Genomic DNA, 270,391 nt, shown 5'->3' on the forward strand with positions numbered 1-270,391 from the left:
AAGTAGAGATACCAAGTGAATATTTCATGCAAAGATGGGCTCAATAAAGGACAGAAGTGGTATGGACCTAACAGAAGCAGAAGATATTAAGGAGAGGTGGCAAGAATACACAGAAGAACTATAACAAAAAAGATCTTCACAACCCAGATAAGCACGATGGTGTGATCACTCACCTAGAACCAGACATCCTGGAATGCAAAGTCAAGTGGGCCTTAGGAAGCATCACTAGTGGAGGTGATGGAATTCCAGTTGAGCTATTTCAAATCCTAAAAGATGATGCTGTGAAAGTGCTGCACTCAATATGCCAGCAAATTTGGAAAACACAGCAGTGGCCACAGGACTGGAAAAGGTCAGTTTTCATTCCAATCCAAAAGGAAAACAATGCCAAAGAATGCTCAAACTACCACACAGTTGCACTCATCTCACACGCTAGCAAAGTAATGCTCAAAATTCTCCAAACAGGCTTCAACAGTACGCGTTAACTGTGAACTTCCAGATGTTGAAGCTGGATTTAGAAAAGGCAGAGGAACCAGAGATCAAATTGCCAACATCTGCTGGATCATTGAAAAAGCAAGAAAGTTCCAGAAAAACATCGACTTTTGCTTTATTGACTACACCAAATCCTTTGACTGTGTGCATCACAATAAACTGTGGAAAATTCTGAAAGAGATGGGAATACCAGACCACCTGACCTGCCTCCTGAGATATCTGTATGCAGGTCAAGAAGCAACAGTTAGAGCTGGACATGGAACAACAGACTGGTTCCAAATTGGGAAAGGAGTATGTCAAGGCTGTATATTGTCACCCTGCTTATTTAACTTATATGCAGAGTACATCATAAGAAATGCTGGGCTGGATGAAGCACAAGATGGAATCAAGATTGCTGGGAGAAATATCAATAACCTCAGATATACAGATGATACCACCCTTATGGCAGAAAGTGAAGAGGAACTAAAAAGCCTCTTGATGAAAGTGAAAGAGGAGAGTGGAAAAAGTTGGCTTAAAACTCAACATTCAGAAAACTAAGATCATGCCATCTGGTCTCATCACTTCATTCCAAATAGATGGGGAAACAGTGGAAACAGTGACAGACTTTATTTTTTGGGCTCCAAAATCACTGCAGATGGTGACTGCAGTCATGAAATTAAAAGACGCTTGCTCCTTGGAAGAAAAGTTATGACCAACCTAGACAGCATATTAAAAAGCAGAGACATTACTTTGCCAACAAAGGTCCATCTAGTTAAAGCTTTGGTTTTTCCAGTAGTCATGTATGGATGTGAGAGTTGGACTATAAAGAAAGCTGAGTGCCGAAGAATTGCTTTTGAACTGTGGTGTTGGAGAAGACTTGAGAATCCCTTGGACGGCAAGGAGATCCAACCAGTCCATCCTAAAGGAAATCAGTCCCAAATATTCATAAGGACTGATGCTGAAGCTGAAACTCCAATACTTTGGCCACCTGATGCAAAGAACTGACTCATTTGAAAAGACCGTGATGCTGGGAAAGATTGAAAGTTGGAGGAGAAGGGGATGACAGAGGATGAGAGGGTTGGATGGCATCACTGACTTGATGGACTTGAGTTTGAGTAAGCTCCGGGAGTTGGTTCTGGACAGGGAAGCCTGGTGTGCTGCAGTCCATGGGATTGCAGAGTTGGACATGACTGAACAACTGAACTGAACTGAATTTATTTTTTACTGGGGTATAGTTGCTTTGGGGCTTTCCTGGTGGCTCAGTGGTAAAGAATCTGCCTGCCAATGCAGGAGACATGGGTTTGATCCCTCGGTGTGAAAATCTCTTGGAGAAGGAAATGGAAACCCACTCCAGTATTCTTGCTTGGGAAATCCCATGGACAGAGGAGACTGGTGGGCTACAGTCCATGGGGTCACAAAGAGTCAGACATGAGTTAACGATTAGACAACAATATAGTTCCTTTAAGGACAACCTATTTTATTTATTTGTTGGGGTACAGTTGCTTTATAAAACCCTATTTTAGTCTGTAATCCATTTACTCTTGATTCTTCTTCCTTGAATTATTTTCTCCATATATTATTACCTTCTGGCATATTGAAAGTGAAAATATGAATGTATTAGTCACTCAGTCATGTCCGACTCTTTGCTGCAACTCCATGGACTATAGCCTACCAGGCTCTTCTGTACATGGAATTCTCCAGGCAAGAACACTGGAGTGGGTAGCCATTCCCTTCTCCAGGGGGTCTTCCCAACCTTGGGATTTAACCTGGGTCTCCTGCATTGCAGGTAGATTCTTTACTGTCTGAGCCACCAAGAAATACTTTATGATTTTTTCTCTCCCTTGACTTAAATATAAGCTGATAAATGCAATTGATTCATTTAAAATGTGTTTAAAATAACTTCAGCGTTTTTAAACTCAAGAGGGTCATTAAAGGTATTTAGTATACCATGATGCCAGAAACAGAAGTCTCCCTTCTTTATTTGTTTATCCTTGTTCTGATTTTCCCCTGTGTCTTTTATTGTAAGAAGAGACTAATCCTCTCTAGAACAGATGAGAGTGATAGACAGGTGGAGAGAAACTGATAGGTGCTTAAGTATGCATGTTTTCAGCCGCATGTTACAGAAACCCAACTACAAGTGACCTTAGAGAAAAAAGATATTTATTATCTTATGTAAGAAGTCATCCAGAGACAAGGCTTTGCCTGTGTTAGTTTGAGGCTAACATCAATTAGGTTTCCATTTTCACATTTTATCACACTCAGAAGGCTGGTTGCTACACAGTTTCACAAGAAGACATGAAAATATCTTGCTAAAGAGGAATAGTCTATTCTTCTCCATCTTCTTTTATTTATTTATTTATGTGGCTGTACCCAGTCTTACTTGTGGCAAGCGGGATCTAGTTCCCTGACCAGGGATCAAACCTGGGCCCCTTGCGTTGGGAGCTCAGAGTCTTAGCCACTGGACCACCAAGGAAGTCCCTCGCCATCTTCTTTTAAGGACCAAGAGACTCATCTTCTGCATGACTCCCAGCAGACCTCTTTCCTGTTTCATTGACCAGGACCCCATCACTAGGCCATTATAAAACAATTTACAGGGAAAGACAATGGATTATTATGATTGGCTTAGACTGACCCTGACTTGTCTGCTATGGTAGGAACGGTTCAGACTCATGAGGAAGATGGTTGCTTGATACTGGACCAAATCAAGGTTCTGTTGCCAAGAAAGGGAGTGCAATTGGGTGGGCAACCAACCCATGAGACTCCTTACATAGCATCTTTCAGGTTATCATTTTAATAGTCACTTCACATCCTTGAGCTCATTAATCCTTACTGTCCAGGGGTATTTTATCATTGTATTTTGCAGATGAAGCTCAGAGATGTTGGGTGACTTGCTGAAGAACATAGAGCTAAGACATGTTAAGATTCTGTTTGGGGTCCACCCACAGATGTCCTGCCTGCGGGTCTGTGATGGTTTAAAAAACTGGCCACAAAACTCACACATGAATATTCATGGCAGTATTTGACATGAGTCAGAACCAGAAACAACCTAAATGTCCATTATCTGATAAAAGGATAAACAAAAAATGGTTATATGCAAACAATGAAATATCACTTGGCCATTAAAAGGAATGAAGTTCTGATACTTGCTTCAACAGCACAAAACACTACATATGTGATTCCATTTATGTGAAATGTCCAGAAAAATCAAATCCACTGAGACAGAAAGATCAGGTGTTGCCAGGACTGGGTAGTCAGGGAGAGGGGATGTTGGTAAAAACTAAAGGATATAGGGTTTCCTCTGGGGGTGATGAAAATGTTCTAAAATTGCAGTGATGGATTGGACAATTCTGTGAATATACCCAAAACCAAAGAACTGTATGCTTTAAATGAGTGAATCATATGACATATTAATTTTATCTCAAACTATTAACAAGGAAATTGGCTGCAAATTGTTTGAAAAACAATCCTCCTATGGAAAGGTGGAGTCTGTGTAGCCTACTCTTGAGTCTGAGTGGGCTTGCGACTGCTTTGACTGATAGAGTATGACTGAAGTGACCATGCATAACATCGGAGGCTCCACCTTTCAGGAACTTCCACCTGGTTCTCTCTAGACACTGGTTCCTGAAACATTCCCTCTCAGAATCCAACTGCCATGATGTTTGAAGTCATATTGAGAGGCCACAAATAATAAGACTCCCAGGCGACTTTCCCAGTTAAGCTCAGCCTTCAGCCATCCAAGGCCAGGAGCCAGACATGTGAGTGAAGGAGCCTCCAGATGATTTCTGTCCCCAGCCACTGGAGTCTCCCCAGGTGAAGCCTCAGACATCTTGGAGCAGGGACAAACCCTTCCCACCATTGTTGTTGTTGTTCAGTCACTAAATCATGTCTGACTCTTTGCGACCCTATGGACTGCAGCACGCCAGGCTTCCCTGTCCTCCACTATCTCCCGGAGTTTGCTCAAGTTCATGTCCATTGAGTCAGTGATGCTATCTAACCATCTCATCCTCTGTCATCCCCTTCTTCTCCTTTTGTCTTCAAATTTCTGAGCATCAGGATGTTTTCCAATGAGTCAGCTCTTCACATCAGGTGGCCAAAGCATTGAAGCTTCAGCTTTAGCATCAGTCCTTCCAATGAACATTCAGGGTTGATTTCCCTTAGGATTGACTAGAAAACCAGAGAACCACCTCCTCCCAGTCTCATCTCCGTTCCATCTGACTCCTTCCAGGTCCCTCATTCAGGTGCCCTGGAGAAGCAGATGGTGGTTGGAACTGGGGAGGGCCAGGGTCCTTCTTTTCCTCTCACTCAGTTCTTTTCTTAGGGTGCTTCCCTTACATTATATATGGTTGACAGTTTCACCGGTGAGTTCAAATTCCTGTTTTAATACCTAGAACACCTGCCTTGACACCTGTTTGCCCTGACACTAGGAATTAGGAAAAGGAATTGGGTTTGTATAGATTTGCATTTCTTTTACATAAATTTGCTGAGCTTTAGTTATCCTCTGTCTCTGTCTCTTGCTCAGACTTCTCTCCTGAGCTCATGACCTCGAGACCTGACTGCCTGCCAGGCCATTCCCTGTCCGTCATGATGTCCTGCTGCTGTGGCTGCTGCTAAGTCGCTTCAGTCGGGTCCAATTCTGTGTGACCTCATAGATGGCAGCCCACCAGGCTCCCCTGTCCCTGGGATTCTCCAGGCAAGAACGCTGGAGTGGGTTGCCATTGCCTTCTCCAATGCAGGAAAGTGAAAAGTCAAAGTGAAGTCACTCAGTCGTGTCCGACTCTTAGCGACCCCCTGGACCGCAGCCTACCAGGCTCCTCCGCACATGGGATTTTCCAGGCAAGAGTACTGGACTGGGGTGCCATTGCCTTCTCCGATGTCCTAGAGCCCCTCAAATCAGTGTGTGCATAGCTAACACACCATCTTCCCTTTAAAACCTGTCCCTTCTCCCATTTTTTCCATCTCTGAAAAAGGAAAACCATCCATCCAGTCACTCAAGCCTGAAAACCTCTAATCATCTTCTCTATAATTACCCTTGGACCTTCTCATTAGTGCTTCCCGTGATAGCTCAGTTGGTAAAGAATCCACCTGCAATGCAGGAGACTGTGGTTCAATCCTTGAGTTGGGAAGATCCACTGGAGAAGGGATAGGCTACCCACTCCAGTATTCTGGCCTGGAGAATTCCATGGACTGTATAGTCCATTGGGTCGCAGAGTCGGACACAACTGAGTGACTTTCACTTCACTTCTCATCTAGTATTTGGGTTTTACACATTTCTCCTCAACTGTTTTTAAAGATAGTCCTTCCCTAGCGGCCGTCCACTGCCCCCCCGCAACATTGGCACACCCTGTCCCCCTCACCTGGCTTTGTTTTTCTCCATAATACTTAACACCAGCCTCCTCAGGCCTTGCTTGTTTATTATCTGCTTTCTCACAGCTGAATGGAAGCTCTGAGAGCTTAGGGTTTTATGTGTCTTGCACATGCTGGTTCCTAGAACAGCTCCTAGATCACTAGTGGGCTCCTTAATAATTGTCTGTGGAATGAAGGGATGATGCCACCAGCTCCCTCGCCCATGTCCAGTCAGCCACAAAGTCATTTCTATATTCTCCTGGACCCACCGCCGCCTTCACACTTCCTAAGTCAGCACCCTGGTCCTGCCGCTTCAACTATCACAGCTGTCTATTACAATGTCCCTCCAGCTGCTTCCTAGGCCACTTAAAACATTAATTTTGATTATTTCCCCCCAATATAAAAATAACGTAAAAATAAAAATAATGTAAAAATACATGTTGCCAGTGGAAAACTTAGAAGACACATATCAATTAAAAAAGAGGGGAAAAAACCCACCCACATCCCCACCATTTAGAGACAAGCACTGTTTACATTTTGAAGTGTTTTCCTACCAGTCTTTTTGTGTGCATAAGCTACTGCATTTTGTAAAAATACCAGTGCTTCTGACAATTCTCCAATGAATGCTCTACTTTGAAGAAACTTATCATCATGGCAGCTAACATTTAAATTTATTATGTAACTTTAAGCATGTCATTTCACCTTTCTATGCCTGTTTCCTCACACGTAAAATGGGAATGGTATTAATACCTACCTTCTTTGTGGGTTGTGAGTATTAAATGTGAACAGTGAGCCGGGTAAGTGCTCAGTAACCATTAGCTATTGTTATTGTTGCTGTTTCTGATTGCTTATGCTGGACAGGCACCTTTCCAGACATGCTACATGCACTGAAGTCGTACAGTCCTTACTCTCACCCCATGAAGTAGGTGTGGTTATGTGTGTGTGTGTGTGTGTGTGTGTGTGTGTATGTCTGTATGTTAGTAGATCAGCCGTGTCCGACTCTTTGCGACCCCATGGACTATAGCTTGTCAGGATCCTCTCCCCATGGAATTCTCTGGACAAGAATACTGGAGTGGGTTGCCATTCCCTTCCCCAGGGGATCCTCCCAACCCTGGGATCGAACCTGGGTCTCCTGCACTGTAGGCAGATTCTTTACCATCTGAGCCACAATGGAAGGTGTGGTTGTAACGGTAACACAGTAACATAAAGAGGCTGCAGTGCTTTCACAAAGGAAAGAGAAAGCAACGCTGGTGAGCTCTCTCTCTAGTTTACAGGAAAGTCTGATGCTCCCACCATCTGGAGGATTCGTAATACCAAAAACAATAGCTGGTGTTCCCTGAACATTAACGTCCGTTGGGCCCAGTGCTAAGTGTTTGCGTGAGCAGGCAGTCCTCCCACAGCGCCGATTTTCATAACCTGAACTGCACAGAGCTTGATGGATCAATTAGAGAACACAATTTGCATCCCGAGGCTTGTGATTGGTTATACACAACTGCAAGTTGGAAGCTGCCGGAAGCTGCAGCTGCGTGCGGCTGCTGGCTGGGTCTGGCTTTGTTTATCCTAACAATGGTTGCTTCTTAAGGTGTGTTCCTGATGGTGCTGGAGGTGATAGAAATAGGAAGGCGAGTACTCCAGAGGAATATCTAGATGGAATCAAACCCAGAGATGCTCAGAGATGTTTAACATTCATTGCTGAACACATATTGCTAGGGTAAGCAGCTTTATCATTAAAATACCGGTAAGGAAAATGATTTTGCAATGGCTAGATTGAAAGTCTGTAGTCTGCCCGTTTTCACATTCGTTTTTATGATTAATTTCAAAACAACACAATGATAGTGACAGTAATAACCTTCATCAATCTTTCTTGAACTTACTATGTGCCAGGCCCTATGCTAAGAGCTTTATATACATAATCTATTTAATCTTTACAACCAGTTTGTTTGTTATTGCTATTTTCCAGACGGGGAAACTGAGGCATAGAGTGACATGACAATTGCTCAATGGCACACAGCCAGAAGGAGGCAGAGCTGGGCTTTAAACACATGTGATCTGACTTGAGGCAGAAGTCTCAACCTCATTGTACCATTGGATCATTGATACCATGAGATTTCTTTGTTATTGCATGATGGTCGAAATAGTCCATAGCATCTCTTTAGTTTTCCTATCCATCCCAGGGGATGATTACCATTATTTCTGCTCTTTGCCAATGAAGACCAAGGCATAGGGATGTCAAGCAAATTGCCTTTGGGAGTCACACTGCCAGTAAGTGGCTGACCATGGTTTCAAAATGACACCTGCTGAGTCCAAAACCCTCGACCTCCCTGTCTGGGTCAAGTCCTCTTGCTGTTTCCTCTCCTAGCATCGTGTGCCTGAAACAGAGCACAACCAGATCATGGTTGTCATTTTACACACACCTGGTGTGGTTATTGGATTGTCTCCCCAACTAGAGGGTAAGCTCTGTGAGGGCAAGGTCTGTATTGAGTTTTGCTCATTATTTGTCTCACCACGAACAGGTGGTTAATTATTATTTGTGGATTTGAATGAGTGAATGATGCCACAGGCACTGAGTTAGACCCAGGGGATGCAGCCCCACTGAGGCAGTTTCTAAGGCTCAGGGCATTGGGCTCAGCCTGTCTTAACTTCAGGAGTCATAAAATAATCTCAGCACCTGAGCCCACTGGCAATAAAGGCCTGAAATTACCTTTATTGCCCAGAACTCCAGGTCCTTGGAGTTACTATAATGCCCACGGACTAGCCAAATGCATTCCTACGTCTTTCTTGCTGGAAAGGCCTATTTTATTTGGGTGCCACCCTCTTGCGGTCAAGCATTCAGAAGACAGGCCCCTCCTCAGGGCTTGGGCATGAATGGGGCTAAGCCAATCGTGGTGATTATACTCCCTTTGCCAGTTTTGGCTTAATGAAAAGTACATGATTTAATCATGGTCAATAGGAACTGAGGGGAACTTTGATGAGATGCTTCAAATAAAAGTTTTCTTCTTTTAAACATACATAGGAGGAAACACCTTCTTCATCTAACATTGTCGTGTCTGCAGATGAAGGCAGGCACTGCTGCATCCATTTTGCAACCACGAGGCAAGCTATTGCCAAGAGGGGAAGGAAGCTGGTGCATCTTTAAAGGCATCACCAAGCCACCGAATTTCCAAACTCTAGAATATTTCTCCTTTGTTATGTAAGAAAATCAACTCCTTATGGCTGAAATCTGTTTAGTTGGAGTTTCTTGCTGTTCAAAGACTCTTGATTGGCACACATGGAGCCTCTGGCTCCTATGGCATTTGTCTAGTTGATCAGCTGCATGTCTTCACATTAAGCCCTCATGTAGGGGGTGGAAACTAACATTTGAGGTTCCTAATACAAATGCATTGTCTTATTTATTCCACTGCCAAGTAGATACTTTTAATTCCAATGCTGATAGGGAAACTGAAGTATTACCTGGTAAAATGATTTGTCCAGGACCACACAGACATTGCTATTTGCTCATGGGATAAAACCCAAACTTCTTACCCTAGCATTCAGTACCCTTCAGGATCCCTGGTCCTCTCTACCCTCTTCAGCTTCAAGTCTCACCATTCTGCATTCCCCATCTCACTCTAGCCAGACCAAACATCAGTTTCCCTGTTGTGCCCTTTGCACATGTTGCTCCATCTGCCCAGGATAATCCACTTCCTTTCTGCACGATTCTTCACTCTTTGGGCGTTAGTTTTGCGGTCAGAAGCCTTTCTCGATCACCTGAACTGGCTTTGGTCTTCCCTTTCTCTGCATGCCCACAATGCCCTCACCCATCACTCCTCACCCTTTGTATAGTTGCCTGAAGTCATGTCTATCTTCCCATGAGATTGTAAGATTCTAGAGGCTTAACAGGGCAGTGTTGTGCAGAGGTCATAAGTTCAGAATGTGGGACTTCAATGTGACTGCCAGCTCCATCGCTTCCCAGCTATGGGACTTTGTATATCCCTTCATCTTTCTGTGCTTTAATTTCACTCCCCATAAGATGAGGATATTAAATAGATTCTACCCTTCACAATTTTTGTGAGGACTAAATGAGTTCATTCATGTAGAATGCTTAGAACACTGCCTGGCACATTGCAAGTTCTCAATAAATCTTGTCTATTTTTATTACCTCTGTACTCCAAACACTTGGCACCTACCAGACAATTTGTTAAAGGAATGAATGGAGCAGTTGTGATAGTTAGTTTTATGTCAACTTGACTAAACTATAGGATATCCAGGTATCTATTTAAACAATATTTCTGAGTGTGTCTGTGAGGTTATTTCCAGAAGAGATTAGCATTTGAATCAATAGACTGAGTAAGGCAATGACACCCCTACTCCAGTACTCTTGCCTGGAAAATCCCATGGACGGAGGAGCCTGGTAGGCTGCAGTCTATGGGGTCGCTGAGAGTCGGACACGACTGAGCGACTTCACTTTCACTTTTCACTTTCATGTATTGGAGAAGGAAATGGCAACCCACTCCAGTGTTCTTGCCTGGAGAATCCCAGGGACGGGGGAGCCTGGTGGGCTGCTGTCTATGGGGTCACACAGAATCGGGCACGACTGAAGTGACTTAGCATAGCATTGCATAGCAAAGCAGATTACCCTCCCCAATGTGGGTGAGCATCACCTAATCTGAAGAGGACCTGGGTGGAAGGCGGGGGGAGGCAGAAGAAGAAATGAATTTGCTGTCAGTCTGAATGTTTGAGCTGGAACTGTGGTCTTCTGCACTCAGTTTTGGACTGACATACTTGATTCTCCTGGTTCTTGGCCTTTGGGTTTGGACTGGAAACGCACCATCAGCTTTCCTGGTTCTTCAGCTGACTGGGGAACTTCTCAGCCTCCATAATTCCATAATGAGCCAACTCCTTATAATAAACATCATCTATCTGTCTATCTAGGGATTCCCTGGTAGCTCAGCTGGTAAAGAATCTGTCTGCAATGCAGGAGACTCCGGTTTGATTCCTGGGTCAAGAAGATCTGCTGGAGAAGGGATAGACTACCCACTCCAATATTCTTGGGCTTCCCTGGTGGCTCAGTGGGTAAAGAATCCATCTGCAATGCAGGAGACCTGGATTTGATGCCCATGGTTCCCATTGCAACCCACTCCAGTATTCTTGCCTGGAGAATCCTCATGGACAGAGGAGCCTGGCAGGCTACAAGCCAAGGGGTCACAAAGAGTCAGACATGACTGAGTGACCAAGCACACACATCTATCTATCTATCTATTTCTGTTCCTATGGAGAACCTTAATACAGAGTTGAAATTTAGGTTACCCAGAACAATACCCTTGGGCACTGGTGTGGCCTGAAGTTAAACACTATTAAGGTTCTTACATCAGACACAGGGGCTCAAATCCTAGCTGTGTGACCTCAAGCAAGTTACTTCACTTCACTGGGTTCCATTTCCCCCTCTGTAAAACGAGGAAGCCAATCCCTACCTTGAGAGATTGTTATGTCTATGAAAGATTCGCTTGGCACAGAGCCCAGAATATAGTGGTGGCTCAGATACCTTAAGTTTCCTTGCCCCCACCCCATGTCATAATTTTTGCCAAGGGCTACATCAGAAGAAAGGATGTTAGGAAGTTGGCTTCTGGCCACTCAAAATCTCAAAGGATAAAGTGGTCTTTGTGATTTAAAGGCCCACTCTCCACCCTGAGCTGTCCAGGCCCACACCGCCTCCCCCCCACCACACACACACCATTCCAGGGTACTTTGAACTTACTCAGCTTTGACGGGAAATGGACCCCCCACAGCAGAGAGATTGGAAAGAGCAGGCCCTCCCTGCTTGCTTCCCACTGAGAGAGAGGAAGCAGGAGGAGCTTTGAGGAGCAGAGACAGCCTGGGTGAGCACTATGGTTTCCCCGGGTGACCTTGACCAGCTCCTGCACCTCTCAGGGCTCCCTGGGCCCCATCTGTCCAACAGGGTTGGACTCTGTGACCTCTGAGGTCTCTTCCGGAGCAGGCATTCTGGGACGCAGGAAGTGGGACCCCTTGGCTGCTGGCGGGCCGGGGAGATCAAAGGATGGCTCCACCAGAGGAGGCCTCCCAGCTGCCTGCCCTCCAGAGCAGCTCCGGGCTTCCTGCTCTGCATGGAGCCTGCAGTGTAGCCCTGGGAACTGCGGAGGCCACTGCCCCAACATCGAGTTTCCTCACCTCCCCAACCCCCAGTCTTGAGTCAGAGGTTTGAGATACTTGACTCCATTTTCCTCCATTAGCCACCTGTGATGGAGGCACCGTGCTGTGTATTCTTGAAGTATAATTCATGGGAAATGTCTGTCTGTGCCTTAGGACACTGGGGACTTCCTACTCTCTGGCCTTCTGGAACCTCCCTGGACTCTGCATTGGTAGGGGATCCCATCCATGTCCCTCACCTGGCCTTTAAGGCCCAGTGCCACCTGCCCGGGTTGGCTCTAGCTGGTTGATTTCTCCTGCCTCTGCTCAGTGCCACCTCTGTAGCTTTACAGATCCCGTCCCTGCCCTGCTGCACTGCGTTCCTTCTCTCCCAGGTACTCACAGCCAAACACAGGATTGATGCTTTCCTAGGTCATCTCACTTTATCCTGGTAAAAGCCTCTGAGACACACATCATTGCCGTCTTTGTTTTCCAGCAAGAGGGAACAGAGACTTAGGAGGATGAGAGATGCTGAAGGTGTCTGGGCAGGGAATTCCCTGGCGGTCCAGTGGTTAGGACTCGGAGCTTTCACTGCCGAGGGCGCAGGTTCAATCTCTGGTCAGGGAACTAAGAACCCGCAAGCTGTGTAGCCACAAAGAAAAAGTCTCTGGGTCCCTCCAGGCTGAGCCCGGTCTAGGACCCTCACCTCCCTTCTCCACATCCAGTGCCTGTCCATGCTCTCACCTCTCTGCTTCCCTGGTCAGGGCTCTTGGCTTTGTGCAGTGCAGAAATCCAACTTGAAGAAGCATAAGTCAAAAAGGAAGTTATCAATTTATTAGAAGGATATCAGGGTAGATTTTAGAGTGAGACCAGGAGCCAGACTCTGGGGGTACGAATGTTGACTGTGCCGCTCCTAACAGTGCAGCGTACAGCAAATGAGGAGCCAATGAGGTCACTTCTTGGTGTTCTAATTTCTCCACCTATAGGATGCAGCTTATAATAATGCCTCCTTCAATAGGTTGTTGGGAAAGGTCAATGAATTAGGGCAGTGACGGCAACCCACAGTAAGAAAGGTACTTTATATCATGACCCAGTACACATGTACTACAAAACAAGCGTCTGTAAAACAATATTTTCTCTTCTTATGTGTGTTATACTCAGGTATTTTCTTTTGTAGCTTAGTCTAGTCCCAGTTCTAGTTTAGTCTATTTTGTTTATTGAAAAAATACGTATTGGTAGCAACTCCTTAAAATGATTTCATGACCCCTCCCTTTGCCATGGCTTGTGGTTTGAGTTTAAAAATTAATTCACATCTATTAAGAGCTTAGTTGGTTATCCATCTTAAATATAGTGATGTGTACATGACCTTCCCAAAGTCCCCAATTATCCCTTCCCTTTTCCCCCTGGCAACCATAAGTTTGTTTTCTAAGTCTGTGAGTCTCTGTTTCGTAAGTTCATTTGTATCATTTCTTTTTAGATTCCACATATAGGTGATGTTGTATGATAGTTTTCCTTTACTGTCTGACTTACGTCACTCACTATACCCCAATACAGAATGTGTTGGGTATTAAAAAAAAACAACAACAAGAATCCACATTAAAAAAGAGAGCTTAGCACAACATCTGGCACGTAATAAGGCCTCAATAAATATTGGCTTACTATCATCGTCATTATTCATGGCAAACAAGCAAGACTGGAGAAGGACGGGTTTTGACTGTAGCAGGCACTTCAGTACCATCAGGGTTTTCTCTCTGGCCTCTGTGACTCACCTGGGGTCCTCTTTCAGTGTGTTGGCATCTCTTCCTCACTCCAGCTTTCCCATTCAGTAGGAGCCATAGCTGCAGCTGTTCTACTGAAAGTCACTCAGTCATGTCTGACTCTTTGTGACCCCATGGACTATACAGTCCACGGAATTCTCCAGGCCAGAATACTGGAGTGGGCTGCCATTCCCTTCACCAGGGGATCTTTCCAACCCAGGGATCGAACTCAGGTCTCCCACATTGCAGGCAGATTATTTACCAGTTGAGCCACCAGGGAAGCTCCTCGTGTTCTAAGCAGCTATTCTAATATGCCATCAATATGGCTTTACTACAAATAATCATAGCTAACATTTACTGAGTGCTTCTGAGGATCAGATATTGTTCTAAGTCACTACAGTTTTTTTCTATTTCAGTCCTTATGGTAACCTAGAGTCCAGAGCAGAGATTGGCTAGATGCTCATCAGATGCAGTTTCTCTTCCTGGACCCACAAGTGAACTACATTTCCCAGAACCCCTGCATCTAGGTGGGACCACAAGACTAGTTCTTGCCAATGGAATATGTGTAGAAGTGACCTGTGGTCCAGTGCAGTTAAGAATGAATGCTCTTCTATGCTCTCTCTTTCTTTAATCTGACCCCTGACTGAAGACAGGGCAGCCTTAAAGCCAGATGTTAAAGATGGTGAAACCAGATGGTAGAATGAGTGTGATCTGCAAATGACTTCATGGAGCAGAGTTGCTACTAACTGCCACCTGCTTCTGTCCATCAGCAGTGGACTATGAACAGCATAAGAAATAACTTCTTTGTTGTGCTAAACCACTGAGATACTGGAGTTGTTTATTATAGCAACTGGCATCATCCAGTCTGTTTAATACAAACATTTTTTAGTCCATGTTTTACAGATGAGCAAACTGATGCACCAAGATGTTAAATAATATATATATATATTGCAAAAATACCAGGTAATAAAGTCAGGATTTGAACATGGTTAAGTCATGCGCCCACATTTTATCTGTCTTACTATATTGTTGATCAGAAGCCAGAACTCCAGCCCACCATGGGACAAATCCAGCCAGGACTGTTCCTTTACATATTGCCTTTTTCTCTTTCACTTGCAGAAGGAAATTGCAACCGACTCCAGTATTCTTGCCTGGAGAATTCCATGGACAGAGGAGCCTGGCCAGCTGCAGTCCTTGGGGTCACAAAGAGTCAGACATGACTGAGTGACTAAAAGGACAGAGTTTAGCACAGATTGAAGAGTTCTGAAAGAGATCATATCTTCCTTTCCCTCAAAACTGAAAATATTTACTGTCTATACTTTCATTAAAAAATTAGGATTCCAGCTCCAAATTGTAAAATGAATTCTCTTAGAAAGTCAAATTGAATCATGTGCCTATGGATGGGCCAATCATCATAGCCAAGGAGAACAAGACACTGTGATTGGCCAAGCTTAGATCAGGCCCTTGTCCCTCAGCCAATGAATGCCTCAAGGAAGGCAAAGTTGTGTAAAAAAGATGTAAAGCCAGAGCCAAAGTAGGTGTTACTGACGGAACTGTGTCCCCCTAAAATTCACATGTTGAAATTCTAATCCACAATGTAACTGCTTGGAGGAAGGGTGATAATTAAGGTTAAGTAAAGACAGATGGGTGGGACCTTAATCCCACAGGACTGCTGGTCTTACAAGAGGAAGAGACAATAGGACTCACTGTCTCTTTCCATGTGAAGACGCAGTGAGAAGGTGCTGTCTGCAAGCGGAGGAGACAGTTCTCACTGAAAACTAACCCTTCTGGAACATTGATCTTGGACTTCTAGCCTCCTGAACCATGAGAAAATAAATTTCTGCTGTTTAAGCCACCCAGTCTTTTTGTTATCGTGCTACAGTAGTCTGAGTAGGCAAATACAGGAGGAGGGTTTTCCACACGGTTGTGTGTTGCTCGCAGGCTTGGGAACACAAACATGGTGAATTAACCCTGGGAGAACCACTGTGAGCCAAGGAACACCCACCCCATCCCCCAATCTGTATCAGTTGCCTTATCTGTTGTTGTTTAGTCGCTAAGTTGGGTTGGACTCTTTGAGACCCTATGGACTGTAGCCTGTGAGGCTCCTCTGTCTATGAAATTTCCCAGGCAAGAATACTAGAGTGTGTTGTCATTTCCTTCTCCAAGGGATCTTCCCGACTCAGGGATCAAACCTGTGTCTCCTGCATTGGCAGTCAGATTCTTTACCACTGAGTCATAAGGGAAGCCCCTGTTGTATTATTACCAAGTACTATTAATGATAGAGGATTATAAATGGTTGATAATTATACCATTGGACAGAACAATGGCCGCAAACTTACTCTGGGGGGATTTGTAGACAAAAATTGAAAGGAGATCTCAGATTTGCTCTCTCCTGCTTCAACATCCTTGGCAAGACCCAACACATGGGCTCCAATGGGGACCCCCAACATTCCCTCTGGGACCCCTTAGGTCTATTTTCCTGGTACTCATATATGCATATTGGTACATAGACACATACAGGTATTTATACACACATTGCCATGCATTATGCGTATTGTTACACAGAAAGTAAGAACGTGCTCCAAACAATGAGGAGACTTCCAAAGGACACAGGAGCTAACTTGAAGGGGTTCCCACTGGCCGTATCAGGGACAGTCTGAAAACCAAAATAATAAATGATAGTAATGGATTATACACCATCGAGTAAAACAGCAACCTGAGTCCCTGTTGATACAAATGAATGAATGAATGAGAAGGAAATGGTTTTTTCCTTATCATAGAATGACAACTACTAAATATGGATAGAATGAGAGTTAGAAAATCACCAAGGGATGGTATTACAGAACCGATGGGTAAAAGCCTGATGAGGAACAAGGTATTAGTGGGGTCTCAGAGTAATTCCCCCTTGTTCTTTATTAGTGTGCCTTTCCAGTGGTTTCTACGTTCACCTAGCGTCGAGGTAAGCATTGTCAATATTGGGATAAGCTGACGTGCTGTGCTTTCTGATATGATGTCCCGGATCAGCGGTGGACCAAAGATGGAGCTATCTGGTGGGGTGTCCACTGCCCTGGGTGCAGGCAATAAAGACATGAATTGTATTTCCAAAGAATTTAAAAGTAGTAAAACTGACTAAAATTTATTTGCTGTTTGTGATGACCACATGCCAGCAGTTTGGTGATTAAAATATTGGAAAATAATCTAAGCAATTGTCACTGTTACTTTTGAGTTTTAATTATTTATTTAGTATATACACACATGTGTTTCATATGAACATATTTTAGTGACTTATTTTTTAATAAATACTGAGTTCAAAGCAGAAGTGTATTTGGAGAATTCCCAGTTATACAGCTGACCTTGGCATATGCGGCCTCTGAAAAATGTGGGGGGTTTTTTCCACTTTTTTTTAGAGTCCATCAATTTCAGTTCTTGAAACCATTTGAGCTAACTTTGGTGCCGTTTGTGCCCCCAACCTCTATTGTACTATATATTCCAGTATTTAAATAGTAGACTCAAGATAAGCAATAATAGAGTGGTGGCAAAGAAACTGATCTTGAGATAGTTTAATTCTGACATTCTGTGTGACTACCTGGAGTTTTTCCCCCACGTGTGACATTTTTTTGAACTTTAGAAAACGTGTAGTCACCTTTTCAGGTTCACTTCATTGATGGAAAATGGTGTAGAATGAGGAAGCGTGAAAAGACTTTCCCAGACAAAAACGATTGCTCCACGTGAAGCTGTGCATGCAGTAGAAACAAGGCTGGAAAAGTTAACCTCAACCTTTGAAGAACTGCACGATCCAAAGGAGAACCAGTTCAGATTTTGCTTTCTGCGGTGTGTGACAATTTTCCCCTGAGTTATCTTTGATCAATTGTGAAGTTTTCAGTGAGGTCCATCAGACGCAGAAATATCTGAAGCAGCTGGAATCAGCCTTGATCCCTGTACAGTAAAACATCAAGCTTGGAAATTGCTTCTTGAAGGTTGGTGGACAGAAATTGTGGAGAAGCTCATTAACTATGCAACAGCAAATGTGAGGAAGTGACCATTTACATAGAAATGATCATCAGATTTCGAAAAATAGAGCTGAGAAAATAAAAGATGCCGGTCTTACCTGGCCAGAAAAAATAAAAGGGAGATGTCTGAATGCTGCAATCATTTTCTCCAAGAACTGGATACTTTTGAAAAACAATGTATCATAGAATGTCGATTTTCAGCCATTTTGCCAGTTTTCATGAAAGAAGAAAAACTGTGGAAGTTGTTTTTTTTTAAAACCAAGTATAATAGAAATATTTCCACTGTGGAGCTGTTTGAATCAGTATCAATTTGAAAGAAACAAAACCATGAGCAGCACTGAAATTTCTTGGATTTATTGTGAAAGGGGATTTTCTTGAGTGTCTTAGAAACTTCCCCGTTTTTCTATTTGTTTATCTGTTGATTCATATGCAACAAACTTTTCTAAATTAAAATTAATAAAAACTATTCTTGGAACAACTAAAAGGACAGATTTATCAATCTAGTTATGCTTTCCATTTATCATGAAAATATGAATAAGATCAATTCTGCTGAAGATGTGATAAATTTATAGCAGTTGAGGCACAGAAACAGAAGCTATTAAGTTATTATGCATTTCAGTGACAGACCAATATGTAGGTATATTTTTCTCCCTTCTTCTAAAAACTATACTGATGTAATTAAAAATCATTAATCCATTAAATTTTTTGGTCCTAGAATATGTTTTAATATTTCTGTTTCCTCATATTTTCATTGGCATTTCTGTGTTTCCTTTCTGGGTCATTATTATCACTCATACCATTTCATGAACATCTCTGAAGATAATTGTGTCATATGTACGAGGAGAGTCTGTTCTGGGTGTTGGGTGCCCAAATAGGACACTGAGAAGGATACAGCCTTCAGTGGTATTCCTGCCAAAAGTGTATAATCTGATTCTGATCATGAAGAAACATCAGACAAACCAAAACTGAAGCCATTTTACAGAATAACTTGTCCATGAATCTTTAAAAATGTCAAGGTCAAGAAAAACAAAGAAAGACTCAGGAATTGTTTCAGACAGAAAGGGACTTAAGAGATACAATTAAATGCAATGTGCCATTGTAGGTTGGATCCTGGACTAGGAAAGAATAGTTACAAAGGACATTAATGGAGTAGTAAATGACAAAATTTGAACATGGACTGTGGACTAAACAAAACTGTACCAGTGCTAGATTTCCTGTATTTGATGATTGTGTTAATTTCTTTAAGAGTACTTTTTTCCTTAGAAAATATTTAATGGAAAGGGGCAAGATGTCACCATATGAGTGTGTGCGTGTGTGTGCGTATGCAGATATATGTATACATAGACAGATATACATTTTTATCTATATACAGATAAAAGATACACTCTTTTTAGAGTGAATGAGGCAAAATGTATACAATTGGTGAAACTGGGTAAAGGATGTTTGGGAGTTTTTTGTACTATTGTTGCGACTTTTCTATAAATTTGAAATTATTTCAAAATGAAAATTTACCCCCTTCCCACAAAACCAAGAATACCTACACAGGTTAAGCTGGACCCAGTGGTATGTGAGGTAACGGGAAGAAGATGATAGCCATCTGTTATGGGTGAACACAAAAAGGTGGGCGGAATATATCAATGCAGCAAGAAGAATTACGGGAAGGTGACGAGGAGGCTGTGAACAGGTGGAATCTCAGCCACTGGGTATGTGATCCTGGTGCTGGAAGGACCTTTCAGAGTGGCGAGAAGTAACCTTGTGCAAGTCCTGGAAAGAATGGACAAAACTTCACGGAGAAGAGAGAACAGGGGTGAACCATAGGGAGAGCAAGATTTCAGAGCTGGCGGAAGAGGAGAGGTCTGCAAAGTAAATAGAAAAGCAGTGATCAGAGGGCAAAGGGAGAGTTAATGACACTGGTGTCACAGAAGTCAGGGAGGTGAGAATGTCAAGCAGGAGAAAATGGTCACTGGGGACAAATGCCATGAAAAGTCAAATAGGACAACAGGCTGTTAAAGTGGAGCCTAGCAAGCAGTTAGCAATAACCCCAAGAACATACCTATAAAGACTCAGGAAAGGACAAAAATTCATTAAGACATCAAAAACCAAGGTTGGAACTCCAGCCATGATTGGAATCAAGACTTCCTACTGACTAGAACCTGAGGGAAGTGGATTAAGAGGTGGAATTAGCAAGGCACAAGTGATATTTGATAGGAAAGGGCAGGTTGTAAATATCTCATCCTTCCTTCCCTTTCTGTCCCTGGGGCAGACACTTAAGGTATGTTGCAATTGGAAAAAAAGGGCAGCTGTGCTTCTAAAGCTTATGCTTTTTGGGGAGCCAGAGTGTTGTCTCCACAACAATTCTGTCTTAAAAAAGTCCATATAAAACTTGCAAGTCCTAGAAAATGACCAAGTAGGTGGTGGAGAGAGGGACCTAGGAGTGCATTGTATCCTGACTTGGAGGATTCAGGTTAACATTTCTTTTTTCTTTCTCTTTTTCTTTATGTACTAATTTTTTTCATGTATTATAATAAGAGAAGAAAGATATTCAAAATAATTATATGAAAGTTCGGACAAATGCCTTTGTGAAAAGGCCCGGGCTACAAAAAGACTGGAGGTGTATACATTCAAATATTGGCCATCAAAGGAGATTTTCCCCTCCTCCTATGACTTTTATTAATTCATAGATTTAAATGTTTCTATCATAAGCATGAATTGCTTTTATAATGGAGTGAAATTAAAGAAAAATTTTTAAAGGAAAAGGAAGTTGAAAAAGTGCCTATGAGTTTGGAGACTGGTGAAAGAATTGTTGAGGGATGGGATGGAAGAAGTAGAAATGCAGTTGCTATGAATAATCGCTGACATTTCTAGAGCACTTTCTGTTTTGCAAAGTGTTTTTATAAACATTATCTCAGTTTGTAGACTTTGCTGGCTGAATGGGACCCAGGGTCAACTCCACCACTGCAGTATAAGGGAGATCTCCCTTAAGGGTTGACAGTGGGTGCTGGCCCAGCTCATGTATTGATAACAAAACCACTTAAGTAGCAAAAGTGCCTGGTATTTAGCTCATTCTCACGTGAGTCCCTATTTGGCTTCCCTATTGGGCTTCCCTGATAGCTCAGTTGGTAAAGAATCTGCCTGCAATGTGAGAGACCCTGGTTCAGTTCCTGGATTGGGAAGATCCACTGGAGAAGGATAGGCTACCCACTCCAGTATTCTTGGGCTTCCCTGGTGGCTCAGCTGATAAAGAATCCTCCTGCAATGCAGGGGACCTGGATTCCATCCCTGGGTTGGGAAGATCCCCTGGAGAAGGGAAAGGCTACCCACTCTAGTATTCTGGCCTGGAGAATTCCATGGACTGTATAGTCCATGGGTCGCAAAGAGTCGGACACAACTGAGGGACTTTCACTTTCACATGAGTCCTGTGAAGTAGGAGATATTATGGTCATCTTCATGTTATGGATGTAATGCACAGAGAGGGTAGGGGATTTCCCAAGGTCACACAGAACCAGAGAGCATGGCTCTAAATCTCCTCTGCGCTCTGTGGGTGCTCCAAGCCTCAGCAAGACCTGCATCCCAGCATCTTCCCAGCCCCTCCTAGCCGTGCTCTATTCCCGGGTTGTGCATTGGTAGCCCTGAGGCTATATTTCCTTCCCCCTTGCACCATGCAGGGCACCAGGACCACCGGGTTTGCACATGTGCCTCAGTTATCAGATCCCAAGAGCCCTCTGGAGTTCCCCTCTCAGGGGAGGGCTTCCGCATTCTAAGCTTTGTTTCCCCTTCCCCTCTCATCCTTCTGTACCTCCCCTCCCTCACAGGCTGGTGAGTGCAGAGACGGTGTCTTTGCCAGCCTCTGAGATTATCATATGTTCGCTTAATTCTTCGATCTTAGATCTGGGCCTAGGCTTTTGACACAAAAGTCCAGAACACGAGCCCTTTGTCACCCCCACTTTCATGTCATCTCTTCCTGGAGGCACTAACCACAGGAGTGCCCTAGCTAATGGAATTATTTCATGCAACAAATATTGATCAAGTGCCAGGTGTGTGCCAGGCACTGCTTCAGGCACCAGGCATACAACCGAGAATCAAAGCCCAGTGGAGAAAGGACTGGAGGCACAAGGGCATTTTAGAAGGGGAACCCCTCAGCTGATGCTTCAGAATGCTCTCCCTCCCTGCTTCTAAGCACCCCATGCCACTGTGAGGGTGAGAGGGAGACAGGCAGAGGAAACGGAGTCAGACCAGTCCCCAGTATTCACTTGCTGTGTGACCTTGGCCACTGACTTCATCTCTCTGAGCCTCAGCAACATGGTTTGTAAAAATGGAGATCACCAAAGCTGTCTCATGGGATTATGGGAAGCATTAAAGGGGGATCAGTTGCCTGAGTGTGGAGCCTGGCTTGGAGGAGGTACCTAGTAGGGAAGAGCTACCAATATTGTGTTTTTCTTATCTCTGGGATTTCCCCCACATGGCCATGAACCTCATTTAATCAGCCTTCAGATTTCTTTCCTTGGCCCTCAGCTCTGCAGGAACAGAAATTTGATTTTGTCAGGTCCCGGGGTTCATACTCCTGGGATCCCGATGAAGAAATCAGGTGTCAAGTGTCTCCTTTGTAGTGACCTGAGTACTGGGTCTACCTTCAGACCTGAGGCGACAAGCTTGTGTGGAGTGTAACCAGTGGGGCTGGGTCTTGCTTTAATCCACTCAGCCTCCCTTTAATCCACTCAGCATCCCTGTGGATAGATAGATGGTTCCAGGTTCACAAAACAAAAACTGAGGCTGAGAGAGGGACTGCATTCCTGGAAGGATTTTGAATTAATTAATTTATTTATCTATGTACTGGGTCTCCGCAGCTGCCCACAGGCTCTCTCTAGTTTCTGTGACCGGGGGTTCCTCTCTACTTGCAGTGCATGGCTTCTCACTGTGGTGGCTTCTCTTGTCGTACAGCATGGGCTCTAGGGTGCACGAGCTTCAGCAGTTGTGGCGCGTGGGCTTAGTTGCTCCATGGCACGTGGAATCCTCCCAGACCAGGGATTGAACCCTTCTCCCCTCTTGCCTGGAAAATCCCATGGATGGAGGAGCCTGGTGGGCTGCAGTCCATGGGGTCGCTAAGAGTCAAACACGACTGAGCGACTTCACTTTCACTTTTCACTTTCATGTATTGGAGAAGGAAATGGCAACCCACTCCAGTGTTCTTGCCTGGAGAATCCCAGGGACGGGGAGCCTGGTAGGCTACCATCTGTGGGGTCACACAGAGTCGGACACGACTGAAGTGACTTAGCATAGCATAGCATAGCATTGTGGAGTACCTGGATGGGCCCTTAATCCAATGACAAGTGTGCCCGTAAATGACAGAGGAGAGGAAGGCTGTGTAAAGACCAAAGCAAAGATTGGACGCTTGCAGCCACAGCTAAGGGACGCCTGGAGTCACCAGAATCTGGAAGAGGCCAGGAAGGATTGTCTTCTGGAACCTGAGGAGGGAGTGTGGCCCTACCCACATCTTGATTCAAAACTTCTGGCCTCCAGAACTGAGACAGGAATAATTTCAGTCCATCAAGTTTGTCATAATTTGTCACAACAGCCCTGAAAAACTAGTACACCTGTCCACATGTAAACTAGCGTACTGTAGCCAAACCAAGGGAGGGGCTTGCCGTTAGGCTGAACTTGGTGGTGGGCTGAGGTCTTGGGGTGCTGCAGCACCTTCTTTGGACTCTAACCCTCTCAGCATGAGATTTCTAGTCTCTCAGATGGCTTCTTCTGGGGCCATGGCTTTAGGTGACCAAGGAAAGCCCAGGAAAAGGATTCTGATTGGCCTGGTTTGGGTTATGTGACCCTTTGGTCCCCACTGGAACCACCTGGTTGGAATAAGAAGCACAGCAATTTCTTTAAAGAGGGAGGCTGTTGTGCTCATAGAAGGTAACAGCCTAGTAGGCAGTATGAATTGATGTCCGCACACAGGTGTTTCATCCAGGCCATTGAGAAGCCTGGAAACTGCCTCTCTACAGGTGGATGAAGTGTCGAGAAGAGATGTTCAGATAGGACTGGGTACTCAGCTCAGATGCTCAGACAGGACTGGGGTCTGAAGTCAATCCTGTAAGCTCTCTCCTTCCTCCCCACCCCACCCCAGCGGTGCACCTCTAGTATTTCTGCATTCCCAGGGATTTATACCACTGCTTTGGTTTAATGGCATTCCTTCCCTTTCAGTCTTGCAGGGATTTTTGTTTTTAGTGAATAACCATGATTTTGCCTGCCTAGTGCCCCCTACTTCTCCCTGGGCAACTTGCCCCTTCTCTTCCTGGCTCTCTAATGCTTCTCTGGGATGCTATAGATGCTGCCCTACCGGCTGCACTTGATTGGTCCAAAAGTGGACACCTGACTCAAGCCGGGCCAATGAGAGCAGACTCCTTCAAGAGGCTGAAGCTCTGATCTGGAGGTTGGAGTAGCCATTGGTGCCCTTGCACTCTGGAGAAAGATTAGCATTGGTTCTAGGGAGGCTAAGAGGAAAGGGGCCTGAGGTATTCTAGTCCCTGGGCTGATTGTTCCTGAGACCTCTGCTTCTTGTACAGCTTGGCTGTTAAGCTTTTTTTGAATTCTGTGAGCCAGTAACCCCTTTCTCCTGTTTATTTGCTAGCCTGAGATGGAGTTCTCTTTCTTGCCATCTAAAGTGTATAAATACTGCTTGGTATTACTTGTGAACAGAATGAAGTCTAGTACAATAGACTCACATCAGGTCACATGTTGGCTCTGTCTCATTTTACCTATGGGAGACAGCTGACCAGAGAGGAAAGTTAGCCATCCAGAGTCACACAGCCTGTGAGCAGTGGAGCCAGGACTTCAAATGCAAGCCCCCAATTGTCCATCACTGAGTCACGTCTTCACGGACTTTTCCATGACTCTGACATGCTGCTTTGTGAGTGGCTTGGAGTGGCTGGCCTTATTCCATTCTCTGCCTCAATTTCCCCATCCCATCCCTGTGGGCATACAATTCCTGGCAGAGGAAAAGGGAGCCAGATGTTACCCATGTGGGCTGCTTTGAGTTCTTGGGGCCTACAAAAGTCTATTATTATTTAATTACTGCAAATGGTAATTATAAGGGAAGGTAATTGTCTGCCCTTTCATTATGGCACGTTTGCCCTTTTTCTCTGGCAGCCCCTGGGCCAGTCATAAAAAAGAGCTGGGTTTAGATCTGCTGCGACAGCCAGTTGCTGAAGGCTTGTGGAGACCAGCTAGGGAAAAGGGCTGAAAATAAAATAGTCACTGCCATCACTTTCTGAAGGTGATTTGTGGATAATAAGGCCCTTCCATACCCATGAACTCCTTAGACCCTGTAGGGATGGGGGAATTAACACTCCCTGAGCTTCTTCCAGGTCCTAGGCACTGTGCTTCTGGGTGTTGTAATTCTCCAGGTGAGATCATGCCCATAAAAGACCCAGCAAGGGGCCTCACTTATAGTAAATTCTTGGTCAATGGCGCTGTATACAATTTCTAATCCTGACACACTGCCCTGTGAAATAAGAATGTGAGTGAAAGCTCAGTCGTGTCCAACTGTTTGCTATCCCATGGACTGTACAGTCTATGGAATTCTCCAGGCCAGAATACTGGAGTGGATAGCGTTCCCTTCTCCAGGGATCTTCCCAAGCCAGGAGTCAAACCCAGATCTCCTGCATTGCAGGCATATTCTTTACCATCTGAGCCGCCAGGGAAACCCAAGGATGATTATTCTCATTTGATAAAGGAGCAGACTAAGATGCCCTCTGGTCCTAAAGCTCATGGGAGCCAGTATTTGCACCCTGTGTGTCTGATCTCAAAGCACTCAGGCTTTTCACTGACCACTTGCCCCCGGTGCTCTTGATCCATTTCACAGTTGAAGAAATTGAGGCCCAGAGCTGCAGCATGGCTTACCCCAGCTCACTGACGTTATTAACAGAGTCAGGACCAGGATCTACGTGGCCTGCCCTGCCTGGTTAGGGCTCTGACTTGCTTCTGGCTCTATTCTTCCCCCTATCCCTGGCTTTCCTTCTGTACCTTCCTCTATCCCACCACCCCCAGCTCATTATTGACGATGGAGACACATAGACGACCAAGACATAGTCTTGTTGTTGTTCAGACTCTAAGTTATGTATGCGTCTTTGTGACCCCATGGACTGCAGCACACCAGGCTTCCCTGTCCTTCACTAGCTCCCAGAGCTTGCTCAAACTAATGTCCATTGAGTCAGTGATGCCATCCAACCATTACATCCTCTGTCACCCGCTTCTCCTCCTACCCTCAATCTTTCCCAGCATCAGGGTCTTTCCCAATGAGTCAGCTCTTTTCATCTGGTGGCCAAAGTATTGGAGCTTCAGCTTCATCATCAGTCCTTCCCATGAATATTCAGGGTGGATTTCCTTTAGGAGCGACTAATTTGATCTCCTTGCTGTTCAAGGGACTCTCAAGAGTCTTCTCCAGTACCACAGTTCGAAAGCATTGATTCTTTAGTACTCAGTCTTCTGTACGGTTCAGCTCTCACATCCATACATGACTACTGGAAACACCATAGCTTTGACTATATGGACACTTGTAGGCAAAGTGATGCTCTGTTTTTTAATATGCTGTCTAGGTTTGTCAAACTTTTTTTCAAGAAGAAAGTACCTTTTAATTTCATAGTCGTAGTTACTGTCCACAGTTATTTCGAAGCCCAAGAAAATAAAATCTGCCACTGTTTTCCACTTTTCCGCCTTTATTTGCCATGATCTCAGTTTTTTGAAAGCTTTTTCACTCTACTCTTTCACCTTCATTAAGAAGAAGCTCTTTAGCTCCTCTTCACTTTCTGCTATTAGTGTGGTATCATCTGCAAGTACTAAGCTCAGTTGCGGACCTGGAAACTCCTGAAGAAGGCTCGCCCAGCCCATAACATTCATTAGTAAAAAGTCACAACATTCTTCCTGACTAAAGGCCAGATTCCTAACCCTTTGAGATCTAAATAAAAATTGACTGGCATTTCCTACCTCACACTTGGTAGAAATCCAATGATGTCCTCAAGGTTTCTTCAAATTCCAGTGAGTTAGAGTCCCGGTCTCTTCCAGCTCTGACTTTCTCCTTCCCCGCCTTTCCTCTCTGCTAATCCAGCCTAACTAGTACCAGCCTATCATTCAGCATACACTTCATCTTACTAAAAGCTTAAGGAAGCAGAATGGGGGTTGTATCAAAGCGACACAATGAGCAGAAAGTTGAATAATAGATATCACTGTGCTTACAAGTCCTGCAGCCCCCTATTCACTGGCCACCTCTCTCCTCAAGCTCTTCCATTTTCCTGCTCATCCTCACATTTCAAGACAGTGCTCACATATTTCATTTCTCCTTGCCTTCAAAAATTCAATCCCCATTATTTTTAATTGAATGAATGAATGCAAAAATATGTACGGACTATCCAATTTGCCATCTGATGTCCAGTGAAAGGATTAGCAATATGAATGCAGAATTACATCAGGGATAAGTGTGCACAAAAGGAGAAATTTATAGAGTTATGGCAGCATCCTGAAGACACCAGAAGTTCCTATTAGGGGGTGGGTGTTTTCAAGGAAGATTTTTTTCCAGAGGAGATAAGGTGGGAGTGGATTCCTGAAATAAGTACGGGTAGTTAACACTGCAATGGCCTAACCCACACATGATCTCACTTCCTATTTCCCCTGTGAAGTAGGTATTGCCATACTCAGTTTGCAAATGAGAAAACCGAGGCTAGAGAGAGAAAAAACTTGCCTATAAGAGAAAAAGTTGAGGTTCACCTAGCTCTATTGAACTTTTAAACTTATCTATTAACTCTAAAGTCTATGGCCATCTTGAGAGAAACAAAATGAGCAAAGGTAAAGAGAATTAGGTGGGCAGAGAACTCACATGCTCATTCATTCATTCACTTAGCTAACACCACAAAGCTCTCACCAGGCACCAGGCCCTGCAGCAAATAGAGCTCTGCACTAGGAGTCCAAGGACCTCAGCTGAAAACCTGACCCCAAACTTAGCCAACCATTTTCCTTCTTTGGGCCTCAGTTTTCCCATCTGTGAAGTGGGGGTAACATCCTGCCAGCCATCCTCCCATGGATCCTATGGGGGTACAATTAGAAGGTGTGTGATGAGGCTCCAGATTGTTGTTTTGGTTCTGATGGGAGGTACACCCCTGTTTGCAGGATGAAGAGGCAGCTAGCTTGAAGGGCAAGGAGAGGAAGATGGAAATTTCATGGCATCAAGGGTCCCACTGTGAACAGGCTGGGGATGCAATGCTATGAAGCCAGCCTTGTACTTGCCAGATGGGGCTGCGGTGCCTGGGACTCACCTGGAACTCACCTGGGACTCACCTGGGGCTCACCTGGGGCTCACCTGGGACTCACCTGGGACTCACCTGGGCACCTCCTGCTTCCTCACTCCCCACGTCTATTTGTCACCAAGTCCTGGTGACACGAAGTCTTTAATATGTCCCACGTTTGTCCACTTTTTTCCACCTCTGCTAGTGCCACCCTGGTCCAATCCATCTCCATTGCCCATCTGGCAGACTTTAAAAGTCCCCCTCCTGGCCACCCTGCCCTCCTGCTTTGCCCCATTGCAGCCCATTCTTTTCTCAGCAGTCACAGAGACCTTTTGAGAAGAAGTCTGGCTACTTCTCTGCTTAACACTCACCTCTCCACGACTTCCTATTGCTCTTAAACTAAAATCCTAAATCCTTGCCAGAGCCTGTCTGGGACTTCTAACCCTCAGTGTCCCTTTGCAGCCTCCCTCATTCCATTTGCACTCAATTGTCTTTCTGGCCTTGGGATACAGGAAGCTCCTCTTTGCCTCAGAACCTTCACATTCTGTTTTCTTTGCCAGAAGTGCTTTTCTCTTATCTCTTCCCTGGTCTCAGCTTCAGTGTGCCTTCCTCTGGGAAGTTCTCCTTGATCTTCTCTTATCCCCTCCTCACACGCTTCAAACCTCCCCTTTGAAACTCTTATGAGATGAATTAATTATTCATTTGGTTATTTGTTAAATTCTGTCTCCTGGAACAGATGGTGGGAGAACTCACCAAGATCCACTTCTCTTCACCTTCCAGAGAAACAGTCTTCCAGTGTCCCTTGGAACACACACAGTTAGAATATAACCAGAGACTAAATTGTAAAAATTAAAGAGGAAGGAGGTGATTCTCCAGAGGTCCAGTGGTTAAGACTCTATGCTTCCACTGTAGAGAATATGGGTTCGATCCCTGGTCTGGAAACTAAGATCCCACATGCTGTACAGCATGGCCAAAAAAGATAAAGAAGAGGGAGGGAGGCAGATCAATGGGCTGGAGTAGTCATGGCGGGGTTCCTGGAGGAGAATAAGGAGGATTTGAAGAACTGGAGAGGATAAGGTGGTGTTTTAATCGCTAAGTCATGTCTGACTCTTGTGACCCCATGCGCTGTAGCCCGCCAGGCTCCTAGGTCCACAGGGATTCTCCAAGCAAGAATACCAGAGTGGGTTGCCGTGTCCTTCTCTAGGGGATCTTCCTGACCCAGGGATCAAACCCAAGCCTCCTGCATTGCAGGTGGATTCTTTACCAACTGAGCTACAAGGGAAGCACCGGAGAGGATAAGGGTGGGTTGCTGTTCACTCTGTCGTTTGTCCTTCCATCCAGCAAATATATATTCTAACGCACCTGCTCAGTGCTTTACCAGCAGTGTGGCCAGCGGGCTCTGGTACTCTTGGGAACCAGAGGAAAGTGTCCTCCGCATGTAGAGGACCTTGAATAGCCTCCCAGAGGAGGTGATGTTTGAGCCAAGCCTTGATAAGTAGGTGTTTGCCAGAGAGATAAGAGACGAGTGAAAAGAACTGAGGATCCCAGTCAGAGGGAACAGCATGAGCAGAGACCTGGAATCAAGAAGGTGCACAGTGTGTTCAGGGAAGCAGCAGGGTCCAGTGTGCTGGGATTTGGGGGCAAGGGGTCTGGGTACCACTGGCAAAGAGATGAGTTCAATCTCTTCACATCTGGCTTGCACCTCAACCCACACTGACTCCATTCAGATGATATTAAAAACCTCTGGGATGGTCCCAGAAGGCTTTTTAGAGCACATCTAAGTAAAAGTGACCAGGAAAGGTGAGATGAAAGGACAAGGGAGGGAATTTCAGGCAGAGGGAATGGCATGTGCCAAGGCCTTGGAAGACAAAGGGTCAGGCCTGAGATGGCAGCTCACTTTGTCTGGCTGAAGCATAGCTTTCCAGGTGGTTAGACAGGAGGCTGGTGAGGCAGGGCCAGATAATGTGACCCTCCTCTATAAACCCCTTATAAAGATTCCAGCTCAGCAACAGTCGAAGCTTTCAGGGTTCTATCTCCCATCTCCCTCCCCCCCATAAACTCCAGTGCCTTTGCCTGTGATATTAGTGCCTAGAATTACAGTGAGGATGGTGATGATAATATAATAACATTTGTTGCACTCTTAAAATGTGTTAGGTGTTGTGTCAAGCACCATTTCTTTGAACAACAATGACATCAACAATCACATGGATTGGTGTGTATTTTAAGTAATTTTTCTTATTAGATTTTATCTGTTACAACAGTTTTAGATTTACAAACAAATTGAGAAGATATTAAGAGTCCCTGTATGTCCCTCACCCCATCCAGTTTTCCCTATTAGTTATATTTTATGTTAGTATGTTATATTTTTAAAAAATTGGTTGCAATTACTGATGAAAACTTTTACTGATTTATTATCAACTAAAGTTCATTGTTTATTAAGATTTCCTTAGTTTTTGGTCTAATGTCTTCTTTATATTCCAGAATCCCATGTAGGATGCCACATGACATTTAGTTGTTATGTCTCTCTAGACTTTTCTGGGCTGTGACAGTTTCTTAGACCCGGCTTGTTTTTTGATGACCTTGAAAGTTTTGAGGAGTACTAGTTAGGTATTTTTTTCAGATGCCCCACTATTCTAGCAGATCCCCTGGAGAAGGAAACGGCAACCCACTCTAGAACTCTTGCCTGGAAAATCCCCTGGTAGGAGGAGCCTAGCAGGCTACAGTCCATTGGGTCACAAAGAGTCGGACATGACTGAGCAACTTCACTTTCTACTTTCTACTACTATTCTACCTAGTATGACTGAAATTACAGGTTATCGGGAGGAAAACTAGAGAGGTAAGTGTCATTTTTGTCATATACTGTCAAGCATACATACTGTCAATGTGATTTGTGACTGCTGATGTTGGTCTCAATCACCTGGCTGAGGCAGTTGTCAGGTTTCTCTACTGTGAAGTTGTTCTCTTTTCCTCCTTTTTTATACTGTACACTTCGGAAGGAAGTCACCCTTGTAACCCATTACCGAAGAGTAGGGAATTATCTTCCACCTCCTTGACTTTCCACATAAATTATTTCAAATTCATTTTTTAAATGTGCATTTAAAAAAATTAAGTTTTTAAAAATTTATTTATTTATGGCGGTGCTGAGTTTTATTGCTTTGTGAGCTTTTCTCTAATTGTGGAGGGGGGGGCCTACTCTCTAGCTGTGGTTCGTGGGTTTCTTGTTGCCATGGCTTCTCTCCTTTTGCATGGGCTCTAGGGCACACGAGCTAGAGTAACAGTTACTGCCACATCAGTAACTGTGGCACTGGGGGTTCAGTAGTTGCAGTGTGGCTCCTGGGCTCTAGAGCACAGGCTCAATAGTTGTAGCTCACAGGCTTAGTTGCTCCGAAGCACGTGGGATCTTCCTGGATCAGTGATCAAACCTGTGACTCCTGCATCGGCAGGTGGATTCTTTACCACTGAACCACCAGGGAAGCCAGTGGGCCAACAGGCAAGTCCTAAATGTGTATTTTTAAAATGGAGTATTGTTGCTTTACAGTAGTGTTCAAATTCTTCTGCATGAGATATTTGTCTCCTCTTCCATTTCTTAGCTTATCATTTCCCCGAACTTCTCAATGTGGGTTGATATTTATCACCCCTACTTTCCTGGAAACCAGAAAACTGTCTCTTCTTCCCAACCAGCTCACTCCGGACCTAATTTCTGAAAAGCTTCTCCAGCTCCCTGAGGAAAAAAAGAATGACCTTCTCCCTGTCTTCTACAAGTCCTTCCCCTTTATAACTACAACTAATTGCCACTACATATACCTATGGTAGGGCTTCCCAGGTGGCGAAAGTGGTAAAGAATCCGCCTGCCAATGCAGGAGACATAAGAGATCTGAGTTCAATGCCTAGGTCGGGAAGACCCCCTGGAGGAGGGCACAGCAACCCACTCCAGTATTCTTGTCTGGAGAATCCCAGAGCAGCCTGGCAGGCTACAGTCCACAGGGCTGCAAAGAGTTGGACACGACTGAAGCGACTTAGCACGCAGCACGGCATATGTATTGTACTCTGCTCTGCGTCAGGTACTGTGCTTGGAACTTATCACAGACGGTCCACATGAGTCCTCTAGTTGTTCACAACCTTGACATCCTGTGCTAGACTGGAAGCTCCATGAGGGCAGGAACTTTGTCCAATTTGCTCACAGCTGTGTTTCCAGCCAACCAGCAGGGTGTCTGATAGGAGGCCCTTAATCACCATTTAACCAATTGGGAAATGCTTCCTGGAGGAAGGCAAACACTGGCAGGTGATTGTTTATGTATGCCCTTCCCCAGGGACTGGGTGCTCCCTGAGGGTAAGGCCAGCCTCGATTCATCGGGACCTAGAGGCCGAGTGGCAGTTGAGTGTCACAGGAGGTCTGAGCCCCTGAAAGGACGCGGGGACTGGCCGCCGCCTCAGGTAGAAGTGAAGTTTGGAAGCTGACACAGCCCGGGAGGCCGGATCGGGAGGACTTGGTGACTGATTGGCTGGGGAGGGTGAGGCGGGAGGAGGAGTCACACACAGATGGCTCTGAGGTCTGGAGCTGGGGGACAGCCGGTGCCACCTCTGAGAGACTCGGCGAGGCGAGCCGCTGACAGCCTCCGGCGGCCCCACCCTTTGGGGGCTCAGGCCTAGGGCCAGGGAGGGCTGGAGCTTAATGAGGGAGGGGTGGCCTGGCATGTACAAACTTCTGCCCCCATCCCCGTGTCCTCGACTTAAAAAAAAAAAATCTTAGGCTGGATTTTGAACGCGATCGTTGGTTATCAGGTGTGGAGGGCCCATCCTAGGGGTCCCCTCCTGCCTGCGGTCTGCGAGGAAGACCCCCGGGTGCCGCCTGGCCCCGCGCAGGCTCGGCCTGGTCCGGGCCACGGCCCGGCAGGCCCAGGTCCCCCAGCCCGCCGTCGCCGGGGAGGGGGCGGCGAGGCGACGGCCGGGCCTGGGCGGGACAATGGCCGCGGCCGCCGGGGCCCCGGGAGCCCCCGCGCTGGGGAAGGGGCTGGCCTAGGGCCGCGGGCTCCGGTGCCCTCCCCGCGCGGCTCGGGCGGGCGGAGGGGGGCGAGGAGTTCCTTTGTGGCTCTGCCTCCGGCGCGGCGCGGGCGGGGGGCGCCGCGCAACTTTGCGAGGCGGCGGCGGCGGCGAGCTCGAGACGAGGCCCCGGGGCCCGAGCGGGGCCCCCAGCGCGCGGCCCGCCCCCGCCCCCCGCCCGGCCCCCTCCCCTCGCGCGCCGTCGCCGGAGCCCGGCGCTGCCCACTCGCGGGAGCCCCCGGGGCCGGACGGGCTGCGCAGCTGGAGAGGCGGGGGCCCGACGCGGCCCCCCCGGAGCCGGGCGCCTGGCGCGGGGGCTCGCCGAGCGCACGGGGGGCCGCGCGGCGCTGCAGACCCAGCCTCCCGCCGCCGCCGCCGCCGCCTCGGCGCTTGCAGAACCCAGAAGTGAACAGCAGGCGACCCGGAAGGTTTGCGCGCGGCTCCGCACCGAGCCGGAGCCGGAGCCCGGAGCCGGAGCCCCAGCCCGGCCCTGCTCGGGCCGCCGGGCGCGGGGCTGCGGCCGCGTCCCGGAGCCGCCGCCAGCACAGCCAGGTCCGTGCGGGCCCGGGGCGCGGGGAGCGGGCCCGGCGGCAGCGGGCACTCGCCCGCGGGAAAGTTGCGCCGAGTTGCGGGCGGGGGGCCGGCCGGGGCGCGGGCGCTGTCAGCGCGGGCCGGGGCGCTCCGAGGGCCCGGGGCCGCCTGCGCCTCGGGCCCGGCCCGGAGCGGCGGTGGCGACAGCGGCGCGCGGGGTAGGAAGTGTCTCCGGCGGCGTGTCTGGTCTGTTCTCCGAGTGTGCGTGTGTGTGTGTGGTGTGCGCGCGTGTGTGTGTTTTCTTAAGCCGGGCTATTCAAACCTGCTGCAATTCTCCGGTAAACAATGATTCATGGGGCTTAATGCAAATAAACGGATTGCAAACGGCGCGGTTCGCGCACTTTGCAGCCGGCCCGGTGGAGCGGCCAGTGCCGGATTTCTCCCTTTTTTTGCAGATCTGCAGAATATGGCGTCCCTGTCCTGTTTTAAAAATAAGCCAGGCTGCCATTTTTGTTTTTCTTTTGTCTGAAAATTTTAATAAAACTGTCTGAGAATGTGGGAGAGGCGGCTGGAAGCAGAGGGGGCACCCGAAGGGTTGGCTTTTTTCCTTTTCTTTGGCGAGAGCCGCGAGCCTTTCGGGGAGGTGAGACACAATGCAATTGCACTTTAAAGAAAAAAAAAAAAAGGAAGCCGCTGGGCGATTTGGGGGGGAGGGTTGGGAATTTAAAGTTAACTCCGAAAGTTTTCTTTTTTTTTAAGCTTTTTTTTTTTTTTTTGGAAGGCGGTGAAATGCCGCGAAAGGATCTCGGGGCGCATTTCTCCCCCCAGCCAGCCGCCTTTGCGGGATTTTTGGGAAAAGTTAACTGCCCATTTCCTCAGAACTGCGGGGGGGATTGTGGAAGGTTGGGGATGGGGGTTTCGGGGACCAGGGAATGTCTTTTGGAAGAGGCATGTAAGGAGCTATATTCTCAAATTTGGAGGAAAGGGTTGGCAGTAGGGGCTCTGAGTGGGCCCCCGGTTTCCAGCTAAGACCCTTGGCATGAGGAAATAATCCTGCTGTCTGCCACCGTGCCCTGGAGCAGTGTGCAACCCTCAGAGCTGTGAGCTCTGTGGGGGGTGGGGGTGGGGGGTGGGCCTGTCTCCTTCATGGGTGGCCAGGGCCCTATTGTAGGCGGAACTCTTGTCCTCCGTGCTGGGGTGGCTCCCGCCGGAGAGCCCCTTCCCCTGGTGGGCCTCCTGGCCCTGGTAGGTACCATCTGGGTGAATGCCCTCAGGTGGTTGGCTGTTTGGCTGGGGGCAGGCGGGCAGCCCCAGTGGGTCCTGTCTGAGGGGAGGGGCAGGAGAGTTTGGTGGTGGGGGTGGTCTGAGCCTCTTCCCTGTGGTGTGCTCTTACCGCCTCTGCCCTGCATCCTGGAGGCTCCCTGTTGAAGGGAGTTTACACTTGGGTGAAGTTCCTGGAGCATCCCTCTGGACAGGTCAGGACTTGCTGGCTTTCAGGCTACAGAAGGGTTCTCAAGGTCTACAAGGTCTGGTGTGGCTGGCGCTGTCCAAGGCGCCTGGGCAGGTTGGGCCTGGTCTTGCCCTTCTGGAAAAGTCTGTCTGTCCTAGGAGGACCCTAAGCCTGTCTAACTCCTGCCCCAAGGTCTCCTGGAGGCAAGACCCCTCCAGTCACTCCTATGTTCTGGCTCCACTGGGCAGGGTGAGCTGAATTCAGGCAGAGCCAGGGGTTGAAGGCTGAGACTTAGGGATTCAGGGCTGCAGAACTTGGTGTGTCTGAGCCAGAGGGGAACTAAGCTAGGCATTTTTCAGATGGAGAAACTGAAGTCCAGAGAGGGGAAGTGACTTGCCCAAAGTCACACTGCCAGTTAGGAGATCTGAGACAGAGATGTTCAGGTTTTCACGTCTGGGCTCTCTCCACTGTTCTCTGTTGGCAGAGTGACAGGGGAGGTGGGAGTTGACTCCTGGAAGAGTCATTTTGGACAGAACTGGACTGGGATGGAAGAGCATGTCCGCCTTCACTTGTCCCCCTGCCCCCAACATCATAATCCTGCCTGGGTGTAGAGCATGGTTGTTATCACATCAGGTTCTCCCAGAAACTCATTTGGGTGAAATTGTCAAGGTGAGGATACTCAACTCCATTTTAAAACTTAGGAAACTGAGGCTTGGAGAGGTTGAGCAGTGGCAGAGGAGGGCTTAAACTCAGGCTTCTGGATTCCTTGTCCAGGGAGCCTTTTCCTGGGTAGATTTTGGTACTTGTGGATAGGTGTCTTTCCTAACTTCTAGTTTTTGATTTTTCAGATTCATCTACTGACCTCAGTGACTGTGTAAAAAAAAAAAAAGAAAAATGTAGAAGCCTGCCCCCTTAAGACTATCAGAGCTGGTAAGGCCCGGAGAGGTCATCTGGGCTCAGAGAGGGGAAGCCACTGGCTTGAAGTCACCCAGCGATTTGGGTCCCAGCTAGGAGCAGAGCCATGGTTTCCTGTCTTCTTTTCTCTGTGAGACACTCAGAGGGAGAGGGAACCACTTTCCCTGGTCACCAGACTCCACTGGGCCCAGGACATGACTGGTTGCTGGTTGCAGTGATGGGGCCGGGGGCATTATAATGGCCAACACTAGTCTATCTCTAGCCCTTCTGTGGGCAGATGCTTCCCTGCCTTTCTGTAAAGTGAGTCCCTTCCTTCTTTTCTCCCTCCCTCCCTTCTTTCCTTCATCTCCACCCATTAGTTCATTCATTCGTTTGCTAGATTATTCCTTTATTCTTTCACTGTACATTTGTTAATTTATTGGTTAGCCATTTCAGTAGTCATTCATCACCCGTCCATCTGTCCATCCCTCCATTCAATCCCCAGCTTCCCTAGTCCGGGTTGGACAGCCATGTGATATACAAGTACAGTCTTCGAGGGCTCCAAAGCCAGTAGGGTGCAGAAAGCACTAGCTCAGGCAGTATTTGTGGGCGCCACATGAGTTCTCAGGGAAGGTCTGTCTGAGAAGTAGAGGCTTGAAAATACTCTTGTGATGGTGAATCTGGGTGCTGGGACCAAGATCCTTTTTTTTTTTGTCACAGCGTGGTATATGGCTTGTACGACTTTGGGCACATTCTCTCCGAGCCTCTACTTCTTGATCTGTAAAATGGGGTAATCTCTATGACTCATGGCTTGTTGGGAACCACCACAAGAGTGTCTATGACCTCTCCCTGCCCTGGCCAGGCACGTGATAGCAGCTCGGTGTGTATCAAGAAGGATTGTTGATTACTAATTCAGGCCCTGCCTTGATTTTGAAAACCATTATGGTTTCAGAATGAGCCCAGTGATCTGGGGACCCTGAAAACCTTGTTTAACCTTGTCATTCCCCTGCTGAAACTCTTCTCATATTTCCTAAGCATTTCAAAGACCAAAAACCCAGTGTCCTTTAGGGGCCTACAAGGCCCTTTATGAGCCTCCCAAGTGGCGCAGTGGTAAAGAATCTGTCTGCAATGCAGGAGACTCAAGAGACACAGGTTCAGTCCCTGGGCCAGGAAGATCCCCTGGAGGAAGAGATGGCAACCCACTCCAGTGTTCTTGCCTGGAGACTTCCATGGACAGGGAAGCCTGGCAGGCTACAATCCTTGGGTTCACAAAGAGTTGGATGTGACCGAGGACATCACACAAGGCCCTTTATGGTCTGGGCCTGCCCGCCCCTCCATCTCAGCTCCCCTATCTCCCAGTCTCACCATGTTCAGCCAGACCAACTTTCTTTCTGCAGCTTGAATTTACAAAGCCTATTGACAGGGCCTTTGCACATCCACCCAAACCTAGAATGCTTGCATGGCTGGTGCCTTCTTGTTTCACCGGCTTTGACTCAGTTGGGGCTTCCCTGGCCACCTGCTCCGTAACAGCTTCCCACTGTCACTCATGGCCACATCATCCCTTGCAGCTCTTACCAGTATCTGAAACTTCTTCCTGTATTTATTTGCACTTCTTGCCTGTCTGCACGGCTGGCAGGTGCTTAAACCCCATGCAGGTGAGTGGGCAGGTGAGTCTAGTGTGGGGTGGCTGTGGCTTTGATGGAGGTGAGGAGATGCCAGGGAGCCCAGGTGTGGCGGAAGCCCTGCAGCGGGGCGGCTCCTGGGAGATGAAGTGACACCGAGCTCTCTGCCCTCCTCTCCCCTGGGAGGCTCCAGGCTGTTGTCAGGAAATAATGAGATGATTAAATCACAGGATCTAAGAATCCCAGTCTCTTCCAATCTCAGAACTTGGCATCTGAGAAGCTTTCTGACTCAGAACCTTTGACACTGGAGTCTGCATTTGATCCAATCTGGGGTTTTTTGTTGCTGTCTAGTCGCTAAGTTTTATCCACTTCTTTGCTACCCTGTGGACTGCAGCCCCCCGGGCTCCTCTGTCCATGGAATTCTCCAGGCAAGAATACTGGAGTGGGTTGCTATTTCCTTTTCCAGGGGATCTTCCCGACCCAGGGATCGAACCCAAACCTCCTGCATCGCAGGAGGATTCTTTACCACTGAGCCACCAGGGAAGCCCCGATCTGGGGTTTAGACCCTTACGTAGAGGCTCTTCACTGCCTTATTTGTTTAGTGGCCCCGAGTGCTCACTTTGTGCCAGGCCATGTTCCAAAAGGCTTTGTAAACATGGACATGCTTAATCTTCATTGTTATCACCCCCATTTTACAGCTAAGGAAACAGAGGCACAGAGACATGAGATAACAGCCAAGTCCACAGAGCTCATCAGGCACATTGTGTGACTTGAATGCAGCACTCCAGGACTCCGCCTTAGAACCCCACAGCTGTTGAGGGGAAGCCCAAACTCACCCGACCCCTCTGCAGAGCGGGAACCCCCTTCCCCCATCCTTGACAAGAGGGCCTCTGATCTCTACTAGAGTGATGGGGAGTTCCCTCCTGACCAGGCCCCTCAGCCTCCCTTTGTCAGACCATCGTCATTTCTGGAAAGATCATCTTTACAGAGGGCAAAGTGCTGCTCCCACCCTGTGAATAACACTTGGGAAGTGATGTTAGCGTTATGGTTTCCCAGTGCTTCTGACCTTGTTGTTTTGTGACTTCAGCAGCTTCTTTCTCCCCACTGGGTTGTGAGCTCCCTGGGGGCAGACCACCCGGTGCCTGGTGGTGTATGTGTGACCTGGCACCAAGCATACATGCCTCCCGAGCCCCTCCTGTCCCTGTAGCATCGCGCTTGGCCCTGGTCCAGGGTATTGGACAGGCTTGGTGTACTTAAGGCAACAGGACAGTGACATCTCCATGTAGCCCCATATGTACCCAGTCCTTGGAGAACCACTCGATCTAAAGTCACATGTTAACTGAAGAGGCAGACCTCACAGATTAGCCAGCCAAACCTCAGTCTGTCCACTGGGGAGACTGCAGCGGGAAAGGAGAGGTGTGGGCCTTGTCCAGGGCCACCCACGCCTCTGGGTGCCTTGCCTGGTAGGCTTTCCTCTCCCCAGGTGTCACTTGGCTGCCATGGTATGTGTCTTGGGGTCAAAGGCAGCAACAGCCCTGGTAGGGGAGCTGCTCCCTCTGTCACAGCGCCCTCCTTATCTCCACTTTGGTGGGGAATGTTCTCTGATGCACAGGGCTGCAGAGGGCCCAGCACCCCACCTGGACTTGGATGGGATTGAGAGGTGGGTGGCATGGAAGTGTGTTGGGGGCTGTGGGTTCAGCTTCCTACTGCCAGGACTATGGTCAGACTCTGGAAGCTGGTAAGGATTTGGGGAGGGGACTGAGTGGTGTGTTGAGTGTTACGGTGTGTGGGGAAGGCCTTGGGATTTGGCTGTGGGGCCCACAGCATCCTGCCTTGTCTCTGCCTCATCCATGTGGCAGAATGTCCGTGGGGGTAGTCCTCATCATTTGAGTCCATCTCTGAGCTTTGAGCAAAGGCTTCATGCTCCTTGAGGGGACAGTCTAGCCATTTTAGCTTCTGGGATTCAATGCAGGGGCACCTGGTTGGGGTGGATACACCCTCCAGACATCACGCACACACATATTCACACCCCGAGTCCTTCCACATTCACCTTTGACCCTACCTCCGCTACCCCACTTTTGCCAGTTTGAGGGGCTGCCCTGCTATTTCAGAAACACTACCAGAGATGCCCTGAACTGGGGCTATAGGAGCTGGGCATTCAGAAGACAAGTCCACTAGAGTGTGTGTCCACACACGTCAATAGAGGCATGCACTCCTGCCACCCACGGATTACACACGGTAGTCATATACCCACGTGTACCTCCCAGGAACCCACACACGGCCGCCTGCCTGCCCCTGCTCAGGTCCTTCCACGCTCATGTGCATGCTGTGTTGATCACCTACACGCAGCCATAATCTTGCACACGTGTGTTTTACACGTCAGTGCATCTTACACGGGCCTTACATCCTTTGGCCAGGATCCCTCCCGCACACCTGTGCACTCACGTGTGCCCATGCCCCACCCAGATCTGCTTGCAGCCTGCCTGGACCTCCCGCCTTCACTCATCAATGCTTCTCGAGCACTTACTGTGTACCAGGCCCCCTGCTCAATGCTGGGGACACCAGTGGGGGGGACCGATGTCGTCCCTGCCCTGGTCTGGAGACTTGAGGCAAACACAGCTGAGGATATGATTACAGACTTTCCATTACCTGCTGGAAAGGAACCACTTTCCTATGACGAGGGCTGTCCTATAGCTTAGTGCTTTTACATTTACTGTAACCAGTGATGATGATGGTGTGTATAGGGGAGAGGTGCTTCAGGGATGAAGTGATCTGGCTTGAAGTTTTCCGGGTGAGGGCATTCCAGGCGGAGGGAAGAGCCGGAGTGAAGGCCCCGAGGTGGGAAGTCAAGGACCACGGAGAGGGTGGTGGCCCTGAGACCTGGGGGAGGTGGGCCTGGTCTGCCGGGGCTTGTGCTAGGTCTTCCGTGGCCTTGACCCTCCCACCCACATGTCCAGCCCAGACCCAACCCATCCCTCTCTCTGATCAGCCCAGCCCTCCCTTCGCGGCTCAGGGCTCACTTTGCAGGCTGCCACGCCAGCCTTGGGCCCCATCTTTCCTGCCCCACAGGCTGCCCCCGAGGAGTCCTGAGATACAGTCCCAGTACAGGCTGTGATCACCTGCTGGGGGTTCCCAGCCTGGGACCCCCAAGGACCTATCTAGAAAGCTCCTGGGGGCCAGGCGGCAGCTGGGGTTCAGCAGCTGGCTCTTGCTCTGAGCTAATCCCAGACTTGGCTCTCTACCAGGCCACCGGGCAGCCCTGTGGGTCCTGAGAAACTGCACCCCGCCCCCTGCCCCCAGCCCAGTTGACATCTCTGGTTGGTCCCATTTCCAGGAGTCTTCAGAAGGTTAGGAAAGGCTCCCATGTGCCTTGGAGAACCTCATAGCAAAATGGTAGCAGCCACCACGGAATCCTTACCACGGACCAGGCTCTGTTCTAAAGATGTTATACCTATTAACTCATCAGATCCTCACAGCAATGCTGAGGAGATACTGTGATCATCCCAGTTCGGTAACAGTCTCTGTGGCTTTGACCTTGTCTTGTTCCAGAATCTGTACTTTCAATACTCAGTGGCCACATTGCCCCTCAGAGGGTCCAAGAACCCAGGCTGTGGTTTAGTTGCATCTCTTTGTTTTATAGAGGAAGGAACAAAGGCCCAGAGAGGAAATGGACTTGCTAAAGGTCACACAGTGAGCGGACAGAAGGGGCTCCCTCTGCCCCCACCAGCTGCATGGTTGGCAAGTTACATCCTCTCCAAGTCTCATTCATGAACCCAGACAGGCAAGGGAGAGATTGCGGTAGAAGCCAGCAGGGTGGAATCTTTGTGGGGTGTGGGGGACTTTGAATAGACATGTTGAATAGACATGGGTGGGGGCTTTGGGGCACCCTGGATGTGGGCTTTGTAATAAGTCGTCAAGTTGCTCATTTTTGTTCCAGGCATCTTCCTGAATGTGTGTTATATTTCAAAATGTGCACAGCATCCACCTCACAGGGGTCATTAGGAGCCTGAGTGAGAAATGCTTGTAAAGCACCTAACGGTGCCTGGGATGGAAGAAGCGCTCAGTGACTTATTATTATGGTCATTTCACACCGGCAGAAGGAGTTCCCACTGGGGATGGGAGCTGGGGGTCCACAGGGGACGTGGCAGCAGAGGAGGGCATGGGTTCAAAGCCTGCAGAATGTCCTCTCAGCCCTGAGAAGGCAGTCATGGCCCGTTCCCTGGCAGAGACGCTGGGGCTCCCAGAGAGGATTACCACCCTGGGTGTCTGAGTGGCCGATCGTGGAGAGGGGGGACTGGGAGGGGAGGGTGCAGCATCCCAGCTCCCACTGACCAGGGCGCAGACAGCAGCCCCCTTCTGCTCTGATCAGCCCCAGCCTCACAATGAAAACAGCCCTTCCCAGCCCTGCAGGGCTGCGGAAACCCAGCCTAATTGGATCCAGGACCCTCGGGAGCCTAGTTCCTCACAGGAAGTTCCCAGGAGCAAGTTTCCGAGGCTGGCCTGGGTCTTGGGGATGGGGTGGGGTGCAGCAGCTGGGACTCGGGACTCCGGGCTGTGTAGAGTAGGGGCATATGGAGGGCAGAGGGGTCGTGGGAATGGGGTCTCAAGGTGCTGGGAAGACGGGAAACTTCAGCTTCTCTTTCTCCTAGACCAACTCCTGCTTGTCCATGCAGGCCATCCTCCTGGCCCCATGATGACCTGTCTACTGAAAACCTTGACCGTGGCCTTTCTCAGCTCAGGGACCCCTGAACATGGCCCCACATGGCCTTTCATCTAAGTGTCTAAGCCTGGGACTCTGGCCCTTTGTGAATTGCCCTGGCTACCTTTCCCTCCTTCCCCTGCGAATTCCTACACTGGGCTCTTGTAGACCCTATGACTGTAAGTTCTCCAGGTTCCTTTCTCCATGGGGTTTTCCAAGCAAGAATGCTGGAGTGGATTGCCATTTCCTCCTCCAGGGGATCTTCCCGACCCAGGATTGAACCTGTGCCTCCTGCATCCTGCATTGGCAGGTGGATTCTTTACCACTGCGCCACCTGGGAAGCCCGTGAGAAGCCACACTGGGCTCACACCAGACCAACATGACGCTGGGTGCTTTCCTGCCTCAGGGCCTTTGCACATACAGTTCTTCCCACCCAGCCTGCCCTTCGTTGGCATCTCTCTTGACATCTCCCCTTCCCTTCATGCAGTCGTTGTTCATCCCTCAGTGGGATGAGCTCATCTTCTCAGGAGCACCCCTACCCCTAGCCCAGCCCTACCCCAGCAGTACCTTGTTGCCCCTCTCTGGGGCATGCCTGCGTGCTGAGTCACCTCAGATCAGTTGTGTTCCACTCTGTGACTCTATGGGCTGTAGTCTGCCAGGTTCCTCTGTCCATGGGATTCTGCAGGCATGAGTACTAGAGTGGGCTGTCAGTTCCCGGGATCTTCCTGACCCAGGGATCAAACCTGCATCTCCTGCATTGCAGGCAGATTCTTTACCAATGAACCACTGGGGAAGCCCCCTCTCTGGGGCAGGGGACATATTTTTGAACACACTGCTGTCCTAAGAAGCAAGCAGCTTTTCCCATGTCTTTGCATCCGTGGTTTCTGCCTGGAATGCTCTCCCTCTGCTCTCTCGCTTTCCTGGCAAACGTCCCCATCTTTGAGGCCCACATGGACACATCCCCTCCTCCCATGTGTTTCTTCAGTGAACATCTGTCGAGCAGCTAGGGTGAACTAGGCACTTAAGCACCTACTGTGCGTCCCGTGCAAGGCTCTGGGGTTGTGGCAGGTTCTCAACCCTGTGTTCAAGGGTAGCAGCGGTGGGGAGGGGGATGTTTAGAGCCAAGATACAGAGGCAGGGGAGGGGAAGTGTAAAGGGCCATGGGGTGTGTATAACAGGAGAGGGTCAGAGAGTGACCTTCAGCTGAGACCTGAAGGAAGAGCCCTAGTGGGCTGTGCTGCTGAGTCCCAGTATAGGGTTGTCCAGGAAGTTGCTCAGCCAAGAACCAGACTCAAGCCCTGATCTTGGGAAGCTCACAGCCACCCTGGGGCTCGGGCAGATAAGTCACCAGGCAGTTCTAAGGTAGTGGGATCAGTGCGTTGGTTGCAGTGGAGGAGGAGCCCAGGACACTGCAAGAGCTCAGGGGAGAGGCTGCAAATAGAGCCTAGGACCGGGGTGGTGATCAGGAGGGTTTCCTCTAGGCAGTGACACCTCACCTAACTCCTGATGGTTGATGGGTATCTGACAAGGTTCCCGCTGGGTGATGGCCCCCACATGGAAGGGCAGAGCCTGTGCAAAGTCACGGTGGCACGAGAGCAGTTTGTTTTGGGAACCTGAGAGTAGTGTAGTGAGGCTGGAGGGAGGGATGCTGTGGGGATGTACCTGTCCGGATGCATGTGACCAGCAAGGCCTCCTTAACAAAGGCCTCTGGGCCACCCTGGAGAGTTTGAACTGTGTTCCCAAAGTTATGGCAACCCAATAAGGATTTTAAACAGGAGAGTGAGTGAGAAAGTAGACAGGCTTTCCTTTGTCTGACTTTGGCTCCAAAGTCCCCAGATAGGAAAGAGGAATCCCTTTCTGACTGCACTCCTGGCTTGGGTCTGGAGTGGGGCTCGAGGCTTACTGTGGGCCTTTGAACAAGCTCCTGGCCCTCTCTGAGCTCAGGTCTCCTGGGTAAACCTGCAGGGCCTGAGGCCAGAATCCTAATGGGACCATAGGCGGGGGCTGGGGTGTCTTGCTTGGCCAAAGCTGGCTGAACTGTTAGTGTTATTAAAAATATTCCTTAAAAAGTCATGTAGCCACACTGCAGAAAAGTCAAGAATAGAGAAATGAAGTAAACCAAAACCTACCCCCATTTCTGTCCCCACCCCAAGCCCGAAACACACAGTGCTAGTATTTTGGTATTTCCTTCCTATCTTTTCTTCCAGCACCTGGTTTTTATATAGATGTCATTGCTCTATTTATACAAATAATTTCAAACTCTCCCCCCACTCCCATTATTGTTGCATCACAAGTGTTTTCTAAATGACTGCAGGGTGGTTTTAATCCTTTCTAATGGATCTAGTGTCAGGGTGGAGAGCCTGAGCTTCGGAGCCTGACTTTCTGAGTTCAGATCACACACACACTGCATGACTTTGGGCAAGTTACCTAATTTCTCTGTGCCTCAGATCTTTGTGAGGTCGATATGAATGTAAAATGAGTCATTACAATGCCAGTAAACATTGGCTATTATCAATGACTATAGCCTGTGTCACTGTGTAACATGATTTACAGAGCCATCCCCCTGTTGTTTAAAATTTTGGTTTTTCCAGATTTTTGCTACTGGAAAAAAAAAAAAAAAACAACCCACTGAAGCAAACAGCTTTGTGCATAAAATTTTGTCTATATTTGGGGTATTTTCTAGGGACAGATGACCAAGAATAGGATCGCTAGACCAGGAAGTTTGAACATTTTTATAGAGCTCATGACACATTATTGCCAGATTGTTTTCAGAAATGACTTCCAATTTACACTCCCAGAAATAATGCAGGAGAGTGCCAATTTCACCATACCCTTACCAGCATTGAGCATTACCATGTTCTTCTTGCTTTTTGCTATTTTAACATGTGAAGCTCATTTAATTTTCACTGCTAGGGAAGCAGAACCAGTTCTATGTTTATTAGCTGTTAATAACTTTTTTGGGTCTGCTAGTCTACAGCACTGAGAAGGCAATGGCACCCCACTCCAGTACTCTTGCCTGGAAAATCCCATGGATGGAGGAGCCTGGTGGGCTGCAGTCCATGGGGTCGCTAAGAGTCAAACACGACTGAGCGACTTCACTTTCACTTTTCACTTTCCTGCATTGGAGAAGGCAATGGCAACCCACTCCAGTGTTCTTGCCTGGAGAATCCCAGGGACGGGGAAGCCTGGTGGGCTGCCGTCTACAGGGTCGCATAGAGTCGAACACGACTGAAGCGACTTAGCAGCAGCAGCAGCAGCAGTCTACAGCACACAATCTCTTCTCAGATCAATTAGGAAGATAGGGCTTAAGATACAGGAAATAGGGAAGAGTATAACACAGGGGACAACATAGTGCCATAGTGGGTGGCGGGGACTCAGAGGAGGGGGAGGGGACTTTCCTCTATCTAGGCCATGACACTTTCAGTTCCCTCTACTTAGACTATTCATTCATTCAAACATTTATCAGGTACTTTTTGGCTTAAAGGTAAATGACTCAGCCTCTATTGTGCCCTGATAGAGAGCATGTCCAACTGCAGAGATGGATGAGAAAACAGACAGAAAATGGAATGACAGGTGTCTGATGATGGAAATGCAGGGCACAGAGGGAACAGAGAAGAGGGGCGCCCAACATAGCCTCGCAGTCCCAGAAGGCTTCCAGGAGGAAGTGGCCTTTAAACTTGGGCCTAAGGAGTAAGTTGTAGTTAACCAGTGAAATAGGGGAAGGCAGAGAGTTCCAGGGAAAGGTGAGGAAGTGAGAAGGGAAGTGGAGCACCGGGGAAGCCCTTGGTCTGGCTGGGCAGAGCAGAAGGTGGAAAGAGCCAGTGAGGCCAAAGAGGTCAGCAGAGGCCAGTCACGGAAGGCCTCAGGAGTCCAAAGACCTGGTCTGGAAGGAACGAGGGAGCCATTGAAGATTCTCATGAGGGGAATGTTGAAGATTCTCATGAGGGCAATGTTGTGATCTGATTTGTATTTTAGAAACAGCAGAGGGACTGCAATAGGAGAACAGAATGGGAGGCGTGGGTAGAGGTGAGGGTCCCTCGGAGGAGGCTCTTGGAATAGCTGAGGCCAGAGCAGAAGGGGGCCGGGACCAGGGCAAGGAAGGTGGTAGAAATACTCCCGGATGGATCCTGGCCAACACCTGCCAGGACCCCCCCGGTCCTGTGTGCCTGGAGGATGGGGCCTGTGCGGGATTCAGCATGTGGCTATCAGCTGAGCACCCACCATCACTGACCCTGATCCCACCTGCTCCCCGCTGCCTCCAGACGCTTGTCTGTCGTTCCACCACTCCCTCCGGCTACCAACCACTTTCTTTCTCTCCTTTTTTAAAGAATAAATTTATTGTTTTCATTATAAAAGCAACAACAACATTGCAGAGTATTTGGAAATCAGAGAAACAAAGACAAAAAAACCAGGTTAGCTCCAGCTGCCTCCCCCAGCACTGCCAGCCTCCCTCTGGGCGTGGTTCCCCGCAGCTTGCTTTTTCTGACGCAGGTTTTTATTTTTGCCTCTTTGTAATCATAGTATCTGGACAGTTTTGGGTCCTGCTCTCTCCCATTTGCTTGTTGGGAACTAGTTCCCTGGTGGCCATGGGGTCTGGGCAAATCTCATTTTTTAACGTATCTGGACTGGCCTGGGGATGGGGTGGGTGGGACAAAAGTTGCTTAAATATACCCTCTGTCCTGCAGTGGGCAAAGCTAATCGCCTTCCCCTTGGGCTGCCCCATTTTCTTTGCGACTGTTTGTCTAGGCCTGAACCTCCCCAGGTGGGAGGGCCTGGCACCTGGTGTAACCCTTCCTCAGTGCCCCTGCCCCTAGTTCCTCTTTGTGGAGCTTGCTAGGCTGCCCTCAGGGGCCACCCTCCTGGGAAAGCGTGATGGACTGACTTGGTTTGCGATCCAGACTCAGCTCTGTGACCTCAGGCAAGTTACTTAACCTCTCTGGACCTCAGTTTTCTTATACGTACAATGGGTCTATTGCAACAGTTAAGTAATGGCTATTAAATGCCCTGATACCTTTCTTGGCCTACTGTAAATGTTCAGGAAAAGATGGTTGATATTGTACTTTCTCATTCTGCAAAGAGTTTCTGAGACCACCTTGGACTAGATGCTGGAATGGCAGAAGTGAATGAGCACCAGGTCTACCTGTGTACAGAGCTCAGTCTGTGGGGAAGTCACCCAGGGAAACATGACTGCGCCAGAATGCAACCACCCCTGCACTGCTGCACCAGATCTGGGTGGCGTCCTAACTCCATCACTTGCTAGCTGTGCGACTTTGGGCAAATTGGCCGACCTCTCTGAGCTGCAGCTTCCTTTTCTGTTAGGTGCCTGTCTCACGGTGACATGATGCGTGCAACATACTCAGCACAGTGCCTGGCACTTAATAGGTGTTGAAATCAGTAGTAGCTGCCATTTTTATTATTACTGTTATTGTTATTCCCATATACAAGGTGCTGTTGGGAACACAGAGGAGTGACTGACTGGGGGTTCAGGGAAAGCTCCGTAGAAGAGGGAACACTTGAGCTGGGTCTTGAAGGATGAGTAGAAGTTCACCAAGTGGGAAAGGACACTCTAGGTAAGGAGCCTGTGATTCCAGGTTGAAACCTGTCAATGAGGGGTTTGTTCTTTGGGTGACTGAGGCATCGTGTTCATCCCAGCTCCCCTGAGTGCCCCTCACCGCCTCCCTCTGGGTCTGCTTGGGGGCTTTGTGCCCCCACCCTCCTGTCATAGCATCCACCTGTGACTCTGTCCTGGAGGTTGTGGGGTCCCGCTCACGGGAGTTGCTGTGTCCCCATCTGTTCATGTTTGGGATCACAGATCTGTGTCTGTCGGAGTTTGGTGCTGTCTGTCTGCATGTTCCTGTGACTCTGTCTGCGTTGGTATCCAGGGGACCTCCCAGGCCACACCGTGGTGCTGGGGGGCAACCTGCATGCTTCCTTGGTCTCCAGCTCTAAGCAAATAGCCAGGCCTCCTTGGTCATTCTCCTCCCTGGCCCAGGGTAGCTCCTGCCTCTCACCTCCATTCTATTCCCTGGGGACCTTCAACCGGTTCCCTCCCACTGCTGCCTCTCCTGGCTTCTCCAGTCCCACCTACGCTCAGCAGGCAGAGGGGCCTTTCTAAACCACAGATTCTGTCCCATTACCCAACTTCTTCAAGTCTAGACCCCAGGCCTCGAATTCAGGAACTGCCTTTCTAGGTCTAGCAGTGGCCAGTGGCTTCAGCCTCATGTCCTGTCTCACGTCCACACTGATCCCTTTAGCTGCCCTCCCACACCATGCTGTTTCTCACCTTGGGACTTTTGTTAAGACTGCTGCTTCCACCAGCAATGTTCCCCACTCCTTCTTTGCCTGGCTAACTTCCACTCATCCTTTAAGACCCAAAGCACGTATCACCTCTGCTGGGAAGTCCTCTCTGATCCTTTCTTTGCATCCTGCTCATCCCTGACTTGGGGCGTAAGAACAAGTGACTTGCCCAAGATCACACAGCTAGTGTTTTGGAGCCAAGATTTGAACCTGGGTGCCCTGGGCTCCAACTAAGGCAGGTTGTTCCATGGTCCAGATGAGGGGACAGTAGCTAGGACTTGTGAAGAGGATGCAGTGGATCTCAGTTTGGAAATGGAATCCCGGGGACGTGGCTGGTGGTGGGTCTGAACTGGGAATGGGGAGGTCAGGGTCTGTGGCAGGAGCACCTGGGCAGGTTGGGATGCCCTACTCAGAGGGGATGGCTAGAGGGTTTACGTATCCCAGGGGAAGGCCAACTCCAGACTGAACAGCCCATGAGCGGCCAGGGAGGTAACTGGAAGGTGGTTCTGGATCTTCAGGGGGCAGCCAGGTCTAGGGGTGCAGACCTGGGGATTTTCTGGTATTTAAAGTCCTGGAGTGGATGGACCATCCAGGGACTGGGGCCAGTGGAAGGAGGAGGCTCCTGCTCACCCTGAGAAGCCTAGGCTGTGGAGGTGCAAGCTGGGAAAGAGACTGAGAAGATGTGGAACCCAGGGCTCATAGCACTGATCTCCAAGGGTCAGGGTGGCTGGGAGGCCATGAAAGATAGGACTGGGAGGTGGCCCACTGGCTTTGACCACATGGAGGTCCCTGGTGGCATGTGGCAGGTTTCATAGCCCAAAATTCTCTTTTCACAGAAGCTTGTGGGTCATGTGTCTGTTTCCTCCACTTAGCTAGGGGCCCCCAGAGGACAGGGCTCTTCTCTTTGCCTTCGATTCCCCAGCACCAGTCCCCAGTTTGGCCCAGAGGATGTATCCAGAACCAGTGGATGGGTGGATGGGCGGGCAGGTGGCTCTAGAAGGTGTTTCATTGACCCATCTGACTTTTTCACCTTTTTGAGCAAGAAAAATAAAATGACACCTTGCTCGCCCTACTGCAAGGATCAGGGGTGTGTACCTTGGGGCCCACCGCCCAGAGTCTTGGCTTCTGTCTAGAGCTTTGAAGCCTAGTCTGCATGTCCTGCCTGACTGCCAGCATGTCTCTTCTGCCCGTCCGGCCTGGACACTCAGCCTCCTCTGTCTCCGGTTCTTCTGTCCCCCGGTGCTGTCCTCAGGCTCCACCTGCTGACCTTGGTCCTCTGAGATACCTGGCTGCCCCGCCCAGCACACTCCCTGATGCCTCCTCACAGCCAGCATTCCTTCCCAACCGCTAGCATAGCCTTCAGGATGCTGCTGGCTGGTCTCCGTCTCTCCCCACTTCACCACTCTCCAGCTCTCTTTGGCGTTAGTGGGTAGCTGCTCACTGTCCCAAACCTGCTCCATGTCTGCTCAAACTGTTGCCTCCACCTGGATGCCCTTCTGCCTTGTACACCTGTCCTAAGCAGATATCCAGCCATCTCTATCCTGCTTAAAATCTCTCTCAACATAAGGTCTGCGTGGCTTAGCTTGGCCCCGGTCACCTTCCCACCCTGTCTTGCAGGTCCTAGGACTGCACAGACGCACACTCACCTTGAAGGTTTGTTGAGGGGCTCATGTGAGATGCTCTTGATGTGCGTCTGGCAATGAGTCGGGCCCTCAATAAGGGCTCAGAAAATCCACTCCTCCCCCTGCCTGTCTTCCCTCAGCTAACACAGGTAGACATACACCAGGATCTGGAGCATTGACCAAATCATGGAGTTCCTTAAGCCCAGCCCGAGAAGGACACAGAGGAGTGAATGCTGTGTGGATCAGATTCCATGACCCAGGGCAGACCCTGCTTCTTGTCCAGGGTTAGGGGTGGTTCCCTTCCTGATCAGGGGTCTGATAAGTGGCAGAGAGGATGCTCTATCCCAGCTATGGGACCCCCTACCTCCCTGACCAGTGAGGAGCTTTGGGAAGCCTGGACTTGGCATCAAACTCAAGAGGAGGAGAGGACAGTTCCCCTGGACCAGTCCAAGGAATGGTTGGGTACAGTGGGCAGAGCACTGGGCCAGGGCAGGAAAGAGGCACAGAGGCCTCTGTCAATCCCATTTTACAGATGAGAAAAACAGAGGTTCAGATTGCCGATGCCCAACACTGCAGGGCAGTGCTTCCTTCTGTTTTCCCATCTGTGTGGCCAGGAGCAAGTGCTTCCCTGGTGGTGGCCTAGCTTCCTCCTTGGCGAAATGGGGGTGCAGATCTTCCCAGATTCCTGGGGCTCTGGTGAGAATGCTGCTGGGTACAGAGGGCATTGTACACCATCAGCGGTGGTGGATAATTGTGTGGGATTGCCTTTAAAATGAATCTGATTATTTATTCCTTCATTTATTCATTCTATCCCGCAACTCACATTGTTGATCACCTTTGGGCCTAGGCACTGATGATGCCAAGCTGAATGAGACAGGTGTCTTCAATTCCCAGTCCTCTCTGAGGCAGCTCCCCAGCTCCCCTTTCCCTCAGCCCTGGAGCCTCCCTACCCTGGCTCTACAGTTCAGATGACTTCACATTTTCCCCAGTGGACAACAGCAGGGGAGGGACAGGTCTGAGACTTCTGAATGGAAGGGTAGTGGGTGCCATGCCATCCTAACACAGGGCCTGTCCACAATCCTAGTCAGGATGCTTTGTCCTTCCTCCGAACAGCTGGAGGGACTGATGAGCTGGACGTTGGGAGTCGGGCAGATCAGAGTGGGGATCTCAGCTCCCTGCTTACTTGCTGTGTGACCTTGACCAAGTCACTCTACCTCTCTGAACTTCAGTTGTAAAGTGGGGATGAGGAGTGTACCTGCCTTTTAGTGTCAGGGTGCCTGGCACAAGGTGGGTACTTAGTAAATGGCAGCCTCCTCACTGATTTTACTGGGTTGAGGTCTTTCTTTGAAAGGAGATGATCCAGGGACCTGGAGCAGTCAGGGAGAACTCCAGGCAGGAAGTGCTGGTATTGGGTTGTGAGGGATGGGCTGTGTTGGATGGGTAGAGAGAAGGGCAGCTTGGTGTTTGTGGGTGGCGGAAACAGGAGGGCTTTTAGAGCTGCCCAGCCACCCAAGAGGAGGGCACTCTGATTCCCACCTGGCCAGACTCAGACCCAAACCGACCCCCAGGCTGGGAGTGAAAGGCAAGACTTTTATATACAGGTATTGAGTTATATGCATGTGGATAATTGTTCCACCAAGGGCTGGGGTTTGCAAAACACATTCCCCAGAGGAAACAGCTTGAGCAAATCTGATGTCTAGTTTTGACTCTTGGCACCCTAGCCCTGTGGTCTTGGACAGGTCTCTTCCCCTCTCTCCAAGCCTCAATTTCTTCACCAAAAGTGGGATAATAGCTCCTGTGACTACTCTTCAAGTAAAGATCACAAGCAATAATTTATATAAAAGATCTTTCTTAAAGTGTTGAGATTAGGTTGTATCCTTACAGAGGGTTTTTTTTTCCTGAAACCCTCTGCCTGCAATTCCAGTAGGGCTTCTCCCGCTTGTAGAGCCAGGAAAAAAAGGTTAAAGACACTTCATTTCAGCCTTGCCTGTCAAAAGAAGCAGTTCCATGTAAGCGACCAATACCAGTAGGCATTTAGTTAGTGATTTCTGTAAGGGACAGATAAAGAAGAGAAATTTGATAGGGAGCGAGACTTCATGGAATACCCCTGTCCAGCACAGTCTCTGTAAGTCACTTCTTGACTTACTGTAGGGCCACAGGAAGACATGAATCCTCTGGAAGACAAAGATAGCTTTGAAGGCCCATCCGTCATAGTGCCCTGGTTGCAAAGCCCTTCTCACTGCACAGGAACTTGCCAGAGCTGAGGGCCACCAGACAAATGGTCACATTCTTCTACTGAAGGGTCCCAAGCCTCAGGCCTCTTCATTCCCCTCTTAAGTACAGTGTTCTGACACATCCTTATAAGCAGAATGTTGTACCTGGCCATGCTTGTTTCTTGAGGAGCACTTTCCAGAGGTACAATTCCCTGGGTCAAAGGGCAATACTGTAACCATTTGAGTCCCCATAAATCATCCTGCCAAATTGCCCTTCACACACAGAAGCAGTTACCTGGTGACCCAAGTTGCCCGCTGTGTTCTGTGGGTCAGAAGGGCAGGGATCAGGGAGGGGCGGTTGCCTCTGCTCTGCGGCCATTGACAAGGTTGCCCCAGGACTCCTCAGTTTGTCCCTGGGCAGCAGACTTGTGTGTCTAATCCATGGGGTTGGCTCTGCAGCCTAGGGTCTCTGTGGGGGGACAGGGAGTAGTCCACTGGCATCAGGGTGATTTGGGAGGGGTGATTTGGGCTGGGGGGTGCTCTGTTCGGGATAGGCCCTTGCTCTCTGGGGCCCACTGTGGGAAACGCTGAATTCCAGAGCTTCAGCCTGGAGGTGTGGTTCTTTGAGCCTGGTGGAAATCCTGCTCTGCTGTGGGGTAAGGGTCCCACGGGGGCAGGGATACCAGACACTGGCCCAGACTTGAGCGGGCATAGCTGATGGGAGCTCACCCTTGGCCGATGGGGAGGGCCCTCTTCCCTGTGACAGTCGCTCTCTCCCCACAGGATGGCCGAGCCTCGATTTAACAACCCCTACTTCTGGCCCCCTCCTCCCACCATGCCTAGCCAGGTAAGACGGAGCGTCTCCCCTCCTGCCGCCCTCCCCTTCTCGGAGCGGCTTGGGTTTGCGCCGGGCTTTGGCTGCTGCCTGCGGGACAAGGGGTTCAAGGGTGGCCTGGCTGCCCCGGGCCGGGGCCGGGTACGGCCCAAGCCCTCTCAGTCCCTCTCTGCTCCCTCCCGCAGCTGGACAACCTGGTCCTGATTAACAAGATCAAGGAGCAGCTGATGGCGGAGAAGATCCGGCCGCCTCACCTGCCGCCTACTTCGGCCTCGTCGCAGCAGCCGCTGCTTGTGCCACCAGCGCCAGCCGAGAGCAGCCAAGCGGTCATGTCGCTGCCGAAGCTGCAGCAGGTGCCGGGCCTGCACCCGCAGGCCGTGCCGCAGCCCGACGTGGCGCTGCACGCGCGGCCGGCCACCAGCACGGTCACAGGTACAGAGGCCGGGTGGGCGGGGCTGGTGAAGACGGGGCGGGGACTACCGGGGAGGGGCGTGGCCATGTCGCCCGCGGCGGGGCGGGGCAGGCAGGGCCTGGGACGGGGGTGGGGGGTGGAGCTTCCAGCCTTGCCATCCTGTATCCTGTTGACCTGCTTCACCAAGCCAGCCGGAGAGGGTCGAGGTTGGGTTGCTTGCCCGTCAAGGAAGCCAATTCCAGTGAATTTCAGGAATCTAGAGGAGAACCCTAACCAGACTTGTGTGGGGATTGAAGGGTGAGGGAAGACTTCCCTGGGTGGGTCCCCATGCGAGGAAGAGTTGGTGGTTGACTAGGGAAAATAGAGCAGCACGTGCAAAGCGAGCATGTGTGTCGAAAGCAAGAGTAGGACGGCGTCCAGGTGGGGAAGGTCAAAGGGTGATGAAACTCATCACCATCACGTGGCAGCTAACTCCAGGTGAGCATCTGTGTTCATCAGTGTCTGTGTTATCACTCCCCGCCCGTTCCGTGAGGTGGCTGCCTTTTACAGACTGAAGTACAAAAAACAGCGGCTTCCTGTGGTTCACCCTAACGTCTCCATTCAGCAGATGAGCGAACTGCGGCCCAGTTTCACAGCCAGTAAGCGGCCGAGACAGGCAGTGTGGTTCCAGAGCCCAGGCGTGAACCCTGTCGCTCTGCCGGGGCTCTGCTGAGGCCCCAGATTGTGAAGGACCCCGTGGGCCACCTGGGCAGTTTGGGTTTTTACCTTCAGGCAGTGGGAGCCCCTGGAAGTAGGTGAGGTTAGAAAGCTAGGTCTCTGGCTGTGAGGTGAAGACTTGGCTTGGTGGGACACTGGCATGGAAGCAGGGAGAGCTGCAGGAGAGGGTGGTGGCCTGGGCCAGGCAGCGGCAGAGAGGATGGAGAGAAGGGAAAAGAACTGAGGGATGCTGAGAAGGAAGAGCCCACAGGGCTGGGTGCTGGGCTGGATGAAGGAGTGGGAGGGTGGGCACCGGGGACACCCAGGCATTGCCAGTGAGATGGAATCATAGGAGGAACGGGGTAGGGGACTGACTGTGAGCCCAGTCCTGGATAGATTGAGGCTGCGGGCTGGAAAGACATCCTAGGCAATATTATGGGTCTGGGCTGCTTGGTGCCCACCTCACCCTGCTGGACAGGCTTTTCCTGGTGGCCACTGCAACTGGGCCATTGTTCCTCCTCTAGCTGGCCCCTGCCACCAGCCAGACGCGTCTCCCGCCTCCCTCTCAGAGATGCTTAAGAATCTTGGGGCCCCATGAGCCTCCCTATCCAGGCCTCCTCCAGCCACCCTCTGCACATTCCCTCCTTATTATGACCTTATTAAATTTATTTTTTCATTATAAAAGTAATATTAAAAAAGTAATATAAGCATATTAAGGGAAATTTGGAAAAAAAGAAACTGAGAAAAAAAAAAGTCACTCATAATCCCCAGCTTGTAACCCAGCAGCTTAGAGAGCCTTTAGTCCCTTTCCTTCTTTTTCCATCGTTTTTGTTTGTTTTTTAATGTGCAGGGGGTGTGTTTTGCTGAGTTTGTGGTAAGGCTGTACCCATGCCTTTAATTTCTTTTCCTACTCACCATTTTATCATAAACATATTCAGTGCATTTTTATTATAAAGGTAATTCATAGTCATTATAGAAAATTTAGAAATTGCAGACAAGCTGAAAGGAGAAAAAAAATTAACCCTTGTCCTACTATTGTTAGCATTTTCATATGTTTTCTCTGTATTTATTTTATTTTATCCTTTAATCACAGATGTAAAAAATGGATGAATTCACCAGGTAAAAAATTCAAATAATATGGAAGCAGATAACGTATGAAAATCTCCTTTTACCAACAAATTCTTTGCCCTCCCTAGAGAGAAGCACAATTTACACATAGTTTGGTGTGTCTCTTTTCAGACCTCTTCCTGTGCTTTCACACACACACACATATTGTCTGTATATACATATGTTGTTTGGATGTGTGTATTTTTTGAAGACATGGGTTCATGCTGTGTAGGATTTGCTTTTTCACCTGACAGCAGTTTGGCATTCTTTCCTCGTCACTGCATGTCTGTCTTATCTTCGTGGTTTCCCTGTTCTTCATCTTGTGATGAACCACATCTCTTTACACAGTCCCTACTGAGGATAAGCAAACTGTGTCCAGTTTTGTCTGATCATAGTTTTGTATGGAAGGTCCAAGTACACAGATCTTTGTGCTTATGTGCAAATAAATATCTCTTTATGGGCAATTTCTAGAATTAGAATTACTTTGTCAGAAGTCATGTACATTTGAAGTTTTAATGGCTGTTGCCAAAGCACCCTTTATGATTAAGGTTGATAAGCATACACTCCCAGCATGTATGACACACACGCCAAATACCTGTGTCAACTCTGGATATTATCTTTTCCAGTGTGCAAATTTGGGGTTTCTTTTTTTTTTTTCAAGTGTAGTTTTAACTCTATGATAGATATCATTTTCATTTTTTGGTGTACTTTTCTTGATGTTATAAATGTTTCTAGTCCCTTTGTTTTTAAAATAATAGCTGTTAATACAGAACTTAAAAAAAGAAAAGTTCATTGTCAAAGAATCAGAAAGTTAAGCCAAAAAAATTGTTTTAAAATTACCCCTAATTCCACCATCCATATCACATGTTGGTGCCTCTCCATCTCCTACTTAACTTTTTCTGTGCCTTAAATGTTTTTTTTTTTTTTTTTTAATTTTACAGTCTCCTTTTTATCGGGCAGTTGATGTTCAGTAGAGAAAATCACAATTTATTGAAACCTTCCCTAATATTGCATATTTCAGTTGCCTCTGATTTTTGCTGTTATAAATGACATAGTAGTGAACATCTTTGTGCTTCAGAGTTTTTTGTTTGTCTGTTTTTTGTTGGGCTGATTTCCAAAGTGCCCCTGTTATAGATAATCAGGCTCATTTAGTCTTTAGATGGGCTTCCCTGGTGGCTCAGTGGTAAAGAATCCACTTGCCAATGCAGGAGACAGGGGATTCCATCCCTGGGTGGGAAAGATCCCCTGGAGAAGGAAATGACAACCCACTCCAGTATTCTTGCCTGGGAAATCCCATGACAGAGGAGCCTGGTGGGCTATAGATCACGGGGTTGCAAAAGTGACTTAACAACAACAGTCCTTAGATATCTAAAGAATCTTACACAGCTGTCATTTATTGACCCCTGAGTAAAACTCTGCAAAGGGAAGGGGAGGCTCAGAAAGGCTGGCGACCTCTCAGAGACACACAGCTGGGTGGCGGGGGCTGACCTGGCCTCTGGCTGCCCCTCACCCCTGTCCCCACCCCCATGTCTTCACAGGTCTGGGAATCTCCTCCCGGACCCCGGCTGTGAGCACATCGGAGTCGAGCGCGGGCACGGGTACCAGCAGCCCGTCCACACCCACCACCACGAGCCAGAGCCGCCTCATCGCCTCGTCCCCCACCCTCATCTCAGGGATCACCAGCCCCCCCCTCCTGGACTCCATCAAGACAATCCAGGGCCACGGCCTGCTTGGCCCCCCCAAGTCCGAGCGCGGCCGGAAAAAGATCAAGGCGGAGAACCCAGGGGGGCCGCCTGTCCTCGTAGTCCCCTACCCCATCCTGGCCTCGGGCGAGACTGCCAAGGAGGGCAAGACATACAGGTGGGGGTCTTGGTGGGAGGGGTCCAGCGGGCTTGGGACAGAACCTGGTGCCTCAGGGCTGCCTCCGGAGCCTAGCAGTGGGGGATTGCAAAGAGGGGGGCCCAGAGGCTTGAACGTGGAGGTTGTGGCCCAGAGGGGTGGGGCCTCCTGACGCCTCCCACCCAAAATCCCACAGCCTGGGATTTTGAGAGTCTACTTCCTTCTCTCTTCAAGCAGTATTGTCAACCCTCAATGTTAGGATCATCTGGAGAGCTTTTCAGAAATGCCAGTGCCAGGGCGGTACCTCCAGAAATTCTGATTTAACTTATCGAGGGGAGGCATATGGAGGGCCTGGGATGAGCCATTTCAGAAAGCTCCCTAGATGATTCTAAAGTGTCTATAGCCAGGGCAGAAAACTCACCGAGTGTTGGAGCCCCTCTCCCAGAATCACGGCCCAGCAGGCAGCTCTTCCCGGTGAGGTGGAAGCCTGCTTCCCAGCCTGGTGTCAGCGTGCCTCAAGGGGAGGATGTCCAGGCTGGGGGCCTGCCTGTAGCCCGCCCCCCGCCCCGGACCCTCCTCCCAAAGCTCTGGCCCTGGTGCAAGGTCTCTCTGACAGAGAGGGTCTCCCCTCAGCTCTCCAGGCATGGTTGGAGGGATCTTCCCAGGGTGAAGCTGCCTCTTGCCCGCAGGTGTAAGGTATGCCCGCTGACCTTCTTCACCAAGTCCGAGATGCAGATCCACTCCAAGTCGCACACAGAGGCCAAGCCCCACAAGTGCCCGCACTGCTCCAAGTCCTTTGCCAACGCCTCCTACCTGGCCCAGCACCTGCGCATCCACCTAGGCGTCAAGCCCTACCACTGCTCCTACTGTGATAAGTCCTTCCGACAGCTCTCCCACCTCCAACAGCACACCAGGTGAGTGGCCAGCCTGGCGCTGCCCTGCTGCAGCTGGCTTCAGCTCAGCCCCTGCGCCCGATGCAAGGCCCTTCTCTAGGTGCCTTCCCCAGACTCTTTTGCTTGGCATACAAGCCCTTTTGTGATACAGCCTCTTTGGTCCTCCCTGGCCTCAACTCTTACTACTTGCCCTGCCCACCATTTGTCATCTGTCTTTGCATGTGCTGTGTCCTTTACCTGATGCACCATCCCCCTCCTTTCCCTTGTTTTTCTGGCCCTCTCTTATCCATCTGTCAGTAAAACCTCCTCCAGGAAGCCCTCCCTGGCCCCCTGTGCTGGTTCCATAGCCCCTGGGCTTCCCCATCCAAGCAGTGGTAGACTGTCTTCGACTTGCCTGGTTATTTACCCACCACCCCCAATATATTGGGGATTCTTGAAGGTGAGGGCCCAGTCTCCTCCATTTCCACATCCCCAGTGGGTGGCACATAATAAGCAGTGAAGCATTTATTTAATATTTGTGGAATAAATAGAACTGACTTTTCCAGGGCATGTGATTCATCCCTTTAACAAATATTTACACAGCCCCCACCATGTGCAGGCATGCCCCTCGGTGCTGGGAACACAGCAGTGAACAAAACAGAGACAGATTCCTGCCCTCTTAGGGTGTGCAGTCTAGTCGAATATGTGAAAGGGAGATTCAGAGATAGACATGTTTTAAGGGAAAAAAGTTTTTGCAGGGGAGTACAGGCATCAGACTGGCTCACCAAATAAAAACACCATAGTATTTAAAGAAATAAACTAAAGGTTGCCAAATTACAGTTCATCTCTTCAGAGGAAAGGAGCCCAGCAGTTTTCTCGCATGATGGTTCTTGTATCTCTAAGCACGGCTGTCTGCCAATATCAGCATTGCGAAAGTCAGGATAAAGTAGTTTCTGCTGCAGAATTCGTAACTCACAGAAAGTGCTCAGGGGTTTCTGTCTTTCGGGCACTAAGACTAGACAGAGGGACCTGAGGTTTGGTTTTGTTTTTGTAATTTATCCATGTCTGTCCATTGTCTTTGTATGCTTTGTCCCAGAGTGCAAGATGTTATGTCTGTTTCTCGGACTTTGAGGCATGATGAGTAGGTTTGATGGTAAGGAACAAATAACAGGATGACCTCAAGATGGCATCAGTCTGCTTTTCTCATCCCCATGCCTCCTAAGGCATGGATTTGACCACATAGATTAGTTTCAGAAACTTTCTGATTTTGTCATGAATTTATTTTTTGAAGTTTGGCTAGCTTTATGGATATGCATGCACGCGTGCTAAGTTGCTGCAGTTGCGTTTGAGTCTCTGCAACGCTATGGACTGTAGCTACCTCTGTCCATGCCATGCCCTCCTCCAGAGGATCTTCCTGACCCAGGGATCTGGCCCTGCATCTTTTAATGTCTCCTGCATTGGCAGGCAGGTTCTTTATCACTAATACCACCTGGAAAGCCCAGTGAAGTGCTGATCAGTAAACAAAGTCCCTCTGCTTGTTTGGTTATTAAAATGAGAGCATGTGACCCCCAAGGTTTGAAACGTAACTTCTGTCAGGAGATTTTTTAAGGCCCCGGGCTATAATTTTAATCTGTGTATGTGTGAAAAGATTTTTCTTACCGTGTTATCTAATCAAAGATCTATCTAAGTTCCTACATAGGATTAGGAACCTAGACCCATCAGATTTCACCTCCTGTTCAGGTTGTGCCTATACAACCTGTGATGGGAAAGTTACCATCTGTTTGGAGAATCCCTCATTGGTCAGTGTTTCTGGGCTGGCAGGAATGACTTTGCTCATAACCTTAAAGGCAAGGATTCCACAAGCCATGGAGTAGATTCAGTCCGGTTTCCTGGAAGCCTGGGGAGGCTGTATTCCCACTTATGAAGTACAGGCCTTGTTTCTTGCTATCACGCTGTCATGCCTAATTCAATGAAATTTGTCTTCAAATGTGACATTTCTGGCATGGTCATGGTTACAAATTTGATTTACCCAATTATATCCCATTAGGAAGGAGGACAGATTCTCAGTGAACCTGTTTAGAGAAACGAATGGTTCTATGAAGGACAAGTCTCAGTAAAGGCACTTTGAGTATTTTTTAGCAATCGTTCTGGGTAGATTTGTAGACACGGCCAATTACATGTCTTTTTAATAGAACTATCATTTTTAAATTTCCTTGATATTTCATCAGTTTATGTTAAATGTGTATAGTCCCCCTGCACCCTACCCTCTGTGATTCTGCAGGACTAACTGGAGCAAGGAACCATTTAAGGAATATTCTGGTCTAGTTTGTTCAAATATAGCCTTCTAAACTGAATAATAGTGGTAGATCAAAGGAAAGAAAAGGGGGATTTCTCGTATATTGGTGATGGCTCAGTTGGTAAACAATCTGCCTGCAGTGCAGGTGACCCAGGGTTGACCCGTGGGTCAGGAAGATCCCTTGGAGGAGGAAATGGCAGCCCCCTCCAGTACTCTTGCCTGGGAAATCCCATGGACAGAGGAGCCTAGCGGGCTACAGTCCACGGAGTCACAAGAGTCGGACATGACTTAGCAGCTATTTCTGTTAGAAGATAGACTATTAACTGCAATTAAATCCCTTTTATCCAGTCCCAGATCATAATTCCTATTCCCTGATCTTGGGGAGTTATCTGCTTTGCAAAATTATCTCCTTCTGGACTAGACTTGGATCCTGGCTGCCTTGGCCTCAGGCAGTATAGGCCATGGTGATGGGGCATCTTGGAAGCCTGTGCCCTGGGTCTCTTCCCAAAGTGTAAAGAGCCAGTGCACTGGTCCAGTCCTCTCCTGAGGCCACGCGCTCCTGGTATTTCTTTCAGAAGACTCAAGCTCTGACCTGAAGCACAGGGCTTTACGCAAGTGTGAGGCAGAGAGCCAGATGTGTTGCTAAGATTGAATGACTCTGGTCTATGTATCACATACTCAACAAAATCAGAGTGGAGGAGAGTGGGGTCCTCTGTTCAGGTGTGATGTATAATCAGTTGTTCAGATTCAGAGCAAATTTTTTAAACTTTTTACTTTGTATTGGGGTACAGCCGATTCCCAGTGTTGTGATAGTTTCAGATAAACAGGGAAGGGATTCAGCCGTGCATATACATGTATCTATTCTCCCCCAAACTCCCCTGCCATCCAGGCTGCCACATGACATTGAGCAGAGCGCCCTGTGCTAAACAGTAGGTCCTTGTTGGTTATCCATTTTAAATGTAGCAGTGTGCACATGTCTATCCCAAACCCCCTAACTATCCCTTCCCCGCATTCTTCCCACTGACAACCGTAAGTTCATTCTCTTAAGTGTGAGCCTTATCCTATTTTTAAGTAAGTTCATTTTTCTCATTTCCTTGTAGATTCCACATATAAGGGATGCCATACGATATTTCTCCTTCTCTGTCTGACTTTAGTTCACTCAGTATGACAATCTCTGCATCCATCCATGTTGCTGCAGATGGCATTATTTCATTCTTTTTAATGGCTGAGTAATATTCCATTGTGTATATGTACCACAACTTCTTTATCCATTCATCTGTCAATGGACATCTAGGTTGCTTCCATGTCTTGGCTATTGTAAACAGTGCTGCAGTGAACATCGGGGTGCATGTATCCTTTTGGATCATGTTTTCTCCAGATATATGCCCAGGCGTGGGATTGCAGGGTCATATGGTAGCTCTATTTTTAGTTTTTTAAGGAACCTCCTTGCTGCTGTCCATCATGGCTGTACCAGTTCACATTCCCACAGAGCATATTATAGGCAGCAAAGGCACTGACTCATCATCATGATCTTTTAATTGATCTCATAAAACAGCGGCCCCCAGCCCTCAGGCCATGGACCAATAGTAGCCCATGGCCTGTTAGGAACTGGGCTGCATAGCAGGAGGCGAGCAGTGAGCAAGTGAGCAAAGCGTCGCCTGTATTTACAGTCACTCCCCAACGCTTGCATTGCCACCTGAGCTCCACCTCCTGTCAGATCAGTGGCAGCAGTAGATTCTTAAAGAAGTTGGAGCTCTGCTGTGAACTGTGCCTGTGAGGGGTCTAGTTTGTGTGCTCCTTATGGGAATCTAATGCCTGATGACCTGATTCCGCATAACGGTGAGTTGAATAATTATTTCATTATAGGTCATCATATATATTATGCACCATGTATCATTTTATTATATATTATGTAATAATAATAGAAATATAGTACACAGTAAATATAATCGGGTTGAATCATACTGAGACTACCGCCCTGCCCCTCTGTGAAAAAGTTGTCTTCTGCAAAACTGGTCACTGTGCCAAAAAGGTTGGGGGGTCCCTGTCAAAGCGTGTGTTATGACTGGTACCAATAAGTAGTTAAATCTAGGAGAAAAATCTTTTCAAAGACATTTCTCTGTGGATACTTCTAGTGCTGGTCTCTCTATACATGAAAATAAATTGTTGGGTTTTTTTCCTCCATCTTAAAAAGTACACAAATATATATGTTTATATTACATGTAATTATATATTACATATTATATTACTATATATTTATATAAATTATATGTAATTGCATATATACACACATAAAATTAACTCGGAGATTGAGCTTCTTTTCTTTTGATTTGCCAACTTTCTTATGCTAGAAACTTCATAGAACATGGGTACTCTAGTGTTTGGCTAATTAATAAAATGCGAAGAGTACAAAACGTGCTCTCATTGGGAGCATTTGTAAAGCTGGGGAGCAAATCTTTGGTGTTGCCAGTGGCCAGCTGGAAACTCCCAAGAGCATCTGGGTGTAAAAGATACCTTGATAATTTATTATTCTGAATTGGGGGCCTGGATTTGAGAAATCTGGCAGAGTAGGCACAAAGCTGGCAGAGGAGGCAGAGTTGGAGCGTCAGTCTGGTAGGAAATAAACCCAGTAGCAAGTGATAATTAGAATCCTAGTGTTTTCAGAAATAGCTGTTTGTTTGAAAATATTATTTAAAGCTGTGACCAAACAAAAAATTCACAGGCCCTTGAGGGGAGAGTATTTTGTCAGAATGTTCCTTGTTCAGGGATTGCTCTCTGTTCTTGAGGGCACAGTTTTTTTTCCTTCTCTTTTTTTCCCGAGTGATTTGAGTTCATAGTGGTTGGAAAGTAAGCAAGCAACATAAGAGGGTCCTATCAACATTTAGGACAAATTATTAGTCATTACGCAGTGGCGTATGTAATTAAACCAATGTGTCCTAACCCAGTGACAAAGAGGTGGGTGTCCCCAGTGCCCGCAAGTCCCAGAATCCTTTAGATAAACAAACCCAAAAAAGCCAAACATAAAGAAGCAACCACATTCCAGGTTTCTTGTTTGCCACTATTCCACAGAGACTCCTGTTTTTTGCCCCTGGATCGAGAACCAGACGGTCAAGGCATATAATCAAATCCATCTTCCCAACATTGTGCCAGCAATAAAGGGGGTAAAAGAAGGTCATGTCAAAACAGAACCAGCTCCGGTCAAGTAGTAAAAGTGGAGCTAGAAGCAGGTTGAGCCAGATCCCCCTGGGAGTTGAGAGAGCTGTGCCTGGAAGCATGTGGGGGCTCGTGTAGTTTGAGTGGCCTGGCGGCTCTGGAGCGTCTGGGTGGGACCTCCATCTGTGAAAGGAAGGCACAAGATGGAAAGGTGACTCGCAAAGTGTTTGCGGAAATCCAGACTTCAGAAGGGTCAGCCCTGTAAGTCATAAATACCACGTGTCTTTAAGGAGAAATGAACAGGAATTTGTAGTGAGTCTATTCATGGTAGAGATACAGCAGATGTCTTGTGTTTCTGTAGATGAGGTAACACATCTGTAGGTAACACAGCTGTCGATGCCATGACGCAGAAATCAGGGGTAACCTTGTTTTATGAGGGGGTTAGTCCTCATAAACTAGCCCTCATGAGGGAGTCAGTTTGTGAGGTCTGAGAAAGGGCTCGGTGTTTTTACCTGTTTGGGGAACACCTGCTAGACAGTGGCCCTGGCTGTGCCTGTTTATTCAGGCTGCGGAGTGGGCTTTGCCTCTGTTTTCCTCCTCCTGGCTTTGTGATGCTGTGTGCATGTGCGATGCTAATTGTGGCAGGGTCGGTTTCCCAAGTGTGATGACAGTGACATCCTAGCAGCAACCGCTCCTTGTCAGAGAGCTTCCAAGTGTCCGCTCCCGCGTAAGGCGTGCAAGGTATGCCTTATACCTACTTTGTATACATACAGGGTATCCATAAAGTCCGTACAGGGTATCCATAAAGTCCTTACACAGCATGAACCTGTTTCTCAATAAGAGATAATGAATCTGAAAAGTGCCACAGAGAGAGAACCATCTCAAGGAAGGTCCATTTTTACTGTGTCTATCATTGTTTTAGTTACAAAACACAGTGGGACTAAGTCACTCAATGTAACATGCCATTTCTTACCTGGAGAATAGAGGATAAATGGTAACTAATGACTTCTCGATAATTCTATTTAAACATAGAATAAATTCCCCCTTTGTTTTTCATAAATTATCTTAAAAGAGATGTGAGTGTATTAAAAGCTAACGTTGTGAAAATGTCTTAGGAACGCTCCTTCTGTAAGTTACAGTCCTTAACAATTCATATTTTTAAAAAAATATTTATTATTTTGGGGTGCATCAAGTCTTAGTTGCGGCATGTGGGATCTTTTGTGGGGAGCACAGGCGGCTTCACTTTGACTTTTCACTTTCATGCATTGGAGAAGGAAATGGCAACCCGCTCCAGTATTCTTGCCTGGAGAATCCCAGGGACAAGTGAGCCTGGTGGGCTGCTGTCTATGGGGTCGCACAGAGTCAGACACGACTGAAGCGACTTAGCAGCAGCAGCAGCACAGGCTCAGTAGCTGTGGCACGTGGGCTTACTTGCCTCGTGGGATCTTAGTTCCCAGACCAGGGATTGAACCTGAATCCCTTGCATTGAAAGGCAGATTCTTAACCACTGGACCACCGGGAAAGTCCCTACAATCCTTATTGTTATCCCCATTTTAGAGGTGAGGAAACTGGAGCTCAGGGAGGCAAAGTCTCTTGCCCAAGGCCACCCCGCTAAGAGGAGGCAGAAGTGAGATGTGAGCCAGAGTGCCAAGGAGCAGCCTGTGGCTTGGTGGGGGTGCGTGGAGGTGGGTGGGGTTGGGAAGTCAGGCTGCAGAAGAAGGTGGGGCGAGGTCCAGGCAGGAGAGCAAGGCGAGTCTTCTGGATGCCAGGGTGAGCTTGGGGCGGTTAGTGGGGTGAAGGAGCAGCCCAGAGGCACTGATTTCAGCTCTGCCTCCTTGCACTGCCCATGCCTGGAGTCGGTGGTGAGCTCCCCCCCATCACTACAGATGTTGGGAGTCAGGGCCAGGTGCTCCCCTAGTGGGAAGATGCCCTACAAAGAGATGACTCATTTTGGAATTGAGGACACGGCCCTGACTTGAATTTCAGAGGCTGAAGAACTTGGGGGCCAGTTATCAGGGGAACTGTGGCTCCCTGAAGCCCTTCTGAGCCAGCCCAGTGCTGAGTGCCATGCATAATGAGAGATCAGTGGCCAGAGGCAGGCTCTGGGCCAAAAGAACTCCTACCACGACCTGGGAGGCCGATGGATGTGAAAAATCCCATGAAAGTGGGAAATATGTGATGGAGGTTGGGGAGGATCATCTGGGTTGGGTGTGGAAGGGTCCATAGCCCTTTCTAGTGAGAGATGGGAATGGTGTTCCCAACTAGGGGAATGGCACGAACCAAGGCTCAGAGGCTGGTCGGGGGCTGGGGATTTGGATTCTGTCCCAGAAAAGGGGGTAACGTAGGGGTGTGAAGCAGGGCTGTGACAAGGTCGGATCCCACACTGCTGCTGTGGTGGAGGTCAGGAGAGGAGAGGCTGAAACTGAGAGTCTAGGAAGGAGGCTGGGCAGCTGGGGCACTTGGGGTGGAGGCCAGAGGAGCAAGGTCCAAAGCAAGGACCTGGTATCCCTGGAGAACCATCAGTCAGTCAGTCAACAAACACTTACGACATACCCTGAGGAGTAGGTGGTGAGGATAGGTGGTGATGATGTGAAACGTAGTACTGCTGTCAGTGACTGACTTCAGGAGGAAAGAACTCACCTTCCTGTGTTTCAAGTCCTCTCTGAGGAGCCTGTGCCAGGCCCTGGGATGATGGTGGTGAAGAGACCAAGAGCATTCTTGCTCTCAAGGAGGGAGGGAGCCAGTGTCAGTGACTAGACATTGACAAAGCACGTGCCCACACACAGACTTCTGCTCAGGGGTAGGTGCAGGGGCCAGGCCTAGTCTGGGGTGTCAGGAAAAGCTTCCCCGATCAAGGGGCTTTTATACTGGGACCTGGAGTCTAGGTTCTAGCCAGGTATGAGCTGGGGGGAGACTGTGTGTAGAAGAGGAGCAGTCTGGATACAAGACGAAGGTAGGAAGGGACCTGAAATGTTCAGGGTGGGGTGGAGGGGAGGTGGCCGGGCTGGAGCCTTGGGGCGGGGAAGAGGCATGACCTGGGCAGCAGTGGGAGGCAAGGACTTTGGGGTGGGCATTGTGGGGTTTAAAACAAAATCAGCATACGTCCTGGGGTGCCTTGGTCCCCTCTGCCACCTGACCCCTAGCTGACCAAGTTCCAAGCCCTAAGCGGGACAAGGATAGGATGAAACGGAAGGTTTCTGGCAGCAGGTGCAACTGGTCCAGGTGACCGTTAAGGTGCTCCCATTGTAGAGACGGGGTGCAGCTGCCTGGGATGATGTCCCCAAACATGTGACACCCCTAAATGTGCAGGTAGAACAGAGGTCCTCAGAATTGCAGCCCAGCTCCACCTGGCCTGTCTCCATGCAGCCTGAGATGCACTGTCCCTGCCCTTGGGGCTCCCCGTCTACTAGAGAAAACAGAGGAGGGGGCGGTCACGTGCTGAGGATGCAGCCAGGGCACAGGGGTGGTGAGCAGAAGCATCCATCAGACACGGTTGCTGATGAGAAATGGTCCTCCTACCAGGATGCAGGGTGCAGGAGCAGAAAGGTGAGGCCGATCGCAGGTGAAGGGCCCTGACTGGCACTCTAGGGATCTGGACTGTCAGTGTTCATAGTGGGCAGTCAAGGTCATGGGCTCACTGATGGCAGGGAGTGTTCCTTATTCCAGCCTGGTCAGCACAGGGCCTGGCCAGAGGGACCTTAGTTGTTTGATGAATCTGTTGATGGGCAGAGTAAACCAAGGGGGTTGGGGCTTTTGGGAAGGAGGTGGACCACATGGTCAGAGCTGGACTTCCCCCTCTCATCTAATGCTTGTTGGCAACTTAGACAAAAGAGGTCCATGTCTAGCCTGCATTTCATTGCCCACCTGCTTGGCACAGGATTTGCGGAGCAGATGACTGAAGACAAGCCTAGGAGAGCAGGGAGGGCCTCCCGTCCCTGTGTGTGCGCAGCGCTCCTGAGCCTGTTTTGCACTAGATCCCAGTCCCCCTCCATCCTCACCTGGCTGCTGGGCGAGTGCAAGCAGCAACAGCCATCAGAAAGTGCAGCCATCAGCCTTGAAGTCACTGCTCCCAAGTCTTCTTCTCAGTGAGGACCCCCACCACCCTATTTAAGATTACACCCCGACATGACCCCTCTCATCCGCTTTCTTCTCAGAGCACTTATTACCTTCTACACACACTTTACTTACTTATTTCATGCTTGCTTGTTTGTTTCCACAAGGCAGTGAGTTTGTCTGTTTTGTTCACTTATATGTTCTGAGCACCCAGGGTGGTTCCTGGCACACAGGTGCCCGACACAGTAATTGTTAAATGAATGAATAATAATAATAATGGTAAGTGGTGATGGAGTGCTGACTTTGTGCTGATATTTGGCTAAGCCCCTTTGCATATTATCTAATGTAATCTTCACAAAGCCTACCCAGTGAGGTGGACGACTGCATTTTTATACCCATTTTGCAGATGAGGAAACTGAGGCTCAGTGATTTGACCACGGTCACCCAGCTAGTAAATGGTAGAGCCAGGATGAGAACAAAAAGGGGCTCACAGGAAGGACACAGAGGGGCTGACCTTCAGGGCCACCCTGCCCTGAAGTCTCTCAGTAGCTGGGGTGACCAGATAGCCACATTGGGGGTGGAGGTGAGAGTAGGCAGGACATAGAAACTGGGGGCCAATTGGGGAGTTGTCTCCTGAGAGAGGCAGGCAGGCAGGAAAGGTCCTGGCAAAGCTGTGAATCTGTTCTTTTCATTGGGTTGGTCTGCAGGTGACTTTTAGAAGAGGGGCAGAATGCAGTCAAAGTAAGCCCACCACAGTGATTACAAGGCCTGAGTGGGTGCTAGTGGAGGGCTGGGTTTAGTGGGGCCCTGTGAGGAGCCTGGAGGCTCTGGTCACAGACCAGCAGTGGGAGGCTGGAGAAGAAAGGACAGGGCTCGCCTTTGAAGTCCCAGCTCTTGTCTGGGGCTCACTCGGGGTCAGGGGAAAGTGTGTGGAGCAGGGAGCCTGGGAGGCTTGGGGGCCAGAGGTGTGGGGCAGGCCAGCCAAGGGCTTGGGGGCTGGAGCTGGCCTGGGGGACCTGCCAGGGACTCCACCTCACTGGGCTCCCCATTGCAGAATCCACACAGGCGACAGACCCTACAAGTGCCCACATCCTGGCTGCGAAAAGGCTTTCACTCAGCTCTCCAACCTCCAGGTGAGTGCCTGCCTGCCCACCCCGCCTGCTAGGTGCACGGCTCCCTCCACCCCCTCCAGGGGAGCCCAGCTGCCTCCTGACCCCTGCTGTGCTCCCCACAGTCTCACCAGCGCCAGCACAACAAGGACAAGCCCTACAAGTGTCCCAACTGCTACCGGGCCTACTCGGACTCTGCCTCCCTGCAGATCCACCTCTCGGCCCATGCCATCAAGCACGCCAAGGCCTACTGCTGCAGCATGTGTGGGCGGGCCTACACCTCGGTGAGTGCCGGGCCCCTGGGAGCCTCTCCTTCACCCCAGCCCCCTCAGACCTGTACTGATGCTCCCATTTTCCAGATGAGGAAACTGAGGCCCTGGAAGAGGGTAAGATCACAGTGAATGTCAGAGCTGGGCCATCCACTTCCCCGTTCTGTTTTTGGCTGCCTCAGGCTAAGCTCTTCTCAGGCAGCCTTTTAGCCTGGGTGCCAGAGGCGTGGTTTCCTCCAGGCAGTGGTGGAGGGGGGCCTGTCACCCTGCTTCCCAGGGCCAGGGAAGGAAGGGGCCTTTTCCCCACTGGGGAAGCTGCAACCCCTATCATGGCCACAAGGGGGCATAGTGACCTGGCCCTGGAAAGGTGATCTACCAGGAAAGGTCCAAACAGGGCCAGAAAGGTGCCAATCCCCTGTCCTCTGGTGGGGATTTCCCTAAACAAGGGCCTTTCAGACCCAGGGGAGGAAGTCCAGGTGAGTCACTCATGTGTATCCTTCAGCCTAATCAGATATTCTGGTTAACAGACCCCCACATGTACCCAGTGATCCCCAAGCCTCAGTTTCCTCATCTGTAAGATGGAGGAGCTAATAGTTGTTAACTCATAGCACTGTTGACTGGCAGAGTCAGCGCCTGATAGACCTCAGCTAACACAGTTATTTATTTACTCAGTGTTTACTGAACACTTGTGCCAGGCACTTGGGAATCAGGATGAATCAGACAGACGTATTATTTGCCCCCAGGCAGGTTAAGAGTCTACTGCTGGAGACGGACATTAAACAAGTAACCACACAAGTGAATATGTAGTGACAGGCCACGGCAACTGCTCTCCAGCAGGCTTTCTCAACCTCTGCCCACACTGACGTTTTTCTGGGGGTGCTGCCCTGAGCATTATAGGATGTTTAGCAACATCCTTGGCCACATTCCACTTAGCAACCGCTCTTGGAAAATGCCTCTAGACATTGCCAAATGTCCCTTGGGGGAGAAATTGCCTCTGATTGAGAACCTCAGCTATAAAGGAAAAAAAGAAACATATGTTTTGAAAGACAGCTGCAGGGAGGATAAAATGGAGTTGGGGAAGGGAGATGGTTTGGGGTAGGTGTGTGAGGAAGTAGCATTTAGAAGAAGGCGTGGGGGATAATTCCAGGTGAGGAGAAGAGGAGGGGAGGAACTTTCCAAGCAGGGGGACAGTGAATGCAAACACCCTAGGTGGAACCAACGCAGTGTGTTCCAGAAACTGAAAAATAATTAGGTCACATGAGGCTGTGGGGCCCTGTTAGGAAGTTTGCATGTTTTCCCAGGTGGAGTGGGGACCATGGGGAGAAGACTGTCCAGGAGGGTTATTTTGAAAGTTCACTTTGGCTGGAGGGGGCAGATGGATCGCACCTTAAAGGAGGGGTCACCAGCCTTCAGAGCCATGGTTCTTAGAGGGGATCTGAACTCTGGGAGAAAGGGGCTGTCAGATCTCACCTGGCCTAAGGCCCCACCCTGAACTGGGCCTGACTAGACTCCACAGAACAATTACCTTTTCTGAAAAAACATTTTAGTGGATTGACGTTTAAACTACTATAGTACATAAAAGAAACATTTGTGACTAGTGAGCCCTCATGTTTCCGTTGGGGCTTCCCAGGTGGCTCAGAGGTAAAGAATCCTGTCAATGCAGGAGATACAGGAGATCTGGGTTCGATCCCTGAGTGGGGAAGATCCTCTGGAGGAGGAAATGGCAATCCACTCCAGTATTCTTGCCTGGGAAATCCCATAGACAGAGGAACCTGGCGGGCTTCAGTCTATGGGGTCGCAAAGAGTCAGACACAACTGAGCACGCACGCACGCTGCCATCAGACCCCAGACTGCATCAGACTGCACCAGGTGCCAGGCTGCCATCAGACCCCAGGACCTGGCATCAACCAGTCCTTCCTCATCCATATCCCTGTTTTTTTGAAATAAAACTGACATATTGTTCCATCTGAAAATTTTCACTTTGTGTCTTAACTTATCCACAATACCTTTATAATACTTTAAAATGATTCACCATAGTCCTTAATATCATCAAATACTCAGTTGGTATTCACATTTTCATTTGTCTCATGGATGGCATAATTTATAATTTTATTTATTTATAAATTTTATTTTTTAATCAAGATCCAAATAAAATTCTTACATTGCACTGGGTCAGTATAGCTTTTAAACTATTCTTCCTTGCCCCCACCCTGATCCCAACTGCCTTTTCTTTGCAACTTACTCACTGAAGAATAGTCTCCTTGTTTGGATTTTGCTGACTGCTTCCCTTTGGTGGTGGTTGATAGCACTTTGTCACCACATTTGACGGCTTCCTCTGCCTGATGTTGAGCAAACTGAGGTAGGAAGCCAAGAAGTGGCAGATGGAAACCAGAGCACCACCAGGCAGGTTAGTGTGAGGGCCTGTGGGTCTGCAGGTGAGCCTTGGGTCACCTCACCCACCCAGTCTTGGGTGTCTCAGGTCAGACTCAGCCGAAGCTGGGGTGGTGCTCAAAGGACGAACCGAGCATGCCCAGTTTATGCTTCTAAAGTCACCAGTCAGATCAGGCCCCAATTCTTCCCAAGGGAGGGGAGAGCTTGGGGATGCTTCTGCTGGGGCTCCCATCACCACTTAGAATGAAATGTAGAGACTAGGGAAGCAGTGGTCCCCTCAGCCCTGCTGCTTGCTAAGAGCTTTACCCTCATCACCATAGCTACCCTGTGAGGTCCTTCCTTCCCCATCCCTGCCTGCAGAGGAGGAAACTAAGGCTTAGAGGGGTGAGATGACTGGTCCAACGTTCCACTGCTGAGAAATGGCAGAGCCAGGGTCACCCGAGGCCTACTGCTCCACCCTCACGGGGAGCACCGGCCAGATGGGGGCAGGTCTGCTCCACTGGACAGGACTCCACTGCAGCTGATTGGTTAATGGCCTGGTCCTAGAGAGTTCCAGGTGGTCACTGCTGAGGGACGAGCCTGATGCCTGCCTGTTCTCTAGTCAGCACACAGTGGGCTCCGACTCTGGTAAATGAACCAGCCCCCACCACTGGCAGAAATGCAGTATCCCTGCAACCAATACCAATGTCCATCTGGCACCCCCAAAGCTGTGGCTGTCCACCTTTAGCCGGCTCATCTACCCAGGAGCCCTCCAGTGGCCGCTTATAGGAACTGCAGCTCCCCCTGCGCCCTTGCCAGCAGCTGGTTTTAAGTTCTGAATCTCACCCCTGCCCGCAGGAGACCTACCTGATGAAGCACATGTCCAAACACACAGTGGTGGAGCACCTGGTGAGCCATCACTCGCCCCAGAGGACGGAGTCCCCCAGCATCCCGGTGCGAATTTCCCTCATCTGAGCCGACCCAAGGCGCCGCCCCGTCCTGCCCACTGGCAGACACAGACCCAGGCAGCACCGGCCCGACTCCCTCCAGGGGCCCTCCAGGAACAGCCGAGCTCTCTCATGACCTTCCTGACCTTCCAGAAAGCCTGGGCCGCAGAAGCCCTGCCCGGTCCAGCTCCGGGGGCGGCCAGGCCAACTGCAAGATTCTGGACTGTTTTGGTGGCATCCAAAGACGATCTCAGAGCACTTTGAACCTCTCCGCTGGGTTTTCCTTTTCTTCCCCCATCCTTCACTTGCTTCACTGTTTTTTTTGTTTTGTTTTGTTTTGTTTTAAGTTTGTTTTGGAAAATAACAAAAAAAAAAAAAGATATTTATTGGCCAAGAAGTTGGTGCTGCTAAGACCGAGAAATGGAAAGAACCGGACAGATGGACACAGAGACCCGGAGGGCTGCGTGGGACCTTCTCTTGCCGCGGCCTCGGGTCTTGAGGGGAAGGCGCAGGCCTGAGAGTCTGGACCGCAGTGGGGCTCCCCGGTGGGAGGGGCAGGAAGCAGCTGGAGTGAGCCACTCGCCCCCCCGCCGGCTGCCAGCTCGAGCCTCCAGAGCTGCGCCCTGGGCATCACTGAGCAGAGGGACGTGGCAGCTACCAGGGCTGCCCGGGCTTCAGGAGACAGATGGAGAGGGGCCGGGAGGTCCGCAGGACCAAAGGGTGCAGGGTTGGCTGGGCTGGGCGCAGGCCCAGGGACACGGGGTGGGGGCGGGCTGGGTAAGACCCGGTGCCCCCACTGCCCTGAAGACCACCCCAGTCTACCTCAGTGCTGGCCAGGAAACCTATCGGCTACCTCTCCCACCATCCCAGACTGTGGGCAGCGGGGGAGGGAGTGGGCCTGGGGCAAGGACCCCCTCCGCTCTGCAGAATTTCCTCCGGTTGGGGCAGTGCCCAAGGAGGGGTTACTTGTCTTCCCTGCCATGGAGGGGGATCCCCAGCCCAGGCCCTAGGCCGCTCGGCAGGGAACAGATCCTTGGGGAGGAGGGTCCCAAGAGCAGACCCTGCCCTCAGCCCCCACAGACACACCCCAATCTGAAAGCCATGCGTGTCCGTGTATATAGGAACTATGTACAGAGCCCGGAGAAGCCCCCTCTACATCCCCTGGGGAAAAAAAAAAGAAAACTAGACAGAAACTCATCTATATATTCTGTATCTGGAGTTCCGTTTTGAATATTAACTGTGTTATTTTTATACACTTTTTAAGCCTTAACTCGCCATTGATTTACCAGTTTAACGTCTCCCGGGGTTTCTTTTCCCACGGAGTTCTCCGCCCCGCCCCCACCCCTTTGTTTGACTTGCGTCGTCTGATACTCAGTATTGTAGCTTTTCGTCCGCATGTTACTACCCTGTAAATACGCTGTTATACATACTGTTAACACCCTTTGCTTTTTTTCTATGGGACCTCCAGGCCACCGTATTTAGAACTAGTTACCTTATTAAAAAAGAGAAAACAGTCTGTTGGCTTCTCAGTCTGCATTGTGGTGGCAGGGAGGTGAGGGCAGGTGCTCCCCCCCAATGCGCTTCAGGAACACAGTTTGCGTTCTATTTAAGAAAAGGGGTGGGGAGGAGAAAAAGGTCAAATGTAGGGGAAGACACTAAAGGGGGCAAGAAACAGGAATCCCAAACCCTCTGCTCTTTGTATTTCTCTGTTGTGAAGAATAAACTGTACCTGCAGCCGGGTGGCAGCGGTGTGTGTGCTCTGTGCGAGGGCGGGGCCGGGGGGCACCTTTCCACGCTCCTCTCCCCTCCCCCGCGCCACCCCCTCCAGAATTGGGAAGGAAGGGAAATGGCCTGTCTCGTGTCCATCACTTGCAGCCAAGAACCACGAGGGCTCCGAGGAGTGCAGTCCTCCATGGGGACTCATGGTTGAGTCAATTTCTCTCTCCCAGGGCCAGCCTTGCTAAGCTCTTGGGGAATTCCTGCATTTCCCTCCTAGGCAATCAAAACATTGACCCCCCCGACCCTCCATGGGGAAGCTGTGTGTGAAGGGGCCTTCTTGGTCCCCTCAGTCACTGGGATAGCTGGAGGCTGTGAAACTGGAGCTGCTGTTGCTGCTGCTGCAGGAGTCCCAGGATGAAGCTGACTCCGAACAAAGCCAAGAGGAGAGCCGGAGACACATCACGGAGTCCTGTACCTGGCCCAGTCCCAGCACTGACTTGTTACATAAGCCAGTAAATCGTCATTCGGGTTGTCCTTTCGTTTTCCTCCAAGAGTCAGTTGCTAAACGTTGACCAGCACACCACTGGCTGACTCTCCAATCAGAAATCTCCATTTGGTGAGTTAGGGACAAGTTTGGAGCTGGTGGGCACCTGATAGGGAAAATCCTATGTTGGCAGGGGTGGGGTGGGCTGTGTTGTGCGGGAGACAAGCAGGAGGACAAAGGAGGCAGAGAAGCAGAGATGGACAGAAGAGACCAAGGGCCAGTGGCACCCTCAGCCCCTGACTTCGTCTCCATCTTTTGGCTAGCTCTAATTCCCTGCTTGCTCTCACATCAGTGAATTTATTCAGTATTTATAAATTGCAAATGGTGTAGCTTCTCTTCTTTTCACAGCTATTTGCAAGGCCTCCTCAGACAGCCATTTTGCTTTTTTACATTTCTTTTCCATGGGGATGGTCTTGATCCCTGTCTCCTGTACAACGTCACAAACCTCTGTCCATTGTTCATCAGGTACTCTGTCTATCAAATGTAGTCCCTTAAATCTATTTCTCACTTCCACTGTATAATCATAAGGGATTTGATTTAGGTCATACCTGAATGGTCTAGTGGTTCTTCTACTTTCTTCAATTTAAGTCTGAATTTGGCAATAAGGAGTTCATGATCTGAGCCACAGTCAGCTCCCGGTCTTGTTTTTGCTGACTGTATAGAGCTTCTCTATCTTTGGCTGCAAAGAATATAATCAATCTGATTTCGGTGTTGACCATCTGGTGATGTCCATGTGTAGAGTCTTTCTCTTGTATTGTTGGAAGAGGGTGTTTGCTATGACCAGTGCGTTCTCTTGGCAGAACTCTGTTAGCCTTTGCCCTGCTTCATTCCGTATTCCAAGGCCAAATTTGCCTGTTACTCCAGGTGTTTCTTGACTTCCTACTTTTGCATTCCAGTCCCCTATAATGAAAAGGACATCTTTTTCGGGTGTTAGTTCTAAAAGGTCTTGTAGGTCTTCATAGAATTGTTCAGCTTCTTCAGCATTACTGTTTGGGGCATAGGCTTGGATCACCGTGATATTGAATGGTGTGCCTTGGAAATGAAGAGAGATCATTCTGTTGTTTTTGAGATTGCATCCAAGTACTGCATTTCAGACTATTTTGTTGACCATGATGGCTACTCCATTTCTTTTAAGGGATTCCTGCCCACAGTAGTAGATATAATGGTCATCTGAAAGATATTCCCATTTGAATGCAGAGTACCAAAGAATAGCAAGGAGAGATAAGAAAGCCTTCCTCAGCGATCAATGCAAGGAAATAGAGGAAAACAACCAAATGGGGAAGACTAGAGATCTCTTCAAGAAAATTAGAGATACCAAAGGAACATTTCATGCAAAGATGGGCTCGATAAAGGACAGAAATGGTATGGACCTAACAGAAGCAGAAGATATTAAGAAGAGGTGGCAAGAATAACAGAAGAACTGTACAAAAAAGATCTTCACAACCCAGATAATTACGATGGTGTGATCACTCACCTAGAGCCAGACATCCTGGAATGTGAAGTCAAGTGGGCCTTAGAAAGCATCACTTCGAACAAAGCTAGTGGAGGTGATGGAATTCCAGTTGAGCTATTTCAAATCCTGAAAGATGATGCTGTGAAAGTGCTGCACTCAATATGTCAGCAAATTTGGAAAACTCAGCAGTGGCCATAGGACTGGAAAAGGTCAGTTTTCATTCCAATCCCAAAGAAAGGCAATGCCAAAGAATGCTCAAACTACCATATAATTGCACTCATCTCACATGCTAGTAATGCTCAAAATTCTCTAAGCCAGGCTTCAGCAATACATGAGCTGTGAACTTCCAGATGTTCAAGCTGGTTTTAGAAAATGCAGAGGAACAAGAGATCAAATTGCCAACATCAGCTGGATCATCAAAAAAGCAAGAGAGTTCCAGAAAAACATATTTCTGCTTTATTGACTATGCCAAAGCCTTTGACTGTGTGGATCACAACAAACTGTGGAAAATTCTTCAAAAGATGGGAATACCAGACCACCTGGCCTGCCTGTTGAGAAACCTGTATGCAGGTCAGGAAGCAACAGTTAGAACTGGACATGGAACAACAGGCTGGTTCCAAATAGGAAAAGGAGTACGTCAAGGCTGTATATTGTCACCCTGCTTATTTAATTTATATGCAGAGTACATCATGAGAAACGCTGGGCTGGAAGAAGCACAAGCTGGAATCAAGATTGCTGGGAGAAATATCAATAACCTCAGATATGCAGATGACACCACCCTTATGGCAGAAAGTGAAGAGGAACTCAAAAGCCTCTTGATGAAAGTGAAAGAGGAGAGTGAAAAAGTTGGCTTAAAGCTCAACATTCAGAAAACTAAGATCATGGCATCTGGTCCCATCACTTCATGGGAAATAGATGGAGAAACAGTGGAAACAGTGACAGACTTTATTTTTTGGGGCTCCAAAATCACTGCAGATTGTGACTGCAGCCATGAAATTAAAAGACACTTACTGCTTGGAAAGAAAGTTATGACCAACCTAGATAGTATATTAAAAAGCAGAGACATTACTTTGCCAACAAAGGTCTGTCTAGTCAAGGCCATGGTTTTTCCAGTGGTCATGTATGGATGTGAGAGTTGGACTATTAAGAAAGCTGAGCGCCGAAGAATTGATGCTTTTGAACTGTGGTGTTGGAGAAGACTCTTGAGAGTCCCTTGGACTGCAAGGAGATCCAACCAGTCCATCCTAAAGGAGACCAGTCCTGGGTGTTCATTGGAAGGACTGATGTTGAGGCTGAAACTCCAGTACTTTGACCATGCAAAGAGTTGACTCATTGGAAAAGACCCTGATGCTGGGAGGGATTGGGGGCAGGAGGAGAAGGGGATGATAGAGGATGAGATGGCTGGATGGCATCACCAACTCGATGTACATGAGTTTGGGTGAACTCCAGGAGTTGGTGATGGACAGGGAGGCCTGGCGTGCTGCAATTCATGGGGTCACAAAGAGTCAGACATCACTGAGCAACTGAACTGAACTAAATGGTGTAGCAGCAGGTAAGTTAGTTAACCTCTCTGTGCCCGATTTTCTCATGGGTAATATGAGGATAATAATAGTAACTTATAGGATGGATATGAGGACTGAATGAATCAATAGATATCTAAGGCTTAGAACTGTGTCTGCAACACAGTAAGTACCCAATAAATGTAATTTGTTATTATTTGATGTAGCCTTGATGAATCTATGTCCTTTATGATCAGTGAACTCTGATTACAGAGGGCTGTCGATGTTTGGGAATTTGGGGGGATGACATCTGAGCTGGCATGGCACTAAGGATGGCTGGACAGGTGAAGATTTTGCATGTAGCAGTGACGCTAGGGGAATGGGAGTCTGATTTTCACCGGCTCACCTGGAAGCTCCCAGGAGCTTATTGGGTCCTTGAGGGTCGCAGGATGGGTACTGAGGAGAATGATTGACAGAGATACTGATGAGGAGTTGCAGAAGGAGCTTATTCCTGCCTCTACAGCCCCACCCTCACGGTGGGCTTCTGGGACAAAGGAGGACCTGCTGCCAAGTGATCATCCACTTTGTTCCCCTGCAGCTTCCTTGACCCCTCCCCCTCCTCAGAAAGGTCTCAACCCACCGCAGGAGGCTGCTCCAGCCCAGCTCCAGAAAACCCCTGACTCCTGCCATCACTTCCTCTTTAAAACAGGAAATGACTGGCCTTTGCTGACTCCTCTGCACTCCTTGAAGTTGCTGGAGAAGGGGCAGGCAAGGAGCGGGAGAAGGCAAGTTATTTTCTGGAGCGTCACAACACCTGCACGGAGGGTGACTGGCATCCCCACTTGACATATGAGAAAACAGGCTCAACAAAGGTTAAGGATCTAGTCCACAGCCATTCACAGAGTCAGAAAGGGAGCTGATTCCTAACCAGATCTTACCTATCCGAACTCAGGTCTCTGCTGGCCAAGGAGTCGGTCTGTGTGGCTTTTAGTGAATGCTGCAGGGTAAGGTGGACATTCTCCCACCAGAGGAAGGGATGTCAGCTTAGAGTCATCAAGTAATAACCTGTTCTCAGGCACACCTGGCCTGTTCTTAGCTCTAACCGAGAGTCCAAAAGGCCTCCTGGGTTCTGCTAATCTAGTTTAGGCAGGAGACACTGGGACCTAGGAACTGCTTTGGAGAGGGGAGATCATCATCAACTGTGTTGATAAAATGTTTGTAAAAATGGTTTGAAAAAATGGTTACTGTGTAAGCCATCAGAGTTGGCTTACAGAACTGTTGTCCCACCTGAAAACAGTGGAGGCTGTTAAAAATTGAAGGTCTATGAGAACATTACAGAAATGGTTCAGGAGACCCGGAGGGAAATCCCACCCTCTCCGGGCCTCTAGTTTTCAGCTGTTAAGACAATATCTCAGGGACTTCCAGCAGATAACTTCCCCAACTCTGCACCTATTTCCCGGAGGGAACCACCTTTCCTGGAAGGCCTGATGACTTCATGCTCCCATTCGGAACATGCATCTTTCTCTATTGAGGATGAAGAGTCTGGACAGCAGCCACGGATAAGGAAATTTATCTCCCAGACACTATGGCTAAACAGCCGTGGGTCCCATGGCGAGTAAATGTTTTTTTTTTTTTTTTTTTTTATGAATCTGGATTCTCCAGGAGAAAGGGCCACAAGGACACTGTGGAGTAATGTATTTTATTATCGCATTGCTTAAATATGTACAAACCCTGCCGAGAGCGGGGGAGGTGAACCGGATGCCACTGTGTTTCTCCATCTGGGGCTCCTGCCCAGCGGCAGCTCTATTTGGCCTGTGGGCCTGTCCTGACTTTCCAGCTGCTGACCTCACTGACTGACTCACAGATGCTCTGGGTCCTTAGACAGTTACGTTCCCTTTTTGGGCCTCAGTCCCCCCCCTTTTTTAAGTGGGGGGTATGAGGAAGGGGCTAAAACATCTCTTCGGGGGTGGGGCCTCTGCTGAACTCAGTAAGGTCAGAAGTGAAAGGTTTCCAGGGAGCTGGTGGTGCCTGGGTCGCTGTACAAAGTTGGGGAAGGGATGGACCGCCCGCCTCGGAGAGGCACTCCCCCAAGGCCGGGCTTCCTCCAGCCCCCTGTCCCCCATCCCCGCAGCCAGGCAGGTTTTCATGCAGTCTTTCCGTCCCCTCCAGCGCCACTCCGCTTGCAGAAGGGGCCCCGCCAGCGTCTGGGACCTCCGGGGCTCAGTGCACCGCTAGCGACGTAGCAAGGCATACTCCTTGGGCGCCCAGAGCAGGCGCGGGCGGCGGATCTCGGCCCGGCAGCCTATGTCGGGGCTCCAGCAGAACTCGGGCGACAGCAGCTTGGCGGGCTTGTGCAGCCAGAAGAACTTGTTGAGGTGGCTCTCGTCGTGCCAGGGCGCCTCCAGGCCGCGCGCGCGGTCCCGCCGAAGGGCCCGCGCGCAGTGCGCCGTCAGCCGCCGCAGGGCCGCCACGCTGCCCCCGAACACGGCCGCGTGGTAGTAGAAGTCGCCCTCCCCGGGGCCCAGGGCGGCGGCCGAGCGCGCGTCGCGCTCGAATGGCAGCAGCCGCCGGGGCCAGCGGTAGCGCCAGGCGTGCAGCTGCGCCACCGACTCGGCCAGCGCCTCGGGCCCGAAGGTGCCGCTGAAGTGCTAGTCCACGTCCATGCAGAGCACGAAGCGCGCCTCGCGGCCCAGGCGGCCGCCCAGCGCTGCGTGCAGCGCGCGCATGCGCGCCATGGACACGTCATGCCAGCGGCGCTCGCGTCCCACCCGCTCCACGCGCAGCCGGCGGCCCGGGCCCAGCGGCACGCGGGGTACCGCGGCCGGACGCTCGGTGAACACGTAGTACACCACGCGCTGGCCCACCATGAAGTGCTGCTCGGCAGTCTCCAGGAAGCGCTCCAGGTACTTCTCCAGGTACCTGCCGGGCGGGGCGGGGCCAGGCCAAATCAGCCCGGCCGCTGCGCCCTCCGGAGTCCGAGGAGTCGTTGGGCTTACCAGCCCTCCCCATGTCCTTCCTGGGACCCTGCAACCCCAGACCCCAGAACTCCAGAACTATTCAGCCCCAGAGTCGTCCGAGGTGAATTAAAAATCATTGCCCATTGTTTGCCATCCCTGCCCACAGGGGCTCTGTGTCCCTGCCCTTGAACGCGGCACTCCCTGACCGCCTAGGTCAGTGGAGTCCCAAGAAAGGGATGCTGTGCTGGTCCTTGGGAGGACTGGCCCGTTAGCCTTTGTCTCTTTAGAGCTCTGGCCCTTTGCTTAAGCACTCTGAGGCTGCCACGAAGTGAGAGAGCCTGAGCTAGCCATGGAGAAAAGCGCCCTCCGGTTTTCTGCAGGCTACTGGCCTGGTGGGGACCCAAAAGTTTGGGAGCAGGGAGGGGCCCCCGTTGCTGAGTCCTGTCGGAATTCCTGAGCCACAAGACCCTGAGCAATGGTAATAATGAATTGTTTTCTGTCATTGAGTTTGTGGTGACAAACCACAAACCTAGGTAAGTGGGATGTTTGCAATACTAGTAACTTTCTATAAACACACTTTGGAATCCTGGGATCCTAAAATAATAGTAATAATGCCTGATATTTTAGAACATTAATCATGTGGCAGACAGTTTTCAAAGTAATGTGCATTATCTCATTTAATCTTCACCATTATTATCTTTATCTCAGGTGAGGAAACTGAGTCACAAAGAGCTTTATTAACTTGTCCAAGTGTACACACAGTTGGTAAGTGTGAAACCAGGATTTGAACCCAGCCTGGCATTAGAGCCTGTATCCTTACCTGCACTTGCTGTATTCTGGGTGGAACTGGGAGAAGCTGGAATTAAGAGACTTAGAAGCCTCAGCGTCCTATGTTGGGTTTATAGAACCTTGGAACTTAGGACCCTGAAATTTCTGGTCCCAGAGACTCTGGGTCCCTCAGGCTGGTGGAAAGTGAAAGCGAAAATCGCTCCAGTTGTGTCGACTGTTCGCGTCCGCATGGGCTATACAGTCCATGGAATTCTCCAGGCCAGAATACTGGAGTGGATAGCCTTTTCCTTCTCCAGGGGATTTTCCCAACCCAGGGATTGAACCCAGGTCTCCTGCACTGCAGACAGATTCTTTACCACCTGAGCCACAGGGGAAACCCTAGAATACTGGAGTGAGTAGCCTGTCCCTTCTCCAGCAGATTTTCCCAACCCAGGAATTGAACCAGGGTCTCCTGCTTTGCAGGTGGATTCTTTACCAACTGAGCTCTGAAGGCTGGTGGAGAAACCCCCTACTCAGCATCCAGAACAGAAGTGGGGGCACCACGGTCCTGGAGAAGCCACAGTTCAGCCCACCTGGCTGCCTGGTCAGCCCTTGTCCTGTTTGCTCCCTGGCCTTCCAGGGGCCCTCCTGACTTTCTCTCCCTTCCAGAGTGTGGGGTACAAATTTGGAGGAACCTTGAGCAGTTGTCTGGGGTATCTGATGACAGAATTCCTTCCCCAGACTTTTAGATATCTTTTTCTGGATGCAAAGCTCTCACTGCCTTCCCAAAGCAGCCCGTTCCGTTATTAGAAACTTTTCCTTAGATTGCCTGAAACTCTACCTCTCTGTGCCCTTAGATTGCAGGATCTGATTGCTGCTCTTAGCCAGAACTTTGCCTCACTACTGGAAGGTGAATACCAGCTTGGAGAGCCTGCTGTCCATAATGGGGAGATGAAAAAGTCAGTGCCCTGAGATTTCTTCTCCACCTACTACTCAGGGCTCCTTCTCCATACCTGGGGGCCCCTCATATCCTCGATTGGCCTCCTGTCCTGATCCTGTCCCCTCCCCATTCAGTCAGCTGCCCCCATGGCCTCTCTCTAGACTTGGTCATCATCAGTCTGGGCCCCCTGCCAAAGTTGCAGCCTTCATATGTCCCACTCTGGGAGCCCCCATCCTTCCAGCCCATGTCCTGTGATTCCACCCCCAACAGCCCTTCCTCAGAGTCCTCTGGTCTGCTGACGCTGCCATTCTCAGCATCTCCCTTTCTTCACATCCCTCTTTACCCAGCCCAGATTCGCTCCCTTGCAAAAGCCCTCAGCTCCCCAGTCCCTTTCCTGCCATCAGAGTTGCTTGGCCAGCCTCCCGCTTCCCCTTGTTGGGTGCTTGTGCTTGTGCCTGAGCCACTGGCCACGGGCCCTTCTGCCACTGGGCCAGCCCCTCTGTTTACCCAGTCGTCGTCTGCTCTCACAAGTCTCACCTGAAAAGACCATTTTCTCACCGAAAACCCAAGGCCTCCGGATGGATCTGTCCCAGACCCTGGGCAGATTCCTTCTTGGTTATGATTCTGAGCTCCTGGCTGCCTGTGCCGGGTGGATTCCATGGCGTTGGTGTCCAGGGAGGAGGGGTCTGCCCTCACCATGGGGGTCTGGACAAGGGGTGCTGTCTCTGCTTCTCCTTGGCATCCTATGGCCCAGGAAAATGGGGTGCCCCACTTGCTATATCACATGCATCCCCACTCCTTCCTGCTAGGATGCCACCATTTCCCTCCCCAGGCCTTACCTGCCTACAGCAAAGACAGTCAGACCCACAGTGAGGTTCCGCTGTACAGCCTCTTTCTGGGCCACGTCTGGGTCGAAGGTGCCATCCCAAATAATGGGAGCCCCCCAGGAAGTACAGGTTAGGACCTCGGGGGCCCTGGCCGGGGCAGTGAGGGAGAGACAGGTTCATCCATTCACCTGCTGGGTGAATGTTCACTGCCACCCCCCACTAGTCCTGGGCCCTCGGGACCACCCAGGCCTGCCCCTAGAAATCTCTGTCCCAGATCCAGCAGAGTAGGGGCCCTGGGTGGAGTGCCTAGCCCTGCCAGGGTCGGGGATGCGAGGAGGACAGGGACACTGGGGCAGAGCTCAGTAGGGTGTGGGGGTGTTCTCAGAGTGGGAGAGGTGGTGGCTTCTCACCCAGGATGCAGGGGACCTGTGAAATTGTCTCTCAGCAGGGGCGTTCTGGCCAGAGGGCAGACACCCATAGGGATGAGGACTTCCAGATGCCTGTGGGGTGGGAGCAGTAGTGAGGGGGGTGCCAGCCTGCTCAGGAGCCCTCTTTCTCTGCTACTTACAAGGGGGGAGAGCCCCCGAGGATGCTTGTGCAGCCGTGACAGCTGCCACTCCTCATCCCTCAAGGAGGCACTTGGAAAGGGCCACTTGGGCCCTGCCCCTGCTGGTCCCATTGTGAGGGCTGGGGAAGGGGTTATACCTGAGTACAGGAAGCCCGAACAGGAGCAGCCCTAAGATGCCAAGTGCAAGTAGGATCAGCTGGCAGAAGATTTTCTTCCAGGCCCTGGGAGGTGGGGAGTGAAAGTGAATGAAAGTGAAAGTCACTCAGTCGTGTCCGGCTCTTTGTGATCTCATGGACTATACAGTCCATGGAATTCTCCAGGCCAGAATACTGGAGTATTTTCCCTTTCCTTTCTCCAGGAAATTTTTCCAACCCAGGGATCAAACCCAGGTCTCCCACATTGTGGGTGGATTCTTTACCAGCTGAGCCACAAGGGAAGCCCAAGAATACTGGAGTGGGTAACCTCTCCCTTCTCCAGTGGATCTTCCTGACCGAGGAGTTGAACAGGGGTCTTCTACATTGCAGGCAGATTCTTTATCGACTGAGCTGGAAGGAGCATCAGCAACTCATCACACCTATACATTTATATATGAAAAATGATGTGATTTAATGTTAATATATTATTCTGTCATTTGGCACAGACATTGAAAGGTACAGAAGAGGGTAGATAGTGCAGTCTCTCCTGTTCTTAGCCACCCAGTACCCTCTGCAGGGGGCTAGTCTATGCATAAACAGGCAAATATAAATGCGGTAGCAAGTTCTTTCTCCTTCCCTCCATCCCTTCCTTGGCTTTCCCCCCACAAATGGTTGCTCCACCTTGCATTTTCCATGGACCATTATGTCCATCTGCATTCTTGAAGCGCTTCCTCACCCTCTTTTCCGGCTGCCTAATATGCCTTTGATTGGGACGGCATCATTTGCCTAACCAGGTCATTTCTGATGAGCATGTAGATGTGTAATTTTTTTTGCTTTTCTCCAGCAGCAGATATGGGGGATAGTAACAGGGTGCTTCGCCTGGGTTGGATAGAACTTGGACAGGGAAGAGTCTGGAAGGGAATGCAGGGAAGTTTGTGGCTGGGAGTTGAGAGCATCTGGGGCTTAGGGATGAGTTGCTGGGCTTCCTGGAGGGCAGGCTGCAGTCAGGGGACTGTATGTCTATGGCGGCTCCAGTCATGGGGTGGGGTCCCTCCAGCAGAGCTCAGCAACCCCATTGCTGGCCCCAAGGAGGTGGACTTTGCGATTTGTCCGTAGTTGCTTGTTTTCCAGAAGGGCTCTGAAAGTTGAGAATTTTAATAAGCTCCTCGGCCGGGGGTGAGGGGGTCTCCTCCAGCTCTCCTTACCCCTGCTGGGTTCCAGTGTCTCTAGATAGACTGAACCCCTGTGGTGAGGAGCCTGGCCACTGGAGCTAGACCCGCAGGTTTGAATCCCAGGCCACCACTTCTTAGCTCTCTGACCTCGGGCAAGATTCTGGGCCTCTACACTTGAGTCTGCTCATCTAGACATGTACTTCATAAGATTACCTACCTTAGAGGGCTGTGGTGGCTACTGAGTTCATACCTGCTAAGTGATTAGAACAAGGCCTTGCACACAGTAACAGCTCAATAAGCTTTAGCTATCGTTGATTATCATTCATATTATCGTTGCTGAACGAGCCCTCAGGATTCTCAGCACAAACTCCCAGCTCCCCTCCCTGCCCTATAAAGTCCTTCCAAAATCTGCCTCCTCCGGTCTCTTCCAAGAAGGCAGCCTGATCAGACCCTCATGCCCCTGCCTTTCCTGCTGCCCCATGTCACTGTTCCTCAGCAGGTGTATCCAGTAAATAGGTCAGAGAGGCCCCTTGCAGTTGTGTATGTACATATTCACCCGTGCATCTCCGTTGGACGCATGGTTCTGTTCAGGTGGCCAAACCTGGGTGCACTGACCCCTCCCTCTGCCTCACCCACTGTCTGTTTCGAGTCCTCAGGGTGTGTTGGCTTTGCCTCCTTGATCTCCCCCTTCTTTGCCGCACCTATCCCCCCAACCCCCACAGTGACCTTGCCTGCTCATCCCCACCAGGACCTGCCTGCTCCCGGTTCCCCCTCCCCCGAACAGCCCCCAGAGTCAGCTCATAAAATGCCAGCTGCCTTAACTGTGTCCACATTGCATGAGGGAAATCTTCAAAGGGGAAATGCATTTAGTAGGCAAACATATGGAAAGATGTTCACCCTCACAGTAATCAAAGACTTACGGATTAGAACCAGGCGAGATGTTTTGCCTATAAAATGAGCACTTTTTAAAAAGAAATGAAAATAGCCACGCTGTGAGAATACAGCGAGACAAGCACTCTTACGCCTGCCGGTGGGATGTAAATCACTACAGCTTTCATGGAAAGCTCCTTAGCTGTGGGAATTGAAACTTTCAGCAGTCATCCCTTTTAATCCAATCACTGCAGCTTCTGGGAACCCGTTCAAAGGAGACCATCTTCAGCATGGGAAAACTTTATGCATCAAGATGTTCACTAGTTTCTGCTCATTCATGCATTCAGCCCACGCTTAGTGGTCACAAGCTCAGAACTGAGCACTGCGCTAGGTCAAGGATTCAGAGGTGAGCGAGACACAGACCTTGTCTTCCAGGAGCAGGGTCAGGAAGATGTGATGGCCAGAAAGAGGGGAATGGGGTCAGAGGACAGATGGCAAAGAGAGGAATGGAACAGCATAGCAAAGGCTGTGTAAATACAAGATAGCATTAAGGGCAAACTAGTGGATGGCACCTGAGCCTGGACACATGGGGAGGAAGTAAGGGAAGCTTCCTGGAGGAGGTGCCCTTTAAGCTAGGACCTGAAGGATTAGAAGTTATCCAGGCAGAGAAGACAGTGGAGGGGAAAGGGAGGTCCGTGAAAAAGGGACAGCAATGTGTAGAAGTGAGGAAGTGAGAGAGAGAAAGCATGTGGGACTGTAGGTCCTCCACGGGTGGGTGGAGTGTGGATGGGGAGTGATGAAAGGTGAGGCTGGGGATAAGCCGGAACCAGATCACCCAGGACCCACATTCTAGGCTAAGGGGTTTGGACTTCATCTTGAAGCCCTGGGGAACCCTTTTCAGGGCCTTCCCTTCAAAAAGTGCTGCAGCCAGGTTTTTATTTGAGAAATACTCCAGCCTGGACATGGAGTGGGAGGCAGGGGGCATGGAGGCAGGAAGACAGGTCAGTGTTGGCAGAGGGTTGGGAGGAGTAGGTGATGAATGGCTGTCGAGGTTGGGTGGGCAGGACTGGGGGACTAGCAAAGGAGATGAAGGCTACTAGTCTGATTGGGGTTAAGGAGCCCAGAAGGCAGGCAGGCAGCCTCAGGAGAGAGTTCTGGGATTCCCACGGAGGGCAAGGATGCTGTGGAGGAGGGAGAGAGCTGGGGCGGAGAGCCAGGGCCCAGCACCGAGGACACGGCTGGGGGCGGGCAGGGGGCTGAGTGAGCAGAGGAGGAAATGGAGGGAGGGGCAGGGGGCTCTTCCCAGAAGTCTGTGTAAAAGGAAAGAGAAAGGATGGGAACTGAAGAGGCTGAGGGATTGAGACTGATGGAGGCGTGTGTGTTTCTTTTACATAGGGAGACGAGCTTGGTTGAACAAGGGCTGGAGAGCACCCATGGAGAAGGCATTGCGCGGGCTGCTCAGATAAACTGGAAAAGGCCCCAGTGTCCAGCGAAGTAAACTTTTTATGAAAATTCTGTAGTCACATGGAAAGATCTTACACAAAACCTTCAATGGAAAAAGCAAGATCTAAAATTTATGGGCACTGTGATTACAGGTCTACTAATGAAAACATGCACCAGAAGACTAAAAGGAAGAAGTATCTGTGTAATTGGTTACAGGAGGGTTTTTTTTTCCTTTATTTTTCCTCCCACCTGTCTCTAATGTGCTTTTATTGCTTCTTTTAATGAAGGAAAAATACAGAGCCATTTGGAAAGAGCAAGCAGTTTTAAGCCTTTCTAGTGACTGCAAGGTGAAGTCCACCTCAGTCCTGCCTACAGGGCCTACAAAACCATTTCACACACTCACACCAGACCCAACTTTACCCTTCTGGAAATGAGACTGCACAGCCAGCAGACCAAGGTGGTTCTCCGAGTATTGCTGGAAAAAGTAGATGGACCACCCCAGTGTTGGTCTGTGGAGAGGAGGGTGAATGAGTAATGCATCCGCGTGCAATGGAGAGCAGCCTGGCCATTGAAAAGGATGAGGTTGGTGGATACGTGCTCTCTGGAAAAGAGGGCCTAAGGGACTCAGTGGAAGAGGAAGTAACAGAACTGTGCATAGAGGCCGACCTCACTTCTGTGAGGGGAAGGCTCCCGTACCCGTGCACCTGTGCATCTGTGTTCTTTTATAAAATGTACATAGACGTGTACATCTCTGTTCTTTTATAAAAACATGAGAAAATAGAAATATAATGTGAGCCAGGAATATAAATTAAATTTTTCTAGTAATAGTAGCCATGTTGAGAGAGTGGAAAAAACTGAAGTTTTAATAATTTAATCCAATATATCCTTTCAATATGTAATAAATATAAACATTATGGAGCTATTTTACAGTTGCTCTTGGAAACGAGGCTGCCCCCTACAGGGACACCATGGGGTGGGTGGGTTGGCAAGGGCAGAAAATGCTGGAGCAGAGCCTTCTCTGCCATCCCATGCTCTTAGCCAGTCCCTCCATCCAGGGCAGCCAGGCAGAGCCATCCCCAAGTGGTCCAGGTGGGCTCTGTCAGGCCTGGGAGGGTTCTGACACCTAGGCCTTCAACGAGCACCCATCAGGTCCTGCCAATCCCTCCTCCCATGTCCCAGCCTGGGAACCCTAGTCCACAGAGGCATCTGCCTGACCCACTGTTCCCAGTTCCTTGCTCAGATAATTTTAAAAGGACCCCCCCCACCCAGCTCCCACCTGCAGGAGGCCATCTCTCAAGGCCGCCTCACACTGGCTCCTGGACCCTCCTCACTTTCAGGAGGTGGTTAAAGATCAATTGTTAGTTCCTAAGCGGGAATAAATTTGTAGACCAGGACGGTCACTCCCAGTGGGAATAGAGAGCTCTGTTTCAGTGGGAAGTGCATCCCAAAGTCTGTTTTCTGTTCACCATGGGGTCAGAGTTAAGGGCAGCAGGAGAGTCACCATACTCTTCACAAGCTACGAGATCTCCCAGGATGCTGTCTTCCCCCACTGCCCCATTCGTGCCCTGGACTGACCATACCCCACGGCGATGCCCGTCCAGCCACTTTCCCCCAAGGACCTCTATGGCTCAGCTCATTCTCAGCGGGCCAGCCTTGGTGCCTCCTTGATGCCTCCTTGACTGTTCTGGCCACCAGACTGGACTCCTCTCAGGACAGTTGTCATGCCCCATCTTCCCCCAGACACTGGCAGCGTCCCCGCTCACCTGGGTCCTTCCCTGAAAGCCATGTCAAGCAGCAGGTGGGACAGACTTCTGAGAACCACCTCAGCCAAGAGCCAGGGAAGAAATGACCTGGTGACTGGAACAAAGCCGTTCCAGGCCATGTATCAGAAACCACGCCCCCAGGACCAAGTGGGACGAACTGCCCGGAGAGAACCCCCTGCCCTGGGGCCAATCACCTTGAAGAGGGTGGATCTGAGTAGGTGGCTCTGATTGGCCAGAGGCACCGAGTCATGTTGTCCCAATGCTTTTTCCTCCCCTGGGGGTGGTGGGGGGGGGGGGCAGGTCCTTGTGCCCCTCTTCAGGTCCTCTGTGGTGTTTGCCACCCAGCGAGAACCCTGTTCTGCAGAGTTCCAGCCACAACTCAAGGGTACCTGATTGAGACTTTGCACACTTCACCTCCAGGAGCCCTTGACCTCTTCAGTAAAACAGTGTGTGCATACCAGTCAGCCAGGATAGGGTAAGGGCAACACAAGACTGTAAGATGGAAAGGTTCTGGAAAGGTTTACACCAGGCGGTTTTTTTTTTTTCAAGTGCAGAATATGATTAATCAGAAATCAATTCATAGATCATGACCAAGATTTTAAAATTATGAACATGAACTGAAAATTAGCAGAATGTATTTTACATCAGGATAGGTATTATTGTTTTGCTTCAGTTACATACATCTTAGTACATATATGAGGGTGGGGAACAAACTGTCGGTCACGATCAAAAGTTTTGCAAAATTCTGTGTAAAGCATGAACATCAGGAGCGAATATGTTGAAGGAAGCACCCTTCAGACTGAGGCCTTCCACCCAGAGTGGAGACAGCAGGGGTGTGTTTACCTGTGTCAGCCCTGCAGATCCACGCTCTCCTCCTTCAGGAGTTTCAGCTCCCTCTCCCACCTCACATACAAGGACACTCCAGCTGGGCCTGGCTTTGTCCTCCAGAAAGCGAAAGTCGAGGTCCAGCATGGACTCGCCAAGCTGCACGGGCCACAGTGGCCCGCTCCCCTGCCGTGGAGTGGGGTGGGCAACACGGGGGTCTTCATGGGGGACCCTCCCCACTCTCCCTCAGCCCAGGGTCCCATGCTGGCCCCTGTCCAGCTAGCCATTCCCGACCTTCTGTAGACCAGACTTCCCAAGTCCTAGCTCCATCCTGTGGGTGGTCAACTAGTCAGTTGTTTGTTTCTCCTCTTCTTCCAGGAAGTAGTTACATCTTAAAGGTTTTCTGCAGAGTTGTCATCAAGATGTGGGTATTAGTTCTCAGAAGGTCCCTGCTAATCAATCTCCCTGGGCCCCTCTGTTACAGACTAATTGAGTGCACAAACGGCCTGTGCTTGGAAGGCCCCTTCTTTATTCGAGGCTTAGGCAATCGCCTCCTGTGGCAGAGACTCTCCTAATAGTTTGCTATTCCAGCATCCAAAGAATGCTCAGCTGTCGAGTGAGGCAGTCACCCCAAGGGTGGTGCTGGACACGGAGCCGCACCCACCACAGGTGCGCGTGAGGGTGGGGAGCTCTGGGCTCTGCCTCTGGTGTGCCAGGTATTCCTGACGAACAGCGTCCTGTCTCCCCAGCGGCAGTGGCGGGTCGGCAGGCTCAGAGTTGAAGGGGCCCTGGACCCTTGCACTCCCAAGGAATACCCGTGAAGAACAGGTGGGACCTGAACCGGGGCTGAGTGTGCCCTCAGATGACATGGCAAAGTGTGGAGGATACGCTGTCCAGTCAAGGTGGTCATCCCCCTACCAGCCCAGGGACCCACCCTCTCCTTGCAGGTGAAAAGTAGCTCTTCAGGATCACAGAAAGGCATTCCCGGGGAGAAAGGCACAGAAGGAATGGATTTTACGGATTTATTTTTAAAAAACAAAAAAGGTTAAAAAAGTCCTTCATTTCCAACCCTGCCTGGGGGTGTGAGTGGGGAACAGCATGAACTGAGAAGGGCACCCACCCTCCCCTGGGGAGAGTCCAACTCTTCCCCGGGAGCCTGCAGCGTGCAGGGCAGGTCAGAGGCCGGCCCTCGCCCTTCCTGCCCCGCCTCCTCCACGGGCAGCTCACACTGCTGCCAGCAAGTTCCAGAGGCAAAGAAGTGTGGGAGCCGAGGCCGAAGGCTGCCTTCTTCACCTCGGCGGTCACTCCAGCTCTTCCGCCCTTGGACGTTCTCTGGGCCCCACCACTGGGCTCTCAGGGTGGGTGGACAGGCAAGACCAGGAGGCGCAGCGTGGCCCAGCCCACTGGCAGCTTCCTTAATGCCGTCTGTGACACAGCAGGGCAGTCGGGGCGGGGGGCGTCACAGTGCAGGAAAGGGCTGCAGAGACACCACGACAATCTGGAAAGGAAAATCTCCTGCTAACCTGCATCGCTTTCTGATCCTGCCTCTGCACCGAGGCAGCCCTTTTTCCTGTTCCCCATCCCGAGGCTGAGTGGAGTCCGGGACAAAGCACTAAGTGGCTGTTTGCTACAAAACACCCGGAGATGCCGGGGGGGCTCTCGGCCCGTCAGTCAGTCCAGGCTCCCACACAGTCACACAGTCACACACACAGCGTTAAGGCGTCTGTACTAGCAGGTGTGGCCAAACCGGGCCCAGCTTCTCTCCCTCCACCTGCAGGGGTGAGAGGGGAGAACCCTTCTGGCGGCTTCAGTAACAGGGTGAAGTGGGAGAAGCTGGCAACGGAAGAGCGAGCTGGGCCCCGAGAAAGAAGAGGAGGAAGGCAGGCGAGGGCTTCCGAGGCCTCTCTCCAGGCCCGGCGGCTGCCCTGGGAAGTGACCCAACTCAGGTTGGGAGCCCTGACCACATACCCCCTGGAAAATGGGGGACAGAAAGAGGGGAAGAGAAGCGGGGCTAGAGTCGTGGGACTTTGGAGGAAGCCAGTGCTATCAATATTTACAAGCATAAAGCCCCATCTTCTGTGCCACCTACCTCTCTGCCCCTCCCACAGAAAGAAAGGCCCCTGAGAGCCACCAAGGAGGTCCCGAGACCTCCTCCCCAGCTACGCCCCGCAGCGGGGGCCCTTCCCTTGACCGGCCCTGCTCTGGGCCCCCAGGAGTGTCCACCGGCTCTGCTCGGTCGGGAGGAGGAGCCCCGGCGCCCGGCCAGCCCTAGGAGTCCTTGAGCATGCTGATGCGTGCGTAGATCTTAAGGGCTGGCCCCAGCTTGATGTTCATGGCACTCATCAGGTGGTCCTCCTTGAGCAGCAGCAGAGCTTGCCCGTCGATCTCCTGGGCACGGAACTCCTCTGCGATTTCCTGGCAGCCTGAGGGGATGTGACCAAAGACAGTGTCAACCTGGGCTACAAGCGGTCACTGCCCTTCAGAAGCCCCATTTCACTTAACCCTCACGACCAGCCCTTGAGGAAGCCGATGCAGTTCTCACTTTACAGCTTGAGAGGCTGAGTGACTTACTCAGGGTAGCCAGACTCTACCATGGCCTCCTTGTTTACATGTGTCCTTGTTCACCCACCACCCTCTCCGTGGACAGGGCTACCCCGGGGAGGCGACTTCACCTTAGTCTTTTGGATAATCTCTTTTGGAGTGAGTCAGCCACTATGTCACGAGGGCACTCAAGCAGCACTCTGGAGGCGCCCACTTGGAGAGGGACTGAGGCCTTCTGCCCAGAGTCAGCCCCCTGCTGCCCTGGGATTGTGGCTGGGAAGGGTGCTCCTCCAGCTCCAGGCCTGTAGGTACCTGCACTCCTGCTGCCATCATTATGGGGGCCTTGAAAGATGCCCCAAGCCAGAAGTACCCACTAAGCCACTCCCCAGAACTCTTGAGATGTTGACTATTATAGGCCACTAGGCTTGGGATAACGTTTCCCAGCAGTGAATAACTAATGCAAATTTTGGTATCTGGAAGAGGGAGTGCTGCCATCACCACCCCTTAACAGTGTGGGTGTGGCCTGGGATGCAGTAGTGGGTGGGGGCGGGAGTGACTTCGAGAAGAATATCTAAGGTTTCCTGAGAGACTTCACAGAAGCCTGATGGCCTTTGAGGAGACTGCTGGGGAGGCTTAAAGCAAAGTGAGGAAATGGTTACTGGAAACTGGAAGAAGAGGGATCCTTGGTATGAAATGGAAAATTCAGCCACACTGTTCCTGGTGGTGACCTGGTGAGTGTGAGACTCCCACTGAACCAGCACTCCGGCTCAGGGGACCCCAGGCAGAGCCTGCAGGTACTGCCTGGCTTCCCAGCGCGGCTGTGGGAAATGCGAGGGGGAAAACTGGGAAACAGGAAAGAGCCTGGATTTGCTGCTTCTGAAAATCCTCAGCCTCTCCAGATGGCAAATGACGCTAAAATTAAGAAATGGTTTTTAGTGCTTGTTTCAGCAGCACATAATCTTAAAAAAAAAAAAAAAAGGTTTCCAGGCAAAAACCAAATCCAGGACGCAGTAAAAAAAAACAGTCTAAAGATGAGACAGCGGGGGTGTCTTAAATCATCTGTTAAGACTGCAGGAAGCTCTAAGGTGTGGCCTCAGAGAACTGCTGGATCAAATGCTCTCTCAGGATTTTATGGGTGTGACTCACAGAGCCTCTCCATTCAACAGATGGGCTCCTTACACTGTTAAGGCCTCAGTCCCTCAGCTTCAGATGAAGCCTAATATGGAGTAGGGCTTGTCTAGAAGACACTTTTGAATAAGATTTATTTAAAAAGCCCACAAAGAGTGAGAGACTCGTCTGGCAGAAGCACTGCTCACTTGGACTGCAAGGGCCAGAGGTGACAGGAAATAAAGGCAACAGGAAGCAGGCTGAGCAAACAACTCCAGCAGCCACCTCCTTCCAAGGAGAGGAAGGAGGGGTCAGGGAGGACCCAGAGAGGACCACTCCAGGCTTGGCGTCCTTGTCATCAAGGAAACGCCCACACATGCCTGGTGTGGGCTGGTGACTCCTGAGGCCTCTTGTGTGCTCCGTTCTTCAACAGGCACATCTACCGTGATGGCCCTGTGCCCGTCCCACCATCTCCTAGGTTAGTGGAGGGGAAACGAAGACCCTCCTCGTTCGCAGGTGTGAAGACTTGGGGAACTCCCCTGGAGGAGCTGGACCCAGCGAATTTCATCTGGGCCTGGACCTGAGTCAGATGCTGAGATCTTAAGACCCTGAACCACTGCTGTGATGGGATGAGACCCGTGGGGCCTCGGGTGGGGGTGGGGGTGCTGCATGAGGGGGGAACCTGAATCACTGGGGTGAACTACGCTAACTGGCCTCCAAGTAGCTCCCTCCAATAACCCCTGCTTTCATGCCTTCATGAGGCCTTCACAATGAATGGGGTTGACCTGTGTGGTCAATAAGATACTGTTGAAGTGACAATATGTGATTTCTGAGGCTAGATCATAAAGGGCACAGCAGGTGGCTTCCACCTTGCTCTCTTAGATCTCCTCCTGGGGGGTCAACTGGCTGCCACATCACGAGAATACCAGAGCATGAGTGTTCTGAAGAGACCCGTGTGGACGGTGACCGAGGCCTCTTGCCAACGGCCATCCCCTCCCTGAGAATCACGAGTGAGGCACCTGAGGATGGAGCCAACAGCCCCACTCGAGCCTTCAGATGGCCTCAGCCTTGGCTGACACCACAGCCGCCTAAGAATGCCCACTCCAACCACCTGTGTGCTGACAAACGGTGGGGCTGCAGTGATAGATAACCAACACACTGGGTTAAGTGGCAGAGCCGAGATTTGAGCCCAGTTCTGTTTAAGTCCGAAGCCCGCTCTCAACCACCATAGCCCACTTTAGTCTCTGAGTGAACTGGCTTATGGCTGCCATCACTACCTGACCTGGCCAGTGGCTGGGTGAGACTGGCAGGAGAAACCGTGAAAAGGCTTTGGGGCCTCAACAAGCACAGCTGTGGAGATGCGAGCTCTGTCTTTCGAGCTTCCTTTCTAGATCCTCGCCCTGAGACCCTGCATGCCCAGGGTCACGGGCGGCCTGTGGCTCCCTCACGTGCTTCTGCGTCTCTGTCCAGGCTGCTCCCTGATGCAACCTCTCCATCAGGCACAGGCCTGCGTGGCCACTGCCACTTGGCGTCCATGTCCTGTGTTCTGACGTTCTCCTTGACAGTTTTCCTTCATTCCCACCTGACGCCCCTCCCAACTTGCCCTGGAGACACACAGGGTAGGTTACGTCATCATCTGCCACACAGGCCCCTCGCAGAGCCCACAGATATGTTGGCGTCCGGCCACAGGACACCAGTCAGGGCTCTGTGCTAGAAGGTAAGCTCTCATGGGCAGTAATCTCCTCATGCTTATCCCTGCCCCCTGTTCCTGAACCTGCATCTCTCACTGAACCTGTGGTCTCTCCTGGGGGTAGGAGGTGAGGTCTCTCACGCCCTCTCATTCTTTGCTACTCCAGGCAGGCATGGAACTCCCAGGGCCTTACCTGGCAGAGAGCGGATGAACTCGTAGACATCGTCCACGTTCCACTTGGTGGGCTCACTTGGCAGGAAGTGGTGTCCCATGCCCACCAGGTCCCGCATGTGCACGTCAGGGAGCTCCAGGTCCCGCGGGCCTTGTCGCCGGCGGGAGGTGGACGAGCTGGCTGAGATGGGGGACAAGGGTTCCTCGTAGCTTGAGTTATCTGAGCAACGGCTGGAGTCCTCCTGGCTGTGTGTTAGCTGCAGGGCAGCGGTAACTGAAAGGGGTACGGTGCCTGTTGGCTGGGAGCAGAAACAGTTTTCCTCAGGATGGGGGAGTAAACCGCCTCTACAAGAGTGCTGGGCAAAAGCAGGTATAGTCTCCCCGTTCTATCTGGCTGGCTGCTACGTACCTTTGAACTCTAGATCAAAAAGTACCTTTTGCAACGTCCTCTCTCTGATCCTAAGCAGAGAGTCCTACTACTGGTGCACGTACCACCCCACACTGCAGTAATCTCATTACAGGTCTATTCTTTCTCGTAAATGTGGGTTTTTAACCAGGGCTCTACGGGTTTTGGGGACTGGTCTGTGCACCACCTGAAAGAGCATGTAGATTTCCTTATGTGTCCGTTTTTTACTATAGCTTTCATCAGATTCTTAAAGAGGTTTAAGACCAGAACAATAACAATAAACAGCAAAACACATGGTCTAAAGCATCACACTAGGCTGTGAGTTCTTACAGCACAATTCAGAGCTTTAGTGCCTAACAGTTGCTGGCATATAGCTGGTGCTGAAACATACTTAATGAACAGAACACCTCGTTTTTGATAGAGACCTTTAAGGATTCAGTGCTGATGCACAGAGAAGCAAAAAGGTGGGGAGATGAAGGGTGTTAGCTTCTTCTCCCCTAGCCCTTCAGGTAAGGCAGGCGTAGCTACCTGGGACAGCCTATGTCTTCATGTGCAGCCCCAGAAGTCAAAGATGGAGGCAGACTGGGAGAACAGGGTGAGCAGAGGCAAGGTCGCGGAAGAGGGACCCTGGGTCCCTCTTGAGCATCCATGGGTCTAAATGAGAGCTCTCTGAAGGGACATGGGGAAGGCTTGACTTGACACATCAGGAGAAATGAGAATATGATGGAGCACTGACAGCCACAGCAGAAAGGACAGTGGGCGCCCAGGGCTGTGCTAGGAAGGGGAGTCGGTGGAGACTTGAGAGAATGAGCTCCAGGCTCCTCTGGCCTCTCACCTGCTTCTTGGTATCCTTGGTAAGTGTCGGCAGACTGGCTTTGCTGGCCCGACGGCGGTTGTGGGTCGTGGCTCCCGCCTTCTGCAGCTTGCTCCGGTCTGAGTGGAAAAGCCCCACTCGTTTGGTGCACCCCACATTGTACCTGCCAGAGTCAGAGGAACAAGGGAGGTCAGGGCAGTCGCAGGGTGCCCACAGGCCCCAGGAGGAGTAAGAGCAGTCAAAGGGCAAAATCTGAGTCTGTCTGCTCATTCCAATCCTAAGTCCATCACTCAGGACTGGCTGTGTGAATCTGGGCAAGTCACTCAGCCCCTGAGCCTCTGTTTTCCCATCTGGAGTTGGGGATGAGACCACTCACTTTCTGTAACTGGTCTGGCAGTTACACAAGCTCGTGCTTGACACAACTGCCTGGCTCACGGGAAGAACCCAGGGCTGCCCTATTCTACTCCACATGTTACCTGTGCCCAGAAGCTAGTGTCCCCTGTTCTGATGGGGGACAGCTTGGCAAAGCATCACAAAGGTGCCGGGAGGACCTCCAGCATAGCCCAGGGAAGGAGGGCTGGGGGTAACCCTACTCTAACTGGTCCGCAGGGCCCCTCTGCCTGGGGGCCTAGAGTCCCTTCTTTTGGGAGCTCAGGCCCCTTCCACCTTGGCACAAGGACCACACAGCACTTATGAGTCAGACGTCTAGATCCCCAGCTCAAAGACTTTAGGCACAAGTACTTCTTGTGCCTCAGTTTCCCATCATGTACAGAGGGCCTGACAGCAATCCTGGCTCACAGGGTTACTCTGAAGACGAGACGACACCATGCCTATCAACGCTCAGCACAGAAACCTGCGCGTGGCAGGCCCACGGTAAGCACTGCTGCCTGCTGTGAGCGTCTGTCTTCTGAGTCGGGAGGAGCTCACAAGGGAGGTGCAGTCAGTACAGGGGCTCAGGGCAGCGTTTCCAGTGGGGGCCTAGGCAAACCCTACGGAGATGGGAGCTGCCAAAGCCAGGTGCCGGGGTGCCGAGGAGGGCCAGACAAGCTAAATGCCTCTTCCTTCCATGTGGGCTTACCGCTGCTTGCCTGGACCTGCTCATGGAGTTCTTGGTGAACAAGTGACAGGACACTGCTTCCAGGCAGGGCACGGAAATAGGGAGCTGGGCATCAAGGTGCAACCCTGAGAGGGGAGGGGCTGGGCACAGCAGTGGAGTGAGCGTGCTTACCTTTTTGCACAAGCCATGGAACAGAAGCGCTTGGAACGCTTGAACTTGTAGGCGAAGTCCACCCGGCCACAGAGCTCACACTTGAGTTTGAGGGGAGTGCCCTCCTCTTTGGACTCTGAAAGCATGAAAGTTCGTAAGTGTGGACAGTGAGTGGTCCCCACAGGATCTGGGGCCTCTCTCACTCTGCCCAGCCTGTTCCTCGTGCCCACAGCTGTGCCCTGCAGCAGCAGCCTGGATAGTGCCAACCCACTTTTGCTGCTGTTTTATGACTTCGTACCCTGGACACCTGAGAGTTCCTTCTTTTAGGGGCTAGGAGACAAAACACGGTGGGGAAGGGCTAGCGCCCCTTCTTTACAACCCTAGAAGAAAGCAGGCGACCCTCCAGAGGGAAAGTGCTAATGCTGTCTGTCACTGCTGGTTTGCAATCACTTTTCCCTTCCTGGGCGGGGGGTGGGGGGGGTCCGGCTGGCTGCCAGCCTGGGTATCAGAGCCCAGGAGATGGTAGCCATGCAGGCACCCCACCCGCCTCCATTTAGCCAGGGGCTTCTGTGGCAAGTGCAGCCCTTACTTGCTCCAATGTGCCTCTGCGCTGGCCCCTCTCCTGAGAGCAGGCCCCTGAAGCAGTGGAGGAAGGCCGCAACTTGCCGGCTGGCCCATAACTCAGCAGTAACTCCCGGGGATCCGGGGCTGGAGAGGAGGACACACGTTTCCCCGGGGACAGGGGCTCCTATCCGCTTTCGAGGGACAGGGCTGAGTGTGCACTGGGGGAAACGTTTGGTCGACCGCCATGTTCACACAATTTCTGGCTCCAAGACCCTCCGTGGACAGCAGGAAAGGACCTTCCATCCTTGCTGATGTCCCGGTTCCACCCCAACCAAAGCCCCGGCATCCAGGGTCTGGCACACTACCTTGCAGATAGGGCTCCTCCATCTCTGAGTCAGTGGTGGTGGTATGGTCCTGCTGCGGAAGTTTCTCAGGCAAGAACCCCTGTGCATACTTCTTCTTGAGATTCCCCACCAGCAGGGACGAGCGTCCCACCTAGAGGACAAGGCGACAGGGAGGCCGTGAGGGTCAGGTGGGCAGGCTCGCTTGCTCTCAGCCTCATCACAATCACAAGTATAAAGCACCCAGGCACAGAGGCCAGCCCCCACCCCACCACCATCCAGGCACACCCTGCTCAAGGCCTGTTTTGCTGTTTAGCTCATGAGGTAAGATGCCACTGGCCACCAAAGGACAGGGATGAAAATGGCTTCAGCCCAGGACTGATGGATGGTTTAGAGGTCAGGAGAATATCTCCTCTTCCCAGTTGTCTAAGGCGCACAGGTAAAGACATGGGTCAGGTTCCGGCATCGCTGGAACCAGGGCCAGGCCCCAGCGCTCACATGTCCTGGGGCAGGAACACGGCTGAGGCTGCGTGTGAGTGTATGGGTGACACAGAGTCCTGGCCACCATTCCTGGATCCCTTTCTGTTCTCTCCCTTACCACTGCCCTACCCGAGTCAGAGGGACAGGCAGCCAGAGGAGAAGAGGAACATGGGGACGCGGGGCCACACTGAAAGGCCAACCCTGGACTGGCTCATTCACACTTTGCTTTACTCCCTTTGTTGCCTTTTGTTCGGGCAGCCTGGTGGCCAGACCTCTAGCAGGGAGACTGGGGCTGCTACCCCATCTGCATCTACACTGTGAGGTCAGCTGGTTCTGGTGTTTCTCTAGGAGGCCAAAGGGAGGACGGAGTCTAACGAGGGAGGGGATGTGAAGGGCTAAAGCTCCTTGTAGCTAAGGGGCCACAGGCCTTGACGGACCTCCAGAAGGAAAGCAGATGAGAACCAGCCCAGGCATTTTTGTCTTCTGGCATTTCAGAAGGGCAGTCCACCCATCGCAGTTAATCAAGCTCAGAGGCTTTGACTGACTGTTCAAACCACTCATGGATCCAAAGAAAGCTCAAAAGACAGATGGCATCCCATGAAGATGCTGTGTCTCTACCAGTTAATTTCATCATGAGAGAGGCTGGAGTGCACTTGGCTCTGGGCTCCTCTCACCTATGGAGCAGGCAACCTGTCTCACCAAATTACACGGGCACTACCAGTGCTGGGTGCTGCGTTTAATGAGCCACTTTCTTGCTGCTTGTGTATCTCCCTGCAGTATAATGCTTGAGACACTTGATGAAATGCCCCTTTCTGAAATGCCCCTTACTCTCACTCACTCCTCTTTCAAGGCTCTGTCCCCAGAAAAGAAGTTTTAGGCTAGAACTCTGATCAGTTATCTTCCATTCAGATAGACCTTGAGGATTCTCTTCCATACAGGTTCCGTTTGCTAACTGGCTAAAGTGCTGCCATTTGGGAGTTGAGGCATTCAAACCTGAACGAGGTCTCATTTCCCAAAGTCCATCATCCTGCACCCAACACCCCAGTGTGAACTCCCTTCTAACCAAGGGGTTCCCACTTCACCAGGTGGGGACACAGTTGAGTCTGTGTGGAAACTTCTAACTGAAGGGGTCATGCCAATTATTCTTAATTACTGACCCCTTCTGGATCTTAGGAAGACACTCAATCCTACAAAGAAAATGACTCTGACATTCCTTTGGGGGGAAATTAGCAAGGAAAGAGCAAATTTCTTTTCACATTTTTAGAAAATTTACATGGAAATGTAAAAATATTCTAATACACATCCAAAGTATACTTATTTTAAAAAAAAAAAAAAAAAAGAGGGGAAAAGAAGTAGTCCGTACCGGGAAAGGCTCCGCCCCCTCCTGGATCACAAACCCTTCGATAACATGCGTCAGGATTTGGGGTTTCACAATGGCCTGTGGTGGTTTATTCTCACCATTCTGGGGGGCAGTGCCGGTGATGCTGGAGGCAGAGTTTCCGTTCCCTGAGGTCATGCCGGGGCTGCTGAGGTCGGTCAGTGCATGAACAATGCCCTGCCCTGTCTCTGTGCAAGGAAAGCAGGAGAACACAAGCAGATGAGGTCAGAACCAGGTCGAGGCCAGCAGAAGGAGAGCAGGGACTCCACCTCGCCCAATAATGCACACCAGGCAGTCCCCTCCCTCCGTGACCCATTCAAAGTGGCAGTTTTCATGGACAAACCACCATGTGAGTCTCGTCTGTTCTACAACAATGAAGCTAAACAACCAGACATGTTTCTTATTTTTATCCTGCGCTAAGAATAGTTTGACTAGGTTAAACAGACAAGGATTCTGCCTTTTGGAGGAGTGAAGACCTTGGTCAATATTGATCTGGACAAACAAGTTTAACATTCAGCTCAAGGGAGAAAAGTGTATTCAAGGTACCATCTAAAACCAGGATGAAAAAAGCTGAACTAGGTAGAGGGCTTGGGGCTTGATGGGTTTGGGGGAAGACAGATTAAAGGAACCTTCCATGAAGTTCCTCGGGCAAGGGTCCAATTTTAAGCATGCTGTGAAATGTCAAAGTACTGAACCCCAAGTAAACATTTTAATATAGATCTGCCTATGCAAAGACTGGCTGCTTGGGATCACTGCATTAAGATATGTGTGTGTTCTATTTCTCCACCAAGGAAGCCACCAGGCAGAGATGAGGTTATCTATGCTGTTTCTGCAGGTCCTGTGCTTCCAATCAAGCCTCTTATCCAGTTCTCAGCTTCACACTCAATCTGATCCTTGGCCGACCACAGTCTCCTTCCTCCATGGACAGCGCTGCCTAAGTTCTCCCCATAGGCCTGCCAGCCTTGCTCTGAAAGGCCTGACAGAGAGCTCCAAAGAGTGTGAGGGAGGGGAGCCTCCGCGGAACCGCATGAGGGACCTCCTCGTCTCCACTTCAAACAGTACCTCTCATGAGCTGCTTCACTGTGAGAAACAACTTTTATCTCCTCACTTTTGTAACTCTCTTCCCACCCCTTCCCAGGGCCATTGTCTACCACCACCAACTGTGTGAGCTGAGGCTGCTTTTAAACTGGAACTTCCTAAAAAAGAAAAAAAGAGAAAGAAAGAAAAAGCCATTTCTTTATTGCAACAAGCCTACTGCCAGTAAGCATAACTCAGTGTGTATATGTGTACACACTTTGGAAAACGACTTCAGTATAATTATTAAAGCAATTTTTGCACAAAATTTATAGGAAGATGCTCTTATTTCATGTTAAAGATCCAAAATCCACCACAGAGGAGGAATTTACAAGGCCTAATTATATAGGATGGAGGAATCAAAGTAAACTCATTTTAGGAAAGGTTTATAACTGGCTTTCTTACTAGTAGTCCTAGCGTACAATAAACCAGGATAAATCTTTTTTGTTAAAAAAAAGTTAACCATGACATACATCTTCAGTACTCAGACTTCTATAATTCAGCTGTAATGAACTTCAGAGCTGAGCAGGAGTTACCTGAGAGATGTGATTAATGAGATTTTAAAATAATTCTTTGGAGAGAGAGTCATACCACCAAGTTAAGAAAAATTCATTTCAATGTTTATAGTCTCCTTTGAAAAAAAATTTTTGGACAGTTTTGACTTTTCTATAGGGACGGAAATTTTCTACTTTGGATTCAGTGTTTCTAAATTGTAAAGGTGTTTAGGAAGTGAAAAGAAAATCTTTCCTTAACAATCCATGAATAACTAGGAGGACTGAGTTAACTATGCAATCAATTAAGTTTCTTTGCTTTTAAATTTTAAATACGTGAAAAAACAAATACGTATTTTTAAAAATGAGTAAATGTTAAGATAGAAAGCTTAGTATTTAAATTAAAATCCTGTTTTTACATGGCAGCTATTTCCTTCCAATTAGAGCCTAGATGAATATTCCCTAGGTTCAAGCCCTTACCAGTGCTTGACCTTTCTCGGTAACAGCCCCACTTAGTGATTTTCTGGCATTTGCTTGAACACCTCTAATGACAAAGGAACTCACTACCTCTGAAGTAGTTTGTCCCCAACTTGGACAGTTCAAGAAGTTCTTCCTTACAATGAGCCAAAAATCCATCTGTTAATTTCTATCTACTTATCCTGGTTCTATTCCTTAAGACCACACAGAACAAGGCCAATCATACTTGCACAATGGGTAAAAACACAGCCTTAGACTTGGCTTAGAGACTGGTCTCTATCACTCAAGGATTAGCAGCATGTCCTTATCTGTCTCTGAGCCTCAGTTTCTCCAGCTAGAAAATATAGATGATAAGACGACAACTCTATAGCCCTGCTACGAGGGCTAAGTGAGATGATGAATAGCAGTGCAGTGTGACCACACTGGGAAACACTCAAGAAATGCCCTTGGTGTCATGAAGGGTGGCACTCATGACCCCAGTACATATTTTCTCCTCCAGGCCACACTCCCTCTGCTCATTCAACTACTTCTTATCTGAAAGGCTGCAAGTTCATCACCCTCTGTCATCTCTGTCAGCATTTTTTAAAGTCAGGTAGTCAACCCTAACATATCATATCAAGTATTGATCTAAGAGATCCAGTTTGTAAGAATTTTGTTTTGGAGAGCACAGATGGGCAATGAGTGACTCCCTTGTTTTAGTTCACAGCACTTCTGGGGCTTCCCTGGTGGCTCAGATGGTAAAGCGTCTACCTGCAATGCGGGAGACCTGGGTTCAATCCCTGGGTCAGGAAGATCCCCTGAAGAAGGAAATGGCAACCACACCAGTACTCTTGCCTGGAAAATTCCATGGATGGAGGAGCCTGGTGGGCTACAGTCCATGGGGTCGCAAAGAGTCGGACACGACTGAGCGACTTCACTTCACAGCACTTCCTTGGAATTGATCCGTTTTCCTCTTCATTCTGGGATCATGCCCGCCTGCCACTTTTCACTGATATTTATCACCAAATGGGTGCTGATACCTTATCTCCCTGAGATTTCTCCAACCTTGTTGGACTCTTCTTTTTGGCCCCTCTACCCTACTGATAAATGTACACTGCAAAGAGGTGGTGGTTCCTGAGGGCAGATTCTTTCCTTATGCCAAATACAGTAGCAAACAGAGATATTCACCAGCCCAGGGGCTACAGGGCCAATGCTTAACTCTGGAAAAAGACCTGTTTTGAATTTAAGTTCTAAAAAAAAGGGATCTTATTAAGCAAGAGAACAAACTAATAAGCCCTTTCACTACATCCTTAGAACAATCACTCTCCGTTATAACTCTGGCTGGTTGCAGGACAGACAAGAGTCCCAGGGACAGGCAGGAGAGTGCTTTGCAACTTGTACAGAGGTTTGCAACGATTCTGTTTTGCAGTCATCTTGCAGGCAAACCCTCATCATCTGCTCTAGTAACAAAGGAGTTTGGGCTATTTCTAGAATGACCATACACGATCTCACCCCCTGCCAAGCTCAGCACTCTGAGATTAATTTAATCTGCTTCCCGCTCTCCCAGACTGCTCTGCGGCTTGCTTAAGGGAAAGCAGCTTAAACGTGCAACAACCTGCCCTGCTGGCCCTGAGGCCAGATGAGAGAGAGACAAAGAAGTCCTCTATCTTTGGAATTCTTCCTTACTCAGTTCCCTTGACTGGTCCCAAGACTGTAAGTGCTGCTGGGATTCTCAGAGGTCTCAAATGCCTTTATACAGAGTGAGGTACCTGGGTCTGCAAGGCAGAGGCCAGGACACCCTGAGAAGGAGAAGCTGCATAAGGAAATAAAACCAAGCTCCAGTGGGGGCGGGGGAAGGGAGAGGTAGAATCTAGCATTTGATTGAAGCTGACCACAAAGGGCCAAGTATTCGGATGAGAATGAACAAAGCAATGTGTTCTGGGGGCGTTGTTACATAACACAGGCCTCAACCTGTAGGCTGCGTCTCAATCTGCTCTCAGGCTCTGGCAGAAACAGTCCTTATAGGGACTGGATTAAAACAGGAAGGGCGAATCCCCTCCCCACTCCCTGGGCCCCAATTGTGAAATTATCTGCTCAGGGCCAGTCTTCTCTGCTAGGCAAAGCAGGGGCCCTATTTAGGCAGGGCTGTCCAAGTCTTGTCTGTATCTTCAGGGCTAACCCAGTGACCAACACATGACAGCCATTTAATAGGTGCTGAACCACAGCGTGTGGAAACTGTGGTCTCCATCTTCACAGTTGACCACAGTTTTGTTCTCCCTAGTCTTCCAACAGCAACCACCAGTTGAGATTGGCAAGTCACTTTCTGAGGCGATAATGACTGAGACAGAGCAGGTGGGCTGGTGCCTACCTACAAGAATGGCATTTCTGGCTACCTGGCTCTGAAGAAGAATAAGAGCTACTTCTCAGCCCATTTATTCTTGTTAGAGTGGGGATTTCCTTAGTGGATGGGAAATTTCGCATTAAATCACCTCCAAAGACTGCAGCTCTGGGTTCCCTGGCCCGCTGTGAAACACTGACGCTGGCTCCAGGCATTCAGAAAGGAATGATGTCCTCCAGAAGCAGAGGCCAGAGGCGCCTATACAAACAGCCTTGCCCCCAGGGCCAGGAGGTAGGTGTCCAGAGAGGCTGAGCTCTCCTGCCCACGAAGACAGAGGTCGGGCTGGCCCTAGCTAGGTTCCATCTGGGCCACTTTGGAACCAGTTATGGTGCTCTTTTGGAGAAGGAAATGGCACCCTACTCCAGTACTCTTGCCTGGAAAATCCCATGGACGGAGGAGCCTGGTGGGCTGCAGTCCATGGGGTCCCGAAGAGTCAGACACGACTGAGCGACTTCACTTTCACTTTTCACTTTCCTGCATTGGAGAAGGAAATGGCAACCCACTCCAGTGTTCTTGCCTAGAGAATCCCAGGGATGGGGGAGCCTGGTGGGCTGCCATCTATGGGGTCACACAGAGTCGGACACGACTGAAGCGACTTAGCAGCAGCAGCAGCAGATGGTGCTCTTTATAAACACAGATACGGCAAAAATCATCAGTTACACTAAAATACGGTTCAGTACTAGCATTTATTGTGGGTGTTTCAGATGACCTGACCAAGTCTATTTGCCCCGAAAATAAGCAGCCTTGAAGACCTGACTTCAGAGGAGATGAAAAGCAAGCAGGACCTCTCCCTACACCCCTCAGCTTGGCCAGTGGCCATTTACACTTTCTACAGACATGAGGAAAAAGAAGTATTTTAATTTTCAAGACTTCTAACTACCCGTGCCTGGCAGCAGCAGGAGTAAGACAAAGCTAATGAAGTTAATAGAGGATTCAAGGAGGCATAGTAGGTGATAACACGGATCATTTCCTGCAGCAAATTCTGCTCAGCAAATGGCAAAACAAGGTCACTTACACAACACAGAGCGTTCTCTCCAGGCCCCTGGCTGTGAAGTCCTGCTCACTGGGCCTCAGCTTGGCAGGCCAGTCCCATGGGCAGGAGGGGTGACAGCAGGGCTCCTCAGCAACTGCCTGCTCTAGAGAGACCCTGAGCGGAGCGCCTGCAAAGGGACACCCAGGGAAGCCACATCCCAGGCGGAGAGCAGCTGATGCAGACCAGGCACACCGGGCGCTAACATGGGGCGGCAAGCTGAGGGCCCGTGAGCCCTCAGCAAAGGCTGTGGCCACCCTTTACAATCTCATTATAGTCGGGCCCCTAAAGACATCAGTGCCGCTCCGAAAGTGAGGGAGGTACAAAATCTCGTTAAGTACCAATCTGTTAGTGGGGAGAAGGGGGAGGGGGAAGAGAGAGGGAAAGAGGAATCGTGGCTCCATCCTGGGACCCTGACAGAGTAGTCAACTAAAGAGATGCATTTGGTTAACAACCTGCTTTAAAATGCAAATATACACTTGCAGTCATTCACACCTGGCTGTGAATCATTTAGAGAAGCAGAGCGCTTTCCTCCCCAGTTAGGGACAGAAGGTCTGGAAAGAGGCATGGGGGATGAAGAGTGGATATTTTGGATCAGGGGCACTAGTCCTCTGTGGACTGGGGTTAGGAGGGTCCTGGGTCTAACATCTTAATTTTCCAGAGGAGAAAAAGGGTGCATAATTAAGTCTACATTTCAGAATGAAGGCAAGAGTGTGTGCCACCTAAATGAAGAGACTACGTTCTAAAACGGGCTTCCCTGGTGGCTCAGGGGCAAAGAAAACCACCTGCCAATGCAGGAGACCCGGTTTGATCCCTGGGTTGGGAAGATCCCCTGGAGAAGAAAATGGTATCCCGCTCCAGTATTCTTGCCTGGGAAATCCCATGGACAGAGGAGCCTGGTGGGCTACAATCCTTGGGGTTGCAAAGAGTCGGATGTGATTTAGCAAATAAACACCACCACCACCCACTAAACCATGCATAAAAGGAGCTCTTAGAGGTGGGAAAATTGTACTTCGCTTCCCATCCTGGGTTCCCCTGAGAACCCAGAAGGTAGGCGGCACCAAGGCCAGATGTTTTTAGCTTGTGCAATTCTGCTAAGGACCGAGATGTCAGACACACAAAAGGCTGTGGCCTTTTCTCAGAGGTGCTGTCACCATCCTGCCCTCAGAGCACCTTTGCTCTTGGGAGCCTCTCCCGAGAAGGGAAGAAAGGACTGTGACAGGAAGATCGCTTTGGCCCGCTCTGCGGAGAGCTGGCTGGCACAATGCCAGGGAAGCTGGGCCAGGTGGCCTCAGACGGGCCTCCGTGTCACTGCGGAGTGACCTTGTTAAGTCTGGGTTAAGAGGATTCGAGAGCAGACAGGCTTCCTGGATCTTAAGCATCAAGCCTGGTAGGAGGGATCCTCCTCCCTTGCAGCCATTACCATACAGCTGACTTTCAGCCTGTCTCTTTGGACACAGGCGGAGCGCACAGCCCTTCTGACTCACCCATAGGCCCCAGCTACAGTGGACATAAGCTGAATTGTAAACAGCTGAATGTTTTCCAAGCGGCCACCCCCAGCTCTGGAGGAAGGAATCAATGGAGTGAACAGCCAGCTGCCCCCGCTCAGTTCGGGCCGGGACTCAGGGGGGATTTCCACACAGCTGCAACACTGCTGCCCAGCTCAGGCCAAGGAGCACCGTGCGATGACTACCTCCGGCTGCAGGGAGCCAGGGGGAGTTCTCAACAAGAGCTCCACTTACTGGAGCCAGTCCTCCTTTCCAGTGCCCAGGGAGGGCTCCCAGATACCCTGATGTCACAGTTCTCTAGCAGATGCTGCGATTTCACAAGGCAAAAGGTGTGGAACGGACATGAGAGGCCCTCTGCTAGGGACATCAGAATCACTGGAGACGACAGGAAAAATGGCAGAGTGGAAAGGGCACCGGCTCTGGGCAGACCTGGGTTCACTCTGGTTCCATCTTTGATCACCTGGGCAGCTTCAAGCACTTGGTACCTGCTGTGTTTGTGTCTCCATCTATATAAATGACCATCATGCTGCCTGTCTTGCAGGTTGACAGTGAATAGCAGAGTTTATACATGTAAAATGCTTGGTTGGCACTGATTACATCTGGAAGCTGTTAAACAGCAGTTAACACTTGGGATCAGAAAGACCCTAAGCTTAAATCTTAGATTATCCCAGGCAAGTTACTGAAGGCCTCAGTTTCCTCATCTGTAAAATGGGATGCTTATCTTTGTCTCATATGGCTGTGGCAAGGATTAAACGTGATACTGCAGTTACAATGCAGTGCAAGAGGCCTGACTTACCATTGGAGGGCTCCCATCACTGAGACTCAAGAGACCAGGAAGCCGCCCCAGGCTCAGTGCACTGGGCCTGGCCTCTTGCGGCTCCAGAGCACAGCTGTTCTTTCACTGGCCCAAACTCAGGTTATCACTCATGTTCCTCAGATGCGGTGGCCTACTCAGCGTCCTGTCCCGGCACTCCTGAGTTCAGGCTTCAGGAAATCATACTTCCGCTTTGACAATGAACTGCAACACTAGGGAAATATACCTGCTGTTGAAGGCAGATCACACATCTCAATTCACCTTCAACAGTCATTAATTCAAAGGACATGAGAAGTGCCAGATTTCCTTCCTATGCATTTATTTCATAGAGTTTCAGGGTATCAAAGGAACCCCAGAAACCAGCAAAGAATTTAGGAGCCAAAGAAGAACCACTTTTTCCCAGTGGTTCTTATAATGCCAGGAGGTGGTTTAGCCTGTGAAAAGAAATTACTTTAAAAAGTTGAAGATAAAATCATGGAAGATGGATTTGTAACAGTTAAAAAAACCACCACAAATGTTTAGAAAATTCTCTATTTTCAGGCTGATAACAAGGAAAGGCCACCATGTTGCTGGATATGACTCTTTTGTCTACCAGCTGCAGAAGCAACAATATTTTTAGAGAAATGGGTGAGAGAGAGAGAGAGAGAATGCACTAGAGAAATCCAACCTTGGTTGTCCTTGTCTATATAATGGGATAGATTATTCTTATCTTGCAAATCAATCTTCTTGATCATTTCTGTTCTTAGAAAACACTGCCCTCTCCCTTTTATAACCATCATCTAAGTTTTCAATCACCCTACTTTGCTACCAATAAGCTGACAGAAGAGATTAATACTGGAGGCCTAGAAATGTGGACTTAATTGATTTAAAAAAAAAAATAGTATTTGGCTCACATTAATTTTAATTCAGTGTCATTTGCTTGGGCTGTTTAAAAATGTCTTAATATAGCAGTGTGGATTTAGGCCACATATGGACGGTTTCAAATATGCTAAAGATATCAGTAACTAGGGATAATTATACTGTATTTGAGACATAATAGCCATGCAACTAGGGCTTTAAAAATAACTCCTAGCAGTCATGAACTCTCATTTTCTTGCCAAAAGTTCCAATATTCAGCATCAGGCCTGCTCCTCCTAATCTACTGGAGAAGAGTCGGTTATGACATGGCATCTAAAAGCCATTTTTCTTAAGAGAAGCTATGACAAATTTCACTGCTAAGAATAAAATCATCCAAGACACAGGTTTCTGCTTTAAAGAAAGCCCAATGGCAGACTGGGACTCTCTTCAACATCTGGATTTATCTTAGAATACTGGCAATCCCTGTTTAACAGCAATCACTTCTTTGGCAGATGTAGAAAGAATGTTTTCTTTTGGATTGAACTAAAAAAAAAAATCATTTGGAAATTTAAAGTATAGGAAAACACATCCCTTTTCACTAACTATAAATAATTTGGAAGGGGAAGGAAAAAGAAAAAACCATTAAGTATGCTGGCCTAGATGATTTTACAATGAATCACACAGTAACAATTTATTATTTAAATCATATGCTATTTTTTAGTATATATCTTCAAAAACTAATCATTCTTAATAATATAACTGGATTAACTATAAAAAAAAACATTTTTTAATTCATGTCAATTCTACTTTTGTAACTAATGGGGAAAAAGCCCTGAGTCTGTAAGACTGTTGTCTTGGATAAACAAATGGCTGATTCTTTTCCTAACAATTCCCAAAATGTCATAAAGTTGAATTAAAGATGGTTTGTCTCTGAGTTTTTTTTTTTTTAAACAAGTATATCTGTGTTCTGATGTAACTAAATTCAAGCTGAAATTTTTAAGTAAGTCAATGCTTAAAATGAAACCTGCATCTACTTGAACTGTGGTAAGTATTTCAAGTTATCTTAAACAGGCCCACTTGAAACATTTTTAACAGAACACATATTCAAACAGAGTCTTTTAAACTGGTGACTCACACTGCAGTTTAAAGCAGGCCATAAAAACACTGAAAACATAAATCTGTATATGTTCATCACTCTACCTTGAGGGGTTAGTCCCAGCTTTCATTTCCATCAGACAGGTGCTGGTAAGGCACTGCAGAGTCATTTTTGTTACTGGCAAAAGCCCTCAGGGGAGCAGATTGCGTAAGGCAGCTAGTCCTCACTCTTTCTCCAGGGAGTGGAAAACACCCAAGCATCTCTACAATCACTTTTGTGAGATTCCTCCTGACCACAGAAAATCATCATCTTCATCTTCCAGTTGCAAAAACTGGCACCAAAGAAAGGGAATAAAAGAGAAACTATGCTTTTCTGAAGGCGTCTTGCTTCCTTATTCTTATTTCTAGTAGATGTGATGTAGCTTTTCAGAGAATCTTTTCCAGGAGGGAATCAAATCTTCCTGGAGAGTAAATGGCACTGCACAGCTGAAGAACTTTAATAATATAATCTGGGACTAACCAAGAGGAGGTAAAAACTCCCTGTGAATGTCACACTTCCATGGAGCAGCCTTACTAGAACTGGAACCACTATCCTATTCTCTAGTTTTTCAATTTAAACTTTATGTTGGCTTACCTACCTATCAATGTGAACTGAAAGGGAAGGAGTTTGACAGGAAAGGGGTGAACTTTATTCAGCAAATTAGTTACTGAATGCCTAGAGAGAGGCCCACAGCCCAGAGGAGGACAGAGACTTAATCACAACAGGAAAAAACTGAGACAAAAAGACATTCACAAACTCAGGGAAAGGTTCTTAATTCTGAGTAAGTGTTTTCTTTCCCCTAAAACAAGAAAACCTACAGAGGGGACGCCGAAGAGCATGCAAGACCAGAGGCACGAACAGTTCAGTTTCATAAAATCATCTATCTATTTATTCCCCTTATTCTCTCTCCCACTGAAAGATCCAAGGGATCCAAAGTATCTGAGACAGGAAATGAGTAAGGCAGGAAAAAGGATGTGGTTTGAAAAGAGTGGATTCTGGGGCTGAGCCAGAGCAAGGCACAGGCACAGGGTCAGAGATGGGGGAAGGGGCCTCTGGGACAGGAAGAGAAGTCTCAGGGTCACCAGTTTAGACTAGAAAGTCAGTGTCAGAGGAGGGATGTCTGGAGAAGCATGAGACACCTTCCCAAGAGGTTCTGCTCCACTGCAATGCAGAGCAACAAGGGCTGAAGAGGCCCACAGCCAGGAGAATCATTACTGGCACAGAAGGAAGAAGAGCTGGAGATTCCTCCTCACTTTGAGGGCAGTGGAAATAATATCTTGAGTGCACCTGACAAAGGCAAGTTAGAAATTAAGCCAGGACCTGGCAGAGAAGTGGACGGGGCTAGGAGGCCATGAAAAATACGAATATTCATTAAGTATCTATGTGCCACCTAGCAATACAACAACAGCTTAAAAAGGCGGCGGTTGGGGGTGGGGGGGAAGGTGATGAAAACAGGAGCTATGGCTCACAAAAATGCAGTTCGACAACTGAAAAAGCAGCTCAAGAACAACAGAAAGTGGACTTGAGATTAATGCTGGAGAGGGAAAAAAAGGCATCTCTTCTTCCCAATGTGTATGGACAAGCCTGGAAACAGATCCAGGGTGGGCTGAGGGGCAGAGCTCCCATGGTGAGTGCCTGGAAAGGGCAGGTGCCGCACGAGCACCACTGCCCATCTGCTGGGCCCTCTGTGAAAGAAGCCAGCCCTTGTAAAGGAGCCGAGCCAGAAGCTCTGGTTCCCGTCTGGCAGGGACTGGAACTCAGGGACAGAAACAGTGGGAAACACACAGGCATCAGCTGATTCAAAAGTGTGGTTATTTCCACACGCAGATCCAGATGTTGAGGGTGAAGCGGGGAAAACCACTTTTGTATTCTCCACAGTGCCTAGGACAATGCTTCGCATGGGTCAGGAGGGCAAACAAGGTGTGTGAAATCTGAGAGGAACCAAAACTACTTAGCTGTGCAGGTATCTTAAGATACGAGATAGAACCTCTCGCCCTGTAACCAACACAATAAGTTTCTTTCTCTTCTAAAGTCAAAATGCTATTAAGCCCTACATCCCATGTGACCTCAACTTAAGCCCTAAATCAACAGACACTGCCACAGGTCTGAGGCCCTGTACACAGAATAAAAACTGGGGAGGGCAGGGGCAGACATATAGGAGCAAGAAGGAATTTCCCTGCCTCATTAGCCTGCAATTTCCAGACTCATCTAGAAATCCTAGCAGTTCCAACGTTTGGGTTGACTGGGGGTGGGGGTGAGGAATAAAAAAAAAATCCCAGGTGAATGGTAATTGGATTACCCAGTTATGCCCCAGAGTCAAATAGCTGGAAAAGGCCAGGACAGCAGGGCCTGATACGGTTAAAATGACACTATTTTCTAAACCAAAAATTGAGACACTTGGCTGATAAGACAATGGGATGGAATATTTTAAATTGGGGTTGTCCTAGAAAAATTGGGGACATATGGTGGATTTAGGTCGGTAGCTTATTTCACAACAAGGGATCCTCTGGGTCCAATATGCTAATGGAAAGGGATTAAAGATCTGGAATGGGAGATCTAAGGGGGAGAGCTGTCACTGATTTGTTAAACAGGAAAAGGAATAGAAAACTGTGTCTCTGTAGACAGCAAGGCAACAAGGTGAACATTCTAGGTATGGAGCAGGAAGGAAAGGAAAGTTGATTAGAACTGAAACTGTGTCAGTGAAATCTGTTCAGGTCTCAAAAGCGGCCTTGGGGGAGGGAGGGTGAGGACTGTGACGGTGGAGTATCACCGGCACAAACTGGTATCCAGCAATATAGCAGTCGCCGACTAGGAGTTCTCATCACTGCAGGGTCACCGTTAGTTGGCAACCTGACCTTGGGCAGATTATTTCCCTCCCTGTGGACTTCAATTTAACGACGGAATCTCACAGGTCTCTGTTTTTAATGTAAAGAGCCCACACAATACAATATGCCTTCATTTGGCATGGGAAGGAGAGAAAACGCTCTTCTAAAAATGGAAGAGAGGAGGACACAGAACAGCTTGTCCCTTTCCATCCAATTAAAAGCCTCGTGAGACTAGATTAAAAACAAAACTCTCCACCGAAGTCGCAGGCCCTCCAAGATAGGCAGTCGCCTACCCAGAAAGTAGAGCAGATGCCAGCAGCCCTGTCCCTAAGCGGACCGTCCATCCCCGGGAAAGCGCCGTCCCCGGAGGACCGAAGCGGGGGTGGGGGCGTGCGGGGACACAACGGAAGCGTTGGGCACGCCGAGGGTGACGCAACGGCTGCCGGGGGAGTGAGGGGCAGACAGGGTCCCCGACGAGGCGGGGGAGGCGCAGGGCACCTCCCTGGCGCCGGGAGGGCGAGAGTCGCAGGCTGGCACGGCCTGGCAGCCGAGTAGGCCCGGGCCGGGAATGGCACCGGAGGGCGGTGGCCGTTGTCTGGTGCGACCAGCGTGGGCCGCAGGACCCCTCCGGGCGAGAACCCCTCCCCCGCCACGGACACTGACCTGTCCAGGGCCCGGCTGGGCCTGGCCGGGCGGGGCCTACGCAACCCCTCGGCCGGGCGCCGCCTCGCGCGGGGTCCCGGGCCCGGGCGGGCCGCCTCCTCTCCGCCGGGAGCCTCCGAGCCGGGGCCCGGGGCTGCCGCGGCGCATCCGACCGCACCGGCCGAGCCGGCGTCCACAAAGGGCGGCAGGGGCGCGAGGCCGGGGTGGGGGTGCGGGCGGCGGCGGATTGCGCGCGCGCGCGCGGCGGGCGCTCTAGGGCTGCAGCCGCCGCGGAGACAATGCGGCGCGTCCCGGCAGGGCTCCCGCGGCCGCCTCCGCCGGGGGCGGGGCGAGGGGCGGGGGCGGGGCCTGGGCGCGCGGGGCGGGGCCTCCAGGAGGCGGGGCGCCAGCGCGGAAGCTGGGCCGCGCGCTTCCTTTGTGCGGCCGCGCCGGCCCCGCCCCCGCGGCGCCCTTGGGAAGGCTCCGCGAGGCCGGTGGCCGGTTAGAGACGTCAGTTTGAGGTTTAGGGAGGCAGGCGCCGCGCCGCGCCTCGCGGACTTCCGCCCTCGCCCCGTCAGAAGTCCCCAGTGCGGTGATGGACTGTCGCCTGGCCAAGTCGGAGGCAGGAAGAATAACGACTAGCACTAATTGAGTGCTTAATTTGTGTCAAGCCCTACATGCTCGCGCTCTCCTCTCACTTAAAAGAGTTCACAATAACCCCACAAGTAGTCATTATCCTCCCCACTGGGAACTAAGTATCAGAGAGGTTAACTAATGACCAAAGTGCCCCAGTTACACCTCCATAAATGGGGATAATGCCTCCTCTTTAGGCTTACTATGCAGGTTAACTGAGGGCATTTACACAAATTGCCTGCAGTGCCTGGCACACAGTTGGAGCCCAGTAAATGTTACTTCTTTTTCTAAACCACGCTGGTTTAAACTAAACTGTGGGGAAGCACCTTCATTCAGTAGACGTGCTAGAGCTTGTGAGACCTTCACAAGCCCCCACCCCCCCACGCCCAGCTTCATGCTGAATAGATGATCCGAATTTCTCTCTCCATGCTTGACTTCTATTTCCAATATTTTCTCATATCCTTACCTTTCTTAGCATTCATTCATCCCCCCATCCCTTTCCCCACAGGCCTCATCTCTCTTTGTTTCCACATTTTACATTTATTTTATATTCCCTGTTGGTTTACTTTGCTCTCTTTTTCTTTCCCTCTCCCTCCGCCCATTTTTCAATGCCTTCTTTCATTAATATTCACATTTCCTTCCCCTTTCTGTCCTTACATTTCTTACACTTGTATTTTGTTCTATAAACATGCCCACACTACTCCCTACCTTTATCCACTTCAGTAGTCCCTTCTGGAATGCTGTATGCCCAGCTCCACATGTCCAGGTCCTACCTCTCCTAAAGGTCTAGACTCAAGAAAAGTAGCTGGCAAACTTTTTCAGTAAGAAATCAGATAGTAAATATTTTAGATTTTGTAGGTCATGTGGTCTCTATTGCAACCATTCAACTCTACTGTTGCATCAGGAAAGTGACCACAGACAACACTACATGCATGTATGTGGCTGTGTTCCAATAAAACTTTATTTGTGGACACAGACTTTTGGATTTCATATAATTTTCATGTATCGCAAAATATTCGTTTGAGTCTTAAAAAAATTTTTTAATGCAAAAAACCATTATTAGCTTGTGGGCTGTAGGGATACTGGTAATATGATGAATTTGGCCCTTAGGATGTAGTTTGCCAACCTTTGCTCTAGAATAATGCCACTTTACCCCCCTGCAATCTACCCAGATAATCTCTACTCAGCAGTAACTTTTCTCTCTTACTTTTTAAAGCACTTACCCATAATCTTTCTATGACATTTATCATATCTTTTACTGTATTTTTTTCCTGTGCACTTCTCATCTTTTCCAGAGGAGCTTAAGCTCCTTGAAGGTAGGGTACAGACCTCCTTTCTCTGTGGATTACCTCCCATTTCACAGTGCTCTGCACAAAGCAGGCATTCAAACATAATACAGATGGATATTTAAATCTTGGGTGGTTGACGGTTGTTTCCACAGTGCAAAGCTTACTTTTCTCATGAGATAGAACGTTAGGAACAGGGTGCTTTGTTATATGTGTATCGTTTGGACTAGATTTCAGAAAAAAATTTTGAGAGTTTTATAGACAAGATGGAGAAAGGAAGGCAAATGTCAGTTCATTCAGAGATTGTTGGATAACAAGTAACTGAACAAAGACTGTTGATTACCACCAACCTGCAGACAGGGCATATGTCTTCAGTCAGGTCCTATTCAACATTTCTATCAGCAAATTGGCTAAAGACATGCTATATAATATACAGATGGCAAAGTTAAGCAGAGGCGTTAGTAGAATGAGTGACAAAATTCAGATATAAAACATTCCTCACCCACCACTTATTCTCTCTGTGCCTTGGTTTTCTTATCTTGAAAATGGGCATAATAAAGGTTTCAGCTTCAGAGAATTACTGGCAGGATTAAGTGAGGAAATGCATGTAAAGCTGGCAGAGAGGACTCATTAAATGCTAGCTATTAACTGTTACCATTTTCTGGTGTGCCTCAAACTGTGGGCTAAATTCACAAGACACCATTGAATGGACATAATAACATTCTGGCTCACAATAGACACTGTACAAGTTTGAGATGGAGGGGACCTGAAGTGATAGCAGTTCATGTAAAAAGAAACCACAAAACCAGAAACCAAAACCAAGCCCAACCCCTCTGGGATTCACAAGACACGGTGCTCTGTGAACCAAGGGCATCATTCCCTTGGGTTGGGGGAGTTAACATGGGGTCATAGGTGCAATGTCCTGATGAAGGCAGGTAAGGGCATTACCCCTGAAGCCAGAATTTTGGGGCTGCCCTTTCTTACCTGTGAGACCTGGAGCCTTTCATTTCCTCCTCTAAATAATGGGGACAGTAGTAATGATCTCTCAGGGATATCATGAGTGAGCAAAGGAAAACACAAGTTGGCACATAGTAGGTGTTCAATAAATTTTAGTTCCTCTCTACTATACTATGCAGAGCTCTGCCTCTTGGAGGGCTTATAAAGCTAGGTCTAGGTGCCAACCTTGGGTCACTAGCACTTTTTTATATTTGGAATTAATGTGCTTCATTTGGGGGAATCACACTTTAAGAGAATTCATGGAAAGGTGGAATGTGGCTAGACAAGAATGATCAGCATGGTGGAAATGGGAGGTCTTGATGTGTGACAGGTAAAAATTGAAATAAATCTAAAATATTTAGCCTGGAGATGTTTTTTTTCTCTCTCTCTTTTTTTTTTAATGGGGGGGGGGGATGGGGAGAAGAAAGAGACATGATAACTGTCTACACACACTGTAGGAGATGGACTCCATTGCAATCCACAAGACGGAATCACAGCCAGTGGTGGGAGTTCCAGCACAATAGATTTTGACTTAATTTGAAAAGCCACTTTCTGATAATTAGAGCAAACCCACAGTGGAATGGGCTGCTTTACAAAATGGTGAACCCCTTTTCATTGCAATTTGCCAAGAGAACTCTGATCTCCTCTCTTTTAATTTTTCGAATGTTCTTTGCTTTCCTTTGCTTTTCTTTTCCTTGATCCCTCTTCCATTCCTTATAGGACATTTATAACTACTTTGCCCCAAAGTTCTTTTATTCTCATTTCTCTTTCTTCCATTTCCAAAACCCCCTTTCTCTTGTTCTCTCCACCCCCACTCCCAGCACATTGAGTTCAACAATGGAACTGCCTCCCTGAATTATACGTGGCCCATGGCCCAGAATGTCATCGAGATCTGGGCCAAGATGGCTGCACACACTGGCAGAGAAGGAAAGGAAAGTGAGGGGATTGCTGTGGGGGCAGAGGTACCACCGTGGTTCTCCTGTCAGGGTAGAGGGATCAGTGGAGCCTCCTGAAACCCAGGGCTTAGAGAAGCCTGACTGCCACTGAGCGCTCGCTCAGTGGGGGAGCCCAGGGCAGAGCTGCCTGTTCCTTCAATGAGGCTTTCCATGAATCCCCTGCTAGCTCCCCTTAGGCATTGCCCTCATCTGTGTGCTATGCAGCCGCCTTGTCGTATCGCCAACTTCAAGAACACTCTCTCATACCAAGCAGAGCAGAGGACTGAGACAACTGGATCCCTGGGTGAACTCTCAACCTAGCACATGGCGGCAGTGGATACATCTGACAGCAGTGACAGGCCGGCCTCATCTAGAACTTTCAATTCTTTCTCTATCCTTTTATACCTTCTGGGTCCCCTTTCTTTATCCTTGCTTCATCCTCTCAATCCACTCTCTGATCCCACCTACCCAAATTCTTTCTTGCCACTTGGGGTTTATAGTTTCCTTCCCGTTCTAGAGGCCCAAGTGCAATGTGCCAGGGGGTGGCAAGGAGGGCTGACTCTCTTCCCTCCCCCAAGGGCCCACTACACTTCATACCGTGAGCTGGGGACTGCTGGATGTTCGGGCTCTTGGGCACAGTCAGGCCACCTGGCATGGCAGTGACGATGGCTTGCTGATGTGGTGATGGGCCAGACCGAGTCTCCGACCCACTCTTCTCCCCAGGTACCACTTCCTTCCAGTCATCAGGGGTGCACTGCTGGGGCTGTTGAAGGACAGGACAGATATGATTTGCTCATGAATTGTCTCTGCCTTTCTGGATGTGTCCCCTGTTTCCGTGGAGCTTGGGAAGAAGGACATTAAGATTCAGCCAGCCCCAAGTTAGTGAGAGGCCCCTTTTCTTTCCTGGAGTACTCAACAAGGACTTTGATGCTCAGCCCACACAGATACACATCCCATTGGGGGCCATGGGATGGCCTGAGTGGTGACCTCCCTCTCTGTTCCCTGGGCCTTGGGATAGGCTTACTCACCACTGGTGAAGCAGGCTGTAGTTGTAAGATGACAGCCGAGGCATGCTGGAACCTGCGCTGAGGGGTGTGGGCCAGGCCCTCGGGATATCCGTTGTGAGCCCCAGTGTCTGGTGTGGGAGGGGGACACTGCTGAGAGCTGCCAGGCTTGTGCAGATTGGCAGTGGGGCACTGGAGAGGCAGGGTGGGTGGGACTGGACCTAGCGGCATGGCATGGGCTTCTGGGCTGGGTTGCAGGGCCAGGCTCGGAGGGACCGAGGCCAGCTGGGGATGGGATGGGGCTTGGAGCGCCGGCCGTGATGGCTGGGGCGGTTGCTGCTGCTGTGATGGCTGCTGCTGCTGCATCACAAACTGGGGCTGCAGGTGCTTTGAGGACGGTTGGGAGAGGAGCTGGTGCGGCTGCAGCTGAGCATAGGCTGAAGAGGGAGAGGCCAGGTTAGGTGGCATGGCTTGGCCTGGTCTTCTACTGTGTCCCCCCATCTGCGCCCCCTCCCACATCCATATAAAGAAGGCTCTCCAAACTCAATGTTCTTGCTTTCATCTCTTTCCTCCTTTGCCAAGAGCTTAGCCTGGCCATTGCTAGGGCCTGACTTTCTCTGTTTTTTTTTTGCTTTCTTCCTATTCGGAAACACTGGGCCCTTGGCTGGCCCTCAAAGCCCAATGCAAAGCTCACCTCCTCTGTGAAGCCTTCTTGGATCATTCCAGCTGTTCAGAGAAACCCTGGATACTGCAGGGTGATACATTTTCTCTCTCCTCCATGCCCTGCACTTGCTTTGCTCCATGTTTGCAACAGGTGCAGCCCATCACCCAGCCCAGCTCTGTAAGGATGGCTGTTAGTCACCCTCCTGGCTCTGCTCGAGCCGGGCCCCCTCCAGGGAGGGCCTGCTGCACACATAGTCCTCAGACTCTGGCGGGAGGCAGCCTGGGCTGGACCACAGTTTCCTCCTGTTACAAGTGGGGGACCTTGGGCTAGCTGTTTAACCTCTCAAGGCCTTAGATGTCTTGTCTGAAAACCAGAAACAAAAAAAGCTCTTGCCCAGAATGTTGTAAGGATGAAAGAAAGAAAGAAAAGAAACAACACAAAAAAACTGTGCAAATAAAATGAGAAAAATGACATAATGTGAACAGCACAGTGCCTGGCACACGGTCACGGTCAGTCATTTAATTTGTATATTCAATCATATCATTAAAAGTGTTATTTCAGTCTTAGCTTAGGTTCTGAGTGTCCTGGGCTTACCTCTACCAAAATGACGTGTATCACAATGGATAAGAACTGTTTCTTAGCTATCTTCCCTTACAGGTCATGAACCCCTGATGATTGGAAACAATCACGTATGGCTTTATCTAGAACCTCGTATGATACTTAATAGTAGATGAGGGCTGAATAAATAAATGTATTGTCATGGACTGGGGTTCAGGGGTTGCCATTTGCTCCTTGCCCTTTCTTCCGTTTTTAGCCAGGCTGGCTTGTGGAGGTGAGGATTCCTATATTTTCTCATCATCCTTCCAGTGTCCAGCTCATGCCTTATGGACAGTAGGGGTTCAGGAAATTCAGCTCAGAGATTGGGTGTTCTCACCTTGCTCACTCTCTGACTAGTGGCATCCAGGCTAGCTTAGCATGAGGGCCGCTCAGTTGGACTGGTCCTGCCTAAAAAAGCTGTCCTTGGCAGAGACTCGTATAGCTGGAGGGCCGGCAGAGAGAGGCTGTGCTGTGCAAATACACAGAGGACCACGGCTGGAAGCTCGCAAGTGGATTTTTACAACCACAGGCTCCAAGCCAATGAGGGGAATGCCAATTCTGGGTCCTGAGCTGACATGTGAAAGGATCCTGTGACACAGGTGCAAAGGAAGCAGACTGCACACACAGTTAGGGGAAGCACCTTCTTTCTTAAATTTTGTCTATATTACACATAGGTTCCCAGCTATCTCATCACAAGCCCATGTGGAGTTTCAAGCAGAATGTCAGCAGGAATGGAAAGGAGAGGACAGAAACAAGAGGTGTTAAAGCGACACAAAATGCTCCTTGGTGACCTACTGTTGGAGGCAGAGGAGGAGGGTGTATGGATGGCCCTGGATGACGGTGAACTGTGGCAGAGAGAAACATGGACGGTAATGAGGTTTTGTGAGAAATGTGTGGGGCTTCAGGTGATGGTAGAGCATCCAACTGGAAATGCCAGCAGGCATTTGGTGATTATAAATTGCCCCTGACCCCAACCTGAGCTTTGTCTCCTAATTTCACCCTGAACAGCTCAAAACTTAACAATCAGGTAAAGACTGTTAATCAGGCAAACTTAGTAATCAGGGATTTTTAAGATGATCCTTGTTAAGACACCCAAGAGATACTGCAGAGGCCATGAAGTGCCTGGATAGGCTCTAGCAGTCAAAAAGATCTGCAGATGAGGGGAAGTATCACTGAAGACTCAGGTGAAACTTGTTCTCCCTTATCCCCAAACCATGAATTCCTATCCTGGGAACAGAGTCCATCTAGGGGCTGCTGGTTTGAGCTGAGAGCTGGAGATGGTACAGGTCAGAGAGGCTAAGAGGGTCAGAGGCTTGTCCTGCCACCCACTGGCTATGTGGCCCGAGACAGGTCCTTTTCCTTCCCAGGACTTCAGGGTTTTATCTGTGAGACAAGAGGTTTGGGCTAGATGATCATACAGTCTGATGGGGGCAGGGTGGCTATCATAGGAAAAGAGTTTAAAATTCAGGATTTATAATGTGGAAAAAGGAAGTTTAGAGTAGGTTCTAGATCTATAGTGCATAAGAGTACAGTTAGGCACAGTACACATGTGTTCACCAAGACTGGGAGAAGCAACTGTTGGCCTCCCAGCCCTCCATCCCTGGACCTCCTCTCTGTCCCACTCTCCCCAACCCTGTGCTGCTTGTGGAAGGCCATTGTTTCAGGACAAATGATGCTAGCACATGCTGAGGCTGGAAACAAAGCTCATGAAAGCTTAGAGAAGTTCATAGATCAAAGACTCCAGGATATTTTGGGGCAGGGGGAATGTACGTCCTTAAACTTTCAAGGTTAATAAAAGCAAAGACCATGATTTAACTCCAGCATTGTGCTGAGTCAAATTCCTTTTATTTAAAGCGTTGTAGTACATTTCTAATTGGTCTTTCTGATTCTAGTTTCTTCTCTCTATAATCTGACTTGTGGATAGATCACAAATTAATCTTCCTAGGGCACAGATCTGATCCCTGATTAAAAGCCATCAGGGACTCTCCTCTGTCTGTGGTTGTCTAAGGCCCCTGGTGTTCAAGATCTTCTTACAATATAAAATAACCTTTTAATATTATTTCTTTGATCCAAGCAATCTTTACTGTTCACTGCACCCTGTACAGAAGTTTGTACCCTGTCTCACACTGTCTAGAGTGCCATAAATCAAATCCTCACAACCTCCCTTTCCTGCCACTTCCCAGCAGTGGGAGGCTGGGCAATCACTGGACCTCTCTGGACCTCTGGCTCGTCATCTTTAGAGTGGGGGTCACGATGATATCTACACTCACAGTTATTTCAGTGAATGACTTATCTGCTTTGATAGACAGAATTTAGGATTGTTTCCTCCAAAGTGCCTAGAATTTAGCAGATGCTCAGTGTGGCTGTATGAATGAATGACAGCAAGGTGGAACTCCAGCTTGTTTGTGCCACAGAACTCTTCCCCTTCAGAGCTTGGACAGGCATGAGTTGGGGATAACCCTATAGGCCATTTTGGTTTTATCAGCACTCTGGTTTACTGAAGACCTTCCTCCTGTGTAACCTCTGCTCACCGCCTGCCTGCCCTTACCTTCATCCATCCTAACTGCTCTGCTCACTGTCTGTACAGCATTCCTCTCCACTGTGCCCTTCTGGCTTCAACTTCAGTGCTTCCATTTTCTGGAATGCCCTCCTTCTGCTTCAGTGATCTCAGTAAGGCATAAGCTTCTTTGGCCCAGGCTCAGCTCATGTTCTCTCTGCCTTGACCCTCAGTTACGGGTTTTCCCTCGGAAGTCCTGAATGCGCTTGCTTTTACTGCTGATTTCTTTGATTCATTTGTGATTTAACATGTACTATCTTGTAGATGTATTTCATCAATGTTTAAAAATTCTTATCCCCCACCACCATTTTAACATCTTTTGAATTAGGCTGCATATTACAGTTGATGATGCTGGTTTAATTGGTAGTGCTTTCCTTAGAGGCAAAAACATGGTGCATTTTACAGTCAGTGGTATCTTAAACTGGAATACTTTTTATGCTTTTGTGCGTTTATTTTCTGTCTATCTGGCCAGATTATATGCTTTTTGAGTCAAAGTTTTATGTTTCTTTTTTTTTTTTAACTTTAGAGATGTGCTTTAGTTGAACTAACGTTCAGTGTTTCTTTTCCCTTCCACACTGTCCAGCACAATAATCTACATGTCCGTAGATGCTCAGCATCTATCTGCTGTTGATCATAGTGAGGTCAGTGGGGTGGTTGATGATGGGCACTTCCCACTGAAGCCACCATACCAAAGGCGGCCGCACCCCTCTTCTCTACAGCTCAGATGGGGCATGTCACTTTTTGAAATATTAATGCACAGAAATCTCTCTGGGCCTTTATTTCCTCCTACAGTCCAGGGGCTTCATTTTTCGCTTGGAACTCTTTTGGCTGTCCCTATCCCCCACTGCTAGAAGGCTCACTGCTTCTAGGGAACAAAAGCTTGGTTCCGTGGGACCTCAGCCATGGCTCTGGAAGGCCTCGTCAGCCCTTTCTGTTACGGAACAGAGGAGGGGCAGGCCTAGGGCCTCCCCACATTAGGGCCCAGCTCAGTGGAGAGACTCTAGGTCAGCTCTTCTTTCCCGTCTTGTGCTTTAACCTTGACAGCCGCCTTAGAATCTGAAGAGACCAATTCACCGTTCCCCAAACAGTTGGTTGTTAGCAGCCAGAGGATTAAGGGCCCCTGTGCAGGAGGGCCGGCTGTGAGGGTTCACCGACTCGCGCCCTTTGCTGCATGCACTGCCAGAACTTGTGACCAGTAATGGATCTCGATTGATCCTAAGTCTTCCTGGATGCAGGAAAAAGCTCAGTGTCCAGAAGTGCTGGGATTCTTGCCTCAAAACACACGGGAGCCGCGAGCATCCCAGATGTAGGTTGGAGGTTTGCTCAAACACATTTTTCTCTGAGCTGCAATGCTTGACTAGAGTTTGGAATTACCTGGACTACCAGTGAAGGGAGGGTGCTTGCAAGAGAGGAATGGCATAACTTTCTACTACCTACTACTCTTCAGGGCTTAGAGAGTTAAATGAAGAGATACTTTCAGCTATTCGTTCACGCGACAAAAATCACAGCACCGACTACAGAGCAAGCGCTGTGTTTGGTGCTGGCCAAAACCTGGTCCCTAGAATAGGTTTAGTGGAATACAGTTTAGCAAGAGAGAGTTGGTAAACAGATACCCTCAGCATCACTTGGTAAATATTAACGACAGGAGACAAGCACACATTACTGAGAACACAGAAAAGGAGATTCAGCTTGGAAAGGAAAGCAGAGAAGGCTTCCTGGAGGAAGTGAGTATTTAGCATGATTCAGAGTTCTGAAGATGATGAAAGGAAGAGCACGTGGGAAGACCTGAGGCCTTAAATACCATGGTGCTTTCAGGGACCTACAGGGCATCCTGTGCAGCTGAACCCCTGGTGACTGGTGTGAGAACAGCCAGAGAGGAGGCAGTTTGCTGGGGGGTGGGGGGGTCTAAATGATGCCAGCACCCTTCAGAGCTTGCTCATCTCCAAAGATACCTCACGTGATTAGGCCTCAGGGAGTGACTGAAATTGAGGTTGACTCTGGAGGTCAGAGTCCCACATACACATAACTAGACAAGGAAGCTCTTTTAGGAAAATCTGAAGAAATAGGCACATGGATTTTCTGAGATGCAGTCCTGCCAGGCTGAGGCCTAGGAGGAATGTGAGAGGGGAAATGGAGCTGAGGGAATCTCCCTGGCAGAGGAAACAAGTTTACAAAAACAGGGTTGCCCACCTTTGGGACATGCTGTGGCGGGCTGTCTATGCCCTAATATCTTTAGACCTGCCCTGCAGCTACCTGGCAAAACCACCAGACACCCTCTGTAGGCAGGATTCCTTGTAGGACAGCTTGCAGCATTAGAAAGGAAACTACCCACCCTTGGTAGAGGGATGAAAATACAGCAGAAGTGGCTAACAACATGGATTTTAGAGACCGATCTGGTTTGAATCTTGGTTCTGCCACCTACAGGCTGTGCAACTGAAGACAAATTGTTTAACCTCTCCGAATCTTGATTTCCTCTTCTACAAACAGTGATACACTTCACAGAGCAGTCTGTTAGTATCAAATGGAAGATTATGTTTCAACCACAAAGAGGAGAGGTTCACTGCCTTTGTTCATGCTGAGAAGATGCACAATACACGGTAGCTATTCTTAAAATACTACCTGCTATGTATATATTGCTTTGAACTTCTCAAAGCATTCTTATAATCTGAGTCTCATTTACTCCTTACAAGCAGGCTCTGAGGCGAATGGGCAGTGTTCCCATGTTACGAGCAAGGGGAGTTGTTTCCAGGAGACTCCTACAATGCAGCAGATTCAGGGAAAATTGACTTCATTTGACACATGAGGCAGGGTGTCTTGGATCTCATAAACGCTTGAAAAATGCTGACGGGTGAGTGAAGGGTGCAGTCAGCAAGTGCAAATTAAGACGGCAGGCTTTCAAGGGTTAGTTGGAGGCTGTTGAGAACTTTGGAGGTAATCTTGGATGGATGAGGAAGGGGGAGTGTGATGCCAGGAGGAGAGATGGAAGGTCTGCACAGGTCATGTTGGTCACAAAGGGGTTGGGGTTGGGGGAGGAGAGGTGGAGGATCTGTGCGGGGAAGCCCTGAGCAATTACAGTGGTTCTGGGGTCTTGAAGGCCCCTACCCAGAGTCAGAGTCAGTGGTCAGAAGTCATTAACATGCTAATTATTGAATCCCTCCTGTGACCCGATGAAGCAGGAAATAAAAGACGCAGTGAAGGTTTCTAAACAAGCAAGGAGCAAGTCTCTGAGGACGGTGACTCTGGCAAGTATGGGAGGAGGGTCAGGTGGTCAGTTAAACCTCATATGGTCAGCGGGCCTTAAGCAAACCTGGGAGCTGACACAGAGAAAATATGGTCAGAACATGGTGAGAAAGTGGGTGGTGATGGAGGGTGGGAATAAGGAGTGAAAGGGAATGAGTACTGTGAGCCTGCTCAGTGCTGGACACATCGCATCTCATCCATCTTTATAGCATGTGGTAAAAATAACCATCTTAGTCTTATAAACAAAGAAATCAAGGTTTACAGAGATGAAGTAACTGGATGCTGGTCACAGAACCAGTAAGTGATGAGGCTGGGGTCTGAAACCAGGTCTCACTGTGAAGCCTATGCTTTTCCCATTCAAACACTCCTGCCTCCCTGAAGGGAAATGAATCAAAACCGTCTTGAGATTGTAAGCCTGGGTCCAGGAATACCTGATGACTGCAGACAGTGGCCAGGAACGGGAAAGGGGGATCCTTTCTGAAGAGGGAGACCTCCAGCTTTGGGGGTTGATGTATGAATCTCCAAATTTTAAAAATGTGTGTGCAGGTGGGGTGACATCCTCTTGGGAGGATCCCATAGACAGCTGGAAATCGCTGGGGACGGGGGTGGGGGGCAGAGTTGGCTGTGTACTGAGGAGTCATCTGTGGATGGTGGGGGCAGGCATCTGAAATGTAAAAAAAGGCAAGGTCCACTAGAAGAGAGGTAAACATGACGGGGGATGGATGGACTGAGCGTTTTGGGAGTCCCACAGCTAATGGCGGTGGGGCCAGGGAGGAGCAAGGAGCTCCAGGGCCCATCTACGTGCACAGATGGTCCCAGGCCCACGTGGGCACTCTGGGCATAGATGCCTCCCGGTGCCAGCTGAGATAATCCCCTTCACTTCTGTTCTGGAAACATACTCAGTTTTCAAGGCGCGACTCAAATTTCCATAGCCCCTCTTAGATTTTACACTTGTTCAACTCTAATGCCCATATGGTTGGCATCGTGTTTGGCACATAATAGGTGCTAAATGAGTGTTTGTGGAGCTGAATTGAACAATTAAGGAGGGAAAGCTATATGGAGATGGTAACTAATTATTTTTTTCTGAGCCATACCTTCTTCATTTGTGAGATGAATAATTATTGCTAGGAGTAAATGAGATATGTAGGTTAGGCATTTAGTACAGTGCCTGGAACATGGTTGTTCATTATTGGTTGGTAATTATTATTACTGGCAGCAACCATGGATGTAACATAAGAGGAGCTTAGGGGGAAAGAGTCGGGGAAAGAAGGAACGCCCGACAGTTCCAAGGCACACAGTCTGCCTTTCCTCTTTCTCTCTCTCACACACGCACACCCATGGTGGGAAATGTTCAGCAAATATAAAACTTCTCTGCTGGTATCTGCTGGCTTCTCCCAACCCTGACCTAATACAAGGAGGAGATGCTTAGTAATCTCAATCTGGTCCTACAGTGGGTAACTGAAATGATCGTCATAATTGGTTGCCTGATTTTAACATTAAAATTGTTGGAGCTAGAAAACAGGACTTCATGTAATGTTTTGGTTTTTACTGAACTTTCTCAGCAAAAGTGTTTCTACCCTGCAGTTTGGCAGGTGCTTTGGGAGGGAAATATGGTACCCAAGGGTCCTGGAATCAGCACGCGTCACACTGTCCAGCTTCTCACAGACAGAATCCCCGCTCCTTGACACAAAACCCTCTCTGTGGTAAAAACAAAGCCACTGTGTGGCAGGCCTTCCCAACAGTGAATTCTCTCTCCTTCCAGAGACCTGAGGAGGGATGAAGAGACAGAACAAAGACCCGGCATCTGGAGCACAATTGTGTGAAAAGCGCCCAGGATTTTCAGTGACTGGACGGCTCTCTTTTATGACAGCATCTCCCTCCTGGCCAGCCACTTTCTTCTCACCTTTGGGCCTCCGTGTACGTCTAGGGGCCTTGAGTGGAGCCACTAGAATGGGGACTCCAAGAACCAAGCCTCTTATCAGGAGCTGTGACCCAGCTCCCCCTGGTCTCCTCTGGAGGCCAGACCTAAGGAGACCCTTCTTCTGCCCTCCTGGTTCAGTCTTTCCATCACATTGCGAGGCCCAACCTCTCTGCTCTGCTCTCCGCCCCCTCCCCTCTCCCCCCCCCACACCAACCCAGGCCCTTGCTGGCATAAGGGACCTTTTCTATTTGCAGAGCCTAAAGAAGCCCGTTGCCAAGGTGACAGAAGCAGGAACAGCAGGGAGCTTGCCATGGGGGGAGGGGCTTTGCCCCTAAACAGCTGTCAGTGGGAGCAGTCCCAGCTGGGACTGCAGCATTTGCCTGCTGGGGAGGGAATGGCCCCCAGAGAACACATTCCTCTCTGCTGTCCCCCCCACCCCCGCCACTGCCCCCCATCACAAGTCTCCACTGGTTACTTTCCCTGCGGGCAGCCAGCCAGCCAGCTCAAAAAATGCTTCAATAACAAACAAAAACCTGCCACTCCACTCCCCAGTCCCTCTCTCTCAGTCTCTCTCTCTCTCTCTCTCATACATACACACACACACACACACACACACACACACACACACGCGCGCGCACATGCGCACACACTCTGATCCCTGCCGTTCATTCACAGTGTGTTGGCTGGGCAGGAGGCCAGAAGTTACCTCCTGCCTGGGGAACAGTGGCGGCCCAGGGCAGGTGCTGCTCCTGGCCATCCCCTCCCCACCCCCATCAGGTCAGGAGAATTATTTCAGACTTTTTTTTGTTCTAGAGGCCCTGAAAGGATCTGTTAGCATCTTAAGCCTCCCTGCTGCCTTCCATTCGGGCTGTTGAGGGTGGGGAGTAGAACCATGGAGAGGAAGGGGTGGGAGGGGAAGGGAAGAACTGGGGGGACAGTGGGAGGCAGGAACAATGCAAAGCCTACTGATTCCTGTCACTGGGGAGAGAGTCTTTGTGGTCTGCAACTCACAGCTGCTCCACAGAGAGTTCTTGTACTGCCTATAGCCACATACTGTTAGTCTTAGGCCACAGCTGGGGCCCTGGGCCTCGGTCTGTAACTCATTGGCCTTCCCTTTTATCAGGCTCAAGAAAAGAGAGCCCTCTGCTAGACTGTAAAACCCAGAACAATCTGAGAACCACGAGGCTCTTTGAACTTTGGGTCAGGAATAAGAAAGGCCTAGGAAGCCCCAAAAGAGCTGAAAGAGGCAAACACGGCTTGATGATTAAGAGCGCACTGTCTGACTCAGCCAGACGTGGAGTCGGTTTCCAGTTCTGCCACGTAATACTGATGTGACCTTGAGTGATATTTATAGTAATTTCTTGGGTAACCACTCTGAACTTCGGTTTTCTCATCTGTAAAATGGATGAAAATATCTACGGGGGTTCTTCTGAAAAGCAGAAGAGGTGGGGTACATTAAAAAGCCCAGCGTATTGTCTAATACACATCAGAGGTTTTTATCAGTGCTGGTCCCCTTTGTGTTCAGTTTTCTTGAGGCCCCAGGGTTGCCTAGGAGCCTTAGGAGGAAACCTAAGAACTAGTCTTTCCATTGAAGGGTCCTTAGAATCTGGGGGGTGGGCGCTGGCTTAGATCTAGGCAGGGGTTACATTTTGACCTGGGTAGAAACGGGATTCTCAGGAAGTCTTGAAATGCAGATGTAGCTCTATGGTTTGTAGGTTGTGTGAGGAGGTAGGAGAAATGTTAATTTGGGGTCCTTGCTTTAGTCTCAGCTGATATCAGCTCATTTTAAGACACCCCACCTCCCCCTACCCAGACTTTACCCTCTGAGCCTCAGTTTATTTCTCCATAAAAGGAAGAAGCTGGACTAGTCTCTGGAGAAAGCAATGCCAGACAGGAAGAAAGGCCCGGAGTCACAGGGCGGTTAGGCTTCTACAGAGAGCTGCCTGCCTCAGCTCAGAGGGTCCGCTGGAGGCAGAGACCACCTCTGTCCTTGAGGCCTCCAGAGGGTGAATAAAGGACCTGAATTCAGGCTCTTCTCGGTTCACATTACAAGGCTCTACCTACGCCTCTGTCATCTGTCTAGAATGTCTTCCCGTCCTTTGTTGGGGAGACGACTCCTGCTTCAATATCCAGTGCCATTTCCTTGGGGGCAGCACCTCTGTCCATCCTGCCTGGCACAGAGGTGTCCATCTGGGCCCCCTGTACCTCATACTTACTCCTACAATGGCAATTATGAAATTGAATGGATTTGCTTAAAAATCTACCTCCCTCCTTTTGATTGCACCCTCCTTTAGGTGAGAAATCACATTTTGATCATTGTGGTTAATCTAGTAACAAGCACAAAGTAGGCTCTCAAGAAAAATAAAAACGCAGGTTAGACTGGATGGTAAAATGGTCTGGGTGAGGACGGAGTGGGAGTAGTTATTTCAGGGATGTGACCAGGGTGACTCTATCTTTAATGCAAGGTCACACGGTCCATCACTACATTTCTGTGCTATAAGAGCTTGGTCTTCTTCCCGAGACTGATTAGTCTGGCTTCCAGGGCTGTTGGCAGATTTCCTCATTAAAGATTGCCTTCAGTAGGCAGCGCTGGGAGAATTTTAGCAGCAGAGAGAATCTAGCCCTAGGGAATACTGATTCATCTTGTTCATATAATTTGCCTCATAAGTAATCTGCTGGATTATTACTTTTTTAATCTGCAAGGTTTATTCTTGAGTACCACTCTTACTGGCAAACCTTTCTTGGCTCCTCTCCCCCAGGCTAGATGGTGCCTCTGTGATCCTTCGGGGCTCAGAGCTAACATCTATGACAGGCTGTACTCGTCTGTCTCTCCAGACCCTGCCCACCTGGGAGGCAGGGCCCATGTCTTATTTATCTCGGCACCCCCGGAACTGGCAACATAACCAACGCATATTAGTCAACAGATGTCTGTTGAGTGATGAGAAAATAAACTTCTCACTTCCTCATCTCCCTGTGTGGTTCTTACATGCCTCTGGCTAGCCCCTATCCTTTTTTTGCTGACTCTTAGAGAATTTCAAAATACTGTAACTGCCAAACCTCCACTGCCTAGGTGAAGAGCTATGATTTGGTACCCTGAGAATCATGGTACCCATTGTGAAGAAGGTCTTATTTGGGATTGCCCTGGCGGTCCAGTTAAAACTCTGTGCTCCCACTACAGGGGGCATGGGTTTGATCCCTGGATGGGGAACTAAGATCCCACATGACACATGGTGTGGCCAAATAAAAGAAAATTAAATGATGGACCATTTATATGAACAAGGTTCTCCTCTTAAAAAAAAGAAAAAGAAGGTCCCATTTATTTCCACTAACATGGCTTCCTTCTTTAAAGCTGGACAAGAAGCATGAAACAGAATCTGGAGCTGAAGAACATCTCAAGACTGTAGAAGGGGAAAGAGAGACCCATGGCTGACATCTTATCTTGCCCATGGGAAATAGGAGAGTGTGAAAGTTTCCCCCTGACCCATCGTCCTTCTGAGTTTTCTGGGATAGGATCCTTCCTCCTGGAGTGCTTACCTGGTGCAATGAGCGGGTGGGTAGCCACGGTGGGCACCATCCGGCTGAGCCCAGCCCGGCCCTCCAAGCTCCCAGGCACACTGCCGTTGCTGTCTCCTCTCTTGAGTGGCTCTGTCACACTGTCAGTTGTGCCAGACTTGGCACCTGCAGGGGAACCCTGAGCAGTGTTTCTGCCCTGTGATGGGGTAGGCAGAGGCTGGCTACCACCTGGCGTGGGCTTCAGGGCCAAGCTGGTCAGGACAGGCTGGGTGGGGGTAGGGCCCGAGGCTGCTGCAGCTGGTGTCTGCTGTGATCGGAGGGTCAAGTTCTGTACCTGGAAAAGAGGGGTCTGTAGGAGTCCAGAGAATGTGGGTGTGAGCAATGCCGACACATTGTTCAGACAGGGAAGGAGTTAGGGATGGATCCAGGAGTGCTGAACGTGAGAGTTGTTAGATCGTAAAGAAAGCGAGAGAGACGAGACAAGGGGCTGAAGGAGAAACCAGGAGCAGAGTTTCTAAAGGGGACAGACAGAGTGCTGGTCATTGGATTCATCTGCAGAAGAAACTAAATTCTGAGCAGGGATGTCTGCCTTGGCTGGGGCAGGCGGGGGCAGGGAGGCCGGGGCTGCTTCTCCCTTCTGTTACCTCCCCTCCTCCCCCAATCTATCAGGATGGGCTGCGTACCACTTAGAATCATGGCAGGGCATGGGGCTTCCCACACTGGGAAAGGCCAGGGCAAAAGTGAAAGCGAGTTGACCAGCAAGGTCTCCCAGGTGAAGGATTATCCTGTCCTGAGGATCGGGTTTACACATCAGGACGGGCAAGCTGACTCAACTTGGTCCCTGGCACCCTCTGCTGGACACATGGAGGCTGTGCCAGACTCGCGTCTGACCCCCATCCTTTAGATGGGGCTGGTTCCTTCCCACCTCCCACAGAATCTTTACAGCCACAGCTGTGTCTGTGTGCTCCTAGCAGAAAGAAGGGACCTAGGACTCATCCTTGCTCCCTCTTGCATGCCGTTTTTCCTGATTCCTAGAGCTGCTAGCATGTGTAATCAGAGTGGAATTTTCCTCTTGAAAAGCAATGACAGCAGAGCTCATCCTGGGGAGGGTATAAGGTAGTGAGGGCCACCGGTTCTGGCAATCACACTTGCTCCTGCCCTGTGGTCGAGGCCCGAAGCAGGGTCCGGAGTGGCCGAGGCCTTCTCAGAGAGGAATCAAGGAGTGAGTCTAGGGGTAATGGGACACCCGTCTCCCACCTGCTTTCCTGGAGCACCCCGAGACATCCAAAGCTCCTCCAGGGCTCGGGCCCAGACCCAGCATCAGTGCCCCCTCGGCAGGGGTCCCCACCCCCCTGCCCGCCCACAAGCATGGAATCCTCACCTGGGCAGGGGTGGGGGGCCGGGCGGGGGAGCCAGTGCCGAGCTCAGGCTGCACGGTAGCGACGGTGGCCGTGGGCGTGAAGATGAGCTGAGGGGACAAAGGAACAGTGCCGCCTAGGCTCCTAGCTACCTGCACCAGGTTACCTGGCTGGGCCTGGAATCACAGGAAACGAGGCGCCTTTTACCTGCCCACTGTGGGCTCAGCCACAGGACACGACAGCTCAGCCAGGGAGCAGACAGGGTTGGGGGGAGGAGGCGGGGGAGGTGGGAGAGGGAGAGAATCCAGGGGTGCCTCCTGAAAATCTCAAGAAGGTCCTCAAGTCCTGATCCAGGCCGGGCAGGGAAGGGCCAGGGCTAGGGGGCTGTCCTGGGGCTGCACCAAGTCAGGTGTACTTCAGAAGCCTCTGCCAAGAGCTCACCCCAGAGAAGGGGCCAATAGTGATGGCCGGACACCCTCGAGTCCGTCTCTGCAGCATCCTGGGGAGCAGGGCCCCTGGGCTGAGACAGATGCCCTGGAACCATGTTCTAAATCTCACCTGCAAGTTCTGTGGCAGCCTGAATGGGAGGGGAGTTTGGGGGAGAATGGATACATGTGTATGTATGACTGAGTCCCTTCGCTGTTGACCTGAAATCATCACAACATTGTCTGTTAATCAGCTATACCCCAATACAAGATAAAAAATTAAAAAAAAAATCTAAACTGCTCTGGACTCTAGGTGTGGGTCAGAACAGGACTTTCTGCCAGAAGGGATCAGATTAGATTCTTTTGCCCATTTCTTAGTCAAATTTAGATTAGGCTCTGTGTGTGTGTGTGTGTGTGTGTGTGTGTTTATACAGCATGAGCAGAGACAACAGTGCTAGAGGAACCAAGAGGAACCAGCTTGTACTCGCGTCTACATCTCCTTGCATGGCGCGCAGGGACTGAGGGTCTCTGTGCGACACTCCCACCCTTGTGAGTCCAGCTCTGGACATGTATATGACAGCATATCTGCTCCTCTGAGTGAGGGCACCCCACTCTGGGGAGGGAGGTGGCCAGGCTCCAGGGCTCCAGTGGGAGCAGTTGAGCCAGAGAAGGGATGGGGTGAACTGAAGACAGAGCAGGTGTGGGTGGTGTCACGTGGGCTGCCTGGCTCCCTGGAGAAGTGGAAGCCTGGTCCCCATGGGTGTCTGAGGCTACTCCCCAGGAATGGAGCTGCACCTCAGTGAGTTCAGAGTCAAGAACTGACGTGCTGGAGCAGAACCAGAAAAGTTCCCAGCGTCAAGCTCTGGCCACAAAAACTAAGCGAGGGCTGGGGCCATACAGCCTTCAGGATGGTATGTCAAGGAGCTGGAGGGAGAACAATTCAGAGCAGGGCTGGGAGAACCGGACTCAGAGTGGGCTGAGCCCAATCTAGACCTAGACCTGCCTGCTTCCTTGGGTGAACAAATGCTGCTGCTTTCCTGGGAAAGTCTGCTTAACTTTAGGAACCCCTCAGCTTCTTATGGGCCTCTGTACCTCTTAGGGACAGGTGTCAAGGCGGGACTCTAGGTATGCGTGTGGAGGGCTGATATCGTACATTCGGCCCGAGCAAGCCCACCTGATGAACGTTTGACCGGGTGGCCCTCATGGGAATGGAGGCCCGGCTGGGAATGCAGTGGTGGCAACACAGTTCCTGGAGCTGGTGGCCGCCTTCACCACCTGGGCTGGAATGCACTTTTGGCCCTAAACTGCTGCTGCTGCTGCTAAGTCGCTTCAGTCGTGTCCAACTCTGTGCGACCCCAGAGACGGCAGCCCACCAGGCTCCCCTGTCCCTGGCATTCTCCAGGCAAGAACACTGGAGTGGGTCGCCATTTCCTTCTCCAATGCATGAAAGTGAAAAGTGAAAGTGAAGTCGCTCAGTCGTGTCCGACTCTTCGTGACCCCATGGACTGCAGCCTACCAGGCTCCTCCGTCCATGGGATTTTCCAGGCAAGAGTACTAGAGTGGAGTGCCATTGCCTTCTCCATGGCCCCGAACTAGTGGTGGCCAATCCCTGCAGGATAGTCCCAGCGGACTAAGACCCCACTTCTGAAGGGTATCGGATGTTTGTGCACTTGCTTGTCTTATGTGTCTGAGGGGACAGACCACCTGGGCACAGACCCTTGCGTTCCCTATCGTAACTAATTTTAGGGAGTGGTTTCTGATAAGAGGAGGATAATTCTGTTTCACTCTCAGAGGGAAAGGAAAGGAGGCACCATGGGTAACTTAATTTTGGCCTGGAACCCTACCTTTCTTTGAGTCATGGAGCCACTATCAAAGCTCCCGTCAGCCTTCCAGGCCGCCTTCTTTATGCCACCCCTGCTTTCCTACCAACTGTCCGCCTGGTGCTTCTTCCCCACCCTTCTCTAATTGCCACCCTTCTTTAATCGCCCAGCTCCCAACTTCTCTGCCTCTGTCCTCTTGGCTTACCTGAGCCATGGCCCAGGCTGGGGACTCACCATCTGTGCCCGGAGATACATCTGTGCTTGGCTTGCAGTCAGGGCTGGAGAAGACGTGTTGCCCAGAAGCACGGCCTGCTGGGTGATGCCTGAGGCTGCTGCCGAGTTGACGCTCTGAGCCCGGTTGATGAGCTGGGCTGCTGCTGGGGAGGCTGCCAGGTTGATCTGAGGAGAGAGATGCGTGCAGTAGGAAACGGGTGCTTCTGTGGCTTAACTGCACCCCTTCATCCACTTCTTTCTCTCCACCTCCTCTGTTCCTTGGTGAACTCAGCCTTCTTTAGGACCAGCTCTGATTCTTGGGTCCTGGATCTCCCCCCAGCACTGCTGCATCTCTGGCCTGTGTGCAGTGCTGTCGGAAGGACCCCATGGGAAGAGGGCTGAGCCGTGAACCAGGAGCCCTGACGTTGTAAAGATGACAGGGAGTTACAAACAGAAATTAGAAAGTGGCACACATTTTTTTTTTTCTGGAGAGAGTAATGGATTCCAGCCATGATTCTACATGACTGAGGATTCACCACCATTGCATCTGGAGGCTCATGAGCATTTTGGGCAAAGAGGAAGGAAGTGGTCCTGGAACCGTGGGCTTGGCCTGCTGCTCCCACCCTACTTACCGAGGATGACTGGGCAGGGGCCTGTGCGGACACACTGCTGCCGGAAGTGCTCCCTTGTCTGTTGGCCACCAGGCTTGCCTGGGAAAGAAGAATCCTTGTCACTGAGGCCCAGATCTCCTCCAGCCAGGCCCTCGGCCCTCATCCACCATGGGATGCACTGCAGGGCAGTGATGAGGAGTCATGTCCTTACTCTGGCTCATCTACAGGCCCTCAAGCAAGTGCCTCGGCTTCCTCTTTTATACAGTGGGGACTGCTTGCAGGATTGCCGAAAGGCTTACACGAGGCCGAGCATTTACACAGAAGCACTCCAGCTGTCAGCAAGGACCATCACCCATGCTTCCAGCTTTCTTCAGCCCCTCACCCCGCCCCACTCTATTATACCCGCCTCACAGGCTCCCACATGGCGAGCTGGGCACAGACTGTCTGGAATGTCCAGCCTGTGCCCTCCCCTTGGCCAGCTTCCTCTCATTCTTCAGTTCCTCCAGCAGACATTCATTCATTCACTCAATGTTCCTCTGGCAGACATTCATTCATTCATTCACCGTTCCTCCAGCAGATAGGCCCCCACCCACCCCCGGACTAAGGTGGGCCTCCTTGTTACTCCTCTTTGGGAGAGCTTGTCAGCACTCTGGTATTTAGCTACTTTGCTTTCTTGTCTATTTGGATTTCTGTCTACTTGCTGTCTCCCCACCACAAGCTCCAGGAGGACAAGGTCCACGGTGCACCCAGGGCTGACATGAACTCTGGCATACAGTAGGTGCATAAGCATTCTGTTGACTGGATGACTGAGCTCTTCTCAGCCACTGAGGGCAGACAAGTGGGCTGCATGGGTGACGGCCTTCTCCTGTGGATGCCTTCTCGCACCCTCAGTCCCCTCCCTGAGGTGTGGTGTTGTGGTGAGGCAGGCAGCCGGCAGTCCCTCCTTGAGCCTCTGCTCGAGAGCTCTGTGGACCCCAGGGGAGGTCCGAGCCTCCCAGAGCCTCTCTCCTCATCTGCTGAAGGATGCAGATGACAGTGGTGCCTACTTTGCAGGGGTTCCAATGAGGAGGCAGTTAGAGAATGTGTGGGAGGGGTGGGGCACCTGCCTCCTCCCCCACTTCCTTTGGTGGCATCCTCGGTCTCACCTGCTGCACGGCCGCCAGGCTCTGGAGCTGGGTGCTGCTGAGGTGCTGCTGCTGCAAGGCCGCCGTCTGCAGCATGAGGTGCTGCTGCTGGGCTGCATACATCTGCTGCAGGTACTGGGCCGCTGTGCTGGGCTGCCGGTGCAGGGCCTGCTGGATCACCTGCGGAGGGTGGGGCGGGGGAGGGAAGAGCCCCTTCTGCAGTCAGGCCGCTCCAACCCCTCCCCCCGAATGACCAGGTCTGTGATCCCCACTCGCCAGGAAGCAGGGGAGATGGCTGTTTGCACAGCTCCACACGTTCCCACCTGATCTATTTCCACCTCTCTTCAGGGTACACTGTTCTGTCTGGATACGGGCAGCACATGCCCCTCCAACAACGCTCAGGTCAGGAGACAGGAGACCTGTGCCACCGGGTCCTATGGCAGGCTTGTTAGGTACCCTCCCCACCACTCTGCAGCCTCAGATGAGAGTAACAGGCCCACAGGGGTGATGAGGACAGAGGGAACCAAAGCTCAACAAGGCAGAGAGGGGGGAAAGGGATGGGAAGAAAGACACAAGCTGGAAGTGGGGGCCTGTTCCAGCCAGCCAAACTAAAATCTGTCCAAGGGCAACACCCTCCTGGCAGGGTCTGCCCCCAGCTGCTGAGAGGTCCTACTGGTCCCTCAGGAGCCTGTCTCTCTGGCCTTGCGGAGCAGGGATGCTACAGCCACAGAGATGCTACAGGTACAAGGGTGCTGCTGGAGCCGTAGGATGCTGTGCTCCTCTTTTACTTTCTCCCTCCTTCTCTCCATTGCTCCCTCTCTCAAGCCACCATCTCCCGCTAGTCTTACTGCTATTCCCTCTTTTCGGATGGGACTGGTTGAGCCACACTCTCTGGGAAACAACAAACGGCTGCTCTTTGATCCCCTCCCAGTCTCCCATTCCTCAAAGCCTCTCCTCCACCCTCAGGAACAAGGAAAAGCAAACACCTGTCCTCCAGCCCCGAGACCCTGTATCTTCTTCTCTATTCTCCTCCTTTCTTCCTACCTGGTCACTCTCCTGCCATCTTCCCAGGGTTGGGGGTGCCCTACTTGGGCCCTGGCCAGGCTTTGGCCCACTTCCCACCCTTATTCTGCTGAATCCCTTGGCTACAGGGCTGCTCCTACCCTGGGTTCTGCCCCCTGGCAGTGAGCCTCCAGTCTAGCTCTCTTTGGCTCAGAGTGATTTCCAGGGGCTGGTGGCTCTTGGACAAAATCACTTTGGGGCTCAGATTGGGGGTTTTATAAAAACAGGCTGATATCACAGATTCTCCATGGGCTCTGGGGTCTCCCCAGATACCCTTTCCACATACCATCTCCTCCATACGCTTCCTTCAGTGCACTTTCCCCTCTGAGGTTCCTGCTTTACATGTACTCAGTTCTTCTTATACCTGTTCTCCCCGTAATTCTTTCTCCTTATTCCCTTTATCCAGCCTTTCTATTTTCCTTAGACTCTTAAAAGCACCTCCCAGCATCCAGATAGCAGTGGCAGAGACAGACTCTTCCTCCCTGGAGGATGTGAACGAATGGAAGTAGGAGGCACCCCACTGGTTCTGCTTGGGTGTGGAACACAACTTCGGGTCAGTCCACTTGCCAGAGCAGAAATCTCAAATCCCTTTTGCCTGGAATTGTGGTGAGGGGCAGGAGGGGCAGGGGGGCACCTCCTAATGTCAGCAGCTAGAAACGTGCTAAAATACTCATGTGCAAAGGGCCAGGGGAGGAGGCTTTGGAGGAGGCAGCAAGGATGGAAGCGTGGTGCTATTAAGTGTGAGAGAGCTAGGAGAGGAGACTCCAGAGTATCTAATGGGGTCTGCTCTAGCTAGATTTCTCGGGCTCTCCCACCATCTGCTGTGGCTTGCTCTCCATCCCCTAATCTGGGCCTAGGGCCAAAGCAGGGTAAGGACACTCATCTGGTACATTCAAACTGCAACAACGAAGCCATCAGAAAACACATTTCTCTGCTGTGGTCTTTCTTTTCTGCCTATTTTATCCAGGAACTTCAACCAGACATTGTAGGGAATAAGAACACAGGTTTGGGATGGGGGTGAGGGGTGAGGATCAGGTTCAGCATTCTTGTCTTTACCTGCATGACCCTGGATAAGACACTACTTTCTCTGAGCCTCAGTTTTCTCAACTATAGAATTGTGCCTAATAAGAACCCTCCTCCCAGCTGGAGGAGAAGATAAATAGGCAAAATGCTTTGGACAGCATTCCGATGGCAGGCAATGTGTGGTCATGACTGCATTTTGGAACAGTGTGTAGTCACCCAGAAGGCCTCACGGATGACATTTTGCAAACCACTGCTTTAGGGAAGAAGGCAGAAGGCTGCAAAGACAAAGGGTTGTTTGGGGGTCCTTTTTGGTCCTCTGTGTGTTAGAGACTTCGAGTTGCCATGGGGCAACGGTCACTTAGATAGTGGGTCTAGGTTGCAGCTGAGCTGATCCTGATCATTTTCTTCTGTTTGCTAGTTTCACTCATTTGCCCTTAATAATTTCACACGCATCTCCTCCCCACATGGCCCTGTGGTGTCTGAGTCACCAGGTAAGAAAGGCATTTTCCTGCTCTGCTAAGTATTTCCACTCTCCCCAGACCTCCTTGAGGGAACCCATCTCGCATCACTGCTTCTCCAATGATGCACAGACATCTGCCACTAACATACGCCCTTGTGCCCATTCTTGACTTGGCACCCTGGCTGTCCGACCGGACCACGCCAACACGTCCTCCTGGTTAATGAGTAGTCAGGTGGCACCTTACCTGCACAGTCTGCCGGTCAGGAATGCCGCTATACACAGAAATGTGGGGCCCCGTGGGCCGGCCACTGCCCCCACTGCTGCTACTGCTGCTGCTGCTGCTGCCGCTGGCACTGCTGGTGACACTTGTGCTGCTGGGTGTATGGGGGACTGGCAGCTCGTCCTCCATGGCCTATGGGATGGCACAGTCAGGGTGCTCAGGTAGCGGATGAACAGGCAGGTGCTGGGAGGAAAGAGGCAGAAGGGAAATGCTTAACAAACTAGAGAACACACAAGTAGGCATCTGTCGCCCCCAGCCTGTGGTGGGACCTCTTCTGAACCGAGGTCTTGAGCCACCCCTGCCATCAGGACAAGGATCGCGAGGCGAGATGTGAAATCAGGTCAGCCCGAATCTAAACCTTATGATCTGTTATTCTGCTCGGGGAGGTGAAAGACAGCCAGGGAGGACCCCCTGTGATGGGCTTCCTTAGGGGGCATCCTTCGCACCAGCAACCTGTTAATCAGTGGGTGGAGAAACTGGACATCAGAGAAATTATTACTTGTCTGTATTTACACAGGCAGTTCTCGAAAGAAATGGGAATTGAAAAAATCTAGAGAGAACAGAATGAGAGAAAGAGGCAGTAAAATAAACTGTAAAAATAAATTATTTAAATGTGATATATGTGACAAAGTCTTCAGCTGAAATGCACACCAGGATCTCACATGTTGTACAGCATGGCCAAGAAATTTTTAAAAAAGAACAAAATTAAATTTTAAAAAGCTAGGGGAAATCACTGCTTAAGGACCGGGTCATGAGTATTGTTTGCTTTGCTTTTGTATTTGTCTCGTTTGCCAAGACAGAAGAGCTTCGAGTATGTTTGGAGTCTGTTTCCTTCCCAAAGTACTCAGCGAGTGCTCCCCGGTCTATGCTGAGCAGGACACCATGTTGAGCAATGTGGTGAAAACCACAGGCTTTGGAGTCAGAGAGACTTGGGTTTGAGTCCTGGCTCCGCCACTTACCAGCTGGGAAGCCTTGGCAAGTCACCCTTCTCTAACCTTCTGTCTTAACCTGGCAGACACGAGACTGATGGATTGTTGGGAGGATATTAACGATAGAGTGCTAAGTGGGGAGTCGAGCATATACTGAGAGTTCCTTATGCACTGGCCATTGTGGTTATTAAAACTGTCCCCAGCCTGGTTCCCACCGTCCAGTTCCAACAGATCGATCCTCTTCCAAGGTGGAACTGGCAGAGTCTCCTGGAACTTCTATCCTGGGCACTAAGGACGGAAGTGCCAGAAATTCCTTCAGGGACCATTGTATGCTTGGGATTCAGAACTGGAAGCTGTGCATCCCTTCAAGGCAATGTGATGGGGAATGGAGAAGAACTGAGAAAAAAGGAAGGAGTCAGGGGAAAGTCATGCCCAGGTCTCAGGTCAAGTTCCTCTCTTTTTCTTCTTTCATGCTATTCCTAAAAATCCTAATATATATGTGTGTGTATAAGCTTTTCCTTCTACCCACTCCTCCCTATATCTAAAAACCACACTTCTTCGTCATTCTATCATAGAATTCAATTCTCTGCTTGCAGATTAGGCCAACTTAATAAATGAAGAAAATAATAATATATTGAGAACCTTAGTGCAAAGAACTAAAATAGTCATTAATAACACCCTGCCATCTTCTTCTCAACATGCTCAGTTTGGAGGTTGTCAGCATTCCTCAGGATGCTGTCCTCAGACTGGGCAAGTTTCACCACGGGCTGCACAAAGTATGGGTGAAGGCTCAAGGACAGGCAGGTTGGAGGTGAGGAAACCCAGGTTACTCCCAGCGGAAGGCAGCAAGTGGAAGTTCAGAGGCCTACGGCTTTCAAAGCAAAGCACACAATACTCGTGACCAGGTCCTTAAGTAGTGATTTCCCCTAGCTTTTTAAAATTTAATTTTGTTCTTTTTAAAAAATTTCTTGGCCATGCTGTGCAACATGTGAGATCCTGGTGTGCATTTCGGCTGAAGACTTTGTCACATATATCACATTTAAATAATTTCTCTCCTGTATGAATTTTCTGATGTCTACTGAGGTTTGAGCTGTCAGTAAAGGTTTTGCCACACTCAAACAAAACATGTGAGATCCAGTTTCCCAGATCAGGGATTGAACCTGCGCCCCCTTGCATTGGAAATGTGGAGTCTTAACCACTGGACTGCTAGAGAAGTCCCTCTCCTAATTTTTATGTCTGCTTTTACTGCCACAGGGCAAGGCTGCCTTCCATGAATTCTCTTTGTCGTGAACTGCACTCAGCTCTAGGACTCATTTTGGCCACTCACTTGTTAAGAATGCTTATGATGATAATGGTGGTGCAGGCTGATGAAACAGCAAAGCCAGCAAGTATTTCCTGTGCTCCGCTCAGTTGAAATTTACCTTATGTTCTATGGAAGGAAGGGTTGGCTCAATAAAAAGCGACAGACAGAAGGCATACTTCTGATCTTGCAGAAACTGACAACCTAGTTGTAGAGATAAGGCTCTGTTGGAATTAGGAGGCTTACCAAGCAACAAGTCAGTAAATGAGAGTTACGTTCAAACTTGAAATATCCCACAGAATCTCAAAGTCTTCTTTTAGTTCAATGCCCACCTCCCTTTTCCAAACTGTTGACCAGAATTGGGTTTCAGTTCTTGCTTTGCGTCCCACCCTAGGAAATCTCAACGGAAGTAGTACACTTATAGACATAAACAAATAAAATGAAACAAGGCAGCAGCCACAGCAAATAAAGGAGGGGGCAGGCTACATCCTGAGTGGTCAGGCCTTGGCTTGATTGTGTTTTTGCAGTTGCCAGGGCAGATCTTGGGCACAGTGTACACTCAATTCTTGATGAGAAATAAAAGAAGACAACATTCTAAAGACGGCAAGGCATTTGTTTATGGAAAAACTGCACAGGCAAGATAGCAGCTGCTCCCCATGTGAGAGAGAGAGAGGGAAAGAGAAAGAGAAAAAAAGAGAGGGAGAGAGAAAGAGACAAAGAGAGAGAAAGAGAAAGAGAGAGGGAGAAAGAGAAAGAGAGACAGAGAGAGAAAGAGAAAGAAAGAGAAAGAGAGAGAGACAAAGGGAAAGAGAAAGAGAAAAAAGAGAAAGAGAAAGAGACAGAGAGAAAGAGAAAGAGAGAGAAAGAGAGACAGAGAGAGAAAGAGAAAGAAAGAGAAAGAGAGAGACAAAGGGAAAGAGAAAGAAAGAAAGAGAGGGAAAGAGAGAAAGGGAGAAAGAAAGAGAGAGAGAGACAGAGAGAGAAAGAGAAAGAGAGAGACAAAGGGAAAGAGAAAGAAAGAGAGGGAAAGAGAAAGGGAGAAAGAAAGAGAGAGAGACAGAGAGAGAAAGAGAAAGAAAGAGAGAGGGAAAGAGAAAGAGAGAGAAAGAGAAAGAACGAGAGACTGACTTCAGCAACATGGGACACAGTGTTTCCTGAACTCTCTTGCCTGTCTGCCCGTTTCTTCTGCTCCCAAGCATGCCTCTCCCTCCTCTCTTCTTTGCCTCAATCCTGGCTTCTGCACCCCTCTTCTGTCTTGTTGACTTTTGCCCCCAGCCCCTGGTTTCCCCATTCTTGTTGCTGCCCCCTCAACCCCATCCTTTCTCACCCCCATGCTCACAGCTGCCCTCCCTCCCCCCGCGCCCCCCTCACCGTGTGCTCATACTCACCTCTCCTCTAGAATAGTATTCCCCTCTCCCTCTCACCCCATTGTCCTCCTCCCATGGACCCTGACTGGCTACTCCAGTTACCCAGAGGCGCTCTCTCCCTACTCCTCCCCTCTGTTTTCTCTCCCACACCCTCTCCCCGATGCTCACTCTTGGTCCCACTCCCCGGGCTCCAGCTCCCTCTTCTCTCTCTTGCGGTCCCCCTGCCTGGCTCTGTCTCTCCCCCAGGGCTGACCAGGCACATCCTCTTTTTCATTCTCAGGCACATGGAGAGGAAGGGAGACTCCCTCTTCCTCCCTTTCTGCTGGCTGTTTCTCTCTGTTCTAGCTCTCACTTTTGAAGGCTACCACTGTCTCTCCAGTTTCTCTCTCTCTCTCTGGCTCCCTTGCAGTCTCCTGTGGAGCACAGAGGAGGGAAGAATAGACTCTGCCATACAGACTAGGGATCACTTCAAAGGAGAAGTAACCTTTGAGCTGCCCAAACCTACACTGTGTCTCTGCTTTCAAAGCACGAAGCTGCCCAGTCCTGCCTTCCACTCGTCAAAACTTCTAAAATGTTCCCCAATCAACACGTTCCTAGTTTTCCCACAACCTGAACCTCTGATGAGCATCTATAGCATGTGAAGTATGGTTGCTAAGTACTGGGAACTGAAAGGAGACATGGACCCTCATTTCAACATTCATAACTTTTGGAGACTTATCAGAAATGATGACACCTAAGCCCTGTAGCCCAGAAAAAAATGCACAGATATATAAAAAATGTGCTTACAATTGTAGAGATTAATGAATCTTTAGAAGCCTGCCCCTTAACTCCTGACTCCCTTTCTTAGTTGGTGGGGATTGGGCATAAAGTACAAATTTAAAAATAACAATAATGTTGCCCACCCTGATATGAGTTCCAAATGCGTGGTAAGAGCACACGTACTGGCGTTCAGAAGAGTGGTGTGTTGAGGGATGTGTGCAGTGTGGTGCAGGGAAAGAGAAGGAGGGTTTCCCTAGGTTTCGCACATGCAGAGTAGTTACTGCTGCAGGTGAACAGATCACCAGCCTTTCCCTCTGCCCATTCTCTGGTGCTCAATCGTCCCAGGAGAGGAGACATGCTAAAGAAGACAGAGCATGGATTTAGGAGTCCAGTAATCCTGGCTTTGGGAATGCCAGCTCTACTGTGACTAGCTGCATGGCCTTGGGCAACCACTATCTATGTCCAGAATTTTCACCACTCCAAACACAAACTCCATCATCATTTAGCAATAAGTGAATGTCCAGCCCCTGATGAATTCTAATCTACTTTCTATCTCTATAAATGTCTCTTCTAGATATCTCATATAAGTGGAATCCTGTAATATTTGACCTTTTGTGTCTAGTTTATTTTATTTAGCATGTTTTCAAAGACTGGAGAATGGAATGGCAACCCATTCCAGTATTCTTGCCTGGAGAACTCCCAGGGACAGAGGAACCTGGTGGGCTACAGTCCATGGGGCTGCAAAGAGTGGGACATGATCAAGTGACTAACACTTTCACGTTTCGCTTTCACTTTTCAAGGTCTATCCGTTTTGTAGCATGTATCAGAATTTCATCCCTCCTTACGGTTGAATAACGTCCCATTGTATGTATCTATCACATGTTGTGTATCAATTCATCCATTGATGCACCCTTGGGTTATTTCCACGTTTTGGCCACTGTGAATAACACTGCTATGAACATGGGTATACAAGTACCTGTTTGAGTCCCTGCTTTCAATTCTTCTTAGGTATATACTTAGGAGTGGAATCTCTAGACCATAAGACAGCATATTAAAAAGCAGAGACATTACTTTGCCAACAAAGGTCCATCTAGTCAAGGCTCTGGTTTTTCCAGTGGTCATGTATGGATGTGAGAGTTGGACTGTGAAGAAAGCTGAGCACTGAAGAATTGATGCTTTTGAACTGTGGTGTTGGAGAAGACTCTTGAGAGTCCCTTGGGCTGCAAGACGATCCAACCAGTCCATCCTGGAGGAGATCAGTCCTGGGTGTTCACTGGAAGGACTGATGTTGAAGCTGAAACTCCAATACTTTGGTCACCTGATGAAAAGAGCTGACTCATTTGAAAGGACCCTAACGACAGAGGATGAGATGGCTGGATGGCATCACCGACTCAGTGGACGTGGGTTTGGGTGGACTCCGGCAGTTGGAGATGGACAGGGAGGCCTGGCGTGCTGCGTTCATGGGATCCCAAAGAGTCGGACACGACTGAGTGACTGAACTGAACTGATGGGAGCTCAATATTTAGCTTTCTGAGGAACTACCAAACAGCTTCCCTCAACTCCATTCTTTGATATTCCTGTTGTCCCTACACCATTTGGTCATTCTCTCTGTTCTTGGGCTCTCACAGTTTCCCCTCTGTTTCTCAATGTGGCATATGGACGCCCATGAGCTGACCCTGCCTGCCTCCCTGGCCTCACTTTCCACACCACACTGTCACTGTAAACGGCGTGATTCCCAAGGACTTGAAGTTTCGGACACCTAGTTGTTTCCGACCTCCATGCTTTTACTTATGTTACTCCCTCCTCCCTGTAATGCCCGTCTTCCATTTGTCACTAAACGAGCTCCTCAGATCATCGGAACAACCTGAGGCTCTTCTGTGAAAATTTTACTGAACACAGATTCCTCTAACATTTGTCTTGCTTACTTCAAACTAGGTTTTAATTTCTCCCTTAGAGCCGTCCAGTTGGTTGGCTATTCCATGACACTTTGTGCTTACCTCTCTCCTAGATCTTGTAATGTCATGTCACATGAAACTGATCTGCTTATATGTCTGTCTTTCTCACTAGACTGTGAACTTCTGGGGAACAAGGATTATATCCTGTTTTCCCATTTATACCTAGTGTTTTATTTCATAAATTTTTGTTGAACAAAATTGCGTGAAACATACCATACTCCATCCTACTTCTTGCTGGAAAGCTTTGATTAATTTCTATCTCATCTGCAGAATTCTCACCAACTCCTTTAAAGCATACACCACTGGTGTTTTAATTCCAGTACCTTCCATCAGTATCTGCACTAAAATATTGATTATTTATTGAGCACCTATTATGTATCAATCTCTATAGTAGATGCTTTATAAATATACATGATCTCTCTTACGGGATAGATTTTATCCCAATTTTGTCAATGAAGAACTTATCAAAGTAACTTATCTACGGTCGTCACAGAACTGGGATGCAAAACTCAGTCTGACTCCAAAGCCAGAGCTCTTCCCACACTACACCCTCTGAGATGTCATTCATGATCTCAGCTTGAGCAATTATTTCAATGACACTGGCCAAAGTCTATACCAGAGCAAACTAGATTTTCAGAGGTGGCAAAGAATTGTGGTCACTGAATTTAACCCCTAATTATTAATTAATGTCTATTAAATATTGCATACTTACAAAACAACCTCTCTCTGTATATAATATGGGCTTCCCAGGTGGCTTACTGGTAAAGGATCTGCCTGCTAATGCAGGAGACGGGAGTTCATCCCTGGGTTAGGAAGATCCCCTGGAGTAGGAAATGGCAACCCACTCCAGTAGTCCTGCCTGGGAAATCTTGTGGACAGAGGAGCCTAGCAGGCTACAGTCCATGGGGCTGCGGAGAGTTCAACATGGCTGAGGGACTGAGCACGCATGTATATAATATACAAAGGATAATACGCAAGGGCACTCACTAATCAATTTAAGAAATCAAACATTACCATAATCCCCCTTGTTTTCCCTATGCAAAAATTGAAGCCTAGCATTTGGGGAAGTGAGTCATTTAAGGAGACTGGGCTTCGCTGACTGTCCTCCAGAAGCACGGACATGGAGGCATCCCTGGCAAACCTACTGGACCTGTGGTTGAATTTGCTCAACTGGAGGACTGGAGTTTGTCCTAAGGAGAAATCTGAAGCTAGGGTCCTGCCATATGTCACTTTCTCACTGGTCTCCTGGTGGAAAGGAACTAGGGTTAGAAAGAAACAGAATTAATTAGTAAGCGTAGAACAATATAGCAGCTTCTAGACATTTTTGACTACAGTCCACTCTTTGAAGCCAAGCTTGCAGGGCCTTCTGCCCCGAAGCTCTGCTCTGTGGGAAGCAGCAGATGCTCTGAAGGCTCATGGGAGCCACGGAGGCACAGGTGGAGTCTCCTTACACCCCCACCCTGGGGCCCCACATGAGAAAATCCGAATACTTTAAACTTAACTCGGCTTTCAACATTTTACATACCCCTATTCAATTTCCTTTTCAATTCCTACCCTTATTCCTCCCTTCTCCTAACTAGTTCCTTACTTCTCCCCCAAGGCCACCCATCCCTGTGGACTCCCACTGCAAACCTAGCCAGATCTGGTTAATGGCTCACGTCTAGAACTGGTAGTCTGTTTTTCTCGGGGTTCCAACTCACTGTGTAGTTTTGTGTGAGCTGGCACTCCAAAGGCTGTGATTGGTACTTTAGTCATTTCCCCTTCCCCGCCGTGAGGGACCACTTTGAATGATATGCTGACTGTAACTGGCTCCGATAGTGATCTGATTACAGGTCCCTGCTGCCCAGAGGGCCTGAGACCAGCAGCTGGAGAAACACTGATGGTTCTGCCCTCCCAGGAGCCACCAAGTCTGGGGAACACTAGGCTTTTGTCCCGAGGGTCAGGGAAATAAATCCATTTGCCGCGGATTACAGCTGTGACCGGGGTTCCAGGGAAGTAGAGTAGAAGAAACTGAAAACAGAGCTCTCCAAATGGAGCTTAAAGCCTTGGGGGTGGAGTGGGGTCGGCTTCCCCTAATGGAAGTGGAGACTGACTGATGGGAGATGAGCAGTCTAGTGCCCCTCAGAGGCTGCTGGCGAGGGGATGGGGAGTTTGAAGAGGCAGAGGACAGTGCTCTTTGCTGCGGATCTGCCTCTCCTCTGGCTGCTTCTCTGTCGAGGTACAAGTCAGTGTTAGCAAAGCGTTCAAGCTCTCTAGACTCAGGGGCCCGAAAGGAGAACTCCTTGCACTTCCCTACAGTTTCTGCATCAACATAAGTGTCGTGATTTGCACTAATGTGATTATGCCTCTGGCAGCTGTCTGAGGTTACTGATACACTGGAAACAGCCCAGATGGATTTAGCTCAAACTGCTGTGAAAAGTTCTTCTCTCTCCCCAGTCCTCTATATGTTGTCTCCTTTAGTGTCTCTAGAAACCCAACTACATAAAAGAAGGCCCACAAAGGCAGAAATGAAGGATGAGAGTTTAAAACTGGTCACGTAGTCCTAGCCATCAAAATAGAACAATTTCACTGTGAAATAGAACCCAACAAATAAAAAAAAATATTTTTAAGAGACGCACTGAGAGATGCGGTTTCAATTCCTGGGTTGGGAAGATTCCCTAGAGGAGGAAATGGCAACCCACTAGGTATTCTTACTTGGAAAATTCCATGGACAGAAGAGTCCATGGGGTCACAAAGGGTCGGACACGACTAAGCACGCCCGTGGGATGCATCTCTTTTATTTTGTACTTGGAAATAATTTTAGATTTATAAAGTTGGGAGAATAGGCAAGAGCTCCCATATACTCTTAGGAACCACAGTATAATCATCAAAACCAGGAAAGTCACATAGATACACTGTTATTAAACAAATTACAGACCATATTTGGTCCTCCTTTTAGTCCTTGGAATGGGCTTCCCTGGTAGCTCAGTCAGTAAAGAAACTGCCTGCAGTGCAGGAGGCCCGGGTTTACTCCCTGGGTCAGGAAGATCCCTTGGAGAAGGAAAGGGCAACCCACTCCAGTATTCTTGCCTGGAAAATCCTATGGACAGAGGAGCCTGGTGGGCTCAGTCCATGGGGTCACAAGAGTCAGACACGACTTAGTGACTAAACCACCACTGGTCCTGGATACCACACAGCATTTGATTTTCACGCCTCCTCAGTCTCCTCTGACCTGTGACAGTTTAGTTCTGTCTGGTCTTTTATGTTATTGACATTTTTTGATGAGAACTGGTCAATTATTCTCCCGACTGTTCTTCAATTTCAGTTTACTTGGTGGGTTTTTTTTTTTTTCCCTCATGATTAGATTGAGGCTTGGAGAAAGCAATGGCCCCCCACTCCAGTACTCTTGCCTGGAAAATCCCATGGACAGAGGAGCCTGGTAGGCTGCAGTCCATGGGGTTGCTAAGAGTCGGACACGACTGAACAACTTCACTTTCACTTTTCATTTTCATGCATTGGAGGAGGAAATGGCAGCCCACTCCAGTGTTCTTGCCTGGAGAATCCCAGGGATGGAGGAGCCTGGTGGGCTGCTGTCTATGGGGTCGCACAGAGTCGGACATGACTGAAGCGACTTAGCGGCAGCAGCAGCAGCAGATTGAGGTTAGCCTTTTTTCAGCAAAGTGCTGCTGTGTCCTTCCCAGTACCTCATCTCCAGGGTGATATGTTATTGGTGATGTTAACCTCAGTTACTTGGTTAAGGTCAGAACCCTATAAATTTAAATGAGCAAACTTTTTCTGAAACCCCATTGTTTTGTTTGTAATTTATAGACAGCAGACTCTATCAAGTGTTTCTCTAACAAGCTGGTGCTGGCTGGCTGAAGAATATGAAGGGGAAAAGGATCTGATCTCTTTTGGAAGGAACATGCAGATAACGCCATGTTATGTCGGCCCTGGGTGTTTGGGGATAGAGGCAGCCTTAGCCCCACTGCTCTAGGGCAGGGCAGCTATATAGCCTGCATCTTCTGTGGCAAGACCGGCACTTCTGAAATGGGCCTGAGAGCAAATATTTTAGGCTCTGCTGAAACCACTCAGCTCTGCTGTGCAAAAGCAGCCACGGACAAGCCCTAAGAAGAGTGTGGCTGTATTCCAATAAAATATTAGTTATGAAAAGGAGGTGGGCTGTGTTTGGTGCGCGGCCTGTAGTTTTTAGGGCCCCTGGTTTGTGCAGACCCACACGGCTGACTGCACACCTGCAGCAGGCTGGCTGACAGCATGGGCTCTGGTGTTAGAAAGACCTGGGTTCAAATTCTGAGCAGGCCACACACTAGCCACGTGTCCTTGAGCAAGTTATATCATCTATTGGGCCTCAGTTTCTTCAGCAGAGAAATGAGACCCCATTTCCCTCATAGGCTGGTTCTGTGGGGTAAATGAGATATCTGTAAAGCACCGAGGGCCACGCTGAGCAGATGGTAAGCACGTGCTGAACGTGAGGAGGCAAGCCTGATTTGGGGTTTGGAGAATGATTACTTTAAACCTGTTCAATAGTGAAGATCCCAAAGGTTGTTTCTGTCATCAGTCACAGTCACATTCAGAAGTCTCTCTATAAAGAACCATGGTCTGGTCTGTTTTATCTGTTTACGTTTGCGCCTGTTTTTAAAAGGCCGTTTTTCCAGAAGGCTCTTCAGGAATAGAAGATTTAGACGGTTGATCTCCGTAGTGAGTAGTGTGCTCTCGAACCAGCCTGCCTGGGCTCCACCTTCAGCTTCTCAGTTTGACTCCAAGGAAGTTAGGAAGTTCCCCCCGCCACCCCATCCAGGCTTTGGTCTCCTCAACTGTAAAACTGGGGTAACGATATCACCTTGTAGGGTTGTTCGGAGTATTAGATGAGATAATACAAAGATAGCAGTTAGATATGTAACTGGCACTTAGTAAACTCTTAATGAATGTTATTTGCTGCTATCATGATTATTATTAATTGCTATTATTATTGACATTATTAAAGGTTCTTCAGTCTTAACTCCAGGGTTTGAAGATGGATGCTACTCTATTGGTTCAGACAAACTTGAATCCAGTTGTTACATTAAGTTGGTGCCTAATGTTGGGACATTCATCTCTTTAATTTCCCAGCCAGCCATCATACACTGTATCTGTGTCCTTTTTTCTCTCACTTCAAATACTCCTTGTTATGGGCTGAACTGTGTCCCCTCAAAAAGATGCCCGATTCCTAATGCCGACATGTCAGAAAGAGGCCTAATTTGGAAGCGCTGTAGATATACTAAGTTAACAAGAGGTCATACCTGCATAGGGTAGGCCCCTCATCCAATGACTGGTGTCCTTATGAAAGAGTGCAGTGTGAAGAGGCAGACGCACAAGAAGAGAAAGCAGCCACGTGAAGATGTGGGCAGAGAGTGGAGTAATGTTTTCATAAACCAGGGGATACCTGGGGTCACCAGAAGCCAGGAAGAGGCAAGGAAGCCTGTCAGGGGGAGCATGGCCCTGCTGACCTGGATTAAGACCTTGACTTTGGATTTATAATCCCCAGAACTATGGGACAACTATGGGACACAGTGGCTGCTGTTTGAACAGCCTCCTAGATTATGGCACAGACTCAAAAGAGAGTAGGTTGTTGTTGTTTAGTTGCTAAGTTGTGTCCAACTCTGCACTCTCATGGACTGTAGCCCACCAGGCTCCTCTATCCATGGGATTTTTCAGGAAAGAATACCGGAGTGGGTTGCCATTTCCTTCTCCACAGGATCTTCCCAATCCAGGGATCGAACCAGCATCTCCCGTGTCTCTTGCATTGCAGGTGGATTCTTTACCCACTGAGCCACCGTAGGGTAAAAGAAGACTCTTTTATGAGAAAAAGATACTTCGATTTCCACCAATAACCTCAAAGTTAGAAAACTCTTCTTTTGTATGCCTGGGGACAAAGTAAACTCTTCATCTGATGGTTTCAGTCCGTTTTCCCCTGTATAGTTTTAGCAGAACTCTGCCTTCCTGGGATTTGTACGTGTAAGTCTCAGGAGCCAAGGCTATAAAAAGGCCTCTATAAAAACCTCTCCATACTAAGTTTCTCTGCCAAGCTCACATCCCCCTCCCCATTTCTAGTGCATTCCATTTTCTGCCACCCCATCTCAGCCTTGAACTGGCCTGACGTTGGGTTAAGTCACAGTAGGCTAGTCTGTCTACTGTTGCTACTTTCTGACAAGCATTACTGAGCTAGGACAGAGATTAGGGGAAATAGCCAGGCTTTCAAAGTAATTGTTCAAGGACATGGACATTTATCTATAAAGTGTTTGTTTTTTTTTTCCGGTTGTGCTGAGTCTTTGTTGCGGGGGGTGTGTGTGTGTGTGTATGTGTGTGAAGGGAAGAGCTTCTCTTGTTGTGGAGCACAGGCTTTAGAGAGGACGGACTCTCTAGTTGCCGTGTGTGGGCTCAGTACCTCTGAGGCATGTGGGATCTTAATTCCCCAACCACGGATCAAACCTGTGTCCCCTGCACTGGAAGGTGGATTTTTAACCACTGGACCACCAAGGACGACCCTCTATAAAGTCTTCACCAGACGTATTTTCTCTTCTTGTCCTATGCTCCAAACTGGATATACCTTGGATCTACCGGTGGCCCTGTAGCTATCACTTGACTTGGCATTTGCTCACATTATGAACACCAGGGTCAAGAGTCCCTTGAAGAAGCAGGGGCTATGTTGGGGCACTGCCATTTGAACATGCTCCCCCCAGAGCTTACTCCAAGAGTGTAGCCTTCCTCCTTCAGAGTTTCCTTTATTATTCGCTATGAGGAGCTTAAAAAATGGGGCTTTGAGATATTATAGAGAGATAGATAGCCTGGGGTAGAAGTGATACCTCATACTCTTGGTCTGTATGTGAATGATCTTTTATGCACTAGGAGGCCAGTGCCCTTAGATCCGGTGCTGGTAACCGATAATTCTTGCCATTCTGGGGGTACCTGCTTAGTGACAGGAGCCTGAAATGCATGATCTTATTTATTCCTCACAATAAACCTATGATACACGGATTATATCTTCAATTTCCCACAGGAAAATTGAGGTTCAGAGCACTCTAATAAGTTACTTGAGGCCATGGAGCTTGCAAATGGCATGTGGTCTGAAACCAGGGTTGCAAGTCTACATACAAATGGCAGAGTGACTTATGTGCACCCCAGTCTAGGTCTCTCTGGGCCAGTGAATTTCTTACCAATTTAACTTGGCACCTACGGCCTTCTGTCTGATAGACCATCTCACAGGTGTTATCTCAAGCAGGGTGTCAGTACACAGCAGATCTGTCAACTGTAACTCTCCCCAGGCTTGCCTCTGTGTATCCCAGAAATCACACCTGGATTTAGGGTGTGTCTAACATTTGTAAGCCTTTCCTGTACCTATTTTCAGATAATTATCTTATTTAGATATAAGTCTGGTCCTGTTCACGTTGTTTACAAAATCATTTGGGGGATGAAGGACATCTACCTTTCCTGAAAGTCCACTATGTGCCAGGCACAGTCTCAGGGAGCAACATGATTTAGAAGAAGCAAGGAAGAGCTCTGTATTCAGAGCAGGCTACTTCCATCCCTGCCTCTGCTCTAGCTGGGAAACCTTAGGTTACTTAAGTCCATGGGCCTCAGTTTCCTCATTTGTAAACAGTGCTACTGATATAGATTTTTAAGACTGATTGGAAAAATTGAATAATAAAATGCAAGTACAATTTGCAGCACAGAATAGGCATTTAATAATGATCAGCCTCCTCACCTGCTTACTCTTTCTGGCATTGTTTTGGAGTAGTAATTACTGATCATTACTGCTGAGGAAGCAGGGTAATAAAAGCAAAGACATCACTTTGCTGACAAAGATTCATCTAGTCAAAGCTATGGTCTTTTTAGTAGTCATGTATGGATGTGAGAGCTGGACCATAAAAAAGGCAGAGTGCTAAAGAACTGATGCTTTTGATCTGTGGTGCTGGAGAAGACTCTTGAGAATCCCTTGGAAAGCAATGAGATCAAACAAGTCAATCTTAAAGGAAGTCAACCCTGAATACTCTTTGGAAGGACTGATTTTGAAGCTGATGCTCCAATAGTTTGGTCACCTGATGCAAACAGCTGATCCATTGGAAAAGACCCTGATGCTGGGAAAGATTAAAATCAGAAGGAGAAGCGGGCGACAGAGGATGAGATGATTGGATGGCATCATAGATTCAATGGACATGAACTTGGACAAAGTCCTGGAGATGGTGAGGGACAGGGAAGCCTGGCGTGCTACAGTCCATGGCGTTGTGAAGAGTTGGATATGACTTGGCAACTGAACAACAGCCACCACTGCTGAGGAACCTGCTGAGAAAGCGGGTTCTGAGAAGTCACACGGCTTGTCCAAGATCACACAGCTATTAAATGGCAGAAACCAGAACAGTCTGAATCTAGAACTCAAGTCTCAACTGTCATATGGGAGCTCCTTGAATGTGGAGAAGGGAAGACCCTCAACACCTTTGGGCTTTTAACCCTTTACAATTATTGAACATACTCCTATTCTAGGCTTGATTATAAACTCTTCCCCAGCATCCTAAAAGCCCCTTTCTCAAATCTAAGATATTTTCTTCCTAAGCAAAGGGCGGCGGAAAAAAAGGAAAAAAAAAAAAATCCCATCACACAGGTGAAACTAGAAGAGGTGATAACTATGTAGATTTAACCATGGTATGTACGATGTGTGTATGTGTGAGAGGGGCAGGTTCACGCATGCGCACTCATGCACATGTGTGCTGGGAAGACAGGCGGATGGTATGAGACCAGAAGCTTATTAGCGTCTGCTAGTTTTAGATTAAGTGCCCCACACTACCCCAGGCTCTGAGCGGTAACGGTGCTTTAGAAAAGCAGAGAGTAAGTGATCAATAAACATTGTTCTTACGGAGACACAGATGTAGAGAAGAAATGTATGGATACCAAGGGATGGGGTGGGACAAACTGGGAGATTAGGATTGACATATATGCACTACTATGCATAAAATGGGATTCCCTGGTGGCTGACAGTAAAGCGTCTGCCCACAATGCGGGAGACCCGGGTTCGATCCCTGGGTTGGGAAGATCCCCTGGAGAAGGAAATGGCAACCCACTCCAGTGCTCTTGCCTAGAAAATTCCATGGATGGAGGAGCCTGGTGGGCTACAGTCCATGGGGTCGCAAAGAGTTGGACACGACTGAGCGAATTCACATGCATAAAATAGATAACTAATAAGTTATAACAGTGCTATAACCTACTTTATAGCACAGGGAACTCTACTCAATGCTCTCTGGTGACCTAAATGGGAAGGAACTCTAAGAAAGAGGGGATATATGTATACATATAACTGATTCACTTTGCTGTATGGCAGAAACTGACACAACATTATAAAGCAACTGTACTCTAAACAAAAATGAACAGAAAAATGAAAATAAAAATGGGTCCTGGAGCTACTTTTCATGCAGTGATCGGCTGGTCAGTTCGCAAGGTGTCTGGATGAGTACTCAGCCAACATTATACTGTGGACAGGTATTGAGCATCCTTCCTCCGCCCACTCCTCCCATCTCCTTTGCAACAGCTCCCTCCTTAGGCCCTCACTACTTTGGCCCAGCCCACCGGTTAAAGGACTCAGCCATTCCTAAGAGGCTTTCTCTTGCTGTGTGTCTGCCCTAGCAACTTGTCCTGGCAGCCAGTGCAGAGCTTTGGGATCACAAAGCAATTCAGAGTTTCCCCCACTCCCACACCCATCCCCGCCCCAGCCCAGCTCTTTCCCTCATTTGTCCCAAAGAATAGCCTCTAATTGCTATTAACCTTCCCCTCGAGCAGAAACACAGCCTGTCTGTGGTCAGCCTGTGATCTACTGTCACCACCAGTCTTTTGCTTCCTATTGTATTTGGAATGTTATGTTCTATCCCATTTTATACCCATATGTTTGCTTTATTTCTTTTGGCATACCTGCTGGCTTTTAGCTTCTGGTATTTTTAGACCATCTTGCTACTGTTTGCAGAAGAAAACTATCTAAACAGGGGTAGATCCTCTTCAACTTTCCACTCTTTCCAGGCAAGTGTACATTTACCTTACTTTCCCCCTCATAATTATAAAACTTCAGTAGCTAATTGTGATAGCTAGAATAGGACTACAGAGTGGAAACTGTAAGGAGATAGACTTCAACTCAACAGAAAAAAAGTGCTTACTAACAGTTGGAGTTGTTAAAAGTGGAGGGCTGCTTTGTGAAGAAATGAGTTTTCAGTTGGTGGAGGCATTCAAGCAGAGGGTGAGCCAGGACTGTGGGATCCATGCAGTGTTGCCTCTAGGGTCTCTCTCTCTTTTTAAAGATTTTTTTTTTAATGTGGACCATTTTATAAAGTCTTTATTGAATTTGTCATAATATCGTTTCTGTTTTATGTTTTGGTTTTTTAACCACAAGGCATGTGGGATCTTAGCTCCTCAATCAGGGATCAAGGACCAAACCCACACTCCCTGCCTTGGAAGGCAAAATTTTAACCACTGGACCACCAGGGAAGTCCCTCCAGGGTCTCTTTTTAACTCTGGTAGTGTGTAACCATGAAAATCTTTTACTGGACACCAGAAATCCAAGTGAAAATTCAAGCTTTTAGCTTATTTTTAACACTCACATTTATGAACATTCTAAAATGCTAGTCTTGTTTTTCAAGCAACAGGACAACTCCTAACTGGTTTTCATCATTCAAGTCACTAACGAAAAGAATAAATTCCATTGGTGTAAACCTCTCGATTCTCGTCATCTACTCAAATGAGAAACTATTGTTCTTATTTCGTGGACATGGCGGCCACAAAGGTAGCTAAGTAGAAAGGCTGATCATTTCTTTTGGACCTCAGAACACTGGTTAAACACAAAACTGGCTCACCCAACCAACATCCATCCTCTCCATGTTTGTTGAGCAACTATCATGTGCTTGGTACTGAATGAAACACAAATATGATTCAGATATTGACTTTGGAGTTAGCAGTTTATGAGGAGAAATAAGAAAAGTACATAAATAAATATAAGAGGAATTGGCAAACATTTTCTGTAAAGGGCCAGACAGTAAACAGCTCAGGCTCTGAGGGCCACATCTAGTCTCTGCTGCATACTTCTTATTTGATCTCCCTCCCCCAACCATTCCTAGTCTGCTGATTCCTGAAATGTAATAAGGTGTAATGTGATAACCTACTGTCCAGTTATCTAGAAGTTTCCCTTGGAGTGGGCCTTCAAAGATGGGTTTGACTGGGACTCGGGAAGTGGGGAGGTTGCATTCTAGGGGGAAGGAGATTATCCCCATTACACACTGTCCCCTCTTCTCTATTCTTAGAGCAGAGGTTTTCAAGGAGTGGGCAGTACCACTTGGGCACTTATTAAAAATGCTAATTTTCAGGCCCACAGTGGTTCCCAAACCTTAGCATACCTGAAAATCCACTGGAGAGTTTGTCAAAACTGACTGCCAATCCCACATACTGATCTCTGATGCTGGTGGTCCAGGCACCACTATCGTATCATCTCTCAAATCTGTACATAGCGGTTTGGAAGCTTTGCCCTGTACCAGGCTCATGCCCTTTAGTCCATGTACACAGAAAGGGGCTTTGAGCTACTGTAAGTTGGCTCAACTTATCATGTGGACCACAGCCTAACTCAATCAAACTATGAACCATGCCATGTAGGGCCACTCAAGACAGACGGGTCATGGTGGAGAGTTCTGACAAAATGTGTCCACTGGAGAAGGGAATGGCAAACCACTTCAGTATTCTTGCCTTGAGAACCCCACGAACAGTATGAAAAGGCAAAAAGATAAAACACTGAAAGATGAACTCCCCAGGTTGGTAGGTGCCTAATATGCTACTGGAGAAGACTGGAGAAATAACTCCAGAAAGAATGAAAAGATGGAGCCAAAGCGAAAACAATGCCCAATTGTGGATGTGACTGGGGATGGAAGTAAAGTCCGATGCTTTAAAAAACAATATAGCATAGGAACCTGGAATGTTAGGTCCATGAATCAAGGTAAATTGGAAGTGGTCAAACAGGAGATGACAAGAGTGAACACTGACATTTTAGGAATCAGCAAGCTAAAATGGATGGGAATGGGCAAACTCAATTCAGATGACCATTATATCCACTCTTTGGGAAAGAATCTCTTAGAAGAAATGGAGTAGCCCTCATAGACAACAAAAGAGTCTGAAATGCAGTACTTGGGTACGTGCCCCTTTCTGAGTACATGCACCACAGGGCACGAGTGTGGTGCAGGGCAAATGATCTCTGTTCGTTTCCAAGGCAAACCATTCAGTATCACAGTAATACAAGTCTATGCCCCAACCACTAATGCCCAAGAAGCTGAAGTTGACTGGTTCTATGATGACCTACAAGATCTTCTACAACTAACACCCCAAAAATATGTTTCATCATGGGGAATGGAATGCAAAGGTAGGCCGTCAAGAGATATCTGGATTTACAGGCAAGTTTGGCCTTATAGAGTTTTGCCAAGAGAACACACTGGTCATAGCAAACACTCTCTTTCAACAACACAAGAGACAATTATACACATGGATATCACCAGATGGTCAATACTGAAATCAGATTGATTATATTCTTTGCAGCCAAAGATAGAGAACCTCTATACAGTCAGCAAAAACAAGACTGGGAGCTGACTGTGGCTCAAATCATGAACTTCTTACTGCAAAATTCAAACTTAAATTGAAGAAAGTAGGGAAAACCACTAGACCATTCAGTTCAGTTCAGTTCAGTCGCTCAGTCATGTCCAACTCTTTGCGACCCCATGAATTGCAACACGCCAGGCCTCCCTGTCCATCACCAACCCCCGGAGTTCACTCAAACTCACATCCATCGAGTCGGTGATGCCATCCAGCCATCTCATCCTCTGTCATCCCCTTCTCCTCCTGCCCCCAATCCCTCCCAGCATCAGAGTCTTTTCCAATGAGTCAACTCTTCGCATGAGGTGGCCAAAGTACTGGAGTTTCAGCTTTACCATCATTCCTTCCAAAGAAATCCCAGGACTGATCTCCTTTAGAATGGACTGGTTGGATCTCCTTGCAGTCCATGGGACTCTCAAGAGTCTTCTCCAACACCACAGTTCAAAAGCATCAATTCTTCGGCTCTCAGCCTTCTTCACAGTCCAACTCTCACATCCATACATGACTACTGGAAAAATCATAGCCTTGACTAGACGGACCTTTGTTGGCAAAGTAATGTCTCTGCTTTTCAATATGCTATCTAGGTTGGTCATAACTTTCCTTTCAAGGAGTAAGCTTCTTCTAATTTCATGGCTGCAGTCACCATCTGCAGTGATTTTGGAGCCCCAAAAAATAAAGTCTGACACTGTTTCCACTGTTTCCCCATCTATTTCCCATGAAGTGATGGGACCAGATGCCATGATCTTTGTTTTCTGAATGTTGAGCTTTAAGCCAACTTTTTCACTCTCCTCTTTCACCTTCATCAAGAGGCTTTTTAGTTCCTCTTCACTTTCTGCCACAAGGGTGGTGTCATTTGCATATCTGAGGTTATTGATATTTCTCCCAGCAATCTTGATTCCAGCTTGTGCTTCCTCCAGCCCAGAGTTTCTCATGATGTACTCTGCATATAAGTTAAATAATCAGGGTAACAATATACAGCCCTTGACGTACTCCTTTTCCTATTTGGAACCAGTCTGTTGTTCCATGTCCAGTTCTAACTGTTGCTTCCTGACCTGCATATAGGTTTCTCAAGAGGCAGGTCAGGTGGTCTGGTATTCCTATCTCTTGAAGAATTTTCCAGTTTATTGTGATCCACACAGTCAAAGGCTTTGGCATAGTCAATAAAGCAGAAATAGATGCTTTTCTGGAACTCTCTTGCTTTTTCCATGATCCAGTGGATGTTGGCAATTTGATCTCTGGTTCCTCTGCCTTTTCGAAAACCAGCTTGAACATCTGGAAGTTTACGGTTCACATATTGCTGAAGCCTGGCTTAGAAAATTTTGAGCATTACTTTACTAGCGTGTGAGATGAGTGCAATGATATGACCTAAATCAAATCCCTTATGATTATACAGTGGAAGGGACAAATAGATTCAAGGGATTAGATCTGATAGAGTGCCTGAAGAACTATGGACAGAGGTTTGTGACACTGTACAGGAGGCAGTGATCAAGAACATCCCCAAGAAAAATAAATGCAAAAAGGTAAAATGGTTGTCTGAGGAGGCCTTACAAATAGGTGAGAAGAGAAGCAAAAAGCAAAGGAGAAAAGGAAAGATAAACCCATCTGAATGCAGAGTTCCAAAGAATAGCAAGGAGATATAAGAAAGCCTTCCTCGGCGATCAATGCAAAGAAATAGAGGAAAACAACAGAATGGGAAAGACTAGAGATCTATTCAGGAAAGTAAGAGATACCAAGGGAACATTTCATGCAAAAATGGGCATAATAAAGGACAGAAATGGTATGGATCTAACAGAAGCAGAAGATATTAGGAAAAGGTGGCAAGAATACACAGAACTATGCAAAAAAGATCTTTATGACCCAGGTAACCATGATGGTGTGATCACTTATCTAAGCCAGACATCCTGGAGTGTGAAGTTAAGCAGGCCATAGGAAGCATCACTATAAAGCTAGCAGAGGTGATGGAATTTCAGTTGAGCTATTTCAAATCCTAAAAGATGATGCAGTGAAAGTGCTATACTCAATGTGCCAGCAAATTTGGAAAACTCAGCAGTGGCCACAGGACTGGAAAAGGTCAGTTTTCATTCCAATACCAAAGAAAGGCCATGCCAAAGAATGTGCAAACTTACTGCTCAGTTTCACTCATCTCACATGCTAGCAAAGTAATGCTCAAAATTCTTCAAGCGAGGCTTCAACAGTATGTGAACTGAGGACTTTCAGATGTTCAGGCCGGATTTAGAAAAGGCAGAGGAACCAGAGATCAAATTGCCAACATCCACTGGATCATAGAAAAAGGAAGAGAGTTCCAGGAAAACATCTACTTCTGCTTTATTGACTACACCAAAGCCTTTGACTGTGTGGATCACAATAAACTGTGGAAAATTCTCAAAGAGATGGGAATACCAGATCACCTGACCTGCCACCTGAGAAATCTGTATGCAGGTCAAGAAGCAACAGTTAGAACTGAACATGGAACAGACTGGTTCCAAATTGGGAAAGGAGTATGTCAAGGCTGTATACTGTCACCCTGCTTATTTAACTTATATGCAGAGTACATCATGCAAAATGCTGGACTGGATGAAGCACAAGATGAAATCAAGATTTCTGGGTGAATATCAATAACCTCAGATGCAGATGACACCACCATTATGCCAGAAAGCAAACAGGAACTAAAGAGTCTCTTGATGAATGTGAAAGAGGAGCATGAAAAAGTTGGCTTAAAGCTCAACATTCAGAAAACTAAGATCATGGCATCCGGTTCCATCACTTCATGGCAAATAGATGGGGAAACAATGGCAACTGTGACAGATCTAATTTTCTTGGGCCCCAAAATCACTGCAGATAGTGACTGCAGCCATGAAATTAAAAGACATTTGCTCCTTGGAAGTAAAGCTATGACAAACTTAGTATATTAAAAAGCAGAGACATTACTTTGCCAACAAAGGTCCATCTAGTCAAGGTTATGGTTTTTCCAGTAGTCATGTATGGATGTGAGAGCTGGACCATAAAGAAAGCTGAGCACCAAAGAATTGATGCTTTTGAACTGTGGTGTTGGAGAAGACTCTTGAGAGTCCCTTGGACAGCAAGATCCAACCAGTCAATCCTAGAGGAAATCAGTGCTGAATATTAAAGGACTGATGCTGAAGCTGAAACTCCAATACCTTGGCCACCTGATGCAAAGAATTGATTCATTGGAAAAGACCCTGATGCTGGGAAAGATTGAAGACAGGAGGAGAAGGGGATGATAGAGGATGAGATAGTTCACCGACTCGATGGACATGAGTTTGAGCAAGCTCTGGGAGTTGGTGATGGACAGGGAAGCCTGGCGTGCTGCAGTCCATCAGGTCACAAAGAGTCAGACACGACTGAGTGACTGAACTGAACTGAAGTTGATGACTTCTTCCTCTGAGGAAGGGGCTTTGAACCTTGCTAGGCTCATCTACTGGAGGCAGCTGCTCACTGCTGGCGGCTGTGAACTTGGGAGGGCATTCCTTTCTGCCTCTTGGTTATTGGCATGCATTCTGTCTTACTCCTGATACATTTGTATATTTTTATCACTGTTACCAAACTGTCCCCACTGCATTGAGCTGGGGACTACCTCCATTGATCAGGCCAAAAAAAAAAAAAGTGCCTTTATTTTGGGATTTAAATGACTTCTAAAAATTCAGATGTGGAATTCAGAGAGACTGAGCTGAAGAGGCAGGTGAAGAAGGGAAAGACAAGCCAGAGGGAGTTCACAGAGGAATCTTAGAGGAGGCTGTGGCCAACCAGACACGGGAGGAGTCATTAATCTGGCAGACATGAATAGCAAAAGGCAATTAGCTTGCTGGGGTTTGCAGCAGCCAACGAAGTATGCAGTTCTCCAGTGGAGAGTCTGGTGTAATGCAGGGTCATTGCTAGGGAACTCAAAAAGAGGACAAGATAAGGGAGGTTAGAGGTGGGAAAGCCATCTGGGACTAGCAGGAGGGGAAAGGAAAGTGTTTGTAGTCTCCATGGCAACTCATTACCCGGAGGAAATGTCCAGGTGTAGCTATACACCTGTCAGGGCTTGCCATGCTCTTATTCAAGGAAGTGATCTTGAAAATGATCTAGGTGCTCCAAAGTGCATGCATGTGTGTACGAGCACTCAAGTGTGCCTGTGCACATGCACACACACACTCACACACAAATGTTCTCTTCACATTACTCTTCATTCATCAGCCAATTCCAACTAGGCAGAAGGGTAGGCTGAGGACTGCCTGGCTCAGCAACAATAAGACCACATGCCTAAACATTGGTAGGGTCATCACAGACATGATCCCAAACTTCAGTTTACGGGGCTTCCTTAACACATTGGAAAGCATGCTTGGTTTTCCTCTGTTTCATGCCTCATTCACACGCACATTCTCAGGTCTGTTCCTTGCAGGCATCCTGCAGCCATGTGAATGGATGCTTATCTGCCTGCATACACTCTCCAGACACATTCATTTGTTCATCATCACCTGGATTCATTCTCATTTATTAAGCACTATCTCCTGCTTCTAAAAATCACTTCAAATGTCAGAGTTGCTTCCATAGCTTCTGTTCCTGCTGTCTGCAGGATCTGCTAGCTTTGTCATTCTCTTAATAAAGGAAAATGTACCAATACTGGCTTGACTGAGTAAAAGCCCAACCCGAAGCAGATTGTCCTACCGTGGGATGCAGGTGTGTGGCTGTGGTGTCCCCGCCTTCAAGACCATCCCCTTTATCTCTCTTTGTTTCACTCCCTCTCTCTTCCTGCACAATGCTGCAATCACATACATACTCCGAGCTGGGGGGAAAAAAAAAGACAGCCTAATTTCCTGATGATTATGTTGTTACCTAGCAACAGCCAATCGGACGCTGGGCTTTTTGCCTGCAGTATTTCATGCAAATAGTTTGGAGAAATTGCAGGGTAACCCAGGCTGCTTAGTCTGTCTTCTCAGGGGACGCATTACAGAATAAAACCAAGCCAAAAGGGGGGGTGACTGAAGCCAGTCACATGCCTCAGATAGCAGGCCATCTGATTGCTTTTCCTTTCCCTCTCTGCCCTGCACCTCCTAAGAGAACATGAGGGTTCCACAGACAGACACTCATGGAGGCCAAAAAAGTTGAAAAGGGGCTCATTAGCAGCCATCCTTTACCCCGAATCTCTGTGCTGATAACCGGAGCTCAGAACCACCTCTGATGCTCTGGAAACCTACTTTCCTGGGAAGGCAAGAAGGCTGCGCTCTCAGTAGCTGTCTGTGCAGGACGTGATGGAGGAGCCTCCACAGCCCTCTGTTCAGAAAGGAGCTAAAACCTCGTGGTTCTAGGCTGATTTAAGAGCCTCATCTATGTACCACATCTTCTTTATCCATTCATCTGCTGACAAACATTTAGGCTGCTTCTATGTCCTGGCTATTGTAAAAACTGCTGCAGTGAACACTAGGATATATGTGTCTCTTTGAATTATGGTTTTCTTAGGTAAGTCAGAAAGAGAAAAATAAATATAGTATATGAATGCCTATGTATGGCATCTAGAAAGATTTTACAGATGAGCCTGTTTGCAGGCCTGGAAGACAGACGCAGACATAGAGAGCAGACATGTGGACACAGTGGGGGAAGGGAAAGGTAAGCTGGATCGGGAGAGCAGCAATGACACATATACACTACTGTGTTAAAATAGAGAGCTAGTGGGAACCTGCTGTACAGCACAGGAGCTCAGCTTGGGGTTTGCTGACCCTCTAGGGTGGGATGGGGGATGGGAGGGAGACTCAAGAGGGAGGGAAGATATGTATACATATAGCTGATTCACTTCATTGTTTAGCAGAAACTAACACAACATTATAAAGCACTCATACTCCAATAAAATTTTTTTTTAAACAGCCTCATCTATGTCCATGTTGGCCTGTCTCACGTGGGAAAGCCCATTGTTCACAATTGCATTCTTCCTGGTGCGTGTGTGCTAAGTTGCTTCAGTCGTGCCCAACTCTTTGCAACCCCATGGACTGTAGCCCTCCAGGCTCCTCTGTCCATGGAATTCTCCAGGCAAGAATACTGGAGTGGGCTGCCATTCCCTCCTCCAGGGGATCTTCCGAAACCAGGGATCGAACCTGGGTCTCCTGAATTGCAGGCAGATTCTTTACCATCTGAGCCACCGGGGAAGCCCACTGGCAAATCCTTATTCAAAGGGTTGAACAATGAGTGAAGCTCTCAGAAGACCTCCTTAAAGAGATCTTTGTTGTTGTTTTCCCAACAAGGATTGGGTATTTGATATAAAACATTGTCAGGAGTTATAGATACCAGGTTTCTATAAGGCTCAGGGGCTGGTTCACTCAGATCTAAAACTGGGGTCATAAAAGATGAACTCAGGAGACAGAGAGTCCAGGTCTCTCCCCTGGGGGAGTGAGCCAGGCTTCAGATGGTAGGGATCAGATTTCAGTGATTTTGTTTTGTTGTCATTGTTGACTCAAAGCTCAGTAATCAGCTGCTGGATAGCTCCTTACTGCTGTCTCAGCCAGCAGTCTCACAAAGGTGTGTTGTTGGTCACATGGTGTATAGACAGAGCAGCCCAAGTTACCACTGGGATGGAAAACCAACTCAGAATCCTTATACTGCTGACTTGTAGCTTTTACATAGGTGTAAGACGAGATAATTAGACTTCAGTCATTGCAGGGAGGTGGTGACAGCTTTCCAACCCCTGACATTCACAGCCTCACCATCCACAGCCCTATTATGGAACCAAAGAAAAGAACTGTCAATCTGCCTTTGTTCAGAAAGGCAAGGGTTAAGGAATCTCATTCATCTAGGGGGCTGGAAATTCTCTTCCCATCCCAATCCTATGGTGAATTTCAGAAAATTCCTGGAGTCGGCACTTTTATCCTTCTTGGAAATCACACTATAAGCCCCATTTTATAGAAGAAGAAACTGATGAGTAGCTTGGTCAAGTGATACAAGTGGTTAAGCTGGGACCAGAAAGCTGGTCTTCTCACTCTCAAGTCTGCACCATGACATTCAGATCATCCTAGACCATGCCCAGGTCTTTAGAGCAGGAAAAATAAAGGAAAAAAATGAAACCGCAACAGAAAGCCACTTTTCAAAGGTAAAAAAAAAAATCCATTTGCATTTAATATAGTGCAATATGGGGCTTCCCTGGTAGGCCAGTGGTAAAGAATCTGCCTGACAACACAAAAGATGCAGGAGACATGGGTTCGATCCCTGGGTTGGGAAGATTCCCTGGAGGAGGAAATGGCAACCCACTCCAGTATTCTTGCCTGGAAAATTCCATGGACAGAGGAGCCTGGCAGGCTGCAGTCCATGGGGTCACAAAGAGTCGGACATGACTGAGCGACTGAGCCCACACATGCATAGTGCAATGTATCTCCAGTGATTCTTACCTCTGGCTGCACATTAGAACCACCAGATGATTATTTCAGACATACTTACACGTAGGCCCCAATCCAGAGTAATTAATTAAGAATTTCTGAGGATAAGGGGGAGGCGTTGTGTTTTAAAAGCTTCCCAGGAACAACTGCTTTGGAAAACGGTCTGGCAATTTCTTATAAAACTGAACATATACCTACCCTAAAACTCAGAAATTCCATTCTTAGGAATTATTCCAGGAAATCATTTGTCCATAAAAGTCTTATACAAACATGTTCCTAGCTGCCTTATTCATACTAGCTAAAAACTGTGGTATATCCATACAGTGGACTACTATTCAGCAATAGAAAGGAACAAACTATCAATACAGGCAATACCTCAGACGAATCTCAAAGATGCTATGCTGGATGAAAGAAACCTTACACAAGAGTGCATACTGCATGGTTCCACTTACATGAAATTCTAGAAATAGGAAAAGTTAAACTAGGGTGGGCAAAATCAGACAGGTGATTACCTCTGGAAGTGGGGTGTGGTGGATAACTGGGCAGGGGGGACTTCTAGGGTGAATGGCAATGTTTTATATGGTGATAGGGGTTGATATTATATTAATGTATATTATATGTATACAGGTATATACATACACATGTTGCATGTATCTGTCAAAACTTAACAGAATGGTGTACTTCAGATCTGTGTATTTCATTATACATATATTTTTCTTCAAAAGAAAAAAGAAATATTGAACTCTAATTAATGATATGCATGCTGAAGGGGCTCCCCTGGTGGCTCAGATGGTAAAGTGTCTGCCTGCAATGAGGGAGACCTGGGTTCCATCCCTGGGTCAGGAAGATTCCCCTGGAGAAGGAAATGGCCACTCCAGTACCCACTCCAGTACTCTTGCCTAGAAAATCCCATGGATGGAGGAGCCTGGTAAGCTACAGTTCAGGAGGTTGCAAAGAGTCAGACACAACTGAGTGACTTCACTTACGCTGAAGTATTTAGGGGTGAAGCATTCTGATGCCTGAAACTTACTTTAAAATTGCATAAAATAGAAGATGGACTCATAACGGATGGGAGATGGACAGTTGGATAGATATGTGATAAGGCAAGTATGGTAAGATGCTAACTGTAGAATCTAGATGAACATATATATATAATATTCACTGTGTCAGTTCAGTTCAGTTCAGTTCAGTCGCTCAGTCGTGTCTGACTCTTTGCAACCCCATGGACCACAGTACGCCAGGCCTCCCTGTCCATCACCAGCTCCCAGAGTCTAAACAAACCCATGTCCATTGAGTCGGCGATGCCATCCAACCATCTCATCCTCTGCTGTCCCCTTCTTCTCCTGCCTTCAATCTTTCCCAGCATCAGGATCTTTTCAGATGAGTCAGTTCTTCTTATCAGGTGGCCAAAGTATTGCAGTTTCAGCTTCAGCATCAGTCCTTCCAGTGAATGCTCAGGAGTGATTTCCTTTAGGATGCACTGGTTGGATCTCCTTGAAATCCAGTTCAGTTCAGTTCAGTTCAGTCGCTCAGTCGTGTCCGACTCTTTGTGACCCCATGAACCGCAGCACGCCAGGCCTCCCTGTCCATCACCAACTCCCAGAGTCTACCCAAACCCATGTCCATCGAGTCGGTGATGCCATCCAACCATCTCATCCTCTGTCGTCCCCTTCTCCTCCTTCCCTTAGTCTTTCCCAGCATCAGGGTCTTCTCAAATGAGTCAGCTCTTCGCATGAGGTGGCGAAAGTATTGGAGTTTCAGCTTCAGCATCAGTCCTTCCAACGAACACCTAGGACTGATCTCTTTTAGGATGGACTGGTTGGATCTCCTTGCAGTCCAAGGGACTCTCAAGAGTCTTCTCCAACACCACAGTTCAAAAACATCAATTCTTTGGCGCTCAGCTTTCTTTATAATCCAACTCTCACATCCATACATGACTACTGGAAAAACCAAAGCCTTAACTAGACGGATCTTTGTTGACAAAGTAACGTCTCTGCTTTTTAATATGCTGTCTAGGTTGTCTTTTTAATATGTTTAATATCCTTACTTCCAAGGAGTAAGCGTCTTTTAATTTCATGGCTGCAATCACCATCTGTAGTGATTTTGGAGCCCCCAAAAATAAAGTCAGCCACTGTTTCCCCATCTATTTGCCATGAAGTGATGGGACCGGATGCCATGATCTTAGTTTTCACAATTCTTCCAACTTTTTCATATTTAAAATTTTTTCATAAATAAATACATTTTGGGGAAAAAAGATCCTCAGATGATACCAGTGAGCAGACACTGGGGATAAAAGACAAATTTTAAATGTCTTATTGAAAAGTCCAAAATGAATAATGCTGTGTGACTAACCTTCTGAGATGACTGTAATCACACCCTTAACACACACACACAGAAAAGAAAAATACCTAGAGCCCTGGAACAAATGGGCAATTTGAAATAAGACTTCCAAGAGTCAGACTAAATCTTATGGAAACCCTATGGCCTACTTCACACTGGACTTAAATAGGACACATCATTTGACATATGGTGTGATGAGACAAAATGTCTGGAATCAGGACAGCCCTGGAAAATCTAGGCAATAGAGTGGCTATATTTAAGCTCTAGAATTGGAAAGCTTTAAACTACACTCAGCAAGTATGAGAGTAAAGTGCTATTCATGACTCAGCATTTGACTTAAAAGCCCCTATTCAGCCCCTAATTCTCCTCCAGGGCTTGTACATCTTCTCAGACTATAATTTTCCCTCCTTCATTTTCTCCTGGTTGGACCACAAATCCACAGGGATCATGCAAGGTTAGGTACTAGAGAGGGACAAGCTGGTGTGCGGCACCCCGAAAGATCTGAGTGGACAGTTGATTTCAATGGGGTGGGGAGAGAGTGAGGGGAGGATTAATGGGGGGAATAATGCTGTCAAGAGCAATATGGACCACTATTCCCTGAGCTGCCCCATTTATTCTGTGTAATTGCTTCATTTCCACTGGCAGTTCATCTCCAGATGAATTTTATTACTGGTGCCTTGGCTATCATATTGATTACTAGTTTCATCGATTCTTATCTTGCTAATTAGCATATAAATTAGCCATTTGGGGGAAGCATTAGGCAAAATTGAATTTTCTCCTTAATCTTCTTTCAGAAGGTAAATGAAAATGGATGTGGCCTGTTAAGGTCCATGGTCTTACCATGACATGATCTAAGTGCTGTTCACAGCCAAGGAATCCTTTCCTTGGGGCGAGAGCAGCCTTCCCACCCCATTGGCTGACATAGCTGCCATCAGACCTCCTTGGAGTTACCAAGAGAATCTGAGGCAGAGGCTGGATCTGCAAGTGGAGCTGTGTTCCCTTGGAGGAGACACACTGCACTGATGGACAACGGTGTCCGCTTCTGCACACATGTGATGCCGTGGTGTTTACTTCCAAGGCTGGAACCAAGAATGCCATTCTGCAACTTAGTTCAGCAGTAAGATAAGGGCTCTGGAATCATAATCTGGGTTGGAATGCTTGCTCTGCCCCTTACCAGCCATGTCATCTTGAGCACTTTAACATCTCTAAGGGTTAGTGTCCTCATCAGTAAAATGGGGACAGTCACAATGCTGACTTTATTGCCGAGCTGTGAGGATTAAGAGAATGTATTCAGAGCACTGTTCAGCACAGAGCCCAGCATGCAGTAGAGCTCAGGGGGTGTCAGCACTGTTCAGCAGAGAAGGATCTTAGGAAACGAGGCACCAGGATTCCCCAGAGGGAGACCTCAGCTTCAAATCAAAATGTTACTCCAAACTCCCAGGTGTCTAATCCCTAGAATAGGTCATGGGCCATTAGCCAGGCCAACTAGGTTCTTGCTACTCAAGACCTGAGCCTCAGATCAGCAAGATGACGTCACGTAGGAGCAGGTTTAAAATGAAGACTCTTAGGCTGCATCCTCAATCAGAATCTGCCTTATAGCAAGATTCCCGGGGGATTCATATACAATTCATTAAAAATTGAGAAACACTGTTTTAAGTTATCCCCTGTTATGGACTGAATGCTTGTGTCCCCCACAAATACATATATTGAGTCCCTACCCCCTCAGTGTGATGGCATTAGGAGGTAATTAGGATTAGATGAGGTCATGAGGGTGGAGCCCTCACAAATGGGATTAATGCCCTTATAAGAGCCACCAGACCTAGAGGGGTGGGATGGGGTGGGAGGTGGGCGGGAGGTCCAAGAGGGTACACATATGTATACTTATGGCTGATTCATGTTGATGTGTGGCAGAAACCAAGACGATATTGTAAAGCAATTGTCCTCCAATTAAAAAAAAAAAAAAAAGAGCCACCAGAGAGCTTGCTTCCTCTGCTCTGCTCTCTGCCATGTGAGGATATAAGAAGTTAGCTGACTACAACCCAGAAGAGGGCTCTCCTTGGAACCCTATGATGCTGGCACCCTGACTTCAGTCTTGAGCCTCCAAGACTGTAAGAAATAAATGTCTGCTGTTTATATGCTACCAGTTTATGCTATTTTGTCATAGCAGCCTAAGCTAAGATAATCTTACATGGTTAGAGAAGAAAGGGACTTGGAGATGACCTAGTTAGAACATGCAGCTCAGAAAAGTCAGGTAACTTGCCTGGAGTCAGCCCAGGGCAGAGCCCAGACAAGGCTTCGTCCTCTGACCCTGAGACTGGTCCAAGCCCAGCAGGGCCTCCTGCGGCACACGCACTGCTTCTTTCCTTGCAGCGGTTTCGGTGGTGGTGGTTTTGACGTTGCCTTGAGATACATCCACTATGGGCTCTAGTAGGCGGAGGTTCCGTTTCATTTGGAATACTGCATCCCAATTACTTGAATGACCTCACCAGAGGATACAGATGTGATGGAAGAAGATACAGAAGCACATTCTTCTCGCCTGTGATCACCTCTGCACGCTCCTGCCCTTCGAACTCAGAAAGCTTTGGATGAGGACGCACAAGAACTGCTAACAGGGATGCTCCAGAGTGGTGACTACAGGGCTGAGGGACCCAGAGGCTGAGAGGGTGTCTGTGTGGGAGCTGCTTTCACTTCTTTCAAATATCTTTTAAGTTATAAAAATTTTGTTTTATATCCTTTATATCTTTTAAATTTTGTTCCCTATGCATGTAAAACTCTCAGAAATTAGTCAATAATAATTTTAAAAAGAATACCTTAGATAGATGTGCAATTAAAAACAACACCCCGTCTGGCCCTGCCATTTGATCATCCAGCTCTACTTACAGCTGTACTTTTTTTTTTTTTTTTTTTCCTCTCTCCTCCTGAAACCTGAAGCTTCAAAGCATTTGTGGAAAGACGGAATAAACAGTGGTGGAAAGATTCTGAGGCTGGTGTGCAGATATAAACATTGATCTTGCCTCTGCATTATGAGTCAGACTAAGTTTTTTTCCTCACTAGGATGTGAAGTGCTTTACAAATCTTTAAATGACATTAAATAAGTGTAATTATGATTTAACCCCACCTCACCCACTAGATCACAGAGAGTAGGATGAGAGGACTTTTCTCTAACAGGGGTTTCACTGGGTTTGGAACAGCCAGTCAAAACAGAAGGGGATGAAGCACATCACAAACATAATATGCTAAGTCACTTCAGTTGTGTCCGACTCCATGCTACCCCATAGACGGCAGCCCACCAGGCTCCCCCGTCCCTGGGATTCTCCAGGCAAGAACACTGGAGTGGGTTGCCATTTCCTTCTCCAATGCATGAAAGTGAAAAGTGAAAGTGAAGTCGCTCAGTCGCTCAGTCGTGACCGACTCCTAGCGACCCCATGGACTGCAGGAGACCAGGCTCCTCCGTCCATGGGATTTTCCAGGCAAGAGTACTGGAGTGGGGTGCCATTGCAATATGCATAACATAATTCATTTTTGTTAATGCCACATTACTGAATGTATAGCTAGCTGGGAAGATATGGACCAAAATGTTAATAATGGTTGCATGGGATGATATGGTTACTGCTGATTTTTGTCTGTTCATTTATGCTCTTATTTATTTTCCAAATTGCCTATATTTTTAAAAGTATCTGGGCTTAAATATCACAATATTCTTAGAAGAAACCATAAGTGAAAAATGAAAATCTCGGGTAAATGGTGTTCATCCCGCATCTGAAGAATGTGTGGCCAGTCATTCAGATGCTGGAGGTGCAGGTCTGTCCGTGGCATCCTGCTGACCGGGGCTAGGGGCAGCCCTCGTCTCTCTGGTACACTTGCCAGTGGACATTCCAGGGACTACCAGGTCGTTGTCAGAGTGAGGAAGCACACAAAGATGGGAGGCATGGACTCCTGGGGTCATCTCCAATCAGAGAGTACAACTCCTGACCCACACTGGCCCTGAAGTGTTCCTGCAGCAGGTCACTCAACCCAATTCACCTCGTCAGCCTTACTTAGTATTGCTTGGATGGCAGATGGAAAAGACGTGGTTTCTGAGTGCAAGGACTTTGACAATATCGTAAGGACAATAGAAATACAGAGAACTACAACGCAAGGCACAATGTGGAGAATCCTGCCACGGACCTACAAAGTGAAGGGTGGAACAAAGCAGTATGGGGCAGTGGCTTTGGGGTTACCCAGGCCTGGGACACACGCTGTCACCAGTGTGACTGAGGACAAGGTGCCACACCTTAATGTGTCACTATTTCCTCATATGTAAAATGGAATAACCACCCTTGAAGGGACACCGTGAGCAACAGAGGGTTCCCTGTAAAACTTCTAGAGCAGCACTCGCACAGCAGGCATTCACAGAAACTACGGCAGTTGTTACTGCTTCGGACGCTAAGGCAACAAGCGTCATGAGGGCCACCTTACAGACGCTACCACCACTGTCGCCATTAGAAGAGTTCTGTGGAGACACACAGTTACAGGTGAATGGGTATGAAAAAGTTCAGTCATTGGTGCCAAGGTTTCCTGGATGATGCCACACAAAAGGCCAGTCTTTTTCTTTGCTGTTAGACTTGAACATTGCTCTTGGACGTATGGCAAGGGTCTGCTTGGCCTCTAGACAACTGTCTGTTTCCCAGGCTGCAAATGATCCGATGAGCAGTTCATATCCTAGAATTGTGACTTGGTCCATGCTTTCAAAATTTCTCTAGCAAGGCTCCTCTACCAGTCATTGGATTTGGCAAAGAAGCTGATGCTACTGGGGAAGTGGGGAAAGGAGAGACTAAAGGAATAGAAGTCACAACCCTGACCCCAAGAACTCTTAGGTGGGAATGATCAGGATATGTGTGGAGGCAGGGGTGGGGACGAAGGTAGCTTTAAAATATTTATAAGATAATATTAAACGAATGGAACTAATTCACAGTTAAGTCTTACTTTCCAAGTAACTATGTTTCTGAAAATTCATGTGTTAATTTTTGTATTTAAAAGATCCTACTGAGGTTCAAGCTGGTTTTAGAAAAGGCAGAGGAACCAGAGATCAAATTGCCAACATCCACTGGATCATGGAAAAAGCAAGAGAGTTCCAGAAAAACATCTATTTCTGCTTTATTGACTATGCCAAAGCCTTTGACTGTGTGGATCACAATAAACTGTGGAAAATTCTCAAAGAGATGGGAATACCAGACCACCTGACCTGCCTCTTGAGAAACCTGTATGCAGGTTAGGAAGCAACAGTTAGAACTGGACATGGAACAACAGACTGGTTCCAAATAGGAAAAGGAGTATGTCAAGGCTGTATATTGTCACCCTGCTTATTTAACTTATATGCAGAGTACATCATGAGAAACGCTGGGCTGGAAGAAACACAAGCTGGAATCAAGATTGCCGGGAGAAATATCAACAACCTCAGATATGCAGATGGCACCACCCTTATGCCAGAAAGTGAAGGAACTAAAAAGCCTCTTGATGAAGGTGAAAGAGGAGAGTGAAAAAGTTGGCTTAAAGCTCAACATTCAGAAAATGAAGATCATGGCATTCGGTTCCATCACTTCATGGGAAATAGATGGGGAAACAGTGGAAACAGTGTCAGGCTATTTTTCTGGGCTCCAAAATCACTGCAGATGGTGACTGCAGCCATGAAATTAGAAGAAGCTTACTCCTTGAAAGGAAAGTTATGACCAACCTAGATAGCATATTCAAAAGCAGAGACATTACTTTGCCAACAAAGGTCCGTCTAGTCAAGGCTATGGTTTTTCCTGTATGGTCATGTATGGATGTGAGAGTTGGACTGTGAAGAAAACTGAGCACTGAAGAATTGATGTTTTTGAACTTCGGTGTTGGAGAAGACTCTTGAGAGTCCCTTGGACTGCAAGGAGATCCAACCAGTCCATTCTGAAGGAGATCAGTCCTGGGATTTCTTTGGAAGGAATGATGGTAAAGCTGAAACTCCAATACTTTAGCCACCTCATTCAAAGAGTTGACTCAGTGGAAAAGACTGATGCTGGGAGGGATTGGGGGCAGGAGGAGAAGGGGACGACAGAGGATGAGATGGCTGGATGGCATCACTGACTTGATGGACGTGAGTCTGAGTGAACTCCGGGAGCTGGTGATGGACAGGGAGGCCTGGCATGCTGCAACTCATGGGGTCATAAAGAGTCAGACACGACTGAACAACTGAACTGAACTGAACTGAACTGAGGAGCTCATAGAAATCAGTAACAGGATTGGGAGCTTGGGATCAGCAGATCCAATCTAGTATATACAGGCTGGATAAACAACAAGGTCCTACTGTATAGCATAGGGAACTATATATATTCAATATACTGTGGAATATGAAAAAGAGCATATATATATAACTGAATCACTTCGCTGTATAGCAGAAATTAACACAATATTGTAAATCAACAATACTCAATAAAATAAAAAAATATGATTTAGAAGGAATGTAGGCAAAGGATATGAACAAGCAGTTCATCACCATTTGTTAAAAAAAGGTGATAAACCTATAAAAGGATGTCTCACCTCACTCATATTTAAAGAGATGCAAAACAAAACAATACATATAAGATAGGCAAACATTCAGAAATTTGATTAATAACCAGGGCTTATGTAAGGTGGGTAAATACATTTCTCATACTACTTGCTGGTGGGAATGTAATTTGGAATATCCTTTTGGGATGACAATTTGGCAATAGATATCAACATTTTAAAGCACATCTTAAGAAACTCTGCTCCTAGAAATCTACCCTCAAGCATATATACCCCCAAAGTATTTTAAGACACATGTACTAGATGGCCACCACTGTCATAGCAAAAACCTAGAAACAATGAATATTAATCAGCAATGCCATCAGTTCAGTTCAGTCGCTCAGTCGTGTCCGACTCTTTGCGACCCCATGAATCGCAGCACGCCAGGCCTCCCTGTCCATCACCAACTCCCGGAGTTCACTCAAACTCATGTCCATCGAGTCGGTGATGCCATCCAGCCATCTCATCCTCTGTCATCCCCTTCTCCTCCTGCCCCCAATCCCTCCCAGCATCAGAGTCTTTTCCAATGAGTCAACTCTTCGCATGAGGTGGCTAAAGTATTGGAGTTTCAGCTTTACCATCATTCCTTCCAAAGAAATCCCAGGGCTGATCTTCAGAATGGACTGGTTGGATCTCCTTGCAGTCCAAGGGACTCTCAGGAGTCTTCTCCAACACCGAAGTTCAAAAACATCAATTCTTCAGTGCTCAGTTTTCTTCACAGTCCAACTCTCACATCCATACATGACCATACAGGAAAAACCATAGCCTTGACTAGATGGACCTTTGTTGGCAAAGTAATGTCTCTGCTTTTCAATATGCTATCTAGGTTGGTCATAACTTTCCTTCCAAGGAGTAAGCATCTTTTAATTTCATGGCTGCAGTCACCATCTGCAGTGATTTTGGAGCCCCCAAAAATAAAGTCTGACACTGTTTCCACTGTTTCCCCATATATTTCCCATGAAGTGATGTGAAAGACACTTAAAAAGACCCAAACAAATGGAGACATATACTATATTCAGACTTGGAAAACTCTATTATAAAGAAGAAATTTCTTCCTAAATCATTCCATAGATTAAGTGTAACTTCAATATAAATCCCAAGGTTTTTTTTTTTTATTTTAAACATGACAACCTGATTCTAAAATTTCTATGAAAATGCAAAAGACCAAGAATAAGCAAGACACTCTGGAAGAGAATGATAATGTAGGGAAATTGTGCTACCAGTTATCAAGCTATAATCATTAAGAGTGTTTGGGTTTCTCAGTGGAATATACTCTGTTCTCAAGAATCCAAGAGTTTGGCATCTCTTCCAAAGTCTGCATTCTGTGACATCATGTTGGTAGTTTGAAACTGGTCATGGTGAAAGTATTTAGACCCCACCAGAAATCAACGTATGCTGCAAGTCAGGGCTTTTTTGAGTATACAAGAGAGGAAAGAGAAGAGCTGCCTGCTAAACATACATCAGCACATCCCTGAATGAAACCCAGCAGGGATTCCCAGAAGAGATCCACACATTTAAGAAGACTTGTTACCGGACAGATGGGTATGTCAGATCAGGAAAGGGATGGACATTTCATTAAACAGTGCTGGGAAAATCAGGTATCTGTGCAGGAATAAAATGAAACTGATACCTCATTTCACACCAATCCCCCAGTTAATTTTAGGTAGATTAAATGCTTAAGCAGAAAAGATAAAATTATAAGACTTTAGAAGAAAATCATAATGATTTCAGTGTAGGAAAGCTTTTTTGTTTGTTTGTTTGTTCTGGCTGTGATATGTGGCTTGTGGGATCTCAGGTCACTGACAAGGGACTGAACCCAGAGCACGGCAGGAAAGCACTGAATTAAGCACTAGACCACCGGGAACTTCTAGAAAAGATTGTTTGATGCGGACCATTTTTAAAGTCTTTTTGAATTTGTTACAGTGTTGCTTCTGTTTAATGTTTTGGTTTTTTTTTTTGGCCCTGAGGTATGTGGAGTCTCAGTTACCTGACCAGGGATTAAACCCTTACTCCTTGCATTGGAAGGCGAAATCTTAACCACTGAACCTCCAGGGAAGTCTCTAGAAAAGGGTTGATAAATAAGAAAAGATTGATAAATTTGCCTATATTAAAATTAAAAACTTTTGTTCATTAAAAGGCATGATAAAGTCAAATTCAAACCTTGTAACTGATAAACATGTTTTTGACACACATCACCAAAAAAGAATTTGCATCCAAAATATTAAAGAATATCTATGAACCAATGAGAAAAATGTACAACAGAAAAACAGACAATAGACTCTACTGGATTTTCCCTTTGGTGAAATACTGTGTGGTCATAAACATACAAAAAATATTCACCTTATTAATAAACAGGAAAATGTGAATTAAAGCCACAATGAGGTAAAACTTCATAGCCATCAGACTGGCAGCAATTTTAGAGTCTGATAACGTCGAACACTGGGGAGGATCGGTGCAGAGGTTACTCACTCTGAGAAGGCAGGAGTATAAGCTGAAACACCACTTTATGGAACAGGCAGCACTTCACAGTAAAGTTGAAAATACCTGTGGGACCCAGAGATTCTACTCCTGTGTACACACCTGTCCTAGAAACACTGTCACACAAGTTCATAGGGCAGCATATAGTGGTGGTCATGGAGGTGGTGTTGGTTACAGCAAAAACTGAAACTGGTCCAAATGTCCATCAGAGCAGAATGCAAAAATAAATGGTGGTATATTTATACAACAGTGAAAACAAGTGACATACAGCCTCATCTCACCCCTGACAGACAAGAAAAACAGAAAGCTGGGCAACAGAAGCAAGACTGAAAGCAATGGATACAGTATGATTCCACTTACACAGAATTCAGAACAGTCAAAACTAAAAGTATATTGTAAAAGTAACAGTGTATTGTTTAGGGAAACGATCATATGTCGTAAAACTATAAAGAAAAAGCAAGGGAATACTTATTGCCACAGTTGGCAGAGTGGTATCTCTGAGCAGAGAAGATGCAACCAGGGAGGGGCAGATAGATGTCTCCTAAGTTTCTCTCAACTTGGGTGATCAGTAAATATACTGACTTTATAATTACTCTTTATATCCTACATACACGTATTATACATATTTCTGCATTAAACATTTCACAGTAAAACAAATGAACAAGTACACCCAGGGTCTACCTTGTGCAAAGACACTGTGCATGCAGAGCTAAGACCGGCTCAGATTCTACCACTACTCTGCTACAATGACTTCCACGGAGCTCACAGGCTTTGCTGTCACTCAGTCTAACAAACATGCTCATTCCTTGTTCTCCTTGATGTCTCAGCAGCATTCAGCACTGCTGACGCCCCTCTCTCCTTGGAATGGTGTCTAACCTTGGTTCTCTTGAAACCACATTCTCCTGACCATTCCTTCTCAAGCTCCTTCAGTGGGCTTACTTCCCACCACCTAACCATTCCATGCTGGAGTTTCTCAAGGATCATCTCTGGAACCTCATTTTTAACACTTCCTTCTCTTCCTCTCCAGACATTCACAACCATGCTCATGGTTTCAATTATCTTCTGTATATCAAAGATTTAGATCTCTAGCGAAGACCTCTCCTGTGAGATCTAGGTTGATGTATCCTTTATTTAGTCAATACCTCTCTACTTGGACATTCCAAAACCCTCTAAATCTTAACCTGTTAAAAGGGAAACTTTTGATTTCTCTCCAAAATGGGTGTTCTTGTGTTCTCTCTTAGTGAATGGCACTGCCAGTAGTCCTGGACAAATATTACACCATGAAAGTAAAGAGCCTTTTGTTTTTCCTCCTATAAGATGAAAGAACTTGCTCTTTTCTCTTTTTTCTAGAAAAGAGTTGAAAACAAAGAAAATTATATTGGTTACAGCTCTAAGTAGAAATGAAATCTTTCAAAGAACATCACCTGGCAATTTAGGCTTCCTCCATAGAGGGAGCTCAGTAAAGTTAGTTCCTTTCCCTCTAATTACAAGAGCTTCTCAAACACAACAGCACTCCTATATAATTAAAGTATTTTACACCCTCCTCCTTTCAATCCATTGTGCACATTTTCTTGTCCCTTCTTTTTCTCTTTAAAAAACACTATAGTTTTGTACATAATAAGTTCTTAAATAGTTTGATTTTTCTTCATTATCTGTTTCTACTTTTTTTCCTGTTTGTCCTAGCTCACCTCTCCCTGACTGAATGCTACTTCAACCAATAAACATTTACTGGGCACCTACTGTGTGCACTCTTGGACAGAGTGGTGAGCAAGATAAGATTCCTACTCTCATGTGTTTTTATCTGAGGCAGAAAGCAAACGATTAAAAAGCCAGATAGTAATGCACTCATTAGGGAATTAAAATTGGGTCATGGGATGGGGTCAGAGAAGGCAATGGCACCCCACTCCAGTACTCTTGCCTGGAAAATCCCATGGACAGAGGAGCCTGGTAGGCTGCAGTCCATGGGGTCGCTAAGAGTTGGACACGGCTGAGCGACTTTACTTTCACTTTTCACTTTCATGCACTGGAGAAGGAAATGGCAACCCAGTCCAGTGTTCTTGCCTGGAGAATCCCAGGGACGGAGGAGCCTAGTGGGCTGCTGTCTATGGGGTCGCACAGAGTTGGACACGACTGAAGCAACTTAGCAGCACATGATGGGGAATGATTAGTGGCTTCATTAGGCTAGTGGTCAGGAAAGGCCCTGTGGAGGGTTATGGTTAAAATTGAGATCAAACTACAAGGAGACAGAAATTGTGTTCCAGAAAAAGTGAGGAATTGGTGCAAAGTCCCTAAGGCAGAAACAGACTTAGCACGACTGATGACTGCACAGCAGACAAGTGTGCCAGTGGTATAAAACGAGAGGAAGGCAAGGCTTAGATCACACAGGGCTGAGTACAACCAGGGTAAGAAGCTGGGGTTCACTCTTTTAGAAATATATTATTTTTATGCCTCTAGGTTCGATAGGGATGCTCTCGCTTTCTTTCTCTGCATCCCCCCACCACCACCCTGTCATGCCAAGCAGCATGCGGTATCTCAGTTCCTGACCAGGGCTAGAACTTGTACCCCCTGCAGTGGAAGTGCAGAGTCCTAACTACTGGATACTGGTAAATCTCTGCCTTTTAATTTTCTTCATCAGTCTGCATAAGGATTTTGAATCCTATTAGTCTTTGGGTACTTAGTTGTTTAGTCGTGTCCGACTCTTTGTGACCCCATGGACTGTAGCCCAACAGGCTTCTCTACCCACGGGATTCTCCAGGCAAGAATACTGGAATGGGTTGCCACGCTGTCCTGCAGGGGATCTTCCTGATGCAGGGATGGAAGCCACAACTCTCACATTCTGGATTCTTCACCACCTGAGCCGCCAGGGAAGCCCCATGAGTCTTTACAAAGCACCAATTCTTGGTTTTGCTGATCCTCTCTCTGACTGTTGCCTTTTTCATTAATTTCTGTTTTTGCCTTACTTCCTCCCTTCTACTTTTTGGGAGTTTAATTTGCTGGTTTTTTCTCCTACTTCTTGAGATGGGTGAGTTTAAAGGAATAAAATTCTCTTTAACTCAACTTTATTTATACCCCAGGAGTTTTTCATTATCATTTAGTTACTTCTGATTTCTACTGTGATTTGTTCTTTGACCCAGGGGTTATATAGAAATGGACTGCTTAACATTGAAATATTTGGGGCAGAGTATGTGTTTTCAGTCACCCTTTTCTTATTGTTCTTAATTACACTGATGTCAGAGAGCATAATTATGTGCAATTTTAATCTCTTGGAATGTGCTGAACTAGCTCCACGTCCAGGACATACATGGTCAACTTTTATAAAGGCTCCACATGTGCTCTTGAAGAAAATACGTACTCTTTAGATGTTAGGTGGTTGTTGTTTAGTCGCTAAGTTGTGTCCAGCTCTTTTGTGACCCTGTGGACTTTAGCTCACCAGGCTCCTCTGTCCATGGGATTTCCCAGGCAACAATACTGGAGCCGGCTGCCATTTCTTTCTCCAGGGGATATTTTCGACAGAGGGATTGAACCGTGTGCCTCCTGCACTGGCAGGCGGATTCTTTACCACTGAGCCACCACTGTTAGGTACAGGATTCTATCAAAGTCCATCCGTGAAATTAGTTGTTATTCAAATCTTATATATTCTATTTTAAAAAATATATTTATTTGGCCAAACCGGGTTTTAGTTGTGGCATGTAAGGCCTTCACTGTGCAATCTTTAGTTGTAGCAGGTGGGATCTAGTTCCCTGACCAGGGATTGAACCCAGGCCCCTTGTACTGGGAGCATGGAGTCTTAGCCACTGGACCACCAGGGAAGTCCCTATATCCTGTTTTTTTGACTGCTTGTATATCAAATGCTGTGAGAGAAATGTAAACATAAAACACCTCAATTGTGAATTTTTGTTCTGCAAATTCTTGGTTTCTGTATTTTTAGTCATTTTATCAGGTAATTACAAATTTAAAATTTATATATATTCCCGGTAAATGGAAAGTTTTATTTTTTTGAAGTGATGACTTTTCTCTCTAGAAATGTTTCCTGCCTTAAGACAGTTTTGTTCATTATTGGTATAGCATTATCAGTTTCCTTTTGGTGTATATTTTCGTGATATATGCTTTTTCCATTTTTAAAATTTCAAACCTTCTGTTTACTTATGTCAAAGTTTCCTTGGCGGGGTTACCACTTTGGACCACATGACTCCTCGTGGTCGGGGGCAGTCCTGCACACTGCAGTCTAGCACCACCCCAAGCTACTGCTTGTCCACAGGACACCCTCTTCTTTCCAGTTATGACAGTCAAAAATACCTCCAGACATGCCAAATGTCCCTTTGGGGGCAAAATCACCCTCAATTGAGAAACACTGGCTGATGCTGATATTTTAGGTAGTCTTCTGTAAACAGTATACAACTCAATTATTATTCAGAGTGACAATCTTTGTCTTTTAATGGGAACATTTAGTCTATTCACATTTAATGTCATATTAGTAAATTTTCAGTTTTTGTTTGCCTCAAAATATCTTTCAGTTTCCTTCTGGGATGTCCACCTGAGCGTTTTCCTCTGCTTTGGTCTACTGACAGCGAGAACAGAAAGAATGCAAATCTTCAAAACTACCAGAGGCATGGCAATGTGATTTTACTTTTGCTGCAGAGCACTTGCCAGGCCATCTGGTGATTTCACACAAGCCAAAACATCTCCTTTGGGCATTTGCTGTCCCCCGGCACATGGCTTGGCAAGTGGAAGATATCCTTGTAGGAATGAGAAAAAGGCACCCTTTTTCTCTGGGCAGAAGCAGCTCAGAGCCAGGCAGGGTTCTGGTGACTGGAGTGAGGACTAGATTTTTGCTTCCATTAACTCCCTGGCAGGAGGGCCTTGTAAAGCAAACCATCTGCAGAAACAATTACAGAAGTCTTGGTCTTCGGGCTTCCACTGTCGATATTGAGAAATTAGCCATCAGCCTGTCTGCTACTTCTTTGAAGATAACATTTATTTATCACAGGTTTGTCTTTGGTTGTCTGCAGTTTTACTATGATGTATTTTGAGTGTGTATTTCTTTTCATTTACCAGCTTGGGACTCATTAGGCTTCCTGAATCTATGGATTGTTGTTTTATATTAGTTTGAAAGAATTCTCAGCCATCATCTCTTCAAATATGCCTCTGTCTCCAGCTGCTTCTCTTTACCTTCTGGGACTCTCACTAAAAGCATGTTAAGTCTAGTTAGTCTCTTATTCTATCTTCTATATGTTCTACCATTTTCTCTCCTGCAATCTGGGTAAATTCTTCAGAACCATCATTCAGTTCTCTCCTCAGCCATGTATAATCTGTTGATTAATATATTCACTGAGTTCTTAATTTTGGTGATTGTATTTTTCAATTTTGGAAGTTCTATTTATTTTTCCAATCTGTTACAGCACTTTTTATAGATTCCAGTTCCTGCAGATATTTTCAAGCCCATTAAAAAAAATTATTTACATGTAGTCAGCAGAGTTGTTTAGAGTCTGCTTAAAAACCACAATATCTGAAGTTTTTTGTGGGACTTTATGTTGTCTGCCATTTCTATTGGTTATTACTCAGCATAGCCTGTTATGTTTTAGAACTGATTATCTTTGACTGCTGGTCATTATACTTGGAAAAAATCACTTTTGAGGTTGAGTCCTTAGGATAATGGTACAGACTTCTATAAAGGATTTTCTTTTACTTCTGCCGGGCATCAGGGGAGATGACTAGTATTCATTCTGGCCTAAGTTAATAAAAGTGTGAGGCTCCCTGGGTCACCTGTGTCAACAAACCTGAGCTGCTCCAGGGCTGGTTTACTTCCACTTTACTCTTACACTGAAGGTATAGCTCTTCATGGTCCCAGTTTATGAAGGGAAGGGCTTATTAGATTTTAAGTTTTGATTCCTGTCTCCTTTGTCCTGTAAGGCTACCAACAACCCAGTTTGGTTTCACAGATATTCCTCCCAGACTAGCAAATGTTTTTAGAGAAAAAGAGGCTTTGAGTGCTCAGCTTATATCTCTGAATTCTTGCTGTACCCAAGATTTTGACTCAGGTCTACAAATCTTGCTATTTTGTTAGCTCTTCAGTACACTTAAGAAAATTAAAAAGAATATTTCTTTCAACTTTTATAGTTGTCCTCAGTGGTCCTAATTACCTAGCCCAACATTATAAGATATGAAAATTCCTAGATTAAGTGAGATGAGAAGCCAATAGAGGACTTTGAAATAAAGGAGGAAAGTAATCAACTAAGTTTATTTTGGTCACATTTTGTCAGACTCTGTTTATAAGCAGAAGGGATAACATATTTAAACATTAACCAAGAAAAGAAAATAACAGTTTGAATTGTGTGAATTTGGTATTTGCACAACATCTGCTTTACAGGAATGTGTGTTTTCTCCAGACTAGAAAGTAAGCTCTTGAAGAGTAAAGACCCTGTTTCGTGAGCATCCACTCCTTTCTCTAGGATCTAGGACAAAATAAAACGCCAGTCTTCTTGTCTTCTTTGTCACCCTCCTGGGCCTTCAGGCCACCTTAGGAGAACTATATTCTCCAATTCATCTCTTCCCTCACCTCCTACCTACTTGTGGTTGGGCATTAGCTGAAAACCCAGAGCAATGAAAATGACTGCACATCAAGTCTGAGGATTTAATCAGAGTGCAGGGATGCATGAATAGGTAAATACAAATACAGAGTCTGATACTGTCCAGTGATGTCCAGCTTACAATGACGTCCAGCTTCCATGACTTTCCTCATATACTCATTGGAGGATCTAAAATAAAACGTTAGCAGCATCACTTTGGGGTGGTAGGATAGCAGGGTTTTTTCCCCTTGGCTTTGCTTATTCTCCACCCCTCCCCCACCTTCTATAATGAAAATGGATTCTATAATAAGAAAAAAATGGATTGATTATAAAATAGAGTTCTTTTCGCTTATGGATACATCTAATCCACCACCTCAGACCAGTTACTTCTGGGTCCAGTCCATCAAATTAGCAGAGAAGTCTATATTTCCCTAATTCCATCCTTTTACCACGCTTAGTCCAAATACATCTTTTCTCAGCTTTTCGGGCCACCCAGAATAAAGAGGAACATTTCATCATCAGAAGTGGGTAGGTGGTTCATAAAATAGATATTTGTTGAACTGAAAACAGATTGCTAAAGTCAGAAATTTACCCACATAATGGTAACAGAATATCACATATTTCAAATATGATCATTTTCTACCAAATAATCTGCATTTTATACTATCCTTATAGCATTATATGTTCTCTTATACCCAAACTATATAAAAATGTTTTGAGAGAATCACCACGGGGAAAGTTATGGTTATGATGATTTCATGCACTGTCCCTGGAAGGTGAGTCTGTTCTATGTACTTGGCCATTCTGTGAAGAGTTGCTCAATAAAGCTTAACGGTCTCTCCTGCGTGGGGGGCAGTCGAGGGGAGCGGATGAGACCTGCCCCCATGCCTTTACAGAAGAAAAATAAATGCCTGGAATGAACTGGAATTTCCAGGAGAAATGTCTGAGCTCAGTTCAAGCCCCTGTAGGATAACTGCACTGATGCCATTTCAGTGCCATTTTAAACCTTCCTCTCCCACCCTGGTTGGCATGACTCCTCGTCTGCTTCCTCCCTGGCTCTGCTGCTATGCCTTGGAGAGCAGACTGGTCTTTGTGAATGACTGGCTCAGGGAGCATGTGCGGGAGCAGCCCAGAGCCTCCCTCCACGGGAACAGGAGAGGAGAAACTGAAGAATGGGCTGAGAGCGGCGGCTGAATGGAACGGGTCATGCTGCTTCTGAGGCTGAAAAGGCCAATCCTGTAAAGGAGTCGATGAGAGCACCTCCTCGGGTCTGACCCCAGGGGCTGTGTGTGCACAGAGAAGGCTGGGAAACGCAGCCATGCACGTGAGCCAGGCAGTGAGACCCAGGGCTGCTCTCCAGACACACTTATCCACTCATCTGTTTGATTCAATTTTATTTGTACAAAAGGTCGACTCAGGCAAAAGCACACTAAGCCTTTCGAGATCATGGGCTATGCAAATAGAACCTTAATGGAAGATTAAGTCAGCGGAGGCCCCCTCAGTGCTTTTCCATTTGTGGCACTGGAACTGGCAGAAGGAGGCGATGAATCACTCTTACTATATTTGAGTGGCTTCCTTACAAAATTAGCAGGTGCTATAAAAAAGCAGCCCCAGAAATACCTAGTAACCAACAATAAAGATATCTTCCTATAAAGAGAATGAACATCATATAATGGTCACGGTTAAAAAGCAAGAATGAAAAATCAAGGCCCCCACTATGCAGGGGGGGTTTCCTGTTTTTCTTTATCACCAGATGAAGAACCAAGACTTTCTTTACCTGGAAACTTTTGCTTATTATGATTACTACTCCCAAATAATTTCTAAATATGCACAGAACTACTTCTCAACAATTGTGTGTTACCCAGCTAGCTTCATTATCTAGTATATTCATTTCTTTAAAATATAAGATCTTGATAGAGTTAAGATTATTTTTCCATGGATTATAGGAGAAATAAATGATCAGGAAAGTGAAAGTAAAGTTGCTCAGTCGTGTCTGACTCTTTGAGACCCCATGGACTATACAGTCTGTGGAATTCTTCAGGCCAGAGTAACAGACTGGGTAGCCGTTCCCTTCTCCAGGGGATCTTCCCAACCCAGGGATTGAACCCAGGTCTCCTGCATTGCGGGCAGATTCTTTACCAGCTGAGCCATAAGGGAAGCCCAAGAATACTGGACTGGGTAGCCTATCCCTTCTCCAGAGGATCTTCCTGACCCAGGAATCGAACTGGGGTCTCCTGCATTGAGGTGGATTCTTTACAAACTGAGCTATCAGGGAAGCAGGAAGTCTGTGTAAATACTACTGATATATTATCATGACATTGATTCCGATTTCACCAAAATGTGTTTAAATTATTAATTATGAAGACTCAATATAATCATTTGTTTATCCCTTGAAAAGTGTATTGTTGTTGTAAGGTCACTAAGTTGTGTTCAACTCTTTGAGACCCCATGGACTGTAACCCGCCAGGCTCCTCTGTCCATGGATTTTCCAGGCAAGAATATTGGAGTGGGTTGCCATTTCCTTCTCCAGAAAAATGTATTACTGTTGATTATTATGTCTTTAACACATAGCTCTATAACTGAGAGAAAATTACCCATGTTCCAGGCCAGAATACTGGAGTGGGTAGTCTTTCCCTTCTCCAGGGGATCTTCCCAACCCAGGGATTGAACCCAGGTCTCCCACATTGCAGGCAGATTCTTTACCAGCTGAGCCACAAGGGAAGCCCAACATAATTGAGAGAAAACTAGGGAATAAGCCTGGAGATGTTAAACTACTTTAAGATATTGCCTATTTCCAAAAAAAAAAAAAAAAGCAAGGAAATATGTGCTGGAATAGCTCTATTTTCTTGTTTTTACATTAAGAAATCACCGGGTTAATACTCAAGATCTGATGACCCCTAGAGATGAAGATGAAGTGCTTAATGAAATTCAATAACCAATTTCGACGGCTCTAAGCACACTATGGATAGAAGAAAACGTCCTCAATTTGATAAAGGCCATGTAACAAAAACCTACCACTAACATCACACTTATTTAGTTAAAGACCAAATATGTTCTTCTTAAGATTGGGAATGATTCAATAGTCTATTCAACATGATACTGGAGGTCCTTGACAAAGTTAGGAAAAAAGGCATAGAGATTAAAAAGGAAGAAGTAATACCATACTTATTTGCAGACAACATGATTGTGTTTGTAGAAAAACCCTAAGGAATCTACTCAAAAAACCTATTAGAATTAAAGTGAATTTATCAAAGTCACAGGATACAATAACAGGAAGAGGTAATTTGACCAAGCTGACTCAAATAGTAAGAGAGAAGCCAGAACTCAAACCCAGGCAGCCCGGCTCTCGAGTGTTCCTCTAAGCCAATATCACTGCCAGGAAAGTAGATAAGATTGTATGAATTTGGTGTAGCTAGAAAACAACCACAGAAAAACCATTCCATGATAGAAATCTCAAATGTGAAGGCTCTTTATGAAGATCAGAAGTTTAAAATACAGAGTTGCAACACTGTTGGGCTTTGCTAATAGTGACTGCAACCTCAAACTAAAATGTCTGTCTCTGAGTGACAAGTGGTTTGGTACTAAGAATGGATCAGGTTTTTTCAGTTAAATTGGCCTCTGTGGAAAATAATATATTGTCCTCATTGCCTTATTGTTGCTTTGTTTCACTGCATGTAAATTATGAACTTTGAATTCTTCTTCTAATGAAAGACACCTATTGTCTATCCAACTCTGTCTTGTCCCTCTTGTGGCCCAGAGTACATGGTTGCAACATGAATGGCCCCAGGCTATGTCTATGGTCTATTGACAACAGAATTATGGCGCTGCTGACGGGAATACAGTGTGGCATCGCGAGAGGTAGCATGGTGTGGTGGGAAGATCTGAACAAGTCATTTGGTATCTCTGGATCTCAGCTTTTCAACTGAATACCTAATGTATAACATCAATAAAAGTTGGAATTTATAGGGTTATTATAAAGATTAAATGAGATGCCTGGCAGATATAAGATGCTAAATAAAAATGTAACCATGATACACCCACACTCACTAACTCTGTTTCTCATACACACACACACACACTCATGCATGTGCAAAGGTTAATACTTGAGGTTGATTTATTGGCCATAATGTGGCCCAAGGATAGACTGCTATAATTGGCTTCACTTATTTTCAGTGAGGCCAGTAAGAACTTGGAGAAAAATATTAGTTCTGGGGCCAGACAGTCAGTAGTTGGTGGAAGGTCCCACAGTTCAAACACCATCAGCATTTTCTTTGACCTCACTACACTTTTGATCTTTATCTCAGCGGTTCTGAATGTTTCACTCCTTGTTTGAATGTTGGGATGAGCTGTGGAACTGATCATTTAAACACTGAAGACCATCAACAAAGAAGGAATTTAAACAGATAGTAGGGCAGTTAAGGAGCTTATTAAAGCCAAGATGGAGCTGGTTACAGCTCTGTACAACCATGGAACCTCAGTAAATCATCATCTGGGCAGTCTCAGCTCTATTTTGAAATTCCTTTTTGACTCTCTGCCATTCAATAACAATGAATTAGTCTCTCAACCCCCCAAACCCTATTTTGATTTACCTAGATGTATGGCTTTGTTACTTTAAGTATAGATCTTCTTTTTAACTATTCAGAAACCAAGTCTGAAGTGACAGAGTTTCTTTAAAGAAAGGAACTCAACAATCAACATGTAAAGACCCTAGGAAAGATGTTAGAGACTTTGACTTAAAAACTGGAGAAACAAGGACCTTCCTTCCTTGAACAACTAAAAAAGTGGACAAAATACATAAAGCAATGCTTTTCAGACACTGGCTGACAGACAGTGCGGGCCTGTGATCAGAGAAAAGAGAAAGTGAGCCCTGAGGCTGCCTCAGTTTACTGCCTGGAGGCAGTTTCCAGAGAACATCCCAAGGATGGGGAACCCAAACAGAGCTCAGTGGTCTCGCTGGGCTGAAGAGAGCGAGATCAGAGATGCAGGAGGGCACAGTGGCTAGAATTTGTGAAACAGAACCAGAGAGATGGGTGCTACACTGGAGAAGACGAAAGAGAGAGAGGTGCACACTCCACAGTTCTGTTTATAGACAGGCCTCCCTGGAGTCTTTGGCTGAATACAGATCTGCACAGGCGTGAGAGGAAACTACTCAATTCCACTATATAAACGAGTTAGGAGACCCATTCTCAGAGTTCACACAGGGCTGGGAATAGCTGTGTTCACATCGGAGTAGAAAGACCTTGTACATGTTTCAATGCCATTCTCCCAAATCATCCCACCATGGCATTGAAGCATGTATAATAGCATATATGAAACGAGTCACCAGTCCAGGTTCGATGCACGATACTGGATGCTTGGGGCTGGTGCACTGGGATGACCCAGAGGGATGGTACGGGGAGGGAGGAGGGAGGAGGGTTCAGGATGGGGAACACGTGTATACTTGTGGCGGATTCATGTTGAAGTGTGGCAGAGCCAATACAATATTGTAAAGTTAAATAATAAAATAAAATGATAAAAAAAAAGAAAGACCTTGTAAAATACAAGGAATGAGAATCTTCAGAAGGGTATTGCCAGAGTAGTGGGAGCTATGTTAGTCCTAGAATAAAGACTGCTTTGGACCCACCATAACAAAGCTTAAAACCAGTCCCTGAAAGGATCCAACTGATTCCACGTAACTTAACTACATTCCAAAGCAAAGTATAGCAAACAAGAATATAAAATTAACAATGTCCAGTATCCAATAAAAACAACCAGGCAGGAAAAAAAAGTCATGAACCAGAAGAAAACAATATAAATAAAAACACAGTCAGAAATGACAAGGATGAAAGAACTAGCAGACGGGGTTGTTCAAACACCTATAATAAATATGTTCCACATGCTCAAGAAGTGGAGGGAAACAAACATGAGGACAAGAGGAAAGAGATGCAAAACAACAAACATCTGGAGATTAAAACATACCATCTGAAATTACAAATGCAGTGAATTAGGTTAACAACAGAATAGGAACCTCAGAAGTAAATGTAAAGACACCACATTAGAAACCATCTAGAATGAAGCTCAGACAGAAGACAGAATAAAATGGACAGAGCACCAGTGACCTGTGAGACAATATCAACAATGTAACACTCATGGAGTTTTAGAAGGAAAAGAGATCTGGGAGGAAAGGGACAGAGAAAAACACCTGAAGAAATAATGACTAAAATTTTTCCAAATCTGATAAAAATTATAAACCCATAGGTCCAAGGAGCTCAAATCCAAGCAGAATAAATATAAAGAAAACAGTTCCAAGGAACATCATAATCAAATGGAGGAAATGATAAAAAGAAAATCTTAGAAGCAGCCAGAGAAAAGAGACACATTACAGAGGACCAAAGATAAGAATTACAGCATATTCCTTATCATAAAGTATTCGAGCCCGTAGGAAACGGTCAGACAGCTTTAAAGCACTAGAAGAAAAAAAAAAACCTGTCAACTGATAATTCTTTACTCAGTGAAAATTTTCTCAAACTGAACTTTTAAAACAGAAAAACATGGAAATAACTAATTCTAGCATACCTGAACTACTGAATATATTAAGGAAGTTCTTTAGGCTAAAGGAAATTGATAAAAGATGGAAACGCAAAGGAAAAAAGATTGTCCAAAACAGTAAATAAGTAGGTAAATATAAAAGCTGTTTCTCAAAAAAGATAATTATTTAAGACAAATGTAGTAACGTATTAAATAAAATATATGATAACAGCACAGATGACAGGAAGGGAGAAATGGAAGGATACAGTTTTAAAGTTCTACCCTAGACATAAGGTGATATAATCTTGTTTGAGGATAAACAAGGCTACTTAGAGATGTATATTATAAACATGAAAGCAATTACTAAAAAAAGATAAAACAAAGATATAGGCAACAAGTCAATAATAAAGATACAATGAAGTAAGAAATAAGAAACTTGAATAATCCAAACTCAGGCAAAAGAGGGGAAAAAAGAACAGATGAGATAAATAGAAATAAAACAGCAAGATAGTCAATTTAAATGCAACCATATCAATAATTATAATAAATGTATATTGTTTAAACATTCCAATTAAAAGGCAGAAATTTTAACACTGGATAAAAAGAAAGCCCCAACTATAAGCTTTTTAAAAGAAACCTATTTTAAAGGTAAAGACATATATAGTTTAAAAGTAAAAGGATGGAAAAGATATACCAGGCACAAAAAAAGCACAGGAAAGCTGCACGACCGAATCAATATCAGGCAAAGTAGGCTTCAAAACAAGAAATATTACCAGGAGAAAAAGAAGATCAATTCAGAGTGATAAAGGGGTCAAACGCATCAAGACGGCTTATAATCCTAAATGTGTATGCGCTCAGCATCAGAATATCAGAACACATAAAAGTTAAAATTGACAGAACCAAAAAGAGAAAAAAACTCACAGTTATAGAAATTTGAATACTCTTATCCTAGTAACTGATAAAACAAGTGGACAGAAAAATCCATAAAGGTATAAAAGTCTGGAACAACATTACCAGTCTAATTTAGTTAGAACACTACACTCAATGACAACAGAATACACATATTCTGGATCATAAAATAAGTCTCAATGAATTTGAAAAAATCAAAACCATACAAAGTACATTTTCTGAGCATAATAGAATTATATTTGAAATCAATAATAGAAAGATATTGAGAATATCCTGGAAACAAAACAGCATACTTCAAACTAATCCATGGATCAAAGAAGAAATTAAAAGGGAAATTAGAAAATATTTTGAGCCAAATGAAATGAAAAACATTACGTATCAAAAATTATAGACTATAACTAAAGCATAACTTGGAGGAAATTTTGTAGCATTAAACATATATATCAGAAAAGAAGAAACATCTCAAATTATTAATCTCAGCTTCTACCTTAAGTAGACTGGAAATCAGTGAAATTGAAAGCAGAAAAACTACAGAGAAAAATCAACAAAATGAAAAGCTGGCTTTGAAAAGATTAATAAAATTTGATAAGCCTCTAGTCAGACTGATGAGAAAAATAAAAGAGAGGAGGCATAGATTATCAATAATAGGAATGAAAGATTTGGCAGATATTATAAGGGTAATAAGGGAATACAAGCAATTTTGTGGCAACAAAGTAAACAACTTAGGTGAAGGAGACAGATTCCTTGGAAGGCACACTCAAGAAAAAACAGATAACCTGAATAGCCCTTTATTTATTAAAGAGCCTGACTCCTTGGTTTAAAACCATTTCACAAAGCAAACCCTAGGCCCAGATGGTTTTACTGGTGAATTCTACTAAAGATTCAAAAAAGAAATAATACCAATAATATATAAACTCTCCCAGGGAATAGCGAAGAACTTCACTTTTGGAATCAGGCCTGAGTTTGAGGCCTGAGTTTCTGTTTCCATATATATTAGTAATATTACAGTGGACAAATCATTTCACTCCTTAAAGCTGCTCTCTTCATCTGTAAAGTGGGAGTAATAAGAAGAGTATTGCCTTGCACAGTTGTTGTAAGAATTAAATAAGAACTCGCATAATGTCCCAGGACGGAGATGAGCACATATATTAGGTACTTGATAAACTGTAATCATGATTCATTTTTATGTAACAAATGCTATTCTCATAAAACTCTTTCATTCTATTGTAAACAGAATGTAAATCTTCATTTATTAATTTTCGGGGAAAGAAGAGTTTTTCCTTTGGGGACTATAATTTCATGGGTAAAAGGCCTTAACACCATATAAAAAAAGCAAAGACAATAATGCAATCTGCAATTCTGAGATGCATATCTTTGGGGAAACAAGAAAAGAAGAGCGAAGAAAGTAAGGATTTTATAAGCCAGGAAAGGACAAGAAGTAGGGCCCGAAGAGTCAAGTGTGTGACTGAGAGTGCTAACAATACAGCACTGGAGATTTGGGGGAAATGCGAGAAAATTAAGGACTTAAACAGCAAAGTCTAAAAAAGGGATACAATCTATTCATTTTCTACAGGAATTCGTTAAATGGTTGGCATCTTGCACTCTGGAGAGATGAAGGTGGAGAGGCAGGAGTGATGATGGGGACAGTAAGTCATGAAGAGTGCAGACAAGACAAACACACACCAGATGCTTTTACACCCCAGGCACCAGCACTGGGGCTGAGATGAAGTAGCAAACAGACCAGGAAAGCTCCAAACTCAGGAAAGCTTTGGTTCAGGGCAAACAAAACTCCGCAAGCAACTCCAAGATACAGACGGTTGTTGTCTTACATCCCCAGCAGTTAGCCCAGCACCCTGCATGACGTCAATAAATCCGGGTTGAAGGAACAGATGTGAATATATATATTCGATAGTAAAACTACTGGCAGTAGAGAAGCTGCGCTGGAGTGGAATTCCTCTTTATCCCAGGGTTCTGCCTCCTGTCTCACTACTGTCCAAACCAGCCTCCACACTGGGGGTGTGATCCTTTGAAAAGAAGACTCTAATCACGTTTCTTCTGAAGTGTTTCAACAGCTCCCTGTGGCCTTCAGCACGAAGTCCAAATTCCTTGGCCTGAAAACCAGCGTTCTGTGTTTGACGCTGGCCTACTTTTCAGCTTTGTTTGTGTCCCTGCCCAACATATGTCATGCTCCCATCACATGGGACTACTGAAATCCCCCACGTGTACTACAGTCTCACATGTACACCCCATCTTTGCACATGCCGCTCTCCTCTCTGAGGTGCTCTCTCTGCCTGAGGCACTCCTCATTTCAAATGTCTCTTCCTCCAGATGGTGACACTTCTAAGCAGCACTACGTGATCCTTCCTCTAACCTTTCAGAAAGTGAAAGTGAAAGTCACCCAGTCATGTCCGACTCTTTGCAATCCTGTGGACTATACGGTCCATGGAATTTTCTCCAGGCCAGAATACTGGAGTGGGTTGCCATTCCCTTCTTCAGGGGATTTTCCCAACCCAGGAATTGGACCCAGGTCTCCTGCATTGCAGGCAGATTCTTTACCAGCTGAGCCACAAGGGAAGGCCAAGAATACTGGAGTGGGTAGCCTATCCCTTCTCCAGGGGATCTTCCCGACCTAGGAATTGAACCAGGGTCTCCTGCATTGCAGGCGGATTCTTTACCAACTGAGCTATCAGGGATACCTGTCTATACTTCTATTAGAGCACTAAGTACAATACCATAATTGATGTTTCCATGTCTCTCTTCCTTCAGAAACTTCCAGACTGCCAGGACTGGGTTTGAGTCATCTTTGCATCCCTAGCTACTAGTATGGGGATATGGAAGCTTCAGAAATGTTTTTTGAACAACAAAAAAAGCAAAGAACAGATTTTAAAGGCCAAAAGTAGAAATAAAGCTTAAATACTTGGGTGAACAAGACGTAGCAGTACTACTAAGAGACACTTGAAAGTGAAGTCACTCTGTTGTGTCCAACTCTTTGTGACCCCATGGAATTCTCCAGGCCAGAATACTGGAGTGGGTAGCCGTTCCCTTCTCCACGGGATCTTCCCAACCCAGGGATTGAACCCGGTCTCCTGAACTGCAGGAGGATTCTTTAGCAGCTGAGTCACCAGGGAAGCCCAAGAGACACTTAGGGATGCACAAGTCCCTCCCTATAATTAGAAGGTCGTGCCACGGATGGCAGCTACAATGCTCCCCTCCAATTGTCTCTGTTACTGATCAGAGACAGAATTTGGGGCTGGATATACTGGAGGCCTGGCCCAGTATGGTACTTCTTATCTTATATTTTCCCCAACCATTTCTCACACTCATTTTGCCTTTGAGAAAGCAATTTCATTTTCATACGCTTTAGTGTCACCATTTCAAAATGTTCCAAAAGCCAAGTTCCTCTGTCATGCTCTCATTTTCTTTGTCTCTTACTGAATAGAAAGGGAAATTTCAGTACTAAATTAAGGATGAGAATATTCTGAGCCCAAAGTTAATGTACAACTTTAGGGAAGTTATAGTTGTACATTAACTTTGGGCTCAGAATATTTTCATCCTTAATTTAGTACTGAAATTTCCCTTTTGCTAAGAGTTGGATACGACTGAGCGATTTCACTTTCATTTTTCACTTTCATGCACTGGAGAAGGAAATGGCAACCCACTCCAGTGTTCTTGCCTGGAGAATCCCAGGGACGGGGGAGCCTGGTGGGCTGCCGTCTATGGGGTCGCATAGAGTCGGACATGACTGAAGTGACTTAGCAGTTAGGGAAGTTATCATACCCCTCTACATTGCAACAGCCTCCTCCTTAAAATGCAACTGACCGTATTTCCAGGAGGTCACAGGAAATAGTAAAGGTGTTCCTGCGCACCTTACAGGTATTAACCCATTTAATTCTACAATCCTTTGAGGCAGGTACTATTATTATCCCCATTACACACAAGAAGACGGAGTACAGGGAGGGTGAAGACTTGAACAGGGCTGGGAAGGTGGCGCTAGTGGTAAAGAACCCGCCGGCCAGGGCAGGAGACATGAGAGACACGGGTTTGATCCCTGGGTTAGGAAGATCCCCTGGAGAAGGAAATGGCAACCCACTCCAGTATTCTTGTCTGGAGAATTCCATAGACAGAGGAACCTGGCGGGCTGCAGTCCATGGGGTCGCAAAGAGTCAGACACGACTGAGTGACTAACACTTTCACTTTTCAGAGGATACAATTGGATTTACACTTTTTCTACAAAAACATAATTTTACTTTTTTAAAAAAGCATTAAATATGTAAGTCCACATCACCCACCCCTCAAAAGATTAATTTAGACAAAATTTAAGGAACATCCACTATGTGCAGTAGAATATCATCAAATTACTATCTCTTATAAGCATATTTCCTGCTGAATAAATATGTGAATAAATGAAAACTCTTTCACACATGGATTCAGAGAAGCTCTGCATTTCCAGATGTTTCTTCAGAAGGAACGGGTGCCTTATAATAGTCATCTTTCCCCTAGAGAAAATATTCATTCCCACTTCAAGAGGGACAACTCAACTCCTCAAGTCTTTAGAAAAGCCTAGAGCCACCTTTCTCTGTATCCACGGTTTCTACATCGGTTTCTTCCCCATCAGAAAGAGAACACAGGAAGATCAGGTTACATTGGTGTCTTGGGCCTGTATAAATTCCTGGGAGGTTCTCTCTTCTGTTACGAAAAGTTTCCCTGGCAACCATATTTACACACTCAATTCCCTCCCCTCCTCTGATTCGCTGGTTGGTATAAAAATTAATTTGCATTGAATCGCTGAAGCTTACAAGTTAATCAGTTTAACAGACTCACAAAATGTTAGAATTTGGTTTCTAGCCAAAGCTCGCTTCTTGCGGAGACTGTCCCCTTTCTTTTGAAATCTGAATTGTAATTCTGTTCAGTTCAAATATTTTAAAACACATCAAATATGTGTGCTGGATATTTCTGGCTATAGATAAAGAAGAGAAAATTCTCCTAATGGCATCTGGTCAATATTATTAGTTAAGGAAGATCAAAGAGAGGAGGATGTACTTTACTTCTAAGTTAAGCGAGATCAGCTATGATAAAGAGCTAGAAGAGACGAGTCAAGGACCAAGACAAAGATGTTTAAGCCCTGTGAAATGATGAATTCAGGCCTAAGACTCTGGGTGATCAGAGCTCAGGACCTGGGTAAAGGAATGTGATATGAATATTAAGAATAAAGTGTCCTTAATTCAATCACCAAGTATTTATTAAACATCTAACAGTGCTTGGTGCTGGGAATATAGCAGTGGATAAGCCAGACCCAGGTTTTGCTTTCATAAAGTTTATAGTCAAATATTTCAATAGTGAACCAGCATTGGCTTTGTTATTGAACCAAGTATCTCTGGGCTAGGGGCTCATTATATGATTTCCTACAAGGGCCAGAATTAGTTTCAGGGTGGAGCAGGAACTTCCAGACAGAAACAACCTCAAAAAGTTCTCTTTGGAGAAGGTGAGTTGACAAGCCAAATCTTTGACATATACAATGATTTCTTTATATCTTCAACAACAATGACACATCTCTAGACAGAGAGATGAAGAAGAATGTATTTATCATAGGGCACAAAGTTAGGTACTTTGTAGTATACATACTAAAGAAGAGAGTACACATAAAAATTTAAATAAATAAAAAGCATATAAAGGTATCAGCCATTCTTAAGTATACTCAGCAACCATTTATGGAGCATCCTCTATGTTCAAGAAATAGTTTTAGGAACTGAAGCTATAGGTATGAAAAAGACTGAGTCCCTAGCAATTATAACAATGTTTTAAGTGCTATTAATAAGATGTTACAAACAGGTCTAGGTTTAGACAGCATATTAAAAAGTAGAGACATTAGTTTGCCAACAAAGGTCTGTATAGTCAAAGCTATGGTTCTTCCATAGTCATGTGTAGATGTGGGAGTTAGACCATAAAGAAGGCTGAGCGCCAAAGAATTGATGCTTTTGAACTGTGGTGTTGGAGAAGACTCTTGAAGAGTCCCTTGGACTGCAGGGAGATCAAACTAGTCAATCCTATGGGAAATCAACCCTGAATATTCATTGGAAGGGCTGATGCTAAAGCTGAAGCCCCAGTACTTTGGCCACCTGATGGGAAGAGCCGACTCATTAGAATTAAGACCCTGATGCTAGGAAAGATTGAAGGCAGGAGAAGGGGATGACAAAGGACAAGATGACTGGATGGCATCACCAACTTAATGGACATGAGTTTGAGCAAGCTCCAGGAGATGGGAAGGACAGGGAGGCCGGGCGTGCTGTATGCCCTGGGGTCTCAGTCAGTCAGACATGACTGAGTGACTGAACAGCAGCAGCACAAAGGAAGGCCAGAGAGGAAGGATACGACTCATGAAAAGCAAACTGGGAGATGCTTCCGAGATGTGATACTTTGATCTTAAAAGACAGAAAAGCTTGTTGTTTTAAGCTGATACATTCGGGAATAATTGTTTAAGCAATAGAGAATTACTGCAGTGCCTTATGGAGACTCCGCAAGCAGCACAGGCAGGAGACCATAAGCACCAGGCCACTAGACGCTTTCCTGACGTGCACTATAGGCCGTACTCTAACCTCTTCACGGTTTTCATTTCACAGATTCTTAGGCTCACTTGACCCATGATGGGAGTGGAGTGAAAGGAAGTAGCTTGTTCTGGAATGGGAATGACGCTGGTGATAGAGAAAGCAACACAACTGCAAAACCCTGCCTGAGATCCTTCACAAAGGAATCTATGCTGGCTGGTGCTAGGACTCGGTCAAGCGGTCAGCTAGCGTCAAGTGGTGTCAGGATTTGGCCAGTACCTGGTCAAATGATTACTCAGAGAGACTGGGAGTGGGAGGAGCCTGAGAATGAGTACATGTTGTTTTCTAGAGAGCAATAACCATGAAAACCAGAAAAACTGAACTTGTTGTCAGTTCCAAGTAGTGATTATAAAGCCTAAGACCAAAGACAATACCAAAACTTAAATGTTTCTGGTTTTCATGATCCCTATAGGTAGATGAAGGAGTAGAGTGGGCAAAAAAGCCAAGAAAGGGATAGTAACATTCATGATAAATGTGGGGAACAGGGCCACATGTTTCAAACCTGCTGGGTAGTCCCCAGTGGCTCCAGTCTGGTTAAGAAGTTATCAGATCAGGGCAAATACCTGTTCGACCCCAATTTCTGTTTCAGTAGGTTATGAAATGGTCTTCCCAGCGTCCTAGCAGTTGGGAACTTCTGACTACACAAGAAATATAAATTAACTATTTCTTACTTAAATTGGGAGTAACAACAGGATCAGGACAGTAACTCGATCTAATCATACTCTCATGATATGATGAATGAGGTTCCAGAAGCCATTCTGGGCAAATAATTCCTTGCCTCTTTTTTCTTTTCATACTGGATATCTATTAATACTTGAATTTCAAAATACCCCCCCTTTTGCCCTTTATATCAGGAGTCAAAATGAAAAGACAGGAAAATGTGATGGTGTACCATGATATAGCAAGGACTTCAGGTTATGCAACCAAAAGGAATTATCAGGACAAATGCTTTCCTAGCTTTAGGAAGGAGTATTGATACATTTGGGTAGAACCACTTTCATACCAGTGCAAAATAAAAAGGCAGGTCTCCTTGTTAAAAAATTATCAAGAATTTCAAGAGAGCAACAACAGAGCATTCAACTGAGTGTGAGGTCTGTATAAATTCAGGGCCCCGGGAGACTGCACAGGTCACACACCCGTAAAGCTAGCCTGGCCTTCAGGGACAGTATAGTATGGTCCTTTTGTAGAGCTTGAGAGTCAAAACTGGGTCCACATCCCATCTTTGCCCCTCATTAATTATGCGATCAGGCAATTCACTTGGCCTCTCCATGCTTCTAGTAGGTTGTATGGTTGCAGTTCAGTACTGTGAGGATTAAATGGGATAATGAATAGAATGTATACAAGGTGCTTAACACAGGTAAGCACTCAATAAATGGTAGCTATCTATTATTGTTCAATGAAAGGTACAGGTAATTCTCAAAGCAGTAAGTTTAAGAAATGAATTGCTGAACTGCTGTTAAGGATATGAAAGAATGAAAATGATATTTCAGGACAACTAAAATAATGAAGTAGACAGGGAAGAGCAAATCTTCTGTTTGACTCTTCCGCCTTCTCTAATCTCTTCCCTATTTCTTTTTCCTTTTACTGCCAAACATGCAGAAGGTAAATACACGCTGTCTCCATTTCTTACCCACATCTCATGCCCCCATCCTCTTTAATCTGGTATTTAACAGCCCTATGGCTATCCTCCACAAAATTGAGGTTATTTTTAAAAAGCTACTAATGACTCTTGTTCACTAAATAGAATGGACATTTCCCACTTTTTATGTAAAATTTCATACTGATCAATCGCTTCAGCTTGAAACCCTCTCTTTGCTTCATTTCTACAGTACTATACCCTCATGGCCAACAGCATGTCTGATAGGTATCTATCGGGTTTGTGGGGTGAATAAATTAGATGATTCTCTTGTTTCTGTGATATTCCTTATTTTCCACCATACTGGCCCCATTTCTTCTTACCTCCTTGAATGTGGGCAATCTCCATGCTTAGCCTTGGTCCTCTACGCCTCTATTTCAATGCTGTCACGCCACTAAGAATCAAGCGGGAACTACGCTAATCACATGGCTTTAATGATCTCCTACATATAAGACTCCCTGACTTCTCTCTTTTGAACACTAGCGCCTCCCCCACCAGCTTCCAAATAATTAGGGGATGTACCCACTTATAAATTCCAGTATCACCTCAAGATATCTAGCACTTAGCTTTTCCTCTTCTCCCCCAAACTGAGTTTTCTTTCCATCTGCCTTATTTCTGTTGATCTTGTCACTCAAGTTCAAGGCTATATTTGATTCTTCCTTCCTTCTTGTTCTCCATATCTATCAGTCAGAGTACTGTTCATGCTTCCTTTATAACAGTGGTCTCCACCCTTTTTGGCATCAGGGATAAGTTTCATGAAAGATACTTCTTCCATGGACCGGGGCTGGTCAGGGGATGGTTTCAGGATGATTCTCATAACGAACACACAACCTCGATCCCTCACATGCTAAGTTCACAGATGGGTTCAAGCTCCTATGAGAATCTAATGCCACTACTGATCTGACAGGAGGCAGCGTTCAGGCGGTAATGTGAGTGATGGGGAGTGGCTGTAAACACAGACGAAGCTTCTTTCCCTTACCTGCTGCTCACTGCCTGCTGTGCAGCTGACCTAATAGACCACAGCCCAGGGCCTCGGGACCCCTGCTTTATAACACTTATTGAACCTACCTCTTTCTATTTTCACTGCCATCGTCCTAATTTAATTCCTTCTCCCCTCACATCTGAACGATTTAAATAACCAGCTAATTGGTTGTACAGTTCTCTTTCTACCCCTTCTAAAGTTTATTCTATACACTGTTGTTGAGAGTCTTCTTAACATACTACTTTTATAACCCCCATTTCCTCAACCAAACATCTTCAGGCTTTCCATCATACAGGATAAAGCCCTAACTCCTTAGTTTGGCATTCAATGCCTGTTAAAATCTAGTTTCAGACAGAAAACAACAAAATACTGTAAAGCAATTATTCTTTAATTTAAAAAATTAATAAATTTTAAAAAATCTGGCTTCAATCAACACTTCCAATCTTACAACATCTATAGTTAAATCTTCTGATCTTGCCACATTGGTCAGTTTCATCAACTGACCCCTGAAAACTTTCCTCCATGCTCCAGTCCTGTGTTTTATGAACATATTTTCTCCTGTCTAGAAATCCCTCCCACTTTCCTTCTCTGTATATAAAAAAATCCACCGTATCTCTGAAAAAAAGCCTTCCTTGATAATCATAGTCCACAATGATCTCTTTTTGCAATTCTGATAATATCACACGTTTAGTACTTTGAAAATTTACGGAAGTATGCTTTATACTGAATTCTCACAAGTTTATAAAGTAGGTGGCATTATTACACACAAAGAAACAAGGTCAAATAACACGCACAAGTCACACAGCAAGTAACTTCTAGAACTGGGATCCAGATCCTTGTTTAGCTGAAAGTAACCCCTGGACTATAGCACCTCTTTCATTTTCCTGTCTCCTCCAAAGCTCAAATACAGCACAGTATTTACACACAAGCAGGTGCTCAGTAAACATGCTGATTGAGAAGATTGCTTAAGTAGCACCTGTGAGTCTCAGCACTTACAGAATTGTCAATCTCAGCAGAGCAAATTAAGCGTATCAACCCAGTGTCATGTTCTTTATGAGGCTTGATCTGTACTAGAGTTCAAGAGGGGGATTTGCCAAAAATTCACCATGTTCCATTCTAAAAATAAATTTTGATTTCAGCAAAATTAAAAGGCCCCTTCTCTGAGTCAAACATTAGGTGAGTTTTGGGGATGAGGTCTACTTGACCAATGCTGGGCCCACCCTTCCTCTGTTTCCAAAGGAGCAGGAAGTAAAAACAGGCTGGCTAAGTTGATGGCTTATGAGAGAAAAATGGACTATTTACAGTTCTAGAAGCAGAGGCTAAGGCAGCAGAACAGGATTTTCTCTGCTCTGGTAGCTAAGACCTCAGTAAAAGAAGCCTAATCAAAGTGAATCATGGGTGGAAACTGGATCAAAGAGGATAATAGTAAGATAATAGTAAAAAGAAGTAAGAACAGAAAGAAGGAAGTACTGGAAATATTCTACTGAAGAGATGGTGGTGCCCTTTTCTTCAGTTGCTTGAGGCTGTCAGATCCAACTCTGTTCTCCAGGGCTGGACCACTAACAGCAGGCTCTATCATCTCTGCATGATTTATGGTCTCAGTCCCAAACTGTTTGTCCTGACCCACATCACAGTCCAGCTCCTTCCAGCCTCTCATCTGATTACTCACTTCTCAAGGTCTCACAAATCTGACCTCACAGACTGGACGTTCAGCATGGCTTCCCTGGGTATGACCCGTATTGCTCCCTGACTGTATAGTTTAGACTTGCCCTCCTGGGATGGTGACTCTAGCATCACATCTATGCCCAGTGTTCCAATCCTCTACCTTGGAGCTATAGCAAATGACTCCTTTCCCACCTTCATATGGTTGGACCCTTCTTGGAAAGATATGAGTGATAGAGACCAGGAGTGAAGCTCAAAAAAATGATGAGGGAAAAATGCGGGGGAGAAGATCAACAAGATGGAATCTATCACTGGAAACTGTGGTGGGAATTAGAAACTCTAGGTTACTTTGTCAAGAAAGGAAAAAGGCTATGGCTGCATTAAAGCTGTTGCCTAGAGATACCATACTCCTAAAGCCTCTAGGACTTCCCTGGTGGCTCGGATGGTACAGCGTCTGCTTACAATATGGGAGACCCAGGTTCGATCCCCGGGTCGGGAATATCCTCTGGAGAGGGAAATGGCAACCCATTCCAGTACTCTTGCCTGGAAAATCCCAAGGATGGAGGAGCCTGGTAGGCTACAGTCCATGGGGTCGCAAAGAGTCGGACACGACTGAGTGACTAGACTAAACTAAACTAAAGCATCTATATTCACAGTTTCCTCTGCTTTGGCTGCTCTTTCTGTTCTTTCCAATCTTCCCTGCAAGGCAAACTCCTATTCATCCTTCAAGACCTTACTTAAACGTGTTATTTTCTGGGAAGCCTTCCCAGATCATCTCACACAGCTATCTGTTCCCTCCTCTGTGCTTCTTTATCGACACATCTATTATGCTGTTACCACTTCAACTGCCAATTTTATTTCTGTCTCTCCTACTACTTCTCTGAGGACAAGGATTAATTATCTTATTCATCTTTGCATCCCCAAGACATAGCAGAGTGCCTGGCAAACAGCAAGAGTTTGTTATTGTGTGATAAAAGACATCAAGAGCAACATGAAAGTGAAATTTGCACTTCACTTGCAAAAATCAAATTGGGTCCTGGTACTTTTCATGTGTAATTGCACTTTCCCTTGATTCAGAAGAAAGGACTTTAGACTCATAAAAAAATTCTATTGATATCACCGGTCATCTGCACTACTGAGAGAAATAGCCGTCTTCCCGCGCCCCCACCCCCCACCACTTCCAAGAAGCTCCCAGGACAAGCTTAGTATTAGTGGCACACGGCCCATCCTACCATTTCCATTGTAGTGAAAGCTAAATTACACTGTAAGCCTAAAGCTGCCACCATTCTTAGTGAACTGGTGGTGGTGGGTAATTAAAAAAACACACTTCTCTAGCAGACCTAATAGGAGAGTGAGGGAGGAAGATAAATTTAATCCTGGCCTAATAAGAAATTTGTTAGAAACTCACGCAAACAGCCGCTTCCTCTGGACATGACAGACCCGATCCAGGTGTCCAGCAGTGACCTTTTCCCATGAGTGTCAGGCCATCACCCAGCACAGAAAACCAGGGCCCAGTGCCTTTCTTGGGCATCCCTCCTTCTGAAACCTGGCAAATCTTGGGGGGCCTGCTTTTCCTTTAGGGGATTGTCAGCTCCTCCCAGCACCGACAATCCCCAGGTCCCTTGGCTGGTGCCCCCCAAGCACCGCTCTTGCCTTCGTCCCACCGGGGCCCCAGCTTGACTCCGGGTCAAAAGTGCCGGCGGCTGGGCTGTCAGGCCGCGGCTGGGAGGGAGCGCCGAGGTCAGGCCCGACCCCCAGGTCTCCTCCACTCCGCGGGACGCGCGGAGTAGACGCAGGCCGCGCAAGGCCACGGGCTACTCAGGCGCGGGCCTCTGGGCGGTGGGGGTTGGGGGGCGGGGGACTCGGGCCCCCCCCCCAGAGAAACCGCGCGAGTGCGGGTACTCCAGCCGGTTCCCCGCAGCCCCCCGCGAGTCCCGGCCCCAGAGCTGCCCCGCAGTCCTCGCCCGGCTGCGTCCCGACCCCCAGGGCGTGCGGCGGCCGGTCGATCCGCTCGCCCGGTTGCTCGGCCCCCACGCGGGCCCCACGGCGCGGATCCCAGGTCAGGCCGCCGCCGCCTGCCTGCCGGTGCCCACGGCAATGCCCCGCCCAGCGCAGCCCGGCCCGGCCCGGCCTTGACAGCTGGGTGCCCAAAGGGTTAAGCCGGTAGCGCGGCGGCCGGAATGCCCCGCGCGATGCCAGTCCGCCGCGAGCTGGCCCCAGCGCGCACGCGCCCGCCCGTTACCTGCGGTCGCGTTCGCGCTCCTCCTCCACCTGGCTGCTCTTTCCCCGGGGCCGCCCCTCAGCCCGCCCCCTCGGCTCGGCGCCGCGCACCCTGCTGGCTACTCGGCCAAGGCCTGGGGAGGAGGGGCGTGGGGGCGATTACCATATATTAGCATACCAGCGTGCGTCACGTGGCCTCTCCAGCCAATTGGCACTGTGGAGAGGCGGGGATTGGGTTGAACACGCCTAGGTGCTGCTCCGGGCCTGAACCGGTGGCCATGACAACGTCTGAGAGGGAGGGGGTGAAGGGGGGAGGCACAGAGCATCTTCACTACCTGAGCTGGTGTGAAGGCATCCCCACATTTCCCACCCCGTGGAAGGCGAGGGGCTGAATTTGGCTCCTTTGGCTCCTCTCAGAAGTATTCAGATTCAGCAGACATTTATCGTGCGTTTACCATGGGTCTAACACTTTTCTGCAGAATATGATTCCCTGGATAACCCTGTGATGTCTGTAACCCCACTTGGTAGAAGGGAAAGAGGAGGCTCAGAGAGGGTAGATCACTCACCCAAAGTCACAGAGGCACACTGAATGACAAAACTAGAGATTGAAGCCCATTTCTGACTTCAGGGCCCCTGAGTTATTTTCTCCAGTAGGGGTCTCCCAGCACCTCCTCACAATTCCAGGTATACCAAGCAGCTGGAAGAATCCTCATAGAAACTCTGTACAGGGCTTTAATGTTTCCTTACAATGACCTTTGAGATTAGTAGGCAGAACAATGATGCCCAAATCGCAGATAAGAAATGAGGCTCTGAGAGGTGACAGTGATCTATCTTTGGTCAAACAGCTATTAAGAACTAGTGCTTAATCACTATGATTTACACTCAAGCTTGCTACTTTATAAACTTTTTAATTCAAACATGATGGTATTGCTATGACTATTTTACATATTAAGAAACTGAGGCTTTGGGAAGTTAAGTAAATTGCCCAAGGTGACACAGCTAGGAAGTAACAGACAAGGGTTCAAATCCAGGTTTATCCGGCTGCAAAGCTAGTCTCCTAGAGTCTCATTGGGACTAGGCTCATTTAATTTAGATTCAGACTTCAGAACTCCTTCTCAAACAGAACTTTCTCTCCTATCCTCTTAAGATGTGACCATGTTCTCTTTAATCTTGCAAAATATTACATGACAGGTGATATGTGTTAAGGTCACAGAGGCTAAATATTAAAGGAAAACAGAGTCACCGCTGCAGGTGGGTTAAGGACACTCTATTATTCTCAGTGCTTCAATTTTACCCCTGGGGAATTTGATAGCTTGGTGAAGGCTGAATAGCTTAAAAGAATAGGCGCCTCCATTTAGGCTTTCCTCTACTTCTTCCTCTAGTTTAGCTCAGTGGATCTCTAACTAATTATTGGACAAAATAGTAATACCTCAAACCAAATATACTAAACTTTATAGGCATTTAAAGAGATTAGCAAATGTAATTTTGTCTGTAAGTACATTTAGCCTTATTGGGCTGACTTAAAACCCAATTTCCTCCTAAGCTGTGATGTTTGGTGTTCAAGAGCCCAAACTTGGAGGCAGACCTAATTGGGTTAAAATCCTAATTTGCCTACTCACTAATTGTGTGGCCTAGGGAAAGTTACTTAACTGCTCTGCCTCAATGTCCTCATTTATAAAATAGGATAGGAATGGTGTGAGAATCAAATGAATTAATGAACAAAAAGTATTTAGCACAAGCTATGGCTTAGAAGTAAAACCTCCATAATTGTTAGCTGTTATTGACATAGGAGCTTTAGTAGGAACAGACAACCCACGTGTACAGAATCTCTCAAAGTTTCCTAGCTGGCTTTGGAATTCTGGAGCTGTCTCTCATCCCTTGTGGCATATTAAACAGCCTGTTGTGCTGGTGAAGGCTTGTTATCTCTCCAAATGACATCCTCTCTTCTTAGGATCATAAATAATTCCTGGACTCAAAGGAGCTGGTTTCTCCTGTACATCTCCTAGCACCAAATTACCGGAGTGGCTCCTTGCAGAAAGGGATCTTGACAAACAGTGGAGCCATAAGTCAGGCTTCTTGAAACACTTTTATGAGCGCCTTAATGAGGGAGATGAGCTGTCATCAGGAACTCTTCCCGACCTTCCTGGCCACAGGAAATGAGTTCTTTGTGCTCAAAGGGTTTCCAAAGCTGAGGCGTAAAGAGTTTTCAGGAAGTGGGGCAGTGATGAGAAGCTGTTGACTCAGAGAATCCAGGGCTAAACAGCCCCCATCCTGCCATTCACCTTATAGGGTCAAATTACTCAGGGCTTATTGCAGCAATAGCACCAAAGTGTGGCTTGCAGGGGTGGATGTTAATCCTTTCCCCGTCCCCCGATGCACACACTTCAACAACCAATCTGCCACCATCCTGAAAGATGGAGCGGTATAGACAGTATTTAAGAGCATTGTCTCTGCAGCTGAAGAAACAAGTGTGAACCCTGCTTCCATTATTCTCTATCTCTGTGTCCTTGGGAAACTTGCTTAACCTCTCTGTGTCCCAATTTTCACATCTGCAAAGTGGGAAAAATACAGTGCCCACCTTACAGGCTCTTGTGAAGATCAATGAGTGACTAACATAAGGTGTTCACTCCAGGAAGCCCTGGAGATATGTTTGCTAATTCAACAAAATAAACATGGAGTCCAATACAACAGTGTACTTTCTGTAGAGGTGACCGCAGCCCTAAGAAAAATGCTCTGGACCCTCTCCTAACTACATGCTGCCCCTTTCCCTTCTGACTTGCAATAGGAAGAAGATGTGCTTCAGGGTTCTACTTTGAATGTGGACTCTGCCGCATTCTGTTCTGTGAAATTGGTCAAGTTATTTTACACCCTCAAGCCAGAGTTACATTATTTGTAGAATGAGACTTACTTCCTCCTGGAGTTGTTCTGAGCATTCCAGTAAGATCGTATCTGGTAGGAGGTGATGAGAGCCTCCTACTCTCAGGACAGAGATCCTTCTTGATCATAATCATGTTTTTCTTTTACTGAGATATTTCTAGTGATGTCTTTACTTTACAGTAATGAACTAATATTTAGTGAGCACTAACACTGGCCCTGTGCTATATATCATATATACTTAGAGTAGAATGAACACCTGGAGTCCAAGATGTGAACTTACCCAAAAACACAGTGGACGTCAGTGGTGGAACCAGGATTCAAGCCTGGACTGTCTAATACCCAAGTCCATGCTAATGACCCTCCATGCCATAGGCTTTCCACTCCAGCTCAGCTCTTGGAACTCAGTTCTCTTTCTTTAGCATTCCTCTCCCATCCATACACACACTGTCCCTGGTGGCTAGCAGTGCCCAGCACAGTAAGTGCTCCACGTGTGTTTACTGAATGGGTGAAAGTAAATGACTATGACATCCTCTTATAGTGATGAAAGCCTCCTTTTTTTCTTGGACTGTCCCCATTGGGGAAGAGAAGCAGCTGGCAACCCTCCTCCCCACCTCCTAGCATCCTCTTCCTGCTAAATAATCATGTGGAAGGCTTTCCTCCCTCTCCCTGGGGGAATCAGGCTGCTGCTGCTTTTTTTTTTTTTTCCCAGAGATCTAGGAGAGACACAATGATGACTCATCTTCAATGAACATTTGGAGACATGTCAGGGCCGCTGGTGCTTTTAAGGGCTCTGTTAATATCCATCAGTGGGATCATTTCCAAATAATGGCCTTGGATAAGTATATTAGTTTACTAGGGCTGCTGTAACAAAATACCACAAACCAGGTGACTTAACATAAAAATTTACTCTCACAATTCAGGAGACCAGAAGTCCAAAATCAAAGTGCCAGCAGGATTGGTTCTTTCCTGTGGGTGAAGAGGGAAAATCTAATCAGTGCCTCTCTCCTAGCTTTTGGTGGTTGCCAGCAATCCTTGGCTTAGTCGTGTATCACTCCAATCTCTGCCTCCATCATCACACAGCATTCCCTGTATGTCTGTGTCCAACTTGCCCTCTTCTTATAAGGATACTAGTCCTGTTGGAGTAGGACCCAATCTAATCCAGTAAAGTGAAAGTGAAAGTCACTCAGCCATGTCCACTATACAATCCATGGAATTCTCCAGGCCAGAATACTGGAGTGGGTAGCCTTTTCCTTCTCCAGGGGATCTTCCCAACCCAGGGATCAAACCCAGGTCTCTCGCATTGCAGGCAGATTCTTTACCAGCTGAACCCACAGTGAAGCTCTAAAACCTCATCTTAACTTGGTTATGTCTACAAAGACACTAGGTTTTTAAAAGGTGTTTGTGTTCCAAGGCTCATTACTGGCTCCTCCAAGCTTCCATAGGCTGGTCCAGTATTTGAGGGACTTTGGCACTTCAGACAAATCTAGAACCATCCCCTCTCTGACAGTGCAATCCTGCAGCCTTTCTTCCCTTTAGTCACATCCATTGACTAATCTTGGAAGCATCACTTCTCTGAATCCTGCAGCAGATGAGCATGAGGGAACTCCATGGGGGCAGACACAATGTCTTGTTCATCTTTTTTGCCCCCAGTGGTAACATAAAAACCATCATAAAATTGGCTCTCAATAACCATTTGTTTAATCAATGAAAGAACATTTGCTCCAGTTAGTACCAAGGGTCATTTATTTCTCACTGTTTCTGCATCTAATTTTCAATGACAGTTGCAGAGTTGGTTTAAGATACCTGAATTCCACTCTGAAAGACACAGTTCTTTTGACATGAATATTCCATTTGTCACTACATTATTAGAAGAGATGGTATTTTGCTCCTATTATTGGTGGCTGATACAAATATTGTCCTGCCTCAAGCTGTCATCATGTGAGATCGCAGCCTGGAGCAGTGAGGCTGAAAACTGGGGCAGGCTGGGGTCAGAGATGGGGTCAACCCAGCAGGAGTTGTCAGATGAGAGCAGGGGTGAGAAGGAGGTCAGATGGGAGATCAAAGTCCAGGAACTAGACAGGTACACAGTCAATCCTGGCTCTCCCAAGGACGGTGGCCTGTGACTGGAGCCCCTTTGGAAAATGTCTCATAGGCAGGTCCCCTGAGCTGGCCGCCTGCTCAAAGGTCCCTAGAGGGTTCTTTGTAATTGATCTGGGTATGAGTTCCCTCCTCACAAAGGGGATATAATCAATCAACATTATTTGGCAAGCCTCATGTTCATATGATCAGATAAACTTTAAAAGCCTGGAAGCAGTCTTGTTTGTTTTAGTCACGTGGCCCCAGGCCTGCCGCTAATTTTTAAATTTATGGTTTTAGGTCTAATGCTGGTTATGCATCAGGATCAGCTGGGAACCCTGGCTCAAATACAGATCCCCAAGTCTTACCCCCAAAGATTCTGATTCTCTGAGTGGTCTACTGACACCTAAAAAGACTGTGTGGTGCAGTGGTTCAGGGTGGAGGTTCTGGAGCCAGACCTGCTTAGATTTGTAATGGTTTTGCCATTAACATGGTGAACCTGGGTGAACTTCACCTTCGTGAGCTTCAGTATTTTATCTATGAAACAGAATAGAATAAAAGAGAACAATAATTTTCAGTCAATTGATAGTATGTGAGGATTAATGATTTAACACATGCAAAGTCTTAGAATACTAAGTGCTCAATAAATGTTACTTATGATTATCTTTCTTTGTACCAAGCTCTATGAGTGATTTAGAATCACAATCCTTCTCTCCCTCCCTCCCTTCCTTCTTTCCTTCCTTCCTTTTTTCTTCCTTCCCTCCCTCTCTTCCCTAAACAATTACCAAGGACTCTTCCCTATCAGGGTTTCCCAGGTGGTGCTAGTGGTAAAGAACCCGCTTGCCAGTGCAGGAGATGTAAGAGAGAGATGCGGGTTCCATGCCTGGGTCAGTAAGATCCCCTGGAAAAGGGATGGCAACACACTCCAGTATTCTTGCCTGGAGAATCCCATGGACAGAGGAGCCTGGTGGGCTATAGTCCATAGGGTTGCAAAGATTCAGACATGACTGAAGTGACTGAGCATAAAAAAAACCCTCCCTACCAGGACCCAAGCTATACACATACAATCCTCTTCAGTTTACAGTCTAGCCTGGAAGCCGGGATTGGCAAGCACTGTTGTACTCACTAACTTCAGCTCTCTGAACGCTTACTGGAGTCTGAGGCTGTGGGCTTCACTTCTGGTGTCCCTCCAACAAGGCTCCCCACCTCCCAGGGAAATAAATAACCTTCATTTCATACCCCCAAAACAGAGCAAAATGGAAGAACACAGAGTCATTTAAACCTGGCATGCCATTTTCTAGCTGATTGACATTGGATAAATCATATTTACAGGGTACTTTCTATCTACTGCCTGCCCAGTATCCCTCGTCTAGCAACACCATACCCCTTCTGTGTGCATAGAACTGGGGAGAACAGCCAAACATAACTGTGAGTCCACCTCTCACCCAAGCCACTGATGACTGGTCAAGGGCAGGCACCTAACTCAAGCCAACCAATCACGTCCCATTTCCAGGACCCTGGAATGGTGCTGAAGCCCTGCTGTCTTGCCTGATTCTGAATGGAGGTGCTATAATCGAAGGAGATGTTGACAATGGGCATTTTCCATGAGGCATACCAAGAAACAAGGCCAGTCAGCCTGACGTTGGGAAGAAAAGCAAAGCCAGTGCTTGGATTGAAGTTTCTGATGGTCTCCCTTTCACAGTCCCCAGCTTTGGATTCTGCAACACGACTTCTAGCTTTATAGTAAAGTCCTCTTTCTGTGGACGTCAGATGTAAGGTATCTCTTGTTTTCACCAGGAAGGCAGGTTTACCTCCAGCAGCTGGTTCTGTCATGCTCAAGAAGTCCACTTCTGAAGGGCTGCTCAAAAGAGAAGCAAATTCAAAGGTCTTGGTGTGGATAAGACCAAAGACCTAAAGAGCTCTGGAGCCTCTGCCCCTACTTTGAATGAGCTTTTGGGTCAGAGCACTTTAGAAGCAGAGAGAGGAGGAAAGAGCCTAGGGTCTTGAACACTAGTCAGGGGGCCAGTCAGGCTTTTCATGGAGGGACTGCAATTTCTAACTTTCCTTAGTTAAGAAGGAAACTCCTGGAGAGCCTCAGTCTCTCCTGCCACTTGGTTGTGTTCTGTTTTTTCATATTTGCAGTTTCTTCAACACAGGCACCCTTTCCGAATGCAGCTGGATTCCCCCCACACTTGGCATGCTTGTTAGGATTTGTCTGTCTCTTTGGGGTGGGAAGCGAGAAGGTGAAAGCAGACATTTCTGTCCTAGTATTTCCTAAGCTGTTGCTATTTTCTTTGCCTCAGGCCTGCTTCTCCTAGCATGTCATGGAGCTGGTTGATGTTACCTCTCCCAGCACCCCTTTTGATCAGCTGGCTGTCAGTTCTTCCATTTCACAGACAGGGGTAACATTTAGCTGGTTTGTACCAGTGCAGTCTCAAATGCTTGCTAAATTAGTGAAATGTTTGTATTGATTGCTGCTGCAAATCCCCTAAGTGCCCCTCCAGCTTCCCATCACCCCCACTTTCTCCCCTGGGATCCCCCAGACCTCTGTACCTTCTGGCAACTGAAAGGTTAATACTTAGCATAGCAGGGACCTCTGGCATACTCACTGCTCTAGAACTTGGCTTGAACATTTGGGATGCTTTCTTCTCTGTTTTAAAATACAGCTATATTTTACTTTTTTAAAAAACTTATTTTCTTGAAGTCAAGTCTTGATTTTATTGAAGTATAGTTGTGTTAATTTCTGTGGTACAGCAAAGTGATTCAGACACACACACACACACACACATATATATACACACATATATATGCACATTAAAAGTTAAAGTGTTAGTTGCTCAGTCATGTCCACCTGAAACTATCACAATATTGTTAATCAGCTATATCTTAATACAAAACAAAACATTTTTAAAAAATAAGTAAAAATAAAAACATGCCCACAGTTTTTGGGCTCTCCTCCCAACCAAACGTGCAATCTCATTTCTCCCCCTTTGCACTTGGGCAGAACTTAGTGTCTAGCTGCTAACAAGTAGAGGGCAGAGAAAGTCCAGGAATCTGACTCCCAAGGCCACATTAGCAAAGCTTCTTTCTGGGTCTTCCTCTGAGGACACTTGAAACCCAGTTTAGTTTAGTTGCTAAGTTGTGTCCGACTCTTTTGCAACCTCATGGACTATAGCTGGGCAGGCTCCTCTGTCCATGAAATGCTCCAGGCAAGAATACTGGAGTGGGTTGTCATGCCCTTCTCCAAGGGATCTCCTAACCCAGGGATTGAACCTGGGTATCCTGCTTTGCAAACAGATTCTTTACCAACTGAGCCAGGGAAGCTGTACACACACACACACATATAGATTTTTTTCATATTGTTTTCCATTATGGTTTATCACAGGATACTGTATATTTAGTTCCCTGTGTTATACAGTAGTACTCTGTTGTTTGGCATGCTTTGTGATGCTTTCCTGCCCTCTGCCTTACTAGTTAGATATTTTAAATACCCGCCTTGTTTAAAGTGAAGTTTAGAGAAGTTAACTAAAGTAAGTCATTCTTTTACTCATTCACCTACTCATTTAACATGTTTTTATTGAATGGCAGCTTTATGCCAGGCCTGGACATAGTGCTGAGGATACAAGCTGAATAAAACTAACATGGAGTATCCAGGGTAGTGCAGAGACAGAATTGGCAGGGAAATAGATAAACATACAATAAAAGCCCGATTAGTGCTATAAAACAAAAGATGAGGGTGCCGTGGGAGAGAATGACACAGAGACCCACTTTTAGAAACAAACAGAGATCATTCTGTCGTTTTTGAGACTGCATCCAATTAGTGCATTTCAGACTCTTTTGTTGACTATGAAGGCTACTCCATTTCTTCTAAGGGATTCCTGCCCACAGTAGTAGATATAATGGTCATCTGAGTTAAATTCACCCATTCCAGTCCATTTTCGTTCAATGATTCCTAAAATGTCAATGTTCACTCTTGCCATCTCCTGGTTTGACCACTTCCAATTTACTTTGATTCATGGACCTAACATTCCAGGTTCCTATGCAATATTGTTCTCTATAGCATCAGACTTTACCTCCATCACCAGTCACATCCACAACTGGGTGTTGTTTTTGCTTTGGCTCCATCTCGGCATTCTTTCTGGAGCTATTCCTCCACTCTTCTCCAGTAGCATATTGGGCACCTACCGACCTGAGGAGTTCATCTTTCAGTGCCCTATCTTTTTGCCTTTTCATATTGTTCATGGGGTTCTCAAGGCAAGAATACTAAAGTGGTTTGCCATTCCCTTCTCCCGTGGACCACATTTTGTCAGATCTCTCCACCATGACCCATCTGTCTTGGGTGGCCCTACATGGCATGGCTCATAGTTTCATTAGACAAGGCTGTGGTCCATGTAATCAGTTTGATTAGTTTTCTGTGACTGTGGTTTTCATTCTGTCTGCCTTCTGATGGATAAGGATAAGAGCCTTATGGAAGATTCCTTACTAATTTTCAAATCATTCAAGATGTCTTCCTTAATTGAAAATATATTTCTTGTCTACAAATCACAGGTCTTAGCCTAAGCATTTCTGAAGAATAATCAGTAGGGCTCTTGGACAAAATTAGGCTTACTAGGGTCAAAATGTCTATTTTTGAGGCAATATAGTACTGATTCTGGTCTACAGACTGAGCAGGAATTCACCACCACTTACTACTTTTGTGATCTTAAGAGACACATTGTGCCTCAGCTTCATTACCTATAAAATTGCATTAACAATGGCACTTATTACTATGAAAGTTAAGAAACGTTGGTCTGCCTAGGTGGCTCAGTGGTAAAGAACCTGGTGGCCGGTGCAAGAGACAGAGACACAGGTTGTATCCCTGGGTCGGGAAGATCCCCTGGAGGAGGAAATGGCAACCCACTCCAGTATTCTTGCCTAAAGAATCCCATTGACAGAGGAGCTTGGCGGCTACAGTCCATGGGGTCACAAAGAGTCGGACACGACCAAGCAGTCATGTGCACATAAGTATTATTAATACCAATAAAGCAACAAATAGCCCAAGAGGTTATTCTGTGTCTGGCACTACTATTGGCTTCACATGTGAAGTGTTTGGTATGACTCCTGGCAAATAATAAATAATTTATATTAGCTAATATAATCAGTATTGACATAAAAATTATGAATAAAGCTAACAATGATTTTAAATGGATACTTGAGACATTAAAGCATTACTAAAGATGCTAAAAATTAGGCTGTCAAAGACTATCTTGCGAATGCAGTATCAATTATCTTGAGAAGACTTATCTCACCAAACTCTCTAAATGAGACAGCTTCTTGTAGTTTAAAAAAAAAAAAAAACCCAACTATAAAGTTAGCCAAATTTGGAAAATAATCCATATGCCCTGTGAAAATTTCACTGTGGATCCTCAGTGATCTCATCTGAAAAATGGGATATGAATATCTATTTTGCTGAGACCCCAAAGAATTAGAGACAATGCAATATGAAAGCACCTAGCACAATGCTTATGAATATTTTGTTATTATTATTATTATTTACAAAAGGGCGGATATCAGGTCTTCTAAAACATCAAAAAATCTAGTAAAATGAGTCATTAAATATCTGTGCCAAGAAAAAAAAAACACTAAATAAAATGATAATGACAACTTGTTAGGATAATAAATTATAAAACATTAAGGTCCTAAGATTTTTTTTCAATTTATAATATGAAACTGAAATGACCATCTAATCTAAATAAATTTAACAGTCATCCCATTGTTCCATCAGCAACTCAAGTCTAAAGAAAATATAAGAGAATGTCTCTAATATCAGCAAGCAATGTTAAATCAGCTTTACGACAAAAGGGAAAGTATCTACCCAGCTGCTAAGGTCCATTTCCAACAGGGGAAGGCAGTCTCCAAAACCGCAAAGTTCCTAAACAGAGGAGGGTCCAGTAAACTCAAGCAATAGCCTAGCTCCACGTGCCTCGCTGTCATTCAGAAGGTAGGAAGGTGATACACAACACTTCCGAGGGCATCTACTTCTGAGGAAGAATCCTCAAAAAAAAAAAAAAAAAACCCAAAACAAAATGAGTCACACATGAACCCCAAGTACTGGACTGAGGCAGAGAAGAAAGGAGCACTCAAGGGAAGCAAAGCCGCATCTCCCACTCTGTTCTGGCTGCCTCTGCCTAAGTCCTCCGCACCTTTGTTGTATGCAAGGATGGTCACATGGAAAGCACATGTTAGATTTCTATTCATCAGAGAAAACATAAACAAAGATGAAAACTGACTACAGTTAAAAACTAGTTTTATTAATATGTTTTAAAAATTGCCATTTGATGTCTTAATGATTATTTTAGTTCATTAAACTTAAAACTTTTTCTTCTGGTTCATTTACTTTCAAAATTAATATTATCTTGAAATCTCTACCTGGAATTTCTTACCTCTCTACTATGTAGTCAGAACCAAGAATATTCAAAAGGGTGGCAATTCACCAGCCATAGAAGGAAAGACTCCATGAAAATGGCCACAAAGTAACAAAAACAAATAAAATCTAATTATAAAATTTCAACAGGCTAATTATAAAAGATACAATAGAACTACAGATGTCTAAAAGCTTATCCTAGCACTGAGTTTGGCTTCAAAACATTTTCAGTTAAACACTACACTTCTAAATGATTTCCATTTATTTAAACAAAGGAACACATATTTAATATTCCTTTTCAATATTCAGTTATAAGTTTAATTACAAAAAGTTATTTACATATAACATTTGGTCAAATCAGTACACACTGAAAGCCTGGACTTGAGCAAGAAAGATACAAAAGCACCAGAAAAGACATTAGTGGTAACCCCAGCCCTCAGAGATTTGTTAAAGTGCCCAATAGTATTTTAACAGTCCTTAAAGGAACCCGGAGAAGGCAATGGCACCCCACTCCAGTACTCTTGCCTGGAAAATCCCATGGATGGAGGAGCCTGGTAGGCTGCAGTCCATGGGGTCGCTAAGAGTTGGACACGACTGAGTGACTTCACTTTCACTTTTCACTTTTCACTTTCATGCACTGGAGAAGGAAATGGCAACCCAGTCCAGTGTTCTTGCCTGGAGAATCCCAGGGACGGGGGAGCCTGGTGGCTGCCGTCTATGGGGTCACACAGAGTCGGACACGACTGAAGTGACTTAGCATAGCATAGCATAGCATAAAGGAACCAGTAAGAGATATCTCAAGGCAATCCATGATGAGCTATCAAACAAATGACTAAGTCAGTGAATGCTCCCTTATTGAAAACAGAAAGAGCTATCAGACTGGGAAAGCCTGCCGGGTAGTTGGGGAAGCATTCCAAAAAAAACATTACAAAACCAGGATTTATTAATATTAACTATGAAACAGTTAAGGGTTTACTAATGCACTCTCGATTTCAGAGCATTATCGCCTGAGATGGATGGCAGTCACTGCAAAGTTACTGCTCCTCTCCTGAGTCAGAGACTCAGAGGATGGTTACCAAGGATGGTCACAGCACGCTTCAGGAGGTCTTGCGTATCTTTGAGACGCTTGGGGAATCCTAATGTACATGTGGGGGCGCTAGATAATGCTGGTTTTCTCCGCCTCTTTTGTTATCCACTGGCTTGTCTTTGCAGTACTCTGGTATGTTCTAGCTGAGGTGAATGGTGACCGGGGACTGGATCATGATGCCCCACCTGAAAACCACACTATCTGTGTCAAGTACATCACCAGTTTCACAGCGGCATTCACCTTCTCCCTGGAGACACAGCTCACAACTGGTTACGGCACCATGTTCCCCAGTGGTGACGGTCCAAGTGCAATCACCCTCCTTGCCATACAAATGCTCCTAGGCCTCATGCTAGAGGCTTTTATCACAAGTAATTGTTTTTGTTCTTTAAAAAAATACAGGAATATTTTGGAATGGGTATAATCAGTTATAAGCAATCATACTACAGAACAATTCATTTGCATTATTGACAAGTAATGCCTGAGACTGAGAAGAAAGAGTCAAGGGTCAAACAACTGGAGAAATTTTTAAAAATTTGATTCTATATTAGCCAAAAACATATGAATAAAAAAATCTAAAAGGAATTTTTCAAAGGAGCTAAATATTTTCTTAAATAAGTGAATAAATATGTTCAATGCATATTACTGTCATTTTACCTAGCAGAAGAATTTGTTCTTTTTTTAAAACATTTACTGGGTTAGAATTTTCTCCTGAGTTCATTTTTTCAACATTTACTCAACACTAGTGAGCCCAGAGCACCACAGTCAGTATTGCATGATAGAGAACAAGAATACACATCCTTAGCAAAAAATATATATATATATTTGGTATCCTTTTATGTATTTTACTTTAATGCATTTAAAGCATAATTTTGATAAGAGGTCCATAGACCTCACCAGCCTGCCAATATCTGTGGTGCATTAGTAGTTAAGAAACCCTGATCTAGAGTTGTGGGGGTGGGGGTGGGGTTCAAAGGAGGATGCACTTGAAGCATACACTGAAATCCCCTTAGAGCCAGAGCCTTTTTAAAAGAAAAAAGGTTTCTATAAATTTCAAAGTTAAAAGTTCTTCAATGGACCACTTGTCTACTGGTCCCTTCCCTACCCCAAACCATTCTACTATGAATCTAATCTCTATTTCAACTTGAAGTAATCTGATGGCAACTAAATTGCATTTATTTTCTGTTGTATTTTTTTTTAAGCAGGGGTAGGGATATAGGCAATGATGACTCTGACTTCCTAACAAACTTCGAAAGTTTTACATCTCTATGTGACAAATGAATTTTTCTTATCCATTTTGAAATCAGTTTTAAAATAAGAATATATGTACTATTTTGAAAAACGCTTCAGGCTAATGAGAAATTAACAAGTTCAATTCCTGACTTATTTGGCAGGCATGACACTAAGAAATGTATAACAATTTGCTAGATCCTTGTCACTCAGAAAAAGTAATGACATTTCTAGTGTTCATTCTAAAAAAAGAACTCAATGGTTTCTAATTTAGGTGCCTTTGTGGCGAAGATTGCCCGGCCAAAAAATCGAGCTTCCTCAATTTGCTTTACTGACTTAGCAGTAGTAGCTCACCTAGATGGTAAACCTAATCTCATTTTCCAAGTGGCCAAAACTCAGCCTAGCCCTCTAACCAATGTTCGGGTCTCAGCTATACTCTATCAGGAAACGGCAAACTCTACCAGACCAGTGTGGACTTCCACCTTGATGGCATCAGTTCTGAGGAATGTCCATTCTTTACCTTTCCACTCACCTACTACCACTCTATTATACCATCAAGTCCTCTGGCTACTCTGCTCCAGTATGAAAATCCTTCCCACTTTGAATTAGTTGTGTTCCTTTCAACAGCGCAGGAAGGCACTGGAGAAACATGCCAGAGGAAGACATCCTACCTGTCCTCCCGAGATCATGTTATATCGCTGTTTTGCATCTCTGTTGACCCAAGGCTCCAAAGGTGAATATCAAATCAAGATGGAGAATTTTGACAAGACTATTCCTGAATTTCAAACTCCTCTGGTCTCCAAGAGCCCAAACAGGACTGACCTGGACATCTACATCAATGGACAAAGCATTGACAGCTTTCAGATCTCTGAAACAGGACTCATAGAGTAAGAAGTATCCATTTTAGCACCCTATTTTTAAATGTATTAAATACACTCAGCCAGTTATGTAGCTGTTTTTCCTTCTTGTATCTCATGTTTTTTTCTTTTTTTTCCAATGCTGATTACATCATGATGATCAAGTCTCCACCCATAAAAAATGGCTGAGCTAACAATACACACTGTGGAAATACAACATTATACAAAGTTGCTATCTATGTTTATCTGCTGAAATCAATGCATGTGACGGTAACAGATATGTATAACAACAGAAATGCTATTGGTGAGTTTATATGAATGTGGTATGATACCAGTAATGAAGGTAAAAATGGACACACTTTACACAGTGAACTCTAGGATAATCAGTCACAAACTTCTCATTTTCCTCTGCAAGTCAGAGCAACAGTCTAGTTTCAAACCTAGCTCCCTGGGTAGAATGATGATTTCACAATATTTAGTGAACATCCTTTTTAAACTGCTCTTTTTTCAAGACAACAAAGATCATTCCTTTGGTTCCTTATAAAACCAAACTGGGGCAAATATTCCTCCCTTAATTTTTAACAGCTAAGAACAAAAATTCACAAGAAAACACCAAAAAAATAGATTTAACCATAACTCTAAAAGCATTTGGGCATGACACTCAAACACACTTACATATTCATATATTTGTGGCAGAAAGTGATCACAGCAAGTAAAACAAGCACTAGCCTGACGGAAACTGTAGGGTACTATTAGGCAAAGATGCAAAATTTTATCTACTTTATGGGGAGGGAGGGTCAGGATGGGGAACACATGTACACCCATGGCTGATTCATATGAATGAATATTGTAAAGTAATTAGCCTCCAATTAAATTAAAAAAAATAAAGCTATTGTGCACATTAATCAAATAGTGATTTAAATATTACAACTATTCACCTGAATGACTTCCGACCAAAGTAAAAACCTTCCCTTTCTACCTAGGATCCGTTCAATAGTATAAAAACCTCATAGATGCAAATATATTTATGTTTTTGTAGATATAAAGGTTTAGATATAATTTAGCTCCAGGGGAAAAACCTCCACTAGAAAAAGCAAAAAATAATTAGGCAATGAAGCATTTTCAAATCCAAGTTTCTGTTTCAAACTTATAACAGGTTTTTCTATAAATACAAAATGAGTGTTTATTCACCAGTAGGAGGTTGGACTAGATGAACTATTATCTCTTTCCAAATCTAATACTCCATGAAAATTATGCTTTCTCTGCTGTTTTGCAGGAGGAGAAGAGGACGACAGAGGATGAGATGGCTGGATGGCATCACTGACTCGATGGACGTGAGTCTGGGTGAACTCCGGGAGTTGGTGATGGACAGAGAGGCCTGGTGTGCTGCGGTTCATGGGGTCGCAAAGAGTCAGACACGACTGAGCGACTGATTTGGTCTGATCTGATACTAAGACGAACCCTTTCCCTTACCTCCGGTTTAACTTAAGACTATCCTTTGTATACTTGTCATTTCCATTAAAAAAAAAAATTTAAACTGTCCTCAACCAAAACAAGACCCAAAAAACTCACCCTATCAGATTTCAAACAGATTTGTTGCTGCTCTTCTGAAATCTCCCCCATCCAGGCCTATGTGGGCTAAGTGAAAGATGAACCCTCCCCACTGGTGATGACCCACGCAGGAATCATTTCCTGAAGTAAATACTAGCCAGTAAAGGCAAGCAGTTGTGAAGAGCAGGGCACAGCAGGAAGTCACATTTTCCTATTCTTTGATCAAAAGGAGAAGAAAATAAAGAACTCTGGAGTGCTCTAAGACTGATAATGGCAAAGTATATCAATCACACATAAACTTAATTATTGAGTACTTTTGTGGTTTAAAAATTTTAGGCATTCTTAAGTACTAGCTAGACCAACAGATTTTTTTCCAACCCAAGACTGTTGTAACACAGACAGACAGCAGGAATTCTTATTTCTATAATAAAGTAACAAGATTCACCTAACCTGTGAAAATAAAGTAGTATTGAAGATTTACATGGTATGTTTTTTCCTAAGAGCTCCACATCACTTACACGGGTCACACAAAGAGGATGCCCAAAGTAACATAATTAGGAAGTGAACAGGCCTGTCTGGGCTCTCAGGCTCAGCACAGATGCAGTACCTTCTCCATTCAAGCCAGAGGGATCTTTTACCATACTATTTATGCATAAACTTTACATCTGAAAATTAGATACGACTTTCCTTAGACACATATGGACTCCCCCCAGAAAAACTCCATTGGTATACTAATGCTATACAATAACAGACAGCTAAAAAATGCAATCAAATACTTCTGTCTAGGAGATTGAAAGCTTATGAGAGAATGATTCTTTCAAAGAATCACACCTTCTGTGTTAAGCGGATTAAGTTTTCTGCAAAGGCTCCATTTCAGGTGAATGGAGTGCAAACTGAAAGAGGAGAAATTTCCTAGAAGGTGGGACCAGCAGCTCTAACACTTGGCTCTATAGCTCACTTACCTGGGCCACTTGGGAAATTAGTGATAATATCTCGGATACATGATCCAGGAGACCACAATGGAATGATGTTAAAAAATGCTTGTGGAAACCAATACAGATAGCATAACGGTCCCAGTAAACTGAAGACAAGTAGATACCAAAGCCCATAAAGCCCACTTTTATATGTGTGTTGTTGTGTTAGTCGCTCAATTGTGTCCTACTCTTTGTGACCCCATGGACTTAGCCCACCAGGCTCCTCTGTCAATGGAATTCTCCAGGCAAGAATACTGAAGTGGGTAAGCCATTCCCTTCTATGTGGGATATTCCCGACCCAGGGATCGAACTTGAGTATCCTGCATTGCAAGTGGATTCTCTACCATCGGAGCCAAAAGGGAAGTGCCTTATATATGTACAAGCCCTTATTACCAACTGCCAGCAGCAACCTAACAGCCAAAAATTGCTATGCCTGCTTCAAAGTATTTCAAAATGCACTGAGTTGAACCTTTCCATATCACCTAGATTTTACTTGAATGATCTTTTAATTTCATCCTCACAGAATCATACTGTAAGATGATTCCTAATGAACAGAAATTATAATTTGAGTACTACAGGCCTTTTTTTGCCTCTACATCCTCCTGTGGGTATTCACAAGGGTCATGCACAATTCTTACTCAGATTTCTATAATTGAACCCACTTCTCTACTTCCTTACTTCATAAGAAGCAAATACATGATAAGAACTGTCTCTAACTTTAAAAAGAACAAATCATTCTGGAACTTTCAGTATTTAAATGATTTTAATTTGCTGCCATAGGACACCTCACAATGATCAGTATGTCAGTATGTCTCAACAAACTAGTTAACTACTGCTGTTCTGGGAGACAGTAAGACATAGCATGAGCAATTTTTTTTTTTAATCTACAATATTTTCAACAAAAGTTCATTACTTATGTAAGTTCAGAATCATTCACTTCAGTCACTCCGTCATGTCTGACTCTTTGTGACCCCATGAACTGCAGCACGCCAGGCCTCCCTGTCCATCACCAACTCCCGGAGTTCACTCAAACTCACCTCTATCGAGTCGGTGATGCCATCCAGCCACCTCATCCTCTGTCGTCCCCTTCTCATCCTGCCCCCAATCCCTCCCAGCATCAGAGCCTTTTCCAATGAGTCAACTCTTCCCATGAGGTGGCCAAAGTACTGGAGTTTCAGCTTTAGCATCATTCCTTCCAAAGGACACCCAGGACTGGTCTCCTTTAGAATGGACTGGTTGGATCTCCTTGCAGTCCAAGGGACTCTCAAGAGTCTTCCCCAACATCACAGTTCAAGAGCATCAATTCTTCAGAGCTCAAGCTTTCTTCACAGTCCAACTCTCACATCCATACATGAGCACTGAAAAAACCATAGCCTTGACTAGATGGACCTTTGCTGGCAAAGTAATGTCTCTGCTTTTGAATATGCTATCTAGGTTGGTCATAACTTTCCTTCCAAGGAGTAAGCTTCTTCTAATTTCATGGCTGCAATCACCATCTGCAGTGATTTTGGAGCCCCCCAAAAATAAAGTCTGACACTGTTTCCACTGTTTCCCCATCTATTTCCCATGAAGTGATGGGACCAGATGCGATGATCTTCATTTTCTGAATGTTGAGCTTTAAGCCAACTTTTTCACTCTCCTCTTTCACTTTCATCAAGGGGCTTTTGAGTTCCTCTTCACTTTCTGCCATAAGGGTGGTGTCATCTGCATATCTGAGGTTATTGATATTTCTCCCAGCAATCTTGATTCCAGCTTGTACTTCTTCCAGCCCAGCGTTTCTCATGATGTACTCTGCATATAAGTTAAATAAGCAGGGTGACAATATACAGCCTTGACATACTCCTTTTCCTATTTGGAACCAGTCTGTTGTTCCATGTCCAGTTCTAACTGTTACCTCCTGACCTGCATACAGATTTCTCAAGAGGCAGGTCAGGTGGTCTGGTATTCCCATCTCTTTCAGAATTTTCCACAGTTTATTGTGATCCACACAGTCAAAGGCTTTGGTATAGTCAATAAAGCAGAAATAGATGTTTTTCTGGAACTCTCTTGCTTTTTCCATGATCCAGTGGATGTTGGCAATTTGATCTCTGGTTCCTCTGCCTTTTCTAAAACCAGCTTGAACATCTGGAAGTTCACAGTTCACATATTGCTGAAGCCTGGCTTGGAGAATTTTGAGCATTACTTTACTAGCGTGTGAGATGAGTGCAATTGTGCAGTAGTTTGAGCATTCTTTGGCATTGCCTTTCTTTGGGATTGGAATGAAAACTGACCTTTTCCAGTCCTGTGGCCACTGCTGACTTTTCCAAATATGCTGGCATATTGAGTGCAGCACTTTCACAGCATCATCTTCCAGGATTTCAAATAGCTCAACTGGAATTCCGTCACCTCCACTGGCTTTGTTGGTAGTGATGCTTTCTAAGGCCCACGTGACTTCACATTCCAGGATGTCTGGCTCTAGGTCAGTGATCACACCATCGTGATTATCTGGGTCATGAAGATCTTTTTTGTACAGTTCTTCTGTATATTCTTGCCACCTCTTCTTAATATCTTCTGCTTCTGTTAGGTCCATACCATTTCTGTCCTTTATCGAGCCCATCTTTGCATGAAATGTTCCCTTGGTATCTCTAATTTTCTTGACGAGATCTCTAGTCTTTCCCATTCTGTTGTTTTCCTCTATTTCTTTGCATTGATCGCTAAAGAAGGCTTTCTTATCTCTTCTTGCTATTCTTTGTAACTCTGCATTCAGATGCTTATATCTTTCCTTTTTTCCTTTGCTTTTCACTTATCTTCTTCTCACAGCTATTTGTAAGGTCTCCCCAGACAGCCAGTTTGCCTTTTTGCATTTCTTTTCCATGGGGATGGTCTTGATCCCTGTCTCCTGTACAATGTCATGAACCTCCACCCATAGTTCATCAGGCACTCTATCTATCAGATCTAGTCCCTTAAATCTATTTCTCACTTCCACTGTATAATCATAAGGGATTTGATTTAGGTCATACCTGAATGGTCTAGTGGCTTTCCCTACTTTCTTAAATTTAAGTCTGAATTTGGCAATAAGGCGTTCATGATCTGAGTCTCAGTCAGCTCCCGGTCTTGTTTTTACTAACTGTATAGAGCTTCTCCATCTTTGGCTGCAAAGGATATAATCAATCTGATTTCAGTGTTAACCATCTGGTGATGTCCATGTGTAGAGTCTTCTCCTGTGTTGTTGGAAGAGGGTGTTTGCTATGACCAGTGCGTTCTCTTGGAAGAACTCTGTTAGCCTTTGCCCTGCTTCATTCCGTATTCCAAGGCCAAATTTACCTGTTACTCCAGGTGTTTCTTGACTTCCTACTTTTCCATTCCAGTCCCCTATAATGAAAAGGACATCTTTTTTGGATGTTAGTTCTAAAAGGTCTTGTAGGTCTTCATAGAACCGTTCAACTTCTGCTTCTTCAGTGTTACTGGTCGGGGCATAGACTTGGATTACTGTGATGTTGAATGGTTTGCCTTGGAAACGAAGAGAGATCATTCTGTCATTTTTGAGATTGCATCCAAGTACTGCATTTCGGACTCTTTTGTTGACCATGATGGCTACTCCATTTCTTCTAAGAGATTCCTGCCTGCAGTAGTAGATATAATGGTCATCTGAGTTAAATTCACCCATTCCAATCCATTTTAGTTCACTGATTCATTAGCATAGTTTAATAAGCTGAAGTGAACATCTTATTAAAAAGCATTAAATAAAAGCCACTATAGAGGGAGGAGCCAAGATGGCGGAGGAGTAGGACGGGGAGAACACTTTCTCCCCCACAAATTCATCAAAAGAGCATTTAAACGTTGAGTAAATTCCACAAAACAACTTCTGAATTCTGGCAGAGGACACCAGGCACCCAGAAAAGCAACTCAACTCTTCGAAAGGAGGTAGGAAAAAATATTAAAGACAAAAAAAAAAGAGACAAAAGAGGGAGGGACGGAGTTCCTTCCCGGGAAGGGAATCTTAAAAAGAGAGAAGTTTCCAAACACCAGGAAACCTTCTCACTGCCGAATCTGTGCCCAGCTTTGGAAGCACAGAGGGCAACATAACAGGGAGAAAAAATAAATAAACAATTAAAACTCGCAGATTGCGAGCCCTACGGTAACTCCCCGAGCGGAGAAGCAGCGCAGATGCCTGCATCCGCCATTAGCAAGCAGGGGCTGGGCAGGGAGGCGCGGCACGGGCTGCATCGCTGAGAGTAAGAATCTGGCCTGAATACCCTGAGCGCTATCTGAGCGAAATAATTTGGGCTACAGGCAATAGATCAAAACCCTGTGGTTACTACGGACTACATAGGAAGGGTCCTATAGATCTTGAGAAATAGAAGTCTGACCAAGGAACTAGCCAAAAATGAACTGAACCCACAACACGCACAACAAAACCAAGAAAGTCCTAGATATATTTTTATTATTTTTACGATCATTCTTTCTTTTTTTTTAATTAAAAAAAATTTTTAAGTCCTCTATTGTTCCTTTAATTTTCACTTTTATAACCTATTACTTTGCAAAAAAAAAAAAAAAAACAGACCCTATTTTTTTCTTCTTCAGCAAACTTCATATATATATATTTTATAATTTTTTGACCTTGTTTTTTTTTCTTCTTTTTCTTCTTTTGTTTAACATTGCATTTTTGAAATTCCAAACTCTACTCTAGATTTTTAATTTTCACTTTTTGGTATATGTTATCAATTTTGTACCTATAGTTTTTTTTTTATATAATTTCTGTGACTTTTTTTTCCTTCTTCTCTGTTTCTTTCTCTTCTTCTTTTATATAACATTGTATATCTGAAATTCCAAACTCTACTCTAGATTTTTAATTTATGCTTTTTGGTATTTGATATCAATTTTGTACCTGTATTTCTTTATAATTTTTGTGACATTGTTTGTTTTTGTTTGTTTGTTTTCTCTCTTTATTTTTCTTCTTCTTCTTTTTTTTTTTTTAACATTGTATTTTTGAAATTCCAAACTCTAGATTTTAAATTTTTGCTTTTTGGTATTAGTTATCAATTTTGTACCTGTACTTTCTTAATAATTTTCGCGACCTTGTTTGTTTTTGTTTGTTCGTTTTTTCTCTCTTTCTTTTCCTTCTTCTTTTCTTTAACATGGTATTTTTGAAATTCCAAACTCTACTCTAGATTTTTAATTTTTGCTTTTATGTATTTGTTACCAATTTTGTACCTTTAAGAACCCAATCTTCAGGACCCATTTTCCACTAGGGAGCGAGATTACTGGCTTGACTGCTCTCTCTCCCTTTGGACTCTCCTTTTTCTCCACCAGATCGCCTGTGTCTCCTCCCTAACCCCTCTCTACTCTACCCAACTCTGTGAATTTCTGTGTGTTCCAGACGGTGGAGAACACTTAGGGAACTGATTACTGGCTGGATCTGTCTCCCTCCTTTTCATTCCCCTCTTTTATCCTTCTGGCCACCTCTGTCACCTTCCTCCTTCTTCTCTTCTCTGTATAACTCCATGAACATCTCTGAGTGGTCCAGTTGTGGAGTGCACATAAGGAAGTGACTACTGGCTAGCCCACTCTCTCCACTATTGATTCACCTCATCTCATTTGGGTCACCTCTAACTCCCTCCGCCCTCTTCTCTTCTCCATGTAACCCTGTGAACCTCTCTGAGTCACCCTCACAGTAGAGAAACTTTTCATCTTTAATGTAGATGTTTTATCAATGGTGCTGTATAGAAGGAGAAGTTTTGAAACTACTGTAAAAATAAGACCGATAACCGGAAGCAGGAGACTTAAGTCCAAACCCTGACTCCAGGGAACTCCTGACTCCAAGGAACATTAATTGACAGGAGCTCATCAAATGCTTCCATACCAACACTGAAACCAAGCACCACACAAGGGCCAATAAGTTCCAGGGCAAGACATACCAAGCAAATTCTCCAGCAACAAAGGAACACAGCCCTGAGCTTCAAGATACAGGCTGCCCAAAGTCACCCCAAAACTATAGACATTTCATAACTCATTACTGGACATTTCATTGCACTCCAGAGAGAAGAAATACAGCTCCACCCACCAGAACACCGACACAAGCTTCCCTAACCAGGAAACCTTGACAAGCCACCTGTACAAACCCACACACAGTGAGGAAACGCCACAATAAAGAGAACTCCACAAACTGCCAGAATACAGAAAGGACACCCCAAACTCAGCAATTTAAACAAGATGAAGAGACAGAGGAATACTCAGCAGATAAAGGAACAGGATAAACGCCCACCAAACCAAACAAAAGAGGAAGAGATAGGGAATCTACCTGATAAAGAATTCCGAATAATGATAGTGAAATTGATCCAAAATCTTGAAACTAAAATGGAATCACAGATAAATAGCCTGGAGACAAGGATTCAGAAGATGCAAGAAAGGTTTAACAAGGACCTAGAAGAAATAAAAAAGAGTCAATATATAATGAATAATGCAATAAATGAAATTAAAAACACCCTGGAGGCAACAAATAGTAGAATAACAGAGGCAGAAGATAGGATTAGTGAATTAGAAGATAGAATGGTAGAAATAAATGAATCAGAGAGGGTAAAAGAAAAACGAATTAAAAGAAATGAGGACAATCTCAGAGACCTCCAGGACAATATTAAATGCTACAACATTCGAATCATAGGGGTTCCAGAAGAAGAAGACAAAAAGAAAGACCATGAGAAAATACTTGAGGAGATAATAGTTGAAAACTTCCCTAAAATGGGGAAGGAAATAATCACCCAAGTCCAAGAAACCCAGAGAGTCCCAAACAGGATAAACCCAAGGAGAAACACCCCAAGACGCATATTAATCAAAGTAACAAAGATCAAACACAAAGAACAAATATTAAAAGCAGCAAGGGAAAAACAACAAATAACACACAAGGGAATTCCCATAAGGATAACAGCCGATCTTTCAATAGAAACTCTTCAAGCCAGGAGGGAATGGCAAGACATACTTAAAAAGATGAAAGAAAATAACCTACAGCCCAGATTATTGTACCCAGCAAGGATCTCATTCAAGTATGAAGGAGAAATCAAAAGCTTTTCAGACAAGCAAAAGCTGAGAGAATTCTGCACCACCAAACCAGCTCTCCAACAAATACTAAAGGATATTCTCTAGACAGGAAACACAAAAATAGTGTATAAACTCGAACCCAAAACAATAAAGTAAATGGCAACGGGATCATACTTATCAGTAATTACCTTAAACGTAAATGGGTTGAATGCCCCAACCAAAAGACAAAGACTGGCTGAATGGATACAAAAACAAGACCCTTACATATGTTGTCTACAAGAGACCCACCTCAAAACAGGGGACACATACAGACTGAAAGTGAAGGGCTGGAAAAAGATTTTCCATGCAAATAGGCACCAAAAGAAAGCAGGAGTAGCAATACTCATACCAGATAAAATAGACTTTAAAACAAAGGCTGTGAAAAGAGACAAAGAAGGTCACTACATAATGATCAAAGGATCATTCCAAGAAGAGGATATAACAATTATAAATATATATGCACCCAACACAGGAGCACCACAGTACGCAAGACAAATGCTAACAAGTATGAAAGGAGAAATTAACAATAACACAATAATAGTGGGAGACTTTAATACCCCACTTACACCTATGGATAGATCAACTAAACAGAAAATTAACAAGGAAACACAAACTTTAAACAATACAATAGACCAGTTAGACCTAATTGATATCTATAGGACATTTCATCCCCAAACAATGAATTTCACCTTTTTCTCAAGCACACATGGAAGCTTCTCCAGGATAGATCACATCCTGGGCCATAAAGCTAGCCTTGGTAAATTCAAAAAAATAGAAATCATTCCAAGCATTTTTTCTGACCACAATGCAGTAAGATTAGATCTCAATTACAGGAGAAAAACTATTAAAAATTCCAACATATGGAGGCTGAACAACACACTGCTGAATAACCAACAAATCCCAGAAGAAATCAAAAAAGAAATCAAAATTTGCATAGAAACGAATGAAAATGAAAACACAACAACCCAAAACCTGTGGGACACGGTAAAAGCAGTCCTAAGGGGAAAGTTCATAGCAATACAGGCACACCTCAAGAAACAAGAAAAAAGTCAAATAAATAACCTAACTCTACACCTAAAGCAACTAGAAAAGGAAGAAATGAAGAACCCCAGGGTTAGTAGAAGGAAAGAAATCTTAAAAATTAGAGCAGAAATAAATGCAAAAGAAACAAAAGAGACCATAGCAAAAATCAACAAAGCCAAAAGCTGGTTCTTTGAAAGGATAAATAAAATTGACAAACCATTAGCCAGACTCATCAAGAAACAAAGGGAGAAAAATCAAATCAACAAAATTAGAAACGAAAATGGAGAGATCACAACAGACAACACAGAAATACAAAGGATCATAAGAGACTACTACCAACAATTATATGCCAATAAAATGGACAACATGGAAGAAATGGACAAATTCTTAGAAAAGTACAACTTTCCAAAACTCAACCAGGAAGAAATAGAAAATCTTAACAGACCCATCACAAGCACGGAAATTGAAACTGTAATCAAAAATCTTCCAGCAAACAAAAGCCCCGGCCCAGACGGCTTCACAGCTGAATTCTACCAAAAATTTAGAGAAGAGCTAACACCTATCCTGCTCAAACTCTTCCAGAAAATTGCAGAGGAAGGTAAACTTCCAAACTCATTCTATGAGGCCACCATCACCCTAATACCAAAACCTGACAAAGATCCCACAAAAAAAGAAAACTACAGGCCAATATCACTGATGAAAATAGATGCAAAAATCCTTAACAAAATTCTAGCAATCAGAATCCAACAACACATTAAAAAGATCATACACCATGATCAAGTGGGCTTTATCCCAGGGATGCAAGGATTCTTCAATATCCGCAAAACAATCAATGTAATACACCACATTAATAAATTGAAAAATAAAAACCATATGATTATCTCAGTAGATGCAGAGAAAGCCTTTGACAAAATTCAACATCCATTTATGATAAAAACTCTCCAGAAAGCAGGAATAGAAGGAACATACCTCAACATAATAAAAGCTATATATGACAAACCCACAGCAAACATTATCCTCAATGGTGAAAAATTGAAAGCATTTCCTCTAAAGTCAGGAACAAGACAAGGGTGCCCACTTTCACCATTACTATTCAACATAGTTTTGGAAGTTTTGGCCACAGCAATCAGAGCAGAAAAAGAAATAAAAGGAATACAAATTGGAAAAGAAGAAGTAAAACTCTCACTATTTGCAGATGACATGATCCTCTACATAGAAAACCCTAAAGATTCCACCAGAAAATTACTAGAAATAATCAATGACTATAGTAAAGTTGCAGGATATAAAATCAACACACAGAAATCCCTTGCATTCCTATACACTAATAATGAGAAAACAGAAAGAGAAATTAAGGAAACAATTCCATTCACCATTGCAACGGAAAGAATAAAATACTTAGGAATATATCTACCTAAAGAAACTAAAGACCTATATATAGAAAACTATAAAACACTGGTGAAAGAAATCAAAGAGGACACTAATAGATGGAGAAATATACCATGTTCATGGATTGGAAGAATCAATATAGTGAAAATGAGTATACTACCCAAAGCAATTTATAGATTCAACGCAATCCCTATCAAGCTACCAACAGTATTCTTCACAGAGCTAGAACAAATAATTTCACAATTTGTATGGAAATACAAAAAACCTCGAATAGCCAAAGCAATCTTGAGAAAGAAGAATGGAACTGGAGGAATCAACCTACCTGACTTCAGGCTCTACTACAAAGCCACAGTTATCAAGACAGTATGGTACTGGCACAAAGACAGAAATATTGATCAATGGAATTAAATAGAAAGCCCAGAGATAAATCCACGCACCTATTGACACCTTATCTTTGACAAAGGAGGCAAGAATATACAATGGATTAAAGACAATCTCTTTAACAAGTGGCGCTGGGAAATCTGGTCAACCACTTGTAAAAGAATGAAAGTAGACCACTTTCTAACACCATACACAAAAATAAACTCAAAATGGATTAAAGATCTAAACATAAGACCAGAAACTATAAAACTCCTAGAGGAGAACATAGGCAAAACACTCTCTGACATACATCACAGCAGGATCCTCTATGACCCACCTCCCAGAATATTGGAAATAAAAGCAAAAATAAACAAATGGGACCTAATTAACCTTAAAAGCTTCTGCACATCAAAGGAAACTATTAGCAAGGTGAAAAGACAGCCTTCAGAATGGGAGAAAATAATAGCAAATGAAGCAACCGACAAACAACTAATCTCAAAAATAGACAAGCAACACCTACAGCTCAACTCCAGAAAAATAAATGACCCAATCAAAAAATGGGCCAAAGAACTAAATAGACATTTCTCCAAAGAAGACATACAGATGGCTAACAAACACATGAAAAGATGCTCAACATCACTCATTATCAGAGAAATGCAAATCAAAACCACTATGAGGTACCATTTCACACCAGTCAGAATGGCTGCGATCACAAAGTCTACAAATAATAAATGCTGGAGAGGGTGTGGAGAAAAGGGAACCCTCTTACACTGTTGGTGGGAATGCAAACTAGTACAGCCACTATGGAGAACAGTGTGGAGATTCCTTAAAAAACTGGAAATAGAACTGCCTTATGATCCAGCAATCCCACTGCTGGGCATACACACTGAGGAAACCAGAAGGGAAAGAGACACGTGTACCCCAATGTTCATTGCAGCACTGTTTATAATAGCCAGGACATGGAAGCAACCTAGTTGTCCATCAGCAGATGAATGGATAAGAAAGCTGTGGTACATATACACAATGGAGTATTACTCAGCCATTAAAAAGAAAACATTTGAATCAGTTCTAATGAGGTGGATGAAACTGGAGCCTATTATACAGAGTGAAGTAAGCCAGAAGGAAAAACATCAATACAGTATACTAACACATATATATGGAATTTAGAAAGATGGTAACAATAACCTGGTGTACGAGACAGCAAAAGAGACACTGATGTATAGAACAGTCTTATGGACTCTGTGGGAGAGGGAGAGGGTGGGAAGATTTGGGAGAATGACATTGAAACATGTAAAATATCATGTAAGAAACGAGTTGACAGTCCAGGTTCGATGCACGATACTGGATGCTTGGGACTAGTGCACTGGGATGACCCAGAGGGATGGTATGGGGAGGGAGGAGGGAGGAGGGTTTAGGATGGGGAACACATGTATACCTGTGGCAGATTCATTTTGATATTTGGCAAAACTAATACAATTATGTAAAGTTTAAAAATAAAATAAAATTAAAAAAGAAAAAAGAAAAAGAAAAAAAATCAGTAGCCAGGAAAACAGAAACTTAAAATGTTACAGTAAAAATAAAGATAGTGCTTCTCAAACTAGACTATTCCTGGAGATTCACAAAGAAAGTTTTGAGGCATGGCCTCAGAGATTAACTATAGCTATTTCCAGGGTCAAGGAAACACCCGTCTCACCTCAGTGTAAAGGGATAAATCAATTCTAATCCCAAGCCTTCAGTTATAATAGTTAAAGCCCACCATCCCTGAATTTACTGGGGGAACATTACAGAGATCTTTCCTTTCAAAAAGAATGCCTCTTCCCTTCCTCTGCCTAGAAAAATCCAATTATATTTCAGTGTCACCTCTTCTGTGAAACTCTTCCATTCTGTGGTATTATGGCAATTTGCTCAGGTTTTCATTGTAGCTTTTACTGATTTATTCTTGCTAATTTATGTATCTGTTTCCCACACTGTTGAGACTGGTCAAGAGCAAAGGCCTTGTCATCTACTGCACAAAATCCAACATGTGGTGGGATCCAATAAACGTTTGTTGATTCAAAAAAAAAAAAAGCCACTATAAAATATTTTTTAGATCTATGTGAAAACTGCCCTTTAAGAAAGACAGACTGTCATTTATCAAAAAGACCAGCTGAATAAATGACTAAAGTAAGAACAGTCATTTTAGTCTTTGCTCTCGAATACAAAAGCAAACATTCTACTATTTTCTCTATTTCTTCTCACCTGTGAGATGCTAACTACTTTGGAAAAGGAGTTAATAGGCTGCTTCCTAACTTGAAATTTCACTTCATAAGGTAGCCTTAATACAGAATATATGTCTTGCAGAGAACTCACAGACTTAAAAAGTTAAACCAGTTCTAATGATTGTAATTATTATCCTTGGTTTCATGCAATACAGCCCTCAAATAACCATGGAACTCTAAATGCAAGCAATGCTACAACCCCATCTACTGAAGCGAGGCAAGTAACTGAGTGAATTTTTAATAAAGGTATCCTTTGTGAGCCTTAAGAACTAATGCCATGGAAATCTAGATAAAAATATTCAAAACAGCAAGAAAGTCTTACCTACATCTTTTTGTCCTGGTTTGTCAAAACATGTCACCCCTAGAAAAGGTAAAAACCAATTTCAAACAAAATGTAAGAGTAATACATAGATTTCCCATCCATGACACCCATTTCCTATCTTTAATAGCAGTTTTTTCAAATTATAAAACAAATATATTGTTTTTGCCTAACATTTGGAAAACACAGAAAAGCACAAATATAAAAACAAAAATATCCATCTCACCTACCAAAAGCTAGCTTATACAGACCTAGAAACTTTTTTTATTAGATACATTTTTAGCCAAATTCATGTTTGATTTTAGGTATCTGCTATACAGAGCTTTATAAACTGCTTTCAGAATGTGTTTTTACACAGGATTAAATATTTTCAAACTCATCCTAACTTTTATGGTTATATGGTACATATAGTATTCTACTGTGTAGACAGGGCTTCCCTGGTGGCTCAGAGGTAAAGAATCCACCTGCCAACGCAGGAGATGCAGGTTTGATTCCCAGGTTGGGAAGATCCCCTGGAAGAGGAAATGGCAACCCACTCCAGTATTTTTGCTGGGAAATTCCATGGACAAAGGAGCCTGGTTGGACTACAGTTCATTGGGTCACAGAAGAGTCAGACATGACTTAGTGACCAAACAATAACAATTGTGTAGATATGCCATTATATAAGAAACCACACTGAAATTAAGTTGCTTGGCTTATTTCCCATTGTTTTATATTATACATGTTATCACATGGACATCTTTGTATATGTATCTGTGCAACTGCCTTTGCTTAGCTTGAAAGACTTCATATAAAGTCACAAGCAATATATAGAGAAGATGCTTTGATTAACAGCAACAAACAATAAAATGAAAATGTGTCTCACTGAGTGCTAATCAAACAGCACATCTAATTAACTATTAAATATCCATGCTGGCACAAAAATATTAATGTATTTATCTAGAATGTTTCTTCCTTTAAGTAAGGATCGTTTAAACATTTCTAATATAATTCTTATTCAATTAGCATTTTGGGGGAAAATGACACCTTGTAACTGTACAGAGAGCCTTCTCCTCTGCAGAAAGCAGAGAAGAAATGCTTTTACACCAAGAATCTTTATCCCAAGACGTGACTCCTTCAGTTATCTTTCCTCCCAGCTCTGTGACCTGTCCATTTCCCTGCTGCCTCCTCGGCCAAACATCCACTTCATCAAAGCTTCCTTGGTAGAAACCACATTCACCTCTGCCTCTGCCTAAAAACAAGAACACACAGAAAATGATGGTCAGATGTCAACATTTGGCACAAGTTCAAAACAAACATTAATCTTTGAAGTGCTATCTATATACAAAGCAGGATGAAGTGAAGTCGCTCAGTCGTGTCCGAGTCTTTGCAACCCCACGGACTGTAGCCTACCAGACTCCTCTGTCCATGGGATTTTCCAGGCAGTAGTACTGGAGTGGATTGCCATTTCCTTCTCCAGGGGATCTTCCCAACCCAGGGATCAAACCCAGGTCTCCAGCATTGTAGACAGACGCTTTACTGTCTGAGCCACTAGGGAAGTAGGATATCTACATTTAAATATTTAGCAAGGCCCACTGAATCTTTACCAGTGAGACCAGTAATAGCAATGATGGCAGTGAAGTAGCTAGACCACAGGAGGATTAAAAAAAAAAGTTAGAAAACTGTGTAAGAGTCCCAGTTCCAGTCCTGAACAAGAAACAGTGTCAACATTGAGCTCCTTGACAGAAAAGTCAATAGTGGAATTCTAAGATCAGTAAACCATTATGACAAATCAAACCTTCTATTGGATTATTTTCTTTAAAAATGGAAAATGTGAGGAGTTTGAGAAGAGAGCAGATAAAGTACAAAAACCAGGCACATATGTTAATTTCTTTAATTCCAGAGAAAGGATAATTTAATAGGGTCAACTCTAAACTATCAATTTTGTGAACTAACTCCTTAAAGAATATTCCACAGCAACCAAAGTCACTCTTTCCCATTTGCGCAAATCTTGGAGAAAAATATCAGGCAGCACTAAATTCAAACCACAGAGCTGGTAAAAAAGTGTGGATGTAGGAATTTATAGAGGCTCCAGTGGCTCAAATGTACACTGGCCTTTACTGAAGGCAATCTGATTAGATTTATCAAAATTTGACTCAACATTCTAATCAGAATTTATCCTAATAGAAATATTTGCACAAATATGCAAATATATATATATATATATGGAGATCTTTGTTGCAATTTTTTTTGCTTTTATTTTTTTTGATATAAATTTATTTATTTTAATTGGAGGTTAATTACTTTACAATATTGTATTGGTTTTGCCATACATCAACATGAATCCGCCACAGGTATACACGTGTTCCCCATCCTGAACCCCCCTCCCTCCTCCCTCCCCGTACCATCCCTCTGGGTCATCCCAGTGCACCAGCCCCAAGCAACCAGTATCATGCATTGAACCTGGACTGGCGATTCATTTCATATATGATATTATACATGTTTCAGTGCCATTCTCCCAAATCATCCCACCCTCTCCCTCTCCCACAGAGTCCAAAAGACTGTCCTATACATCTGTGTCTCTTTTGCTGTCTCACATACAGGGTTATTGTTACCATCTTTCTAAATTCCATATATATGTGTTAGTATACTGTATTGGTTTTTCTTTCTGGCTTACTTCACTCTGTATAATAGGCTCCAGTTTCATCCACCTCATTAGAACTGATTCACTAAAGAACTGGCTAAGTAAATTTTGATAAAACAATTCAGTAAAATACTGCTGCTGATGCTGCTAAGTCACTTCAGTCATGTCCGACTCTGTGCAGCCCCATAGATGGCAGCCCACTAGGCTCTTCTGTCCCTGGGATTCTCCAGGCAAGAATACTAGAGTGGGTTGCCATTTCCTTCTCCAATGAATGAAAGTGAAAAGTGAAAGTGAAGTCAATCAGTCGTGCCCGACTCTTAGCGACCCCATGGACTGCAGTCTCCATGGACTGCAGGAGACCAGGCTCCTCCATCCATGGGATTTTCCAGGCAAGAGTACTGGAGTGGGTTGCCATTGCCTTCTCCTTCAGTAGAATGCTAGGAAGTCACAAAAGATAAAGTACTGTCATTAAAAGAAATCTAAATTTTTCTGTTGAATAACTAAAGCATGCCAAAGAGCAATACATACTAAAAAAAAAATTCCATGTATATAAATGGTATGATTGAATGGTTAGGATCAAGAAGGATATAAATTCAAATGCTGCATCTGGGGGCAAAAGGCAGTATGCACTTTCAGCTTTTTATTTTCTGTGTAGTGTGAGGATTTCCCAACTAATGTATGCCATTTGCATCCAACACATAGGTTAGAAAACTGGGGAGAGGGGGGTAAGAACTGTGCCTAGGGATGCCCTTGGACTGCAAGAAGATCCAACCAGTCCATCCTAAAGGAAATCAGTCCTGAATATTCATTGGAAGGACTGATGCTGAAGCTTAAACTCCAATAATTTGGCCACCTGATGTGAAGAACTGACTCATTGGAAAAGATCCTGATGCTGGGAAAGATTGAAGGCAGGAGGAGAAGGGGACAACAGAGGATGAGATGGTTGAATGGCATCACCGACTCAATGGACATGAGTTTGAGTAAACTCCGGGAGTTGATGATAGACAGGGAGGCCTGGAGTGCTGCAGTCCACAGATCGCAAAGAGCTGGACACGACTGAGTGACTGAAGTGAACTGAGGGATGTATTTATACCTAGATAAAATCTTAGCCATTATCCTTACCTCAACTTCTCCAACAGTTAAAACCACCCAAGAAAAAATGATGAATCTTGAATAAAAGTATGAATGCATTCCAAAGCTAAATACAACTGAGTTAAATAACTGTTTCAAATATCCATACAGCATTTCTACTTTTTAGCATTATTTATCAAGAATTGGCTTCAAATACAATAATACTTGTATATGACATTATGGAATATAAGAATAATGCATAGAATTTTATGTATGTAATCTTAGAATAATGAGTACCCTCTTAACTAGTCCAAGATTCAATATCTTCACTTGTAAAATGGAAGTGAGGACTAGACTTGAACTATAATAATCCTAAAGTTACCTTCCAGTTGTATCAACTTAACTTGAACTTCATGTCCAGTTTTCTACCTCTGTCCTTAGGAAATACAGATGTATTATTTAAGGTCTATCTTAACACAATCTAATACAAACTGTTATGTAACACTGTGGTGATCTCTACAAAGATCTTTTTAGGATGAAAGAATAAAAGTCCCTTGTCCTTTTAGAGAACAATTTTCTCAAGAAAACCACTAAGCACAAAGCACCCTGAAAAAGTATTTTATTCTGGAAACATGTGATCGTGAAAAACAGTGTTCAAAATTTGCCAGAAAAATAAGCAAACCACAAAATATTTCCTGCCAGTTATGACTAGCATCGGCACTGGTCCTCCTTATGAGCCCAAAGCTTTATAAGTGGGCACAAAAAAAAAAAAAAAAAAAAAAAACCTGATTCTAGAGCTTTCCACTTGTCAAATGTAAGGAACACTCTTCAAAGTGCAAGGCCCATAATCATCTATAAAAGTAGTTCCCATGTGACAAGAAGCAAGTAAATATAACATGGAGAATCTTTCACAAAGTTAAATTTAAATGACTGCCCTAATCTCTGAGATTTCACCCTCTTCTTTGGGGGGATTAAAATATATTTCCTTTAATAATGGTGAAGACAGTACTAACAATTGTGTAGATGTTTTATTTTTAAACATCTTCACCAGATAAAATAAAAAGATGAATTCATGTTATTTCCCTGTTCATTTATTACATTTTACTGTTTCATGATATTCCGAAGTATGAAAGTCAATAATTTTCACATCAAACTTCTCTCAAGTTGAAAAGAGCCAGGCCAGTCATCCGATGTCAGGTCTGCTCATGCCAAAAAAAAAGCTACACTAATCACTATTTATTTAACTAACAGGTCAAAATTAAGCAATAAGCGAGAAAACAAAACCACAGATTAAAGGTCTCATGAAAGCATTAAGAATCAGAGTTGGGACAATGGTGTCAGAAGTATTTCTCACTAAGTTAGTTCATTCATTTAAGTAGTTTCATGTCATCCATTCATATCAATGTTAATTAAGTCACTGTTTTTATCACAGCATCTATCTTTCATATATGTCTCATTTAAATTCTGAATGTAAGAGTTCTATCCTATGTGATAACAATATATGCTTCAAAGAAACTAGAAGGCAGGAAGAAATTTACCAACCCTTCCTCAGTTTCTTGACCTGGAATTTTTTGTTTAACACCTATTTAGAGATTGGTTGGTACTTGCAACATACAACATTGGTGCTCACTTGAGGAACGGGCCACACTTCTTAATTAATAAGACCTCTCACCATCATGCCCTGAAAGGCACTAGAGGAAAAGCTCCCCAAGGACAGCTTCTTCTCAGTGCAAGCCCACTGCAGGAAAACACAGGCAACATCCAAGGAGCGGGCCACAGCCGTCCTCAAAACACCATCAGCACGCCTCCAAGAAGCACAGACTTCACACGATTTCTGGACCAACTGAACTAAGTGCATTTGGGAATCTAAATGGCCTGTGAACCTTTTGAAATACACATGCTTAAATCTCACCACCCAGTATATTCTGCTGCAGATATTATTTCTTGTTGAGTTTTATAGATGATTCTAACAACTCCCCAGGTTAAAAACCACCGTTCTAGAGACTGACAAATTCAGAAGGAAACATGGACAACTCAGTAATAGCACTTGACCTACAAGCAGAGTTTCAGTTGGACTTTTCATTATTCACAACAGCTGCTTTCCCACATTCTGAATGAAACCCCTCCACAGGAATGCACAATTTAATACAGTCTCTATAAAGAGTGTGTATACATCACTCTATTCATAAAGCATAACTTTAAGAAAAAAGAATGTAGATACTCCACACTCATGATCATGCCAACCTAGACAGTGCAAGCTGTAGCCAAAATCACTTCTTTTTTGCAGACACCCAATTCTTCCTAAAGCACCTCTTAAAATTGCAAGGTATGTTCAGACTTCTGCTATGATTAGGCCAACTTAGAAGTAAAAGCCCAAGTAAATATTTATATTACAAACATTAAGAATGCCCTTAAGTAGCAGAAGATCAACAAACTCCAAGTAAGGAGGAGATATCAAAGAACAAGTAATATCAATTATTCTTCTAAGAAAAGATACAAATCTATAAAATATAAAAGTACAGATTATATAAAGGATTGTTGCATAATTTTTTATTTCTTCTACACCCTAAAATAGGTCTCGTACTGAGGAGATGACTTTTACAAAAGCCTCTCTCTGGCTGGGGACACTCCTGGCACCTGGCCTTATATGGAGACCCGAGTCACAGAGGCCTGCAGGGCCCTGGGTGCCACTCCAGCAGCCAAGGCACTTCAGGGAGCTCTGGCTCTCACAGCATAAGGTCCTCTGGGGGTGAGGAATATGGATCACGAATATTTGCCAAAGAGAATTAGGACCATCTAGAATCATTCACACTCAAGTCTCTAGGCTTGAATTACCCTCTTCTACTCCAAACCAGGGGTTGTGGAGTAGATACACTGAGAAATGGTTCTGGAAACAAATGTTCAGGACATTTATTATGCAGTTAATGTCAAAGGGCAGTTTTTAAAAATCAAATATCAAAATATTTTTAAAGTGATTTATTTATTTCCCTCTCCTCTGTCTCCACCGTTCCGTTATTACTTTCTTTTCGCGTGAAATCTCACCTCGCCCTTGTGAAGAACTTTGACCTCGAGGAGACCCACCACTGTTCCTCCTCCTCCTCGTCCTGTCAACCACAGGACAGCAGCACTACTTACAGACATGGAAAAGTTTCTCTGCCAAAGAGAGAAGAGAAAGAAAAAAATGGATGAAACAGATAAAACTGCATGTTATTCCTCACCATCTCCCACTGCATCAATAAAACGGCATCTAAAGACTACTAGCGACAGGAAACGATCCCCGCACAACACACCAAGATGTTCCAAAACCTGATTTTAGCTGAAAATGTTAAATTAACATTTCAGATCAACAAACATGAACAACCAATGCCTTACACTGTGTTAGGCTCTGTATGTACCCAGAAGGAGGCAAGATATGTATGCATCATCATAATAAACAGAGAATACACAGTAAAAGAAATCTGATTTGAAAGGGTCCTTTAATTACTGAAAGGTGGAAATCAGCAGGAGTCACAAAAGGTCTGAATCAATAGTAACAGGATAAAGAAAAAAAAATTGATCATTTTGCCTCGTGCTGCTGACCAATGTGAATCAGGAACTCCAACCAGTGTTTAATAGAATGACAGGTATCAGGGATAAATGGGGAAGGGCAAAGTAAGAAGCAGGTAGGAGAAGAGAATGCTTGAAAAGAATAAACAATACCCCAATCACTTGGTCATTAGCCTACATTTGCGCCCACAGTCAATGTGGAAAAGGGTCAAATATGACAAGAACAGTAGTGGGTGGGCGTCCTTCAAACATGAAGAGGGGACACAGGAAGACAGGAAGTCTGGGATTCAAAAATATGTTTAGTCGATACTTCTGGATAAACGGAACACACAGAGCTTAGGAAAATGTAAAGCACGAAGCAATTATAAAAATACTGGAAAATTATCTATGAAATATCAAAACTCTAGGCATATGAAACAATTTAACAAGAGAGTTTTAAACTCAAAAATTCTTGGAATTTATCTTTACCTGAATACTTTCTATATACTTAGGACCTAGTAAGGGCTTCCCTGGTGGCAGAGATAGTAAAGAATCCACCTGAAATGTGGAGACCTGGGTTTGATCCCTGGGTTGCAAAGATCCCCTGCAGGAGGGCATGGCAACCTCTCGGATATTCTTGCCTGGAAAACTGCCATGGACAGAGGAGCTTGGCAGGCTACAGTCCATGGGGTTGCAAAGAGTCGGACATGACTGAGTGACTAAGTGCACAGTATATGGAAATACAACTGATTTTTGTATACTGATTCTGAAGCATACAACTGTGCTGTATTCACTTACTGGTGTTAATAGCTATTCTGTGGATTCTTTAGGATTTTCTATATTATGTCATCTTCTAACAGAGATAATTTTACTTCTTCCCTTCCGATCTGGATCCTTTTTATTTCCTTTTCTAGCCTAAGAGCTTGGCTAAAACTTCCAACACAATGTTTGATATCAGTGAAAGCAGATATACTTATCTTGTTTCCAATCTAAGAAGAAAGCTTTCAATTTTTCATCACTGAGTATAATGTTGGTTATGTGTTTTTCATAAATTCCCTAAATTATACTAAGTTCACTTCTATTCCTAGTTCGTTAAGTTTGCTTATCATGAAAGGGTGTTGAATTTCGTCAAATGCCTTTTCTGAGGCAACCAAAGTGATCAAGGGCTTTTCTTTTCTTCATTCTATTAACGGGGTATGTTATATTGATTTTATGTTGCGCCACCCTGGAATTCTGGGGATAAACCCCACTTAGGCATGGTGTTTAATCCTTTCGATATGCTGTTGGATTCAATCTGTATTACAGCTGTATTTTGACAATTAAAGATACACACACAAAAATAAATTGCTTAAACATACTAATTATTTCTGCATGGTAAGTTTATAGGTTAAGATTTCCCTCTTCATATTTTCTGTATTTTCTACAACCAATATGAATATCTTTTATAGCAAAAGAATAAGTATTTTACTGATTTTTCTCATATATGAAATATTATATAGCAGAGATGAACAAACTGAAGCCATGTGTATGAATATGAAATCTAAAAATGATGAAATCTAAAAATCATTACTGAAAGAAAAAATAAGTTGCAGAAAATAATATACAGTAAGCTATCTTCAGTATGGCCTTTCCTGGTGGCTTACGTATTAAAGAATCTGCCTGCAGTGAGGGAGTCCTGGGTTCAATCTCTGGGTCAGGAAGATCCCCTGGAGAAGGAGATGGCTACCCACTTCAGTATTCTTCCCTGAGGAATTCTGTGAACTGAGGAGCCTCGCAGGCTACAGTCCATGTAAAATTTATAACCCTATAAAATGAAACTCTTAGGAGCATATGGATACACAAATATGTAATGATAATATTAAAACATGAATGATGAAAGTAATCTGATTCATAGTAATCCCTGGGAATGCAAAGAGGGGCATACACCCCAGGCAGTCTCAACTGGATGAGAAATTTTGTTTCTTCAAAGGTATACACAGATTATTTTAAGATTAGATTCATTTGAGTTGAAAATATTCAGATCTTTGTAATAATATTCTCTATACTATTTGACACGCTTCTAAATAAAAATATTTTTGAGAAAAATTAAACCAGATATCAGATTTTTTTTAAAGGAAATTTACCACTTTTGAAAAGGAACTTTCTAGCAATTACTGGAGATAGGACCCTTCCTTTCCCATGTATTCTTTATAACTGCAACACCTTTTGATCAATGAAAATATTTTCTGATGACTCTAGATGATACTGGGTTTCATGAATAAAGACAGAATTACCATGCTGATTTTGGACTTCCCTGGTAGCTCAGCTGGTAAAGAATCCGCCTGCAATGCAGGAGACCCCAGTTGGTTTCCAGGGTCGGGAAGATCCCCTGGAGAAGAGATAGGATACCCACTCCAGTATTCTTGGGCTTCCGTGGCGGCTCAGACGTTTAAGAATCCACCTGCAAGGTGGGAGACCTGGGTTCGATCCCTGAGTTGGGAAGATCCCCTGGAGGATGGCATGACGACCCACTCCATTCTTGCCTAGAGAATCCCCATGGACAGAGGAGCTTGGTGGGCTACAGTCCAAGCCGTCATAAAGATTTGGACATGACCGAGGAGCTAAGCATACAGCAAAACCTGATTTAGGAGAAATCACAAATGAAACAAAATTACTTATAAAAGTATGATGCTCCAAGTCACCAAATAAATATACCTTTCTTAAAACTTAATGCAGGTTAATAGAGGTCTAATTTTTTTGGCCATGCCTTGTGGCTTGTGAGATCTTAGCTCCCCATCAGTTCTGAACAACCAGGGAAGTCTCAATAGAGTTATTTTAATAGACTTTTCCTTCTTAATAGACTGACTTCACCATGTGAAGCATGGCAAGGGTGCAGAAAAACACCCAGAGTTGTCACAAAAAAATAAAGATGAAAAAAAGTTCTGGAATTAGATTATGGTGATGTGTTATACAACTCTGTGCATATACTAAAAACTACAAAATTGTAAAATTTTATGGCATGTAACTTAGGTCCCAATAAAGCAGTTTTTTAAAAAAAGAGTAATGATGATTCCTCATTTAAAGTGGTATTCTAACAAAGCTCTTTATATCTCTATTTTACTATAATCACCACAGTTCCTTAAAATCAGAAACTCTATTATTTATCTATGGACATCATATACTATACTAGGACAAACACAAAATCTGTTACTTTACAGCCCAAAACTTTTTCTCACAATATCATTTAAAAAGCTTGTGACAGGGACTTCCCTGGCAGTCCAGTGGTTAAGACTTCGCCTTCCAATGCAGGGGGTGCAGGTTCCATCCCTGGTCGGGGAGCAAAGATCTCACATGCCCTGAGGCCAAATAATCAAAACATAAAACAGAAGCAATATTGTAACGAATTCAATAAAAGTTTAAAAAAAAAAGTTTGTGACAGAAAAGCATAGTTTTAAGCACATTGTGGTCTGAATATTTACATTTTCTTTCAGTGGTAAAAACTGGTGTGAATTCAGGTTTAGCAGATCACTTCTGAAAAACTACATGTTTCTGAAAAGAAGCTCCTCTTCCTTGAAAAATACCCTTTTCTCTCTATTCTAACACATGTCCTTATCTCTACATAGTACTCAACAGCCTCAGATCTAAAGCAAAATATAGTCAACTAAGAGGCATCCATATGCCAAGAAGAATAAGAAGGAAGCAGACCTGGGGAAGGACACTCCTGAGAGCCTAAGGGGGAACTTCCTATTTTTATGTCTCAGTGGGAAGGAACAAGGGTGGGACCTGAGGCTCAAAGCTACACACACATCTGTTCTTCTGGGAAGGGCACAGATCCAGTGGCAGCAGGGGCTCCTCCTGTAGGATAGGCAGAAATCCTTATCCAGAAGGTCTGGGGGTCGGGATGCTCTGGGCCCTGGTGGGGAGGGCAATACCCACTGGGATCTGTTTGACCAAACACATGACCATGAGGTTAATGCTCTCCTGCGATTCTAAGAAGTCAGAACAAGAAAATATTGTTTGGTTTATCTGCTGCTAATTACCAAAATACAGAATAAAAGCTTATTCAGTCACAATTAATATTCTGACAGGGTCAAACATTAAAAAGCCCAGTCACTCACCTCGTCCTCCCTTCAGACTACCACTCTCAGATTTGATATACAGCTGCTGCTGCTAGGTCACTTCAGTCGTGTCCGACTCTGTGCGACCCCATAGATGGCAGCCCACCAGGCTCCCCCGTCCCTGGGATTCTCCAGGCAAGAACTCTGGAGTGGGTTGCCATTTTCTTCTCCAAAGCATGAAAGTGAAAAGTGAAAGTGACCCTGATAGCTCAGTTGGTAAAGAATTTGCCTGCAATGCAGGAGACTCTGGTTTGATTCCTGGGTTGGGAAGATCCACTGAAGTAGTGATAGGCTACCCACTCCAGTATTCTTGGGCTTCCCTTGTGGCTCAGCTGGTAAAGAATCCAGCCACAATGCGGGAGACCTGGGTTCGATCCCTGGGTTGGGAAGGTCCCCTGGAGAAGGGAAAGGCTACCGACTCCAGTATTCTGGCCTGGAGAATTCCACGACTTCCATGGAGAATTCCAGGTATAGTCCATGGGGTCACAAAGAGTCATACACAACTGAGCAACTTTCACTTTCACTGACTCTGATACTCCAGAGTGCACATTTAACTCAAAGCACAAGGTGGTAAGGAAAGTTTTACAAGCAACCATATTTGTCCTTAGCAACCATCATTAAAATTTGATTCTTAATCCATTAATAAAGTTAAAAACAAAGTACACTTAAGTAGAAAATGTTATTTCTCACTAATCACATGACAGAAGTGTACTTTATACTGTATGAGTTTTGATCATTTATAAGTAACTCAAATCAGGTGTCATATTTTAAGATTTTCTCCCCACTAAAAATTTTATATTTAACTCAAATGGGGAGAACAAGAGAAGCATCTGCCCTTCTGGCTCCTAAGGTCTAACTGGAAAGAAGAATGACAGATGCAATAAAGAGAAGAGAAAAATTTCTCAGCCATCACAGTGGGATAAAAATAAAGGCTGTTTGGAAATCAGTTAGACAAAGCATTAAGTCCTAACCACTCTCCTGCTTCCATGAAGCTTTCTACTTCTGTGATGAAATCTTAGGTTTTCTCTGAAACATAAAGAGTGCATCATTTAGAAGAACCTCTGTGAACTACTGCAGGCTTCAACACAGGAAGAAAAGAGAGAAAAACCATAGATATTTCATATATCAACACGTTTCTGTACATACTCTGAAATTGCATTTGCAATTTTGAACTCTTTCCTATGTTCTTACCTTGTTGTCTTTAAGGAAAAGTGCTAACATTTCTTCTCTCCTGTAACGATAGTCTGCTAACACATACTTCGGCAATGCTGGAGAAAGGGAGGGATGTAATACTCCCACCGCTGGACAGAGCTCAGAGCCTAAAACAGTAGACAGAATAGAAAAACAAAGCGTCAAATGTGCTGGCAGTAAGGACCTTTTATTTCCTCTACACTATATACTATAATATTTTCATTTTAGTTCTTCAAAAGAACAGAAAGGAAAAGTCATATGTCAAGGAATCCAAGATTTTAGTTCTAATGCAATCTGCTGTAATAGCTCACTAAGAAAATAGTTTACTGAGTTCATTGAGAAATAAGTAGACAACCATGTGGAAATTCCTTAACTTAAAAAGGATCGTAGCATGTCCCTAAGAAGCTTAGGGAGTGAGGAGGGGACACATTTTTCCAAACTATAAAACTAAAACGTAATTAAAAGTGAGACAGCAACTTACATCAGTGGATTAATAGAAATTAATAAATCTGACAGTGCCAGCTGTTGGCAAGTATGTAAAACAATGCAAATTCTCAAGTAGTACTTGTGGAATTATAAACTAGAACAGTCACGTCAAAGAATGATTTCCTAATATTTAACGAACTATTTTTTAAAATATTTCTTTTGCTCCCAAAAAGAAAATGCAAAATACAGATACTTGTAAAGAAAATGATACTTTTATATATGCCCACAATATTTGATAATTCACTTTTAATAAAAGCAATTAATGATGAGTGTAGAGAATTTGAAAATGCAGTGAAAAAAATAAAAACCTGTGAAGTACAAGGAGAAAAATATATAAAACCCATATTTACTGCTAAGGAAAAAAAGAAGGTAAAAATATACTTCAAGCTGATAACAGAAGTTACCTCAAAGGAAGGAAATTGGAAAAAGAGGAACACAATTTTATAACATGTTATTATTTTTAAAAGGAGCTGCTACTGCTGCTAAGTCGCATCAGTTGTGTCCGACTCTGTGCAACCCCATAGACGGCAGCCCAACCAGGCTCCTCTGTTCCTGGGATTCTCAGGAACAGAACACTGGAGTGGGTTGCCATTTTTAAAAGGAGCTAAGCTTCAGCAAAAAATGGCAAGCTTTCCCCCTGGGAAAACTACCATCAAGAGTAGCTGATTATTAAAGAGTGGCCCAAAGTTCTAAAAAGTAATTGATAACAAGGGTAAGAGGAGCCAAAGTACTGCAAGTCAGTAGTTTAGCCCAAAGGAAAATTCAACAGAAGCACTGAAATATAGGGGACTGGAATACAAAAGTAGGAAACCAAGAGATACCTAGAGTAACAGGCAAGTTTGGCCCTGAAATTCAAATGAAGCAGGGCAAAGGCTAACAGAGTTTTGCCAAGAGAACGCCCTGGTCATAGCAAACACCCTTTTCCAACAACACAAGAGAAGACTCTACACATGGACATCACCAGATGGTCAATATTGAAATCAGATTGATTATATTCTTTGCAGCCAAAGAAGGAGAAGCCCTATATGGTCAACAAAAACAAGACCAGGGCCTGACTGTGGTTCAGACCATGAACTCCTTATTGCCAAATTCACACTTAAATTGAAGAGAGAGGGAAAACCATTAGACCATCCAGGTATGACCTAAATCAAATCCCTTATGATTATACAGTGGGAGTGACAAACAGATTCAAGGGGTTAGATCTGATAGACAAGAGTGCCCGAAGAACTATGGACAGAGGTTTGTGACATTGTACAGGAGACAGTGATTAAAACCATCCCTAAGAAAAATAAATGCAAAAAGGCAAAACGGTTGTCTGAGGAGCCTTTACAAACAGTTGAGAAAAGAAGAGAAGAGAAAGGCAAAGGAGAAAAGGAGAGATATACCCATCTGAATGCAGAGTTCCAAAGAATAACAAGGAGAGAAAAGAAAGCCTTCCTCAGTGATCATTGTAAAGAAATAGAGGAAAACAACAGAATGGGCAAGATTAGAGATCTCTTCAAAAAAATTAGAGATACCAAGGGAACATTTAATGCAAAGATGGGCTTGATAAAGGACAGAGATGGTATGGACCTAACAGAAGCAGAAGATATTAAGAAAAGGTGACAAGAATACACAGAAGAACTGTGCAAAAAAGATCATGACCTAGACAACCACGATGGTGTGATCACTCACCTAGAGCCAGACGTCCTGGAGTCCAAAGTCAAGTGGGCCTTAGGAGGCATCACTATGAAAGAAACTAGTGGAGGTGAGGAATTCCAGTTAAGTTATTTCAAATACTACAGATGATGTTAAAGTGCTACACTCAATATGCCAGCAAATTTGGAAAACTCAGCAGGGGCCAGAGGACTGCAAAAGGTCAGTTTTTACTCCAACACAAAGAAAGGCAATACCAAAGAATTCAAACTACCGCATAGCTGCACTCATCTCACACCCTAGCAAAGAAATGCTCAAAATTCTCCAAGCCAGGCTTCAACAGTACGTGAACTGTGAACTTCCAGATGTTCAGGCTGGATTTAGAAAAGGCAGAGGAACCAGAGATCAGATTGCCAACATCCGTTGGATCATCAAAAAAGCAAGAGAGCTCCAGAAAAACATCTACTTCTGCTTTATTGACTACACCAAAGGCTTTGACTGTGTGGATCACAACAAACTGTGGAAAATTCTTCAAGAGATGAGAATACTAGACCACCTTACCTGCCTCCTGAGAAATCTGTATGTAGGTCAAGAAGCAACAGTTAGAACCCGACATGGAACAATTGACTGGTTCCAAATTGGGAGAGGAGTACATCAAGGCTGTATATTGTCACCCTGCCTACTTAACTTGTATGTAGAGTACATCATGTGAAATGCCAGGCTGGATGAAGCACAAGCTGGAATCAAGATGGCTGGGAGAAATATCAATAACCTCAGATATGCAGATGACACCACCCTTATTGCAGAAAGCAAAGAGGAACTAAGGAGCCTCTTGATGAAAGTGAAAGAGGAGCGTGAAAAAGCTGGCTTGAAACTCAGCATTCAGAAAACTAACATCATGGCATCTGGTCCCATCACTTCAAGGCAAATTGATGGGGGAACAATGGAAACAGTGACAGACTATTTTCTTGGGCTCCCAAATCACTGCAGATGGTGCCTGCAGCCATAAAATTAAAAGATGCTTGCTGCTTGGAAGAAAAATCTATGACCAACCTAGACAGCATAGTAAAATGCAGAGACATTATTTTGCCAACAAAGTCCATCTAGTCAAAGCTATGGTTTTTCCAGTAGTCATGTATGGATGTGAGAGTTGGACCATAAAGAAAGCTGAGCACCAAAGAATTGCTGCTTTTGAACTGTGGTGTTGGAGAAGACCCTTCAGAGTCCCTTGAACTGCAAAGAGCTGAAACCAGTCAATCCTAAAGTAAATCAGTCCTGAATATTCATTGGAAGATGCTGAAGCTGAAACTCCAATACTTTGGCCACCTGATTCAAAGAACTGATTCACTGGAAAAGACCCTGATGCTGGGAAAGACTGAAGGCAGGAGGAGAAGGGGATAACAAAGGATGAGTTGGTTGGATGGCATCACCGACTCTATGGACATGAGTTCGAGCAAGTTTTGGGAGTTGGTGATGGATAGGGAAGCCAAAGAGTCGGAGACGACTGAGCAACTGAACTGAACCGACTGAAATATGTCCCCAAAATTGCTAAGTTGTATTGACAAAAACAAAAAAAGAAAGGACTGGTCTACAACTTGTACATTAAAAAGTATGAAGGCCAAGCACAATAAATATTTGCAAATTATTCAACAATGGCAGAAAAAGTAGCATATTCATAGTAAATATACAGAATGTGTTTACATGTAGAAAGCAATACCAGAATATAAAAAAAAAAAGGAGTATGTATTAGTACAGTAAGACAAACAAGGTTTTTTTATTTCAATGTTTTACTTTTTTTTTAATGTTTTATTATGGACAATTTTGAACATATATAAAACCACCAAGAAGAAACTCCCCTATACCCATCAACCCAGTCTACAGTCCATCTGACTCCTTCTACAGCCCCATCTAACCCTCCTTTAATGTTATTCCAAAGGAGCTCTTTGGCTTTCAAGATTTTTAAAGGAAATTATTTTTAAGTTTGGAGAAAATTCTTTTAAGAAAAGTTATCATTTCCTCTAAATATTTCAGAATGTTATCTCTAAAAGACATAGGTTTTTCTTTAAGTCTGGATTTTGCTAACTTTATCCCTGTGATATAGTTTACTACATTTCTCTGCTCTCTGCATTTCATGTAAATTGGTGGCTGGACGTAGAGATCTGATCAGACTTGATAAGACTATGTATATGTGGTGGTATGTCATCCCACCACGAGGCCCGCACCGCCTGCTGCATTTTGCAAGGCTAAGCAGTCCCTCACGAGCCAAGCCGAGATCCCCACATTCACTAAGGTTACAGACTGACTTTATTCTATCACTGCTTCTTTATTTACTAGGAGAAGGCAATGGCACCCCACTCCAGTACTCTTGCCTGGAAAATCCCACAGATGGAGGAGCCTGGTAGGCTGCAGTCCATGGGGTTGCTAAGAGTCAGACATGACTGAGTGACTTCACTTTCACTTTTCACTTTCACGCATTGGAGGAGGAAATGGCAACCCACTCCAGTGTTCTTGCCTGGAGAATCCCAGGGACAGTGGGGCCTGGTGGGCTGCCGTCTATGGGGTCGCACAGAGTCGGACACGACTGAAGCAACTTAGCAGCAGCAGCAGAGTAGTTCTACAAAGAGAAACTTCCCTTTTATACATCTGGTATTACCTAATAGAATATAGCTCATATAAGAAAAGAAAAAGCTTTCATTCTTCCTTTCCGTTTATTAGTTTTCATAATAATGACTTGGTTCACTAACAATCCTCCAACAGTAAAATTATATTCATTAATGTATTTCAGTTCACTGCAATTATTCTTAACAATACTCAAACTGTCTCATCTTTGCCTAGTGGAAGAGGCTTCAGGTTTGCTCCCAAGTCCTTCTGACCCAACGCTAGTAGTCTTTGAGAACTTCATTTCTATCTGGTATGTCAAATGTTCCAAAACCAGCTTATTTCTTGCCTCAGACGTGGAATCAACCATTTCACCAGGGAGCCTGATTCTCTTTGGTAATATACATATTAAGACCACAGTCCAGGTGCTAGAAGTGTTCACTGCTATTGGGCTGGTCTTTTGTTTTCTTTCCAATTATTCTTGGACTTAGAAGTCATTGAGTCCAACTCCTATAAGACAGGCTAAACAAGTCAGTAAGAAAACAACATGCCCACAAAAGAGGACCCAACCACTGCTGAAGGACCTTCCAGTACAGTGGTTCACATCAAATTCATGAACATTTGGGCTCTTCCCTGAGAATGTGGACTTAATATCTACTGAGAACTGAAGCTGCTAGTGTTACACATACTCATTTTATAAGTTTCACAACCACTCCCAATAAAACAGATGAGAAAAACAAAGCAAAGGCGTTAAGCCATTTACCCACAATCACAGTCAGCAGAACCAAGAGTCAAAAACTAGGTTTTTATGACTAAAAAGACCAAAATCTTTCCAACAATGAGGTCTGAAATTTCTATTTAAAACAGTCACGGTTCAGTCTGCCAAAAATTAATTTTAAAATATACATCAATTAGAAATCAGTTTAAACTATCTTATACTGAATCAGTATGCTCCCTAAGAGTGTCTACCACTAGAGGGCACATCTAAGCTCTCTTCCCTTTTCTAAGGGAAAACCATCCCAGTATCTGCAATTACTAAGTCTCACTAGAGGCTTTCCCACTCACTGCCCAACACCCCTAATTTCTTCATCTGCTCCTCACAAGGTTTCAAACCCCCACTAACCCCCAGAGGATGAGATGGTTGGATGGCATCATCAACTCAATGGACATGAGTTTGATACCTCCAGGAAATAGTGAGGACAGGGAAGCCTGGCATGCTGAAGTCCATGGGGTCACAAAGAGTCGGACGCGACTGAGCAACTGAGCAACAACCCCCAAGGGCTTTCCATGCCTAGGAACTGAACACTTCTCATAGGTACCAGACCTAAAGAGTAACATGACAAAGAATGCATACTTGAGAGAGTTCTCCAGCTACTGTGAAGGCAAGCTAAGCATAATGCAACCTAGAGAAGACAGTAGCCTGAACCAGGACAATGGTTGTGCTCCACTCAATAATCAACAAATCCTGTCCAAAGTCCTTCTTCACCCACAAATATCTGGAAAAGCTGAAGCATATTTGGATAATGTCCTTCCTTAAAAACCCACCCGTGGTCTTTACGTCCTCTAGAATTGTGTTCCATATAGCCCTCTCTTCTAGAAACTCAGTCCTTCCCTATCAGCGTTCCTTCCCCATCATCCTTCCCTACCATCTCTAAGTATATCTAATATTGATTTGCTTAAAAGTCCTCCAATGCAGCATCCCTCTCTGGCGATGCAGCACTGGTCGTCTTTCCTCTTCATTTCCTCTTCACTGCCTCACTTCCCAAACACTTCAAAACCCAGTGCAACCTGGTTTCCCCCCCACCACTCCACTCCTCCAGAAAAGTTCAACAACCCCAACACTAGGCCCAAATGAAATTTCCCTCTCCTTATCTTCTTCACCTTCCTGGCCAGTGGAGATCTGTTTAACACCGGAGGCCCAGTGCTGCTCCCAGGAGTACTAGTAGTACCTGACAGGTAGCAGCAGCAGAGCCTTCTCAAACAAGCCCTCCCCAATAACCACAATCCTCACTTGTTAACTATTGTTCAAATCCAAACTTCAGCTTAGAATGTATCTGTAGATGTGTGAAGATGTACAAATCTAAAAGCAGCTCTCTGTAAGGTCACGATTCTCAGTTCCAGGTGTGAACTCTCCCCTACAGAGTAAGGCTTTCTTATTCAACCACTCACAGCCCTTTAGGTCTAACAGACCCCAAACCCTACTCATCAAAACCTCCTTCATCACCTGTATCCCCAAAGACAGGTAAGGGTACCATCATCTACTAAGCGAATGGATTAAGAGTCTCGGAATCATCCTTTACTCCTAATCTAATCATCTCCCAGTTACCACATTCTACCTGTTTTGAGGGCTTCCCTGGTGCTCAGTGTAAAGAACCCATCTGCTAATGTAGGAGACATGGATTCAATTCCTGGGTCAGGAAGATCCCCTGGAGAAAGAAATGGCAACCCATTCCAGTATTCTTGCCTGGGAAAACCCCACGGAAAGAGCAGTCTGGCTGGCTACGTCTATGGGGCCACAAAAGAGTCAGACATGACTTAGCGACTAAACAACCGTTTTAAATCCTAAATCTCTCAAACCATCCTCTGACCAAGTAACCTACCATTGTTCACACTTATTACCTCAACTGCAGTCATTAATGCACCTGAATGAGCACCATGCTACAACTGCTGCTGACCCACAACGGAAGTTGTATCAGAGTTGTCACTATGTGCACAAGGATAAACTTGGTCAGAGCTGCTCATTATCATCATCTTCTCAATCGTGTTGTTCCTAGTAGCTGATTTTAAGGACTGCTTATAACGCCTTCAGAAAGATTATGCTATGATTCTAAATTGAAACATATTGGAAAAGACTCTGATGCCAGGAAAGATTGAAGGCAGGAGAACAGGACAACAGTGGGTGAGATGGTTGGATGGTATTACCGACTCAATGGACATGAATTTGAGCAAGCTCTGGGAGTTCGTCATGGACAGCAAAGCCTGGCATGCTGCAGTCTACGGGGTCGCAAAGAGGCGGACACAACTGAGTGACTGAACCGACTGACAGATACAGAGGATTTAATTACAATCAAGATGTCTTAAAATACATTCTTAGTGGGTATTTACCTATATGTCCCCAGATGTAATATTTACTACTGAATAGTGGAATTATGAGTAGCTCTTCTCCTAGTAAGTTACTAATTTTTGTTTGAAACAGAGATAACATTGGCCAAAAAAAAAGAAGAAGAGTGGAAGAATTCAGAAGTTTCAAATATTGAAGTAAAAAAAGAGAAAGGCTGAAAAGTCTTCACTGGCTTCGACGATGAAGTCATTGGTACCTTGAAGAGTACAATTAAAGAAGTTTGGTGGGGACAGAGCCAGATTTCAGAGGTTGGGAGGTAAGAAAGGGAAGACTACAAATGCAGCCAACTTTTTCTAGAATCTTAGCTGCGAAAGGTGAAGCGAAATGAAGCAGAGTAGAAAGAAAATTTCCACTTTCATTTTAGAGGAAAATATCCTAAAGGAAAAGTACTACTGCTGCTGCTGCTGCTAAGTCGTGTCAGTCTTGTCCGACTCTGTGCGACCCCATAGACGGCAGCCCACCAGGCTCCCCCGTCCCTGGGATTCTCCAGGCAAGAATACTGGAGTGGGTTGCCATTTCCTTCTTCAATGCATGAAAGTGAAAAGTCAAAGTGAAGTCGCTCAGTCGTGTCTGACTCTGTGCGACCCCATGGACTGCAGCAACTAGTACAATCAAAAAGTGAAGAAACAATTTAGCAAAAATATGATGGAAATGCAGCTCTCAGAAGGCAGGCTGGATGGGGCTTCAAAAAACAAATGGGAAAAAAGACACGCCAATGCCTATCCACTTGTGACAAGAGCAAAGTATGTTCAAATGACTGAAGATACCTGCAGGCTTTTGGTGGTGGAATAGCAAGTGGTGGGGAATTCACACTCAGTGGCCTCAGTTTTGTCAGATAAGTAGGCAGATGACAGTAGGTTACAGGGTAAGTTTCGAGAAGAATGCAGAAATGGTAGCTGCTGTATCTACAATAGTATTTTTTTAAATAAACTTTATTTAGGAATAATTCTGGGTTTATAGAAATGTTACAAAGATATTACAGATACTCACTCACTTTCCCCTAATACAAACAACTTACATTACCACAGTACACCTGTCAAGACTAAGACACCAACACTGGCACACCACTAGTAACTATTCACAGACTTAACCCATTTTTCCAACAACGTCCTTGTTCTGTTCCAGGATCTAATCCAGGACACCACACTGCAGTTACCGACAGTAGTTCTGAAGGCCCAATCAAGATGGAGATGGCACCTGCCTGCATGGTTGTGGGCTTCTTTCTCCAACTTAGCCTAAGAGTGAGCTGACAACATGACTGAATCTGGGTTAGGATTTTGTTATCACAATAAATGATGAATACGAAGGCAAAGGGAGGGTACTGGCAAAAGTGTGACTGAGGCACAATGAGGAAGAAAGTAAAAACAAAACAGTTTACAAATTTGCTGGTAATGTCAAAAAGCAGGTTAGGGTAAGAATAAGAGGTGGGAGGTAAGTCGCGGAATCAGGAGCCTGGGAAGACAGGATGGGTCATCCCATGGACTCTGAAGTAACCTCAGGATAATGGCAGAGAGAAGAAAGAAGAAAATGAAGGATGATGCCACAGGGTCCAGATCTGATGATAATAAGGGGAAGAGATAGCTGTCCTGTCAGACAGCATGAACTTCAGCAACCAGCTATTCATATCTTGTCCAGACCCGGATTAGCACAAGATTAATAACATCATTTCTGCAAATTAGTTCAACCACTTCAAAAAACTGTTTAGCAGTTATCTATTACATTGAAATATACACCTATTCAGCGACCCCACAATCCACTGCTAGACATACATTCACCAAAGAAAATTTCTACCCAGAGATGAGTATAAGATATGCATAGTAGCTTTATTCATACCTGACACGTGGCTATCGTGTTTACCAACACAGATGTCCATCGACAGGTGAATGAGTAAGCAAATACACGGGAGCTTCAGGGTTGGTGAAGGTGTGGGAAGGATGGCATAAAGCACTCTGATGTGCCCCTTCCCACATGCCTTGCCCTATGCATCCCTGCCGCCCAGCTGTTACTGACTTAGGGAACATCACTAATAATGAGACAAACTGGCACCGTGTGCCTCCTGATGAGATACACTGACAAGGACGCAGTATCACTTGTGTCATATTCCCAACAAAAATGCATAAACTGAAATTAATCTTGAAAGAAAATCAGGGAAGTCCAAATTGACAGACACAAAATCAATCTACCATAGTCACCAAAAACATCAGTGTCAAAAGCTGAAGAATGATCCCAGATTAAGGGAGACTAAAGAGACATAAAAACTAAGTGTACGTATGATTCTTAATTCTATCCTGAACAAGAAAAAAAAATGCTATAAGATACATTAAAGAGATAATTAGAACAATTTGAATAGGAAATATGGATTAGACAACGGTATCATACCAATGTTCCTTTTCTATGATTCTGAAATTTTTATTGTGACTATGTAGAGGAATGTTCTCATTCTTAGAAAATAATGCTGAAATGTTTGGAGGGAAAGGTGCATGAGGTCATGTAAGTCCATTTGAGGACTCTCAAATGAAACAGAAAAAAACTACAAAAATTTAAAATTAAATTAAAATCATATACATATATAACTGCACATATGGAGAAAGAGAAAAAATTAGAGGTAAAGGAGAAAGAAAAAACAATTAGAGGTAAAGCAAATATGCTGTTCAGTCCCTATGAGTCATTATGTACGACTCTTTGCGACTCCATGGACTACAGCACGCCAAGTCTCCCTGTCCTTCCCATCTTCCAGAGCCTGCTGAAACTCAGGACCATTAGGTCAGTGATGCCCTCCAACCATCTCATCCTGTCGTCTTCTTCTCCTTCTGCCCTCAATCTTTCCCAGCGTCAGGGTCTTTTTCAAGGAGTTGGCTCTTCGCATCAGGTGGCCAAAGTATTGGAGCTTCAGTTTCAGCATCAGTCCTTCCAATGAATATTCATTCAGGCTTGATTGACTGGTTTGATCTCCTTGCTGTCCAAGGGACACTCAAGAGTCTTCTCCAACACCACAGTTCAAAGACAGCAATGTCTTCTCAGACATCTTTACAGTCCAACTCTCACACCGTACACGACTAATGGAAAAACCATAGCTATGACTAGATGGACTTTGTCGGCAGAATAATGTCTTTGCTTTTTAAGATGCTGTCTAGGCTGTCATAACTTTTCTTACAAGGAGCAAGTGACTTTTAATTTCATGGCTGCAGTCACCATCTGCAGTGATTTTGGAGCCCAAGTACTTAAAGTCTGTCACTGTTTCCACTGTTTCCCCATCTATTTGCCATAAAGTGATGGGATCGGATACCATGATCTTCATTTTTTCAATGCTGAGTTTTAAGCCAGATTTTTCACTCTCCTCTTTTACCTTCTTCGAGGCTCTTAAAGTTCATCTTCGCTTTCCACCATAAGGGTGCTGTCATCTGCATATCTGAGGTTATTCGTACATGTCAAGGAAAGTTTGTTTCTTCTCAACATCAACTCCTTTTAAAAAAATAACTTCAAGGTACAAAAATGAAACGACATTCTCCATCTATGAGAGCAGAAAATACATTTTCCTTCTGCACCTACCTGTATGACAATACCAGGTATCCTCATTTTTAAACATGCAAACTTTTAAAAATAATTCTTAAAATATGATTTGTTAACACATCTATTAATGACAAAAATTCATGAAGCAAAATTAGGCTCCATTGCTAAATATTTATCCTAAAGAACTAAAAAAGAACTCCTTGCCCAACTCCCCAGGAAATCATCATAAGTCAAAGTTGTCTACATCTCTCTGTATCACACATTATTGTATGAAATTTCACAAAATGCTATTTATTTCTACATTAATTATACTTTTATGACATATCTTCAAAAATACTGTAGATGCTCTGTTGGCTTCTCTCCTCATCCTAAAAAGAATTTAAATTCAACACAGAAATCATTAAGAGGAATTCTTTACCATTAAAAATGTGAGTTAAAACATCTCTTCCATTGAAAGGAGGAGATACGTTACACAAAAAAATGACGCGTGAAATCTGCCTTCAGAGAGTTGGGCTCGCAGCTCATTATAAAACCACAAGTCTAAATTCCCTCTGTCCTTAAAATCTCATGATAAGAATCAGTTTGGAGTCTGCTCTCCCTAAGGTAAGAAAAGATGGCCAGCCTTCTCATCATGGTCACTTTCATTTTCCAAGGCTTTGGTGAGAGCAGATGGCTTTGGGGCCCAGGGAGCTTCAGCTCCATATGCATCTTAAAGCCAGGTAACTTGGCCTCAGTGAGCATACAGCCTGAAATGGCTAGGGAAAATAAATCTGCACACTGGGTGACCGAGGAATAAACCCAAAGAATTCTCATTCATTCCTCCGGGGGTGGATAAGTAGGGCAGTTTTGAAGACAGGAAAGTCACTGGCTGGACTGGATCCTTTCTTTACTCAAGAATATATCTTTATTTATTTAAAATTCAATGAGTTGTACTTCTCTGGTGGTGCAGTGGATAAGAGTCGGCCTGCCAATACAGGGGACTCAGGTTTACTCCCTGGTCCAGGAAGATTCCGTGTACCGTGGGTCAACTAAGCCCATGCACCACAACTGCTGAGGCTGTGTGCTGCAACTACCAAAGCCCACATGCTCTAGAGCCAATACTCTGCAACAAGAGAAGCCACAGCAATGAGAATCCTGCCCACCGCAAGGAAGAATAGCCCAGGCTTGCTGCAGCTAGAGAAAAGCTTGAGCCGCAGTGAAGCCCCAGCACAGCCAAAACTAAATAAGTAATTTTTTAAATGCATTGAGTCCGTCAACAGAGGAATGGATAAAGAAGATGTGATACATATATACCATGAAATATTACTCAGTTGTAAAAAAAAGAACAAGACAGTGCCATTTGCAGCAAGATAGATGAGTGTGGAGATTGTCATATTGAGTGAAGTAAGTCTGCTGCTGCTGCTAACTCGCTTCAGTGGTGTCTGACCCTGTGTGACCCCATAGACAGCAGCCCACCAGGTTCCTCTGTCCCTGGGATTCTCCAGGCAAGAATACTGGAGTGGGTTGCCAACTCCTTCTCCAGAAGTAAGTCAGAGAAGGACAAATATCACTTCTATGTGGAATCTTTTTTCAAAAAAACAAATGAACTTATTTACAAAATAGAAATAGAGTCACAAATGTAGAAATCAGTCTTAGAGTCAACAGGGAGGGAAGGCAGGGAGGGATAAATAGGGAAACTGAGACTGACATATACACATTACTACATAGAGAATAGGTAACTAGTAAGGACCTACTCTATTAACTCTAGTCAATATCCTGTAATGACCTATATGAGAAGAACATCTTTAAAAAAGTGGATATATGTATTATGTTTAACTGACTCACTTTGCTGGACATCTGAAACTAACACAACATTGTAAATCAAATATACTCCAATAAAAACCTTAAATCTAAACAAAAACAAAAAGCACTTCTTCCAGGTTATATTTCTTAATGATCTGTGTCTAAATTTCAAAGGAAATTAATTTCTTTACATTTTCAAATAGTCTGAAGTATTTCAAAGACCCTCTTCTTAGAAAGCAATTTCTTTTGAAAAATCCTTTTAGACAGTTCAGTTCAGTTCAGTCGCTCAGTCGTATCCGACTCTTTGCCACACCATGAACTGCAGCACGCCAGGCCTCCCTGTCCATTGCCAACTCCTGGAGCATACTCAAAGTCATGTCTGTTGAGTCAGTGATGCCATCCAACCATCTCATCCTCTGTCATCCCCTTCTCCTCCCACCTTCAATCTTTCCCAGCATCAGGGTCTTTTCCAATGAGTCAGTTCTTCAAAACAGGTGGCCAAAAATTGGAACTTCAGCTTCAGCATCAGTCCTTCCAATGAATATTCAGGACTTATTGCCTTTAGAATGGACTGGTTAGATCTCCTTGCAGTCCAAGGGACTCTCAAGAGTCTTCTCCAACATCACAGTTCAAAAGCATCAATTCTTCAGCGTTCACAGTTGAGTAGACTTGGTGCGCATAGTTGGATCTGGGCCAATCATCTTGTGACTCACCGTCGTGTGTGCCCAATCCAGAGCCCATTCACAGTTCAGAAAGCTCTGCATCGTTTACAAGCTGATTTTCCACACCAGAACTTTCCCACAGGTTCTCGCATAGCATTTCCCTGCTCACTTGCCATCCTAGAGAAAACAGGGACGCAATATACTGGGGAGTCAAAAACTGAAGGAAAACTGAACACAGGGAGCCAAAAGCTGAAGGAAGATGCTAGAAACACTTTACAGTTTAGAAAGATGATTCTAACTCAGGGCAAAATGAGGACAGGGAAACCACTTATGAGGCCACTGTAGGTTCCCAGGAAGGAACCAGTGAAGACCATGACCATGGAGCTGAAGGTAGGGGTGCTGGTGGGGCAGGTGGTCATACTATTTCCCTTGTCCCTACAGATGGGGTCTGGAACCTCCACCCCCGGGGTCTGCCTGAAGGTTTTTGGGTTTTTTTCCACTTGTTTGATAATATTTACTGGGTATCTTGGATTCCTTGCTGGCTCAGATGATAAAGAACCTTCTTGCAAGACAGGAGACCCAGCTTCAGTCCCTGGGTTGGGAAGATCCCCTGGAGAAGGGAAGGGCAACTCACTGCAATATTCTTGCCTGGGAAATCCCATGGACAGAGCAGCCTGTCAGGCTACGGTCCATGGGGTCGCAAAGAGTCAGACACAACTGAGAAAATATGCACACATGCACACACTGGTATCTACTATATACAGACACAGTCATAGGCACCTGGGCTGCTAACTCCTGGTGGTAAAAACAATTAAAGCTCCCAATCAGCCAACACTTACTCTCTGTTGCACACGGCACTAGGAACTTTCCATATACGGCCTCACTTGATTTCCCCCAAATCCTGAGGAGTCTTATTTAGTCTTCCCAGTAACCTGGGAAATACCCTCACTCTAACCAGAATCAGGATCCTTGGAGATGGAGTCTGGAGATCTCTATTTTAGAAATTAGATGTTCTGGGGTATCCCATGTTTGTAGTATACCAAGAAGATGGATCTTGTGACCCTAACTTTAAAGATGAGGGTCTGTGCAGGGCAGAATTTGCTCAGGCCATCTCTAGCCTTGTGGGTCTCCTCACTGGAACTGCCCCTCAGAGGGAAGAAGGCAGGTGAGTCATGAGCCCAGGAGGAGGGACAGTGTGGGGACCCTCTTCACTAATGTTCCAGGTGAGTCTGCTGTGGACTTCACCCCAGGGTTTCAGGAGACAACGAGATCTTACAAACTTTGCGTTACCAATACTCTCTTCTATACAAGACAAACTTGAATATGGGTTTAAAAGTGAAAAAGTCATTCAATCGTATCCGACTCTTTGCAACCCCATGGACTATTCGGTCCATGGAATTCTCCTAGCCAGAATACTGGAGTGGGTAGCCTTTCCCTTCTCCAGGGGATCTTCCCCACCCAGGGATCAAATCCAGGTCTCCCAAATTGCAGGAATATTCTTTACCAGCTGAGCCATAGTAAGTTCAGTTCAGTTCCATTCAGTTGCTCAGTAGTGTCCAACTCTTTGCGACCCCATGGACTATAGCAAGCCAGGATTCCCTATCCATCACCAACTCCCAGAGTTTATGCAAACTCATGTCCATTGAGTCCATGATGCCATCCAACCATCTCATCCTCTGTTGTCCCCTTCTCCTCCCTTCTTCAATCTTTCCCAGCATCAGGGTCTTTTCCAGTGAGTCAGTTCTTTGGATAAGGTAGCCAAAATATTGGAGTTTCAGATTCAACATCAGTCCTTCCAATGAATATTCAGGACTGATTTTCTTTATCATGGATTGGTTGGATCTCCTTGCAGTCCAAGGGACTCTCAAGAGTCTTCTCCAACACCACCGTTCAAAAGCATCAATTCTTCTGTGCTCAGCTTTCTTTATCGTTCAACTCTCACATCCATACATGACTACTGGAAAAACCATAGCTTTGACTAGATGGACCTTTGTTGGCAAAGCAATGTCTCTGCTTTTGAATATGCTGTCTAGGTTGGTCATAACTTTTCTTCCAAGGAGCAAGCGTCTTTTAATTTCATGGCTGCAATCACCATCTGCAGTGATTTTGGAGCCCCAAAAAATAAAGTCTGTCACTGTTTCCACTGTTTCCCCATCTATTTCCCATGAAGTGATGGGACCAGATGCCATGATCTTAGTTTTCTGAATGTTGAGTTTTAAGCCAACTTTTTTACTCTCCTCTTCCACTTTCATCAAGAGGTTCTTTAGTTCTTCTTTGCTTTCTGCTCTAAGGGTGGTGTCATCTGCATATCTAAGGTTATTGATATTTCTTCCGGCAATCTGGATTCCAGCTTGTGCTTCACCAAGCCCAGCGTTACTCCATGTAAGTTAAGTAAGCAGGGTGACAATATACAGCCTTGACGTACTCCTTTTCCTATTTGGAACCAGTCTGTTGTTCCATGTCCAGTTCTAACTATTGCTTCCTGACCTGCATACAGATTTCTCAAAAGGCAGGTCAGGTGGTCTGGTATTCCCTTCTCTTTGAGAATTATCCACAATTTTTTGTGATCCATACAGTCAAGTCAATCCCCGCCTGGCAGGCAATTTTAAAACTGCAAGTGCCACCCAGTGGCGGCAATGAAGAATTACCATGTCCCTACACAGCTACAAGAAATTTGCTAGGAGAGTAGAGCTTTAACCAAAAAAGAAAGAAAAAAAGATAATTATGTGAGGTGATGGATGTGTTAATTAACTAGATGGGGAATGTTTTCACAATGTATACATATATCAAATCTTATATATGTCAGTGAAGTCGCTCAGTCGTGTCCGACTCTTGCGACCCCATGGACTGTAACCTACCACTTATATATGTCAACTATACTTCAATAAGGCTAAAATTCAAAAAGATTAGCTGGTTAATGTGAAAAATCATGGACTTTCAAAACTGAAAGAGGCTTTAAAGAACACCTAATAAAGAGTGTTGGAATTTTTATGGGAAGCAGTTATTAGTAGTTTATTTGCAGATCACTTTGATCTTTTAAGACTTGTTTTTAAGCTCTTTCAAGGTTGGTCTAGCCTTTCCTCTTTGGCCAATTCAACCCACTTTTAAGGAGTGGTATGTCTGGACTCTCTACCCAACACCGTATGCATTCAGTGAAATCTCTTCACGTTGGCTGATGGGAATAAAATGCAGTTCCTGATATTTCTGAGTTTGGGGAACTGTTCGGCTCTGCAGGAATCGTTCCTTCCCTGGAAGTGTTTTCATCTCCCTCATGGCATGTCCCCCCACGTGTGTACAATTCATGTTTAGCCAAAGACTCGGGGGACCCCATGCAGAGCTCCTCATCTGCTTTCCCTCTGCCTGCTTGCTCTGTCCTGTCAGTTCTGGTTGTCTTGACCTCTGCAGATTTCCATCTCTGAGTCTTTAACTCAGTGAGATTCCTGGGCTCTGTGTGGGTTTCCCTTCTTTGTGCCAGTTTGGATTTTACCTTCCAGGCATAAAAAGAGAATAAGAAAAGAAAAGAAAGTGTTAGTCGCTCGATCGAGTCTGACTCTTTGCAACCCCATGGACTGTAGCCTGCCAGGCTCCTCTGTCATGGAATTCTCCAGGCAAGAACACTGGAGTGGGTTGCTATTTCCTTCTCCAGGGGATCTTCCTGACCCAGGTAACTAACCCGTGTCTCCTGCATTGCAGGCAGACTCTTTACCATCTGAGCCACCGTAGAACTCACCTCATTTCCTCCCTCTTCTCCTGTGATGCCTGCTTTCCAAGGCCTTTTGAGCATTTCATCTAGTCATCCAGCTGTTTCTGACAGGGTGCATGTGTGGACTGTCTGATGCTCTCAGGGCAGGAAGCAGAATATTCCAATCTTCACTGGAGCCGGCAGCCCCATCCTCTAATTGTTTCAACATTTTAAGGTAAAATGGCTTCAAAGTTACAGAAAAGCTGCAGGATCAGGACAAAGAACTTCTGTACCTCCTCTGTCTTGAGGAACTATGGGAAATAGGAAGCTGGAGATGAAAATGATAGATTTAGCTGGAAAAGTCCAAAGAATCAACCACCCTCTACAGACACACACACACACAGACACACCCTACAAACTCAAGAAACTTTAGAACTAATAAACTGATTTTCAGCAAAAGGTGATTATAAAAGAGAAATTTACAAAAGCAATACTTCTTCCCTCCACTATATCATTAGTTTAAAATATAATGAAAAAAATTCACAGTAAGATATAAAGTATGAATTACACGAATGACTTTAACAAATATGAATAGAACCTAGATTTAAAAGTAAACAAAAATAAAACTAAACAATAGCACTTTGCAGAGAAACATAACAGACTTGATTAGAGAAGAATATATACTATGGCCTTGAAAATAATATATAATGTTATTAAAATATTCAGATTTTAATTCCATTAATTCTTTTTAATTAAAAATAAATTCTAATACATGTATGAAAATAGTCAAGAAAATTTTTAAAAATAATGTGATAGCAGACTTTCTTACAGTTACTAAAATGTATTTTTAAACTATGGTTATTAAAACTATGTGTATAGGCATATAAATAGCCATTTAGTGACAAAAAACCTTGGATAGTTTTATTTGTGTTTTTGCACATTGTAAATGCAGTATCACGGCTAAGAAAAAAGAAATCGTTTCTAAAGGTAAAAGAAAAAAAAGAGAAACAATCATTCATATCCAAGGAACTTAACCGAAAATCCATAAGTGGACCCATGAACAGTGTGCTTTGAACTGTGGTGCTGGAGAAGACACTTGAGAGTCCCTTAGACTTCAAGGAGATCAAACCAGTCCATCCTAAAGGAAATCAGTCCTGAATATTCATTGGAAGGACTGATGCTGAAGCTGAAGCTCCAATACTTTGGCCACCTGATGCTAAGAGCTGACTTATCAGAAAAGACCTGATACTGGGAAAGATTGAAGGCAGGAGGAGAAGGGGACGACAGAGGATGAGATGGTTGGATGGCATCACCGACTCAATGGACATGAGTTTGAGTAAACTCTGGGAGTCGGTGATGGACAGGGAGGCCTGGTGTGCTGCAGTCCATGGGGTCGAAAAGAGTCGAACATGACTGAGCCACTGAACTGAACCAAACTGAGTAAAGGTTTCACATACCTTGGTAGTAAAAATGTTTTTCTGAGTGAGATAATGGATTTTTCTAGATCACATCATCCCTTTTTGTACTTCCTGTAACAGAGCAGTTTTAGGGTTACAAGAAAATTTGAGCAAAAGTTATAGAGAATTGCCAGATCCTCTCTACCACCCTCCCCAACTCCCCGTATTTTTCACATCTTGGTTAGTGTAGTGTATTTGTCACAACTGACAAGCCAGTATTGGTGCATTATTATTAAACTAAAGCCCATACTTTGCATTAGGGTTCACTCTTGGTGTGGCACATCCTATGGATTTTTACAGTTGTATAATAATGTTACCCACTCTTAAACAGTAGCATACAGAATAGCAGTTTCACTGCCCTAAAAATCCTGTGTCCCCCTCATTATTCTGCCTTCCCCCTGCAACTATTATTATTATTATTTTGCTGTCTCCGTAATTTTATCTTTTCCAGCATGTCATGGAAACACATGGTATGTAGGCTCTTCAGACTGGCTTCTTTCATTTAGTACTATGCATTTAAGTTTCCTTCCTGTCTTTTCATAGCTTGATAGTTCATTTCTTTTTATGTTACTTAAAAACATCCCTCTGTATAGTGGAGCAGTTTGTTTATCTATTGAGCACTTATTAAAATAAGTAAAAAAACACCCTTTCTTAGAAAGGGGTATAAAGCACATTCAAGGGAAAATGAGACTGTGTGGCAGAGACACCATATGATGGTGCTGTGGGCTGGGCACAGCCAGGCATTCCAGGGGGCAGGCATCAGCTTGCCTGGGCTGGAGAGGGGACTGCAGAAGGAAGGGCAACGGAGGAGGTGATTCGCTGGAGCCCTGGGCTTCTGGGTCCTGGGAGAGAGGGCGGAGGCATGACAGGTGCCGGAGCAGTTAGATCTTATGTTGCTTCATGTTGACCTGTGTCTTGAGGAATTTCCTGCCCAGCTTATGGTGGGTTTCAAACCACTCATCCTACCCCTTCCTAGCAGCTGCATCCTGGAAAAGCTCACCACTGAGCTGTCAATTTATAAATATGCTATAAGAATTTCCCAGGAGGCCAGAGGCTCAAAGCCTGGACATTTAGCACGTTTGTGGCCAAACTGGCAGGCTGCTGGTTGTCACTGGTGCTGGGGTGTAATTCACCAGCTAACAACAGTCAGAAAGCCTGACACCATTGCATCTCTAGAAGCAGGGTGGCTATAGGAGTTGGCAGAGAAGTTGCTCCCTGAGTTCTAAGACTGTCAAATAGGTCCCAGGGATGACTGTGTCCTTAAAGGCCATCTGGTCTACCCTGGAATGGGCCATTGGAATCCTTCCGGTAAATCCCCCAAATACGTGACCTTCCGGCCTCTGCTCATTTACCTGCACTGCCTGCACCAGTCACTCCATCTATAGACAGCTCAAATTATCAGGAAGCTTTTCTGAAATTGAAAGCCTGTCTCTATCTACCCAGAGGTCCTGGTTCCATGGCACTGGGCCATTTTTCCATAGTTAATGAGCCATTTGAAGCCATTCACCTGTCACTGTTCCTTTCTCCAGACTAGAGGACTTCTGTGGCCACCTGCCTTCCCCCATCAGAGCCACCATCTGCATTAACCCTGCATGTAGTTAGCTAGAGTCTCTCTTCTTCCAGAGAACTGAATTAGGTTTCTCTTTCTCCAGTTATCTGGGGAGGCCTTACAAATAGCTGTGAAAAGAAGAGAAGCAAAAAGCAAAGGAGAAAAGGAAAGATATAAGCATCTGAATGCAGAGTTCCAAAGAATAGCAAGAAGAGATAAGAAAGCCTTCTTCAGTGATCAATGCAAAGAAATAGAGGAAAACAACAGAATGGGAAAGACTAGGGATCTCTTCAAGAAAATCAGAGATACCAAAGGAACATTTCATGCAAAGATGGGCTCGATAAAGGATAGAAATGGTATGGACCTAACAGAAGTAGAAGATATTAAGAAGAGGTGGCAAGAATACACAGAAGAACTGTACAAAAAAGATCTTCATGACCCAGATAATCACGATGGTGTGATCACTGACCTAGAGCCAGACATCCTGGAATGTGAAGTCAAGTGGGCCTTAGAAAGCATCACTACCAACAAAGCTAGTGGAGGTGATGGAATTCCAGTTGAGCTATTTGAAATCCTGGAAGATGATGCTGTGAAAGTGCTGCATTCAATATGTCAGCACATTTGGAAAAGTCAGCAGTGGCCACAGGACTGGAAAAGGTCAGTTTTCATTCCAATCCCAAAGAAAGGCAATGCCAAAGAATGCTCAAACTACCGCACAATTGCACTCATCTCACATGCTAGTAAAGTAATGTTCAAAATTCTCCAAGCCAGGCTTCAGCAATATGTGAACCGTGAACTTCCAGATGTTCAAGCTGGTTTTAGAAAAGGCAGAGGAACCAGAGATCAAATTGCCAACATCCACTGGATCATGGAAAAAGCAAGAGAGTTCCAGAAAAGCATCTATTTCTGCTTTATTGACTATGCCAAAGCCTTTGACTGTGTGGATCACAATAAACTGTGGAAAATTCTGAAAGAGATGGGAATACCAGACCACCTGATCTGCCTCTTGAGAAATCTGTATGCAGGTCAGGAAGCAACAGTTAGAACTGGACATGGAACAACAGACTGGTTCCAAATAGGAAAAGGAGTACGTCAAGGCTGTATATTGTCACCCTGCTTATTTAACTTATATGCAGAGTACATCATGAGAAACGCTGGACTGGAAGAAACACAAGCTGGAATCAAGATTGCCAGGAGAAATATCAATAACCTCAGATATGCAGATGACACCACCCTTATGGCAGAAAGTGAAGAGGAACTAAAAAGCCTCTTGATGAAAGTGAAAGCGGAGAGTGAAAAAGTTGGGTTAAAGCTCAACATTCAGAAAACGAAGATCATGGCATCTGGTCCCATCACTTCATGGGAAATAGATGGGGAAACAGTGGAAACAGTGTTGAACTTTATTTTTCTGGGCTCCAAAATCACTACAGATGGTGACTGAAGCCATGAAATTAAAAGACACTTACTCCTTGGAAGGAAAGTTATGACCAACCTAGATAGCATATTAAAAAGCAGAGACATTACTTTGCCAACAAAGGTCCATTTAGTCAAGGCTATGGTTTTTCCCGTGGTCATGTGTGGATGTGAGAGTTGGACTGTTGAAGAAGGCTGAGCGCCAAAGAATTGATGCTTTTGAACTGTGGTGTTGGAGAAGACTCTTGAGAGTCCCTTGGACTGCAAGGAGATCCAACCAGTCCATTCTGAAGGAGATCAGCCCTGGGATTTCTTTGGAAGGCCTGATGCTAAAGCTGAAACTCCAGTACTTTGGCCACCTCATGAGAAGAGTTCACTCATTAGAAAAGACTCTGATGCTGGGAGGGATTGGGGGCAGAAGGAAAAGGGGATGACAGAGGATGAGATGGCTGGATAGCATCACTGACTTGATGGACGTGAGTCTGAGTCAACTCCAGGAGTTGATAGACAGGGAGGCCTGGCGTGCTGCGATTCATGGGGTTGCAGAGTCGGATACGACTGAGCGACTGATCTGATCTGATCTTCTCCAGTTATCAACACACCTCCTATCTCCTGCCTGGCTTAGTGCTGAGCATTCATATTTCTGGGCTCTTGTCTGCTCCCATGCTGCTGGGCCCACCCTTTCCATGCTGGGTAGACAGTTCAATTTTCCTCTGACAATACGATCTCACACCAATTGGCCCTTATTCCTTTTATGCTCTGATCATCAATTAAATGATCCTTTCTGTTGCCTGTGATCATTTTGGTGGGCCTGTGCTCATTTGGGACTTACATCTTATCAATGGTTGTTCTAGAGGTCCAGTCTTGCTATGGTGCCCTTTTCCTGCCTTTCCCCCTGGTATGGTTTACCTGTGACCATCTTACCAAGCCTTAACTTAGGAGAAGACAGTCTTACCATTGGCCCATCAGCCGGTGGGGTGCCCCCTTCCTTTTGGCCTCCAGCCCCCTGCCTTGTATGGCTCACCCAGAGCCCCCGCAGGGCTGGTGGGGGGAATCTGTGAGGCTCCTTGATGGGAAGGGCTCTGCCTCCCACTCCTGGGGCTCCCACCTTGTCCTTTCTGCTGGCCCTTTAAGAGTCACACCCGCTCTCTGGGGCCCCTTTCTTCACCCTCTGCTCCTTTGGATCTTACTGTTCCTCCCCTCCCACTGTGGTTAGGGTGGGGGGTGGTTCTGTTCAGCTTTATAAGCATTTTTAAAAATCTGAGCTCATGGAACTATTTCGCTCGTGTCAGGTGGGGCTAATGTTGACTTACTGTCAGGCTGGAAACCTACAGGAATTGCGGGCTGAGTGCTGACTTAGGACAGGCATTGGGGAAGGTGGAGGCTGGTGGGTGGAAAACAGGCATTCCCCCTGGTGCTGGCACTGATGGAGCTGCTGGAACCTGCTCTGGGAAGCAGAAACCCAGGCGCCACCATAGAGTAAGATCTGGGCATTCAAATTGAGCATCGCCCCTCGAGAAACTTCTTAGGTTTTCTATATTGAAATAATTTTAGATTTATGCAAGAGTTGCAGAAATAGTACTGAAAGTTCCCATATACACTTCACCTGGTTTCACCTAGTATTAGCATCTTATGTAACCATGGTACACTGTTCAGAACTAAGAAGTGAGCATTAGTACACTGCTTTTTTGGGGGGCGGGCATGCATGTGGCACGTGGTATTTTAATTCCCCTACCAGGGATCAAACCTGTGCCTCCTACAGTGGAAGCACAGAGAGGTCTAACCACTGGATCCCCAGGGAATTCCCTGATATGCTGTGAGTGTGCTAAGTCACTTCAGTCGTGTCTAATTCTTTGCAACCCTATGGACTGTAGCCTGCCAGGCTCCTGTCCATGGGATTCTCCAGGCAAGAATGCTGGAGTGTATTGCCATGCCCTGGTCCAGGGGATCTTCCTGACCCAGGGATGGAACACCTCCTGCATCTCTCTTACATCGCCTGCATTGGCAGGTGGGTTCTTCACCACTAACGCCACCTGGAAAGCCCTCCCTGATACATTACTCCTTACAAAACTTCAGGCTGTTTTCAGATTTCCCCACGTTTTCCATTGGTGTCCTCTTTTTACTTGCCCAAGATTCCACATTAATCAGTCATGTCTCCTTCCCTTCTCTCAATCTGATAGTTTCTGGATCTTTCCTTTTCTTTCATGATGCTGACCCTTGGGAATAGCACTGGTCAAGTGTTTTGGTATTTTGTAGACTGTCTCTCAGTGTGGATTTATCTGATGTTTTCTCATGAGTAGACAGGTTATGAATTTGGGGGGAAAGACATCAGAGATGAAGTGTCCTCGACACTTATCAGCACA

At 46.0% G+C, this 270,391-nt stretch overlaps 3 protein-coding genes, 3 long non-coding RNA genes and 1 pseudogene across 18 annotated transcripts; 3 read left to right on the forward strand and 4 right to left on the reverse strand.

Moving 5' to 3' along the window:
• Window positions 1-33,441: 33,441 nt before the first annotated feature.
• ZNF362 (zinc finger protein 362) lies at window positions 33,442-73,811 on the forward strand. Of its 4 annotated transcripts, none has more exons than XM_086335240.1 (9): window positions 33,442-33,561; window positions 35,839-35,920; window positions 53,121-53,184; window positions 53,358-53,604; window positions 56,926-57,247; window positions 57,916-58,140; window positions 68,655-68,733; window positions 68,835-68,993; window positions 72,207-73,811. In XM_086335240.1, exons 3-9 carry the CDS (start codon window positions 53,122-53,124, stop codon window positions 72,321-72,323), a joined length of 1,212 nt encoding a protein of 403 aa, XP_086191366.1. In that variant the 5' UTR covers window positions 33,442-33,561; window positions 35,839-35,920; window position 53,121; the 3' UTR covers window positions 72,324-73,811. The 4 variants fall into 4 exon arrangements, with proteins under 4 accessions (XP_086191366.1, XP_086191357.1, XP_086191363.1 ...); XM_086335231.1 differs by lacking the exon at window positions 35,839-35,920 and adding an exon at window positions 47,651-47,775; XM_086335237.1 differs by lacking the exons at window positions 33,442-33,561; window positions 35,839-35,920 and adding exons at window positions 46,539-46,617; window positions 47,651-47,775.
• LOC147377644 (uncharacterized) lies at window positions 51,957-52,806 on the reverse strand. The gene is made up of 2 exons (XR_015140141.1): window positions 52,633-52,806; window positions 51,957-52,111 (listed from the first exon to the last, which is right to left on the reverse strand). It is a non-coding gene; the product is annotated as an uncharacterized LOC147377644 (long non-coding RNA).
• A 5,327-nt stretch (window positions 73,812-79,138) lies between the features above and the next one.
• Window positions 79,139-83,787, reverse strand: A3GALT2 (alpha 1,3-galactosyltransferase 2; the record flags this gene model as incomplete). The annotated part of the gene is given in 4 exon segments (XM_086323481.1): window positions 79,139-80,429; window positions 83,015-83,149; window positions 83,413-83,502; window positions 83,708-83,787. Coding segments are annotated over 4 exon segments (993 nt in total), but the record flags the coding sequence as incomplete, so codon positions are not given.
• Window positions 83,788-83,928: 141 nt separating this feature from the next.
• LOC147377646 (uncharacterized) lies at window positions 83,929-88,111 on the forward strand. Its single transcript, XR_015140140.1, has 2 exons — window positions 83,929-86,152; window positions 87,142-88,111. It is a non-coding gene; the product is annotated as an uncharacterized LOC147377646 (long non-coding RNA).
• Window positions 88,112-90,785: 2,674 nt separating this feature from the next.
• Window positions 90,786-204,325, reverse strand: PHC2 (polyhomeotic homolog 2). 10 transcript variants are annotated; one of them, XR_015140103.1, is made up of 15 exons: window positions 204,198-204,317; window positions 139,373-139,591; window positions 136,605-136,763; window positions 135,481-135,558; window positions 134,870-135,034; window positions 132,414-132,566; window positions 131,054-131,366; window positions 118,565-118,977; window positions 118,134-118,299; window positions 100,557-100,664; window positions 98,643-98,772; window positions 97,735-97,849; window positions 96,528-96,669; window positions 95,309-95,585; window positions 90,786-92,200 (listed from the first exon to the last, which is right to left on the reverse strand). XR_015140103.1 is itself a non-coding variant. In XM_086335217.1 (15 exons), the coding sequence occupies exons 2-15, from the start codon at window positions 139,535-139,537 to the stop codon at window positions 92,046-92,048; spliced, it is 2,568 nt and encodes an 855-aa protein (XP_086191343.1). In that variant the 5' UTR covers window positions 139,538-139,591; window positions 204,198-204,325; the 3' UTR covers window positions 90,786-92,045. The 10 variants fall into 10 exon arrangements, 9 of the variants coding, with proteins under 9 accessions (XP_086191343.1, XP_086191341.1, XP_086191344.1 ...); XM_086335217.1 differs by having other exon boundaries at window positions 100,462-100,664; window positions 132,414-132,500; window positions 204,198-204,325; XM_086335215.1 differs by having other exon boundaries at window positions 100,462-100,664.
• Window positions 204,326-216,543: 12,218 nt separating this feature from the next.
• Window positions 216,544-218,736, forward strand: LOC147377648 (inward rectifier potassium channel 13-like; annotated as a pseudogene).
• Window positions 218,737-234,314: 15,578 nt separating this feature from the next.
• LOC147377649 (uncharacterized) lies at window positions 234,315-240,512 on the reverse strand. Its single transcript, XR_015140152.1, has 2 exons — window positions 240,363-240,512; window positions 234,315-234,857 (listed from the first exon to the last, which is right to left on the reverse strand). It is a non-coding gene; the product is annotated as an uncharacterized LOC147377649 (long non-coding RNA).
• Between the last annotated feature and the right edge of the window lie 29,879 nt (window positions 240,513-270,391).

The sequence above is a fragment of the Bos grunniens genome, chromosome 2 (genome assembly GCF_055505025.1).
Source record: "Bos grunniens cultivar Pamir isolate PY7600 chromosome 2, Bosgru_T2T1.0, whole genome shotgun sequence".
Lineage (NCBI taxonomy): Eukaryota > Metazoa > Chordata > Mammalia > Artiodactyla > Bovidae > Bos > Bos grunniens.

Excerpts from the sequence above, each read along its gene's own strand:
- PHC2 (XM_086335215.1), bottom strand. The coding sequence starts at position 139,537 with ATGGAGGACGAGCTGCCAGTCCCCCATACACCCAGCAGCACAAGTGTC. Across the intron at positions 97,850-98,642 it reads GGAGGAGCCCTATCTGCAAG|AGTCCAAAGAGGAGGGCACT; the intron begins GTAGTGTGCCAG and ends TCATGCTTTCAG. Across the intron at positions 95,586-96,527 it reads CCAAGGATACCAAGAAGCAG|CCAACAGGCACCGTACCCCT; the intron begins GTGAGAGGCCAG and ends TTCTGCTCCCAG.
- ZNF362 (XM_086335231.1), top strand. The coding sequence starts at position 47,738 with ATGAGTAGAAGTTCACCAAGTGGGAAAGGACACTCTAG. Across the intron at positions 47,776-53,120 it reads AGTGGGAAAGGACACTCTAG|GATGGCCGAGCCTCGATTTA; the intron begins GTAAGGAGCCTG and ends CTCTCCCCACAG. Across the intron at positions 53,185-53,357 it reads CTCCCACCATGCCTAGCCAG|CTGGACAACCTGGTCCTGAT; the intron begins GTAAGACGGAGC and ends TCCCTCCCGCAG.